This window comes from Carassius carassius, chromosome 24, assembly GCF_963082965.1.
Source record: "Carassius carassius chromosome 24, fCarCar2.1, whole genome shotgun sequence".
In the NCBI taxonomy this organism is placed as follows: Eukaryota; Metazoa; Chordata; class Actinopteri; order Cypriniformes; family Cyprinidae; genus Carassius; species Carassius carassius.
Window position 1 is genome coordinate 29302875 of NC_081778.1, and position 288358 is coordinate 29591232.

General features: G+C 36.3%; 2 protein-coding genes across 2 annotated transcripts; both read right to left on the reverse strand.

Moving 5' to 3' along the window:
• Positions 1 to 10969: 10969 nt before the first annotated feature.
• LOC132103410 (CUB and sushi domain-containing protein 3-like) lies at positions 10970 to 184229 on the reverse strand. The gene is made up of 65 exons (XM_059508491.1): positions 184136 to 184229; positions 183858 to 183935; positions 181715 to 181802; positions 179149 to 179273; positions 176448 to 176569; positions 171210 to 171313; positions 167887 to 167999; positions 167591 to 167773; positions 164164 to 164490; positions 163164 to 163358; positions 161835 to 161973; positions 159869 to 160056; positions 159196 to 159384; positions 157235 to 157351; positions 156361 to 156576; positions 152599 to 152787; positions 151584 to 151753; positions 150621 to 150777; positions 145447 to 145638; positions 140898 to 141024; positions 139305 to 139507; positions 138232 to 138423; positions 137505 to 137643; positions 134771 to 134958; positions 134259 to 134453; positions 127421 to 127537; positions 114337 to 114450; positions 113785 to 113880; positions 112878 to 113081; positions 103304 to 103428; positions 102351 to 102447; positions 101237 to 101341; positions 100178 to 100296; positions 98990 to 99059; positions 94498 to 94614; positions 93873 to 94082; positions 92183 to 92371; positions 91765 to 91942; positions 89412 to 89557; positions 86678 to 86758; positions 86280 to 86393; positions 84132 to 84320; positions 82650 to 82796; positions 80616 to 80804; positions 76300 to 76485; positions 74664 to 74858; positions 65601 to 65774; positions 63127 to 63300; positions 61810 to 61983; positions 60177 to 60362; positions 57767 to 57940; positions 49440 to 49622; positions 44624 to 44800; positions 42387 to 42566; positions 33922 to 34095; positions 27326 to 27499; positions 27030 to 27103; positions 24556 to 24667; positions 23797 to 23976; positions 23496 to 23561; positions 21846 to 22004; positions 19612 to 19724; positions 19181 to 19268; positions 12804 to 12939; positions 10970 to 12713 (listed from the first exon to the last, which is right to left on the reverse strand). The coding sequence occupies exons 1-65, from the start codon at positions 184170 to 184172 to the stop codon at positions 12554 to 12556; spliced, it is 9819 nt and encodes a 3272-aa protein (XP_059364474.1). The 5' UTR covers positions 184173 to 184229; the 3' UTR covers positions 10970 to 12553.
• A 6816-nt stretch (positions 184230 to 191045) lies between these two features.
• On the reverse strand, positions 191046 to 237199 carry csmd1a (CUB and Sushi multiple domains 1a). The gene is made up of 3 exons (XM_059508650.1): positions 237166 to 237199; positions 210886 to 211080; positions 191046 to 191257 (listed from the first exon to the last, which is right to left on the reverse strand). The coding sequence occupies exons 1-3, from the start codon at positions 237197 to 237199 to the stop codon at positions 191046 to 191048; spliced, it is 441 nt and encodes a 146-aa protein (XP_059364633.1).
• Positions 237200 to 288358: the final 51159 nt, after the last annotated feature.

The following is a 288358-nucleotide window of genomic DNA, read 5'->3' on the forward strand; positions in this document are numbered from 1 at the left end:
TACCTTCTCCAGCCACGAGAGGGCGCTCTATGCTGCTCACTGCTCCTGTGGTCTACACTGAGCAGCATAGAGCGCCCTCTCGCGGCTCTAGATGGTAATGTTTTCTCTTGGTTCTGAATAAATGCGACCTATAGTCCAGTGAGACTTATATATGTTTTTTTCCTCATCATGACGTATTTTTGGACTGATGCAACTTATACTCAGTTGCGAAATACGGTAGTCAGTTCATCACTGATTCAGTTATATCATCTGGCTAATTTCAGTTCAAGTCTGTTCAAGTCTCTTCAAATAGTCTGAGCGATTAAGTCAACAATATTGCCAGAAATCAAGTGTCCCCAACTAAGAAAGCCAAAGGTGACAGTGGCAAGGAACCAAAACTCCATCTGCTACAGAAATGGAAACAAAAAAAATAAAAAACATTGGGAGAAAAAAAAAGAGGCTCAGTTGGGGGGCCAGTTCTCCTCTGGTCAAACAAAACCAGCTTGGGTGTTTTAATGCCAGGGTGCAACACAGGTCAGATTGAGCAGAGGACTCATCTGGTTCTCGTAGCCCTTGCTGAGGAATTGTGCTGATGGCCGACGAGGTCTTTGCAGGGGATCTGTCTCTAGGGCTCATCTAGTTGACGTGGTCTCTGTTGACATTCTCAAATCTCTAGGTGCTGATCCACCATCTAATATGAAAACAGTCTGGATCTGGGTCTTACACATGAACTTTTTGTGAGGAATAGACTGGAAGTCATTATTTACTGGAAGTAGAGATACCACACAAACATATTATTTAAAGCTGCAGTCCATACATTTTAGCCTCCGTCTCCATCTCTGTTTGAAACCTGCATTGCAATCATTTGCAGAATTATCTTTTTTACGTCTGTAAGATGTGATCAGGATTTGATATATTGAACAAACTGGCAGTAAATACATTTATAACATAAGATATCTGTTTGAAATATATATTTTTTACTTTATATTCTCTTAAGAAAGCAAAAAAATGTATTATGGTTTTCACAAAAGACATTAAGCAGCACAACTGTTTTCAACATTATTAATAACAAGAAATGTTTCTTGAGCAGCAAATCAGCATATTAAAATGATTTCTGATGGATCATGTGACACCGAAGACTGGAGTAATAATGCACAAGAATAAATTACATTTTACAATATATTCAAATAGAAAACAGCTACTTAAAATTGTAATAACATTTTACAATATTAGTGTTTTAGTGTATTTTTCATTAAATAAAGCAGCCTTGATGAGCAATAATGACTTCTTTAAAAAAAAAACTTTTGAAGGGTAGCATACATGTATTTTTAAAGGAAACTGCAGTTTCAATAATACTAACACTAATATGCAAAAAAATAAATTATAGATTTTTTTTAACATTGTATACATACATTATAATTTTTCCCCCCAATAATACATTTTTGACACTTAAAAACATACACATGTGAAAAATAAGTATGAAGCATAAACGTATAGCATACAAAAGGATGCATAATCAACCATAAACCTAATCTAAAATCTTTACATGCCAAATTGTAATTTGTGAAAATCAAATGTGATTTTTCATAAATCTCGCTATCTTGGTCATATAGACTGCTTCTATGGTACTTTTTTGAGCTTGACAGGTCCTGCTTTCATCGTAAGTAAAAGAGCAGCATGTAGATTCTGCAAAATATCCTTTTCATTTTTGACCAGTTCACCCTAAGAATTCATTGCATTAGAGTTTTGCTAAAGTTTTTCTGTTTGCATCTGCATGAGTTGCCAGTCTCTCAGTAAGCATATTGCTAGATTTGTCTGAGCTCTGCAGACTCTCTGACGGAATGAGTGTTCAGGACATGCTGAACGAGTCTCTGAGGGACGGCCTGGTCCAAAGAGACTTCTGCATTCGGGACAGAAAATAGCATCTTGTCGTGCAAATCCACACTCCATCTATTCTTGCAGCAGTCAGGTTTTATCCTGCCATTATCTAAAGAGTGTCACTGGCCAAAATGTCAAGTATGGTATGATTGACCTCAGCTTGTTAGTTATCTTGCAACATTTAGTGTCAGATGAAAATGTCAGCTTCAGATACATATCCCTCCATCTCGGAAATCCATAGAATATTTAAAGCATCCTAACTCGGAGAGCTGTTTTCGTTAAGGATGTTTGGACTATCAAGGACGATTTATGTAAATTATATTCATATTTCATGCATGATAAGCACCATTACCTTGATAATTGCTGCAGTCATGAGAGCGATGCAGATGGCAATGTGTGGAGCGGAGAAAACCTCAATCTGCTTGAGGAAAATGTTCTGCAACTGCTTCCCGACTTTGTTTCAGTGGAATCCGAGACCTTCTGGAAGCTCCTGACGTCATTCATTTTACAACAGAGAGACTGAAAGGATTCTTGTGAAAACGATTCGCTTTACTCTGTAGGCTGAAAATGAAACATTCTACATTTTTAATTCATCCCCAATGTAGCGGATCAGAGTACATACCAGACTTCAACTTTGCAGCTTTCAATTCAAAGCTTTCAATCTCCGATATACTGCAAATGAATTTAATTACACGGCTCATCAAAAAAGAGCCATCATCAGCAGATTCAATATACTCTGGCCCCCAAAACAGACCTCTGCTGAGTAATTACCCAGCAAGGTAATTGCAGAGCAGTGACACTCAGGGGTTTTTTTTTTTCCGTTATGCAATAGGTTGCTTGGGAAATTACTGTTTTTGCTTGGCATCTTCCCTCTATTGTTGTCGATTCCATAGCTGCTGTGTTGTGTTTACCTTTATGACAGCAGATCCCACCAGTAGCATTTAAAAGAGCGCTATTGCATCCCAAATCACATGGGCAGCACTTCTGTCTGCATGCTGGCAAACACATTAGCTTTATAAGCACCCTGCCGGTTCGGTTCGGTGAGGCAATATACCTGTAGTTTTAAAATCAGCTAATCAGTGGGCTGACTGAATGACTACACAACTAATCATAGCATTACTATACAATTACATAACAATTAAAAAGACTAGTCTTTATAATTAGGCTGGTTTCAAGTTCTAGATGGGTTTCTTAACCACATCAACTCTGGGGACCCACCGGTGGGTCCAATATTGCATATGTCTAATTCTCAAAAAAATCAAAATAACAGCTGAAGTGGTTAAAGGGTGTGTGCATAAATCAAAGGAATGAAACGGTCGTTGATTTATTTGAACTAATAAAAAGAACAGCATATTCTCTGTAGAAATTTGAGTGACTGTCGGTGCTTTAAATCGGATGAATGTAAAAGTTTGAGTATCAAATATCATCCATAAGGCTTTTGAGGAATGTGTATTTGTCCATCTCTTAATCATTATTGTATTGCACTGCATTATAGCAACCCCCCCCCCCCCAAAAAAATACAGATCTTTGATTATAAATCTAAGCATTTAAATATCATCTTATTAAGACATTTTATTGTGAGATAGAAAGCGCCAACTGATATTTATGTGCATTTAATGTAAGCAGTCTGTTACACTGTAATAAACATTCCATTGTTTCACATTACATGCATCAGAATTTCATCTTACTTTTTCAACATCTGCATGAAATTGCATATTTTTGTTCAGTTTGGGCGAATAAAATTTTGGAGTTTTTTTCATTCTTACTGTAGATCCAGATTCTCATTAATACAGAAAAGCCTGATGTATCAAATATGATACTCAACAAAAAAAACACACATGCTGAATTTTTTTAATTTTGTCTAAATGTTCAATAAAATCTAAAGATTTTAGGCATTGCTGTGCTATGCAAACCAAATCAAAGCATAATGTAAAACATAAGAATTTTTTAACTGAAAGAAAATATAAGCAAAAAATAAAAATAAATAAATAAATACATACAAATAAAAAACCCTAAAGGAATATTTGACCATTGAAACCAATCACATTACCAAGCCAGGAAGTGTGCCAGATGCATATGCGTGTCGGACGCCAGAGATGTTGACTCTGAAAGTGTGACGGGTTTTTTGATTCGCTCATGTTCTGTACCTCATCACCTCAGATCTAATGGGACGCTGTCACCTGCATCAGGCTTCAGAGGCTGCCTCTTTATATTGACATCTCCAGACAGAAGCAGACGGCTGTGAAAGGACTCAACAGACCTTACAGTTGGGAGAAGAGAACGTTTTGTGTATATATGATTTTTGTTTTGAAAGCATAGTTTACCCATTATTTATTCATCCTCGTATCATTTCAAACCTGTATACTTTTCCCTCCAGAACACAAAAGAGGATTATTTGAAAAATGTTGCTACATAATTTTAGTTCCCTTTGGCTTTTATTGTATTATAGTCCATATGATGGAAGTCAATGGGACCCAAAACTGTTTGGTCATCAAAAATTATTTTTAAATATCTTATTTTGTGTTCAACAGAAGAAAGACTCTCATACAGGTTTGGAGCTTGAGGGTAAGTAAATGATAACAGAATTGTCACTTATTTGGTAAACTATGCCTTAAACATAATTCAATGAAATTAATGTTTCAGTTAAGAAAAATAAATAAATATATACATATACAACCTTATCTGTCTGCTGCATTTGATGTCACGGCTCATGATGGTCCTTACAGTAGAACTGAGCGTGCTCTTGTATCATCAGCCAATCAGAGTTGACATTTCCTGTGTTATTATTCACATGAGGGCCTATAACCAAAAATGAAATCATGCATGTTTTATACTTTCAAGAGTGCTGCCTTCCTATTGGGACAGACTCCATTCAAGTGCATGTCAGTGATGATGCCTATGTAGTTAGCTCACTATGGCCACATTCATGCAGCAGCAGCTAGGTTGTCATTCCTGTATCCAAGTCATTACTAGGGTTGTGTTCACACATACAGTATTTGGGTTATTTAGGTAGCAACAACTGCTTTCTGTAACAGAACCCACACCCTTACATTTTCAGGCCTCACAACCATATTTTCGTAGTTGACAAGTTGTTAATGTAACATAATACAGTGTGATAGAACACATTAGTGTTTAGTGAATAGCAGGTTTCATGTGTGGTTTTGGTTGCTTACAGATCCGTAGATATGAGCTATGTGTCATCTGAAGGTTTAGATCCGGTCACTGTCCTCCACCGAAGATTGTTCCAGACTGTGTGGTGGTTAGCACGCGACTCAAATGCTTCAGCATTTACTAATGTATAAAAGCTTCCACTGGTAAATTAAGATTAGACAAATGAAATTCGATTCAATTGAACTGTAGTGTAAAATATGATACGACTTTGCAGGTTTGGACGTTGCCATCTTCAATATTTACTTTAGTCCCCATCGCCATGATTACAGACAGTAACTGATTATTGATGGATTATGTAATCATTAAGTACTTGTAATTAGATTAATGCTCATAATCAGATTACAGTTACTTTTTATTGATTTCCTTGATTAAATATTCATACAACGGCAGTGAATTATTCATAATTGATTGATTCTCCGTAACTGTTCTTTTATCTTTTGAATTCTAAAAAGTCTGTCACATGCCATTTAGTTTTGACTATTCACAATATAAAATGGCCATATATATGTCATGTAAATACACTTGTGATCCTTGTTTCTAAAAATGGGGGCATAAGTCCAGAAGTCTTCTCAGAAGTCAATTAGACTATAATAATTATGCAAGTTTAGGATGGAATACACTACACAAATTTTTTCAAATTTTAAAAGATTTTAAAAACACCAGGCATCATACACTAAGTAAAACCAAAGGCAATGCACTTCATCCAGCTTTCATTCCTGAGCAACATTTCATTGTTGGTCTAACACTGTTGTCTTTGAGAACTGCTGCTCTCATCCTCAATTTAAGCTCATTCTCTTTTAATTCACAGGATTTTATTTACAAGGGACTGGACAAATTGTGCTGTAAGCTTCTCTGTTGTATGGTGAGGCATTTGATCAACCTCAGCTTTGTTTATATGCCCGTCACCACCTGTAAACCTGTCTCGCTCACTCCATTACCGTTCTCATAAATAACTGATCACATCTCAATTCTGGAAGGAACTAACGACATCCAGCTCCACAGTGTAGAAGCCCCACGATCTGTTTGATCCTCCGCTTTCATGTTGCATGTAGCTTTCAAATACTGCTAGTGTTCAAGTTCCCATGCATGCACATCATCATGGACAATCATGCTGGACTGACTCTACATTGCCATCCACATGCTATCCACCCTAAAAAGTATGCAGGATTTGAATTAGAGTGACCTAACTGAAAAAAAGTATTAAATATAAAGGTTCCAGTGTGCAGCCCTGCATTCTAATGCTGTGTTAATATTATCCACAACCTCTTGCACAAAGTTTTTGATCTTTGACTTTACATTTTTCTAGAAAAAAATTGAGGTTGAAGCTGCTGCTTACTGAATGAATGAACCTAATCTGGGCGAAAATACTAATTACCTCAAAACAACTAAAATCTTAATTAGTTTATGAATATTGAAATATTTTTTCAACTAAATTATTTTTAACTAATGAATTTAAATGAAGTAAATGTTCACAGTTATGCACACCCATATAATCATCAGACATGTTAGCACAATCTGTAAAATAATGTGTTAGCTGATTAATCAGTTAATTTAATGTTTGTGCTTTTTGTCAATATTAACCAGTTTATTTAGGTCTTTTTATTTAATCAGCCACTTTTATGGTCACAAATCAACATGGTTTCCATAAAATATTAAGCAGCACAACTGTTTTCAGCATATTAGAATGATTTCTGAAGAATTGTGTGACAATGAAGACTGGAGTAATGATGCTGAAAATTCTGCAAAAAAAAAAAAAAAAAAAAATTCCACTATATATTTAAAATAACATTTTAAATCACAATTGCAATTAATTATGAAAAAATAAAATAATTGTATTAATTTATATTGATTTATAATAATAGATTTAAATTGCAATGATATTTAACAATATTACTGTTTTTAATGCATTTCAAACAAATAAATGCAGCCTTGGTGAGCATAAGATACTTTCAACAACATTTAAAAATCTTACCGACAGCCACTTGAATGGTGGAGTACTTATATTGTTCTAGTACATTTATCAGTGAATAAACAAAAACAAAATTAGTAAATTGATGGAATTCCAAATGTTTTTTTGCAAAACATAATTCCAATTCAGCAATTCAAAAACATACTTTTCACCAAACCATGATATATGTACAAAAAAGGGACACAACCATTAAAACTGTCTGTAATTAAGACAATTTATGTAGTCAGTCCAACATACATTAATAATACTAGCACAGCTGTGAGTATTTCAAGAAATAATCCAGCAAATGTAGAAAACCAAATGACTTTTTATTTGTAAATGGCATTTACAAATGGATATTTACATAAGCTTTTTTACATAAGCTACGAATTTCTCACAAAAATATAACTCTTTTCAAAAAAGTTTAAATATCTGTACATTTGATATGAATGCATTTATAAGAGTGATGGACCAATCTGAAGGAGCCAGTGTCTAAAAGCAATCCTAAATCTTTGACAGTGTTTGATATTTTGTGTCACTAATAGGAATAGTGTGAGCCAAACACAGCACGAAAGATGCCGCTCAACACTTACCCGCTGAAGGAACAAAAACATCTGTATAAATATACAAACTGTTGATGAAAAGACATTATGGGCAGCGGCACAAAGAACTCAAACATAGCACTGATGCTATATATGATTATATTTGGCAGGTATGTGCAAAAGTGAATTTTTGTTGAACAACTAAACCATCACTAACTGTAGTTGATAAATTAATAAACAAAAATAAAATTTAACCCATTCCCCCACCAGTGAAATATCACACAAGGCACTATTATGAGTTATGAAATGGAGCGTTTAGAGGCAGAAAACCTGCGAATGGCCAGTTGGATGTGATCCTAAAATGAGCAAATTGGAAACATTTGGGATGAATATTAAATACAAATTAAGAAAAAATGAAGTATAACCCAATAAGTGAACTCACTTAAAAAGTTGTTTCCCTTAATATAAAGGTGAAGTGTGTAATTTATATATTACTAAACAGAATCAAAAAAAAAAAAACTGACTGTTTTCCACTTTATGGGCCGTTCACACAGGACACATTCTTGTATTTACATTTGCACTGTTTTTGTTTGTATTTATTTATGGCCAAACTATAAACTGAAAAAAAAATGTGGTGTAGAATTGACTTAAATCAGAAATTGCTAGTAAATTTTTACAAATAATTATAAAGAAACCACAAGACATTTAAATAAAAATTGAATTTTAGTAGGAAGTAGAAAGACTGAAATAGTTCTCCAGTAATTTATTTACAACTTCTAAAAAATAATAATAATTTATATACTTGGGTTATTAAAATGTAAAACAATCTAGATAAAATATTTAAAGGGGTCATATGATGCGATTTCAAGTTTTTCTTTCTCTTTGGAGTGTTACAAGCTCTTGGTACATTAAAGATGATCTGTAAAGTTGCAAAGACTAAAGTCTCAAATCCAAGGATATATTCTTTATAGAAGTTATCACACCCCCCTAAAATGGCTTGTTTTAACTAGTGGTGGGCTGTTATCGGCGTTAACGTGCTGCGTTAACGTGAGACTCTTATCGGGCGATAAAAAAAATATCACCGTTAATGTATTCTCAAAGTTGGGTTGGGAGCTGGGTATATACTAAGCAAGCTATGATGAATTTCACCTTGATATTTTATATAACTGACTGACTGAGGCCAGCCTAAAAAGATGCTCAGGACAGTTGACGGGCCACTGCTGCGCATCGTCATGAAAGCTTATCTTTTTCACGTGTTTTTAAGCCTTACCGCTTGTCGATTTAAACATTAAAGCATCCAAACACAAGACACGGAAAAGCTGAACAGAGTGGATGGTTACTCGCGCGCTGTGTTCGGTGCGCACGAGAGCTAGAGAGAGCCGCGTATCACGGACAGCGACACTGAACCGAGCTCTCTTCTGCGAAGTTCTCCTCGAAGTCCCTCCTGCACCTGAACGAACAAATACAAATCGCAGTTTGAACAAACAAAAAGATGTGAAAGAGCCCAATTCAGTACTCGCGGTGTTCTGGTGTTCAGGGCTCACGCAGAGAAAAGCGTCTCAAAACACTTGAACATCGAATTTGCTTCTTTTTGCTCTTGTGCCGACAAATACATACAAAATATGTCAAAATATCCACCTTAAAAAAAATTATGCTCGAAAAAACTGTCAGTTATTTCTTAAGTGAAAGTAAACAGTTGAGGAAAAAAATGGGATGTGTATTATATTGGATGCGATCATCGCCTAATTTAGCTAAACTGCTGTAATGTTAATCCAAGAAAATGAAAATGAAAGTCACTCACTGCTCTTGACTGAATTACTTTGTAGTTTTAACAGTCAAACCAAATATTATTCAGAGATTAGATATAATTTTTGATATATATAGCAAAACTGTAATAATGTGAGAAATGTTGAAGGTGTCTGAATAAATGTAGGTTTGATTGTATATTTCATTTTTACATTGAAGACTATCCAGTGCTATTTTACATTGAATTATTTGGTTTCTGTACCTTGACACCTACAAACTTGAAAAAAACTTAAACATTGTGTAAATAGCACAAATAAATAAAAATAAACGAACATACAAATTAAACAATTTCAAACAGGGCCCACTGGTACAACCTTCACCGGGTCCCCGCTGACCCCAGCTACGGCCTGCTCACACCTGTTTCACACATACTACGTCTACAGTGCGTCTGCAGTCCATGTGCGTTACATATGTGGTGCAGCACGGACTCGATGTGCTTTCACACAGGACGCGTTTGCAGTTCACTACTCGGTACGTAAACGATCGCTACACTGCTGCAAACGCAACGCTCCTGGAACGCAACTGGTATCCGTTAACATGGGTGCGTAAAAAAACATGCAACGCATACGCACTGCAGACGGAGTATGTGTGAAACAGGCATAAGGTTGTTTGCACCTTGTGCAATGTGGAATTAGTTTACAGCTTTTTCAAGCACTTTGTGATGCATTTTGGAAACAGGAGATGAGCCCCTGGTCTAATGCACCACCTAGCTTGATAAACCCCTTCTCAAAGACTTACTGTTTGTCAATTTTATTTGGGTAACACACATATTCTGAATGCCTTCGGCAGAATTCGAATGAGCCATTTTAATCTAGATTAATCTCTAGATTAATTTCAAGATCACAGTGAGATTAATCTATATTAAAAAAATTAATCTATGCCCACCACTAGTTTTAACATGTCTACGTCACGATGTGGGAAGATTTGCATAACGGCGCCCAAATGTCCATGCAAAGAAAGAAGGCGTAACTTTGATTCTCGCTGATGCCGTTGACACCTTGTTGTGGAGACGCTGTTTCGTTGTGAAAGCGAAACTACTTTATTTGGTCTTCCAAAAGAGGACACAACTATAAATCAGTGGTTTAGTTGTATTTACAACACTGTTCCGGAACAGTTCATCCCAAATATTCAATGTGCAGCACATTTAATGGAGGACTGTTTCCTGATCATGGGAGAGAAGACTACAACGCCGGCTGATCTGACTCACAGTCTGTAAGTACGTTTATATATGTAAAGGCCACTGATGATTCAAACACGAGTTTTGAGCAGTGTAGAGTAAAGCTTGTTGTTTGTCGTTTCTCCAATCACAAATGCAGACATGGTTTTGTTTATGAGGCGAGATGCAACGCAATGCGTAAAAACACAGTATAAGTCATTATAACCCGTAATTACGTCCCCACTGGATTTAACAAATGACTCGTTTGTAATGGGTTTTATTATTTTTATCTTGTGGCACCAGTGTTCTGACCGGGACACGCATCACAATATGTTGAGGGGTGTAACATTTCCATCACATGCTTGAGGTATTCAGTCAATCACAACCCACTGGATAACTGGTCAATCAAAGAATATTTCACTTTTCAGAATGATGAGCTTTGTAAAAATCTACGCGTTTCAGAAAGGCGGGGCATAGATGAGCAACAATGTTTTTTTTTTTAAACCTTAAACTGCATAAACACATTGCATTACACCAAATACACAACATAATGTTCTTTTTAGCAACGTCAAATTACCCCTTTAAAGGCAAATGCGAACAAACATACACAACAATGGCGGAGTACATGGTACTGTTGTTGCTGCTCAAAAGTTTGCTAACGCTTCTTCAGCAAAGTGTGGATTTACTTCACCAATATTACAACCAACAGCGGAGATGCATCATATTCATCATATAATTCTTCCCTACAGGTAATGTTTACTAATAAGGTGGCAGCGCCAACTACTGGCCTGGCATATGCAATACAGTGTTTTTGGCCGTTTTTCAACGGACGTGTAAACACGAATTGTTTTGAAAACGTTGTCAAGTTTACGTTTAACTTTTTAAAGACACAAGGGAAAACTTTTCTGATTTTTGACTACATTGTTGTCATGTGAACGAAGCCTTAGTTACACTGTTTTTAATGCTAGAATGTGTTTCTGTCTGAACTGCCCATCACACGCCTTCCACCGCCATTGGAGTCTGAAGTTGACATGTCAGGATGCTCGATTAAAGAGTATTGTGAAAAGCACGACAAAGCCACAGTGTTACACTCTTCAGGAAGTCACCTACGAATGACTTACAGTCAGAGAAACTATTTTAATATTTTAAAAAATTACAAACTTCACCTTTAAGGAATAGTTCACAATTTGTTAAATTTGTAAAAAAACTATTTTTTAATACCAATCATTTTTTTATTAAAATACTTGAGTGTTGATATTCCATGAGGAAGTTTACACTTGAATGGAGGGCATCATCCACTAGGAACGGTCATGTTCCTTAAGCGACTTGTTAAGCGCACTGCGATGACAAGACGATGTGCACAATCTGAAGGGGCATTCACACATAAAGCCATTTCATCACACGCTGAGATGCGCTGTGAGTAAAAATAAGCTTGTTTGACAGAATCAGTTTTCTTGCTGATACAAATGAGCATTCTGCAGAAGAAAGAAATTGAATATAAATCGCAGCAGCACTCATGAAGTAAATGAACGATTATCAATGCATGAATGAACTTTAAATGCTCATGATTTCTGACAATATTCTCCATTCATAATTTTTTTGAGCAGAGAAATCATACAGAACATTAACTTCACCATTTTGTTTACAGTATCTAACAAGAGATGGATCACGTTATAACATCAAATGTCTTCACTCCTTCTGGTAGTCACAGTATCATGTAGACTTGCATAAAGTTAAACGTTGCTCAGCATTTCAATGCAAAAAATCCCTGTATGTGTGAACACCCCTGGAATGGCTTCAAATCAATTGCTCCACATGAATCTCACATTGTAAAAGGACACCTAACTTTTTGTTTTTGTTTTCTTTTAAATACAAAATCAACACTCTCAGAGTGAGATGTAGATAATATATAATTCTCCACTCGAACGGTGAAGAATAAGACTTTTCCTGCAAATCTGTGCACAGCTTTGAGCTGCTGTGTCAGTACCACAACCCAAACTGTGCTTGAAAGTTGCTTCGAAGAGACAAGTAATATAACAACAAAAAAGTGACAGTTCTGACAGCATCAAACCCTCAAACCATTGTGCAAACCGTATTGAGATTGGGATCGAAGCGGACGACCTTTCCCTCGATGGATTTAGAATTGGTGTTGTACATGGGATTTTCGAATGTAGCCTGTCCGTTATTGTTTTCATGCACAGAGCAGCCGCTGTACTCTGCTTTATCAGACTTCCTGCGATCAAATGAGAAGAAATAGAGCATTAGGGCTCAGATTTTCTAATCTTTTTTTCATCAGTAATTTCTTTTCTGAAATTGCACCCACCTCTGTTTATAGAGATAAAACCCGAAGCCTGCAAAAATCAGGGCAAAGAAAGGCACAAGAATTGCAACGGCCACAGAGCTGCTGTTGGTTCTGGGTGGAATCTCCGGGCTCCTGGTTGGCTCTATTATGTTCAGACCTGAATGATGCATGATGGGAAATAATCATTTCTAATAGAGCTACATCAATCTAGGAGATAGGACTGAAAAAACAAAACAAAAATAGCTCATGTCAAGTGTCAAAGTAGGATAATTGTTCAAATAAAACAGGAGTACAAAGAGATCTGATTAATCTAAAGATACATGCAAGTGTGATTTATGTGTTACTACATAAATGACTTATGCAAGATATTATTATGAACGAGATATGAAAGATCTGCTCTTGCTATAATTAAACAGTATACTGTTATTATGAGTGGATGATAACTGTTGCTAGGTGTCTATAATAAGATTTTGCAATTCTTTAGTTATTTCTAAAATAATAGTATAATCTGGTGCCATACACTGCATACATGATATTGTATCATGATGTTATGTTTTGTTTTATGTTTTATGTTCTGTTCTGTTGTTATATTGTATTGTATTGTATTGTATTGTGTTCTATTATATTATATAACTGTGACCAAACAGGAAATAATAAACAAGTTGCAAAAAACGAATTTCCCTTTCATAGGTCACTTCGATGCTGCGGTGACGTCACCTTATGGGAACACCTCTCGGTGTGACGAATTTCTGAAGCCCTATACCATCCCGCCAATCCTATTGGCCAAATAACGCTTGGCACTGCCCCACGCATGCGTACGCATCGTATACCTGGGTGCCGCGCGCTATTTCGCTCAGATTTCATTTCCTTCAGGAAAGCGAATCATCTGTGCCCTAGGAATCATCTCACGTTCTCATCGGTTTTCTCCGAGCAGTGTTAACTCCTCTTCGCGGACGCGAAGAATTTTCTGAAGTGTAAGGAACCGTGTACCAGGTTCGTCACGAAGGGAGACTCTCATGAAAGGTGCGTAGTGTGCTTGGGCTTACATCACGCACAGGCAGTGCTTAGTGGCCTTTCTTCTTGCCCCCATTATGATGGCCTGCGGCTTAGAGTACTATGCTCGAGGGTAGAAGTATTTTCTAAGGTCGCCCCCGCGTCTAACCCGATAGGACGACGACATCTTATCCACCGCGGCCTCGGGGTCGGACTTCGCGGCTGACACTAGCCCTCTCCCTCCTAGTGGACAGGAGAAGCGTGTTTCCCCCTCCTACAGCGAGCTGTTGGATGTGGTTTCTCGTGCAGTGGGTAAACTGGGACTGGATTGGGAGGTTGAGAAGGCTGAGGCCCAACCTTCATCTAAGCTGGACGACCGTTTTCTAACTAGTCGTACACCTGCACAGCCCCGAAGGCCCTTGCCTTTTTTCCAGGACCTCCACCAGGAGGTTTCGAGGTCCTGGAAACAGCCGTACTTGGCGCGCATTACTAATGCTGCGGCTGTGGATTTCGCAACCATTTCTGACATGGCGAACCATGGCTATGCAGCGATGAGTTGCCTCACGACAAAAGCCTTCACCAGTGGTGCCCCCTCGTAAGGATTGGGGTCCTAAGGCTTTTCCACCGGCTCGCCAGCGACTGCGAATGAGGTTAGACCTGAGCTCGACGGCTAATGCCTCTCGTTCTCGGGCCCCTAATAGCAGCTCCTGATATTCTCGCTGCTTGCCAGGGACTGTGCCCTACACTAGAGAGCGCTGTTGGACCGTTTTTGCGCATCCAATCCTCTCACTGCAGTCCCCACGCTCAAACATTGACTGTCTCGCCGCAAAGGGCGCTTCGAGCAGCATTGGATCGAGTTACCATGTCGAGCGTTCCCTCAGACACTCTGCGCAATTCAGCCTTCAGAATCCGAGGGAAAGTTCAAGGGTCTGGCAAAGACGGCCCGTTTATGATGGCTCACACAGCCGCTGCTTTTTCGCTAGCGGCAGAGCCCGATGTTCATCTTGTTAGATTAATTCCTGCCATGGACACGCTTCAGGATTATACACAACGAGACACAACGACTTTGACGCATGCACTTCCCCTGCTTACGGACGCCGTGAGCCTTTCGTGCCCAGACATTTTAACGCGTATGAAGACGTTGCAGAAGGCGGAAATCTTGAAACCGCTAATGTTATTTCAGGCCGTGTGGGAACGCTTGCCCGGCATTTCACAATGGGTGTTACGCACAATTCGTCACAGATACACCATTCAGTTTCGAAAAGGCCCGCCTCCTTTCTGCAGAATTCTTCCCACAGTTGTCAAGCCAAAGGAAATAGCGGTGCATAGGAAATGTCAGCTCTGCTGAGCAAAGGGGCTATAGAGGAAGTACACCCCTCTCAAATGGAGTCAGGTTTTTACAGCCGCTATTTTGTTGTACCAAAAAAAAGGTAGCGGGTTGCGACCCATTTTGGATTCACGCCATTTGAATCTTGCACCCAGGACGAGCAAATTCAAGATGTTAACGGTAAAGTCTATTTTGTCTCAGATTAAACCAAACAACTGGTTTGTCACGATCGATCTGAAGGATGCATATTTTCATATTCAGATCATCAAGAGACACAGGAAGTTCCTCAGATTCGCTTTAGAGGGCAAAGCGTATCAATACCGCATTCTTCCCTTTGGCTTAGCTCTGGCTCCCCGAACTTTTTCGCATGGACGCAGCTCTGGCCCCGTTGCGGCTCCAGGGCATTCGCGTGTTGAATTACTTAGACGATTGGCTGGTGTTAGCACAATCGCAGACTCAAGCACACTCTCACCGGGATCTTGTGCTGAATCATCTAAACAGCCTGGGCTTATGCACGAATTTCCAGAAGAGTGTTTTAATTCCCTCTCAACGGATAACCTTTCTGGGAATAGACTTGGACTCTCACGCGATGACAGCAAGACTATCTCTCCCGCGCGCTCAGTCTCTCGCGTCATGCGTGCGTCACTTCAAAGTGGGTCGCACAGTGACGGTGAGTTTGTGCCTCAGACTTTTAGGTCTAATGGCAGCGGCATCCCCTGTAATCCGTCTGGGCTTACTTCTTATGCGCCCTTTTCAGTGGTGGACGAAAAGCCGGATGTAAACCGAATTCCTTCTAGCTGGAGTTCGACTGGGGATTTGTGCTTCCCGAGAGACTGTCACGATGGACGCGTCTTTGACCGGTTGGAGAGCTGTTTGTCAAGGGCACCCAGCTCACGGAGTATGGATGGTGACACAACGCAGTTGGCATATAAACATGTTGGAATTACTGCCGGTTTTTCTAGCTCTCCAGTACTTCTCGAATCTGCTGATCGGCCGTCATGTACTGCTCAGGTCAGACAACATAGCGGTTGTGTTGTATCTGAATCATCAAGGAGGATTACGCTCTCGCCCCCTGTGCAGGCTGGTGAGAAATATTCTTCTTTGGTCTCAGATCAGATTTCTGTCGATCCGAGCGGTTCATGTCCCCAGACGTTTGAACTTTGGAGCGGATTTGCTATCCAGACAGACTCTGGAGTAGGGGGAATGGAGGTTGCACCCCCAAATGTCACTAAGGTCGCTTTGAACCATTTTTACTTTCAACAAGTGGTCTTGGAGGCTTTACCCCCTGCAGAGGCAGGGTCAGGAGATCTGAGTCTTTGCCCTGTCAGAGCGCTGAAGACTTATGTTGATCGAACAGCCCCATGGCTTGAGTCTGACCAGCTGTTTGTCTGTTTCGGACACAAGAATAGAGGCCATGCTGTCACAAAGCAACGCATGTCCCATTGGCTGGTGGAGGCAATATCTTTAGCCTATGAGGCGCGCGGACTCGCTTCGCCCTTAGGAGTTAGAGCTCATTCCACGAGAGCAGTGGCTTCTTCACAGGCTTTTCTCAGTGGATCTTCTATGGATGATATCTGTGCTGCGGCAGGATGGTTCTCACCGAGCCCTTTTATCAAGTTTTACAGTCTGGATGTGAGGACGGCTCCTGGCTCCCGGGTTCTCTCCGCTTGAGCAGATGCTTCCTTGGATCCCAGCTATCAGGTATGTCAGGCGTTATGGTATAGGGTTCCCATACGGTGATGTCACCGCAGCATTGAAGTGACCTATGAAAGGAAACATCTCAGTTATGTATGTAACCACGGTTCCCTGAATAGGGAACGAGATGCTGCGGTCCCGGCCGTTCCATACCTTGATAGCGTTCTTCTTCAGTTCATGAAATCTGAGCGAAATAGCACGCGGCACCCAGGTATACGATGCGTACGCATGCGTGGGGCGGTGCCAAGCGTTATTTGGCCAATAGGATTGGCGGGATGGTAAAGGGCTTCAGACATTCGTCACACCGAGAGGTGTTCCCATACGGTGACGTCACCGCAGCATCTCGTTCCTTATTCAGGGAACCGTGGTTACATACGTAACCGAGATGAACAATATATTCAGGATTTTATATTCAATTAGAGAACAATCAATAACTACTTGATATTCCCCTGAAATGTTGTTAATCTTCATCACACAAAATTTGAAGAAATATTAGCTGTAGGTTTACCACTGATCCACTAATATATTTTCCAACCAAATGTCCAAGGCATTTCAACAAAACCCTTTATTTTGTGAAAAACACAGTGATGAAAATGAGAGAACAGTAACCACTGTAATGAAATAGGAATTAGAAAAATAGAAAAAATAGAAAAAATAGAAATTTTGGAGGGTTACAGCTGTCAGAAATTAGTAGGAAGTGTAGATGCACATCTGCGGCCGCAGGACAGCTCTAGTTTCTCACACTGCGCTGGTGTGATGTTTCCCATCAGACCCAAATAAATGAAACTTTCTCCCATCACTAAAGTTAACACTGGACCAGTTCTCCTCTCTCCACACAACATGTTCCTCAGCAAGGTGAGCCTAACATTTTGATTCTCTCTGCTGATGAGAGGCTTGGTCACTGTAGAGTGTGCTTTTATTTCGACTCAAACTTAAACATGCCGAGACAGATCTATACACTGTTCATCACTGAACTGGCGAGCAATTCCAGTTACAGTGCTGAACCGATTCCCCATGAGAGTCTCCGCATTGTCCTGTCTTCTCATTCGTCTTACGTGGAAGGCCACCCTTTTTGGTGGACTTGAATTAGTGTCACTGTAAAGCAGCAATATTCTAGAAATCACAGATTAGAATAACCAGCTTCTCTTAGAGTGACTGAAAGGGTCATTGCTTTAGACTTAGAGCAGCCCACCATTTTTCAATCTCAGTGGAAGTTTTAGGAATGCTGCCAGTTAAATAGTGTTTGTCTTATAATTAAGGAAATTAGCACCAGGTGCCAGATTAACACCAATAACTTGGAGGTATCAAGTGTTCTCTAATTTTGATCAGTTGTTTTTCAAAAAACTTAAACTGTGCTTCATAATACAATTAATTTACCATTATATAAATCTTAATATACCTGTATATATATATATATGTATATATATATATTAGGGGTGTAACGGTACGCAGAAATCACGGTTCGGTACGTACCTCAGTTTTAAAGTCACGGTTCGGTTTATTTTCGGTACAGTAAGGGAAAGAAATGCAAACATTAAACTGCAGGTTGTTTATTACTATAAACTTTTTTTTAACAATTTGTTTACACTTTTTTAAAATACTTTTTAATAAAATATATATAAAGTAAAAAAAAGAATAAGAAATAAAATACTGCTGCAAAGTTCTCCACTAAATAAAATACTCTCAGTCTCAAACCAATATCATATAATAAAATATAATGAAAAATATAAATAAATAACTATGATTACAGTGCAGCATTACCAATCCCAGCTTGTAGAACTGCTCATATTTAAAAATATATATAACTTTTCCAAAGTGTAAAGTGCAGCATCAACAGTTTCAGTTTTTAGACCTGCTCAGATTTCATGTTGGACCGATCGGAATTAAGAGCAAAGGTCTGTTTAAATGCCGACGGGAGCTGCGTTTGAATTACAATAGTTTTTTATACATTAACATTAATGTAATAACATTAACATTTTTCATAACTCCATGTAGGACGTTTCTGTACATAAATGTAAGCACTGTGGCAGTAGTTATGCAATATTTAGAAAATGTACTCTTGTACTCTTGATACTCAAGTACTTTTAAAAACAAGTACTTCAGTACTTTTACTTAAGTAGACATCTGACAGTAGTACTTTTACTTGTACTTGTAAAAGTTTAGTAATTTAGTACTTGTAAAATTTAGCAAGGGGTATCTGTACTTATATATATATATATTAATATTATATATATATATATATATATATATATATATATATATATATATATATATATATATATATATATATATATTTACACACACACATTTTTATAATTATTGCTTGTTTGGCTGAACATAAAATCATAAATATTATTTAGGACATTACTTAAATGTAGCATACCTTGTCTCTGTAGTCCAAACGGGCCGTAGTCTCTACTTTGTATAAAGCCTTGAAATAAGTATGTGTTTCCTTCATGGTCAGCAGAGACCTCGAGGAGAACAACAACACAGAGATGAACATCATGTTCTCTCAAATTCTGAAAAGAGCAGATGTTCTGTGCAATACAACAGGAAATTGCTCTCTACTGCTTTCTGAATACATGTTTTCTTTTATTGAAAAGTTTAAAAATAGCCAGAGATGTGTTTTGTGAATGAGTACAGTCTATGTTATTTTACTACTATCTTAATCATACAGTATATTCAACCCATGGTACAAAATGTTATTGTTTTCTTCAGTAATAAGAACAAAACTGGGGGGGGGGGGTAGCAAAACCATGAACCATGCAGCTTGTTGTTAGTTAGAATCTCTAAGTCCCATTCTAGTTCACTTACAAAGCCGTCCATCATCAAGGTGTCCTCAGTGATCTTGCTGTATGTGCTCTTCACCAGAGCTCTCATATGATCCAGCCGCAGCGTCAGACGAGCGTCTCGACTCTTGAAAACACCTGCGTTCAGACCACAAAACATTAAACATCTTGTGTTGCATTTACTTGCATGCAGTGGCCACTTCATTGAGTACACCGGCTCATTCATGCAACTGTACTGGGTTTAAAATTTACAATAACAAAATTCTACTTATAAGTGGTCACAGGTGTGTACACATTGGCTACTTTAAAACAACTCTGAATGCAGCTCTTCTAATTAGAAGTCGTAACTGTCCGCTTTATAATTTTAGTTTCATAGTTTTGTCTTTAGCTTTCAGCTCAAGTGTTTCATTACATTAAGATTTTGCAGTGATGTCAGACTCATTCGTTTGTTATGAACAATCTGATATTTTGGTTTGTGTCCAGGTAAAAAAAAAAAAAAAAAAGGAGAAAACAAATTAAATTAGATGATTTATACATTTTTAAATCACTGAATCATCCAAAACAGCCATTACCAAATGGTTATTAAATATATATAAACTTCTTTTTTATGCATTAGATTTATGTTTTTTCTAAAGAAATCAATATTTTTATTCAGCAAGGATGCATAAAATTGAGCAAACTGAAGTGACAGTTAAAGCATTTATAACGTCACAATAGATTTATATATCAAATGCATTATGTTCTTTAAAAAATTGTATTTATCAAAGAATGCCAAAAAAAGGCATATCAGTTTACAAAAAAAAAAAAAAAAACAACAACAACAAAAGTTTTTCAACATTGATAATAATAAGAAATGCTTCTTGAGCATCAAATCAACATATTGGAATGATTTCTAAAGTATCGTGTGAAACTGAATAATGGAGTGATGATGATGAAAATTCAGCATTGCATCACAAGAATAAGTTATATTTTAATATACATTTCATTTTTTTTGTTTTTACTGTATTTTTGATCAAATAAATGCAGCCTTGGTGAGCATAAGAGACTTTCAAAAACATTAAAATATTCTTACCACCCTAGTGAAAAATAAATACTAAAATGTTTTGGAAATATATTTATTTTATGCTTAGTATACTACAAATACATTCACATATTTATGTACTTAAAAATACCCTGCAATTGTACGTTTGGTATACTAATCTGGGTATACTTAAAATCTGCTAAACTGGAACAACTAATTTTGTACTTGATGCACTTTAAATTTGTGCAGAAGTAGGGCTGACGTCCTACTAAAGAACTAATATTCTGAAGTATATTTAATTGTGCTAAAGTGAAACTATAAGTATAGGTAAATCTGAAATATCCTGCATTTAAAGACTGATATTATTCAAAGATCATACAGTGACATTAAAACACATTTTAGGCTTAATATTAAGAAATAGTAGTAGTAGTAGAAGTAGAAGTAGTTCTTTAAATAAAGTTGAATTACATTTTTTTATATCAGTAAAACGAGATGTTAATAGATTTTAACTATACTTAGTATGAAATAAATGTGTAACATAACACATAGCATAACATGTTTTAAATATGTTACTTTTTTACTACGACAAATCCAATTTTTTAAACAGCGGTCAGTTCGATGATGGTGTACTTAAAAAAGATTTGGTTATACTGCTCTTTTTTAATGCATATTTACTCTTCCATATACTTGTGAATATTTTGGCTCTTGCTGTCTTTAAAGGGGACATCGGATGCCAATTTTCCACAAGTTGGTATGATTCTTCAGGGTCTTTATGAAATGTCTGTAAAATACTATGGTTAAAATTCCTCAATGGAAACCGTTCAGAGCGTCCGGTGTATGTCTCTTTAAATGATAACAGACTACTGGCTCACACAGCCCCTCTCTTCCGTGGAGCATGTTGACACAAGACACATGAATTGCTGCCTTGGACTGCCTAGTATATGGCTCGGAGGTGATCTTATTCAAATAGCTAGCTATCTATGTAGATATGGCTGGCAAGCATGCCAGAAATCTAACTATATGCAAAAAAAAGAAAACATTTCATCCAATGTCCCCTTTAAGAGAAACTGAGCACTAAAGGCACATCTTGTATAAACAATAATTGACATTAAACTCCTGACATGAGCTTTTCTGTCTAACAGGTGAGCTTACACAAAGCAGAGGTTTGTTTACAGCAGGTTTATGCACTGCTAGAAGTGTTCATGTCATGAGCTGTACTGTGCATTATGACTTCTTACCTGACAACAGCAGTTCTGAGTGCCTGTTAGTTAAAGTCACATTGACTTTCCCCGTGGTAGCATTAAAGCTAGTGATTGTCAAAGTCATAGGCTGCTTCACTCCTTTATACTCAAACGAGCCTTTCCACACATACGTGGGTGCAAACACATCATCAGGAACTGCAACGAGAAGATTTAATGTGGCAGAAGAGGTTAAGAAGCCATTTACACTGCGTTAGGTGCAATTAACACCTCCAACTATTTTCGGAGGATCACACTCTGAATGACCTCAGAGATCATTCTCTACTTTATCAGTGACATCAACAACGTTAATAAAGTAATATGCTGTACTAGAGACTCTAAAACTGTGATCCAAGTTGTAAAAAAAACTTGCTACATAAAGTTGTTATATTTCTTGCCAACTGTGTAGCCTACAGTTAAATAATGAACTATTTAATATAAGAATTAACAACAACAACAACAACAATATATGTGGATTTATAAATATATAATCAGATTTGTGTAATAATTTCTTGTGTAGCATAATAAATATTTTTGAAATTATTAAATGTAGTGTACATTTTCTCTGTAGTGCAAATGGCAATAGTCTACCTTGCATAAAAACATCTGTTATGAAAAATCTGGGATTTTGATTTCCAATTAGTCCCAAACAAAAAGAGAAAACAAACTGAATTAGGTGATTTGTAAACTTTTAATTCACTGGATGATTGCCACCCAGTTATTATATATACAGTACACTCTAGAAAATGCTGGGTTTTTGTTTGGACCCAAGTTTGGGTCAAATATGGACTAACCCAGCTGTTGGATTAAATTATTAAATGTCCTTTTTTTGACTCAAAAGTTGGGTTAGTCCATATTTGACCCAACCCAATTGGGTTGAAACAACTCGTGTAAAATACCATTACCATAACATAAAATCACTCATACTGTGATCTGGTAAATATGTGTGTATTTATTTATGGTCATACAACTGAATTATTAAATATATACATCATTTTTGCTGACTTTCCATTACAAATAACTATTGTGATACATTTACCATGATATAAATTCACTCATACTGTGATCTGATACATATTTATTAATGATTTCAGTTTTGTGAAAAGCAGTCAGTCACCAGTGAATTTGTCAGGCATTATGCATCATTTATCAGATATAAAATTAATATAGAACTGAACTGATGTGTGTAATCACCAAGTTTAAAACAACTTAAAAATGCATCTCATCCAATGTTAATTTTATAAAAATAAATGAAAGGTATTGCAAGTGTTTTTCTATCTGTCTTTTTGCCAAACGCACATCATTTACTCTCAGTCCACTTTTTCTGAACCTGTATGAAAGAAGATATTTTGAAGAATGCTGTTAACGCTTGGTAGCCACTGACTTTCACAGTTTTTCTTCCCCAATACTATGGAAGTCAATGGCTACCATCAACTGTCTAGCTACACACATTCTTCAAAATGTCTTCTTTTGTGCTCAACAACTGAAGGAAATTCATATAGGTTTAAAACAACCGATTTAAATGAAGGTTGAAATTATAACAGAAATTTTGAGTGAACTATCCCTTCAATACACAATAAAGGAAATAGGCATGTTCAAGCAGTGATTATTATTCATTTTACATTCTTTTTGCAGCATTGTGAGACTCACCGTTGACTTTGGGACTCAATGTTCCTTGAACAGGTGTTACGACTTTTTCAGTTGTTTTCGAGCCAGCTGAAAAGAAAAATGCATATCACTGCAACAACGAGTCACTGCATCTGAAATGGGTTTAAGAAAATAATTTCACACATGACTTTCCACATCATGCAAAGGGAACGTCATCAGTCGGTTTCTGCATCCACAAGACAAAAGAAACGGAAGAAAAGTCGCAGGCCACAAAGTTCAGGCGGAAAACACTCATCTGAATTCTGCACTGTGTGCTGTACTGATGGTGTGTTGCACTGCTTACCTCTACAAACGGGCACTTTCCCAGTCCAGGATCCATCCGGCCGGCACGCGCGGTGCTCCGAGCCCCCAGTGAGTATGAAACCAGGCTGGCAGGAATAGAGCAGCGTGTAGCCAAAGGAGGGCAGGTCCATGCCCAGCACGTTGGCATGTGCAGGGGTCTTTGGTTGCTTACAAGAGTGGGCTGCATTAGGAGATATGCCAAGCAGTAAGCTCTAATGTTCTGATGTATGACCCAACTCATACATCAGAAAACATATCCATTTTATTTCTCATCCCCCCAAAAAATTAAATAAAATATACTATAGCAAGTATTGTAATACAGTTTTTGTTTTCTATAATTTATTTAATTTTAAACAGTCTGAATATTTTAATATATTTTAAAACATTATTATATACTATATAATACAATAATGTAATATGTAACAATATTTAAAATAATTAATAAAAAAAAATAGATTAAAAAAAATGTGTATACTAATACTAATTATAATTTTATTTTTACACAGAGTAACACTTACTAGAGCTTGTCCATTCACGTGATATACTGCATGTCTGGTAAAGCAATATTTTTCATTTTCACACGGAATGACATGAATATGGAAAAGGAAAACTCCTGAAGGGTAAAAATCAAAGTTGTACCATGACATTAAAAATGGATGACTTGCCAAGAAAACAAAATAACAGACATCTGGAAAAGATGAAGTACAATGCACACACACTCACAAAAAAAAAAAAAAGGTGTCTGTTGTGGGGGACTCACGGATGCATTCTGGTTGAGTGCCACTCCAGGTCAAATCTTGCTGGCACGTCCGTGTGGTGGAGCCCAGTAACAAGTGACCGGTCTGACAGTGGAACTTCACTGTACTGCCCACCTGAGGCACAGAGATAAGCCTGTCAGAGTGCACACACCCGAAACAAACACACACACACACCTCTCATCTCACACTCAAACACACTGCTGGTCAAAATATATCTGATATCAGGACTGTTCAGGATTCAGGATTTAAGAATCATCTCATGTTGATGACGATGTGATGAGTTTGAACTGAACTACAGTAAAGGTAAAGTCCATAAGAAAAGGAGGAAGTAGGCTTATAATTCCATATATAATGGCTCCAGAATTATAGCCAAATTTGATTAAAATCAGCTAAAAAGAAAACCATTCATAAATCTGGGGTCAGTAAGATATTTATTTATTATACTTATTTATATAACAAAGACTCTTAACTTCAACAAGGCTGCATTTATTCGATCAAAAATACAATAAAACAGCAACATTGTGAAACATTATTACCGTTTAAAATATTTGAAAAAATAATTTTAAATGTTATTTATTCCCGTGACGCAAAGCTGATTCAGTGTCACATGATCCTTCAGAAATCATTCTAATATTTTTATGAAAAATGTGATATATTTCAGGATTCTTTGTTAAACAGAAATCTATTTGAAATAGAAATATTTTGTAACATTATACAAATGACTGCAACTTAATTAATTTATTGCATTCTTGTGGAATAAAATGTGAAATTTCTTAAAAAAACTGACTGAACCAAAACTTTTGAATGAGAGTGCATATAATATAATATGAGATAATATGATATACTATATAATATAATAGAATATCATAGAATATTAAAATCTAATGTAATAATTGCCTTGAATATATTTACAAACAAACAAATCAATAGAGAACTAAAAGTATTAATAAAAGAAATTACAAACACTGTCAACAAAAAAATCAACTAATACTAATTTCAAGTGTGTATTTTTAAGCACATTCTGCATCTGTTTAGAAGCTCAATTAAATAACAATTAAAAAAGCATTCTCTCATTTCATGAGAGCCGCACACACTCCTCTCATTTACTATACCTGAGGACCCATATATACTTTAGTCATACTTATTTCAGTTTTTTAATTTATTATTGTTTGTTTTTGTGTTGCGAGGAAAACCGGCCTTCATGTGAAGGAGAGATCATTCTCAGCGTTCTAGCTGAACATGCAAATGTTGAGGAGGGGAAGCGGAGTCTGTGAGTCCTGCTGAGATAAAAGGCTCACAACTCTGGAACATTAGATTTCATTACACCACACACTTCTAAAGGAATCGGTGACGACAGCAGCCCGTCTGACACAAACAAGACGCAGAGAGCCCTGTGTTCACAGACAGCCAGCCGAGAGGACCGTCTTTTATTTGGCCTTCAAAGAGCTCATTCCTCAAGGCGTGAGTGATCCAAAGCAAACTCAACAGACAAACGCTTTTCATACTAGACCTGTCGACCACAGATGCTGGCACTAACGGCCGTCTTTTGAGATCATTGCCATTGGCAGTGCATAATTGATGGCTCCAAAATCTATTTGATAGTTTTGCCAATGGATAATGCATATTTGTTGTTGTCATTCATACTTAAATTAAATTAAAAAAGAAAATAAAATAAAATAAAATGTATACTTTTTTGTGGTTGAAGAAAAAATTAAAATATATATATATTTTTTAACAACATTCATGCCAATAGTATGTTTCAGACCGTCTAATACATATCAGTCACTCTGCTGTAGTGATATCAGCATTGGTTATTGAAAATTCCAATCGAGTTGACCAGTTCTACCGCCTATCCGATGTTATGGTGGGCAAAGTTGGCAATGAATGTCATGTTAAATGCCCAATTCATTTTTATTTCTCTTGCCCCTCTGAGGAGGAAACAGCGAGTCTGAAGAGCCATTAAAGCACCGGCAGAGGCGTTCGGGCAGATATAGTGAGTGTTTGAAGAGTAAAATCTCCCCAGATATTAAGAGCCGGAGGCGAAAGACAGTCGCACATCCTGAAACTGCCCCGGGTGCTTCAAACAGCATTTGACTGAATCAACTTGACAATAAATCAATTGTGCTTATAAAGACAGGGCAGTCCAGAAAGATGGAAATACCTCACTAAAGACCCCAGTTGACGCGTACTCAAATGAAGGGTCTTTCTGATGTGGCATTAACGCCTTCAAATCATACTGTCATTGGGGGAGCGAATCTCCTTTTGTCTCAGCAATGACAGAAAATATGATTTTCAATTCTTCATAAGCACATTGTGCCATTTAAAAAGGCCGTTTTTGCACTTGAAGATAAAAGTGGGCTACAACTGACAGAAATGGGCCTTTTGAACTGCCTTATACTTATTCTCATCATGATGGCTTTGGTTCGAGAGTTCTAGATAGTCTGAGAGCATCACTCGCAGCTCAATTCCTCCTCACCTTAAAGCCCAGACTGCTGTTCAGAGAGCCGTACTCCGGAGTGCCAGGATTTTCGCACCTCGTCCGAGTCGGTTCTGCGGTATAAAACAGAACATAGATTGTTATCTTTATAATTGGATTAGGAAAAGCAGATGCAGTCATTGATGTAATGGCAGTGACCTGTAGTAGCGGGTCATAATGTTCACAATTTCATGGTAGATCAAAGCTGGAGGGGATATTACGGTCATTACTGGTTTAGCAGTGTGCCCTGATGAGGTTCTAATATTCTTTTGAGAACAGAACAGAAGATGGTGTACCTATGCAGCGTGGCTGTGTGCCGCCCCACGTGCCGTCTGCTTGACAGGTGCGTGTAGAGGAGCCCACCAGCACGTAGGGGGCGCTGCAGCTGTACGTGACCTCGGCTTTGAAGATAAAGCTCTGACCTTCTCGTCTGATGTGCGGAGGTGACCCAGGGTCACCGCAGAACTTGGCTGTAAAGGTAGTTCACATGAAATTTGCCATTAGCAACCAATTTGATTTACATACATCCACTTTTCTGAATGAAATATGTTTTTAATTAGAGAAGGGGTTAATTTTATTAACTGGAAACTAATTGAAATGTTTAAGTTTTCTGTATACCAGGCTTATTATTGCTGACTTTAAAACACATTTTGTTTTATTTAAATAAAATAAAATAAAATGCATTTATGGTAAATAAAATAAAACAATAAAATTAAATAAAAATTACATTTAATGAAAATATTAGATTAAAAATTTAAACTAAATGAAAATAAGAAATGTTGAGTTGGCAACTAACTAAAATTATTTTGTTCTAGTTGTCTCAACTATTATTGTTAACCTAAACTAAAACATTTTTGTAAAATAAAATTATATCAAATGAAATTATATGAAAATAAAAAAGTATTGCAAAATAATAAAAATGTCTTGCAAAATATAATATATATATATATATATATATATATATATATATATATATATATATATTTCCCCATAAAAATGTGGTGTGATCGTAATAAAATAAAAACACCTATGCTAGCAACTGGTACTGAGGATGTTTTGTGGTTTTAATAGAATAAATAAAAATAAAGTAAAATCAAATAAAATTAATTAAATAAATTACTAATTTTAGCAACACTTGTGGCAGGAAACATGATCAATATTGCTTTAATTTTAATATTTTAATAAGCCATTTTTTATTAAATGCATCTAACAAGCATTTGATAACCAGGATTCTGTTTCTGATTATTTCTTCTCACAAAATGTTTTGCTTCTGAAACCCACAAGCCTGATCCCATCACAGCCCCTGTCAAGGAGAATCGGGTCTGATAGCCCTGTTTTCTGAATGATTTATCTGTGAGTAACCCGTCCTGACCCTCAAAACAAACTCCTGAGCAGGAGACATGCTTAAAAATACATGCTGGTTCAAATTCAGCACACAGTCAATTATTAACCAGGCAGGTCTTAAGTTCTGGAGGAAATCTCTGTGTCTGATTTTGAGCTCAAAAGGCATTTTCTTGTACATACACACCCATGCACTTTCATTATTCAGCTGCAATACTCTACAAATCGAATGTAAGCAGCTAGACAGTGATTGGCAGACTTCGGTTTCACCATACAAAAGAACAGAAAACAGCTTTGAGAGCGCATAAGACTGACAGACCCAAAATTAAACCTATTTCCACAGTTGATATGTCATGATTTCAGCAGGGCAAAAGTGTTAACATGCTGTATAAATTGCAGCAAAGCTCTGCAGGCTACATGGTATTTAAAGATCACAAGTCGAAAGGCGAATTTTCGTGCCCCACGAGTGCAGAGGTTGGCTCACCTGAATGTAAATCGGAGTAATTATCCCTCTTTAAAAATGAAGCCGAAGGCCAAATTGGGTACAGCGGCTGACACGCTCTGTGATGAATAATTCACAGGGTGGGATGAGAAAGCCTGAGCCCACCGGCTCTAAACGTGTGACCACATGGACTCTGTCCACAACTATGCTTAATCAAATGCAGCAGATTGCATTGCACAGCATCTGTACAGCAACGTTTAATGCACATCAACTCCGATGGACGTCAGCCGCCGGTGTGGTTAAACGGGTCTAAAGCAGTTTTAAATGGCAGATCAGTCAGTCTGTGTCCGCGGGGATCTGGCTTTCTTGGCAGTGCTTTGATACATAAAGTCTCTGCAGCCTGCTGTGATAAAACAAGATCACCCTGCCGCATTTTCCACTAGATACCTGAAGGAGAACTGTCAAGGTATCTGCCCTTCAAAAGCGTTATCCACATCCAAAATACGTGATTTTGATCATTAATACTTACCTAGTTCCAAATACAGTGAGTTTTTGGACAGTACTCTTAACTTGCATGCATTGCATTATTGAGAATGTTTTTTTTTTGTAATGAAATTAAATATAAATAAAATTAAATAATACATCTAAGTACAACAAACACACAAACAAATCAATAAATAATACTCAACTCAACATTATTTCTAAATCACTTTTAAAACCATAGAGCAGACCACAGTGCTGTACAAAAGAGGATAAAAGATAAATGAACATAAAAAAATAAATAAAAACTTGTTCCAGTACTGAGAATCTTTTTGTGTTTGTAATAAAATAAAGCAAACTGAAAAAAATAAAAAAATAAATAAGTGTCAAAATAAAACAAAATATATTTTTTAGCAGTCAGTACTGAGAATGTTTTGTGTTCATTCAATTTGTTATATTGTTATAAAATAATATAAAAAGAAAAATAAATTAAATTAAAATAATCATTTTATAATAATAATGTAAACAATAGCTAGTACTGAGAAATGTAATAAAATAAAATAAAATAAAATAAAATAAAATAAAATAAAATAAAATAAAATAAAATAAAATAAAATAAAATAAAATAAAATAAAATAAAATAAAAATCTTTCAGCAACACCAATACTGAGTATATTTTGTTTGGAAATTGACTGCATCATACATATCTGTCACTCTGCTGTCTTGATATCAGCATTGGTAATTAAAAAATGCAATTCAGCTGTCAATCTGTCATTATGGGGGGCAAAGTTGGCATTGGATGTCATACATAATAAAATATCAAAGCAAATAAGATTTATTTTAAAGTAAAATATAAACACACTTTAATGCATTTTGTATTTTGACCAGGAATATTCTTTGCATTTAAAGTGTTATAGGCCAATGATGGATAATGCAAATGATGCAAATATGCACAACACAAACACTTACTAGCATTATATATTCCACATTCAATGGCAGGTCTCGCAGGCCAAAGATGGCACCGCGACAATAGAATCTGTGATGTTTTTACAGTGCAGGCAGCCCATTCTCTCATCTGGCTGCTGGGTTTTTTCTTTCTTTCACAGAAAAAATTATTTAAACAGCTCTAGGCTAGAGCAAGTTATGCATAATAATCAGAACTGGAGAGCCCAGTCAGGCCCTGTGTCAGAAAAAGAGTTCCTTGATGAATAATACAATGCTTTGGAGAAGCAACAAACAGTACACAACAAAAAGGAAATCTGAATTTCACACCGCAGCTCGGTGCAGATGGGCAAACGTACAATACATCGCTGCACTGGTATTTACAGTGTGCTAACCACATTAACCTGATTAAATATAGCCATTACGTATTCTGATGAGCAGATTCCATGCTTTAATATTCAGCACTTTCCATGAATACAGTACACTTTTTGGGTTAGAAAATGTATTGTTACGTATTAGAGGTGCAAATACAACATTCTTTGGTTGCTGTTACATACTGTATGTGAGATAAACTATAAAATTAACCAAGCACAAGTATTCTGAGAAAACTTTTTACTTAAAGTGTATAAAAAAAGAAAAAAAGATAGAAAATAATTTGGATATTATGTCAGTCAAAACATTAGAATCTTTTGAATACATATTTTTTTTCTCTAATGCTGACCAACGTTACACTAATTTGATCAAAGATACAAAAAACTAATATTGTGAAATATTATAATTTTATTTCAATTATTATTTGAATATATTTTAAAATGTAATTATATAAAATAATTGCATATAATTATACATTTGTATAAAATGTAAATAAATTAATAAAAAAAATTGATAAAATATTGGCTCTGTAATTTAAGGAATAAGTTTATGAATACGTACAAACCAACATTTTGTCACTAAATATAATATATAAATAAAAATAAAATACATAATATATGCATTATATATTATACAAAAATAATTGTTTAAATAAAAAATAAAATAAAAATAAAGACACAAATAAGGGTTTTAAATTTGTCCCAAAAATTATAAAAATAAAAAAAAATATTTACAATTACTGTACAATTACAGTACCAACATTCTGCACCTCGTTTCACATATAATTTATTGAAAATTGGAAATTGCCACGCAGTGTTGAGCTGAATCTACGGGATGAGGCTTTAATTTCTGAGCTGCCATTTGTCTATGATCTGTGCGCACATTAACACATCTCTAAACTTGTAGTGCTGGCAAAGACCAGAAAGAATGAATTACGATTAATGCCTTATCAGCACTAAAAAGTGACAATCTTGAATTTCTACCATCTAGGGTCTGTGCACAAGGCATGTTTCAACACCGTCTTAAAGGTTGATGTTGACCACCAAACGCAGATACAGCATTGTGTGGGAACAAAACCCACCGGGTTAGATTGAACCCAGCTGGAAAAACATTACTTCATCATTATTTCATTTGAAAAATCCTGCCTTCTAAAGTACATTTGGAACGTTTGTGGCTGTTAATGAGGAAGAAATGAATGTGTTGTTTTGCATGTTTGCTAGAATTCAACTAAAACTTTATGAAACTGGGATTAAGCAAGAGACTTCTGCATGCCATTTATTGTTTCTCTCCATTCTGAATGTAATGAAAGCATCAGTGCTATCTGAATGGCGAGAAATATCATGAAGTCGTCAGAAAATTAAATGCTAATTACACTCTCCCCCAGCTGACTCTGTTCTTTTTAGGAGGAGATTGCTTTTCTTTATGGATCATAGAGGATTGTTGGTTATGGATGATGAAAGCAAGCATGTTTGCTTTTATGAACGACAGGATTGTGCAAAAAGCTCTCACAAATAAAAGCTGATAAGCATGCTGGTATCAGAGTTATTCAGCGCGTACCTTTGAGCTGGTGAAAATGCTTTAAAAAAAAAAAATTAATCTCATTTCATACCTCATTTGCATCTGACTTGCAACAAGATTCAAAATATTTTAGATTCTTGACCCTTGCCAATTCCCACTGCAAATGAGTTATACAAAAATAGTTTGACATATCTCTATCAACTGTATGTACACACCCACACACACATTAATGTTAATGGTTAAAATAAGCACCAGAGCTGACAAAACTGACATTATCTGAGAGCTGAGACTTTGTTTCCTATCAGAAGTAACAAAGCGCAAAGCTCTCTGTGATTATTGGATAGGATGCAAGCTACAAATAATGTGAAGTGTAGGAAAACCTTGGACCTGGCAACCCTGAACTAATAGAAACTGTCAATGGCATTATTTTTTTGTGAATTACATTGTCAATGCATTACTATCGTGTTAACTTTGACAGTCATATTGAGACATTTGAAGTACTTTTTTTTACATGCCCCTTTTGGGCATTGCACGTGTTTGTGAAAATCCACCAGAAATATTAATAGAAATAAGTACTGCTTCATTTGACACACTACAATTTGGAATGCCTTACTTGTCTTACTTTTTTAGGATGAATAGTAGATGAAATGGGACAGTGCATTTTCACTTTATCAGCAATTGCATCTATTTCATATGCACCATAATATCTGGACAGCTTTCTGTTCTCATTCATAATAACAAGAAAAGTTTTTGCATCAGTATGCATAATATGTCCCTATTACCTGACAGATATCACTGAGAAATCACACCCTTCTCTCTGTGACAGACCTAGACTCCGTAAACAGCTTTAAAATCGTCAAGAGAGTGACTCATGCTTTTTAGCATGCCAAAAACACTAGCCAATCAGAATTGCTCTCTGCATGTTCGGGTTTGCTGACATCAGTTTGGATAAAATGACTTTGGAGGCCAGAGATTTGGAAAGAGGCAGTATGACTGAAGTTAACAAAACTGCTGAAATCATCTAAAGCACCTTTGAATGAATATAATCAAAACTGAAAACTAAAACCAAGCATTTTTTATTTTTATTCTGTGCACTATACCAGTTTCTCACTGGACAACGGAGAATGTAAGTGTGAAACTATTTTTGAATAAAGTACTCAAACAAAGTTTGAACATCTAGAGTATCTATTTCACTCATCAAGTTGGTGCAAATTACAGCTTACATAGGAGTTAAGTATTATATGTACATGTTGTTGAACTAATTATTAATTTAACCAGTGTTTAAATAATTAACAGTTTCAAATTGCATACTGTTAACAAAATCACTGTTAAAACATTTGCAGTTTGCCTACTGCCTACACAGCATAATTACATCAACATAGTGAATAACTGTACAAAACGAATTAAGGTTTTGTAATACATATGTTGAGGTGTCCCGTCTGTCCACTTATCTGATGTTCACTAATGAAATAGAAACGTCTTTTTAATTAACAGACCAAATTCAGGATTTTAACAAATGAGATTTGAGCGATATGACAGAGGGGAAGATTATCGGTGAAAAATGGTTTAAATGTCAACCTCTTCCTCACATTAACATTCATATGACTTCAGAAGACTTCAAATTAAACTGTGTTTTTAGTGTGTTGTTCTCTTTGAAGCTTAACAGAATAAATCAAATACCGACTTTACTGTATGGATAAGAGGAGCCCAGACAAGAGGAAGAAAGGTTTAAAACAGAACATAACTGTTATTTTATGGGGGTCTACTGCTTTCAGGTAAAAGCGTCAGGAGACTCACGTAGGCACAGAGGAACTTCACCGCTCCAGGAGCCGTTACCAACACATGTGAGGATGGCGGGGAAGGACAGTTCGTATCCCATCAGGCAACGGTAGCTCACGCTGGTGCCCCACTCAAACACAGAGCCCTCCACCTCACCGTTAGACACGCCGGGCGGAGGAGCGCAGGTCACCGCTGGAAGAGACAAACACATGGACAGAGATCAGAATTCATTAAGAATGCATGAAAGCACAGCAACAGAGTCATTCATTTGCTGCTGGTGTTTTTTCACAGGGCGATTCAATAAAGGATTTATGCAAATTAGGTAATGCCACAAATGTGGTCGCAAAATTGAGGTTGTTTGGTCAATCTGATCTTTTTTTAAAGGCCTGTTATGCTTACCAAGGCTGCATTTATATTGTGAAATATGATTACAATTTCTATGTGAATAAATTTTAACATGTAATTTATTTCTGTGACGAAAAGCTAAATTTTTTAGCATCATCACTCCAGTCTTCAGTGTCATGTGATCCTTCAGAAATCATTTTGATATTCTGATTCGCTGCTCAAGAAACATTTTTTATTATTATCAATGTTGAAAACAGTTGTGCTGCTTAATATTGTTGTGAAAAACATAATACTTTATTTCAGGATTCTTTGAACATTTAGAACATTTTAAACATCGATGCCCTTGTTTAACTTTAGTGGGGCATGCCGTCAACATTTAAAAATCTATTATAGGCTTTTTGAGCAAAATTTAAACAGTAAGACAATTATGAAACACAACTCATGAAACAGCAACAATGTAAAAAGAAACTTACAGATATATCCAACCTAATCTTGGACCAACCTAAGAGTCTTGTACTGAGAGAATTCAACCTTTCTAAAATCAACCTTCATTCTACAGTTAACCCTATAGCCAGAATGTGTGCCAATGTGGTTTCATTTGTGGTTTTCTTGTCTAGAAATCTCATTATAGTTTCATTAAACCGCCAACTTTAATACCTCCATGTAATAAATTAACATGAAGTTTGGATTTTAAAACATTTGAATGTCTATCAAACACTTGAGAGTTCAAATAAATGTTAATTTTGAATCGTCCCACAGTGTTAGTACTTAGTTACTAGCTGCCCAACATCACACACACAAATGATCTGACTACAATTACTGCTGTCAGGATCACTAGAAAACAAAACAAACGTTCATTCTACAGTGCCAACCAAAACACTGCAAACTAAATCAAATTCACCATTCACTTTTTATGTCCCGCCATATCATAGAAGGAAAAAGCCACCCGAATTTCCTTGTGTTGTTTCAGTGTCAGGCGACATTGAATCCTGATCTGTATTTTGAAGCCCTCTGACCAAGCTTTAATATTTTGTAGACTGTCTTGAAAGCCTATCACTTAAGTAAAGAAGGTTTTTTTTCTAGCTTTTCTACTGTGAAGGACTATGTTCCACTTCAACATCATTTAGTAAAGCACAAACACTATATTCAATACAACATTTATGATCACTCCAGCGGCTTCAAGTGTTATTTGCAAAGGGTGACTAAAACACAGGGTTTTTACAGCACTTTTGCTTGTTTTCAAGGTGTTAAGAGGTGTGGAAGAGGCTGGTTAAAAACAACATTAGCTGGGAACTGTAGCACAGGCATCAGGGCATCATCTTTATTTGAACTTTTTCAGGCCAGACTTTGCTGCCGTTTTGTGAATTGATCGAGTGTTAAATCCATGCAAGTCGTGGCCTAATGGTTAGAGAGTTGGACTTGCAATCGAAGGGTTGTGAGTTCAAGTCTCGGGCCGGCAGGAATTGTGGGTGGGGGGAGTGCATGTACAGTGCTCTCTCCACCCTCAATACCACGACTTAGGTGCCCTTGAGCAAGGCATCGAACCCCCAACTGCTCCCCGGGCGCCGCAGCATAAATGGCTGCCCACTGCTCCGGGTGTGTGCTCACAGTGTGTGTGTGTGTGTGTTCACTGCTCTGTGTGTGTGCACTTCGGATGGGTTAAATGCAGAGCACGAATTCTGAGTATGGGTCACTATACTTGGCTGAATTACACGTCACTAAATGTTTATTTTTTTTACAAATAACATGCTAGGACTTCCTGCATTAGCGAAATCAACAGAATTTAGCAAACATCTGCAGGGCCATTCAAAAGATGTTTTAAATTGCAAATCTCGATTAGCAAAAAAGGACGCGGAGTGAGCATATGAAAAACTCTGATATTCTGACAGTGTTGCAGAGCAGTCGGTGGGGAGCAGCTGGGGTTTGGACGGTGTATGAATAAATGATGAGATGTTTTGGAAAGTGAGTACCACCAAAAAACCTCTAAAAAGGATGTATAGGAGTCACAATCCTATTGTTTATGTGTAAACCTACAGTTTTTACTTAACTTGTAATGTCATTAACCTTTCTTACATGGAACACAAAATTACATTTGAAAAAGATCCACAAAAAACATTTTCTATAGGTTTAGGAAAATTTGTTATTTTGTTAAATTTGTTGTTTCTGCTTTTGCTTTTCTAATCGGTAGTCGTATTCTATCTTCCTTCCTAATTGTACAAGATAGGGAATCAAACCGATTGTATCAAAAAGTAGTTGGGAGACGAAAAGTGTTTGAAAAGTTCCTTCAATCATTAGTTATTGTACACACACACACACACACACACACACACACACACAGCAACTTTTTAATGCTATTTTTGTACCATTCAAACATACTGTTACTATATATATATATATATTTATACATATATGTATATATAAACATACAGAGCAACTTTTCATGAACTTTTCATGCTATGTTAGGCTACTTTACACGACAACAATGCAGTCAAAAATGTGTTTTCACATATCCGCGAAAGTGACCAAAACACTGTATTACATATGCCAGGCCAGTAGTTGGCGTTGTCACTTTGTTAGTTAACAGTACCTGTAGGGAAGTGACGATTATATTATAATCCACACTTTGCTGAAGAAGCATCAGCAAACTCTTGAGCAACAACAACAAGTCATGTACTCCGCCATTGTTGTGTATGTTTGTTCGCGCTTGCCTTTAAAATCAACACATTCTACACATTTGTTTAACACAGACGCTCATGACGTCACCATTTTCACAGATTCCCATATTGGGTGTTTACACAGAAAAAATAATGGTGGCGCTACGAAACCCGTTTTCAAAAATATGGGTTTTCAGTCCCCAAAACGCTGTTGTTGTGTAAACGAACAGTCAAAATGCATTAAAAAGATTTCCAATTTTTGGCTGAAAATGTGTTTTGTGTTTAAATCCCACTAAAACTGCATTTGTAAAAGTTCCAGGAACTATGGGAAAGTTGCTAAATGTGGTGACGAATCTCCCAAATTGGAAACATTGCTACTTCTACAGCCATTTTTGGAGCTCAAAAAAAAACCTTCAAACTGAATTTCCTTCAAAAATCCTCCTTTTGGGCTCCACAGAAGAAAATAAAGTCATACGCATTTGGAGCAACATGAGGTCAAGTATATTATGACATTTTTGACATTCATTTTTGGGTAAAGCGCTTCTCTAAGCTTTGTGCTTCACGCAATTCTCTTCAGTAGGAAAACATGCTTTTCACAGCTGCCTCGCTGATCTGGAGGTGCTGGAATCATCCTGTGAGCTGCTCCTAACTTTTGGAGATTAAGTATGAAGGCAGGACAGAATATCCCTCTGCAGGAAAGCTCACTGGCTATGGTATGAGGCGCTTGGAGTGATGACTCCAGACTCCAGCAGCAAGGTTGGAGAGTTTGGCGAGCTCTCAGACCCAATCAAAATCAAAAGTGGAGGGATAAAGCAAGCGCAGCCGCTTTCTTCGGTGGTGACCTGGTTGATTGAAAGCCTTCACATATAGGATGGAGGATGTATAATGTATAATAAATGAGGATAGCGGCTGTTCAAGGTGTGTGGAGTCCGCTTTAAGGAGACACAAGCATGATGATGAATCTCACGGCTCAGGGGTCGGGTTTAATGAAACATGGAAGCTAACAAGGTTAAAAACTGAAATGCTAAATGTTCACGTCTCTCAGAAGGGTGTTGAATATTAAATTCACTGCTATTAAATAGATTTATGCAACCTTACTTAATTATTAAAGCAACACATGCAATAAGCCTTGTTAGTTGATGCTTCAGTTAACAGTCCGTATCTAGTGAAATACTTCAAGTACATACTACACACAATGTACCTTATGCATACAGATTATTTCACATACCTTATACAAAACAGCTTCAATGATGGAATGACATGTTTAGTGCATAAAACAACCTCCTATCCTAGTTTTAAAAAATAGTTCACCCAAAAATGAAAATTGTTATTATTATACCTAAGCATTCAGAGTAACCATGGCTATGCATGTGTCTGTGTGTGTGTGTAAAAGAAAAACACTATAGTCTATTTGATTTATGCACAATATGTCAAGTCATCTGAACTCATACAATGCATCTGTCTATTGAAAAACTCTGAGATAAAGTTTTGTAATTACCTTTAATTTTTATTCATGGCAGACCGAAAAAAAAAAATGGAATTGCGTGACAAACTCATTCAGAGTACAAGGTCAGAATTGCAAGATGTAAAATCAGAATTTGGAGAAAAAAGTCAAAATTGTAATATATAAAAACTTGCAGTTGTCAGAAGCCAAGCTTTTTAATAGCTGTCTATGTACAAATGCAAAGAGAAAACACCCTAAAAATCTTGTAAAAATAAAAAGATTGTACTGAAAAATGAATGTAATTTGCAGTGTCAATAATTAGCATTCTTGCTGGACACCGAATATACACATTGTTTATCTGATTGACCGGAAATGTCAACATGTTCTGGCTTGACCAGTGGCTTGAGTTTAGGGCAGGACTGCCAGCTTATCTCCAGCTCTAAAAGACTTAAACCACAGCGGTCTCCTGCAGCTGTGTGCTCTACAGGACATGTTTTGCATGATGTTTGAGTAAGATTTGCAGTCGCTCTGCATGTGTTGCACGTAGAAATGCCCATCGCTCAAGCAGGTCCCTAAGGCTGTCCGCGTCTCAGTGTGGATGACAGAACCACGCATCACTGCTGCTCATCTGCACGACTGACCCTGAGGTGAACAGCAGTGTTGCCAAGTATAAATCCCAATCTTCTTCTGACTAACATTAACCTTTTCCCCCCAGCAGCTGCTTACCGTTGTGTTGTTAACTGATCTGAGAGAACATCAACTGAAGTTTCTCTGTAAACACATCAGAAAAGTACTTGTATTTTACTAACATGTAGACAGACTAGAAAAGAAAAAAAACTCTGGTAACACAAAGGGAAACAGACTGAAATATCCCATATGAAACACTAAGGCATTATCATTAATGACTAAAATCAACACTAAATTAATAACAAGTGACACACTTGAGAAACAGACTCACCGGTCTCCTCTCGCCTGGGTCTTTAATGAGACACCTGAGCTTGTTTGTGTTTTACAAGCTTTGACAGTTCATGGAGAAAGAAACCTTCCAGTGCTGCTTTGCAAATCGGCTTCTGTCTGGTGTCTTCCTGCACATGCACATATATTCAACTAAAACTGTCATCCACACAAACAAACAAATGTTTCCTTTCCTCAAACAAGAACTGAACGCAAGACATTAACCTAAAAAACCCTGATGCCAAAAATATTTCTCAGTATCAGGCCTGAGGGAAAGGGTCCCACCCATGAAAAAATTGTCCTGGGCCTTGTGAATCTGAGCAAAGGTCCTGCAGAGCATATTTATATTCCCTATAGAATTGTATATGACTTTTCCAGGCCTGGAAATCACATTTTTAAAATCCTGTGATACTCCCTAGTGTGTGAAGGACTGACATGCTAATCTTAAATAGGTCACTGGACACTGACAGTCTTCAGATGCACTGTGTGCAGATGCTGAAAAGAAGAGCAATGAAGGAGAAACAGAGTGCGAGATGAGCCCTCGGGCACAAATACCTCATGGCAGACTTCCCCATCGACTGACTGGAGGCGTGCCTGAGGGTCTTTTCCGGCCACACATCACTCACAGGCTATCATCCATTAACGCTGGGCCCAAGAAATGACTTTCTAATGATTTGGCATTACGGGCTATTAGGACGCTACATTGATGTTTCTCTGCAGGATCTCACCGAACAATTTGCTCTCTGTGTTTGTTTGTAATGGCCGTCATTTTCATGTACAATACGCAATGCAGATTTCGGTCCCTCTTTATATTAAGGGTCCCTAATACCTGTGTACTTACATAGTAACTACATATGAACATAGTATGTAACCACAGTGTAAGTACACATTGGTACATAGTATCTACAGCTGTAATATTTGTGTAAATACACACATGTAACAATCCACTGAATGGTATGAGTAAGTACAAATTTATAACAGGACATTGGTAACAACACTTTTTGGTAATGAAAGTACAAATGAGTTATAGGACCAACAGCAGAGAAAGTGTTACACTCTACATTAGATTTACCATGTAATTACCTTGATGTTACACAGCAGCGGCCGGTAAGTTAGGCTTTACAAAAAAATTGGGGTTGGTGTCCGGAATGTTATATTTTATATTAAGTGGACAGTTCCTGAGAAGTTACCATGTAAGTACACTGGTATTACAATGGTGCAACTCCAACCCGTGATCCAACACGTCCTACTTTATATATCCCGAAACCTACCCATCTCCACCCCCTGGATCCCATTTCCACCCCTAAACCTACCCATCTCTAACCCCGGATCCTATTTCCATCCATAAGTAAGAAGTAAAAAAAAATGTGTTGTTAGCAATGTCCTGTTACACATTTGTACTTACACAAACCATCCTGATGGTTGTTACATGTGTGTAGTTACAGAAATATTACAGCTGTAGATACTATGTATCAATGTGCAATTACACTGTGGTTACATACTACACACACATTTAATTACTATGCAAGTACACATGTATTAGGGACACAATATAAAGTGGGACCCAGATTTCTTTAGCTAACAAGACAGTATTGAGTGTGGAAAAACAGGTCTAAATGATACGGATTGTAGATAATTATGCTCATATCTATCAAGGACTAATATTATAATGAGGATGGTAAGGTCTTAAAAAACATCAACCATTTCAAGCAACAACTGTCAATAGTGTTTTAGCACTAATGAGAACGCCGGAGGAAGAAAAGTTTCCTCTTAGGGAGGATTGTGGTGTGCCAAAGAAAATCTGATATTTGCTCAAAAAAAGAAAAAAAAAAGAATAAAGGTTGAAAGGAGAGCACTGAATGCCACAGACCGAAATAACGCTTATCGCAAAGCCAAGATTGAATCAATGCTGAATACTGTGGAACGGTTCCAGTGATGGAAAGACCTGTGAAATATACAAAGGTATTAAATGGAACACCTGGCATTATTTAATTATTTAATTTAGGGGAGAACAGCTGGTAATGATTTTTTCCACATTGCATGTGTCACAATAGCTAAACCTAAAAAACCAAAATGTTTAATACAAGGGATTTCTAATGTGAGAAGGGTTTCGGGTCTGTGAAAAATGTAAAATATTTTTTCAGGGCTATGCACCATTTTATTCCATCGACAGTCCTAATATTTAACAGCAAGAATTACAAATCTCCATATGATTTACAATGATAAAAATGTGTTCCTGTAGCTCAAGTGGTAGAGCATTGTGTTAGCAAGCAAGCAAACACAAGGTTGGTGGTTTGATTGCCGGGGAACACATGATAGGTAAAAATTGATAGTCTGAATGCACTGTAAGTCGCTTTGGATAAAAGCGTCTGCTAAATGCATACATTTAATTTAATCTAAATTTAATAAATAATAAAAAATATTATGTATGAATTAATGAATATTACAGTAGTTGTCGCTGTTGTAATAATAAAAATTGTATTTGATAATTTTTTTTTATTGATTTTTATGTATATAATAACAATGGCCAGTTATGTTATATTTATGTATTTAAATATTTTTTTTATATAAAATTATAAATTAGGCGGTCCATGATATTGTTTAATCGGACATACATTTTTTTCAAAAAAAGCATTTTTTTCAAATAAATAAACAGTTTATATATATATATATATATATATATATATATATATATATATATATATATATATATATATAAAAACCTACAAAACCTCAAAAGGTTTGAAAACTTATTAAACCAAAATGTAAAAAATTATGAAAAACAAAGAAATTCTGATCATTTATAGTACAGTTATCTCTGACCGTTCCTGCAATTGGGTGCTCAAAGAGAGCATTGTCAAATATTCATAAATCTCCTCCCTCTCTCTCCTGACGTGTGTGAAAAAGTTGCAGTTAACTCTTAGTCTTTGATGCCTTGCCTCAGAAACAATGGCCCGTTTACAATCCAAGAAGCCTTGGCAACTACAGAGCAACATCTGTTTGTGGCACTCGATGCCTCGGCATACCACCAAAAAAGTCTCAGTATCATAATTTCAGCGCAGAAAAAAGGCCTTCAAACTCTGTACCTTGGCAGGTGGGTAAGGTGCCGCTCCAGGTGCCATTGTGGGTGCATGTGCGGATAACGAAGCTCCCGTTCTCCATCACATAACCGGGCTGGCAGGAATACGTCACATTCTGGCCGATGGTGAAGTCCTCGCCGAACCTCAGGCCGTTGGCAGGTCCGCCTGGATCCCCACAGCTGATCACTATTAGAGCAGAAGTAAGACAGCGTTTGGAAGGAAGCGCATTATGGAAATGTATGTCTTGAATCAGCGACACCATTATCTGTGTGGGTGTATATGAAGAGTCTAAACACACAACATCATTAAATTGTTTATGGATTCAAGACAGTCCCCTCGGAACTAAAACTAAACAAACAATTTTTCTGGATGCTTCTGCTACAGTTCTGCCTTTCACACTGAGAGCATAATGGTCAAGCCTCAGGTTAGATGCTACAGCTGAAGAACCACATTTTGTCATCGTACAGAACAACATCTTTAGTTTAACAACACTTAAGAATATTGAAGCATTATGATATGTGCTGCATTACCCCATTGTATTTACAATAATCCTATAATTGCAATAATATTCAGTAGTAAATAATCAATAATTATTATATGCATCAGAGGTGTTTTTTCAAAGCAAGAATGTCTTACTATTAATAATGTTTTTTTCTAAGTATTAAACCTCAAAATGTAACTCATCTTCATGATTTGGGGTCAATAATTAGAAATTTATATTAATTTTTTTTTTTTACTTTTTATTCCTCAAATAATCCTGAAATAAAGCAGCACAACTGTTTTCACTATTAACAATAAGACAATAACAATAAGAAATAACAATAAGAAATAAGACATAAAATGTATTTGTTTTAATGTGTCAAGAAATAATTATGAAATGTGTCGAGCATCAAAAATATCTAATCATATTAGACTAATGCTGAAAATTCAGCTTTGCATCAAATGAATAAATTGCATTTTTACATAAATTTTTGCAAGAATAAGAAACTTCTTTAAAATATATAAAAAGTCGTATCTACCCCAATCTTTTGAACAATAGTGTATCAGGTTTTATACGATTAATCTGCTATTTTGTTTTATTCTTTATTCAAAAGCCTACTGCTTTCAAAAATGTATATCAATTATAATTTATATGATTTAATTAATTAGCTTGATCAACTTTATCCTTTACTAAATCCTTTACAAACTTTTCAGTAAACTGAAATGTCTCTATTCTATTCTATTCTATTCTATTCTATTCTATTCTATTCTATTCTTTAAACCCTGATATAATGTAATATTTAATGCACTTCACATTGTTGGTAACAAACAAACAATACAATTTTTTCAAATGGTACAAGATTATTCTATTCAATTCAACGTGAACATCAAGTTAGGTTAAAAGTAATCTAAATGTAGTCATATTACATTACTTAAAATATGCAATGTAATAGATTATATTGCTAACTATAATTTCCGTCATGTAATTTGAAATCAGTAATGGACTACAATTTGCTAGTAATCTTCCCAGCACTGGTAACCAACAACTTAGAAACCACCTAGAACACCCTAGCAACCATATACAAGTACAGATGAATTGCACCAGATTAAGTGCCTGTTGCGCTGAATTTGCATGAACTGGAATGGTATTGAAGCCAATGGTTACATGGCATTTTAAAAAGATAAATTATTGTGAGTTTTAAAATGCATTTAAACACTGTGCATTTGGGGCGGGACTTCCAGTTCGACCAATCAATGACAGATGCGGGGAGCGTTTAATTATATTCATCATTTGTGCCAATCTGAAGTGACTTCACCTTTAACATCCACAGTTTATCTTGTCACATCAACAAAGAGCATCTAATGTCATGTGAACTTCACCGCAGTCCCGCAGCACTCCCCTGCTCATTATTCTCCCACTACCACAACATCAATCTCGCATTATATGTCAGCGTGAGATTGATTCTGCCTGTCATCTCATCCTACTATTACTAAGACAGCGGCAGGAATAAATCTCATTCCATTAATGAGATTGCTCATTAGGTGAGCAGGGTCCACATCTGAACAACAACAACTGCATGATAAGATGGTTAGGCTAATTACAAATGGGATTTTTGTTATTAAGGGAACTCGTCCCTGTTCGAATGCCAACATTTATTGAGAAACGCAGTTTGGGGGAAAAACAAAACAGATGAAGGAAGACTTGAACACTGCCAACATGTTTGAGTTTTTCCAGGATGTAAGACAACAGTTTGGGTACGTACGGGTGCAGTTGGGCTCGCTGCCAGACCAGGTACCGTTCGCCAGGCACTGACGGGAGGGAGAACCTGAGAGCTGGTATCCATCCACACACGAGTAGACGATGGAGTGAGAGAAGGTGGTGCCATGAACACGCAAAATGTGCCCATTAGCTGGAGTCCCAGGATTCCCACATTGAACAGCTATTGGATGAAAAAGAAGCACATCTAGCTAGGTCATTCCTTTCATCTAGGACTTTATGAGCACGACAATGTTTGTGATTACAGGAAGTTCACCATAAAAAAAAGATTACTGGAGTTTATTTTATAAGAAAATAATCATTTAATTCAATGTGCTACTTGCCATTTGTATCATTATTATTATTATTATTATTATTATTATTATTTAAGAAAGTTATTAGCAATTTCTAAATTATTATTAATTTTCCCAGTGTATTTGCATAAAATGGCAATACAATATGCCAAGAAAAATTGCTTTGGTCAAGTGTTGTTGTTATCGTTAACTAAAACTATAAAAAAATATGTCTGTTTTTTTAAATAAAATGAAAAAAAAAAAAAAATAAATAAATATTAGATACAATAAGAAAAGATAATGTCAAAGTACTAAAATTACAAAACTCAAGTAATAAAAAACTTTATTAAAACAAACTAAAATTAAAACTGAAAAATAAAAAATAAAAACTAATTCAAAATGTTAATAAATAGTACAATAATATAATAATAAAAGCTAAAATATAAGTATAATATGAAATATGTATAATATAATATTTGCTAAAAATGGGCAAAACAAACTTTCAGAAATCTGCTTCAGTTTAGTGTTGTTGTTGTTAGCTATAACTAAAACTAATAAAAATAATTTCTGTTAAGTGAAATGTGGTTAAAATAAAATATAAATATTACATGAAAAACAAATGAAAATTATAAAATACTAACATGACTTAAAATGAAATAAAAACAAGGCTTAAAAGAAATAAAAAAAGACAAGAGCTGAAAAAAATACTGAAACTTTTAACTAAAATAATAATAAATATAGCTGAAAGCAGCAATTACGGGGCCAAGCACTACAGAAGCAAGCTTCAGACAAACGGCAGGAATGAGTAATTAAGAGTGTTTTAAGATTATTTTAGGCAAAATGGATACAGCCTCAAATGCATTTTGGCATCCTTCCAGCAAATTCGTCGATGCGCTAAATGAGAACCGATTTGTATATCGACACGAAATGCATATCATTTATTTGGCTCAGTCTGAAGATGATATGATTCGATTTTGGTAAAAATCGGACAAACGGTCTAGGAGGAGTTTGAAAAAGTAGGTTTTGACTGAAAATCAAGATGGCGGACAGGAAGTTCAGCCAAATAAGGAAAACTTGGTATCTATGTTCTCGGCTTGAACCAAGGAATCTATTAAGATCAGCGAAATTTCAATAGCCAGATGTATTCAAAAGTTATTAGCCTTTTTGTAAATTGAGTTATAACTTTTGACCACTAGGTTTCGAAATATTTTGAGTACCTTCAGGGGATGGTGTTGTTGGCACATTCTGAGTTTCGCAGTATTACACCAATGCATTTGTTTAGTATAGCATTTTATTTCACAAAACTGTATTGAAGTCAATGGGAATTTCATGTTTTGTTCTATTATAGTGCCATTAAAAGGCTCAGTCCCACCATTTTTTTTATGTGTCCTCAGAGTGAGCCCATACATATGTGTGTCAATTTTGGTGAAAATATCTCAATTCACTTCAGAGTTATAGACATTTATATGACAAAACACATAAAAAATGACTGACACATGACTTTGATTGAATTTTACTACCCCTTACTATCAATTCGCATTTTGGCATTGGCATATAGCTATTGACCTATGTTTTCGAACTTCTGACGGTGGTTTCGTCTCGATCGGACAAGCGGTTTCGAAGATATAGCCAAATGGTTTTTAAGCGCTAAATCACAACGCTACACAAACGGTAAGGCAAAACCTAGCATGTTTGGTATCGTAGGACTCGGTAAAGTTTCAGGAGTCTAATTAGATGAGTCTCGTGAAAATAAGTCAACCACTCACAAAGTTATAAGCATTTCAAAAAACAAATTCACCACTAGGTGGCGCTGTTTCAAAACTTATCATGCTCCTTCAGGACATTGTGCTGATGACCCATAGCATGTTTCGTAACAATCCGTTGATGTGTTCTTAAAATACAGCATTTTAGCACAAAATTCAAAATGGTAAAATTGGATATCAGTCGACTCGGCATGTTGCCCTGAATCTAACAAGACCAATTTTATGATTTTTGGACAAACTGTTCAGACGTTATAAGCAAAAATAGCAATTTTTCATTCTCCGGACCAGTAGGTGGCGCTGCGCCGAAACGCAGCATGTAGCCTCAAGTCATGCTTGTTATGACATCTACCAAGTTTGGTCTGGATACGATAAATCGTTGCAGAGATACAACCTTACGACTGTTTTTATAAGCGCTACGTAAAATTTGTTCGAAAACGGTATGACAAATCAATTTGAATTACATAACTTTTGGCCAGCACTGCCTGAAGATGATCTGGTTCAATTTTCGTGTAAATCGGACAAACCGTCTAGGACAAGTTTGAAAAAATAGGTTTTTAAAAAAATTCAAAATGGCGGCGATATTTCTATGACGGAAAATGACTTCATATGGTGTAATCGAATCGCCATGAGCTCAGGAATCAGAGGAAAAATAATTTTGTTGATTGGCCTTACATATTATTAACAAAATATAAGTGAAACTTTGGACAGTTGGTGGCGCTAGAGGGAATGACTTAGACACACCAAAATTGGGGTACTTGATGTTGGCACTGTCCTCTATCAGAATGTCAAACCATTACAACTTTCCTGCAATTGGTTCTATGGGCTGCCATAGACTCCTAATCGGAAGAAGGAAGAATAATAATAAGAACGGGAACAAATACAATAGGTGCCTACGCACCCTCGGTGCTTGGCCCCTAATAATAATAAAGATCACACTTTAGTTTGAGGACCAATTCTCACTATTAACTAACTATTAAGGTTTTTGCCTCAAACTCCAAATTTCTTGTTTATTAAATGTTCATAAGTTAGTTGTTAAGTTTAGGAATGGGGTAGGTTTAAAGGATCTTATATGGTCATGCAGAATAAGGCATTGATGTGTGCTTTAGAAGTATAGTACTAAGAAACAGCCAATGTTCTAGTTATATGCATGCTATTAAGCAACTAGTGAATATAATGAAAATTGGTTCTTAAACTAGTGTTCCTGTTCTTATTTAAAGCCTGTAGCTCAATTGGTAGAGCATTGCGCTATTAGGCGCAAGGTTGGGGGTGCGATTCCCCGGGAACACATGATAGGTAAAAATTGATAGCCTGAACGCTTTGGATAAAAGCATCTGCTAAATGCATACATTTAAAAACTTTAAATTTAAACTAAAGTGGGTTGCACTTTATTTTACAGTATGTGTACTTACATGTACTTATAGTGTACTTACAGTGTATTTATCTAAGAAAGTTCTGGTAATACAAGGTAACTACATGGGGTAGGGTTAGGTTCAGGGTTAGTACCTAGTTACTACATAGTATTTGTAATTACTATAATAAGTACATAGTATGTACATGAGAAACAGGACTTTAAAATAAAGTGCTACCCTAAAGTGTTACCAAAAAATAACCAAACATAAATAAAAATCTTAAACTAATCCAAAATATGAACAAATACTATAATAGTGCTTTATTAAGCACAACTTGATTGTTCTGTATTAATTTGGATTGATTTCGAAGAGCCTGGAATGTGTTAGTCTCAGCCTCAGAAGTCACGTTCACGGACCGATGCCTAAACGTCTGATGCATATCGGACACAAAAGTGGAAACACTTCAGGAGTGTCTAAGTCGTCATCGGATTGGTTGAATTTTACAGCCGTGTGTGTCACGTTCTTTAACTTTCCACCTGGAAACAAAGATACCCACTCACGAAGAAGAAAGCCACCGTGTTTACAACTGTGACGACGAACGCTTATCAGGATCAACTAAACACTGGATTTTCAAAAGTATGTGAAATATTTAGTTCACAGCATAGATTCTTTCAAATACATCCGAGGGTTTTACACATCAGTCTGTTAATGTTGCAAAATTTCCACATCTCGAAACGTGATGATAAATAAAACGAACTGTGATTAGTTGTTTAGACATGTCAGTCAAACGGCCTCATAGGCGGGCCTTGGCCGATGAAAGCTGCCATGAATTCCAGACCTTCAGTCTGAAGTCTGGTTACGCGAGACTAGGGATGTGTTTACTGGGATATTTTTAAGATGCTAATAGATTTATTTTAGTTTTCTCCCCTCACGCATGCGTTGAGTGGGGTTAAACTGCAGGAGATGTTGGTGTTTGTTCAGCCTGGAAAATCACAGGGGGGCATGATGGGATTTAATGCAAGACAAGCTGTTAGACCAGAGCCACGTAGCAAAAACATTCAAGCTTGAGAAATTTCCGCCTCCTGGGACCTGTGCGCTAACAATCTGTAAATCTGTTTTATAGCCCAGCATGGCGCTGAACCGCAATAACCTGTCAACCTCGAGATGACACGGACAATGCGTCAGACTAAAAGAGCTGAAAAAGAGCAGGAAAAACACTGCCATTTCCTCAAAAGCCTCTGGTGCAAGGTCATCATTTGCGTGAATTACAGAATGCATGAATGCCGTGACACTGGCACAAATGTTTGACGAGAGAAAATACTTCTCATTTGATGCATATCAGTGTCTCGGTGTGTACTTGCGCCGCTCCTCGTTGTGGTGCACATTCATTATTCATGGCGTCTAAAGTAGTTACTTACGTTTGCAGGTGGGCTGACGGCCCGACCAAGTGCTGTTGGGAAAGCAGATCCGTTCTGCCGAGCCGTAGAGCGTGTGACCCATGGTGCAGGTGAAGCGCACTTTGGCGTGCTGCTGAAAGCTGCCCTCCTCTCGGGTGGCATGGGCCGGTGTGCCCGGATCCCCGCAGGCGCCCCTTTTATCACCTGTGGGAGACGAGCACACATATATTCTTAGATACTATCCTATTCTGCATACCATATCCACATTTTTCCAGCTAAGCGAGCACATGTATTTTTCTACTTGGATAGATGCAAACTGCTCAAAAAAAGAAAAAGTTTGACAGTAAAAGTTGACAGTAAGTTGCTGGATGTATGTGCAACCCATGGGAGACTGAAACTGCAGACTTGGTCAATATGTAAGACATAACGTGCAGTTAGTCAGCCATTATTACCACATAAACTCAAAGCCGAGGGTTCCTGTATCATCCTGGAGGGGTTCATTTCATCATAATTGTCAGCTGAGTCTACACTATCTTGCTTATTAGAAGGCAACACTTACTAAATAAATAAATAGATGGATATAAAATATTGAGTTGAAATAATTATTTTCATATGTCAAACAGTTTTTCTCGTTTCATAAACCTCACAAATGTTCTGTATTTTGAAAGTTATGTTTTAATTATGCATTTGCCGATGGGTTCACGAAATAAACCATTTTAAATTTATTCTCTGAAAACAACTCTTAATAGACTACAAAATTTTGCTAGTAAGTACATTTATCTTATTTTGGGGATGTTTTGATATTTTAAGTGGAAACCCCATTTAAAAAAAAAAAGAAATTAATACTATTATTCAGCAAGGACACATCAAACAGATCAAAAGTGATAAAGACTTTTATGTTGATAAAAGCTTCAAATAAATGTGGTTATATTTATCAAAGAATCCTGAGAAATATTATGATTTCCACAAAACTATTATAAGCAGCACAACTTTTTTCAAAATTGATAATAAATTAAATTTATGGACCAATATGGTAAATATGGACCAAAAGATCAGTTGAGAGCTTCATTTGGCCACAGAGGAGTTTTCCAGCGAGCCGAACTGCCACCGCTCGGATAAAGAGCAGTTACAGATCTCAAAGGAACACTTTTTCTGTTCTCTGAGCTGTCACTCACCATGCTGTTTCAGAACATTTGAAAAGAGGAACTTTTTGTGCCTGAAAATACTATTTGAATGAGCTTACACAATATTTTTTGCTCACATGCCTTGTACGATAAGATAGAGATATGAACTATGACAGCCGACAGAAAAAATCTAAACCAATAACAACAGCTTTTATTACTGGAAAAATCTACTACTTCTTGCATTTCACCTCTGCTCTAGCTCGTTTCCTAGACTAGCTTTCTAATAAACCTGTACACTATAAATATTACTGGCTCTGTGACGAATTGCTTATGTTACTCTATTGTGAGTCACTTTGGATAAAAGCATCCGCTGAAAGCAGAAATAATTAATAGCTCTGCAAAAAATAAATGAGTTTGAACTTCTTGCTGCACTTACCTGCTTTCATGTCTAAACTTGCATGACTTAATTTCTTCCATGGAACAGAAACGATGATGCTTTGAAGAATGTTCATACTGCTCATTTCTTCATAAATGTGAATGGATGTTGTCCAAGTCTTCTGAAGACATTTGTGTGACAAACAGACTAAAATTTAGCTCTGAAATCTTATTTCTGTACATTCAATTCTATAAGTACATTTGACATGTTTTAGGAAACGACATTGATCTAAAGTGACAGTGAAGACTTTTTTTTTTTTTTTAGAGTAATAATGCTGAAAATTCAGCTTTAATCACAGAAATAAATTGCATTTTAAAATATATTCAAATAGAAAACAGTTATTCTAAACTGTAATAACATTTCACAATATTACTGGTTTTACTGTATTTAACTTTTGAATGGTAGTATATAGTAGTATATATCTTCTTTCTGTTCATTCAAATTAATTGTATGACTTGGCTTGATATATTCCACATGAATAACAAATATAAAGGTGTTTTTAATTTGTTTATTTTTTGCCTTTTTAGAGCTTGACAGTCCTGTCAGTAGTTTAATGTCTCCTTTTTTTGTTTCACATAAAAAAAGAAATTCATATGCAGGTTTGGAACAACATGAACGCAAGAAAATGACGATTTTCACTGACATGCGAACTTTCCTTTAAAAGACCCATGAAAACACAATGCAGTGCATAAACCAGGCGAAAGGAACGATTAGATGCATTTATATGTTGTTACTGGCGAGAAGACGAATTTGCAGACACCTTTCCAAATGACAGTGTGATATGCAACAGGCTATCAATTATCATCTAGCGGCTGCCAGCAGAAGCCATTAGCACAAATAATTATGGTAAAATATTAATTGAACAGAGCCGGATGGCACACGTCGCAGACACTTCGAGCACCGAACCCTGTTTGAGTCAGCCGATGACCCGAAAATCAAATCCTTTTTAATTACGTGTACGCGCACCCCGAGGCCAATCAGAAAGCCCAGACTCAGCAAACGCCCGCGAACCCGAGGGAACGAATAACTAGTGATTAAAACTAGCCGTAGGGCAACCGTCCTCTGGTTCCATTGCACTGCTGCTTAACCAGGTCTTTGTCCATATTTAGCAGTAAACATAACAGTAAAAACAGCAGCACTTCATGACATCGTCGTGTTTTTCTGTTAAATACCTTCACTTTAGTTCATTAGAAATCCGGGACATTTCTTTTTCTACTGCACAGCACAGAAAATGAGATGTGGACTGAACTCATCTGACATCATTCCAAGTATGCTGATGTAGTGTAGAGAAAGAAAGACACATGCACAGAGAGAAAGAGACGGAACCTATTCACAGCCGTTTGTTCAAATATCCAAGCCCCATGAAAAAAGAAGGTGTCACAAAGGAGAAAGGGCCGACTTTTCTTCCTCATTAACCTCAATTGGTTCGACGTCCTGCCTTTGTTGGCATGCAATGAACAGATAGGACTCCTAAAAGATCTACAAGCTGTGTGTGTGTGTGTGTGTGCTTATATAATCAAAATTAGAGTCTTCTATAAAGGTGAAGCTGTTGAATGCTATGAAACGGTTCTAGTTTCCAATAATTGGCACAGCAGTGATGTGTGAATTTGAGTTAAAGGACACCCACCAGTAGCTTCTCAGGGTTTAATAAGTCTGCGAAGTTCGTTACATAAGCACTCCAATTCACCTGGCAGTGCAGAACACTATTGATTTAGTTTGCTATCCATATTTCATCATGCTGAACTGGTAGTATTATCTTTTAGTCTTCAGTGGAATTCATTTTACCACATAACGTGAAGCAAAAACAACCAAAACTCCCACGAACGAAAGCAGGCTCTGCAGGGGACGTTAAGTTTTCTTATCTTAAAAAAAAAACATAAAGCTGGAAATGCTTTAAAATGAAGCCATTTTATATTTTTAGCGGAAAGACAAAAAATAAGGCAAAATGTTATTCTCATAATTATGAATGATTATAATTAAACACACTTATAAAATATTACATATCCTATTACACTGGCATTATGCCTGTGGAGAAATCTTAAAGTATATTAAATAATAATTATATATAATAATAATTAAATAATTAATAAAAAATATTAAATAAGAAATTTTAATTAAGTGATTTAAAAAAACATACATTAATATACATTAAAATTAGTATTATGTGTGTGTGTGTGTGTATTAGGGATGTGTATGTGAGATGTGTCTTAGTTGCTTTCAGGGGGTTAACTAGAATTAAATAGATGCAAAAAAAAAAAAAAAAACACCATGAAATCAAAATTTTTTTTTTTAAGTTTATTATCTAGTAGTTATTTCACTTTTTTTTCTGGAATTATATTTAACTGTATTTTTGATTACATAAATGTAGGCTTGATGAGCATAAAATACTTTAAAAACCATGAAAAAATAAATGTGTTTTTGCAAAAAAATAAATATATTCATTTTGTTCCTCTATAAATATTAACCAAAAATATTTATAGGGTTATATATAACCCAAAAAATTTAACTTTATGCCAAAAATATGGGAGTTTTGTTTTATTGTATTTTTTTCAGATGGGTTAACTAGAATTAAATTAATGCAAAAACAACAAAAACTCCAATGAAAGCAGGCACTGTATGAGAAGTGGGTCTTTTTTATCTTAAATAAAAACATGCAGCTGAAAACGCTTTAAAATGAAGCCAACAACTGGCTAACTTTATTAAACTTACAGTGGCATACACCTTCTAAAATTTCCAGCAATTGAGATGCTAGATTCCTGACGAATGTCCCAGAAATCCAGAACACAGTCTCAACATCAAACCTCCCGAGGAGCACCGAGAATGTTCACACAGAATAAAGAAGTAATGCTAGAAAGACACAGAGAGCCCTGAGGAAAGTGTTCTTTCTCAAAGGTTGCTCTTTTCTATGCTCAGGAGGATTTGAGATATGCTTCATTTAGGTATCAACTTCATCTCTGATGTTCCTAATGAACATTCCTTAGTAGAAAAAAATAGAAAAGACAAAACAACTTGCTGTACAGTATAATTAAAATGACTGCAATTAGCATAGTTTAGATTAATCCCAAATTATAATGAAAATGCAAATTCTAAATAATATCTATGTGCACTATGATAACTAGATACAATAATTTGATGATGACATACAATGTTAAACAGAATGTAGTAAACGATACATTCAGTTTCACATACTATTTACAAGAAAGCACTATGAGAAAACCAGTATAGAGTCTAGTGTGCAGTTCTGTACAGTCAAAAAGACAAAAAGCAGACAGTGGGAGAAGGATTGAGATAAGAATAGAAGGAATGAAAAAGAGGAAAAAACTGCCAGCTCATGCTGTTTTTGGGTTAGTGCATGCAGCACATGCAGCGCTGCATACATACAGTATGAGCACAGAGATGAGTGTGTGATTCTTAGAAACTTTTTAAGAGTGTAAATGCATAATTTTCCTTTTTTGAGGATGTTTGGCTCATTGTGTGTACATACTATGATTTTTATTCTTTCTAAAAAAAAATAAGTATTTTATATGGCTGCTTTTATTTCATAAAAAATACAGTAAAAACAGAAATGTTGTGAAACATTACAATTTAAAATAGTAATTTGAATGTATTTTAAAATGTAATTTATTCCCATGATTAAAGCTGAATTTTCAGCATCATTTCTCCTTCAGCCTTCAGTTCAGTGTCACATGATTCTTCAGAAATCATTCTAATATGCTGATTTGCTGCTCTTTTGTAGCAGTATAAAAGTCTTCACTGTCACTTCAGATCAATGTCATTTCCTAAAACATGTCAAATGTACTTATAGAAATTCTTAAATGTTGATTTGCTTCTCAAAAATTATTATTATTTTTATTATTCATACCAAAAACAGTTTTCTGATGCATATTATTTTTGCGGAAAACTTTTTATTTTTTATGTATTCTTTGACGAAAGTTCAAAAGAACAACATTTATTTGAAATGGAAATCTTTTTTGACATTATAAATGTATTTTCTGTCACCTATATATATATATATATATGTCCAAAAATGGACAGTTGAAGACTGGAAAAATTGTTGCCTGGTCTGATGAGTCTCGATGTCTGTTGAGACATTCAGATGGTAGAGTCAGAATTTTGCGTAAACAGAATGAGAACATGGATCCATCATGCCTTGTTACCACTGTGCAGGCTGCTGGTGGTGGTGTAATGGTGTGGGGATGATTTCATGGCACACTTTAGGCCCCTTAGTGCCAATTGGGCATTGTTTCTGACCATGTCCATCCCTTTATGAGCACCATGTACCCATCCTCTGATGGCTACTTCCAGCAGGATAATGCACCATGTCACAAAGCTCGAATCATTTCAAATTGGTTTCTTGAACATGACAATGAGTTCACTTTACTAAAATGGCCCCCACAGTCACCAGATCTCAACCCAATAGAGTATCTTTGGCATGTGGTGGAACGGGAGCTTCGTGCCCTGGATGTGCATCCCACAACTCTCCATCAACTGCAAGATCCTAACAATATGGGCCAACATTTCTAAAGAATGCTTTCAGCACCTTGTTGAATCAATGCCACGTAGAATTAAGGCAGTTCTGAAGGCGAAAGGGGGTCAAACACCGTATTAGTATGGTGTTCCTAATAATCCTTTAGGTGAGTGTATATGACATCGGGAGACTTGAAATATAGTTGTCTGGACTGCTTTTATGAGGCTTCAACTGTGTATTTTTGATCTTTTTCAAGATATGAATGTGAACTGTAGGAAAAGTCTCATATTTGGCATGATATCAGTGTAAGTAATAATGAGTGTTTCATTTGTGCATGAAATATTTCTTTAAAGAAGAAAAATCTGTGCAAGTTAGTTGGAATCAAACAGACAGCTTGTCAGTAAGAAGAGATGGTATAATGCAGCAGCAGAGACAGAAGTCATTATTCAGTTGAACTTTATTAACTCATGTTAGACTGACACATAATGACAGGAAATAAGAACCAAGACAAAGATGAGCTTCATTCAACAATGTGCTCATTCAAATGTATGAGTTCTATTCAAACACGAGTCAAGGTCTGAACAAGCAGATACAAGGACTTATGCATTATATGAATAAAGCAATAAGCCACAAGGAGCCATGCATTACTGTGATTTTACCACGGGAAAGGAAGAAGCTTTTATGAAACAGAGAAAGCTGCATTAGGATGTAAGATTTGGTTTGTTTTTTCTATGAGTAGGTCTATTTTGAGTCTATTTTGGGGTGTTTTTAAACACAACGTATAGCAGAGCATCTAAAACCTACTCAACTTTGCTAAAATTACCGTAATGCACTGCCTTTTATTGTTTATTACTTCATTATATTAATTTTAGCTATTTCAAAGTGCTTCACAGCCTACAAACATGCAGCAAGAGAGCCAGAAAAACAACCATCACTTGGCAAGCTAAATATGACAAATAACAGAATAAAATTATGATTTCAAATGATTTATATCTACAGCAAGCACACTCTCTCTGTGTTTTGTCCACAAACACAGAGCATTCTTGTTAGTGCTGCGTCACTACTTAATCAATAAAATCTTTTAAAATATCAACATTGCCAGTGTGTGCCACTGAGAAATGTAGTTAAAATAATAATGCTACTTTTTGTAGTGAAGTTATATACACTGCTGAGAGCCACAGTAATCACACACACACACACACACACACACACACACACACACTCTCTCTCGCTCTCTACTGCAGAGAAACATCTCAAATCTCCATTACTACATTACTAGTGCTAAATGACACGCTGGAGTTAGTAATGGAAGTCTGAGTGACTCTTTCAAATTAGCAACAATAGCTTCAGCTACAGCTACAAAAATTACAAAATAGTTTTAGGAACAAAAACTGAAAAAAAAAAAAAAAACGAATTGTCTAAAGATATGGCACCCTGGTATGAGCAGAATAATTGACAGTGGACCTTCGAATGATTAAAAAATAAACAGCTGCAGTCAATAGTCCGGAGCCAATTATTCCATACATGAAAGAGCAGTAATAACAAGCAATGTGATAAAATAAACTGTTGCATGACAATAATAATAATAATATATTTTATTATTATTAATAAAACTAATGATCAAAACAACAATGCAAACAAAAACTAAATTATTATTAATAATTATAACGATACAAAATAATTATATATAATTTATTATTATTATTAACAACAATACAAAAAACAACAACAATAATAATAGTTATTATTATTATGATTATTAATAAGCAACATTGTATTTATAATAATTAAACATGAATAATTATAGTGATTTATGTATTTAATTATTATGAGAAAATAATAATAATAATAATAATAACAATAATAATAATAATGAAAATAACCTCAATACAAACAAAAAATATTAATACAAAAATAATTATATGTATAATAAAAAATCAAATAAAAATTACTTTGTATGTATTACCATGTAATCGATTTATCTATTTTTGATAATAATAACTAATAATAACATGCATTATTATTATTATAATAAAAACAAAAAAAAACATTAATACACTATTATAACACTTATATTTATTATATTTAGAATAACTAAATATTTCATGCATAATTACAATATACGAATAATATATTAGTAATGTATTTATTAAGAAATAATAAATAAGGATAGAAAATAATAAAAATGAATAGATTAGATAGATAGATAGATAGATAGATAGATAGATAAATAGATAGATAGATAGATAGATAGATAGATAGATAGATAGATAGATAGATTAGTTAGATAGATAGATAGATAGATAGATAGATAGATCACCTGAGCAGTGAGGCTGAGAGCCGCTCCATTGGCCGTTCAGCTGGCAGGTGCGGGTGGATTCACCAATCAAAACTCGGTCTTCTAAACACCTGTAGTGAACTGTAGACCCGAAGGTGAATTTATCCCCCATCACAACCGCATGAGGAGGAGCTCCAGGGTGACCACAGTCCACCTCTGCAGGACAACACCATCAACCAGCAGTCAGTTTCTTTATCCAGCTATTTTCTTTTGCATTTCATTAAGCTTTAATATTTAAGACAACGTGGTAGCAATGCTAAGATTACAGTAGAATTAAAGGGATTGTTCTCCAAAAAATAAAAAAAAATTCTGTCATTAATTACTCCCTCATGTTGTTCCAAACCCATAAGACCTTTGGTCATCTTCTGAACACAAATGAAGATATTTTTGATGAAATCTGAGAGCTTTTTGCGATTTACAAGATGAAGATGAATTAAGCTCTTATGTTTGGAATGACATGAGGGTGAATAATTAATGACAGAATTTTTATTATTGGGAGAACTATCCCTTTTATTATTGTTGTCATAAAAATATTAATATAACATTATATTCAAATAATTCAAGTTTACATTACATGTTGTTAAAGCAGACAGATGAAATGTGGAATATTTTTGGAATACTTTCAACATTGATTTTTGGTGGAAATCCTGAAAAATACACAAACACGACTGAATGACAATAAAAGCTGACTCATTTCGACTTTGTAAATGATTGGTGTTTCCAAATCTGCTGAAATGTGCAGCTCTTCTGTGAAGGTCTGCAGGCACAGATTCTGTGTGGGTCTGGCTGTAACCCTCTCAGAGGATGTCATGAAAAACAAGTGCTGCGTGGGAGAATTTTAGCAAAGGACCTCGTACAATGCAACATTTGCAAGGTTACAAAGAATGCATCTCTAAACTATCCCCCTTTAAAGAACTGCTTTTGAATAACTTCGCCTGCAACAACAAGACAATTACTGGACTCGCCACATATCTTCACATATATTAATATATTTTATATGTACTTAACATATAATGTTCATTTTAATTTTATACATATAAATACAAAAGTGTGTGTGTATGTATATATATATATATATATATATTCTCTATGAAATATTACTGTAAAATAATTAATGTTAATTTAAATATAAATGTATTATGAATTCTATGTAAAATAAATAATATAATTAAATGTAAATAAATAAACTAATAATGAATTTACACACACACACACACACACACACACACACATATATGTATATATATACAAAAAATATATACATTTCAAAATATAAAGATTTTTTTGTTTATATGCAGGTATTTTCCAATACATGGAATTTTTATATATATCTTAATATATTTTATATAAACTTATTAATATAATTTATATTAATATAAATTTGTATAAATATTAATGATATTTTGTTAAATATGTTATCTTATTATATATATACTTAAATATAAATATTAATGTCAAATAATGGAGCTTAACAGACATGGTCCTTGTACTGTATATAAAAGAGCACATGGGGTTGAATAGTGTAAATAATGACAATTACAATTTCAGAGTGATGTTTTATTTGTCTAATTGTTAAGAAAAGACCAGCGGTAGTTGATTTGTGTAGTGTGTAGTCGTGCACATCCCAGCAACATTAATTCATCTCTTGTGAACTGCTGAAGAAACACACATAAGCTTTTCAATTCGATTTAGCTAAGCTTCTTTTCAGGCCTGTTTTTGATGTTTGCTTTCCTTTGAATTGGAAATGCACCTGAATAAAACCGAGGGGGTTAAAAAATTTCATAATATTCATCAGGTTGATGGGAGAAAAGAGGATGCTTATTAAAATTCCCAGTTAAAGAGCAGCAAGTAGCCTCTGTCAGCTAAGCAAAGTGCAGAATTACCTTGTGTACACTTGAGAGAAAAACAAGACTAATAGAAAGCTAGCAGGATTGGTTTCTTTCCTTGTAAGTAGCTTGGTGGAAACGGACAAGAAACAGTCAAATTCAGGTTTGAAGCAATTACAGGGACAGAGATGGAAAGCGAGAGCAGGAGGCAATTACTATCTCACAGGCAAATGAACACGTCTCTCTAATGAATGTGAGCTCCGAGCCTCCACACCGCTCGCTCTAGACCTTAATACTCCTCGCTCTGGCAAAGGTGTGTTAAATTCACCTCTGTCCACCGCAGAGACCCAATGTGTCTGTGCTGGAAAACTTTGAAGGCTTTTATACAGACAGCGAAGACTTCATCATAAGAACTCTTTGAACCGAACGCTGCACTTGATTGCATGTCGGCTAACCTGTGACATTTTCCTGTAGCCTCTCAGACAGAAAGAGTTCAAAGACTGTCAATGATAAAGAGCCAAAATAATGAGAAATAAAGTGTTGGGAGAGAACCCACACAGACGTACCCAGGCATTCTGGTAATGGCTTGTCCCAGTAACCCACGGGCTGGCAGGTTAGGACTGATGACCCGAAGAGGTTATAGCCGGGATTGCAGTCATAGGACACCACGGTCCCGAAAGTAAAGTTCCCGTACTCAATTTTGCTCTTCCTGATTGAGTTGGCTGGTATACCAGGATCTGTGCAGTTGACAACTGAAGGAAGCAAACAGATGCCATAAAAGCAAGAAGAAGAAAAAAAGCATTTAATTGAATAATGAACAGGGTTGCAATTGTCAAATTTGAAATAAAATACAAAATACACAATTATAATCTAAACATTGATGGAGATGTATCTGATTATATTTTGTTTTACATATATATATATATATGTATATGTATATATATATATATATATATATAAACAAAATTAAAATCAAATAAAAAATACAATTCTTAATTTTACAATTATGTTATAGTGTTTGTTCAAAATGTCATGAGGGTGCTGGAGGAAACACACACACACACACACACACACACACACACACACGTATATCAGAATAGATCTCTATGAAGGATAACCTGGATGATTTTTCACATTTGAAGAGGTTTTAGCAATTGGCAGGAACCTTGAAAAACACTTTGTGAGTCTGAAAGCTTTCACTGTTTTTCTGAAACCTGTATAAACTTTTGAAAACATTACACTGTATGTCATTCTTTGAGTGTTTGTGGAGAATTTACGACATGAAGTATAAACATTTCATAAATAAACTTTTTTTTTCTTTTTTTGGGCTTTCACATATTCTCTACCAAGTCAAGAAACTGCCATTTTTGTATGCTGCTGTCTTTGGTGTCACAAGCTGCCACGGAAAGGACACAACACTGTCTATGGAGTCACAGCACATGAATTATTACACAAATGTGTTTCGAGAGGAAGTTTTTTAGTGAATAACCACTCACATTTCAGTTGTTTCTTCACACAAAGCCTCCAAAAAATCTATTTAAATACTAAACATATTAAAGGTTTAAAATACTTTTATGATTATGTTACAGTGTTTAAAATATCATGAGGATGCTGCAAGGTGGTTAAAACAGTTACATTGTACATGTTAAATCAAGACTTTAACTTATGTAGTAATTTTAATGCTAACCTAAAATTAAATCCAAATTTAAAAAGATATTAAAAAAAAAAAAGTGTACACTGTTAGTCAGCTACTATATCACTGAAGCTGCATTAAAAAGAAGTAAAAAATACAGTTTCTTCAACCTTATGGTGAGATAAAACCACTTATTTGTTCATAATCATTGGTCAAAACCAAATTCCAGTCATGTAATCAAGCCAACATCACTGTTGATCACTTCATCTGGTCTGTTGTCAGAATCAAGCACTACAGACGATCCTCTGAGACACTCATAATCATGGCGCTGACAAAGCAGAGATTAGATTCAAAACATACATCTTATCGTCTGATTTGCCGGGCTAATCTGTTGCTATTCAGACCATGACTGAATGAGATACTGTTGGCCGAAAAGAGGGCCAGAGGGCTCTCCGAGCTGAAATTGGTCATTCCTTTTTTAACTGCGGCAGCCTGACAGTCATTTGCATCAGCGCCACAGTGCTTACATTTCACTATAATGAGAAAAGAAGTCATTTGGTCCAAACCTCGGCATGTGGGCGGCTGCTGGCTCCATTGGCGGTCTGCCTGGCACTGCGCTTGAGATGGGCCTTCCAGAATGTAGCCGTTATTACAGAAGAAGGTCACCACATCGTTCAGGTTGAAGCCGTCACCAACAGTGCGGCCGTAGATAGGGCTGCCTGGATGACCACAGCTAATGGCTGAAACGCAAAGGAGAAAATTACTGTTATAAGTCAAGTAACAAGTTTGAATACACCAACTTACTCTGTAATATTACTACACTGAATTTCTACAGTTTTCACTTAGAAATAGCTGGTAAGTTTCACAAACAACTGAAAAGAAATGCCAAGTATCACACTGAATTTAAGTAGAAAAACTGAATTAGTATTTTTTTGTAACACACACTCCAATAACTCACTTTTAGTGTATTTTAATGCATTTATGTTTAAAAACATCTTTAAATCCAGCCATCATATGAACAATTAGTCATACTGATTTATTTTCACAAAGCTGAAGTACTTAAAACTTTCTTAATTTCAAGAAATCACTGAAAGCAGTAAACGAATCAATAAAATTATTCAGTGAGCTTATTCTATCAAAGATTGGTCGTACTGATGTAAACCAGTCATGCAGTGAATTTGTGTGTTAAATTGATTCACTGAGAAGAGCTGGCTGATAAGAATCATTTGTTTGTGGACTGGGCTGCAATGTTTATCCTGCATACAGTACTTTTGATTCATTAAAAAGAGTCATAAGAGTCGTTTGTTTATAAACTGGAGTATATAGAAGTGCTGTAAGTCTTAAATCTTTCTAAAAAGAACCATTCAAAAGAGTAATTTGTTTGTGAATTGGACTGCACTGCTTGAAACATCTGAAACATTTAAAAATTGTAGCTATGGAAGAAATTCATATGAAAAATAACTCTGTATATTTGTGTTCTAATTTCAAACATTTTCTAGGTCAAAAGTATTTTATGACGAGAATTCAGTCATGTGTCCTTACTTTTGTCTATAGGCATATTTCCATCAATTTGAAGAATTTGAATTTTCAATGCTTGACAAGAAAATTTTCAATGCAGCTTGTATGAAAACATTTACCTAAGCAGCTTTGGATTCCGGCAATCATAAATAAAACAAAGCGAACATCCAAATCACCCACACAAATCAGGTGGAGTTGGTGTTGCCCTTCATCAGATGTTTCATTGGTAACATCAGGGTTTGTGTTTGATGCCTGTCATGGGCTGAATAGGGGGTTTGCCTGCATTACCTATCAAACTAATCCTCATGGATTCAAACCAAACTTCCCCTGATGCGTATCACTCATGTACTGTGGAGAGAACTCACACATACAGGACGGGAGCAGACCAGACCAGTTGTGATCCTGTTGGCAGATGCGCACAGAGGAACCGATGAGCCGGAAACCTGGATTGCACTGGTAAACTACCGTGTCCCTGTAGCCAAAGTTTTCACCGATCACTTGACCGTTCACAATCCTTTCCGGAGAGCCGCAGTGGCCAGCTGGGGGAAAACATTGAGAACATATATAATATATACAACATATATAATGACAATTTGAAACGTTATTTGAGCAGCAAATCAGCATATTAGAGTGATTTCTTAAGTAACATGTAAAACTGTAGAAAATTCAGCTTTGATCACAGGAATAAATTACATTTTTCGATACATTAAAATACAAATAGATCTATCTATCTATCACATACAAAACATTACAATTATTACAAATCATTTTAAATGAGCTTGTCTCTTTCTTTCTATTAATAAATGTTGACAAATGTAACACTGCTGTTGGATACCTGAAATACCTCAAGCACTGTGTTTACTTAGTTTCTAGCTTTGGTCTATTCTTTTCATTTGTTTTATTGCTTTGTTTCTCAGTTTTTATCACCGACTATTTTTTTAATTCATTATTTGATAATTTTTTTTTTTTCGAGGGTAATAAATGCAACAAATGCAGCCCTAAAGATTAACTTATGGATAATCAGGAGTTAAGTGGAATCCGATTCACAACCATAATCTTTATATTTACAGGATTCAGGATGATGTCTTACTTGGGGAAATCACATTGTGTGGTGTGGTGAATAGAGATATTCATAATCCACCCACAGACAATAAGTGTTCAATCCCCACAACAGATACTGCAATATCCACGCATGCAAGGATCAACATAATGGATCTGAAGACACTTTTGGTGGACAAAGTAACGCACGACACTGTTTTACTCAGAGATGATGTGATGAAAGACAAAGACTGATGGCAAATGGAGAGCTGTCAGGTTTTTTTTTCTCTCAGATGTGATTGATGACAGAACTCAGCAGAGGCCGGCACACTTCAGAGCACCGAGTCTGCTGAACTACTGAAGAAATCATTTCGTGCTCTCACTTCATTTTCTACTGCACAGGTTGGACAAGAAATGATTTTCTTACACAAAGACACTTGTGCAATCTGTGCAAACACAACAGAGAAACCTTCCACAAGGACCTCCTAGTATACTGCCTACATAGACAGCTGCCTTTTAAGGTTGCATCCTAAATGAAAAGGAACATCATATGTGACTGAACATTCTACACTGGAAGCAACTTATAGAATTTGTTGAACAGCATCAACAACAGCATGTTGTTGAGGTAACCCAGAAAAACTCTAATAAGTACAAAAATACACACATAGAGTAAAACTGTACATATTTCATCAAATGTAATTATATGTGAACATTTTCTGTAGAAACAGCAGATCACTGCATTAGCAATGTCAAGGTTACGGTTTCATTGCTAGGAAATGCATGAAACTGAGATGCATAGTCTGAATATAGATTGTAGTATGTTTTTGGTATTTAATAAATGACACTTGTAATAAATAATAAATTATATTTATGTTAATTTACCTCACATTGTCCACTACCTTGTCTTCATCAAGGATGCGGTCTTAGAAAATAGTTTTTTTTTTTTTTAAGCTCTTTAAAAATGTGTTTAATTTTTAAAGAAAAAGACTTATAAATAACCACAGTTGTCAGAAGAAAAAATAAAATAATTTATACTGTATATACACATTTTATGTAACTTGTAAAATAATTATGGTGTAAATGTATAGTGTTTGCAATCCAAACTATGAATTACTGAATAAATTACAGTGCAAAATAGTAAATTAAAACACAGATTTTGGTAGTTCAGATTGGTGTATTAACGTTATATTATTTAATAAAATGTATAGTTTTAAGCTGTAAAAATATGCAATCACCAAACTTCCATTCTGCATCACCTGACACATTTTCACATTTTTAGGCTGAATTTCTGGCAACCACAGCTGTTGTTTTACACAGGAACTAAAAAGATGTATAGCTTGAATTGAATGTACTGTACGTCTCTTTGGATACAAGCATGTGCCAAAAGCATAAAACGCATGTAAATTTAATGATACTTTTTGAATAAAAGATACTTATTAATATTAAACGACAACTTTTTCATCATCTTGGATATTTTCCAACTGAGAAACACCATAGTGTATTATGGGAATGCGTCCTCCTTCAAGGTCAAAAAACAGTATTTAAGAAGGCATAATAATGACGCTTTTTGTACCCACATAGGAAGTTCACTAGGCTTTAGACTAGAGTTTTTATCTGTATGTAATGATACAAGTGCTACATACAGCATAAGCAAAACATTAAAACCACTGTTGCTATAGAAATCCTGACAAAATGTCACAGAACTCTTCATATGGCCTTTCAGCCCCCTGTCTCTATTAAAAGGTTACACCGATGGTAATGTGTGGTGATGTTTTGAAAGAGAGAAGGTTTCTGGTGTTACCGAGACAGCGCATCTCTGTCCCGCTCCAGAGACCTGACGCCAGACATTCCCTTACAGTCGAGCCCACCAGAATGTAGCCCAAGTTGCAGGTAAAAATAGCTGTTGCTCCGAAGGTCGTCTGCGTTCCGATTTTCTTTCCATTAGGAGGAGTGGGCAGCTCTCCACACGAAATGACTGCAGTAAAAGAAAATATAGAACAAAAATTAATCGACACACATGTTAAAGACATCATGTATGACTGATTTACACCCCCAATAATAATAATATATATATATATATATATATATATAAAGAAATACAGAACAAATTGAGGAAAATATCTAAAAAATATAATAAATATTTCTGAATTTATAAATCTTAATTAAACATTATCTGATTGTTCAAATAAAAAAGATATTGCCTCTTAAAAAGCTTTAACTTAACTAGCTAGTAAAAGCTCAGTAACCCCTTAAAAGTGTAGCAATACTAACTAAAGTAAAAAGCAAATCTATATTAATCACTTTTTACAGAAACATTAAATGCGACTGTTAAATTTAAGAAGATACTTTCTAACTTCTTCAGCTAACTATCTAGTAAAAGTTATTCTTTAATGGCTTGACTGTATTTACCAAGTTTATATATTCAAAACGAAGTTGAGGAATTGAGTACCAAGTTGCTAACTAACTAAAAGTAGAAGCAAGCTACTATATTTTATCATGTTTTATCCAGCCCAATCTCACAGCAGTTTATACACATTTTACAAGGTGGTGAGGTCGTACAAATTCGTACAAACTAGCCACCTCATAAAATACGTACAAATTGGCCGTGAGATAGCGTTGCCTTAACAGGGTATATACAGCAATCCTTAAGTTAAATTTACTACTTTTTAATACCTTTTTTACTACCTTCAGAATATTTTTTAAAACCATCACGACACTGAATTGCAAGTGTTAATCATGACCTTTCTATTATTTACACAGATTTTGACATATATAACATACAAAAAAGAATAGATTTAGAGACTGATGTTGACAACATATTGCACATTTATTTCACTTAGTAAATAAAAATAAAACAAACTACATAAATGTGCAATGGAGAGAATGGATAGTTCCAGCACACTGGCTGGCATTCACTGCAAGTTGATGCATTACAAACGGGCATCTTCTATGAACTGTTGCGGATTCACAAACGGGCATCTTCTATGAACTGGTGAACTATTGTTTGCACTTGGGCTATAGGCCTAATATGAACTTGTGGGCATAAAATCCTATGGCAAGTGCCTTAATTTCATGGCCTTTTCCTCAATAGTTTTGTCCATTTTGACCAGTTCCTCTTTTTTCTCTTTGTGTCTCCTTCTAAGTGTGTTTGATTTGGTGATTAGCTGGGCATTTTTGACCCAGCTTTCCCCTCTGCCTCCTCGGCCAATTTTGGGATCATTTTCAAGGATGGCACAGACTTCGTCCAGGACTCTGCATTGCTTCTTGAGCTCCTGTAGTTCGTCCTCTGCGGCCTTCCTTTTCTGTGTTTGAGCATCACTCTCCGTCTTTTTACGCTCTTGCTCCAGGTAGAGCCTGTACTGGGACCTTGCTGAGGCCACAGAAGCCAGCAGGTCCTTGGTTAAAGGCACCTTGAGGACACCACCACAGCTACTGACATTGTCACAGATTAACCTCAGTGCCTCCAAGGATTCACCAAGAAGAACGGATGGCAGAAAATACGGATGCTGCGTTAAATATTTTGATTTAATCGCATGCGTTAACGCGTTAACGTTGACAGCACTACTAAAAACAATTTTCTTGTACCTTGGAGATATACCCCACAGGTCAATAAATGCAGATGGGCCTACAGGTTTCATTCAAGTAACTGCAGGACTTTGGCCAATTTTATTATTTTGTGTAACCAACAGTAAATTAGCCAACATCATCCTATAATATACAAAATCTTTGTGAATAAATAACTCTTCAAATGAGGATTATATTAATTAAGAACTAACCTTTATGTGATGCAACAAATCTTCGACCCTTCCATGTCCCAAAAACTGAGATCCAAAGTATCTGGATTGGACACGGTCATCCTCCCAGTATCGAACATGGATGTCAAGTTGTTTTTTCTTTGACGCCTGATTGAGGCTCTCATCAAACATCAACACGAATGGCCCAGCCTTGTTGATGATATCCACAAGCTGTTTTTTGAAGAACGATGCTAATCAAAATCTGATGATGTACCCGGTTTTGTCTTTACCACACGTGAATGACTGCACGATGTCAGAGTCGGGAAACATTTCTTTAAACAGCTCCGAAATTCCTTTATTGGAGTTCAATGAGTGGTGATTAACTGCAGTGTTCAGACACCACAGAGCCTCCGCGCGCAGTGTTGGTGTGGTGCCCATGACCACCCGAAGGTCAGACGTTGCTGGACCCATAGCGTTGTCCAGTAGGCCTACAGTGGCACTAATTTGCGGCGGTGGTGGTGGAGGTGCAGCCGCGCAGACAGCTGAGATTGGCACGCATTCCATTTTTATGTTTAGTGGATTGCATATGCGACTGAAGTGCGTTAGCTCCCATCCAGTTGACATTGATGTTTTTTTTACACACCAAACAATAAGCCTGCCTGTTATTCCCTACTACAGGCCTGAGCCAGTCCTTAAACGCTGGGTCGTTAACCCAGCTATTAGAAAACTTCCATTTGCCCATGAAGACGATGATGGTTGTCCAGTCGTTGAAGATATGCCTTGAAGCAAGTCTAAAATAAAACTTAAGCCAGCCACTTCTGTTGAGCGCGCAGTGTTCTGAGATGATGCCGAACGACCACTGAATATGACGTCAGCATCAAACATACGTTGAGACGGAGACGAAAGATCTTTGATTATGTGCCCAGAAATGCTAAAGCCCATATTTAAACGAACTAACGCGAACGCAGATAGAATTTCAATCAGAATAGGACACCTGATAGTCTGAAAAAATAATACCTAATTTGGAAAAAAATAAAACCTCTGAGACCACATTTAACACTTTTAATGGCCTTAAATTTGACAATTTTTATTTATCACTTTTTAATGCTTTTTAAAACCCCGCGGACACCCTGACTTAACCATGTATATTTTACAATAAAAGAGTTACAGTAACAGAAATCAGTTTGTTACATTAAAAAAGATAATTTCCTTTCAACTGCTTCAGTAGCTAGCAAATGCTAACTATTACTTCAAAAGTGTAGCTTAACTATTTAAACAGCATGTATGACTGATTTGGCTGAAATAAGGAAAATATCTCAAGAAGAACTAACTTCAGAATGGATCGATTGGAACCGACTTCTGAAGGGAGTCTTAAAAAACATTTGCCAAAGCTTCAATACTCAGAGCTGCTTTTGAGGAATTTAGTCGCAAACACAGCTAATTTACTATATGTGGAATAAGCTTCTATATTTCAAAACTTTTTATGATAAAAATGTTACAGAAACAGAAGATTTGTTCGTTAAATTGAAGAAGTATCTACTGCTCCTAAAACTGCTTTAGTAAAAGCTAAATATTAAGCTAGCTAGCCACTAGTAAAAGCTAACTATTCCTTCAAAAGTGTAGCTTGAATGTTTAGACAACATGAAGAAATAAAGACCATTAGGAAACTAGACGAATTTCAACGAGCAGTTAACTAACTAAAAGTAGAAATAATCTTGTATGTTTGATCACTTTTTACAATAAAAATGTTACAAAAATTGAAAAATATGCGGCCCCTAAAAATGTTTCAATGTACAGTAACTAAACAGTAATAGCCTACTACTACTTTAAAAGAGCAGTTTGGCTTTAAACTGAGTAGTTTGTGTCTTGGGAAGCAACAATTTCAAAGCAGTTTCCCAAACACTGTTCTTAGCTCCCAAAAAAACAGCTGAAAATATCAGAAGCTGAACGCTTGAGCTGGGAGAAGATCAGGGATTTATTATATATGTGATACACTGTTCAGAAGCAGATACTCATGCAGGAGAACCATAGCGGCATCATCATTTCATCTGAAATCAACTTCTCATCATCTTCACTCCGATTGTTGTTGTTTTTGAAAATTGATGCCGCAGTCTTCTCGCCAGGGTACAGGATCCTGTCAGACGCCATCAGTCATAGAGCGCCTCTAATGTTTAGATTGTGGCTCTCATATGGATACCATAAACACATTCATCACATCTGTAGTTACAGCAGAATCACAACATTGATAACTCAACCATCGGAGGATGGCACCTGCTGATAGAGGACTGCAATAGTAACAAACAACTGGTTTTACTCAGGATTCTGCAATCTTTCAGCTTTGTGTTTTTATAATTGCATGTCAAAGGAATAGCTCATCCAAAAATGAATGAAATAAATGGATAAAACTGATAAAACTTTTTTTTTTCTTAAAACAGCCTAGAGGAGACTATACAGGGCCAAATGTATTTCAGTAAATTAGTACAATTAGTATGTTTCATTCCATAAAACATATTGTAATTACAGAATACAATGGTGGTACGGGACAAGTTCGTTTTTCTTTCTCTATTTGTCACTTCCTGGCAAATCCATAGAGCTTTTTAGCACAAGTGCAAAAATAAATAAATAAATACACAAATACATAAATAAATAAAAATTGCCACTGATGCATGTTATGTGCGCAATTATTTCTATTCAATTGCTGTGCATTTAATTAATATAAAAATGAGATAAAACAACATTTAAGTGTTTAAGAAAACAAAAAGTATCACATTCTGGAAAACTGATGAAAAATTATAATGGAAATGGAATCTAAAGCCACTGGGGAAACCACTAAATGTAATAAATTACTTTATTACATTTTACATTAAGTCATTTAGCAGAAGCTTTATGCAAAGCGACTTACATATTAGGACAATGGAAGCAATCAAAATCAACAAAAGAGCAATGATATATAAGTGCTATAACAAGTCTCAGTTAGCTTAATCGCAGTAGCAAGGGCTTTTAAATAATATAATAAATAAAAAGAAAACTGATAGAATAGAAAAAGAATACAGCAAGCTGGAGCACATAAGTCTGAAGTAATTAATTTAGGTAAATGGGTGCAGAGCCAGTGCTGGTTTTATATGCAAACATCAATGCCTTGAATTTTATGCAAGCAGCTATTGGTAACCACTTTTGGGAACGTTACTTTAAAAAAGTAATTAGTTATAGTTACTCACTACTTGTTCCAAAAATTAACTGAGTTAGTAACTGAATTACTCTATAATAAAAGTAACTCGTTACCAGGGAAAGTAACTATTTGCGTTACTGTATAAAAAAAAAGTTGCTATATGTCAAATGTTTTTTTTTTTTTAGCAGTTTTTACAAGTCCGTTGAAATGAGTAGAACAGACAGGTGTTCGTACATAACTTTTGATATTTATTGCACGTCAATAAATATCAAAATATCAACAGACAGCAAGAGTTTTATCCTGCACTTCAAGTATTATCTTTGTAAGAAAAGTGTTTTTGGCCACTAGCTTTGTAGATGCGTGTGTCACACATTACATGCACGTTCTTGCCTTTGACCACAATGAATTTGAAGTAGTGCTTATAATGCCAACTTTTCATCGGATTGCTCCTGACTCGCCATTTCTGCTGCTGCGAATCTCTGTGTAGCTGTTGCGTGTGTGTGTGTGTGTGTTTGTGTGTGTGTGTTTGGCGCCACTGGCGCATGTGCCTGCATGTGTGCCGGCATGTGTGTAAAAACACTGGCTCTGATTGGCTACCATGAAACACATGACTCTGCCTTAGCCAATCATAATCGCTTATCTCGTTATTAACCCACCTGCTCACTCTCTGTGTGAGCCAGGGGTGCGTTCGGATTGCATAGTTTATTAAATCAATGCATAGTAACGCACCACATTTAACGTTCAGTAATGTTAACGGCGTTTTAACGACGGGAAAAGTAATTAGTTAGATTACCCCGTTACTGAAAAAATAACGTTGTTACCTAAGGCTGTTCTTTTAAACGCTGTTATTCCAAACACTGTTGGTAACCAGTGCAAATTGATAAACAGAGTTGTGACGTGCATTCTTTTTAGCTCATAAAAAATTGATCTGGCAGCTGTGTTCCTGTCACACACCTGGACTCATTTTGTGTGTTTTTGCCCCTGTGACCCAGTTTCTGTCTTCCGTGTTCGGTTTGATTAGTTCCCAGGTGTGTCTATTCTATTTCCCCATGTGTTCCATGTCCCGGTTAATTTAGTCATGCCATCCACCTGTGTTTTCCCAATTATCGTTTGTATAAAAGCCTTGTCCTTTCAGTTCTGTTTTGTCGGGTCTACTCGTCTACTAGTTACTTGTCTACTTGTCCATTTGTTACTCGTTACTAGTCACTTGTCAACTTGTCTACTTGTCCACTTGTTACCTGTTACTTGCCACTTGCCACTTGCCACCTGTTGTTTACTACTTACCTTGCCTATGTTTGATTTAATAAATCCTTGTTTCGTTTATCCCTCGGCTCCGTGTTCCTTCCAGCAGCGTAAGCCGTGACAGAAGACCCGACCTAAAAAGTTAAAAACTGCGTGTTTTCCCTCCGTTTTGTTTTCCGTTTTTTCACAGTCTTTTTCTTTCCGTAGTGTGTCATGGATCCCCTCTATCGCCCCGAATACCTCCTCCTCCTGCTGGAGCAGGAGGGACTGTCTCTCGAGGACCATACCAGACGGTTTCTCTTGATAGCTAATGCCACCAGCTACCCGGACCACGCGCTCTGCACCTTTTATCACGCCAGCCTGAACTCCAGGTGCAGAGCGTTGTCGCCCGAAGATGGTCCTCGGGAGGATTTCGCCGCATTCATAGAGTGGAATCTGGTGAGAAATGGGTCACCTCTCACGGTCGGCCCAATGGAGGATCTCGCCAGGTCCACTCTGGACCCAGAGCCCAGCCTACAATCTCCCCACGGTACGAGGCATAAGCCCGAGCCCACCGATGACGGAGAGCCAGAGAGCAACCCGTCAGACCAGGTGCGAGAGCCGGCGACACTGCCCACCACGAGGGAGCAAAATGTGGAGCGCCAAATGGGTCAAAATGAGGGGGTTTCCAATTCACCTATGTCAGAACCTCCTTTAAGCCCAGGACGGGCTCCTGATCCTCCGTTAAGCCCAGGACGGGCTCCTGATCCTCCGTTAAGCCCAGGACGGGCTCCTGATCCTCCGTTAAGCCCAGGACGGGCTCCTGATCCTCCGTTAAGCCCAGGACGGTCTCCTGATTCCCCGTTAAGCCCAGGACGGGCTCCTGATCCTCCGTTAAGCCCAGGACGGGCTCCTGAACCCCTGTTAAGCCCAGGACGGGCTCCTGAACCCCTGTTAAGCCCAGGACGGGCTCCTGAACCCCCGTTAAGCCCAGGACGGGCTCCTGATCCTCCGTTAAGCCCAGGACGGGCTCCTGATCCTCCGTTAAGCCCAGGAAGGGCTCCAGCCCCAGAGCTTACTCCAATGCCTGCTCCTCCAAAATTCCCACCCTCCCACCCACTCCTGCCTCCTCCTCCGCTGTCGTCTGGCTGCCCCTCTGCTCGCCCTCAGCCTACCATCATTGTGGTGCGAGCTCAGCGGGACCGCCATCCTCCAGCGACGCCTTGGTCGGCGTCTCCCTCACCTCCGCCTCCAGCCTCTGAGGCCTGGACTCCGCCTCGGCCCGTTGACCCGTCGGCTCCACCATGGCTCCACATGCTCTGCCTGGCTCCCTCGTCCCTCCGGGCCCGCCTTGGTCTGGCGTCGTCCATCCTATGCCTCGGGACTCCACTCCTCCGGCTTCGCCTCATCCCTCCGTCCCTCCGGCTCCGTCAGGCTCCTTCATCCCCTCGGCTACACCTCAGTCCTCGGTCACTCTGGCCTCACCGCGGCCTTCCGGATCCACATTGCCGCGTCAGTCACCAGAGCCATCAGTTCCGCCTAGGACCTCCGGCTCCTCCCCGTCACCCTGGCTCTTCGGCTCTCCGCCTCGGGCTCCTCCTCCACTTGCTCCGTTGCCGTGGGTCGAGTCCCTGGAGTCGGTGACCATTCCTCCTCCATGGCTCCTTCCTCCGTCGGCCCCACCTTGGGCCGTTATGGCTGTGGCCTGGGTCCTGCTGGGTACCTCCTGCTTCAGATCCTTCCTGTCTCCTCCCTGGCTCCTCCCTCCGTCATCTCCTCCCTGGCTCCTTCCTCTGTAGTCCCTGTCTGCTGGCCCCCTCCTGGGAGGCTGTCCTCCACCGGAACCTCCTCCCAAGTTCCCACCCATGCCTCCCTTTGTTGTTTCTACGGTGCGAGGACGCACCTACCGGGAGGGGGGAGTACTGTCACACACCTGGACTCATTTTGTGTGTTTTTGCCCCTGTGACCCAGTTTCTGTCTTCCGTGTTCGGTTTGATTAGTTCCCAGGTGTGTCTATTCTATTTCCCCATGTGTTCCATGTCCCGGTTAATTTAGTCATGCCATCCACCTGTGTTTTCCCAATTATCGTTTGTATAAAAGCCTTGTCCTTTCAGTTCTGTTTTGTCGGGTCTACTCGTCTACTAGTTACTTGTCTACTTGTCCATTTGTTACTCGTTACTAGTCACTTGTCAACTTGTCTACTTGTCCACTTGTTACCTGTTACTTGCCACTTGCCACCTGTTGTTTACTACTTACCTTGCCTATGTTTGATTTAATAAATCCTTGTTTCGTTTATCCCTCGGCTCCGTGTTCCTTCCAGCAGCGTAAGCCGTGACAGTTCCATTCCATTGCAATCATACTTGCAATTTAACTTTGCATGCAAAATCTATACACAAGTCTATGTGCATTAAGTAACATTAAATTAAATTTACATTTGCATCCAGCAATCCAAAATAAAAATCTGTGGACAGAACCTTAATGCTATATGCATTTTATCATGTTCATGCATTCACTGAGAATTATGGAAAATGTTTTCTGGTTGCACAATCCTCTCGCTCGGATTCCATGTGCATAGCAAAGCACCGCACACGCTGCTAATCTTTAACACTTCAAAAATCATTAGTCTTGCAGTCTGCTTAGACTGACCTTAAAAACTGGCCAGACTAACAAGGTCTAGGAATTGTGTGTCATGATATATACAGCATTAATGTTTCAGTAATAAATGAAGTGCATAACTCACTCTTGCAGCGAGGTCGCTCATTCCTCCAGCTCCACGTCCCATTGGATGTACAGTGAATGTGGGCAGGGCCGAGCAGATAATAGCCGGCATTGCAAGTAAAGGCTACTTTAGTGCCGTATTCGTAACGAGAGCCATTGACGATCCTCCATTTGCCGTGATCCAGGGTGAAGGAGCCGATACTAGGACAGACCACAACTGAGAGGAAATCAGTAGCATGGTTAAAATGTTTGTATGGCACTTAACAAATGTGATTTACAATCACACAACAATTTTCACTCACTTTCTGAGTCTTTTTTTGAAAATTCTGTCATCATTTTCTCACCCTCCATTTGTTTCTTTCTTCAGCTGAATATGAAATATATTTTTAAGAATATTGGAACCCAACAGTTGATGGTAGCTGTTGACTTCCATAGTATGGTAAACACTACAATGGACGTTTTGTTATTAAAATATTTTTCAAAATATTTTTTCTTGTGTGTGTTCAACAAGCTAAAAGAAATTCATACTGTCACGGTTCATGAATGCACCGTTTCCTGCTCGTCTCATGTTACGTCATGTTGATTGTTTCATGTGGGTGTTACACAGCAGCTCATTCCACCAGCCTACTTAATGACCTGTCTTTCGTCTCTTGTTTGTCAGATCATTGTTTGAGGTCCTCCGTGATTTTTGTCTGTGTTCCATCTGCTCAGCTACGTTTGTGTCTTGTTCCTGTTCGGTCGCTATTGGAATTACCAGTCATCATACGGATCCCTCACCAACACCCACCTGCGCACTCAATCACCTCCTCACCAGTCTGTGCTGCCATCGAGGTCCCTGCGTCACCCACCATCAACCCAGCCTGGCAATACTTCTCTAATAAACATAATTTACTTGCAACTGCTTCCTGTCCTTAATTCGAACATGACACATACAGGTTTGACAACTCAAAGGTGAATAAATAATGAGAGAATTAACATTTATGGATATACTGTCCCTTTAAGTTTAGGGTTGACGAGATATTTTAATTATAGTAAGTCATTTATTAGATAAAAAATACAGTAAAATCAGTAATATTATAAAATATATTTATAATTTAAAATGGCTGTTTTCTATTTTAATATATTTTCAAATGTCTTTTATGCCTGTGACAGAATTTTCAGCATCATTACTCAATTCTTATATGGTGCTCAAAAACATTTTTTTTGTAATTGTCCTTGTTGAAAAACAAAGTTACTCCATACTTTTGTATAAACTTTTTTTCAAGAATCCTTGATGATGAGTTCAAAAGAACAATTTATTTGCATTAAACATTTCATAACAAATATCTTTACTTTCAACTTTTGATCAGTTTAGTGCACCCTTGCTGAATAAAAACATCCATTCTTTCAAAGAAAAAACTAAAGTCTTACTGACTTACTATTCACCATGATTTGATTACCTAAGTGCTACTGCTTCCTACTAGTGTTAATAAGGCCTTTCTCATAGCGCTAGCATATAGATTAGTCTCAAAGCTAACAGCCAAGGACTTCAAGCCACAATGCTCCTATTTTTAATTCATGAGGGTCTTTAATATAGCTCACTGTTACCAGACATGAGCAGTATAACCATTTAAACCCTTAAATGTTTTGATGACTGGAAACCAGGACGTCTGTCTCACCTGTGCAGCGAGGGATTTTATTGTGGTTGCTCCACGTGCCGTCAGCCTGACACACAGTGCTGGTCACCTCTTTAGAGGACAGACGAAAGCCATCGTTGCAGAGGTAGGTTGCTCGTGTTCCTGCTGAATAATCAGCAGCCAGCATGCCTCCATTCACAGGGGCCACCGGGGGCCCACAGGACACAGCTAGAAAAGACAACGAGATGAGCTTGACTTTGCTTTGAAACCCTCAACAAAGAACATGGAATTAGTTCACTTTCCTTTTGTTTTCCATGAAGAATGGCACACAGAGGATTTGGGAAATAGAAATTAATTCTTATTTAGAACTGATTCCAAAAATGTACAAACTGGATTTTCTTTATGTTCACATCTGATAGCAGAACATCTGCAAAACACGACGTCACATTCTTTCAAACTTGTGCATGGAAATCAAGAAACTTTCGAGGGTGCAACTTATTGTTTCCCGCGATTAGAAAGTTTAGTTAATGCATTTTGTCATGTTATATATTCTGTGCTGTCTTAAAAGTAGAAATGCGTGGCTTGCAATACATGCCTCGCGGATAAACTAAATCCAAAGACTGGATTTAAAGAGAAAACAAAGACGGTGAAGCTCCAAATGCAAATAATGTGAATGTATAATAACCTGTTGTTTCACCCAATAATTATATAATACAATTTACTAGAAATATGAAAGAGATCTCTGAAGGGCAGTGAATATATTAAGAATTATTTCCAAAAACCTTCTTCAAATCAGTCCACTCCAAGTAACTACATATACACATACTAGAAAAGTATAAGATACAGTTAGTTTAAGTCAGAATAAAAATATTTAGAATATATGTAGAATTAACCCTCATGTTGTGGTCCAGTCATTTTGAACAGGAGAGATTTTTCTTCCCCCTAAAAATGTCCAGTGCAAATTAATGTTATTGCATTGGAATAAAACATAGTGACTTTATTTACACATGGAATAACAACCCCCCCAAAAAATTACTTTTGTACTTTTAGGGATTTCATATTCCACCTTGATACACTTGTGTTGAGTTGCCTATTAAAATCTGCTTATAAATATGTCATTATGCTATATTATTACCAAATACTGTATTCAATCAAACTTGTATTTCAATTAGCACATTTTGTATTTATATTGGAACTGATCTGATATGCACCTCAGTTTTTGAGTGAACATTGGCAAAAAATAAATAAATAAAAAAATAAAAAACACCACAACAACAAGGGCTCCTTACGAAAAAAAGTTGACTAAAAGATTAAATCCGATATTTGGTAACAATAAAGCATAATAAAGCATTCCAGCATTTATTTATGCACTATTAAAATCAAAAGTTGTGCACTGTGACTTAACATGAAGTAAGTGAACAACTGTATTTTCATTAACATCAACTAAAATTAATAAATTATGTAATAAATGTATTGTTCATTGTTTGTTCATGTTAGTTAATACATTAATGGAACCTTATTGTAAAGCGCTATCTTCTAAATTTACCAGCACTTTTAAAAAGCAGATCATTTTTGATCTGGAACACCAAATTAGGTGAAGGATTTTCAGCGCAGCACAAGGGGATAAGAAATGTCCATGCAAGAAACCCCTATACAGACACTTTCCTTTGCAATGGCAGTTCGTTAACATCAGCTTCCTCGTTAACCTATCCACAAGAGCTAGTCACAAAAGTAATTGGACCAAAGCATTGCTGCACACACACCTACGTGGCTAGTTTTCCAGCAGATGAGGGCAGGTGAGGTCAACATCGATTCAGTTAGCGCTGAATGAACTTTGAATTAGCACTTTCCCTACAGAGACCAGGATGTGCAAAACAACCCATTTTCAAAACTAGTTGGTGGAGCAATGAAACAAATAGTCAACCAGTCTTAAGTCTCAAAATCTGCCGATCTGTCATAAAATCCCTTAAATAGTCAAATCCACTTTCTTAATGACAGGAAGTGGCATCATTTTGGAGGGGAAACAAACATTTGTAAATATTAGCCAAGGATTTGTTGAGCTCAGTGAAGTTTAGCAGTGATGTTAGTGGGTTTATGCCACTCTAAAACATTCATCCTGTTTGATAAACTCACAGAAAACAGTTTATTACCAACATTTCAAAAGATAAATATCAAAATTTACTTCAAGAAATCTTTGTGTAAACTAACTGTCAGTCCCTCAAGTTATCCCTTTATTTGCATTCTTCTTGAAATTGTTCAAATAATCAAGTTATAATTAATAAAGCTAACTAATAAAAGGCCTGTTATGTCTTTTTATAAATTCTTTCTTAAATTGAAACACCAATGCATTCATTTTCAAAGTTAACATAGCAGGAATGACTCTCCACTGCATTTGACCTCGTCAAGTCCACACAGTGAATGGAAGGTCTTAACACGGTCATGTGTGAGCAAACAGGGCTGTAATTAGCCAGCATGGCAAAAATGTGTAATTAAAGACATGGAAAAAGTGCTGGAGTTTGCTCAAAGCAAAATCAATATAGCAATGAAACATAATAGGTTGTCCACTTACTGAGTGCTTAAATTCGAAACAAATAAATTCAACAAAACAACAGCACTCGTATTAATGCTAATAAAAGCTTAGCAGTAAGCTTAGCAGTAAACCTCATTCGGCCGTCTTAATTAGCCAGAAACTACGATAATTGATCAGTGATGCTGGCATTTGCCACAGTCCGTCTTTGCAGCAGTCTCAACAATCTCAATAATATTCCAAATCAACACAATATGCAAAAATAACCATATCAGATATTCTAGTAATGCAGTTGTTTTCTTGATACTAGCTAATTAATGTTAACAAAATCAAATATATTGGTGTCTTCAGATGAGGTAATTACCTAAGCATACAAAACTTTGAGAAATAGTTCACCCAGAATATAAATGTATGTTTTTAACTCATGTTTGTCGTTTAATTTTTGGGTGCCTTTTTAATTTATGCTTATTATAATGATATTGACTTTTATATTGTATAGGGCTGTGCAAAAAATCGAATGCGATTTTCCTGCACATCTCATCAGTAAAGATGCTCCTGTAATTAGAAGTAATTACAGCATGTGCGTTCAGATCAGGGTTGCCAGGTTTTCACAACAAATCCTTCCCAGTTGCTTCTCAAAACTAGTCCAAAACTAGCCCAATCGCATTTCCAGGAGGTTCCCTGATAAAAATTGCTTCCCGGGGTTAAAATATACAATTTTTGGAAGGGTTGCCTTGGTAAAATTCGCATTTTAGGGGCTAAATATCACGTTATTTGTATTGGGGTTGCTTCAAACCGTGGATATGAAAAACAATCGCAGACTTGGCAACACTGGTACATGTGGAGCGGCAGTTACTACACAGAGTCGTAGTCTACCGACAACTAACACAAAATCGTTTTTAAAATCGACAAAGAATCCCCTGCGATTTTAACATCGATTTTGTGTAGATTGTCAGTGAATTACGGCTCGGTGTAGTAAATGCCAACCAGTGTTGCCAAGTCTGAGGTTGTTTTTCATGTCCGAAGGTCGAAGCAACCCCAATACAAATAACGTCATATTTAGCCCCTAAAATGTGAATTTTTACCAAGGCAACCCTGCTAAAAACTTATTTTTTAACCCCGGGAAGCAATTTTTATCGGGGAACCACCTCGAAGCACGATTGGGCTAGTTTTGGACTAGTTTTGAGAAGCAACTGGGCAGGATTTGTTGTAAAAACCTGGCAACCCTGATCCGAACGCACGTGCTGGAGATATACTACTAATTACGGAGCGTCTTTACTGGTGAGATGTGCATGAAAATCGCATTCGATTTTTTGCACAGCCCTAATATTGTATAATGTATAATGATCACATCTCTTATCTAGCAAGCACCAGCCCACTGTTTCAGAAACTACAAATTCAAAACCTTAAAAAAAGCCTTCAAATACATCAAATTATCTTCTTCCTTCAGCAGATTCTCCTCCTGGACTGTTTCTAGAATTAAAACACAATGAGGTCCTGCTATCTTGAGCCGTCTGCTCATTCACTTTGTCATAGTATTAAAATCTGCTCAAAATTCATATCCTTTCTCAGTTACCCATTCACTCTTTATATTTTTGTTTTGCTGCCTTTTTTATTATTATTGTTATTTTCAAGTGGTGATTTATTTTTGATTTGAGTGAAGGTAATTGAACATGTCCCTTTGGGTTTTTTCCCCTCGTTGAGTTTTGCCAGTGAATGTTAAATCACACAATTCTTTTGCACAAGTGATTGTCAGTTAAATTAGCCTTCACGGTCAACTCAAGGAAATGCAATTTTTGTAAACTCAAGAAAATACTAATAAAGACATCACCTTGACATGCAGGCAGAGACGAGTCCCAGGCCAGATAACCGAGCTCAGTTCTCTTGCAGACAGCCATATTTTTCCCGATGAGCCTGAAGCCGCGGTCACAGGCCCAGCGGACGACGCTGTTGACGTGTCCGCCTGTCTGGCTGACCACAAAACCGTGCTGCGGAGAGTCTGGGGTGCTGCAGTACATCGCTACAGATGATAGAACGGATCATTAAGCACTCACACGATACTGACTCAACACATCATTACCACAGATAAATAATTGACAACACTCTACAATAATCATTAAAACCATTATTGCATAATCATGACACTTTAAATGTTTCTGTGTACATTATCTGTACATAATTTAATGCGTTAATGTTATAAATGAACAACAATACATTTACATTGTATAATATACATGTATTTATTGCATTGCATGCATTATTTAATATATATACATTGCATATTATATTACAAAATAAATCATATTAACAATAAAGTGTTACTTAATATTTCTAATCAAATTCTGCCTTCAAGTCTTGTTGCAATGAACATATTTTCGAGTTAAGAATTACCAGTGTAAAACATTGTTATATATATATATATATATATATATATATATATATATATATATATATATTCTCATTACATATTATTAAATAAGTTATGTTAACAATTAAGCATGGCTAAATATTTCTACTCTAACTGTGCCTTTAAGTCTTGTTGCAATTATCATATTTACAAGTTAATTACCACCAATGGGAAAATTTGAGCCCAGATTTTTTTCACATTGGTTGCGGTTAAATGAAAGAATCAAGGTGTTTTATACAGATTATGAGCTGAAAGGCAAGTGCAACAAAAATACATTTCCCATCATTCTCTGTGTACATATATCACATATCAAGTGTACAAATGTGCATCCTTTGCTTTTCATTTTGTTGCTTTAGCACTTAAAACATCCTGTGTCTATCAATAAAAATGAATATGAAATTGCACAATGCATCTACTGTATTTTATTCGTTCACATCATAATTACAACTTCTGAATGTTTCCCTGGAGGATCTGAAAGCAGCATATGACTTCTTTCACACCTTGTGTCTGCAGCACGTAAGCGTTTCATTACATCTTTTGCAATAAAGTAAAAAAAAAAATGTGAGTGAATTACTTACCAGTGTTTGAAAACACACATTTGTGCTTCATGCACAACCAACATGCAGCGACAAGCACAAAACAGCACTTTCTACTCAATTCAGGTCTGACTGAAACCACAATTTGAGCAGTGCACCTCTACATCCATGTACTGTATATTGAATTTGATGTATACAATTTTGAATACTTTTTTTTTCTTTAAGGAAATACTGATATGTTGTAATGCATTAAGGTTATTAACAGCACTTTCTATTAAACTCAAGTTTTACTGAAACCAGGTGTCTTAAGCAGTTCTCCTCATGTATACTAAATTTAACCTGGATCTGGAGTTTTGAATTGCAATTTATACATTTATAAGGAGAAACTGATATGTGCTAATGCAATGTGTTTATTTTCTGTATATGGTACACCCCACACACTTGAACTTTCTGATGAGATGTAGTATATGTACATTTATCTACCTAGAGTGAGCATTTTTATGCACATCTATCATGTTATTTGTGCACAGCCCCATAATTTGCATAAAAGATGTAGCTGGAAACTGGCTGGTGTGGGAGTTCAACGCACACCTCTGTTTGCTGTTTTCCTTACATGCTGCTAAGCAGGATGTGTTCAACAAGCCTGACATGTGAGGTCTAATATATTTTTCTCAAACTTACTGTAAAATTTGTTTAATGATGTAATTACATTCTGCAGAATTATAGGTCTATACATTTTTTTAAGGAACTTCTATTATATTTCCTGACTCCAAAATTACACAAGCATTTGGACACAAACACATGGACAGATGAGACATAGACTTGGACGAAGGTGACATGGGCAGGACAGACAAAAGGGCACGAGAGACATACATAGAACTGAAAGGAATTAACAGTCGGGGATACATACTTTGATACTCACCCACGTAAGTGATACGAAAGCCCTTTTTGTTGGTGCCATGATCAGATGACCAGCGGAGAAACAGCTGGTGACCTGTGGTGGTGATGTTGAAGGGCACGCTGAGATCTCCGCTCAACACAGCCAGACTCTGACTGTAAATATTGGGCCCTGCAAAAAATAAAACAAATGAAAACTGTTTTGCATTTTGAATGTAAATAATTTAGAGTAAAAAGTAAATAGTTAAAAGTTCTGTACAAGGACAGTTTGAAGAAGTTTGCAAACTGCTTATTCAAGAGATTACATGCAATTTAGAATTTAATGATGTCATCGCTGATGGTTTAATTTTGACATTCCGACAGAATCAATGCAACATTTTCAAAATTTAAGGAACAGTTTACCACAAAATTTAAGTTTGCTGAAAATTTACTCACCGTCGGGCCATCCAAAATGTTGATAAGTTTGTTTCTTTATTTTAAACAGAATTATAAAAATGTAGCATTACAACACTTGCTCACCAGAGGATCCTCTGCAGTGAATGGGTGCCGTCAGAATGAGAATCCAAACAGCTGATAAATACCTCACAATAATCCACAAGTATTCCACACCACTCCAGTCCATCAGTTAACATCTTGTGAAGTGAAAAGTTGTGTAAAAAAAAAAAATGGACTGGACTGGAGTGGTGTGGATTATTGTGATGTTTTTTCAGCTGTTTAGACTCTCATTCTGATGGCACCCATTCACTGCTGAGCAAGTGATGTAATGCCAAATTTCTCCAAATCTGTTACAATGAAGAAACAGACTCATCATCACCTCAATAGCTTGGATAAGGGAGTATATTTTCAGCAAGTTTTCATTTTGGGGTGAACTATTACTTTAACAAGAATATTTCCATATGTGGCAATGAGCAAAGAAGATTTCTCTGTTTAAATTCATCATGTGGAAACGTCCATCCTATGGGATTTAACCGATTTAGTTTTAGACACTGGGGAAAGAGCTCCAAAAATTGCTTTTCGGCAAAACATGAACACAAAATCTGGCCTGAGAGGAGAAAATTGGTATTGCTTCTCACTTCCTATTCCACTGGCTCTGCAAATGCCATGGGCATTAATGAGCATCCAATCAATTAGGAGACATAGGGCAATTTGCTGATTGCAAGCACTTAAGTAATTAGCGCTAATGACACTCAGAATGTATTTCGCATTGTCTTTACCATTGCTTTGCTATCAAGAAATACTCTAATCTTTCTAGCGTTTTGCATGTCTGCTGTTCCTAAATGAGGTTTTTTGAGGGGGTATAAAAATATTTCTCTCGTAACGGTCATGGGTCTAAAAAAGCAGCTCTGTTATTTCTCAAACACATTCCCAAGGCTCATAATTTCATTTCAAATTTTCAAGAAAAGCGTCAGAGTTACGACAGGCTAGAGAATAATGACTGTAATATTCAGGGACACAGTTGCACGGGCTGTCAGATGATGCCTGAATATGAGGAATAATTCAAACCCACCATCAAAGATCTCCAGAATATCAAACTCTTTCTCCGTCTGGAAGAGTTCAAAGTGCAGTGTGATGTTGTAGCCCTTCTCTACGTTGATCATCCAGGAGCACATCTGAAGGTTGGGGTAGCTGTCAGGATAACCTGGACTCAGGATTATGCCCGTTGAGTCGAACAGAACTTCATTGTCAGGACATTGCACTAGGAAGAAATCAAATGACCATGCGTTAAATAGTGCAAAAACCAACCCAGGCTCAATGGAAAAACGTGTCTGTGGTGACATTCCTGCAAAAATATATCACAGCATGTTGCTTCTTGAATGTTTCGTGACAGTTTTTAAAAGCAAAATAGCTGCACTAAAACTGTTTAGTTTTATCAGAAAAAGAAGAAGCTTGCAGCTTTTAAATACATAGTCTGTTGCACATATCATGCCAGTTTGGAAATGAAATGCACAGCAAGTGGAATTAAAAGATCAATGCTCTATCGTGTTTGAATGTAATGTACCACCTACACTACATCTGACCCTAAGCCTTCAATAGTGTTAGCAAACATGAAGCTTAAGCAACCGTGACATTTTCATATGCTTCTAACATGTCTATGAGCTTTTTCTTTTTTGTGTTTCATGAGTCTTGTAACAGGTGTAATGCTGTATCAGGTGCGCTACCGAGCAAGCTTACTATCAGAAAAGTCACATATGGAGCTGATTATGTGACGCAAATATAAGAATGTATTAGTTTACAAATCATGAATTACTGTTAATGTGTTTTTGAGGCCATAACATAGTATTGTGCAAGTAACTGTATCAATTAATTTTGTGAAAAAGAATAGAAGTTGTTATTTTATTACTACAAATGTTAATTTTAGCTGAAAGCTGCAATAAATTATATACATAAGAATGTTTCTTAGTTTAAAAAAAATGCATGTAGTTTTTTTCTTTTTTTATGAGACATGCTGGCAAAAACACCATCTGAAAACAAACCAACCCATATAGAATATACTGATTGCATGACATTGTCAATATGTTCTATGCTCCCCCTGAAGAGCACTTGTCATTTCAACCTTATAATCAAGGTTTCTCACCTCATAATTTACTTTTACCTAACATGATGAGAAGTGACAAGTTTCCTGTAATTTTCAGTAATTTGCCTATTCTCACTTAAAGTAAGATGTGACATCTCAATCACAGTCAATAAGAAAATTTTTGCTTAATACAGTTATGTTGAGTGCATTTTTGAACTAATGTGCAGAACTAAATAATGCCACCGAAATACAAAGCTGCTAAAGAATAAAAAATAAAATGTCACTACTCTTTAGAGTGCAATTTTAACTTGAATTGGTCACAGGAAGCTAAATTAGAATTTAAATTTGAATGACAGGAACAGGAATTTACTGAATTGTAATTCGAAGAAAGCATTTTGAACAAAATTGGCAGTTCTTTCACCCTGGTAATTTATTAAATATGATTAAACATGTAAAGACTAAGTGTTTTTAGTTTTTTGTCAAGGCTTTGTCCTTCTAGTTAAAAATTGTCACAGTGCATTTGAATGTCAATGTATTGGAACATTTAATTGCAAGTCTGTAACACCGTGTGCTACCTCTAATATTACCTGCTGTAATATTAAAATCATCAATTCTAAATGTAATTAATATACTTTTATAATTTGGAAGTTATATTGTATACTGTATTTCTAGTAGAAAAGCACAATGCGTTTAAATGTCAATGTATTTCAATGAATTTCAGCTGTAATATTAAACTGACTCAGTTTAAATGTAAAAATGTAGTTAATTTGCTTAAAAACAGTAATTATTTGCTGTAAAGGGATGGTACATACTAATATAAAATATTAGAAACCGGGTAGAATGGAATTTTTTTAAACCTTTTTTCTTTCTAGTTAAAAATTACATCAATGCACTTGCCTCTATTCGTATTCAGGAATTTGACTGAAATTTAAATAATGTTCTGAATGGCACATAATCATTGTGTGAATGTGGGCAAGCAAATCTTTAGGCACTCACAGTTGTGAGAGTTACGTCATGTTGTTTCATATGAAGTTTTAAACACAATGACTCACAACGTTGTACTGCAGTTTTCTTCATCTGGACGTCCAAAAGAGCATGGACACAAATGAGACAGAGTGCTGAATGTGCTGCCAAACTAACCTTGGCAGACCGGAGGAGGACCATCCATCTGCAGTCTCTCGCCCAACCTACAGGTCAAGATCTCGCTCCCGAGCAGTCTGAAGCCCGGCAGGCAGCGGTACCTGATGATGTCTCCTGTTGAGTAATTACACACCCAGATCTTTGGTTCTCAAGTACAACTAGCACTCAACAACACATTAGCTAATTAAGACCTGACCGCTTACACGCTTGTGACAGTAATGATGACAAATGCAGAGTGTCGGGTGTTATTTTCCCCACAGAAAGGGGCATTTTCTTTCACATTATATAAGAAACGCTGCATTGCAAAGGCGGGCACCTTGGGAGCGTCTCTTTAATGAGGGTTCGATGCATGATAAATCTATGCAAACAGATGATCATCAAACATTCCTCAGTCTTACCAATTTCAAATTCATCATCTTCAGCCAGGATCTCTGCGTTGGCGACGCGAGGGGGAGGTTGACAGACACGAAGTTGGTAAGCTGCGAAAGGAACGAGATGAGTGAGGAACGTGATGTTTAGCTGCTGGTTAAGTGATAACGCTTTGAAAACAACCCACACAATGACATCTTAAATCATCACATCTGTCACCAGAGTTTTTCTAAACGTACAACAAAATTATGAGTTGCCACTGCGTAGTATGAATCCCAATCAAGGGTCATAGCATCTGCCTCGCCAAAAATGATTATGTCTTAATGTCTAATTGCAACAGTTTAGAAAAGATGAACATATATATTAAGGACCTATTACTGTTATTATGATAACAGTCACTATTGAGATAATATGTTGAGCTAAACATGTTGTATGCCCTCACTAAGACACATAACTCACAAATGATAAGAAACATTTATGCAAACTGCATCTTGTTGTGAGGCAATACATATAAGGATATGGTTCAGTATCATTCAGTGGCCAATTCATTTATTTTTATGCACATACAAAATGAGATATGAATTAAAACTTCAAATAAGTACTTGAATATTAAAATTATTCATATTAAATGTAATAATCAATTTTCTAATAAATGTAATACTTCTCTGGAATTATAATGGTTAATGGGGTTAAAGGGTTTAATAATAATAATAATATTAATAATAATAATAATAATAATAATAATAATAATAATAATAATAATAATGGTTTTTGCTTTTTTTAATATTAAAATTATTTATTTTAAATGTAATAATTTTTTAAAATTTGCTAATAAATGTAATAATTTGCTGTAATTATTAATGGAAAATAATATTGTAAAATTTAAGGAAAATGGAATATTTTTCAAATTTTCTTAAGAAAAAAAAAAGTTATGCTTGTTCATGCAACCAATACAATGAATGAACACGAAGATTAATAGAATATGAAGATTAATATATGCATTTATAGTACTGGTTAAGGGTTAATAATAATAATAAGTATATATATATATATATATATATATATATACTATATTTATAGAGAGAGAGAGAGAGAGAGAGAGAGAGAGCGAGAGAGAGAGAGATAGATAGATAGATAGATAGATAGATAGATAGATAGATAGATAGATAGATAGATAGATAGATAGATAGATAGAATTAGTGTTATATTTAATTATTAATTTTAACATGTAAAAATTTATGTTGCAAATAATTTGTTGTAATGATTAATATTACATATAAATAATTAGAAAAATTGCAGAAAGTTTATATCATACATTTCCTGAGGAAATGTTTCTTTTTTATGCAAACTGTCGACACAATGAACAAATGCAAAGAAGATTAATAGAGTAAAGGATTTATTCAGATGAGTTTAAGCACCGTTTTATGTATAAGATCTCAGTATCTTAACATCATTAAGATTCACCAGCTCCCAAACTGCTAAATGACCTTTATAATGTTCGTCGCTGCCACTGACAAACAAAAACACATTTCATTTAGAATTCATCATGGGGAGAAAACAGGGACACTCAGAAACACTCTGAACACGAAAAACTCAGCTGTTACTACGCTAACACATTAAAGGCAATTTCAAACCAGAGAATGGGTATTTTGGCAGCTCTGGGACCACAACCATCTTATTTTATTATCTTTTAAAATTCTAATCAGCTTTGTGCTTTGCAGCACTTGACATAACTTCCTTATGCTCTAGTGGTTTATTGGTGAACTTCAAAAGCATCAGCAGAAAATATGCTAAAGCAGATGTTAACGTCCTTTATTGAATAACAGTCTCCCATCACAATTGCCAAATAAATTAGAGAAGACCAATGGGGTTCAAAGGTCATCTGTTGTGTTCAGATGCTATTTTCCGTGTTAAAAGCACTTTTATAACCTACTGATCTGCCTACATTGATAGAATTACAAAGCATCATACACAAAGATTATTGCAGCTGGACACATTTTAAAGCAGCATTGCATGTATTAAAAAAAAAAAAGGATATTTCATAATTGATATTCGCTCAGTGAAATATAGATTGTGGAAGAATCAGGAGATATTTGGATCAAAACAAACTTGAATTTCAATCAAAATCCAAAAGCATTGACAGAATTGAAGCCATTTCTAAATAAAACCCATGCATGTAATGCTTGAGTATTGTGTTGCTAGCATAGCCACATGCTAAATGCAAATCAGTTTTTGAGTCTCCATACCAAGAGTGCATCTGTTTGCATGATGCACACTATGTAGAGCATATCAAATCATCACTTATGAGGTTCCATAACAGTTAGGATGCTGTCTTAGAAGCCAAATGCCTGTGTTTTTTTATAACCTGCTCATTCGGAAATGGCTGTTATTACAGATCCAAACATATTATAGCGCCATCTAAATGTGGCAGCTGCAATAATCGAAGCCATTTTCACGAACACACATGTAATAACATTTTAGCCCTTGTGTTTGAGAGCAGTAAAACACAAAACAAGGGACCAGAAAGCAGCAACGTGACATACTAAACATGCGTTCCAAGGCACACAAACCAGAAAGTTCCTAATGCAATTTCATGCCACAGTTTGGGTTGAATGTATGTACATTCATGCATACATACGGCATAAGTAACATATTCTGTGGGCGTGAGGGAATTAGCCAGGATAATCGAGCTGACAATAAACAACTATAAGCAATCTAAGCCGTCGTGAATGAGGAAGGAAAACTGTGGATGATTCTGCTCACCATGGTAACACAGAACAAAGAATCCGCTGGTGCTGAAGTCGCTGTGGAACTTGAGCAGGATGTGATTGGACGTGCTGGAAACGGCCTCCTGAGGCGAGCTGCCGCTGAATTGACCCATCTGTGGGGACGTTTGTTCAGGGCCGTCCCTATGGGAGACAACAGATCTGTTCAAACCCAGATATGAGACATTAAAAGCCTTCTTTGACTAGTTCAGTCTGCTGATATAATACTTAATCCAGTCTCCATAAGTCGCTCTCCCACGTCTGGAGGTTACGTGTGCAGTGTGTGTCAGTCGGGCTTCAAAACCCTGAATAGACAGCCTGAAATAGTGACTTATACTGTCAATGCAAATGACCGTGGTTCTCAATCAGTTCAAAATCTGTAACAGATTATTAATTAGGGAAACAGTTTTATATAATAAAGTCTAATTTAGTGAGCAATAGAGCAAATAATGGTTTCTGTTGTGGTTATGCAAAATATTTTTTGTTAAGTAATGAATGTGCAATCGTCACTATTATTGATTTTCAATAATATTATCAATTTTACTGAACTGAAACTATCGGATGAGAACAAAACTGAATTGAGGTGGATAATAATTCTATTGTCTTCAATAAGGGAGCTTTAGAGCAGTTGAATCATCTTTATTTGATCAATCATATTTGAAGTATTCTGCAGAATTGAACTGAATTGAGCTGAATAATGACAGGAGCCCAGATTTTTTAATACAAAGGGCCAAAAACAAACATGATTTGAGGATCGCGGGCCAGAAGTAAATGTTGAATTATATCCAAGTATATCTATTTATATTAAATTGCATTCAATTGTTAAAATTAAAATTTTTAAATAGTTACAATTTTAATAGTTAATATTATTTCATTTTTTAATCAAATTCAGTAATATTTGTAACATTTTAATACAAAAAAGTTATATAAAATATCAAACAAAAATATTAAAATATTGATCAAGATTTGCTTGCCCTTGCCCTCACCCTGGGAATTAACCAGGCTGTTTTTGCTATTGTACCCTGAAGACCTCTGTATGTAAATGACTCTTTCCATGAAAATGATTAACAATTGCATTGAGCTTTGAATATGCATTGATATGTAAATGTGGGAGGTCATACATTATTGCGCTTAAGATAAATGATTTTTGAATGAGCCATTGCTGGGGAAGGACATATACAAAGTACATCAAACAGTTATATTTTAGAAAAGCAGGAAAAATCCTATTTTCAATGAGGTGAACACAGGCATCTACATTTTGCTTTCGCACCAGCCACTTGACACTTCAACGTTAATGTTCAGTCAAGGAGGAAATATACGGAAGATGGAAAAGCACAAGAGAAATGTGTGAAACTAAACAGATAAAAGATTAAAATAAAGTGTTACGTAAGTCTCAGCTAAGCAGCAGCATTAGTACAAATGCATTTTTCATGGACGAGGACAAACTCTCTGTGGAGTGCTTGACAAATCATTTTGATAAATCCAAAACTAGACATAGGCAGATAATCAATTTAACTGATATATTTTACACTGCTCTAAACTCCCACTTGGTTACTGCTTCTTTTTACTGATAATGGCATCATCTGATTTCTAAACAGCAGCACTCAACAACAACAACAATTACCATTGAACTTATTAGACAAAACAAAGATGAAAATAAAACTGCCAAAGTATTTATATTAATAATAGTAGTAATAATAACAAAAATAATTCATAATAATAATGTGCAAGTTTATTTTATCTTAGTTTTGTCAAACAAGTTCAATCATTATTATTATTATTATAGTCTTATTATTATTATTATTATTATTAATTGCTGTTGTGAATATAAAAAGATAACAATAATACATATATTGTTCATCATTGGAAATTTAACAAACATAAGAATTTTTTTTTAAATACAAAATGGGTTTGTAATGTAACAAAATAATTAATTTTAAATGCAATAATTTAACGAATTACTTATAAATGTGCTGTAATTATTAATGGTAAATACTATATCTAAAACTTTAGAAAAAAATGCAGCATTAAAATACAACTAATTAATAAATACATGCATATCAAACAAATTAATATATGGCAATTGTGCAGTTTTTGCTTTTCGGTCTAATGGTTTAAAATTATTTTCATTGTTGTGTGAAATCTAACTATCAAGAAAAGCAATTATGAATTTGATTAAAATAGTTATGCATGACGATTATCAGTCTCTGACACACAAAAATAATTGGTATCAGTCAAAAAAATAAAAAATAAAGCCAATGTTATTTTGTGAGCGTTACACTCTTGTTGATACACAGCTGATGCAAGGCTTTAGGTGAGACGTTCTTATAAAATACTTGTAGATCTCGTACCAGATGGTGATGTAGTCGTAGATGGGCTCGGTGTTGAGAACGGTGAAGTTGATGTGGATGCCGTTGCCTGGAGGTACTCGGATGCTCCATATGCAGTCTTTAAGATTAGGGTAGTCAGCCGGGTGACCCGGAGAGTAGATGGTCCCATTGAGGGCCGTGATATTACCACCACAAAGTGCTGACAGAGGGCAAATAAAATCAAAACGCAATCAGCTATTTGTGGAGAATTGCAATGCCTTACATATTGCTGCAACAAGCAATAATGCAGTGACACAAAACATCACAAGTTCACCACTAAAGCCCCGCATTGTTTTTAGCCTCCATATAGGGTCCATATTTTTCCCCTGAACATCTCACAGAATTTGCAAAACATGACAGTTCAATTAAAAGCTGGTTTTCTGTAAGATGGACTCTGTACCTTCACAGCGAGGCACAGGATGGTTCCAGTTGCGGCTGATACCATGCAGACACGTGAGCGACGCTTCACCCAGCAGTGTGTATCCCAGCAGGCACTGGAACGAGATGGTCATGCCCACTCCAAAATCACTGCCAATCACCTCACCATTCCGAAAGGGCCGTGGATCCGGACACCTCTGCAGTTCATATGCTGAATAATCACAGAGCAGTGAGAGGCCACCAGGTACACCAGTACAAATGTAAAAACACCTAAAAAACTAATAGTATAGAAAAAATACTAAAAATCACAGAATAAAAGCAACAAAATGTACCCATAATGCCTATTTTACTGAGAATGTATGTTTGATTATGGAGGAAGGATCTATTATAGCTTAAAGCTGCTTCAGAAATAATTTAAACCATAGTTTGAACATAGTTTAGTAAACTTATTGTCCATGATGTGGCAAATGCTTAGACAATAGATGTATTTTATACAAGCAAATCATAAAAATAACTTTGGATTTAATATTCTAAGTTATTATAGAGAACATTATTCATCCAAAATGACATGTCTAAACTTAGCATTCTGACCACACACACAACAACAGAACAGTGTCACAGAAGCAATACATATTTTGTCAAAGGTTTTTTTGTTTTGTTTTTGCTTTTTAGCTTATATTTTTTTTACTTCAAAAACCCAAAGTCATTCTCTAGGGATGAGAAACATGTCACTGTTCAGGAATCATAAAGTCAAAATACTGACAGATTCCTGCAGTGTAAACCAGAAAGGCACAAGGGGTGGAATATAAAAATAGATTTGAAAACACGATACAGTTGCTTCTGAGTGGTTCTTGCGGCATTGCCATGTGCTGTTGGGGTTTTCTGGGTAGATCCCAGGTCAAAACAGTCTATTCATTTAGCAAAAGCAAACCTCTCCTGATCAGCAAGGTGCACAATTTCATGTCCGTGGCACAAATGGGTTACATACTAAAGTTACAAACTAAAATGTAACACTTAAGGGGTTTTATAGTCATGCTGCCCCTATGAAATTAATAGGAGAAACCACAGCAAAATTTACTTCTCAATTAAAACACTGATGTTAACTAGTTTATAGTAATTCCTCTTATACACTTCCATTTGGAAGTTTGGAATAACTTTTTTTATATATAATTTCTATTATGCATGCCAATAATTGATCAAAATGCAGTTAAACAGCAATATTGTTCATCACAACTTAATAATTGTTTTATATATATATATATATATATATATATATATATATATATATATATGTGTGTGTGTGGGGGGGGGGGGGGGGGGCTATTTTTAGTGCTGATTTTTTAATGGCATGCTGTGCTTTAGCTATTTGCAGAGTTCAATCCTCTCAGAAAAGCTTGGAATTTAAATGTATCCTCTTTAAAGCACCGCAGAAACAGCTGTACACATTCCCAAAACCCAGCCTAATTATGCAGGGCTTTTCCTTAAGACCAATCAGTCGTTCAGGCAGCCCACCAACTAGCCAACTTTAGAAATATGTCGTTCTGCATTTGGTATAGCTGCTGTGGATATTACTGAGATCTTGCTTTAAATAAGGAACTCGAAGAGAACAATTGGTTATATTGCCTATCCTGTTACTGTGAGAAGGGATCCAATGGTGTGTGTCCGTATCGACAGGGGAGGTAATGGCCGTGGGCAGGTCTAATCCGTCTTACCCTCGTAGGTGATGTGGAAACCGGGTTTGTTCTGTGAGTAGTCGCTGTGAAAGAAGAAGCTGGTCTCATGAGTCGTGCTGAAGAAAGGTTCTGGAACAAGGGGACCACTGAATCTATCGATCACAGAGCCCGAGTCTAGTGTCCCGCTACGGACTTCAAGGTAGTCGTGGACAGCTTCCGTGGAGAAGTTGAGAAATTGCAGGTGAATCCCTGGATCATAAACAATAGCAGGAGAGATATAGTACATCTGAACAATGAGATACCTGAAGGGAAACTTTAAAGGTTCAAAATAAAGTAAAAAAAACAACAACCACAACTCATGACTTGCAGCTTCAAGAAACACAATAACAAGTAACTTTTTTTATGGTTTTGGTTTTAGTTAACAAAGATAGCAATTATATCGGAGATCATTTGGTCTTGAGAGAATTTATTGAGAGGTATGCGAGTTCTTAATTAGATAATCTGGATTTTTATACTTTTGAACTCTAGAGGAAACACATGAGGTGAGGTATTTTTCTTTGCAGGAGAAACATCTAAGCAGGAGATGTAATTCTGTCTAAAGGTATAATCAAATTAAACCTTATTTCGGGAAAAGAAGGAAAATGCAAAGTTACAAGATACAGACCAAAGCCAACAGGAAGTTTAACTGTCCAGTTGCAGACAAGCCCACTGGGGTAATTTCCAGGAAAGCCTGGACTTAGGATGACTCCATTCAGGTCCGACAGGAACCCCCCGCACTCGGCTTAAAAGACAAGAGCAGCCATGCACAGAGTCAGTGAAGACGGCATACTGTACCTCACACAATGCAACACCACAAACAGATACTCATTGGAACAATCAAACAGATATTCATCAATTCCAAACTCCATTACAGAATCTAGTGATATGCAAAATGAACTCATTTCTACATATAAGAAAGCCTAGTGTTCTTGGTACAAACAAATAACAATGCAATGATGTGCAATAAGAAATGCTAATGGAATAAATGTACTGCCTTCATTTTGAGGTTGGGAGAAAATGGGTTACATGGGTTGTGTTTTCTCATAATGACTTTTTAAATGAACACCACCAGAGATTGCTGGGACTCAGAGGCCAATATTGAAGCAAGTAAGTATATCCCCTTGATTTTACTCTGAAGTGTGTGCACATGTCACTGTGTGCTTGGTTGTGTTTGCATTCTTCTTATTGGCAAACGTGTAATGAATTGCCTCTTGGATTCGCTGTGTCCATTTACAGTACTTTAGAACAGCAATTGGAATGTCAATAGAGAACACTGAATCTTCTGTTTACACTGCAGAAGCTGGATCAATTCAACTTTAAGTGTCACTCTTCAGCTACAGCCGTGCCGAACGCTACCAGTCAAGAGTCGTGATACATTCTATATAGATTGAGCTTTACCTTTTTATCCAAATTCAATTACTGAATTTAAGGAAGAAGAACTAAAATGGTAGAATTTTAACTAAACTTTTAAACTATAAATAAATGAAATTAATTCAATGTCGGTTTAGTATGAAAACATATCATACAAACAAATCATGCACCCTATATATTTGCATTAACATAGATGTTAAAAATCATTCATGGCTATAGGTGATGTTTCAATATTCTATGGTTGGTATAAAACAATGAAATCAAATCAGAAGAAATAGGACAAATTCAGCATTCAGAACTCAACTGAGCTTAACTTTTAAATTCAAATTCAATTGCAGAATTTAAGGAAGTAGGCTTAAATTTGAACAAAGTTTAATAATTTAATTGTTCGGTGTTGCATACCCAAGCAATGATGTAGATCGCTGCTTAACCATATTATGATGCACTGCTGGAGAAACTAACTAGCTAGTCACCACTGTTTCAAGACAACTGTCTTTATTGACATCAAGCATGTGATGGTGTGATAACTTCTGCTGATTAATCAGTTTGAGATCAAATGAGTTGTAGACTTTTGCTGTAAAAAAACAAACATGGCATCTGAGAATAGCTTTGCTGTTTTTGTTCTCCATTATATTGCAGGTCTCCCCTCGGGACTGGAGCAAGTACTCCTCATAAAGGTGTTTTGATTGTCTTAACAAAATAAAAGACATCGAAAGAAATGTTTGGAATGAAAAATATAGATCACAGTACATGTTAACATGTTTAACACACTTGCTTGTTTGCTTTAAGTGCATGATCTATTTAAAGTCAATATGTCATAGTAACAAGAAACTATGATTACTATGAAACTCGTTGGAACTGTGGATTCAGGAAAAGCTCCTTAAGCTTTTCAAGAAACCATTATCACAAACGTCACCATGCACACTGAATATTTGCAACTGAGGATCTAATTGTGTAATTCCATAGATGACATTTCTATATTACATAGTTATGAAACAGCCAGAGGTGGAAAGAGTACAAAAATATTCTACTCAAGTAAAAGTACCATTACATTAATGAAATTTTACTTAAGTACAAGTAAAAGTACCAGTCTAAAAATCTACTCAAGTAAAAGTAAAAAGTAGCTCATTTAAAATTTACTCAGAGTAAAAATTACTTAGTTACATTTTAACAGTGGGAGGGAGTCAAAAATGGGACAGGCCAAGGGTGTCAAACTCAGTTCCAGGCCACAGTCCTGCACAGTTTAGATTTAACCCTAATTAAACACACCTGATCCAGCTAATCTAATCATTTAGATTTATTTGAAAACTACATGATATGTGTGCTGGAGCAGGGTTAGAACTAAACTCTGCAGGGCTATGGCCCTCCAGGAACTGAGTTTGACACCCCTGTGATAGGTCTATTAATCTCAAACTAGTTGTTTTTAATTAAAGGAATCAGTTATTTAGAATAATAAAACATTTGGGCTGTTACCAGGCAAATCAGTATCAACAAACTCATCTTTTAATGCAGAGGAAATGAAGATTCATTGGAAGTGGCATTTAGATGTATTACACTGTTTAGTGCAGGACAAGAATGCATTTAACCTGCAGTTACAAATGCATGAATAATGTTTTGATATACAAGACATAAAATGTTGAATACTCATTTGAAATGATAAGAAATTAATTATTTAAAAAAATCAAAAGATACTTTAAATGTGAAATTAAAATGGCCAGTATGTGTCAGCAAGTCACTGTTAATAAGTGAGTCATTGCGATTGAACAGAATCATTTAAACGGTTGATTCATTCAGGAACGAGACACTGTCAACGTTGCTCAGAGACGCAAAACTGTGCTTTGGTGGCTGTGTTTGGAATTATTTTCTGTTGTAGAAATAGAGCTAAAAAAGGCAATATGGTGTCTAAAACGCAAGTCTCTTAATTAACTTGTTTACTGAACTGTTATATATATGTATGTATATATTCATGATGATTTTTGGAGGAAAAGATGGCATTCTTTGTGTGATTTTGATTTAATATATGAAATTATATAAATATGTGAATTTTCTGCCCCTATATCTTCAATTTTGTGATCATTCTAAATGCATTTTAGGAGACTGAATCACAGTGAAAGAACGCACTATAAATGCGCGCGCACATCATTAAAACAAAAATAGCACACTCCTCACCACGGTCTTTTTGGCTAATTTGTGCAAAACCTCTTGCTAAAATGTCAAAGCTTCATTTTAACCACCAATGCACCGATGCAATTATTTAGCTTACCTCTACATTCTTGCGAAGGGTTGATGTCTTATCGAGATTTTATAAGCTGCTAGTTTGGTCTTCCTAGGCAAGTACAGCTTACACTGCATAATAGAGCATACATATGGCCAGGGGTTCACTTCATTTCCTTCGAGTTCAACTTCAGAATATGACGGGGTTTCGTTTTCAGCGGTGTCTGCACCACTAACGCCTGTTTTGACCGTCTGCATCTTTCTTGTGATTTTAGCGCCAGTTTGCCCTCCTGCCCATTATTTACTGCCGAAGTTTCCAGGGAGCGATTTATTTATTTATTTATTTATTTATTTTTTTACTCAGTAATTAATGTGTTTTAAAATGTAGCGAAGTACAATACTTCAAACAAAATATACTTAAGTAAAAGTAAAATTACAGATTTAAAAAATTACTTTAAAAAGTATTAGTACACAAAAAAGCTACTCAATTACAGTAACGCGAGTAAATGTAATTCGTTACTTTCCACCTCTGGAAACAGCTGCAACACTGAAATCAAATAAGATGAAATAGCCCACATTCATGATTGTAAATTCAGTTGAGCTTATCCTTTAAATCCAAATTCAGTTCCTAAATTTAAGGAATTAAAATGTAATGAAATGAAATAAATAAATAATAAATGCATGTTACAATACACTCAACATATTTGGAAAATTATTAGATTAAAAGAATTTAAAAGTGGTTTGTTAAAAACACAATTTTTAAACATCAAGGTATAATGAACAGTTTCATATCATCAAAGTCATAGTTAAAACTATCAATCAAAATTCATTAATCTTTGTTAACATTAGTTAATAAAAAGAATGTTAGCTCAGGTCCATTCAATCGTTTGAAAAGACATGACTTTTGATTTTAATAATTTTATAGTACTGTATAGTAATATTACAGTCACTTTTTATGGTACTGAAATTAAAGAAATACTTACATTTGCATGCAATGCAGAGAACATATTTTAAAAGTAATCTACAATAAAGTAAACGATGCACAATAACTATAATGAAGTAAAGTGCATCCTTTTGCATTGTTGCACCAGCCACTTAACCTGAGGCCCTGTGGCGTCTGTCACTGCTATTAGTGGACTGTAAGTCGCTCTGGATGAACAGCATTAGCTAGATGGCCAGAAACTTGTGAGTGATGGTGTTATAGCCGCAAGAAATCATGAGACATAGAAGAAGGCTTTAAGGCTAATAGATTTAAACAAAAGAGACAATGAAAAACACTGAAGCTTAGACTGAACAGGACCTAAAAGATCTAGCCTGAAGAAAGCTTTTCTATAGTCCATTTGATTAAACAGAGCTCTAACAGATCATGGTTGATCAAATAAGATGAAACAGCACAAACTCCTCAACTAATAGGAACATAAGGTTATTGTGAGACACTAATTTGAGGAATTGAGATTACGGAGAAATACAGCAGTGGTAATGCTCTCAATGAAAAGGCCAAACATAGAGAAATGACTGCTAATAAAACATACCTAGACAGAGGGGTGCTGGGTAGTTCCATCTTCTGACAGGCCCCGGCATGCAGGTTATATATGCACTTCCCTGCAACGAGTGGAAATGAAGAAAGATATCTCACCAATTCTGAAGGAAGATGAATCACTCATAGGAAATGTATCATTCAACGTGCTCTTCCACGTACGACATGAGAGCAAAAATAACAAAGCCTTGGCACTGTGAATTAATCTAATAAAGCACACAGAAGAACAGAAAATCAAACGCTGAACTTTAAGGTCCTTCAACAACAGGCACCTCTGAACTTTTTTTTTTTTTTTACACAAACTTTCACTAGTTTATCTTTAAATGTCCAACAGTATATAGAGTATACATGCATCATAACTCTGGTGAAAATTATATGTTACACACATTGCAGCTAATTTCATATAGCATGCATTTTATGCCATTTAAATAAACACAATGAAGTAATATATTTTCACCCATTTTGTATTATTATACAATAAAGTTATATATTACATTGTGAACATGCATTCGAAGTAAACATCTAAATATTTATTTTCACATATTTTGCATAATTTAATTATGAACATGCTAAGCTCATGCACCCTAAAGACACACAAATAATATTTTCACACTTATTGGATAATTCTACAAAATTACAGACTGGAAATTACAAGAAAAAAAAATGCTTTACAATTGCATTTTGTTTTTCACACACATATCATATTGTGTCTCAAGCTTTTCAGTGACACAGTTAATTTCAGAAGAAAGAAAAAATGACCTGGGAGAAAACGAGGAAAATCTCAGTTAATATTCTATGATACATTTTGATATTTTAAGATCAAAAGTATGGATCTGGTACAAGATTAAAAACAACAACATCTACACATAAAAAGCATTTGGAAAGTAGCAAAAATAAATAAATTCATAAGGAAAAAGAAATTTTAATGCATCCTTTAAAAAGAAAAAAAAATCAACCCTTGGGACACATGAGTGCTCGTAATTGAACAAACACTGTTTGATTGAATGCCACTTTTCTGAAAGATGTTCTGAAAGTCAGTCACCTGTTTAATGCACTGCCAATACACGAGCAACAATGGCGAAATGCCAAAATGAGCAGCCAAAAAGCTTGCCAAATGTCTCTGAGCATTTGAAGCTGAGAACACTAAGCTATCACTGCCATATTATGATATGAAATCGCCCACCTTTAGAGTGTATCCTTGTTCACAGTGAAATGAGACAACATCACCCACGAAGTAGCGGTCGCCCACTTTCACACCATTGCTCGGGGTTTGAGGTTCTGGGCAGGAGTCCAAACCTATTGCTTAGGACACAGGAAACTCTCTTCATTTGTCAGAATGTGACTGTTCCCCAATTACAAATGAAAACTGATTTGCATTTACAGTGCGAGATGCAAAGGAGCCCCGCGAGAGAAATGAGTCATAAAAATTGTTGCTTGATTCATGTTGTGGTTAAATTCAATTCATTTGCGGTCGGCTGTGGCAGGGCTTCCCAAACTTTCTTTGTAAGCTGAACCCCTTTGAATTCAAATATTTTCTAGAAGTAAACCCTGAGATTTTAAGTTAAAATTGGTTTAAAACCACGTTCACATGTTTACAGTTCAGATGTTGGTCACTGGTATGCAGGAAAACAAATAATAAAAAAAATATTTTGATTGTTTTTTGTTTTTATTAAATCTTTGTTTTTATTAAATCAGCTTAATAACAGTCAAAATGTTTTGCCATATATTGTTATTGCAGTTTGAACTCCAATATAATGATTACTTCAGTGATATTAATAATAATACAATTGCTTTTACTATGAATATTATTTTTATCTAAATTGTATTGTGCTTAATAATAATTATATTAATAATAATAATAATAATAATAATAAAATATCTTATACAGAACTATGGATGCTTTTTTCTGCCACAGGATAAAAAATAAGTATAAAAATGGTAATTGCAACATTTTATCTCACAATTCTTGGAACTTATTAGTTTAAATCTCACATTGCATCTGACTTACTTTCAGAGTTTATATTTCACAATTATGATTTTATTTTTTTGACCATTCGGAATTTGTTCTCAAAATTACAAGAAAAATAAATCAGAATTGTGAGATATAAATTTTAGGATTGAAATAAAAAAATCAGAATTATGAAATAAAATTTTGAATTATAATTTTTTTTAAATGTTTTATTAAGCATCCATAGGAAACCATGATTTGTGGTCTGACTGCAGAGGTGAACAGTCATCATACCTGTGTATTCCAAGTGAAAGCCAGCTCCAGAAATGCTCATGTCAGTCTGAAAGGTGAGGAACAGGTTGTTGGACGTGGTGTTCAGCAGGGGTGGAATCGTGGTTCCTACAGGAATATATATTAGAAAATAATTTTTATTTGCATGACAGTGCATTGTTTCTTACAGCTCTCTGCAGTCAATCCTGGTACGACTGTCACATTCCTTCACGAGGCTTTATCATTCAACTCTGTCATGACTGTCATAGTCTTTATCAGGTTGCTAGGTCTACAGATGAAGTGGCATCGCCGCTAAAGTTGGGTCACACCTCGCCACGGTCCACCTAATCATTGCGAAATTACAGCTGGCCACACAACAAGACAGATCAGACCTATTGCAGTTTTGTGAACCTGCAGTGACCTCCATCCAGAAGAGCGATGCTCTGCAGCCACTCTGGAATCTCGATGATGGATTATTTGTTGAGCGGCCGCTTGACGGTCAGTGCTAAAGAGGTTGTGACGAATAGAGCCTTAACCGCAGGGGGAATTTAGACCGAGGTGGTCTCATATTTCCCATCGGTGATGCCACATGAAGAGCATCAAAGCATATTTTGTCCACGGCCATTTCACCTTCTTTATGCATGAGGCGTCTCAATCCCATAACTTCCTTAATCTGTCATTTGTCCTCTGAGCAGATTAAACGTCAAACTGTCAACAATACTTAATGCTTTGTCTGAGAGGGATGACGCTACACTGATATCGTTCAGTCTCCAACTTATACAGAGAAAACAAAAGGTCTGTAAAACACTATACCAAGAGGAAAACTTATAAAATTGCTTATGAAGCTGTTGATCCATGATATCCCACAACAGCTCAAATATTGATATGCTTTGGATGACAAAAAAAATTTCTAGATGAAAGCCAGCCGGCATGAGGTTACAAAAACCAGTCTTATTTCGCAGATGTGATACATGGAGTTTCTTTAGACTGACTAGAGTGTGTAAAAACACCCCACAACAACAGGGATGACTGCACAATTGTTGTATTTGCAGAACATATCAAAGTCAACATGGTCTGCTTGGGTTATTTGGAAAAGAGTATAAAATTTAGGGTGAAAAACAGATGGTTTCCATCTTACCCGAATAGCTTCCTAGTCGTGGAGCATTGCTGTCGACACCATCGTAAAAGTCTAGAGAGTCCCAATTGTGTTCGGTGGAAAAAGTCACAACTGTAATCTACAGAAAAAAATACACACACATATTACCAAATATATAAAATGCTTTGTTTTTGAATATTTTTATCTAGTTTTGAGTCAACTACATTTTTGAGTGAAATATGTCACATTTAAATTTTCATTTTAATAATAAATAAATACATTTTGTATAAATCTAAATAAAAAGTGCCATGGTCTGATAAGTACATAAATAATATAAGTACAAATGAGTATATAATCATGCTTATAATTCTTTAAAATGGGGAGAAAACATCTCTCATCTCTTTGGTTGTTGACATCAAAGGCTCTATATTCAATCAAACGATGAAATCTGTCACTTGTCAATATGACTAATGCTAAATCAACATTTGTTCCATGTGTTTGGATGATGAATCACATTTATGCACATTTATGTTTTTGTATTTACACTATTAAGTTTATATCATGTTAATAATTCTGCATATTGTTCGCCTAAGCAGTATAATGATTAACAATCCTGGTACTCTGTTTGATGGCCAATGAAAAGCAAAACTAATTGAGAACCACTGCTGCACATTAGATATCAGCTTTTTGAAAAAACCCATATTGGTTAACCATTAATATATCAATACATTGTTTCCCTGTTTAACATATTGCATCACTATAAAATGCAGTTTTGCCTGCTTAAAACTTCAAAAGTTGGCAATATGGCAAAAGAATGGCAAACATGTTATAGCCTATTCAGCAAATAAAGCAAAGCAGATAATAATTGGATTCCCTTGATGACATTTTTATCCCCTTGCAAGCATTAAATAATCAAACACACTTCTACTGATAATAATCCACAATGTTTTTTTGATGATGCTACAAAAATAAATAAATAAATAGTTTTGTCTCACTTGGATTCCAGTTCCCTCCGGCACAAAGACCTTCCAAACACAGTTCAGATGGTTGTCATAGGGATCGGGGTAACCCGGAGACAGAATGGTCCCGTGGCGCGTGGTCAGAACTCCTCCACATGGAACTGAGAGACAGATTGGGGGGTGTAGACATAGTCTCATAAAAATATTTGCAGGAGTCTCATTTTTCATGATATCTTTTTCAGATTTGAAATAGAAACTCATGAGACATGTGGCTTTCAACCCATTACTTTTCTAGATTGCTCCAGGACTCATTTCATGTATTTTTATATAAAATAAAAAAAATATTTAAGTGTGGTAAAAAAAATTCAAGGCACTTCAGTGTCTATACATTTTAATATGTTTGAGCATTATCAAATCTGGTTGATGAAAAGTAAAGCCCAAAGTGTCTTCTTTCCAAAGACACCAAAATTATGTTTGTAACACACTGAAGTAGGAAACTATTACAATTATAAGTTAGGTAGAGCACTTTCAGCTGTGAGTCCCATAATGGGAGGTGCTGGCTAACAGGTTAAATCATTTAAAAACCTTTAAACTTGTTTTTTTTTTTGTGCTGACTTTAAAGATGTGTAAAACATTGAGGGGATATCTGAACATGAACAACAACAACAACCACCACCACCAAAAGAATGCATTCTTTTTGTTGCACTACTGCATGAGAGAACATTATTGATGACCTTGCAGCTACTGTATAATATCTTCTATTCTAAAATGAGCTGTTTTCAAAAGCTCTATGTGAGAACAGACTACTTTTAATGATGCTCTTGCTGAAGCAACCAGCCAACAATCAACTGGGTCAGTCCATCTTTTCCCAGATCCAGTGGGATGTCATTACCAGGTGCACACATTAATGTTAATACATGTCGCGGCATCTGCTTTAATCTAGCATGTACGTGATATGGACTAGTTATGCATTAAAAAAGGCACCTTATTTTACATGCATTATGTCTTGGGAACTGCTTCCAGATCCAGTGTCCTGTATGGTGTGGCCATGGCCACAATCTCTGAGACTTCATCTTTCATAGGCTTCATCCTGCTCTGCTTAAAAGGCATTATGCATTCATAATTTTCAATTATTCAACCCCATACTCCTCCTATTTGAAGTTTCCTTTCATATTTCAGCCCACTGAAGGGAATCCTTTGAGCAAAGAGTAACTCTTATCTTCTGAAGAGTTGTCGAGTTTAAGTGCAAGCATAATGATATTTTTGGTCACAGCCAGCCGACAGACACTAATTCAATCTATGTAAAACTGGACACTTGAGCGGATAAACACAACTGGCTCTTAGACAACATTGCAAGGTCCAGTATACAAATATAAAAGAATGATTCACTCAACAAAATTGGTCTTTTTTGAACCCATATGACTTTCTTCTGCTGAGCACGTTTTTTTTTAAAAGTTTTGAATATAACAAAAAGCATAATTAAAATAACATTAAAGTAGTCTATATAAATCATGTACCATTTTCCAAGTTATGCAATACCTTTCCAATACTGAACCGACCTGAAATTAAAATATTATATAATGAAAATGCAATGGACTTAAAGGGATAGTTCACACAAAAATGAAAATAATGTCATTAATAACTCACCCTCATGTCGTTCCAAACCCGTAAGACCTCCATTTATCTTCGGAACACAGTTTAAGATATTTTAGATTTAGTCCGAGAGCTCTCAGTCCCTCCATTGAAGCTGTGTGTACGGTATACTGTCCATGTCCAGAAAGGTAAGAAAAACATCATCAAAGTAGTCCATGTGACATCAGAGGGTCCGTTAGAATTTTTTGAAGCATCGAAAATACATTTTGGTCCAAAAATAGCAAAAACTACGACTTTATTCAACGTTGTCTTCTCTTACATGTCTGTTGTGAGAGACAGTTAAAAACAAAGAAGTTTGTCATATCCGGTTCGCGAATGAATCATTCGATGTAACCGGATATTTTTGAACCAGTTCACCAAATCAAACTGAATCGTTTTAAACGGTTCGCGTCTTCAATACACATTAATCCACTAATGACTTAAGCTGTTAACTTGTTTAATGTGGCTGACACTCCCTCTGAGTTAAAACAAACCAATATCCCAGAGTAATTCATGCACTCAAACAGTACACTGACTGAACTGATGTGAAAAGAGAGATGAACACCGAGCCGAGCCAGATAATGACTCGTTCACGAGTCAAGAACCAGTTGCATCAGTAGTTCTTTCTGACAGTTCGATTCAATAAACCGGTGGAAGAAAACGGTACACCGGTTCTTTTGCGCTCGACGTAATGGCGTCATTGGCGATGATTGCAAGCCTTCGGTTTACCTGGGCTCATAACATTAGCACAGAATCAGTTCAGAATCAATCACCAAAAGAATCAGTTCGGTTCAGACGCTCTGTGTGTCGGTTTGCTTCACGCTGAATCACACATGAGCAGTATCATCAGCTCCTCGGTTCTCGAATCGGACGCGTCTGACAGAAACGGTTCTTGACTCGTGAACGAGTCATTATCTGGCTCGGCTCGGTGTTCATCTTCAGTTCTCTCTTCACAGCAGTTCAGTCAGTGTACTGTTTGAGTAAATGAATAACTCCGGGATATAGGTTTGTTTTAACTCAAGAGGAAGTATCAGCCACATTTAAAAAGTTAACAGCTTAAGTCATTTGTGGATTAATGCGTATTGGAGACGTGAATCGTTTAAAATGATTCAGTTCGATTTGGTGAACTGGTTAAAAAAGATCTGGTTACAGCGAATGATTCGTTCGCGAACCAGATATCACAAACTGCTTTGTTTTGAACTCTCTCACAACAGACACGGAAGAGAAGACAATGCTGAATAAAGTCGTAGTTTTTGCTATTTTTGAACAAAAATGTATTTTCGATGCTTCAAAAAACTCTAACTGACCCTCTGATGTCACATGGACTACTTTGATGATGTTTTTCTTACCTTTCTGGACATGGACAGTATACCTTACACACAGCTTCAATGGAGGGACTGAGAGCTCTCTGACTTAATCTAAAATATCTTAAACTGCGTTCCAAAAATAAACGGAATGAATCATTTAGACTGCTCTTGTGAACTGAATCAAAGAATCAAATGCAAAATAAGGATTCAATCACTAATCAGACATCACTACCTTTTTCACAAACTGTGATGAATGCTTCCATTGATTGGAGGTCAATATTTATTTATTTATAGAAAAAAATACTTTTCTGTTCAGCGGAACAAAATATGTTATATAGGTTTGGAATGATGATATTCATTTTTGGGCGAGCTATTCACTTACATAAACCATCAACTGGTCTCTGTTGGAGTTTAAGTGAATGAAAAAGTGCAAAACATTTACGTGTTCAGTATTTATTTGTATTTTTTTCTGTGAAAACATTTAAACGTCATTAAAATTATAATCTTCTTTGAGGAGCTGTATTGCGAAAGATTATAATGTTTTCTTTCCACACTGGCAAATTGTTTTATCTGTCTTAAGCAAAATCATATTTTGTTAAATTTATGCTCAAAATGTCAACAAAATCTGGAAACGGTAATAAAAATACATTTCAGTTAAGATATAATCACAGAAAACTACTTACTGATTTATCTTGATTTAAAGATGCCGGAAAACATGACAAAATACTGATTAAGAAAGTGATTTATTGCACTAGATGCATTTATGCCTTCTTGAGAACTTGCAAAGCATAACCTTCTCATCATCAGTCAGTGACAAAGATCCCAAGGACTCGTAACGTAAATTACCGCTGCTGTATGTTCACAATTACTGCATTGTGCTTTCTAATTGACCAGAAACATGTCATTTTAATTGACTTCAATTTTCCATTTTCATTAGCGCTTTCAAAACATTCAAAGCACACAAGCGTCAGCAAAGAACAAAAGCTGGGGTGAAAAACACTCTAACTGGAATAAATCGAAAGGACGAGAAATGAATCTTCTGGCAAGCCTGGCATTCTTTGTCACCTTTGGAGGGCTCAGTAAAGCAAATTTTTATTTGCTTGTTGAGGCTTCGCCAGACATTGTGCTCAGCACCTTTTGTGTAGCTATCAATAAGTGTGAATCCTCTCTGGATGTTAACTAGCACAAGGGCGTTCTGTCTTCCCAGGCAGTATTTGACACTATCTGTAAAAGGCACCGAGGCGATCAGGAGGCCTGAGTCAATCACTTTGTGTTCATTTGCCAGGTGCACCTCCAGGAGGCACATCGTTGCTTTTGTACCGTGCAACAAAAGTCACATAGCCGTTTGTGCTTTAGCTTTTTCCTTCTTTATTTTCCCTTTGGTTGCCTGGAAGACTAAATCTACGCAATTATTCAGTTGACTTCCATTTGGAGCACATCTATACTCTGCCGGTGATGTCCCACATGCTCTCACGCCCCCACTATAATCAAAAAGGTTTCCAGCTACGTTAATGTCATCATTTGCATCCGGCGCTCAAAGAGAGGATGAGCACGTCACTCGGGGCAGAGATCAATTTCATGTAAATCAATGGAACGTGAGCAGACACTACCATCAATAGAGTAACACACATCTGTGTAAAAACTAATGTTAACACTTGATCATGGCTAGTACAAGCGCGTCATTTGGTTTGCTAGCAATGCTAGACTCAGACCGTATCATTAATGCTGCATAGTGTATGTCTTCATTTTACTGAGTCTTTTTATTTATTTATTTTTTTTGTCCATGGAAGCACAGTTTATTTACTAAGCACAACAGCAAGTTAATAGTAAATTAAAATATAATGCTGTCAACCTATTTTAGATTAATGCTCCAATTCCACAACTAATTTTAATTATTACTAATATAACATAATTGCAGAATTAAGTAGCATTATAAGTAATAGAATTTTTAGCAAAATAAATTGCATTTTAATTTAGTTTTTTTATTTTATTTTAAATAAGTACATATTAAATTTTAAATTAAAATGGCAAATTAAGATCAATGCTCTAATTGCAGAATTAATATTTTTTTGTAATATAATTTTAATAAAACAATTTTTCAATTTAATTAATATTTTATAAAAAACATTTTATTCTAATTTTATAAACGTATTAATCTTATTTTTTTAGCTTTCATCATTTAGATTAATAAATACTAAGTAAAAATAATTAAAATGGAAAATGAATGCTGTCACTGATTTAAAATAATGCAGAATAATGCTGAATTTATTTTTAGAAGTAATATAATTGCAGAATGAATTTGTTTAATAAAATAATTTAATATTTTAATAAAATTATAATTGTCCTGTAATTTTTATATTATTAAATTAGATAATAAATATACTAAATTAGATTATTAACAATATAATATTACAATTTTAAGATAGTAATTTAATTATTTTTTCTATTTAAAAAAATAAATTGTTATAAAATATTAATAATACCTTGAAATATTAAATAAAAAATAACCGTTTTCACTATAATTTAGATTAATGCTCTAACTGCATAATTAAATAGTATTAAAATACCACTTCAGATAAATTAATAAAATACATTGGTGATATTTCAATAAAATGAATAGCATTTTCTTTTATTATTATTTTATATATATATATATATATATTAAATATACAACAAGTAATTATTAAATACTAATTATTATATTAAGATTAATGTTCTAAATATATAATTAATTAGTATTCATCTATTTAGAGGTATTTCCTAGTTTCATTGTAGCTACTTTTCTTATAGGTACTTCTGCACCAATGCTCGGTATTACCAATACTACAGAAAGATTGCTATTATTAAATCTTTTTAACACTAAAATGATGCCAATGATACCAGTGTCTCTGCAGTGCTGGTGCCAACTCTATTCACCACCCCTGTGTGACTGACAGCTGACAGCAGACATGTGTCAAAACAGATCTGCCTATTATTATCTCTAAAAAAAGGCTGGAATGGAGGCGGAACGGGACCCAATATGTCTGAAACCGAACCCATGCCTCCAACATGTCATGCTAGGCCATGACATTAGCTGCTGAATAATGTGCAACAAAACATCCCAAAAAGAATGTGTATGCATGTTATTTAAAAAATTGTTTCAGGAGACACGACATAAAGTAACAGAGGTGAATCCAGCAATGGACACATGGACCTGTAGCAAAAAAAAAAATATATATATATATATATTTACGTGAAGTGGTTACCAATAAAACCCACACACTTTAAAAGTGAATATAAAACTGCTGGTGATTCAGTGGCTTTTCCCTTTAGCGGAAATAATCGATGATAACAGGGTGTTACTGTCAGAGGTGCGTCATTTAATTTACCCTCTTACAGCAACACTGCACAAGACCTTACAGAAGAGAAGGATTTGATTGTTTTCAGTTGCTAATTTCTAGGAGTTATAAATTGGTTATTAAAGGGATTGTTTACCCAAAAACTAAATTTGCTATTTCTGTCATGACAGCTCTCAGAGGGATTGGCATGGTAATGTACATGGCAGTGTTAATGTATTTGGTCTTGGCAGAATAGATCTGCTACACTGCTGCCTAGACTTCCAATACATCCACAACATGCTGATGTGAGCATGTAGGAAATACTGCTGCTGCACATATAACACATATGAATAAACCCTATAGCATGCATGAATCACCCCGTAACAGATCTATACAGGTGGAGCTGGGGAAGGTGGAGGGTTTCTGAAGTGCGCTGCAGACTTCTACTGCAAACAAAAGCCAGGTATTTGAAAACTGAGCAGTGAGCTCATTGGCTACTGATACAGGAGAAAACCAATCAGCTGTGCCATGTGATAATGATGTCATTAGGTCAGACTGAGTTAGACCTATCAGACTGCACAATCTAGAGTTTCATGCCAGAACTCTTAATTTACTCACCCTCAAGCCATCCAAGATTACTTTTTTGGTTCAGTAGAACAGTAAAGATGATTTTTAGTTGAAACCGTGGTCCTTGGTGATTCATGAAATGCAAGTCTACAGCTTCTGTCACTTGAAAGTCAAAAAGCAGCATATACAGTCAAGACAAAATTATTACCTATGCCTCGTGAAGATATATTGAGGCCTTATGAAGCGAAGCAATCGGTCTGTGCAAGAAACTGAACATTATTTAAGCCAGGGCCTAAGGCAAACAAAGTTTGATTATTTTCCTTAAACTGATTCACTTCAATAAACTCGTTCAAATTAACTGATTCACCAGTTTGTTTACACAATCACACAATAAATTTAACATACACGCAATTACATTATAACAGCAACCAATAATGATGTGAAAGGTGGAAGTTTTACATGTCTAAAGCATATAACGTGAATAAACTAGCCTTAATCAACAAACCTTTTTACATAAAACATAAAAAAGCATAAAAATGTTCACACCTTCATTCAAGTGCTCAGTTCATGCATACGTATATCAGCGGTCTTATGTCCAAGTCGAACTGTTTCCTCGGTTCAGTGACTGTTGGAGGAACCGGAGCACTGAATGAGTTAATTAATCACAGGATCAGATACGCAGGTATTTTGGCTCATTTCGAGTCGGAGTGAATGTGAGGCATCCAGAAGTGAGTTTAGATTGAGATAACTTGTACGTAGATCTGTGCTGCTTGAGTCACAAACTGTTTCAGGTTGGTTCAGTCCGATTTGGTGAACTGGTCCAACTAGTTCATTAAACAGAACCAATTCAAAAGACTGATTCGATTGTCAAACTGGACATCACTCCAGCCCGTTAGATTACAGGTAATAATGTTGTAAATAATGTTACGTTTCTTGCATAGACCAATTAGTTCACTTCATAAGCCCTCAATAAAAAAACATCAGAAGCAACGGTTATTCATTTTGTGTTGACTGCTATGCTTTTTTGGACTCTCATGTAAACAGAGGCCATGATTGCATTTAATGAATCACCAAGGACCACGGTTTCAGCTAAAAATCTTTACTGTTCTACTGAAGAAAAAGGCCATCTTGGGGTGAACTATTGGTTATGAATGTGAGGCTGATTGATAGTGATTGTATCATTAGGATCATGCATATCCTCGTTTCACATGTGAAGAAGCCATTTACTGTACGCAGAAATCTTAAGGTAAGGCATAAAAAAATTAAATAATAATAATTCCAAGGTTGAGTGAAAGGTGAAAAATGATGATGACAAAATATCAGAAGAAAAAAAATGCTATGATTTTGACTCTGTAATACAAAATCATGACTATTTTTGCTTTACGCTGAGAAAATGATGCCGCATTGTTTGGTTTGTGAGAGAGTAAGGATGGTGGCTCTGCTTCTGTCGTCTGTTGATTCTCTCATAGGAGCATTTCTATTAAACTGCATGAGGACTCGGTTAGAAGGAAAGTATTCTGTCAACTTGCATCAAGAGATTTACCCGAGATCCACATTTACTTGAAATTGCATTTCACGGGGGCCTGCACACTGTGTGAACACTCCTGTATCCATTAGCTCCCAGCACATTTATTTTTAATAAAACCCCCTCAAATATCTCTGACTCTGTTGCACAGCACAGTGAGTGACTTCTAAGGACCAGCTTCCAAACCACCATGGAACTACATAGGTGACTTATCTGGAATACTCTACAAATGCAGAAACTCATACAAATAGTGCTCCTCACACAAAGCACGCTGCAGATTCCACTCATAATTTATTTCAATACAAGTTCAGCTTTAACGTGTTGCTAGGCAAAGATCATGATAATCTAATTACTTAATAATCAAGCATAACAATTCATAGCACACTCAAATAATAAATAAGTAAAATAATACATTTCTTTATTTTAATGTTATATATTTAAATAGGTTAATCTAATAAATATAAATATATATATATATATATATATATATATATATATATATATATATATACGTACATATATATATATATATACATATATATATATATATACATATGTATATATATATATATATATATATATATATATATATATATATATATATATATATATATATTATCTAATATAAATTCATAAATATTAAACAATAACTTAAGTAAAACTTTTACAATCTAGTAACATCTAAAATGTAAAAAAAAAATATATTTAAATACATATAATAATAAATACATTCATAATAAATATAAAAAATATTAAAGTATATAACCTATGATTAATCTGGATAGATTTATTTTTTTAATTGCTATTAATGTATTAATTACAATACCCTGAAATAGCAGAATCTAAATTTATAAATACTAATATAAAACTAATAAATACTAGTATTCAATAATTTAAGTAATACTAGTAGCATTGCAAATAAATTAACTTTTACTCAATTTCATTTAATTTAACAGATTAATTAAATGATATTTATAATTTTGCAGTGCATTAGGGGATTGTCTTCTCCATGAGAGCATGCAACGCTGCCTTAAAATCTGGCTAAAACAGGCATTTTAGAAGACAGCACAATCATTTTGGAACAGCCTGGGATGCACCTAAAATGCTGCCTTGCGAGGGCAGCTCATTAAGTCACACATTAGTGTGACACACATAAGTCAGACATTAACTGGTCATCTGGTCATAACTGATGTCCACGCCACAGGTCTTCCCCAGCAGCAGGGGGCAGTATTGAGCAGACAGACGTGTGGGGGTGTACATACCGACACATGTTGGCACAGTGCCGTTCCATTGGGCCAGTGTGTTGGGCACTGCCTCACACCTGATGGCACTAGCACCATGAAGAGTGTAACCTGGGTTACACTCGAAAAGCACCACCGTGCCCATTCCAAAGTCATTCCCAATACGCTTCCCATAGCGAGGCTCGGGCACGGAGCTGCACTGGGAAGCGCTGGTCCTTGGAACAGCTGCAGAAATGCAAGAAGAAAAATAAATATATGTTTGGAGTCTCTATTTTTTGTTTTCTTTTTAATACTTCTTTTCAACACCAACACATTAAAATTCATTAAATTAATCAAAAGCGACAGCTGCTGAAAATTCAGTTTTGCATCAAAGGAATAAATTACATCTTAAAATATATTTAAAGAGAATAAAGTTAATAAAATTGTTATAATATACCACAATATTATGTTTTTACTGTATTTTTAATCAAATAAATGCAGCCCTTTTTTATTAAAAAATAAATAAATAAAAAATGCACAGACCCCAAACTTTTGCGCAGAAGTGTTGCAGTATACACTATACTGAATACATATTTTGTATAAACAAATCATTCTAATAAAATAAAACATAAAAGATTTTAAACTATAGTATGCTGCTTTAAAGTGTCCATTTATCATTAGTTATTTTACATAAACTACAATATATATTGTTTGTATTATATTTGTTACACTATAAATGGAAGATTCAGCGCATTGCATCATGAAATACATTATTCTAGACAGTGTACTGTGTTGTATACTGAACATTTTATGCATACAGTGTTATTTAATATGCATAACCTACAGAGTTCTTTAAATACAGAAAAAGATAAATACTGCATACTGCAAAAATAGCATGAGTAGTATGGAAGTAATCTTTTCCAACATAGATTAGTCAAGAATTACATACCTTGATACACAAAATGAAAACCTTTAGCTGTGTTTGGTCCCTCGGTTTTGAACCTGATGGTGATTTCACTGGCAGAGCTCAGTGGTAAAGGCTCTCCTATCAAAAGAGAAATTTGAGGAGAAGAAGAAAAGAAAAGCAGTTCTGTTATTTGTCTGCAGCTACAGCAATGGCATAAATGAGAGCATTAATACGTCTGCTGAGCGCTGCCACATCAACACGGTGAAAGGAAATCATGTGTTTTCAGTACACCAACACGCGGTCTAAAAGTTGAAGACTACAAATGAAAAAGTGTGATTGCATCCTTTTCTACTTTAAAACAAATTATATTATATACAGTATCAGCATAATTTAAGTGACAAATTACATTATATTATATTATATTATAACTGCATGTCAGAAGCACATTAACAACAACACAACATTCAGTGCAGCAGAGCTGTTTTGGGAATGAGATCTGACTGCAGTAGTCCTTCATGTAGTTCAATTTCATCTCGTCTCAGCAGACGTGCCTTTAGTTGGTTTCACGGGGTGACGGTAAACAAAGCCTTTTACCAGAGTGAGAGCCATGGGCAGAGGTGAGGAGCGCAGACTCTGTCGAAGGCCCGTCAAAGATCTCAAGCATATCATTAGGGGTCGTCTGGAAGAACATAAACTGGCCGAAGAGAACTGGAGTGAGACACAGAGGAAAGAACTTCTTAAAAACAAAAACCTCCACTGTTGTTTACTGGCTGGTATTCATTTGCCTTAGCATATAAGAGCTGGTTACAGTGTATTTATGTCTTTGCAGGTCAGTATATCTACAGATTATTTTTTATCAGTTGGCATCCCTCCCAAAGGAAGATTTTTACGCTTGCTCTTTCATAGAATGAAATCAAGACAGCTTGAAATCAAATATGACCTTATTTACTTTATAATAGATGTAGACCAAGTGACTTAAAGTGGTAAGTGATAGGTCACCGCTGGCGAGATGAGGGTTTAATAAAAGCTCCTTTCCTTTTTTTTCCTTTTTTTTTTAAATCAGTTCTACATGAATAAGAGAAAATTGGCTGTGGCAAAAATAAATAATTAAAAATTAAAAAAGGTAAGAAAACTTCAACACCCACAATGCACTGGGCTGCATCAGAATATGTAAACATGCAGAGGCAAGATCTGTAGTGTCTATAAAACTATAGCTGTCAAAAGTTCTGCTGGAGAATGAACAGGATATTGTGGTGCAGGTAACAGAAAATTAATACACATTGTTCATTTACTTATATTGCTGAAAATCTGCAAACTTATCCTTTAACTGTTGACATGCAGTAACTGATGAATGTAAATAGGTCATTTGTTCATGAAAGAGTTTGATGAGACATATTTAAGTTCTGCTTATTTGCTTGTGTATTTATATATATTCATAGAAATAGTATTTCTATAATAAAAAACAAACAAAAACAACAACAAAAAACAATAAACCAAAAGAGATACATTTAATTAATTAATAATAAATACTAATTACATTTTTATTCTTCCCAGTAGTAATTTTAAAATATAAGTCATATTTGTCTAGCTAATTATGTCTAGCTAAATTAGTATTTCCAAATGTATGTTGAAAATGTAATACAATTTATTTATTTGGAGAAGTAGTATTTCTATTAATATAAAATAATAACAAGCAACCAAATAAACTAATTTATTAACAGTAAACTGATTTTTATTCTTCACAAAATAATATACGTTTTATAACAGTTAATGTGTATGATAATACTATTCATTCATTCATTCATTCATTCGTTCAGAAATGCAACTGATATATCAGACATCTTATTTGTGATGGCTGTTCTATGGGTTGAAAGTGTAACAGAAATAGGGGTCTCCCTTATGGCTTTCAAAGGGACCGCGTAGTCAAGTAGTCCTAGAGCTAATAAAACTTCCAGTATATGACATCTTCAACAATAGAGCTCATATTTCTGTTCCCCCTTATAGCAGTGCTCCCAACACAACCATCACTTATTGAATTTAGCAGTAACCAACTCTACCAAAGTCACAGCACAAAAGCCATAACAAGAGATTCAGACTTCTGCAGGGGAATGCAATAAATTAATCTTGCAACCCTAAATAAAGCTATAAAACAGCAGAGGAGTTGATACTCAAACTCTAAAGAGAGTAAATGAATCTGGTTCGCCGAAGGGCCTCACAGCAGAGTCTGCCTTCAGGCAATTTCCGTACATTTGACAGATAATACAACACGATAGATGCCAGATCACAAGGTGAGAAAAACTGCACCATATGTTTGTGATTTTCTATGAATAATTCACAATCAAACTTGCTCACTCTTTCTACTTTCAGGAATTTGAAAGAAAGACTTTTCCTGTAATTGGACAAAGTATGGTAGTTGCACATTTGTTTTGTTTTTAAAACAGCAGCACATATTAAAGGGGTCATATGACGTTGCTATAAAGAACATTATTTGGTGTATTTGGTGTAATGCAATGTGTTTATGCAGTTTAAGGTTAAAAAAGCATTATTTTACATATAATGTACATTATTGTTTCACCTTTATCTGTTTAGCTGTGCATTTATTGAATGAGCACTGTGCAATGTCCGAACTGATTGCAATATATATTTTCACTGTTTTTTTATTTATTTAATTTTACGTAAAATCATTTTCTAACTGTTTTAAATTCATTTTAAATAAGTACAGTTTTAATAATTTTAAAAGTTTTAAAATTGCTTATTTTATTCTTGTTATTATTTTTCTTCATTACTATTTTACTTTCTTTTATGTAAAGCACTTTGAATTACCATTGTGTACGAAATGTGCTATATAAATAAACTTGCCTTGCCTTGCCTTTATGCCTTTCTGAAACGCGTCGATTTTTACGATGCTCATCGTTCTAAAAAAATCGTCTCATGAATATTAATATGGTTAACATTGCTAGGTGAACTTCCTGGACTGCCATGTCATAAAACTAATTAATATTCATTATCAGACATGTCTTAGCTATAGTATACATTCCCATCCTCTGGCATTTTAAGTTTGCTTAAATATTTTTTTACACAACCATTTCCCATATTTTAATAAATATTTTAATATATCCTCATCCACAATATGTATTCATTTCTATGAAGGAATATCTGCAGTTCAACAATTCAACATAAAGTTACAATAGTAAAAAACATATTTTAAGAAGTATTCATTATTTTAATGTAATAAAAACATTACAAAATACAGATTTTTTTTTAATGATACACAGTTTTTTGTATTCTTTGCACTATGAGAAGTAAATAGTTATAAGTGTTACTGTAATCTTATTTATTGATTGATTTATGCATGCATAGATGCACGCAGAATCAGAAACGGTATACATATTACAGACATGTAATTATAAATTAGAATGACATATAAAAAAAGTGAAATTGAAGTGACATTCAGCCAAGAATGGTGACCCATACTCAGAATTCATGCTCTGCATTTAACCCATCCAAAGTGCACACACACAGAGCAGTGAACACACACACTGTGAACACACACCCGGAGCAGTGGGCAGCCATTTATGCTGCGGCGCCCGGGGAGCAGTTGGGGGTTCGATGCCTTGCTCAAGGGCACCTAAGTTGTGGTATTGCCGGCCCGAGATTCGAACCCACAACCCTAGGGTTAGGAGTCAAACTCTCTAACCACTAGCCCACGACTTCCCATAACATAGCTCATTACAACTGTCAGTATTACTTAATGGTCACATTGACCTATTGGTCCAAAATCCAGCTTTTCAAAACTGATGGTTAAACATTTGATATCTTCTGATCAGTTGTCACACGTCACACGTTAACTATGGATAGACAAACTACTTGTCGCATTGTGTTTTTACTATTTACAACTCATATATCAGCTCCTTTCCTAGCCACATCTATTATCAGAGGTCAATAATAAGGTCTCAGTGGGAGTGTGTGACTCCTGGAATTAATATTTCAGCGAATGAGATGCCAAAGTCCCTTTCGGGCATGTGGTCTGGCAACCTTATCCAATCTTATTATAATACAGGTACAGGATATTAGTCAACAAATCAATATCATGCATTCACTGCACGATTAATTCTGACAGACACAAAGGCTGCTATACAAGAACCATGTGGTGTTTGATCTTCACAAAGTGTCAAATAAGTAACAGTATTCTTCACATGCTCTGAACGGAAGTCACACAAGCTGTCTGGTTGGACATTTCCATCCCCTGAGGACTGGGAAATCAAACAGTGCAGGGCCAATAAAAATGATCTACACTCGACATTAGGAATGCACTGATACCATTTCTACCAACAGATCCGACTCCAAAAATTCTGAGTATGATGACCAGCACAGTTTTTTTTTTTTAAATCAGTGTACTGTAGAATTTCTATACCTCTATGTGTTGACATGATCATCACTCTTTGTCTAATAAATATAGACAACATCATTATAAAGAAAAATAACAAATGAAAAAAATATATTTATATAAATATATATATTTCTTTTAAATGTCTAGCACAGTAAAGAGGCAGCAACATATGAAAGACCAGCCTGATCTCACAATCAAAACGTACATATTTAGACGTAAATTAAAACTGTCCGATATGTATGTGCCTTTAAGTATTTACAGTGTCATTTACGTATTATCTGGACGTAATTACAGGTTCGATACGTATCGACATTAACGTAAAAACAACCTCAAATACGTACAGATAGAACGTGTTTTCTGACCAGTCAGTTATCCATAGTAATTTGCTCATGAAGCTGCTTTTCAATGCGTATCGGATTACTTTTTTAAATATTTATGTATATTTTCCCTTTTTATAATTTTTTTTTTGATAAATGTAAGATCCCTCACCCGAACCTACCCATTTTATACAGAATGTTAAAAGAATAAAACATAATAAAACACAATTTTAGTAAAAATATAACATTAAAACGTTATTTTGAGCCACTAACGTTAATCTTACACCTACCCCTAAACCTACCCATAACCATTTCTTAAAACTACATAACGTTACTGTTATAAATAAACAAATAACAGACAAACAAACATAATGTTAATCATTTATTTTTTGCGAAAAAATATCAAAAGTGGTACCAAAAGTAGTTCAAATGATAATGAGTTCCAGTCGCAGTCCTCTCTGGAGGTAATAGTTTTTATAGGGTACAGAGCAGAATATAATTTATTAATCCGTGAAATTATGAATCTGTCTTCTCTCCGTGAAGGCGCACTGGCGCAGTAGCCGTACTGATTTCAAATGTCTATCAACTGAAACACGACATGTCGCAATCTGTGACGAATTATGTGAGAACCAATGAGAGTTCGATATTAGTGCCGTAAACCATGTCGTAACGTTCCTGTGGTGCACTGGCGCTATTTTCAAATTCGAATCATAACGAGCGCGGGCTTTGACTGTGACGGACGCTGTTGCTGAGAATGAAGATGAAGATCGATTGATATGGATATGTTCCTTGCAAACATCTGGATTCTAAAGATATGGAGTAAAGCAAACAAATAAAATGGATGTGATTTATAATTTTATGCTGTGCTTTTGTGTATCTATGGTTTGCAGCATGCACAGAAATGTTATTTCCTATTAAGTAGATGAGTAAACTGCTTTCAATAAATTCAATAAAAACATTTATTGATATGACAATTAAATACAACAGATTTAAATCATTAAAGCCACGATTTTAATATTAATACATGGGAATTCATATAAATTCACACTTTACGTTAGATTATTTACGTTTTTTTTAGCTGCTAACACCTAAGTATTTGTACGTTTTACTGCTATAAATACGTCTAAGTTGTACGTTTTTATGTGAATGAAAACGTAAGTAAATGTACGTGTGGTAGAACCACATTTAACGTAAAAATACACACGTATTCTCATGAGATCACGTTGGAAAGACAGAACAGAGACAAGGTTCTGAACAAGAAAGGATATTAACAATCTAAAAGTTTGAAGCAACAGTGCACATATTCGCATAGAAAAGTTCAAGTCACAAAGGGAAGAGATACTGATGTATAGTGTATTATATTGGTGCGATAGTTTATTGAGCCTTTTCTTTTAACGTTTTTCATATTTCAGTTACTGTTCGCGTGAAGTCGGCTAGAATTTATTCATAGTGCTCTCTACTCCTCCAGTGTTGTGATCTAATATAAAGTAACATGATTTAGAAGCAGCACTGAACTTCAGCAAGATAAAGTACTTTTTCTGCAAAACCATTGATCTTCATCTACAGATCAAGTGTAGTAATGGGAACATTGAACTTGACTTTCGTAACCGAACGTGACATGCAGTTTGAATGCCGAATGGAGGATGACAGACACATCTTTTATCTGAACCTCATATTAAGCTGGAACGCTTCAGAACACTTAGAATATAGTGCAAAAAAACGGCTTTATAGTGTTTTTGTGGCTTTAATGGGGCTTAACAATAACACAGAATATTATACACACAATATCGGATTTGGATCAGCCTCGTCTGACTGATACCCGATCCGGCAGAAAATGCCAGTATCAGAGCCGAAACAGATACTGAGTATCGGATTGGTGCATCCCTACTCGACATTAACACAGACTCGAACGTCTTAGGGCCTTGTCAACTTTTAATGGTTTATTAAGTAAAGGAAATGGAACTGTCATTGGCTAGGCAAACTCTTTCTCAACAAGGAAAGCGAAGACCATTACAACCAAATCTAGCAGACATCTTTACAGCTGAGGTCACCTTTGTGAGGGTAATGGTTATTGGCTCTTCTTGTCCTTACCAATCTGACAGCGCCTCCAGGCTTTTATAGTGCTGAGCGATTGTGTGTTAGACCAGTGAACAAATAAATCAGCAGTGGCTCTCAGCGAGGTTTCTTCTCAGGCAAAATCTGCTGTCTAAGATGAAGGAACAAAAAAAGAAGCTGCTTATTTTATCTGCCTTGGTTTTAGATTTAGGTATTTTACCCGTTCATTTGTGTCCTTTTCAGAATGCTGAGTTGGAAAATAAACCAAGCAGCTCTGAGATGAATCTGGTGGATTTGAATATGATTTGAAGCACACATTATTTGTAAATCAGTTAACCTCAGTGCAAGGCTCTGCACTTATTTCTTGAAAGGATGAACTGCTCATCCCATAATGCACTGGAAATAATGTAATCAAATGACTGATAATACAAGTTGTACAACAATTATACGTGAAAATATCACTAGGTATCAATAACAGACTGATGAGAAATGTAATTAATTTAAAGCTAGTTTGCACATTAAATTTGGCAGTTTTGGTTTTTAAAAATACCAATTACAGAGTGAAAGCTAACAAAAACTAACCTAACCAGAACACTAGACTGTATTGAGAAATTTGACAGTTTTAAACATTTTTTATGATCTTTGGTTAGCACATAAACTTTGGCAAAATACAGAAACTCAATGTATATATAAAGCTATAAATAATAAATGAAAAACTAAAACTAATAAATAATAGTCGATTTTAAATATTAAATAACAAATAATAATAATAATAATAACTAGAACACTAGACTGTGCTGATAAATATAACACTGTTAAACATTTAAATTATAGCTAGTTAGTGCATCAACTTTGGCAGCAAAACATCCAAAAAATAAAAATAAAAAAATACATAAAAATATTTCACTAATAGTAATAATAATAATAGTAATAAATGTTAAACTGCCTATTAGTGAAACCCAAAATAAACAAATAAATAAATAAATAAAAGTAATTCACTAATAATAATAATAATAATAGTAATAAATGTTAAACTACCTATTAGTGAAACCATAAATAAATAAACTGCTCACTAATCTGAGAAATTGAACTCTTTTAAACATGATAGCGAGTGAGCACATAACTTTGAAAGCCATAAAGTACTAAAACTAAAATAAATAGATCCAATTCAGAAACAATAAATAAATAAATAAATAAACAAACAAATAAACAACTCTAGCAGATTTCATCACCTAACTACCTTGGAGTTCATGGTAGATTTGTCTTGAAATGTTTAAACACTACCACTAACAAACTCTACAGAGTCGATAAATAGTATTGTACTTCCAGGAACCTGATTGCACTCTATTTACAGCTGTAGGAATTATATTTTTCATGTCTGTGATTAACGAGTCCATTCAAGGTTATTAAACTACTGCAAAATTGCCCATCACATTATCCTTTATTTCCTGCACAGTGAGGAATACAAACATAAAAATTAAAAATAAAATGTCAAAAATGAGGTCAACACCATATGCTCCACCAACAACAGAGTCAGCAGGTGGATTAGAGGCTAACCAGACTTTCACCACACAACAGAATGAAGGCAAGAAACGAAAAAGCCTGAAGCTCAAACTGCAGCTGCATCCACAGCGAGGCCCGATGCTACAGAACTTCAAACGCTCACAGACAACATGGATATAAACGCCCGTCGCTTTGAAATGAACTTGGTGTGAATTATTCAAGGTGGCGCAACAGACTGTACAAATAACTACGACAAACATTTGTGCTAGCAAAGCAGCATAGAGCTGAAACTCGTATTGCTGCAGTTAAAACTCGGTGACTCATTTCTCTGGAGTACGATTCTTCTCAGCATGTTCCCTGCTACTAACCCACCAGGCTAGCCACAGGTAATGTTCACAAACCCTGACACCTTGCTTTGCAGCTACAATGAAGGAAAAGTTCTCAGTATAACATCTCTAGAGTTAATGCTTTTACATGCTCCTCTGCCCTCATCTTGACTGGCCCACATCAACTTAAAGTGCCCATATTATGCTCATTTACAAGTTCATAGTTTTATTTCTGGGGTCTGAAATAAAACTATACATATACATAGAATACATTTACATAATAAAAAAAAACCTAATTTCATCCTCTGCCTGAAATGCTGTTTTAGTTTGTCTCTTTAACCCTTGAGCTACAGTATGTTAAAAATCCTTTACTTAATTTGGTGTTCCTGGTCAAAAGTTACTGTCTTTTTTTTTTTTTTTTTGAAAAATCTCTTGGTAATCTCGCATTATGCTATATTTTCATCAAATAAGTTTTCACCAGTTTTTAAGTAAATTATTAGTGGATGATGTTGGCATTTGTTCACTCAAAAGCCGTGGTGCATAAGCTCAGAACAATAGCTGGGTTTCCTTTCAAAGTTGCGAATTTAACAGAAATTGGAATATTGCATAAAATATTTGCGCATAAGCACTAATGAGTCCAATGAGTCCTGACAGACTGGCAGTAAATATCACTAAGCGAAGTAGGAGAAGCCACTGAATATTATACTTTTCATATATAATAAATAAAAAAAAAAAAAGGAAGATATATAACATTAATAACTAACTACTGGAGGCCACAGCAACAACAGATGCCCATGTCAAGCACTTGTGTAAGAGTGTTAGGAGAAATCCACAAATTTAGTTTAAACAAGTATAAAGACATTGTTATCAGTCATAACTTCTGGAGAGAAATAGAGCAGACACTGGACAAAGGCAATTATCAACTGGAGTATATTTTAAAAAAAAATACACTTTTAGCTGTGAGCATATGCTGGGCTTTACCAAAGTCCTTTTAGGCAAGTCGTGCCACTTGGCCGCCATCTTGGCAACGCCTCCGGGCAGCTATTTCAGACTAACAAGACCAGGCTCCAATCTAAATCAATGGGCAGAGAGTCAGAACTGCACTTTCACTGGTCACTGGGACATAAAAGCTGCATGTATAGAAAAAGCAGATAAATATGATAAAAATCGCTGAAAAATTTGTATGGCTTTGCCCCAAAATAAGGTTTAAAATGCCTTTTTCCAACAGGTTATACTTTTACTACGCATGCGCAAGGGTTCCTAAACTGTGTGCATACGTCAGTGGAACCAGACGACAGGCTTAAATGTTTCCCGGCTTGACTGTTAAAAGCAGATGATTGGCTTTCCAGCGGGAGGGGCGGGACATGTGCATCCAACCGCCATCTTTGCCGTTACGGGTTTTCCTTATATAGTTGAATGGAGGATTGAGGAAGTGGCATGTCTCTTATAAACTGTCTCTGGCTTAACACAACGCAAGCACAGAACAGGTGCGTAACTCCAGGACACCATTATTAAACACACTGCGACATCCAATGAGAAGAGTTTATATTTGATACACATACACACACACACAGACACACATTATAATATAATATTAAATAAAGCATGCATAGGTGGCTTTTAATATTTGTTCAGAGCTTGGTTCTCCCGCACTGGCATTAATTGCATTAACCTGAAGTTGGAGCGTGCAAAGGTGCAACAATCGTGGACAACCGATGTCCCCACTCACAGATGGAAATGAACACGTTTGAGTGATAGAGTGTATGACACGTGTGGGCGGCTGCAGTCGTTTGCCGGTGTTTGATGCAACACAGGCCCACGGGCACGTCCTCCCGCTTATGCGCGCAGCCCCCATAGCGGGGCGATCCACCTGTCCTCAGGGTGAGATTTTTGCACCCACACTCTCTGGAACATCTGCCACCAGTTTAAGGGGTTGTGAATTTGAACTGTTGACAGGGAGCAAGCTGGGATAAGCGTGAGCAATGCAACTACACATCGAAGACATTGTGATTGGCATAAAAAGACCCGGGCACTGCATGAAGAACAAAGCTGTCAGCTGTGGTTTACATAAATCTAATAAAGTCCCTAATGCAGGCCAAGTAGCTCTCTCGACACTGCCAAGATTTCTCATACGCTGGAAATGCTGAGAGACTCTGGTACAATGGCAACAGATTTTCTGCCGTACTGCACAATGTACGGTTGGTCGACAACTTTCTATAAACATGCACGCTTGAGTCTAATATGTTCAATTTATGCCTAAGGCGCTCGTTTGGCAGTTGTGAATAATTCAGTTTTCCTCTCAAAAGACAGATGCTATTAAAAATGTCTGGCTTTATTATTTGTGACAGAATAATTAAAGATTAAAAGCTGGCCAAAGAAACAGAGAACTGCCTTATTATTCCGTTCAAAGGGTCCTGTATAATTGACAAGCTTAAATGAGAAATAAATACTTCTGACAGTTCTGTTCGGAGACTAAAATACTGCTAAGTTGGTGCACAACGTCTTATTGATCTCCAACATGACGCATAAAAAAAATAATAATAATAAAAATAAAATAAAAAACTTAATGAAAGCTCTGGTGAATGGTTTTCTTTCAGGCCTTAAAAGTCAAGATGAAAAATCTTGCTTCCATAACATTTTACTTCTATAACACATCTACAAGGATTTAACGCAAAGAGAAGCTTGATGAGGAACTGAATAGATTGTGAAAAGTGGGAAAGCAATTGTTTATTTATTTGTTTGTTTGTCTATCTTTGGAATAACATGTTTCAAAGAGTCATTCAAAATTAATATGGCAACCCATAGGCTATAAAAGTAAACATTTAAAAACTATATTAACTAGAAAAGACGTCAACGGATATAGATATACAGTAGTTTGGGATAAGTATAATTCTTTGATAAAAAAAAGACCATTTATTTGACCATATGTGAAATATTATTATAACTGTTTTCTATTAAAATATATGAAAAAGTCTACAGTATATTATTCTTGTAATGCAAAGCTGAATTTTCAGCAGCCTTTACTCCAGTCTTCAGTGTCACATATACTACCTTTTTTATAAATGTCTTTAATGTAATTTTTTATGAATTGAATACCTCCTTGCTGAATAAAGTTATAAATACTCCAAATTGTTAAACAGTAGTGTATATTTAACCATGCAACATCGATAAAGTGACGCACATGTGGCAGGACATTTGTCAAATGTCACTCTTTCTTTGATAATGTGTCCGCCCACTTTAAATATGTTCATCAAATATATTCTGATTGGCTGAGATTCAGCTGCCTGTCACTGCAAACTAAGACACTAAAAAACACCCTAAATGATAAACACAAAAGTCAGCCAGAAGAACAACTCTATGAATTTCTCTAAGAACAACTCTGAAACTGTCTATTCTCACCTCTTCATTCTGTTGCAGTTCATGAACCCAAAGTTCTCTTTCCAATGAATTCAAGTCGAAGAAAAACTGTTCAAACAATGTCTTGGAATTATTTGCATAAAGCATTTAAACGAAAATATACAAGGCACTGTTCTTTTCAGAGTCTTAATATACAACAGAGTGAAAGCCACTGACCATGTTCTAATTCGAATCTGAAGATGAAAACGCTAAAACTCTGAGATGAGAGGTTTATTTGAAGTGTTGGGATATTTTAAGACCTTCAGTGGTTGGTGTTCTCTTTTCTTTATTCTGTGTCTCTCTTCCTACACAGTCACAGTTAAACGGAACACTTTCATAATCAAGTTAGATGCCCCAAGGCATGGTTCCCTAATTTTACAAGCATTCACAGAAAAACATTTAGTCAATTTAAAACAGACTTATTAATATAAACTTCTGCTAACTCAGAGGGTTTGAAATTGATAAATCACATGAAAGATGGGCTATTCAAATTCTTGTTAAGCCAAATTAATTGAAGGATGTGTCTTTTCACACTACAGTTTTTGCCACAAACTTGTGTCCTCTCGGACAGTTCATGTAAGGTTTGAAACTGATACTTCAAAAATGTATCAAAATTCATGAAATATAAGGTGTTCGCTAATTATAAAATAATGAATTTCTCATTGCTGCTTATCAATGAAGTTGCCTTTAGAAGCTCACATGCAGTGCATCAGCAGCAAATCTTAAGTTTTAGTAGCAAAAACAAACATCAACAGAGCAAAAAAAAAAAAAAAATCAGAACTGGCATCATCTTCTCACAGTCCCTTGCTACAGTGGTAAACAGCTCGCGCTAGAATTCCCAGCGGTACATACACTGATGATGAAATCGTAATGTGGTTCAGAACCAAATAGTACAGTATGACGAGTGTCTTCTAGCTCAGCTATAAACTGAACGATCAAACCAAGAGTCAAAAACAGCCTCTTCAGCACTTTAGACTAGAGTCACACACACACACACACACACACACACAAAGCTGCACCTGAAGATCCTGATAATTTGTGTCTCATCTCATTGTTTTATTTCAGTCCTGAACCTTTCCTAGGCTAGTTGGAGTGCAATAAAGTGTCATTTGTGAAGGCCCACAGCTAGAGTTTAAGTTTCTACAGTTCATGTAAGGTCACTAAACATTTGCCTTTGTTCCTGAATGGTTTGACATCTTGCCGTGTACAGTCAATGTCGCTGGTTACAAGCAAAAACTAAATAAATAGGGCCAAAACATGATCCAAACATGATTTCAGTTACCCTACAGACTTAAAGTCCAAAGCATTTCAGAAGTTCTGATCCTGCTGGGCTGTACTGATACCCCTGATGTTCGGCAAAACGACTTAAGAGGCGGTCTGCAAAAAGCCGCTGGATTTTGATTTAAGAAACCTATTAAAGTTAAAGAATTTCTGGCATTGTTGCAGGAACGTACACGAACATTTCATTTGTGGCTACTGTGCCTATTCAATTACAGGAACTGCTAGTCTCAGAAATGAAAAGAAAGAACAGTTCCCCTCAATTTCCGTTTTTTTCTTTCTTCCTCACTAAAAGGGTTCTCTTCACAGCGGCACTTGTATGTTCTGTTCAATAGCAGCGAATGGTCTACTATTAATAAGCCTTGACGTTCATTTGTATTCATTTGCGGTGAGGTTGAAAGTGTATTTCTTACCGAACTCTCCTGGCACTGAGATCTCATACACACAGGATTGGCCCATGGTGTAGTTGCGAGGGTAGTTTGGGGACAAAATCGTGCCCTCTGAACCCGTAGACCGGCTTCCACATGGAGCTGGAAGAAACAAACGAAGGTTCAGCTTGAATGCATGTATATATTTAAAACACAACCAAACCGTTGGCTATATGCGATTAAAAAGACTTTAAAGGTGGAATATATCATTTATTGTTTGTTGTACAGACCAATGCATGTGGATCAGTTATCTTTATTTCTTGATTTGAAGCTTTTTACATAACTTTACATTACACAACTCAAACTATTAAAAAACTATTTAAAAATGCAACATTTATGGCACAAAAACACTGAAAAAAAACAAAGACGAATACATACACACACACACACATATACATGAAAATATACAATTCTAAATACAACCCGAATTCCGGAAAAGTTGTGACGTTTTTTAAATTTTAATAAAATGAAAACTAAAGGAATTTCAAATCACATGAGCCAATATTTTATTCACAATAGAACATAGATAACATAGCAAATGTTTAAACTGAGAAATTTTACACTTTTATCCACTTAATTAGCTCATTTAAAATTTAATGCCTGCTACAGGTCTCAAAAAAGTTGGCACGGGGGCAACAAATGGCTAAAAAAGCAAGCAGTTTTGAAAAGATTCAGCTGGGAGAACATCTAGTGATTAATTAAGTTAACTGATATCAGGTCTGTAACATGATTAGCTATAAAAGCTTTGTCTTAGAGAAGCAGAGTCTCTCAGAAGTAAAGATGGGCAGAGGCTCTCCAATCTGTGAAAGACTGCGTAAAAAAATTGTGGAAAACTTTAAAAACAATGTTCCTCAATGTCAAATTGCAAAGGCTTTGCAAATCTCATCATCTACAGTGCATAACATCATCAAAAGATTCAGAGAAACTGGAGAAATCGGCCAGGAGACCTTTATTGGATGCCCGTGGTCTTCGGGCTCTCAGACGACACTGCATCACTCATCGGCATGATTGTGTCAATGACATTACTAAATGGGCCCAGGAATACTTTCAGAAACCACTGTCGGTAAACACAATCCGCCGTGCCATCAGCAGATGCCAACTAAAGCTCTATCATGCAAAAAGGAAGCCATATGTGAACATGGTCCAGAAGCGCCGTCGTGTCCTGTGGGCCAAGGCTCATTTAAAATGGACTATTTCAAAGTGGAATAGTGTTTTATGATCAGACGAGTCCAAATTTGACATTCTTGTTGGAAATCACGGACGCCGTGTCCTCCGGGCTAAAGAGGAGGGAGACCTTCCAGCATGTTATCAGCGTTCAGTTCAAAAGCCAGCATCTCTGATGGTATGGGGGTGCATAAGTGCATACGGTATGGGCAGCTTGCATGTTTTGGAAGGCTCTGTGAATGCTGAAAGGTATATAAAGGTTTTAGAGCAACATATGCTTCCCTCCAAACAACGTCTATTTCAGGGAAGGCCTTGTTTATTTCAGCAGGACAATGCAAAACCACATACTGCAGCTTTAACAACAGCATGGCTTCGTCGTAGAAGAGTCCGGGTGCTAACCTGGCCTGCCTGCAGTCCAGATCTTTCACCTATAGAGAACATTTGGCGCATCATTAAACGAAAAATACGTCAAAGACGACCACGAACTCTTCAGCAGCTGGAAATCTATATAAGGCAAGAATGGGACCAAATTCCAACAGCAAAACTCCAGCAACTCATAGCCTCAATGCCCAGACGTCTTCAAACTGTTTTGAAAAGAAAAGGAGATGCTACACCATGGTAAACATGCCCCGTCCCAACTATTTTGAGACCTGTAGCAGAAATCAAAATTGAAATGAGCTCATTTTGTGCATAAAATTGTAAACTTTCTCAGTTTAAACATTTGCTATGTTATCTATGTTCTATTGTGAATAAAATATTGGCTCATGTGATTTGAAAGTCTTTTAGTTTTCATTTTATTAAAATTTAAAAAACGTCCCAACTTTTCCGGAATTCGGGTTGTATTAATACATACTAATAGCATACAAATAATACTAAATGTGATGCATTTTTCCCTGAAATTGTTTAAATAGTATAAATCTATGTTGTCCACAATTATTTATTGATTTAATTATTTTGTCATACACATACTGTGCCACAATAGTAGAAAAATGTTTCTGCTGTTATGTAGTTACATTATAGCTATATAGAATTATTATAGAATTATATTACTCATGAAAAACTCTTATGAAACTTTATTTATTTTAAAACTGACTTGTAAAGAAATATGGATGTTAATACACAATCTACTTGCAGTTCATTTAAAAACATGTGGCATAAATAAAATGTTAATTTTTGCCTCGGGGCCAAAACTTTATTTTTAATGTTTTATGGATGAGTCCCACTCTAAGGATGAACCACAGTTATACAGAAGGCAGCGATAGGAGACTCCATCTCATGCAAATCTACATTTTTTTCTAAAACAAATTTGTCAAAAATAACAAGTATATAAATAAAATTAAGTAAAACTTTTGCTTTGTGGAAAGTGGAACAAAATGAGTCCACCTTTAACTGAATGTTCATTTGAGAAGGAACTTTGTACCATTTTAACAAAGGCAACATAAAGTGAGGAGTAAATCTATATAATATGGCACAATATGACAGCTGCGGCAGGAGCGCTAGAGTTATAGTGAGCATTGTTAACAGCGCTCAGTCATTCATCAACCAGTTAGAACAGAATTATAGGCCTGACAATAATAATTTTCAATCTCATTCTCGAAAATACAACCTATCGAGTCTTTTTAAGATACAGTCTTTATCCTATCATCGATTAGAGGGCCGTTTCAATTATTTCTTCACAATAGGCCAAATTATTTAGCATAATGCAAGAGAGATAGCAAAAGTGGGGTAAAAAAGTAATTAGGATCTAATGGAGCAGGCAGAAGCTTTCATCTAGTCATACTTTACAAAATATAAATCTTTCTTTCCAAGTGACATTTATAGCCATTGACTTGCACAAGTGGATAAACTGCTGCCCCGTTGGCATTATTTGATGTGAAATTCAAAGTCTCAGTGCAGATTTATTATTGCTGATCCCACAATATTCTGTGGTGAAATATTAATTTCGGAAGATTAGCAAACAAGACACGGTGACAGAATCAATACATCAAGGCGTTAAAATCATTCACTCCTGAGTCTAAGAACATCATCATTTTTGACTCATGTTATAATTGTTCATCTCTGCAGATGACAAGAAAAGTGTTTACAATGTTTCATGTCAGTTTTAACATCTCCCAGTGCTAGAGTTTAACAAATCTATAAATGTCTTTCTAAAAGGGCCTATATAATTAAGATCCATCTTTTCACACTGAAGGGATTCATACACAACTGTTACCAAAGCTTCAACATTCACTGATGCAGCATCATGATGCATGAAGATCTGGGAGTGAAAACATTTGAGAAGGATAATGTACATTTTGCATTGCATTCAGTACTGCCCTTAAGCTACAGAAATGATTTAAATGTTTCCCAGAACAAAATACAAATACAATATACCTTGATCATTCAGTTCCAAAAGTTTCCCAAAAGCTTGTAGAGTTGTGCACTTGTCTCTCAATTGTCCTCAGTGTGAAAACATGGATGCCAGAATCATACAGTCACTCTTGGAAAGGGGTCAAATATGATGACGATGCTAGAAAAACAACTAATGTGCAGGATCTGGAGGATTTTTCACAAGAACAGTGGGCAGCTGAACTGCTCATAACAACAACTTTCACAAAACAAAGAAACAGTCATTGATCATCCAGATAATGTCACACATTAAGAATCAAGTGTTCATAGACTTTTGAACAGGACCATATGTGAAAAATGCATCTAATTATTTTGTCTAGTGGACTATATGCATACATAACAACTTTTAAATAGCTTATACAGAGTAGTACTGAACGAGAAAAAAAATGAATGCAATTTTTATTTTGTCTAATTTTGTTAAAATTCGTAAAATTTTACAGCGAGTTATACACTCACACATAAATACACACAGCATATATGATTTCTGATCTAACTTGAACTGAAACTCTGTCATTTCTATCTATATAATATACTGTATCGCTCAATGGTTACAATAGCCAATTACAATCCAAATATCTGATTCATTAAGTAAAATATTGTAAAAATAGAGTTCTCAAATCATCAATACATTTGACACTTTTTATAATTAAATATTATTTTAGCATCATTGAGATACATTATAATTTTTATTAACAGTTTGAATAGTATTTAATTATATATTTATTTTATATTTCAATTTTTTTATGTTTTAGTCATTGTTGTCTTTTTGACATATGTATTAGTTATTGTTTTATATGTGTCTGTATATTCTTTTATACAGTTTTATTTCATTTTTAGCTATTTTAGTACATTTAGATAAACTAAACGAAAATGAGAAATAAAAGCTGAAATAAAGATTACAATGAAACTAAGCTTTTGTAAGTAAATTGTTGAATTGATGCATAGAATTGATTGAGCTGATTCACAGAAATAAATCTTTAACACTGTGTTTAACAAAAAAAGAGAGATGTTATTAAAACATGTCACATAAGAGAAGAAAAGATGGTAAAACTAGTCTGATAATCACACTGACTTCTGGAAACTTAATAGCCAAATAAAAAGCACTTTAACAATGTTCTCAAATCATTACGACTATATTGTAAAGATCCAATAAATCGCACAACCCTACTACAGACCTAAATAAAGCCAGATTATAAGTATATTTAGTTCTGACTTTCTTTGTGAGTGATAAATCCTCTCCAACTCCCTATAATTCACACTCTCCGCACATGCACATGTACACCGTGTCCCAGCCGTCTCCAGAGACACAGGTAAGACGCAGCACATAATCCAGCATCTCTTCACACCCGTGAGCTGGTCTAACAGTGTGTAAGAGACAGCTGTTAGATGATCTGTCAAGTCCTTGTGGTTTGTGTGCACTTGTGAGAGGATGACAGTCCATACACAAGACCCCAGCACAAACACATCCATTATTAATCAATGCTTTGCATTTTAAAAGACCTGCTTTAGATTTGAATATATTTTAAAATGTCATTTATTCCTGTGATGTAACGCTGAATTTTCAGCATCATTACTTCAGTCTTCAGTGTCACATGATCCTTCAGAAATAATTTTAATATGCTGACTTGCTGTTAAAAAATTAAATGAGAATTATGTCAGATAGGCTACTATTGGTGTTCAATTATTAATACTTTATTAGTAAGATTATTATTTTTTATTAAGATTTTTTTATAATGTTGAAAAATGTTTTTGCTGCTTAATATTTTTTGTGAATGTATTTTTTTTAGAATTCTTTGATGAAAAAAAAAATCAAAAGAACGACATTATTTCAAATATAAATATTTTTTTACATTATAACATGTCTTTACATTCACTTTTGATCAATAACAAATAATTCTTTAAAAACTTATTTTAAAACTCTTCATTTTCCAAATAAAAAACATTTTTAACATTAAAATAGAAAACGGTTCTTTTAAATTTTAATATTTCACAACACTACTGCATTTTTGATCAAATAAATGCAGCCTTGGTAAGCATATGAGACTTTTAAAAGCTTATAAAAAATCTTAACATGTGTAATATATACTAGAATGGAGTCAGGTGACTGAAATGTGATGTGGTTAAAATGCAAGATTTCATGACATCAACCACTTGCTATATATCAGAAGCTCTGTGAAGATCATTTGCAAATTAGTGCAGAACAATGAGCCATTACTAAACCATTGTGAGTTGTTACCCGCTGGACTGTTACCTAAAACCATCACTTCCCACATGATGCATTTCCAGCACAAACTCATTCAAAGAGGGTTAGCAAGGCCACCCACACATGCATGCATGCAGAAAAAAGTACTCTGAAATCAATAGACCAGCCTTTGGTCCAGATCTGTACAGTATCAACTCAAGGATGTGTCAGATGCATTATGCACAAACATGTGAAAACTTCTGCCATTTCTTTGTCATTAATTTCTCTACCATCCACTTTTGTCCTCTATTAAAAAAGGATACAAAGACCTCTCTGTAAACTACATGTCTGCACAGAGAACAAATACTTGTCATTGACTGATTCATGGGTATCTCTACCAGACTTCTCAACTAGCTTAACCAGCAAGCTTTTTCTGAAAGACCTTACTTAAAAATAATAATCTGACTGTGCATTATCATGCAAACATCTTAAATAGTAATATCTCATCTTAAAAAATGTCACTGTAAAGACAAATTGTACCTTCTTGTTTCTGTGGGGGTTATTGATTTGCATCTAAACTCATAAACCAGACTCCTATAATGAGGTGATTTTTGCTAGTTATTATCAGGGTTTTGTTGACACTCAATGAAAGTTCACATGCATCCTCTTACTGTGATTACACCTAATCAGCCGACGCATAAGTTCACATAAATGCCTTAAATGATGTTCATTTATTAGCAAAAGGTCATCACAGCTCAATTTAGCCTTTTTTTTTGACATTTTATTCACAGTCTAACATGTGGAAGTTTTCTAGCATGTGTTTTTTTTTTGTTTTTGTTTTTTTGCAAAACATATTTTTCTAATTATTATTTTCAAAAGTTATCAGTGTTTTGGAGTACATGTAAACACTCTCATGTTGATCTGTTAAATCCACACTTTCATTCACAAAATGGAGAAAAAAAAAGGATAAAACATGCAAACATACATATCCCACACAGCTCCAAAAGTAGAGCGTCATGCAGGTATTTGGGTCTTAAGGGAATGTTCTTCTCATATTCAGAGACAGTAAAGATGGAAACGTGAGCGTACCTTGGCAGCTGGGCAGAGCTCTGTTCCACTCGGGTCTGTTGGTGCCGCCCATGACACAGGTGAGACTGGAATAACCCTGGAGCTGGTAGCCTGGATCACAGTGGAAGGTCACAATGGAGCCCAGCTTATAGTCTCCACCCAACCGAGTGCCATTCATCACGCTGCCCGGGTCAAAACAAGCCTCACGCAGTTTAGCTATACGGGAGAGGAACACAAGACATATGGCGTAAGATAAAGCTATAGAAGATGAAAAGATCTGAAGGGATAAAAATGGCAAGCGCTGAGTCACTGTCAGCCTTTTAAAACATTCCAGTTTGCACTCGAGCATCTTGAAACTGTATATCATGACAATCCTAAAGGAGCTGTTTACCAAAACATGAACACTCTGTCATCATTTACTTGCCCTCAATCGATAAAAATCAATAAGTGCATTGCTCAAGGGCACAAATCCAGTGCGAGAACAGCCCCTTTCGGGCTCTTTAACCACCAGACCGAAACAAAAGAGCAATTACCTTTGTATTCCAGATGGAAGCCCGTGTAGCTCACGGATCCATCGCTGCGGAAGGCAATGTGCATGATGTTGGAGCTGCTTTCCACCTTTTCAGGCAACTTGCTGTCTTGAAATGTGCCGATCAGATGACTGTTGCTGTGAGGTCCATCATAGATGTACAAGAAGTCATAGTTGGGCTCAATGCTAAAACTGAGAGAAGACAAACACAATATAGGACCAAAACACAGTGCAAATGGTGATCTATCGACTACTTTTCTACGCAATTTACTCCTCCTGAAGGATTAGTTCAACCACAAATGAAAATACTGTCAGCATGTCATTGCAAATCATTGCACACATAGGCATCAAAAAGTGAGATTTTAGAAAACTATAGGAGGATTACAGCACACGGTCATTTAAAGCTTTTTGATGGCGTTTTATGTACATTATGTGCATTTTCTCTGTGTTCCATGGCAAAAATAAAAGCATCCAGGTTTAAAACAGTCGGCAATGAAAGAATCTTGCTTTTTAGATAAACTAGCACTTTAAAGCTTGGTATCCACCTTATTTTTCCCGTTAGAGTGTATGTGGCCATTTATAAATTTAGGTGTGTCTAGTTTCTGGTGTCTTTCGATTCAAACTATTTTCAGCTGTACAAAACAGCTAATCTTGCTGCTTGATATTACAAACTGGTGTGTCTTACCATATTATTTTAATGTATTAACTTTTTTTTATGAACACACTGGTTTGTAGAGCAAACAGTTTTACCGTTTACTGTTTTTCGTGTTATTTCCCTGTAGCTGCGAAAGAACTGAAAGTCTCACACATTCACAGAAAATGGCTTACTTTCGAATTTGAGGAATAAGGTGGATATACTGCAAAAAAAAATGTTTCTTACTCAGCATTTTGACTTGTTTTGCAATACAGATATTTAAATATTCTTAAACCAAGCTACATTTACTTGAGAAGCAAAAACTGAATATAGCTTGTGATGTCAAAGAAGGAAGCTTGTTAAATTGTCATGTTTTACAGCAATCAATATTACCATTCCTACACTGCAAAATAATGATTTAATTTTTTTGTATTTTTGTCTTGTTTTCCAGTACAAATATCTAAAGAATTGAATAGCAGAATAACAGAGTCCACACCACAACTAAAACAATGAAGGCAAATAGAAATAATATAGTTGGAATCACTTTCAGAACAATTATTTTCCAGCTGATGAATGATACAAATATTGATAGCTAATCAGATTCAATCTGTCACGAGCTAGAGAATTTATTGAAATTCTTGAGAAATAAGTGGCAGATGAGCGTGCATTTAGAATAAACAGATGATATCGTTTGCTGGTGTGGACGCTAATATTGTTATATTTATTATTATATTTAAGTATTTTAAGCATAAACTCACTTCATTCTTATATATTTTAATTTAAGAATTTGTAGTTAATAAGAAATTCTTTTCTGTTTTCTTCCTTCTTTTTTTGGCAGTGTAAAATGCAAATTGCTTTTAAAGTATGAAGGCTGTAAAACAGGAAAGATAAAATAAGCAGCATCCTATTATAAATATGAAAATTCATCAAGTGCTTGTTGACAACATCACAAGCTCCATCCAATTTTCACCATGTGCCCAGCTGAGGCTGTTAAAACGTGCCTGTGACCTTCCTAAAAGACCTTTATGGTCATCTGAGGCAGAAATGGTTTTGAAGAGCCTTCTCTGCATGTTTCAGGTGGGGAAACATCCGATGTGGGTGGAAAATGCACATAAATGGCACAGTGATGCTTTGGGAATATGCTCAACTTCTTATTAAGTACAGCAATGAGAGCAGACGGCTGTTTATTGTCCCAGGATGACAACAGTAATGCACCAATAATATGCCATTAATTTGAGACAAATTTGTAAAAACTGCAATAACGTCACTTCAAATTATGTCTTGCAGACCTCTCAGAGAATATCTATCTTGAGAGATCTTTTTCCAATTACTACACTGATTGTAAAACACAATTGTAAGTCATATGTTAATGTGACTTGTTTTTTTGTGCTCAGATCACAGTTTGATACCAGATTCTAATTTACAGTCTAAGATGGAACAGCTATGTGTCAGTGACGTGGCACTCATACTCACTTCATATGTTCAGATGTAATAACTTATTCAGAGAAACATAAAAAATTCACATCATGCTGACAACAACATGAAAACATCTCCTCTATGATCAACCTTTTCAAAAATTCTGTTTGATATTTTATATGGGACAAAGTCAAAATTTCTAGGTGGTTTATCCATCTTGAGATGGATATATATATATATATATATATATATATATATATATATATATATATAGTCATTAGAAGGCTGAGACACTTAGGGCAGATTTAATTAAAGCAGGCTGGAATAATCTCTTCTTTTTAAGCAGTGAAATAAGCACTTGAAATGAAATAAGGCAACATTTCTATTTTTCATTTAGTTTAAATTGATACATTAAAATAACCAAAACTCAAATAAAAATATACAGATATACTTATAAAGAACAAGAACTATTGAAAATGACCAAAACAAAACAAATACACTAAAATTAAAATGATAAAAAATAAATTATTAAATAAAAAATAAAATATTAAATAAAAAGATTATTCAAAATATTATTAAAACCTATAATAGTATATCAGTGATGGTTACAACTTCTTTTTTTTTGACAACAAAAAATGATCTTCCTGTTTTCAGAGTAATATTTAGTCCTTCAAATTGATGATCATACCTGATAAATGCCAAGGAAATGACGTAATCAGGGTGAACCGTGATGAACCAGTCGCAGTCCTTGCTGTGCGGGTACGGATGGGGGAAATTTGGTGACAGAATGAATCCAGATGAGCCTGTAATATTTCCACCACAAGGAGCTGGAAGAGATTATAAAGTATATAAAAACTTTTTTCCCACTCACAGTGTGCAAGCGCTGCTGTTTTATTTCAAAATGGCTAGATATCATATGAGTAAATGACCATCTTGGCTAATTAATCATTCAATATCTAGCTATGAGTCAAATTCAAATCGCACCATTAATATTCATGAGCAAAGCTGATAGGTTCCCGCCCCCCCAGGGTTCAAATTGTTCTAAAGCTCCTGCTCTGACTTTCAACCAGATTGACCTTTAAAATGACTAAATGTGACTCAAACTTAAAGGCAGTTGAAAGAAAATAGGTTTCACAGACTCCTGGTACCCAGAAAATAAATGCAGTTTCCTAGAAGCATTTATCATGGGAAGTCTTCACCCCAGTTTCCCACAACCCAGAACTGTTGAGTGCTGTGATCAGAAATTTCCATCAAAGAGATTTATTATTTCAGGCCTTTTATAAAATGTTATTCAAGTAATTTCTGCTAGTTATTTTAGACATTTCTTCAGAGCTGACAAGTGTGAAATGAGAGGCCGTCCGTATTTTCTAGGCATCGTGCAGCATTGCTGCAGATTGAATGAAAATGAATCTCACCGATACATGTAGGAGGACTGGGCTGCCAGTAGAATCTGTTGTCCACCTGTATGCAGGTGATCCTGGGCTCCCCTTGCAGATCGTAGCCCGGATCACACGTGAAGGTCACGGTGTCGCCAGGCTCTTTGCCCTCTCCGCTGCGGCTGCCATTCATGGGCGTCCCCGGGTCCCTGCAGGCGGTGGCCACTGAACCTGCAAAATGAGAACGATGATCAGCTGTGCTCACTTTTAACTTACCAGGATGTCTCCGCAGGAGGTAGCATTTCCCGCTTGGAAAAGAGGTTGCGTGGCCTCGGTAGCAAACAATGGCTCACTGGGGGCTCTGCTGAGCAGAACACCATCTAATACAGGTCTGAAATAAATCTGAGCTACAGTACAGCAGTCCTGCTTGACTGAAAAATCACTCGCTAATGGATGCAGTTTTTTTTTTTATACTTACGTTGAAAAAAGCTTTTACTTTTTTCAGGCAGAGGAACCGTTATTTTGGCCAAGCTTCCTTAAATTCAGAGTGTTTTGTGCAAAAAGTTAAAGGTAATAAAAACAATCCATGAATTTTTATTTTTTTTACTAAATGAACTTAAGGAACATACAATACCATTCAAAAGTTTGGGAGTGTTTCTATTTTGACAGAAATTAATACTTTCATTCAGCAAGAATGCATTAATTGAATCAAAAGTGACTGTAAATATTTGTATAGTGTTAGAAAAGATTTCTATTTTAAATGCTGCACAACTGTTCTCAAGAGTGATAATAATAAGAAATGATTATTGAGCAGCAAAATCAGTGAAAACAAATCGTATCAAAGTTTTGAATCGATTAATTTAAATTAAGGGTTTGGAATGATTCATAAAAGATGAATCAAACAAATTTTCAGCACATGAGACTATAATAACGACACACACCATTATAAAATTAATAGTTTAGAACATGATTTTTTATTTAGTCATACTATGCACCCCTATTAAAAATGTTTCACTGTTTATCGCCATTAAAGCCTCATTAGGTCTAACTTTTTTTTACTCAATACTAGAACTGTGTACTGTGAAACTCTGGTTTTAAAGAAAAGTACTCACTTGAGAAATCAATGGCAAATCCAGATTTGCTAATGTAGAAGTCCGTCTCAAACTGGATGGTGACCACATTAAGAGTGCTGTGAACACCATCGGGTAACAGTGAACCACTCACTTCCTTCAGGGCCATCTCGTTTTCCGGATGCCCGTCCCAAACCTTCAGGATATCATGTGATGCCTCTGTGTCAAATGCCAAGAACTGCAGACTAAAAAATAATAATAATATAAAGCCTGATTCACAATCATTTACATAGACTGAAATTTACATCCCCACACTTAATCAAATCAAATAAATAATTAGGTAGCACTTCATAATAAGATTCCATTGGTTAAAGGGATAGTTCACTCAAAAAATTAAAATTCATTTACTCACCCTCAAGTTGTTACAAACCTGTATAAGTTTCTTTCTTCTGTTGAACATAAAATATGTTTAAGAAATTTGGTAACCAAACTGGACTTCCATACAATTTTGTATTTTATTTTCCATACTATGGAAGTCAGTGGGGACCAGCAACTGTTAGGTTACCAACATTCTTTAAAATGTATTATTTTATGTTCAACAGAATAAATAAATTCAGAATTTTCATTTTCCCTTTTCTATCCCTTTAACATGAACTTTTGTAAATACTAACAAGACTAACATCTAAAGTACATAAACACATTATTGAAATCACAAGTTGTATCTGTTAAAGGTAAACTGTGTCATTTCTATACTAACATCACCAAATCAACAGCAAATTTATATGGAAATAAATATAAATTATAAGTATAAATATAAATATAACTATATATTATAAGTGTTTCTTCATATTTTAATTGAAGAATATTTCTATTTTATGTTGAAATAGCTTTTTTTTCAGTTTAAATTCTAAGTCTTAGTAATTATGTTATGAGTTTTTGTTTTTAGTTATATTTATATTTAATTTTAATTTATATTATTTTAGTTTTAGTAATTTAAGAACCTTAACTTCAACTTTACATTTCATGTAGTTGTCGAACATTTCTATTGCTATCTACAAAAATGACAAAATAATCAATGAATAAAAGTACCATAAAATAAACTCATATGACTGTTTGAAACATTTTATTTAATTGTTGTTGCTAGTATGGCAAAAAATTACACGGGACCTGAGCTTACATGACCTAACAAATAACAGTTGTATTTGTATTTAATAATAACGTATTTACTAATGTTAAGTTAATGGATTAATAAGTTAATTAACTAACATGGGACCTTATTGTAAATAGTTATCAATAATTATTTCAAGCTGACTTGCAATAATTTCTTTACTGAGTAAGTGTGTCCCTCATGCAGCACTGTAAACAGGTCAAAGACCTCAATCATACCGAAATAAGATGACATTTTCCAACATGTAGAGGTAGATAAACTTCACTTGAGGTCAGGGTCAATGCAATCTGTTTAACATTAATAAGCTTGACTCTCTCCTATGCAATATCAATGAATGACTTTAACCAGCTCTCTAAATTCCCATTTTGGCTTTCTGCACTCTGTGCTTTGATATCACTAAGGCACTGACAGTAAGCGTCAGGCTAAAATATCAATTCATCTCTCTCACAAGTGACTTAATGAGTCACCTGACAGTGTTTCCGGAGTCCACCTCAATGGTCCATGTGCAGCGGAGGTTGTTGTCATATGGGAATGGGTATCCGGGAGACAGTATCCGTCCGGATGACTCACCTTTAAAACTTCCCCCACACTCCGCTAGAACAGATCAAAACAAGAAGTTATTGCGCTGTCAACTCCCACCCACGAAGATGATGTATTTGGTCAGAGCTTTCTTTCTGGTGTTAATGATGAGCTGCGGAGACTCGGGCCGCTGGAATCTCTGTTGCTGGATCTGACACGACCACACCACCCCCTCACCATCCCGAAGTGGCCATGCAACAATGGGCCGTAATTATGCATTCACGAGATGCCACTTTTAACTACGTTGCTTGTGCATGTCATTAATTAAATGTTAAATCTCTGTCCACGTTATTTATGAGCTTAGTCTTGCATGAAAAGCTGTGGACCTGTGGTTTTCATGTTCATTACAGTAGTCTCAGACACAATATCTGCAGTACATTGCTCATTAAAGCACTTGTTTCTGTAGCGCATTATGGAATAGCCGGATGATCTCACGATCAAACAGGCTTCCTTGTGACAAAGAAACTACTGATATTACAATGGTCATGTAATGAATGCAGAGACGGCTCAGATGGACAAGGAATAGAAAGCTGGCCCCTGGAGATTATTATGTCTTATATCTTTTCAATGCCCTCTTTAGAGCTAGAGTGTGTCTCTCTTTTTTAAATACTTTCATATATTCAAGTTCAATTTGCAGAGACAACTAAGTAAACCATTCAAAGGTTGATTGCCTTGAAAAGTGTAAACAGTAACTCGATGGCGAAATCAAAAATATTTTTGCTTGAGCATCACAAGCGTAAAGCAACATTTTAAACTAACCAATCACATTAGTTTGGGGCGGGACTATGCATTTGTTCAACCTGTGGTAGAGTGGGTGAAGAATTTGGGAAACCTGTTTGAATACAGTCAATATTATTGCACTTCTTCTGAAATGTATTTGTCTTACTGCATGAAAATATAAAACCAGTTAATAGGACTTAAATATATATATATATATATATATATATATATATATATATATATATATATATATATATATATATAGGTACATATTGGTACCATTTGGAAGGGTACCAGAGACAACTTTTATTTTTCTTGAGAGTAGGCTATGATATTATGGGTAAAAATTAATGTTGCAAATGATATTTCTCAGCTAACCACTTAAAACAATAACCAGGTTGTGCCACTTACAGACCAGCATTGCCAATAAAGCCTGAATAATGAAAGTAAAATAACGCAGCCTAAAAGTGCACAAACTAATTTTTCATAAAATTATCTAACAACCCGCATCCTAGCAACTCAGAACACCTCATCAATCACCTAGCAACCATTCAAGCAACTCAGAACACCTTAGTAATCCTTAGCCACATCCTAGCATCAATTCAAGCACATCAGAACACCCTGGCAACCCCCAGCCATATCTTTGCAACTCAGAACACCCCATCAACCACCTAGCCACACCCTAGCAACCAGTCAAGCAACAAAAGACCTCAGCAACAACACAGAGATACCCTGGCAACCACTCATAGACCATGAAATCACAATATCAACTTGTGCTTGTCTGAAATACTATTGATATTAACAGAACATGAAGGTTGAAGTAACAGTACATGGTCAACAACTAGCTGCTTAGTCATGGAGGAAAAACTCCAGAACCTTTAGCAAATTAATATTGTATACTGCACTTCATAACTGCATGTGATCTGTTTTGTGAAGAGGAAAAAATAAATGTGTAAAGTGTGGCTAGCTTATCAGCTAGCTTTTGAATGAAATATTTAGTACAGCCTCAATGTGCACTATTTTGATGTCTAAATTCCCAAGGTGCTGTCATGAGAGCAAGCAGACCCTTGAGGCAAGCCTCCAGCATCTGCTCACCGGATACCATCTGCACAGAGCATGGCTACTTCATTCTGACTCTGTCCTTCATCAATTTCATCATAAAAAGGCAAGTTTATGCTGGACTTTCAAAAATACCGACAACTCTATGAGGCCAACTAACTTACGTGTAGTTCTTTCGTTTGCCTGGGATTGAAGTGCTCTGAGAAAGAGACTTTGTTCAGAAAACATTGTGATCTACCTGTGCTGACTACATACTGTAGGTAGCTGTGGTAGAATCTTTAGTGATATGCAAGTGACTTATTTGGACTTATTATAAAGACAATTACCCGAAAAAAAATAACAATCAAACAAACAAATATGGCACATATTCCAGGCTGGTTTATGCTGATTAGGGACGCCTGGCTAGTAGACCAGCAAAGTCACTCTGTTCATTATAGAAGCCCGTTTCCACCATGGGAAATTAATGAATAAAAAGGTAATTGTGAATTTTTACCTCACAATTCTACCTTTTTTTCTCGAAATTCTGAATGTACATCTCACAATTCTGACTTTTTACTTTTTTTCCCCCCAGATTTCTGAGCTTATATTATATACTTATATTATTTTTCAAAATTAATATATAAAATGCAATTCTGACTTCTCTAAAAATTGTGTGATATAAACTCAAAATTTCTAGTTTTTATGCGTTTTAAAATGACCTTTTTGTTGGTCAAATGGTCATGCAGCATGACGAATTAATTTCTGAAAGTATACATTATCCATGTGGTTTCTCAATTAATTTGGCATAATAAAAACAGCATGTTGGATCACTGAGAATTTATATATATGTGTGTGTGTATATATATATATATATATATATATATATATATATATATATATACATATTGACAGAGTATAGCAGCCCATATACTGTAGCCATGCTTAATGAGTACGAAAGTGCCTAAGACATACTTATACTGATAACCAACAATGCCTTGCTAGTTAAACTAGTGGAGGAGCATGCAGATGCTGTAATGCGATTAGCAGGTTAAAAAGTTTGAGCATCTCAGTTAACTATAATTATGCAGCTGGTGGCCAAATCGCCATCCTGGACAACATCCCAATCTGGGAAGCAGCAAACAGGGTCCAAAACATAAAATATGCTGGTCTTTTCAACATGGTAATTATAAATATTTACTCTCCAAATGAGTATGTACTCAAAAAAAAAAAACATTTTCCCCATGAGTATTTCAAGCTTGCAGTGTAAATCTCAAGGCTACGTGAGCAAAAGGTTATCTAGTCATTAACACAAGCTCTTATAAGAACATTAAACTCAGGATTTGAGCAATGATCCAATCTCTGATTAACAACGCAAATGAATCCTTGAATGGCAAAATATAAAACACAACCAGTAAACATCTAAGCTAGCATTGCTAAGCTAAATGTTTTGTAGTTCTCATATGACCAAACAAGCAGGCGACAATAAGATGATATACTGCACGTTAACAATAAATCACTAATGCAACATATTTATATTAATAAACATTCCTAGCGCATTATTCATGCAAATTAAAAATTACTTGCTGCAGCTCTGAAATTACTTTGCATTTATAATCAATATCCTGAATCATGTAGAAACTAAAAATGTATTAAAAAAATATTTAAAAATGAATTTAAATTTAATGCAATTTTAATAATAAATTTGTGTATGTATTTAATTGTTAATTTCTCTCATTTCTATATTGTTTAACAGTAAAAAATGAATTTATTATTTATGTCTTGAATCATGTAGATTTTTTATTTTTAATAATTTATGTTTTTATTTTAATATACATATGTGTGTGTGTGCTACGTAATACATTTACATTTGTAAAATAAAAAGTTTACTAATAACATTATTATGAACTAAATACAATATAGTAACTTTAACTTTCTGTAAAGCTGCTTTGCAATGATTTGCATTATGAAATGCGCTATTTAAATAAACTTGAATTGAACAATGAAAAATGCTTAAAAAATTGTTAGTTGATGATACAGTACCTAATGCAACTAAGTCAACTAATGCAACTACCTAATGCAACTACCTAAGCCAATGAACTGAGCCTTACTGTAAAGCATAACCATGGTTTACTTAAAGTTGTCTCTACTGGCATAAAATAAATTTAAGTCTTGTGTTCACAAAGTCTTGAAGCAGCCATACAAGGTGACAAAAACAACAACAATTACGTTAATCTTCACAATGCATTGGGATCAAAGTTTAATTGGGTAAAATGTGTAAGATGGAGAGGGACTGAAATCAGGCTGTAAACACATCAAACACAGAGCTTCCGTTAGCGCCGGTGCAAGGCGCGTGACGGATTCTAGCAGATCCATTATTCACAACAAAAACCTGCAAGGTGTATGTAGTCACACAACGGACACAGCTGCATGTGCAATTAAGTGGAAGCCATGTAAGGACAAATGCTCAAGATTGAGGACGCAAAATGCACTGGCTGTGTTTGGAATAAAACTAACTAGCTTATTGAGTACTGTACATAAATTATAGTGCATGCTATTTTTAAATAATAAGTGAAAGAAAATGCAGTTTTTTATATATACTGCAGATAATTATGGTAGTAAGATATTCCGCACACAGCCGATGTCTCATCCTGCTTTATTTGAAGGGTTGCAATGGATTACCTATGCATGAGGGGAGCGGGTGGTCCCAAGTCCGTCTCTCACCAGTCATACATCTCAATATGCTGCTGCCATGGAGACTGTAGCCAGGATCACAGTGATATGTGACCACGCTGCCAGCAAAGTGGCCTTGGTCACTGATTTTGGATCCAAATTGAGGCACACGTGGTTCGTCACAATGAGAAAGTTCAAAACCTGGAGGAGTAAAGCATGCGAAAGGAACATCAGTGGGGGGTTTTAATGATTTCAAGATTACTGATTTCAGATTAAAACTTCTTGCTTGGGGACATCTTACCATGTATTTATCATTTTCATTATTCATCACCCCCTTTTCCCCTTCCTTTTTACTATTCAGCTTTTTATCTTATATATACATATATATATATGTGTGTGTGTGTGTGTGTGTGTGTGTGTGTGTGTGTGTGTGTGTGTGTGTGTGTGTGTGTGTGCACGTGTGCGCGTGTGTGCGTGTGTGTGTGTGTGTGTGTGCTCTTGTTTTTATGACATATCAGGACAAAACTCTGTATAATGACATGGGTATGAGGACGTAACCCATGTCCCCATTTTTCAAAACGCTTATAAATCATACAGAATGAGTTTTTTTGAGAAAGTAAAAATGCACAAAGTTTCCTGTGAGGGTTAGGGTTAGGTGTAGGGTTGGTGAAGGGCCATAGAATATACAGTTTGTACAGTATAAAAACCATTACGCCTATGGGATGAACACACTTTTCACAAAAACAAACCTGTTTTCATTTTGGAGTGGAGTAACCCTTTAAGCTTAATAAAAAATTTTGAAATGTTATAAAAAAAGTTATAACAATAAAAAAAGTAGTTTTTAGTGGACTATAATAAATCTGACCATCATACTGCAATCCATTTGTTTTTCTTTCTCTTTCAATTAAAATATTTTGCATGTTCATATTTTTTGCAACAAGAAAATATTATTATACTCTTTTACAAAAATTGAACTGACATAATTTCCTTCACACACAGCAATTTTGCAGCTGTTAAGATTTATTCAAAAGTTATTGCACTTGGTTTTCAAAAGTACAAATACAACACTGAACTTAAAAATACATACATTTAATATTTATATATTTATATATATTATCACACACAAACCTAAATAAATTAGAGAGAGTGTGAAATGTGTGTTCTAAGAACATTTATTTTCTAAAAGTTAACATTAGTCATACATTTCACACACTCTCTAATTTATTAAGGTTTGTGTGTGATAATGTGGCCATGGTTGAAGAAACATGCAGCCGATACTTTAGAGACCACCCAGCAAGGTGTGGAATTGCCCCAAGCTGCTGGAGTTCAAAACAGAGTACAAGACCAGAAGCATGCGCATCCAAACATGCTTGCTGAGCATTTCATTTCAAAACCACGGGTATTATTATGAAATTGGTCCTCCCTACTGCTACTGGATAAAAATGTCCACTCTTCTGGAATGGTTTTCCACTAGATGTTGGAACAAGGATGTAGGAATTTGCTCATTCAGACAAAACAGCAGTACTATTAATCAAAAAGTGGGTGCTCGGATACTTTTGTAATGTGTAAAAATAAAACTGTAATGGAGTTCTTAATTGTGTTTCTGCTTCATAAAAATCATATCAATAATTTCAACAAAGTTAACTTCTAAAATCAACTGAACTGCAGGGCTGCAAAATTGTCGCCGAGCTTCCAAATGAAGTTCCCACTCTCTCCTTTCTGATTTGTACAATTAAATTTAACAAGTAAACACAATTTCCTGTGTATTTCCTATGTCATATACAATTACAGTGAACAGGAGCACAAATGATATGATTCCAACCGTTTAATCCTAATCAGATCTTAATGAGAGAATGATACAGCTAATTAATTCATTAAAACTAGGTGTGGGTGAAAGTGCTTTAGGAGTTACTCTCCCAGTTTATGGATAATATCAGATCCATTCAGCTCTAAAAACTAGTCTTGTGTGAGCACTCATATCATATCAGACAGCACTAGCAGAATTAATCAAGAGAATATCACATTAATGATGATATTGATACAGTAAACTCAGAAAGTACAGTACTTTTGACTACTGGCATAAACTCTGTAGCTTATTCTGCCTACCACTACATGTGTAAGTGGGCAGTATAAGCTGCAGAGTTTATGACAGACGCAATATAGGTGATTTTTTCCCCCCTTTATGCTTTTAAAAGAAGTCTCTTCTGCTCACCAAGGCTGCATTATTTGATTAAATACAGTAAAACATTAATATTGTGAAATATTATAACAATTTTAAAGAATGTTTTGTATTTAAATATATTTTAAAATGCAATATACTCTTATGACAAAGCAGAAATGTTCAGAAAATATTAAATTTCAAAAAACATTTCTTATTATTATCAGTGTTGAAAACAGTTAATGTAGCTTAATATTTTTTTTAACTGTGACTATAACCAGATGTACATCTTATGTTATGCATTATGTATTATAAAACACAGTATTTAATGTGTGAAAGTCTTGTGATGCTATTCGTTACTGAACATATATATACTGAAATATAAATTTTTCCATGTTCTTGCTACAAAATTATTTACAATTATTACAGAAAGCACTTTATTTCTACCACTCTCTCCTTTACAAACACACACACATACTATACAGTACAGAGACACATTCGCTTACACAGAAACTTGTTGTAAGCGCTGCTCTGATGTTTTTTTATCAGTAAAACAGTTTAACAACTTAAAAGCTACATGTAATTTCTCACAAGCGATGTAATACTGAGCTGTTCTTGAAGCAGATTAATTTACAGTTTCGCTACTTAGTAGAGAGGACAAAACCTGATGATTGTCTTGAAATTCAACATCTAAACAATATTTGAGGTATGATCACCATAGTATAAGTGGAATACTTGACCCAGGTCTGTTGAATTATTGGAAAATAATGCGTATCCGATGTATAATTAATTATTTCAACTTTGCATTATTTTCTAATAATTCAATGCTGTTAATTATTACATAATCTAATCTAATCTAATCTAATAATATAATATAATACAATATAATATAATATAATACAGTCAAACCAAAAAATATTCAGACAACACTTTTGATTTTGTTTTACTAGTGGGTGAGGATAGCAAAATAATCGAACCTGTGATATATTATACCCAAAAATTCTTCATGGACTACCAGAAAAAACGGATAAAAACTTGGGACAAAAAAAAATGATTCAGACTTTCTGACATTGTAAAGATAAATTTGTTCTGGCACAGTTTAACTCTGAGTTCTTATCATATTTTATTACCATTTTCTAAACTATAGTGAATAAACTGTGATAATGTGTGAAATGTTGAAGGTGTCTGAATAAATTTTGGTTTGACTTTATATATTATATTATATTATATTATATTATATTATATTATATTATATTATATTATATTATATTATATTATATTATATTATATTATATTATATTATATTATATTATATTATATTATATCATGAAAAAACATCTAACTGAAATGGTGTGAGACTAAAAAAGGGAGAAGCTTTTTGGGTGAACTCTTCCTTTAAATGATACCTTGTTTTAAGTTCTCTTTCACTTTTCTTTATTTTTTTTTAGCACAGCTAAGGTCAAAATCCAAATGCACATTATCAGTGCCTGATAGACAAATAAAAGGCTATCAGTGTCACTCAGTAAATGAGCAAGTCCATCTGAACGCCTCCAGCACTGGGTATTAGTAAGTCAACCCTCCATTCTCAAAGAGCCAAAGTGGTGCTCAATATCACCGTTAACCTCATTCACAATCATGTTTTCTGCACTCTGGGATGTTACTGTTACGCGAGAACCAGCTATAATCCTGCAGTAGAGCTTGGCACGCTTTATGATTAAGATATTAACATATTAGAAAACTTCTCTTGAGAAAAAGAAAAGCCTATAATTTCAAACAAAGGAAATTAAGAGTCTCTGTGCTTTCATGCTTTCCATGCATAAGATGCAGCTAATTCAAAGGGTTTTATTTAAAAAGCAATAAACCATGTGTGTGGTGTAGCGAGTATGGGAAACAATTATACAGTTCAAGAAGACAATGAAATGAAGATATTAATCCAGAAATGAAAATTAATTGAGCTAATATATTCCGCTGTGAGGTGAGAGGTGGCATATGACAAAGATTGAGAGGGAGCAGGAGATCTCAATCACACGTAGTATATGTATGTAAAACAATTACTACACCTGCCCATAATACTGTATTGACAACTACATTATTTTACATTATTATTTGACACTTGGTGAGTTTTAATTTGTGACCATTTTTGTACAATATCAGTGCATTGACAGCATCCTAAATGTAAACCTTTATACGTACACTACTGTTCAAAAGTTTGGAGTTGGTAAGATTATTCTACAGGAAAGAATACTTTTATCCAGCAAGGATGCCTTAAATTGAATAAAATTGACAGATCATGTGACCTAAAAAAAACCTATGCATTACCGGAATAAATTATATTTTAAAATACAATCCAATAGAAAACATATTATAAATTATACTAATATTTCACAATATTGATTTTTTTTCTCTTTCTTTTTACTGCATTTTAGGTCAAATAAATGCAGCCTTAGTGAGCAGAAGAGACTTCTTCCAAAAACATTAAAAACTGACCGCAAACATTTGAATAAGAAATACTGGGACTTTTATACGGGTGCAGGAGTTCATCCCCACAATGGACTCCCATTTATCAGTAAATTATGGCGAAGCATTGTGTGAGAAAATCTGTTTTAATTTAAGCTTTATGAAAAACAAATGGGACTAATAAAAGTACAGTCATTTGCACTCTTGGTAGGACTGAATTTAATTATCATCAAAGCTCATCAAGTCTGAAATATTAGTGAAACACTGTTGATGTTACACGTCCCACTCAATTATTGCTTCCGTTAGCTTGTGGGCAACACACGACTATAGTTTCAGGAGTTTCTGAGCTCTACACATGAATTTGTGAAGAGCCCAAATGAAGTTAATCAAAATGTCTATAGCATGTGCTTCATGCACGCATATTGACACTATTTTCACTTTTGGGTAATACAAGCTACACCGTGCAGGCAGTTTGTGACAGATTAGGTCAGGATAGGTTGTGACTGGAAGCTAATGTGTGTGTTTCTATAAGCAGTGTGGAAGAAAGCAAAAATATGAGAAGACTTACTGCTGTAAACCAGCTTAAAACCCTCAGCCGTATCCTCTTGATCAGAATAAAACTCCAGCCACAGGTGATTCGATGTGCTGGTCAATGACTGACCCAACATAGAGGAACCTGAGAAACCTCCCAGAACTTCTGCCGTGTTGTCTGGACCATCATACAACTGGGTAAACAGACCAGACAAATCTATAGTGTTCTAAGGTTTTACTAATATTATGAAAAACATGCAGTTTTGAAAAAAATTGGTCAAGTGAATGTAAAAAAAAAAAAAAAAAACATTAAGGGAATGTTATATTTTTTTTTTTCATTTTGCAAACATTATGGGAATGTTACTTTCAAATGTTCTCTGAATTATTTGAAATAAGTAGCAAGCAGTCAAAAAAAAAAAAAAAAACATTAGACTAACATCCAACTAAGGCCCCGTCCACACAGAGGCGCGTTCAGCTGTATACACATACATTTTGTATCGTATAGGTGTTTCGTCCACACAGATCCGGCGTTTTGGGAGAGTGAAACCGATACTTTTTAAACCGCGACACTCTCTGTGTGGACGCACATATTTCTTGAGACTGGGAGAAAGAAGTTCGAATAGGCAAAGCTCTGGCTTTGTGTGGACGCAGCCTAAAATGTTTCAGAAAAACATTCTATGAACAATATTCTGTTTTTGTGCTAAAATTCTGAAAACATTATTGAAGGCCAGAAAACGGAATGCGGTTCTATTAACATTACTAGAAAAAAAAAAGTTTGTTCGTAACATTGGCAGAACATTCTCTGTTAGGTGGATTGGCATTAATGTGTTACTAAGGAAACAATAGATTGCTTTAAGCATTTAAATCCATTCCAAATAGACAAATATTGCCCAAAATAACACATTTTTGATTAGATGATGTGTTTCTGGTACTTTTAGAATCAAATGAATGTGTTGCAAGCATGTACAGACTCTGATATAGGTGTATACGCAGTACTTACCTTGAGAACGTCACCATGAGATAGATTAAAGGTGCTAGCTGAGATGTTGATTCCTTTTCCTGCCTGTACTTGAATGTTGTAGATGCACTCGTGGTTGTTCTCGTAATTGCGAGGGTAGTTTGGGGACAACAGGACACCGGCATTCTTGGAAACAGTTGAGCCGCACTCAGCTATGGACAATGGGGAACCGTAGTGACACAGTGGAACAGCAATGCATAAAAAGTGTAAATTTGGGGAAAAAAAGAAAACATCTAGGTATTCAGAAAGACAACAAAACATGCAGTAGATTAAAAAAAACCCATCTTGAACAACATATTTTGTCACCCCTTAGTTGCATTAGAGTCAGTACTGTATAAAAGCAATGCATTTAACTTGACCTTCAATTTTCAACATGAAGAAATATTATCCTCAGTTTCTCTGTCATATAATTACACTGTCAAAGGGTAAGAAATCGTACTCAAAATTTGATAAAAACAAATAAATACCACATTTATTTCGATAACTAGATGTGAATCACTGAATTAACTAATTAACCAATTAATTATTTTTCAAAATTGCAAATTAAACAAAGATTGGAGTACGTTTTAGAAGAAAATACTACTTCAGTCTAAGAAATTGAACTCAAATTTAAACCAAATTTACTTCCAAACTAGATGCAAATCACTAAATTAAACATGAAAAGTATTTGCATGTAATAACAATTAGGATAACAGCATTTAAAATGTATGCTTTTCAAAGAACTATTACTATTATTTTTGAAATACATTTCACACTAAAATACAGTTGCAGTCTTTCCATTTCATTTGCCGTTTCCAATTATTTGTGTATAATACATATAATAAATAGTTTGTATTATAATGTGCAGCAGGCTTTAAGTAGTACACTACTACTCCATTCAGAACATACAGTGAATATATACATAACTCAGTAGCCTGTCGTCACTGAACTCGAATGCAAACATGGAGACTTGTCAAACTCTGGACGTCCAAGCAAATGAGAGCAGCTGACCACGTACCCACACACCTTGGAAGAGGTGCACTCCATATGCGCCGTCCACCGCCCAGGCAAGTGATTTCTCGAGCGCCCTGCAGGCGATAACCAGGGTCACAGGAAAACATCAGAGTGTCGCCGATGCCAAATCTGCCACCACTGTGCCGGCCAAACTGGGGCACACCAGGGTCCTCACATGGCTCCAAATCATATTCTGAAAAAGCAAAAAGTTTAGCTGGAAACTTAGTTGACCTCTTTGCGGGTGCATTATGTTATACAGGCTGAACTTTATTGTATTCTAAGACTTACTGTAATATGGCTTTGTAGGATGTGACTAACATGTAAACTGTAAAAACCAGGACTTAGTTATGAGCCCTTTGGCTCTATTCCGAACCCTAGTGGGCCGTTGACATAGGCAGCATTTTTAAGGAATAGTTCTCCCAGAAATGAACATTTACACACCCTCGGGCAATCCAAGATGTAGATTTGGAGAAATTTAACATTGCGTCACTTTTACCAATGGATCCTCTGAGGTGAATGGGTGCCGTCAGAATGAGAGTACAAAGAACTGATAAAAACATCACAATAATCTACAAGCAATCCACACCACTCCAGTCCATCAGTGTCTTGTGAATTGAAAAGCTGTGTGTCTGTAATAAACAAATCCATCAAGACGTTTTAATTTCTGGGTAAAATAAGAGTCCCCCATCCACAATATTGCTTTCTCCAGTGAAAAAGTCATCTTGCTTGAATCAAGAGAGAAATATGCACAGATCAAGCACTGTTTGCAAACAAAGACAGTTCAAAACAGCTCTAAAAATATATGTAGGCAGAATTTGATGTGAGAGACAACAGGAGATTTAATTTTTCACTGAAGGAAGTGTTATTATTGATTATTACTGACTTATATTTTGGTAGCGACTGTTAAGGTGCCTATATATTTCTTAAAAACAAGCAGGTTTTCACAAGATGTTAACTGATGGACTTGATTGGTGTGGATTACTTGTGGATTAATGCAATGTTTTGATCAGCTGTTTGGACTCTCATTCTGATGGCACCCATTCACTGCAAAGGATCTATTGGTGTGCACTGGTAAAGCTCAATTTCTACAAATCTGTTTCTGATGAAGAAACAAACTCATCTCCATCTTGGATGGCCTGAGTACATTTTAATATAAGCTGTTTTAGGCAAAAAGTTAGTTTTGAGTTCTGAAACTTAAAGAAAGTTTTTATAGTACAATTACCTTTTATATGTCAAAAGATCAAGGGAATTTTGATTTCTCAGTTCTTAACCGCTTTAACCCTCTGAGGTTCGAGGTGATTTTGGGGCCCTTGAGATGTTTTGACATGCCCTATACCATTAGTCAAATACCATTAGCTTAGCATCAAGCTTATGTCCCATGCTAAAGTCCTATTGACATGCATTTGCTAGAAGAATTATCACAGCAGTTATTAAAATGTTTTGAAATTTGTTCCTGATAAATGATACGCAGTTCTTCTTGTTGCTTTATTTTAGCATGGTACTTCAGTCTTTATATTTAAATAATGTCTCGTGTAACATCACACCATGATTCACAGAGTAAACAGAGAGTGAACATTTACCCTCAGTTATTTGCAAGCACTCAAACGTTCAATTAGAGCTATGATAGCAACAGTGTGAATCATTTACACATATGTAAATGATATGCAGAAACGGTTAGTGTATAATCGCAGCTGCGGTTTCAATTAGAACTTGGCGCAATGAGTGGTTGATGGCAATGACATGAATTGCTTGTTTGTCACTTCATCTGAGCTCTAATATCATATATTCAAATCTATTTAGAAACTCAATGTGTTCAGCATATGAGCGCTTCCAGCTTGTCACTCCGAAGCTGTATAGAAAATTGAATAGATTTCATATTATGTAAAGATATCAGTTCTCGTTCCTGAACTTTCAACATTAAGGTTGGAATGCTAATGGTGGAAAGCTTTTGTCTGCATTTTCATGCCTGATACTTTTTGCAATATGCATGTCTGCTTCTGTCAATCCCCCATCAATATTCAGTACCAGAAAAAGGTCAAACGCTGTTTTAATCAGGTAATATATATTAGGCTAATACAGGAACTTGGCTTCTGGATGGTTGTATGGGTATTCATAACTCCAGTGCTTAATTAATGTATATGATGGCTCAAGTAAACATGAGCCAAACCCTATGGGGCTCTTCTCACAAATTGGCTTTCTATCAGAACAACATGTCCTCCAACAATGTATCATGCTGACCTAAAAGAAATAGTTCAGCCAAAAATCTCTCTAACTGGAAGGTTGGTTTTCCCCCATATAACCAATATTGTTTCAGTATCATAGATATACAGTACTATTATAGTTTTTGTAATATCTTAAATTAGATTTTATTAATTTATATTTATATTTATAAGGAGCATTACAAGGCATAAGTAAAGCATTAAAACTACTTTTATAATGAATTACATATAAAGGCTTTAAGTAAAGCATTACCAAAAATGGCTGTAACCAGTCATGAACAGAGATTTGGGGCAACTGCTTTAAAATACTGTTGGCTTCCTAGCGGTTTCTCGACTATGAGCTAATATTTAGATGTCAAATAGGTTTCTTTTCCACTTTTACGCCAAAAGGTACATCAACTAATTCCATTAGACAGCAGCCCAGTTTAACCTAGTGCCCAGTGGGTATCTGCGGTGACCGTGCAGCGCAGCAGGATGATCCAGTGGGGATCTGTGACTAATGAAAAACGCAGCCCAAAGCCAGCTCTAATATCAGCCAGCAGTTCACCGCTACAGTCTGATGAGAAGACTGCCGGCAACACTGATAAGTCTCAGACTTTCAATAAACCACTGAGACAAACTCAAACTGTTGCCGATTGATTACCTTTATCAATGTACCAAACACCATCTATATCTAATTGCTGCAAGGACTTTTCATAGAAACATGCTCGTAGGAGCTGATGACGATAACAGCAGCTCTTGTCCTATAATAACCTTTGATATTATCCTCAGATTAAGATTCGGATGATAACGGCTATTACTTTCGTTAAGGAAAAAAATTATTATGTACATTATTGAACTGTAAGCAAAATTTTGCGCTGTAAAAGTTTATGTAAAAGTTTGCAATTTTTTAGGAAAGAATGGGTTTATAATTTCACAATTTAGGTAAAAATGGTTTTACAAACAATCTGCACAGAAAATTGTGTAGCTCAGTGTTTATCTAACTTGTCACACTGAACTGATTAAATCAATTTATGTGAGAATGGTTTCATGAATGATTTACAGAAAAATTAGCTTTGCTCAGAATAGCTGGCACTGTTCGCAAACTGTTACAAATCGAATGCAACATTTTACATAAAATTGGGTGTATTGCAGATGCTTTCTATCAAAACGGTGCGTGTCCTTTAATAATGCATCATGCCAACCTTAAACGAATAGTTTAGTCAAAAAAAACAACAACATTTTGTTCTGTTGATGATTTCTGACCTTTTTTAGAGCTTAGTTAAATGGGAAAAAGCTATTTAAAAAATATTCAAAGTTTTGCTCAAAGAAAAAAAAGTAACAGCATATAAGCTTATAGTGACATTGGGATGCACAAAAAAATGCATACTTTTAATTTCAGATTAACATTTTTTTAGAATGTACTGCTATTTGCAAATAAACTAAAATAAAAAAGGGGAAAAAACAATAAACGAATAAATAATAAGCTATGAAGAATATTAAGAATAATAACAATAGTAAAAGAACAACATTAATAATAAAATCAAATAGGACACTGATTATTTTACCTGAGAAAGAGATGTTGAAGCCCTGAAAGGAGATGGAAAAGTCTGAGATGAAGCGAAGCTGAGCCTTGAAGTTGCCGTACAGCCCGGCATTGACTGGTGGGGGTCGCTGTGAACCGGTGAGCCGGGCGAGGGGCCGCGCAAAACTGCCGTTCTCCGTCAGGAGCAGATAGTCATGGTGATCCTCCAGGTGAAATGCATGAAACATGAACTGCACACCTGAGAAGAAGAGGCATCAGACTTCTTCAACAGGATACATCATGTCAAAAGAAATGACTTGGATTATTTAAGGAAACAAGGTGTGAGAGGAGAAATTATGGCTGTGTATTTGAATACATTAAGGATAAAGAAGCTAATCATATAATGCTGTAAACTACATAGGGAGCCCTATTACTATAATAATATGAAAGGTTACAATTAACAACAGAGTACAAAACATTAAATTGCAATGTATTATATAGATGTAACAATTAACACTCAAATTTTCATAAACATGTAAATTGAACATAAGGCATTTTTATATCAACTAAATCTAATCATAAAATGTTTCAACTCCAGTTAATTCTTTAAATAATTAAATAATAATTTTCACAGTGGCCAGATTAACTTAAACATTTATTAAATAAGACATCACAAGCAGGTAATGTAAAACATAAATTATATATATATATATATATATATATACACATATATACACACACACACACACACACACACACACTCAATGTTTTTCTTCTGTGCACTCATTAAATAAATAAAAATACACACTTGTATCTGTTCACTGACACCTTAAAAAATGATCTTTGATGGATCTAATGTCAAATGCAAGCTCTCATTTTCTTCTGACAGCACATGAAGAATTCTCCTGGGTGCGTACCTTTGCCATGGCTGACCTCCAGAGTCCACGTGCAGTTTAATGAGTTGGGATAGAGCTCTGGAAAGCCAGGAGAGAGGATGATGCCCTCTGGGCCCAGGACATCGCCTCCGCATAGAGCTGCAGGAAGACATGTGTGGAATCTTAAAAAAAAAGATCTGAAACTTTACAGGAAGCACATATGCAGCTGTTACAGCTGATACACATATGCAAGTGTATCACTTTTAGTGCTCCGCATTTTTTAGAGACTTGAGCAGGAATTCTGTTGAGATAAGCAGGGTTTAGCTGAGGGAATTCAAAGAGCAGGGTAACCTTCACTGGAAATAAAAAATACCACCGAAAGGTTAACGAGAGTATCGAGAACTTCTTCTACTTTGAGCTACTTTCCACCTGCCATTGTCTCCAGAAAAGGTCACAACCACTTTACTTTGTCTATGAAAGTTTTTCTAAGAACATGAGTGAGTGCTACTGTCCATGCAAAACTCTCTGCCATGCTGCTAGGAGGTTATGGATGTTTGCATGAGCATTGCTATTCTTTTCAAAGTGGTTGCTCTCTGGCTTAGGTCAAAAGAGTCCAACTACAAGTCTCAATGACATTCTTCATCGATGGATGTCTATGCATTTATTTTCACACAAACAGTGCAGGAAGAGTTACGTTTAAAACAAAAGCAATAATGACACTGACAATGGCCTAGTGAACAGTCCTGCCCTTACATAATAGAAGTTTATTCAAGTGTGCTATTAGTATACTTCTTTTAAACAAAAAATAGGGAAGTATGCTTTTAGTTAACTTTTTATGTACTTCTCAGAAATGGGCTTTATGTACTCCTCAAAAATATACTTAAAATGACATTTAAGTATACTTGACTTATACATACAAAAAGTCTAAAAATATATTTGAGCTATACTCCTAGAATCTGTGTTTTCATTATTATATGGTAGAGGGCACTAGTACACATCTTCTGCACAGAGTTTCCAAAAAAACTCAAGTGAAAAAGAAAAAAGAAACAACAGATACTAACACATATAATCTAACATGATCATGTGACATGAAACTGTAATGTTATGGAATAAAATGTCGACTGATAAAGAGGTAATAATTACAGTCAAGTTTGGGGTGTTGATCGACTCCATCTTCTTTTTGATTATCATTCTGAATCCAATTCATAGTCTTTTTACAGCTTTTTGTTCAAAATGTTATTTCTTTATTTTTTTATGAAAATTAGCCACATTCAAGTGTTTTAAAAAAAAAGAATGCATGAAGCTAGAATAAAATGTTTTTGTTTCCAAGCAGATACCCTGTTATTCCTTTAGATGTTTAGGGTTAGGGTTAGTATGTTCAGATATTCATATAACAAAATATATACAAATTCAAACCTATATAGGGACATAGTAGTATACTTAAAGTATGATGTAAAGTTCACTTAAAGAAAGAAACTTATGAGTATACTTGCAGTATAAAGCTACTAAACTAGTAGTTAACTGAGACTATACTTCAAAGTGTACAACGTATTTAATTAGTAAACTATCAGTATAAGTTCACTTTTAGTATAATTGCAGTACAAACTTCAAACATAGAGGTAAACTAGTTGTGTACTCAAAGTTTGCTACTGTTATACTTAAAGTATACAGTACTTTTATATACTAGAAAGTACATTCAAGACATTCACATGCATTGTATAAACTCATGCTGACCAGTCAGCAATTTTACTGATTCAATTTCACCAGGACTGGTTTTAATCAGAACTGAGGATTCCTGCTGTCAGAGAAATAGTTTTAGATGAGATGTATGTTTGCAGTCTGAATTGAATGTGATGAGAATTATTACATGCATGTGCAGCCAGACTTAAATTACAATGCTACTGAATATTCTTGAAATCGTTATGAATGTCGAAATCAAGGAATCGTTTAAATGAGCAGCGTTATTTAGTCTATTAATTAGTCTAATTGAGATGACAGCTTACCGTCACATGTCGGCAGAGGGTGGCTCCACCAGTGGTTCTTCTCACAGACCAACTGCTCCTCGTGGCTCAGTCTGTATCCGGGCTCGCAGCCAAACCACACCACCGAGCCGATGGCCAAGTCCTGCCCGTAACGCATCCCATTTATGGGCACACCAGGGTCCAAACATGAGTGAGTGTCCAGAGTGACGCCTGAAGCACAGCAAATGCAAAATTAGAGATTATTTCATGCAATTTAAAGGTCATTTACAGTTTCATTTTATTGTGCATTAAAAACAAATGTACAGTTTGGGGGGACACTATGTAAACTTACCAAAAATGTTATTATTTCATTTCATTTAATTTCATCATTTTATATTTTAAATGATTGTTTGTTAATGTGAGTTGCTGTATCACTATCAAATTAAGCATTGCATTTGGATTGTATGCAGCTGAGCTGAAATGATTTGACAATGTGAATGCATTTTTTTGTCAAGCTAATAAAGCATTAAATTAAAAAAGCATGAAATAGGAAGAGAAAAAAGACAGAATAGGCAAGAAATACAGAGAGTGAGAAAGAATACTACAAAGAGAAATCCTCAAGCTGTTTGCTTGTGAGGAGAGACAGATACGATTCAGGTAGAAATATCATTTTCTCAGGCAAAAGACACCCAGTCAATAAAGACGGCTGACTCACTTTCATAAAAGAGCTTAAAGCCACTGTTAGAGCGACTGTTATCGGTGGTGAACAGAAGATACAGGAAGTTGCCGCTGCTGAACAGGAACTGAGGGACTTGGGTGCCATTTAGAGAGGCGATTAGGGGCGAGAGGAGATTAGGCCCATCGTGAACCTCTAGAAAGTCATAATTGAGTTCTGTCTGGAACCTGCCGAGAAAAAAAATAAAAAAAACTGATCAAAGAAAAGAGATTATAAAAATTACAAAGTGAAATGTGTTTCTATCCAAACACACACAAACACATCATCATGGCTGCTCAACTGTTCCTCATTGACCGCCTCTTTTAATGAGAAGTCACAGGCACAGCCAGTGTTCATTCTGCTGTTTATTGATGGGATCAAACCAATTTGTGATGTCCGAATAAACACAGAACTGCCGCAGTGAGCCTGCTTTAATGGAACAGTTGAGCTAATAATGAAAATACGGTCATTTACTAACCCTCATGTTGTCCCAAACCTGTGTAGCAAAATAACACCTTTTACATAATGCCCTAGTTTCTCTCTTCTAAACAGTGAAAGCACATAATAATAATAATAGTAAGGGACTGAAAGCTCCAAAAATAGCATAAAAACAACCATCATTTTGATTACTATAAATTATGCAAGTTACTCATAAGACTTACACCAGATTCCAAGTCCTTTAAAATTATGTTATTATTGCATGACAAGTAGAGCAAAATGTAATGTATTTAATTTAAAATGAAAACTATAAATTGTGTGTGTGTGTGCATATATATATATATATATATATATATATATATATATATATATATATATATATATATATATATATATATATACATACATACATACATACATAAGTATGCACTCTGTAAATTAACTATATGTAAAAAATTATAAAAGACTGTGAAATATCAAGAAATATCAACAAAATCTGGCATATTGAATCTTAATGCCTAATATAGGAAATTCCGATCTGAGAGCTAAAGTTAGTGGAACAATTAATTAAATAATGAATTTGTCTATTTCTCACACAAATGACTTAAAATAATAAATCAGCCACATGCACTACTTTTATGATATCTTTAATATATATATATTTTTTTTTTTTGTTTTTGTTTTTTTTTTGCCCACATTCTCATTCATTTCATAGAAAAGAGCAGCCAGCTCATTTCTCATATTATCTCCTTTTGTATTTTACAGAAGTCCTACAGGATTGGCATGCACAAGGGTACGTAAACGATGATAGAATTGAAATGTTTTCAGTGAAAAGCCAAAGCAGAGGTGTCAACCTCACTGCCGGAGAAACACAATCTCTGCTCGCCCAGTCGAGTCCTCTGCTTTTGTGAGCATCCGCTCCCAGGAGACCGTTATATCAAACTCCAGATCTGATGCTATTTCAATGCCCTACTCAAGGGAAGCATTGCATTGCTAATGAAATGAAGTCAACCATTTTTAACTAGATATAGATTAATTCCACTTCCCTTTCACAGACGGCCTCGATGGGCACCACGCTCAGCGTTAGATTTATACAGCAAACAGCACGCGTATGGATCAAGCCCGACGACATAACACTATGTAATAATTTATATAGACATTAATGGTCACTGTCTCACTTGCATTCTAGGTCTATATGCTATGACAAACATTACTCGGAAACAATAGCATTCTTCAGACATTTCTACATGTGAACTTTGCCGCGATCAGCTAAGGATTATGATTCAATTACATTAGACATTATACTTTATTAACTCGGCAGAATGTTCCACTTATACTTTATAAAAACCCACGCAGCCTTCACACCCAAAGGTCCCCAGAAGAAGATTGCTCTGAATATGTTGCTACTTCTGCTATTTCTAACCATGATATGTGCTGAAATGATTTGTCCCCTTGGAGAGCTGATGCCTCCAGACATGAATCAAATAATGCCTCTGTGTGTTGCTATTCTCAGAGCTATCCAACAGACCTGTCAAAGCTTATCTTGATGGAGCGTCCCACCTCGGCCTCGATGACCCACTCACAGCTCAGGGAATCTTTGTAGTAGCCGGGCCACCCCGGGGACAGAATGACTCCCACCGGAGCGGTGAAATGGCCTCCACAGGGCGCTGCAGGAAACATTTTATGTACATGGCAGCAGAATGTTTATAAGAACACTTCTATTCAGCAAAGAAACCTCATCTTATCAACTGTTTTTGCAGTATGGTGTCTCTGAATGTCTTTGGAGATTTAAAAAGTTCTTGATTTAAAGGAGCTGTAAGCTATTTTTTAATAAGACGCACAAAACGCTCCTGTTACCTGAGAGATTTCACTAAAATAAGGGTCTTGAGAAATCAAACCAGTGTTTGTAAACAGCAGGAAAAAAAGAGCGAGGAGAAGGAACCACACTTTATCCATTCAGAAACACTTTATGCATGTCAATCAATTTGCATAATTGGTCAATTTGGTTTTGCATTCCCACTTATCTCTAAGACAGAAGCATTTGGTAACTAGCCTAAAACTTCTCATTTAAGAGAAAAATCGGACTCTTGTGATTGTCAGTGATTTTTTAAACATGGTAAACGGCATGCCTGTTGAAAAAAAAAAACTATGGAGTAAATAAAAGGACGAAAATTTGAAAAATGGCTGCTTATAGCATCTTTAATAAATAAGGTTCAGATGCCAATGTTTTGGTGCATTCAATCCTCATGGGAAGTTATTATGTATTTATGAGTTAAGAAGTTGCAATTACAAAATCAGCTTCTAGAATTATTTTTTTTATAAATAAAAAGCACATTAAAAAACATTTTTCAACCGTACAAATTGGTGAATACAAAATGATGAATAAAAAGGTAAAACCAGCCCAAGTTAGCTGGCTGATCTTAGCTGGTCACACCTTGTAATAGAAATTTTAGCAGGCTGGTTATAAAGGATTTTCAGACACTTATTTTAGCTCCCCAAATAAGTAATTCCAATCATAAACCAGCTAAGACCACCCAATCAGCTGTTTTAGGTACTCAGCTTAACTTTAAGCGAAATCAGTTTAACGTACAGACTCTTGTTTGATGCATGCAAGTAATATTTACATCATAGCTTGTGTTTACTGAATGTTTTTCACAAATTTCTTTTGTACTGGTGATAGAACAACTCAGATATTAAGTGGAACTAAGCCACTTTCCTATGAGTTCACGTGATGCAATTTAGATAATTTCGACAATCTTTCCAAAAAACATCCAAAGGCTATTGTTTCCTGAGCTCAGCTTTGATAACCTTTATTCCACAGAAAAGATTAGAAGACACAAATACTTTTGAAACATACCTTCACATTTGGGGATCAAACCACTCCACATCACCTTTCCCTCCTCCAGCTCACACACAATAGTATCTGAGCCTTGAGTCTTTATGAAGCCCTCCTCACACACCACTGAGATGGAGCTTCCCAGCTGGAAATTATTACCAAAGCGCTTGGCATTCATAGGCACTCCGGGATCTGGGCACTCATTGTGTCCAAACGCTGAACAAATAACGTCAAAGCAGAGAGCTTGTTACTTGCAACGTGAGTTACTTAATGAAATGGAAAGGAAAGAGAGAATACATAATGGAATAACAAACTGAAGGAAACAGAGGATTGTGGGTAAACACTATGGTCCTATACATCGTCGCACAAGGATTTGAGGATTATTTTGGCTGAGCTAATGGTGTGATGTTCAGCGAACAGGATTAAGTTGTTTGATGTTGGTGGATAAACGGCTTATGAATTAAATTGAGGAAAATATGTCCTTCCATATGTCCTACTTGACGGCTGTTCTGAATCTGATTGAAGACAATGCTTCGCATGCCAAAGATGTTGTTAGCAAACACTAAACTTTTTAAAACTATTAATCCTTTTATTCAAGCTTCACACACTCTCAGTTTAGAACAGCCTATAATAAACACACACACACTCACACACATATATAGATAGATAGATAGATAGATAGATAGATAGATAGATAGATAGATAGATAGATAGATAGATAGATAGATAGATAGATAGATAGAGATAGTACAGTATATATTAAGTATTTATGTTGTGACTTATTTTTAAAAACTATTTTTATGAAAATATTAAAATGACAAAAAGACATAAATAGCATGCAAAGTATGCTAGCATGATGAAAAATCAGCCTTGCTATCACAAGAAAAAATTGTAGTTTAAAATGTATTCTAATAGAAAACATTTTTAATTATAACAAATATTGCACATTATTGCTGTTTTTTACTGTTTAATCAGAACACAGTCTTAACCTCTGTGTGAAAACCCAAATAGAAGCACTCACTACTGTATGTGATGTTGAATCCACGACCGGACATCGAGTGGTCAGCCTGAAACTCCAGCTGGAGGATGTTGGAGTTGCTAGTGAGGTGTGATGGTACTTCTGCCCCAGAGAAGCGTCCCAACACCGCAGCATCCACCAGCTCCCCGTCCCTTACAGTCAGGAAGTCGTAGGGGGGCTCCAGGTCGAAATCATTGAAGGCCAAATGGATGCGGCTGCCTGCTTCGGCGATAATCAGCCAGACGCAGTTGAGGTTGTTGCCATAACCTTCTGGATAGTCTGGAGACAGAACCGTTCCCATGGCAGCCGTGAAGTTGGACATACAGGGAACTATTAGAGGGAGGAGATGCTGATCAGATACATGAAGGTCAAAAGCAGCAAAGACTAATCTAAATTCATTTTAAAAGGCATCAAATTTGGCTAAAATCACATAGCTGCAAGTTAATCCAAGAAACTACAAGCAAAACCACTGTCTTTTTCATGCACTGGCCAATTTAGAGATTTTGTGCTGATTTGGTTTCACAATAGTTCTTTTTTTTCAGAATAGTGAAAAAAAAACATCCAAACTACACATTTTAGTGTTATTTTTATAACACTTTATCTCTTTGCATCTGTAGATATCAATTTTAAGCAATATATATGAAGGCCATTTTCTCGTTCCTCTCTGTTCTCTTTTTTAATATTATAATTTTTTTTTATGAAATGTGCCAGAAATCTCAATTTAGTCTCCAGTTGGTGATTGAAAAAACAATGAAATACTACAAAATATTAATAAAAGATAGTTAACGTAAAATGTATATATATATATATATATATATATATATATATATACACATAAATAAATAAAACAGTATATATATGTGTATAGAAATGCAGAAAGTTTCCTGTGAGGGTTAGGTTTAGGTGTAGGGTTGGTGTAGGGCAATAGAAAATACGGTCTGTACAGTATAAAAACCATTACGCCTATGGAGAGTCCCCACAAGGATAGCTGACCAGACATGTGTGTGTGTGTGTGTGTGTATGTGTGTGTGTGTGTATGTGTGTAAAGTGAAAATGAAATTAAATATTATAAATATTATAACAGTACATAATACTTAACATTTCTATTTCTATTTATACATACATGTATAAAATACATACATTTTATATTTTGCACCTATAAATTTAATTAACAATACATATCTTTGAAAGCTACGGAGCCCTGCACATGACATGCAGGAAAAAATATATGGCTAAATCGTGTGCACGAATTACTAATTCTATCCCTCAATGTACTAAAACATGCACACGATTACTATTGCGTTCCCTCGATTTACTATTTCATTCACTCGATTTATGAAATACTATTTATGAATACAATAGTAATCGTGTGCACGTTTTAGTACATTGAGGGAATGTATTAGTAAATTGTGTGCACAATTAATTTTTTTCTCGCATGTCATGTGCGGGGCTCCGTAGAAGTGAGTTTTGTTTTTGTTTTGTTTGTTTGTTTGTTTTTCTCATGCAGTAAGCAAGAAATCGGTTTCAGCAGTACTTAAAAAATCTTTCTGCTTTTATTCCTATCTATATTCCAATACATTTTACTGAGAGGTTTGTTCATATATTATTCACCTGATATATAGTATATTTTTTTCTATATTTGAATAACTTCAACAGCACTTACATTAAAATTTACAGTATCATTCCTATTTATATTCTGATGGTTTTCAGAGAGGGTTTTGTTCACATATCATTTGCCTGATTGATAAAACATTTAATGCATAAAATGATGCTGAAAATCTTTTAGTTTTATTTATTGTTTGGGCTACTGACAGTATTTTCTGATTCATGGAGTGAATAATAATTTTTGTAAAACTCCAATATGACAACCAAAGAAAACAAGAACCTGGCTTTACAGAATATTCAAATTCTGTTCTGGAATTGTTTATGAATGAATGCATATTTAATTATATAATGCCTCATATGCATATTTAAACAATTTCAGAACTGCCAATACAGAACAATTGTATGCACCTGTTTCCTTGAGGGATTATTGTATTGTAATGGAGGAAGTAATTGTGTTAAACTGCACAACAGGGCACATTGGGAATGTTAAAACTATTGAAATGGTATTGCTCTTTGGTGCTGTTTGCTTGTCGGTCTCTCAGAGAATTGTCATCATATATGTAACGGCGGGGTGGTTGTTTTGTTTACACACACCGACATAAAACCTCTTTACATCATTTCATTTAGACCTGTCTCACTGACTCTGAGAGATTCAACGGGTCGTCAGCACTCATCTTCGTAATGAGCTCGTGAGGATGGATGGAAAACTGTGGTTATAAATTACTTTCTGAACTTACAAGGCTTAATGTACCTGAAGAGAGCTAAACGTTAGTATTTCCCATTCATCTTAGTCGCAGTTGGCAGGATAATTACATCATGTCAACATGGACTGGTGACATGTCCATGTTATGATCCCTTAAATGCACTGCACATAGTAATTATGACTTCTTAGCTCTTATGAACTTTCTAGAAGGACTTGTGCTGGCCTGGCTTTCAAGTCTTGTCAGAATGATTGTACGTACAGTATAATGGCAAAAATGTTTAGCAATAGCAATATTTAACTCTGGATCACCTTTGAGCGATTATCTTTTTTCTTTTTTTACTTTGATATATAATATCATGGACTTGTTAATGATACATATCCAGAAGACAAACTACACACTACCAAAAATTATTATTATTATTTTTTTTTTTTTTAAGAAATGAATACTTTTTCAGCACAGATGCATTACATTTGTCAAAAGTGATAGTAAAGACAGCAATAATGTAACAAAAGATTTCTATTTCAAATAAAGGCTGTTCTTTTGAACTTTATATTCATCAAAAATCTCTGGTTTCCACAAAGATATTAAACAGCCCAAATGTTTTCAGAATTGATAATAATGTTTCTTAAACAGTAAATCAGAATATTAGAATCATTTCTGAAGGATCATGTGACACTGAAGTAACAATGCTGAAAATTCAGCTTTGTATCACAAAGATAAATTATATATATATAAAACAATATATATATATATAATATATATATATAATATATATATATATATATATATATATAGTTAAAATGCAATTTTATTTTCGCCAATTTAATTTCAGTTAAAGTTATTTATTATATATATTTTTTATGGATTTAGTTACTACAATAACCCTGGTTTCCAGAAGTTTGAATTTCAGTCTCTTCTTCATGCAATGTTATTCTTCATTTAGAGAAATTTGGTTATTTTTTGTAGCTTGACAGGATAAATCACCCTCAACTTTCATTGCCTGAATGAGAGGGAAAAAATGCTCAGATGTTTTGTTTTGTTAAAAAAGAAAAAAAAAAAACATTTCTATTTTGAAGCGTAATGTAGTAAGTAATGATAGAGAACCGTCTAGCAGCACTTACATATACAGATGGGGATGTTAGCAGACCACTGATTGTTATTCTGACAGGAAATCATTTTTTCACCAATGAGCTCAAATCCGAACTGGCATTCGAAGCGCAGTACGTCTCTGTTGGAGAAGCCCCCGCCCTCTCGGAGTCCATACAGAGGGATTCCAGGATCCCCACAACTTTCCTTGTCAATTTCTGTAGGTAGGCAAGAGAGACGAGAAGAGAGAGAAAAACAGCAGTAAAGCTTTTGAGCCAACAGAGTGATTTATGTGGGTACTCTAAGAAGCTGAGGCAGAGAACAGACTCACCTTTATAGTTGATCTTAAAGCCAATAGAGCCCACACTTTCATCAGACTGCAAATGCAGCCACATTTGATGGGTCATACTGACGATGAGGTCAGGGACGAAACTGCCCGTTAACCTGTCCATGCAGAGTGAACAAAAGAACATAAGAGTCTGTGAGTTCAGAATACAAAGCACTAGGTTGGCGGTACTATGCTATAATAATGCTTTCAGATGCCAATACTATGGTACAGTACTGAATAATTACTATGTTTAAACACAGTGGTATTTTTATGGTAGTCAAAGATTAGGGGTCGGTAAGATTTTTTAAATATAAAATAAATATGTTCTATGTATATGTATGTATATATATATATATATATATATATATATATATATATATATATATATATATATATATATATATATATATATATATATATATATATGCTTATACCAAAGTTGCAGTTATTTGAAAAAAGTATCTATTTATATACATTTTATACTGTATTTTATTCCTGTGATGCGCAGCTGAATTTCAGCATCATTCCTCCAGTCTTCAGTGTCATATGATCCTTCAGAAATCATTCTAATATGCTGATTGTTGCTCAAGAAACAATTATTATTATCAATGTTGAAAACTGTTTTGCTGTTTAATATTTTTGTGGAAACTATGATACTTTTTCTCAGGATTCTTTGATGAATAGAATGTTCAAAAGAACAGCATTTTAATCAAGTATTCTGCAACAATGTTAAAGTCTCTACTGTTACTTTAATTTAATGAATCCTAAATAAATAAAAGTTTTTTTTTTAAGACCCCAAATCTTTGAATGGTAGTGTACTGTATATCCAACAATATCATATAATAGCCATGGTATTTATAAAATAATAATAATAATAATAGTATTACCAAAAAAAATTTAAATTAAATGAAAAGTACCAAGCTTTTGGAAGTGTCCAACTTAAAATATGATATTACCCTGGTATTATGTCCAAAACATAAGTAATGTTAGTAATGCTGTAGTACTTTTTTTTCTATTTGAATTCACTTTGTGTTTTCATGTATTTCAAAAACACCATGGTAGCATCCAACACCACAGTATTACCATGATGCTTTTGTTTTTGTTTTTGTTTTTAAATCATAGTATAACCTGTCAGGATTATAGTCTGTTTTGGTTTAGGTTTTTTTGGCATTTACTCTATTCCTGTCGGCCTAATTTCCTGGCTAGTTTTCTAATTAGTCCCACACTCCTGTTTCTATTCTCCTCGATTACTCTCCTCGTGTATTTATGCTCCGAGTTTCCTTTGATCCATTGTCTGGTCTCGTTTACGCATACTATTATGTGAATGTGCATTGACTTCTGTTATTTTCTCCTGGATTATTAAAGTATTTTCTAGAGCTATTTCTGGATCGTGAGTGGTTGATATAAACATTTTTACATGGAACATTCCCAAAAACAGGGTAATGTCATAGTACTTTTTTGTATTTTATTGTACTTTGGAGTCTAAATCATACTGTCAGGTACTTCAAAAATCACCACGGTAACATCCACAACCCATAGTACCATCACAAAATGCATAGTATTAGCATGTTACATGCCAACATGTGCATTACAGACCGTGATTTTTGGACACTGTGCTATAATAATTCCATGGCACTTTTATGCAAAAGTGCTAAACCAATTTGACCAACACAAACCCGAAAAACGGCATTTATTGAGCTTTACAGTATGAATTAGTGCTCTGGCAGTGAGTGTCTTTTTTCCTTGAGGAACACTCCGTAAGCATTCAGTGGATCATAGCTGGAACAGAGCCAGGCAAATGCACCAGAAAACAGCACAGACCGTCACCAAAGTGTGTCTGCCCAAGATACCTGGAGACATACGGCTGACGGTGAAAAGAGGTGGTGAGGGGAGGTGGACGGAAAAGCATGTTTGTGAGGGAGAAAGGTACAGCTGGAGGATTTGTGCCTGTGCGGTTTTTATGGTTTTATGGCTTTCATGCTGTTGAAAAGGATAACTGCTGCAAAGCTGAACAAAATGCAAGATAAAAATAAAAATAACCTCTGGAGTCATGGTCAATGGACTCATTTTAAAGCGGTGGGGGGTCTGGATTTTCTTTGGTCTTTCAAAAATAAAAGAAATGTAATGTAGTATGCACATATATACCAGAAACGAGTGGCATGCCACAACTTGTCTAACTTCAGCACTTAATTTTCTCTTTCTGTCTGAAATAAAATGATTTTATTCACAAATCACATGTGTAAATTGCCTGCTATTCATTTTTATTTGTTATACATTTTTTAAATGTTTATGCATGGTAAATGGTTAGTAAAACTAAATTGAGACTTGTTGGTGCAAGAAAAAAATGTAAATGTGAGAAAAGAGACATAATGGTCCCTATAAAATATTATAGCTGCAAACTAACGGTTGATGTGAATTATTCAAGATTATTTATTTATTTATTTTTCAGCTAAAATACAATGTACAAATGTTTTAAAAGAAGAAACACATACTTAAGAAACCAAATTGCATAATATATTAAGGCCTTGGATTTAGTATATTTCTCTCATTCTATTGGCAAACAGTTCTTGTTTTAAGCATGAATACAAATCAGTGAAGTCTACAAACATTTTACTGATGAGAAAGGAAAAATATACTGAGTTTAAGGCCTTCATTTCTTATATCTTGAATATCTTGAGCATATGTTGTTTCTCAAGTAAATTTATCTTTATTGAGGGATTTGGGATATTGCAACTAGAAAATTAGATAAAATACTGACTGAGATTATTTTTTTTTGTTGTTGTTATTTTTATTTTTTATTTTATTTTTGCACTGCACGGTACAGAAGACAATCATGCAACTTCAGAATAATATTGAAATCATACACTTGCATGATTGTTTGCTATGAATCTTATTTGCTACATATTTTAATGATGTTATTGCATGGTAACTGGTCATGCAAAACTAAATTGTGAATTGGAAAGTGAAAAAATATGAGAAAATGCAATTTAAATTCCATTTAAAATATCCAGATAATCTTAAAACAAGAAACATTTATTTGAGAAACCAGATTGCATAAGATATTAAGACCTTGAATTAACTTTGGTTTTCTTACTCCATTGACAAACAATTTTAATTAAAATGACTGAGGTTTATAAACCGTTTGCTGATGGGTAAGGAAAAATATAGTTCAAGGTCTCAAAAGACTTATCTTAAGCATATTTTGTTTCTCAAGTAAATTTCTCTTGAGATAAAGATGCTTCTGGAAAACAAGACTGAAATGTTTTTTGCAGTGCAATACTGAAAACACTCATGACACATAACTTCAGTAGATCCCTGAATCTTACACTTGTATGATTGTTTTCGAGTCGCCAACCTCTCCACCGTCGCCGACAGTCAACGTATCGTATCCCAGCTCCAAGTCGAACTCTTCGAAATTGATTTGAATAACCTGCGATGGGAACAAAATCACTGAATTAGCATTAGAAGTCTTTGTAACGGAACGCCACTCGAATCAATGAAGCACCTTGACCGGAGGGATTTCTCCATATGCTCTCTGTTACGGAGAATGAATAGTGTGCATTTCACACCGTCTTAATTAAGTTTCTCAGAACTAGAGCGCTTCAGACATCATCAAATATAAATGATACACACTATTCTCAATAAATAAGATATTCATGAGCTCACCGGGGCCAGCACTTGGCTGCAGCATATGTCGCCTGTATGTTTCAGCTCATTTGCTCATACCCTCTGCGGCCCCATTGAAAAATTCAGCGGGGGCAATGCATCAATTACCCAACAAATCATTTGCATAGTCCAATGGATGTTGAGTAAAACAAATTTCTGAGAGTGCTTTCAATCAGCGGCTCTAGCTCGCAAGTAAACATTGGAGAGACTTGCTCCGGTTGTTCCGTGTTATTTCAAATGCTCACTTGTACATTAAAGGAGTCATGACCCACAATTTTCACTTTTCCACGAGAATCAATGTATGTTATGATTGCCTAACGATTATACACTGGCCGGGAAGCCGATATTTAAAAGTGAAGCGTTTGTTTACCTCAGGGTATGTAAAATAGCCCACGTGCACGCGCACTCAAATACGAGATTTTGATTTCTTCCCCGTCTTGACGTCAAGACGGGGAAGAAATCAAAATCTCGTATTTGAGTGCGCGTGCACTATAGGATATACCATATATGGACACAGCAGCAGGAAGCTCGCCCCTTCCCCTCTCCCCCTCATATTCAGTCGCGAAAGACGCTGGAGTAGTGCACACGTGAGTTGCTCTGTGGTTGACTGCCAGAATCAACATGTAAATGTGTTTTCTCTACCAAGAACGGACCTATCAGAGACCAGTGGATTAAATTCATTTTTAATGACGGGGTTCCTTCAACCCTTCCACTGGCTTATCGTTACGTGTTTGTGCTAAACATTGTACGCCGAAATCCTTCACAAATTTGGGGCAATATCAGGCGAAGTTGGCATCGAAGCTCGGGAAAAGCGCCATTCCAACAAAATTACCTGCAATTGAAACGGTAAGACTGTGTTTTTATTGCTCTACTGTGTGTAACAAACAGCATAACTGCTAATGCAGCTATTGTATGCTATTGCGTCTGTCACTAGACAAATAAACGAAAGACTGGAGGTGAAGTAATTATTTATGTTCCCTGTAAACGGACTGCAAAAACGGACTTTTGACTGCATTATAATGATTTCTTAATTCAGAATATGATCAAGATTGCGTAGGTTGATGTGTTCGGGGAATTTGCCAGTTAATAGTAACATTTAAAGCCCCTTAAATGAACGAAATGACTCGAAAAAAGATTTGTTCATTTTGATGAACTAGTTTGAACAAGAGAGTCTGGCGTTGCCAGATTGGGTGTTTTTTCCGCTACATATTAAGTCCGGTTTACGGTGTGTTTTAGGTGAGTTTTCGTCTGGAAGGCTTTATAGAAATCTGGCATCCTACTAAACGAAGTTAAACTGAGAAAGAGCGTGGCGTTCACAGACACCAGAACGAACGACTTCACAATAACGTTCACCTGGCAGTAATGCGGTACGTTCAGTTCATGTTCGCCCAAAATATGAACGAGTTCATGAACTATCGGTCAATGAACGCGTCCAGGCACAACTCTGGCGGGAGCATTAGCTTCGAGGTATGGGGAATGGCTGCTAACGTACTTTGCAAAAAACAAATGACTGAGATCATCATGAATTTGGTTATTGATTATTTATTGCCTAATGCTTACATGAGGCCCCGTCTAGTTTGTGTGTGTGTGTGCTCACGTCTTATATTTGTGTGTGTGTGCTGTGCTCACGTCTCATATGAGTAACTTTATGTGCGTAGATAGTTCATATACATGTATGTGTGACTAGTACTTAGTATATATGCAAGCGTGTTTCATATGTGTGCGTGAATGAAGTTTGATTTAAGCCCTAAACGGCGCTGGCCGGGAAGCCGGTCGCGTTCATTCACAACTTGCGCCATGATGTCAGTTTGTAATGATATGCTAAAGCATTACCTGCGGTGTCAACCCCCCTCCTTCCTGCAACCAATCAACGTGCTCCTCATTTGCATTATTATAATGACCGTCCACGACAGCCAAAATATCGCATCAGATCTCGCGAGACAATAATGCCTACAGAGATAAGGGTCTGAGGAGCTCTGTTTATTTTTTTTCCAATTTTCTTTTTTAGAAGGGCCTGAAAGACTATAATACAGCCGTAGGTATCCAAGGTAATACGAGGGTATGACTCCTTTAACAACGAACTGTTTGCATAAACACCCCCTAGTGTGCGTTTGGAAACAGCGGGGAGCTGCTGTTGTTCACTTTTAGTTAGACACCATGAATACCGGCCTTCTGGCACTTTTATGGCACACGTACATGAGGTATATGGGTGCTTCCTCAGTGACTGCCACTTCTATGTCTCGTGGGTTGATTTTTATTAAAAGATTTTAACTTGGCTTCTTTGTTAAATGAAAGTCACATTAAAGTCTTGGAAAGTTTTCACCAAGCCCTCTTGCTGCTTTTCAAATACTTCTCTTTTATGCTGTCCCAAAACCAGACTTTTAAATATTAAAATATGAGGGGAAAAAACATTCACAAAATATGAAAGAAACATGAATTTGTACATGTCATAAAACTTTCAACAAAGAACAAAAAACAAACCATTAGAATATGCACACTACATTTTTTTAAGTTTGGGGTCAGTATGATTTTTTTTCAGGGGTTTTCAAAGATATTTCCAAGGCTGTATTTATTTGATCATTTACTTGATCAAAAACAGCAATATTGTGAAATAGTATTAACATTTAATATGGCCCTTTTCTATCTGAATATATTTTAAAATGTAATTTAAAACTGTAAACATGTGATGGCCAATGCTGCATTAATCTGATCAAAACTGCACTAAAACAATAATATTACCAAAAAAAATTATATATATATATATATATATATATATATATATATATATATATATATATATATATATATATATATATATATATATATATATATATAATAAAGCTAATTTCATAGCTATCAATATATTTATAAATATTATTCTTAATCATAAATATTTATATATTTATGATTAGGAATAATATTTATAAATATATTGATAGCTATGAAATTAGCTTTATTGCAAGACAAAGGAGTCAGACAGAATGTATTCAAAACCCAGTTTGAAATGTGATAGAAACTGCATTGCAGTTTAAATTGTTCATTTATATATATATATATATATATATATGTATATATGTGTATATATATATATATATATATGTATATATATATATATATATACATATGTTTAAAATAACTGCTTGTCATTTGAATATATTTTAGAAACTGCATTGCAGTTTAAATTGTTTATTTATTTTTTTCATTTTTTATGACATAATTCTCCTATGAGATATAAACACCCACATGCTGTTGAAGAAAAATCCACATACTGTATGTGTGCACAGCTTACAGGAGGTTCATACAGCTCTTACACTGATATGATTAGTGGTTACTAATGAACACAATCAGGTAACCATAAGAAAGTCCTGCTTAACTTCATATATTAACTTTATTGTGTTAACACAATAATAATGCCAATGAGCTGCCCATGGGTCTTCGGAAAACGCAATAAAATTTGAACTTTGCAATTATGTCGGGTGAAGATAAATGAGGCAATAATGTTATGCGTGTTAGGGCTCATTTACATTTCTCACCAGAGGAAAGCTCAGATTCAGCAGCAATTGAGGACACAAATCAGCTATTTGCTGGTTGTTAATGGCCTGGCATGAAATAGATTTTAAAAAAAATAAAAAACCTACTCCTGAAATGTGGCGTCTGTGGCAAGACCTCATGGAAAACTACAGTAAATTGCATATATTTTATACATATAATAGCAAAGAATCTAAATCAGAATTGCATTATTTGAGGTGCTGTAGGGGAAGATGATGTTTTCATTGATGAGATCTAATCTGTCTTGCACAATGGGGCACAAGAGTCAGGAGAGCGATTTCAGTCCTAATGTGAGATACTGATACCCCATCAGGAACCGCTCACAATGGCAGGTTTACACAGGTTTAAAAAAAAAAAACACCCGGTAAAACACCGTAAACAGTCACATTACATTAAAAGATATAAACGTATGTATATACATTATATATGTTTTTAATACTGTAAATGAATAATACGAGAATGTTGGAATCAAAAATAAAAAAATTACATGACTGTAAATGCCTTTTTTTTTCTTTACTTTTGAAAACTATTTAAAAACCAAAACACCCCATATATATATATTGTATTAAATGTGTAATTTTCAAATACAAGATATTGACTTTCACAAAAAAAAAAAGCCTTTGGTTTAATTCAATAAAATAAAATAAAATAATATATCATTAAATATTTTTGATAAATTAATATTTTTAAACAATTCATACTTAAATAATTGTATTACTGAAAATGCATTTAAAAACTTGTTTCAAATGCCAAAACACCTACAGCTACTACAGCTATGGTAAGCATTATAAAACAATTTAAACATTTTTTCTTTATTAAATGCGTAAAGTATTAGATATTGTTTTCATAAAAAAATCATTTGATATGATTTTGTTTGATAAAACAAAAAACAACATTAAATGTGTATTTATTTATTCATTTTTTGCTAAATTAATATTACATTTATATTTAAATTGCTATTTCTGCTAAATTAATATGTATAGAAAAAAATATATTTTTTAACAAATAAAATACATGGCAATACAATGGCAGGCTTCCAACAGCGCAAACCTAAAGAAAAGCATCTCGAAAAAAAGAAATAAATATTATCACACAAGAAAAATTTTATCACTGTAAATTATTTTAAAAAGTGACCATGGTTTGAAATACCAAAACACCATATTTACTAAAGTTATAGTTTGTTTTGTAAACCAAAAAAGAAAAAAAGAAGTATAAAATCACATTGGAACTTTATTATTATTATTATTATTAAATGTCATTTTAAGATATAAGATGATACATGTTCATAAAAAGCTTTGGGTTTGAGTCAGATATGGAGCGCTGTGTGTGTCTGCAGTTTATTATTGTACCTTATTGGGGTTACTGGCGGTGATAATCCAAACACACTGCGAGTTGCTCTCATACTGGATGGGGAAATTAGGTGATGTAAACGTTCCTGAGGGGCCAAAGAGGTTCGTCCCACATGTTTTCACTGCAAAATACAGAAATACAGAGAAGAACTCATTTATAATGAATAAGAGAAGGCAAGACAAGCCAGATTTATTTCTATAGCACATTTTATACACAATGGTAATTCAAAGTGCTTTACATAAAAGAGAAGAATATAAATCCAAACAATAAAACAAGAAATTAAAAAAAAAAACTTTTAAAATGATTTAAAAGGTTTAAAATGAATTTAAAAAAGTTAAGAATAGAAAACTATTATACATAAAATACAGTGCAATCAGTTCAGACATCGCACAATGCTCATTCAATAAATGCACAGCTAAACAGATGAGTTTTGAGTCTAGATTTAAAAATGGCTAATGTTTTAGCACATCTGATCTCTTCTGGAAGCTGATTCCAACTGCGTGCAGCATAATAACTAAAATAAGATGTTTTGTTTTGTTTTGTGTGAACCAGGTTTATATTCAGTGAACATATCTGCTATGTATTTTGGTCCTAGGTCATCGAATGATTTATAAACAAGTAAAAGTACTTTAAAATCAATCTTAAATGAAACTGGAAGCCAGTGTAAGGACCTGAGGACTGGTGTGATATGCTCAGATTTTCTGGTTCTAGTCAGAATCCTGGCAGCAGCGTTCTGGATGAGCTGCAGCTGTCTAATGGTCTTTTTGGGAAGGCCGACGAGGAGCCCATTACAATAGTCCACCCTGCTGGAGTTAAAGGCATGAACAAGTTTCTCCAAGTCTTGACTGGAAACAAAACATCTAATTCTTGCAATGTTTTTTAGATGATAATATGCTGATTTAGTTACTGCTTTGACATGACTACTGAAACTAAGGTCTGTCTCCAAAATCACACCAAGATTCCTGACTTGATTTTTAGTTGTTAGACCCAAGAGTCAATGTATGCATTCACCTTGAGAACTTCATATTTGTTTCCAAATGCAATTACTTCAGTTTTTTTCTTGTTTAACTGAAAAAAGTTCTGGCATATCCAGCTGTTAATTTCATCAATACATTGGCAGAGGGAGTCAATTGGGCTGTAGTCATTTGGAGATAAGGCTAGGTAAATCTGGGTATCATCAGCATAGCTGTGATAGGCAATTTGGTTCTTTCTCATTATTTGACTTAGTGGGAGCATATACAGGCTAAACAAGAGCGGTGCAAGAATTGAGCCTTGTGGGACTCCGCAAGTCATGGACGTCCACTTAGCCTTATGCTCTCCTATACTCACATAATAGCCTCTCCCTTCTAAGTATGACCTGAAACATTTGAGTCCCATCCCAGAAAGCCCCACCCAGTTTTCCAGTCTCTCTAGTAGTATGTTATGATCAACAGTGTCAAAAGCAGCACTGATATCTAGTAGCACCATCACTGATATTTTGCCAGAATCAGAATTTAAGCAGATATAATTTATTATCCTAATGAGTGCTGTCTCTGTGCTATGATGCAATCGGAAACCAGGTTGAAAATTGTTCATGTATCCATTTAAGTTTAAGTATTTGTTTAGCTGATTAAAGACTACCTTTTCAATAATCTTGCTTATAAAAGGAAGATTTCATATTGGTCAACAATTTCTCAAAATGGTGTTATCAAGATTGTTCTTTCAGAAGAGGTTTAACAATTGCAGTTTTCAGGGAGTTTGGGAAAGTCCCAGAAAGAAGTGAGGCATTCACCACTTCTTAGAGATCTGATTATAAACAGTTAAGCACCCTTTTGAAAAAAATGAAGGCTATCTTTATAGATGCTATAATGAATTTCAAGTTTTGTCTTCCGCCACATCCTCTCAGTTTTCAGGTCAACAGAAGATCAACAGAGTCTGCAGAAATGCTTGGTGTTGAAGATATAGCCTTCATAAATAGCACAATAGTGATCTCGTTAATGCATCTCTTTCTGACAGAGACAGATCTAGATGCAGTGGAAGCAGAGATCAATATATCAAAGAAAATACAGAAGTGATCAGACAGTGGTCAGATAGTGCTGAATCAGATCAAAAGTGTTTAAAGCAGTTATAATTTATTTTGTAGTTTTGTTTTCTGCTTTACCTATGTGAATATTAAAATCCCCCTGCAATAGCAGAACAGTCAAACTCTGAGGAAATCATTGATAAGATTTCTGTGAACTGTTCAACAAAGGCTGGAGAGTATACTGGATGCCTGTAAATAATGATAAACAGAATGCGTGGAGCACCTTTCGACACAATATCCATAGATGTTCAAAAGACAAGTACTGACCAAATGACACTTGCTTGCCTTGATAAAAGTTTTAAATAGAGCAGCTACACCTCCACCTGTCCTAACAGTCCTGCAGACACTCATGAAAGTAAAGTTAGGAGGGGCGGTTTCATTGAGGACCGTTGAACTGCAGTTTTCTTCAAGCCATGTTTTGTTTAGAAACATAAAATCCAGGTTGTTTGTGATTATTAAGTCACTGATTAGAAAATATTTATTTTTTTAGTAAGTGAATGTTTAAAAACGCTAACTTGATTGCATTGCATTTAGTTTAAACAGCAATATTATATTTCAAAACTGTTATCAGTATCAAGAACCAATGGTATTCAATTGTAGGATCACAGGACATCAGTAGATCAGATGTCTGGTCTAACCTTTACAGACGGGTCTATGGTCACTCCAGGCTGCAAACACCTCAGCAACCCTCTGGCACGTAATACTCTTGGATCCCTGAAGCACATGGTCCCCATCACAGATGAAATGAACTGTCGCACCGATGCTGCCGTGTTGAAGAGAGAACAAACGTAAGCCAGGGAATCAATGAAGAAATTCTCCTCAAGCACCATCCATGCATCGAGACAGATTGGGTGCCACAACCTCATGTCAGAGCAAATGTCAGGAAGGAATATATACAGGGATTTCATTCCTACTGAAATACCTAGGCATAGGGATACTTGAGGAAATGTTCCCATGACTTTTTGTTTCCATAGCTAGTTTTGTCCCCACTTTGCAAAATAGCTTTACGTATTTTATTCCTTTTTTATGTTTTGTTGAATGGTCATTGCTAATGTTATTAGATTGTCACAGTGTTAATATGTATCAGTAATACTTAAGTAAGATTGAATCTAATAAAATTAGAGAAATTAAACGCATTAAACACAAACAAAAATGCATAAATCTTTGCTAAATTAATCTAAATTAAGCTAAAAAAAATATTTAAGAAAATTTAACATAACATATAACATCATGAGTATTTATGCAAAACTAATATTAAATTAGACATGTGCCAGTATTCGGTAATGCAATATATCAAGGTAATTAATATGCACAATATTGTTATCGTGGGCACTTCTAAATACTGTGAATAATTATATATTACAAATTATTCCGAATTTGGAATGCATTTTAAGAATATTTTTGCCATCATCTTGTCAAAATGCACAACACCACTGTATGCTGCTTAAAAGACCATGTGTGCTCTGATGTAAACAAGCATGCATGAGAAGCACATGGAGGAACACTTGAGACACGCTGAATGAAAGCACATTAACTATCTGACAGCAGATGGCGCTAAACTGCAGAAAATGCAGGTGTTACCCTGGAAACCCCATAAATAAAGCAGCTGTCCTACTTTTTAAAACATATTTAAATAGCCACTTATATTTGTGAATTTACTAAGCTGTTCACATCACCAAATACTTAAATATTTAGACTTAATAGACATATTTTTGTTAAACTTTTTACATTTCAATCTGGTCTACAACATGACCTAGATATTGTTTGAAAGTGTTTTGATTCTTCATTGTTAATTCACACATTACATTAGGGTTTCATTGGTTAACATTAGTTAATTAATTAGTTAACATACACTGCCAATGAAAAATTCTTATAAAAATTCAATTATCTTAGGTATTCCAATATTTTATAACACAATGTTAAAGTTGAAAGTTGCAACTGTGTTATTTAATGAACTAACATGAACCAAGAGTTGTGTTTTTTTAACAAAGATTAATAACTTCTGTTGTAAATGTAGTTATTGCTCATTGTGAATGGTAATGCATTTACTAATGTTAACTAATGAGATCTTATTGTAAAGTGATACTTGTGATATTGGTCATTATAGTTCTTCGGCACTAATCTGTGTAAAACGTTTAACTTTATTTATTTTTCTGTATTGCTTTATTGTATTTAAATGTTCAGTTATTATTGTTATTGTTATTAAACTTGTTATACTGTAATTAAATTTCAACACTGTGATAATACCATATACCGTGATAAAAGAATCGGCAATTAATCGAAAAATAAAAATTGGATACAGGCACATCCCTATTAATAATTTTTTTAGAAAAAGATACAGAATTTAGAGAATACATTAATATACGAAAACAAAATATATATTTGCTTATACATTACTAAAATATAACATTAAATGCTAATTTAATACAACTGATATATTTAACTATTTTAGCAAATAAAAAAGTAAATATTAAATTTAATGTGTAATGTTACAGCAAATTAAATACATATTAATTTAATCACTTACTATATATTGATCAACAAGAAAATATAACATCATGAGCATTTTTGCCAAGTTAATATTTAATAGATTAAATATTTATGCTAGTATTAAGAAGTATTAAGAAATAAATATTTCAGCAAATAAAATATTGCATTTATTAACAAAATTAAATGTATTTTTTATTATTTTCACCAATTTAAAAAATATCTATTTATATTTATAAACAATAAATAAAAAATAAAGGATAAATAAATCCTAATAATTCTTATAGAATATATTAGAAAATAAAAAGAAAATTACATCAAATGTGTAATTTTTGCTGATTTAATATAAATAAATTTTATAATGAATATTTAAATTCATATTTCGCTTAACATTTTAGCAAATAAAATAGAATCTATTAGATTAAATGTGTATTGTCATGAGAGCATAACATATGCCAAAACAAACTCAGTACTAATTGTTGTTTCATTTATTTAGGATTCTTCAGTGTTGCTGTTTACATTTCAGTTTCAACTTGTAAATGAGCAAAAGAAGCTATTAAAGACTGCAGTTCATATTCTATCAAAACAGTAAAAAATATTTATATCTTTATATTAAACTATTACTATTACAACTGCATGACATCACAACAGTTCCCATCATTTTCTGAAAACAAAACTGCATCTACTGTATGTGTCTTGTGTGGAAAGCCTGTCTACCTGTAATCGGTGCCAACGCGCTTGCCGTTCTCCGGTTCCCCGGGGTCCGGGCAGAAGTTGGAGACCTGCTTGACCATCCCTTCATTCACTGTGGGAGGAGAAAGAGCATATGGAGACTTGCCAACACACAAACCATCAGCCTTCATCACCTGTGATCACGCTTTCCATAACACAGCCTTGGTTATCAGACATCGACTTTCATCCTCAATCAAAAGAGAAGTTGGTGCAATATCTCATCCATAAAAAGTTGTTGGCACATGATAATTACCACAGGAGGTGATGTTATGTGAGTAATTTAAGGGAAGTGTTCAGAAAGGGGTGTTTGGCAGCAGCCCGGGGTCCTGAATAAAACCTGATAATTCACTCATAACTCATATTTCTGAATGCGTGATGCAGACACTGTGAAATAGAAGCTCATAAAAATTCTATCCAGTAGTAATTAAGTGTTTGGAGTGCTATCTTGTCGAGGGTGAAATGGAACAGTCTGCATTTCATTACGATGCTGGTGCATGTGGAGCCATAAAAAAGGACTTGTTCACTTTTGCTGTGTGAACAAATAATTTCCATAGATATTGATCAGGCTTCTGTCGGAGCATGTGGCTTGGTTGTGTTACCAGGTTAGGCCTGTGGTTTGGAAGGCCAGTAATTAAACTCAGTTGGAGTGAAATCCAACCACCTGTGCACCCTCTGAAGCCCCTCGATTCGCGGATTTGACATTATCTTCCAAAGAGCTTCTGTGGGTGAGGGACCTCTAAGTCAAGCTAAGCTCAATTAATCAAAATGCAGATTTCTGTTTCATTGGATGCTCTAATTTCCTTTGATCCATTTCCTAAATTGCAAGCGAGAGGATTACAAAAATGTGGCATTGTTTGCGCTTTATGAATTACAGGCTTTGAAGGTGTAGATGCGAAATTACCGGCGGAATAACATCTACAGAATATTAAACAATTAATAGCGATGCACATCAGAAAGAAATTAAGCAGTGAAGAGCTTTTATGACATTAGAGCAACAGTATTAACAGCCATAATTATGCATGACATGAAGCAGCACTGGAGAGCAGATCTTAAAGCTGCTTGGTTTTTACGTGACCGAGCCTACACACACACACACACACACACAGAAACACTCTCTTCTTCAACCCTCAAGTTGTTCCAAAGTTGTATGTCTGACTCTCTTCTGTTAAACATAAAGAAAAAAAGAAGAAGAAGAATGTTGGCAACCAAACAATTGCTGGTAGCTACTGACCTCCATAGCAGGGGGGATAAGCATTCTAGAAGTCAATAGCTACTGTTTGGTTACCAACATCCTTCAAAATATATTCTTTTCTGTTCAGGAGAAGAAAGCAAATCTTATAGTTTTGGAACTACTTGAGGGTGAGTAAATAATGTAAATAACATTTTTGGCTGAACTATCCCTTTAACAAAATCTGTTTGATATGCATGTGTTCATCCAGTCTGGGTGATATACCGGTGCACACATAAAGCCACTTTTACACTTTTTATATTATAATACATACTCATTGGCCTTGAATGCTTATACCAAAATGCCCGTATTTGCGAGTATCCTTCCTCCTAATGTCTTAAGTGAACGTAAACAGTTGAGAAAGAAACCACATGTGTGTCAGTATATTAGATCAGTGCATTCAGTCTTAAAGTGACAGCAGCCTAAACCTGGTGCTGTCTCTGTCATGAATGTTAATCAAACGACAAATGAGAGAAAATATCTTGCTGCTATTGACTGAATCACTTTAGTAACTTTAATAGTAATAAATCTAAATTTAATTTACACAGTAAAGACTATGCAGTGCTTTTTGTACATACAATTTAAGTAGTATTTCTTATTTCTAGAGCTTGAAGTTTTTCATGTAGGTCTATGTCATTTGTGTATTTGTTCTATTATAGATTTTTGTCCTACTGCCTGTAATTAATTTGTCTGTTATTATTATTGACTGGTTGCTTATCTTCATTTATCTTGAGAGTCATATATATTCTTATCATGAAATAAAATAGCTCATTTATGTGATAAGTCATATCGCCCATCCCTACATAACGCGGTACAGTTTATTTGTAAAAATGCACTCAAAGTACACTTATCAAATTACTGTGTGTTTCTAATTTTACAGAGAGAAGGAAACACACTTACTTATTGAAAATTTACTTGTGTTGTCTTTTCCAGGTAATAATTTCACTCCCCTTGATTTAAAATCTCCAGATCGTTTCACTGCTCAGCAAAAGGAAACAAAGAAAATTAGACACATTTTCATTCCATGTAGGTGAGATTTAAAAAACCTGCTGCAAAATTACATGAGTGATACTTAATTAAAAAAAGCAAATAAACAACATGTGACAAAAAGTTTCCTGTCAGACATGTATTGTCTGTGTGAAAATATAATTCTCTTTTTTTCTGTGTGCGTTATTTACTTTCATGATTTGCTTCTATTTTAGTTCTAGAATTCATCTTTTAATTTTGCTTCCAATCAAATTAATCGAAAATAACTTGTGGATCATGCTTTGATTCAACTTTTAACAGGTCATTTTCTGTTCCTCGTTATAAGAAATCAAAGCAATATAATTAGCAGCTGATTAAGATTAACAAAGTGATTAAAGATTTTCTGATAATGAAGCTGCACATAATTACTTGACAGAGTAATAGAGGTCTGGGTCATACTATGACCCAACATCAAAAGAAAAAAAAGAAAGAAATTATATTATGCGTGATTTTGCATTGTAAGGTAAAATGAAATTAAGTATTCTAGTGCAGTTCAAGCAGGTGAAAAACTAAGTTAACCTGAAACAAACTGTTACCTGAACTGGAAAGAAAAATTATTTAGAGACTTTTCATACACAGACTAACTAATGACAAACAATTAAGCAAGGAAACAGGAACAAGTGAAATAGGAAACCCAAAGAAAGGTAACAGACGGTCAAAACACATAATCAAAACAAAAGTCTGACAAGAACATTGAATGTTTATTTATTTATTTAATTAATGTAATTTATCTGTTCCTTATTTCGAGGTCAAATATATAGTAGATAGACCTGGACATGTTTTTGCTAAATTTGCCTTAAGCAATTATCATATTATAACTTATGAAATTTATTGTGAATCACACTATATTAAATATCAAATGTACCTTGATACTGAACACTGAATCCTTTATGCCTATGACTGTTGTCTGTGATGAAATGAAGGCGTAGCCAGTTCTTGTTGCTGACTATGGGCACAGGAATATTAATTCCTGATAACCTGTAAAGAAGATGCAGAAACGTCAAACCCATTTGCCTTTTACTTTTGCATATCATCAATACAATTACACCAATTGTACAATTACACCACTTTTATTCATTCTGCTCAACAGAATTGTGAGATGCCTTCAAGAAAAAATTATAAAAGGCTCAAATCTCAATATGCACCTAAACATTTCTCAGCAAATACACACAAAATCAAATGATCTGAGCTGCTATCCACATTCATTTTGTAGCGCTTTACTCCCATGTCATCCATTCTATTTCAAGAGACACATTGGAGATTAAGTTGATATTTGCAAAACATATCTGACAAAAAAAAACACACATGCTGAGTGGAACCCAACTACCAAAAAATAAAAATAATAATAAGATTTTGTAGGTGCTGCTCTCTTATGCAAAACCTCTCTCAATGTGTGCCCCGGTAAACAGGTTTCTCCTACACACTCAAAACCATCTCTGGACACAGCTTTAATATCAGTAAAATATACCAATAATATCAGAGGCAAGTAGGTACAGTATGTAGGTAGGTAAGTTAGCAAGCAACCAAGGTCATGTATTCAAATCCTAGGAAATGCATTAACTGATAAACACTATACTTTGAATGGAATGTTAGCCACTTTGGATAAAAAGAGCTGCCAAATGCATAATATTTCTAATACTTCTTCTTTTTTATGATATTATTGTAAGGTTCAGTGGCCCTATTTGAAGAAGGCTAAATGAAGGAAGTATTGGAAGCTTCACAAGCCATAAAATATGACCTTTATAAATGACTATGTTTACTAGTCATTGTTTACTGAGACGCAAATGACGTAAAACAGCCTTCAGGTGTTTGCCACTAACATTAGTATTATTGTTTCTTCCCATCTGCAAGCATCTCAAGGACTCGGCCATAATTTTAAACTTCATAACAGTCAATCGGCTGTGACAGTGAAAGTCTATAGTAAAAAAGGGCAGAACTATTTCAAGGCTAAGCCATTCCAGCCGGCACAGACTGTCCAGAATGACTCCTTTCTTTAGCACTCGGCCTTGCTGTCTGTCAATCATCGTCTGTCATTGGCTGTCTGTGAGTCGATGCAATTATTTAAGTGAGATCCGACAGTGGAATCATACTTGTGTCTCAAACACTTGTCAGTTCTGTAATGTTGAAAAGGGCAAATGAGAGAATTTTATATGTTTGTAAAACGTCAAGGCATCAACCCACGTTAAAGCTTGGATCCGACCCTGATTCTGACCTGAAAGATGCCAGATTGCCTTTGAGTTCCCTGCACACCAGTAAAACATTCTGAGACACTTCAATTTTGGCACCAGCGACATCAACAAATGACCCCACATCGGTTTCACAAACACAACTCTAAAACACACTGCCATGATGCTAAGGTGCTGTAGTTGGTTGCTTTTTTGTTGCTATGTGGTTGCTAAAGTCTGAAAGGTTGCTAGGTGGTTAATTACAAGAGCAAATCTTAAAAGTCCATCCCCAAAATAAACGTTATTACACTGTGGAACAAATTTATCGACATATTGTTTCACTTTTATTTTTATATGCTGAATCAAATTACGTTTTGTGTATCATTAACAGTGCTGATGAAAAAGATTTGACAACTTATACAAACTAAAATGTTACTACTCATGCATAAAAATGACATGGTACATGCCTAATACTGAGCTAACAACAGTTTGACATAAACAGTTACCGAAAGTGAGTCGACCAAAACTTTAGAAGTGTATGTTGGATGATTTTTGTCTTTTATTACGAATGCTCTAGAATGTTCCAGAAATCACTAGAATATTAAAAGCATATTAGAGAATGTTACAGAAAGTTCCAGAATGTTTCCATCCTTCATAATTTAATTATCTTTCATAACTAAAGAAGTTATCAAATTTACCTGATCTAAATATTTACCAAAATACGAGACTAGGCCTAGAACTAAATAGTGTAATAATAATTAGCACCACAGTGTTACAGAAGAACCATAAATAAGTAAAACAAACATTTGTTACATTGTTTTATTATTAACAAAAACTAAGAAGAACATTTTATGAAAATATTTTCGATAACTGAAATAAAATAAATATTTATTTACTCTTTTCATGGCACTGTGTGTATATACAAAATATTTATCCCTTGTATTTTATATTTAAACTTTAGTTTATATTCTGTATTTAACTTGATAAACAAATAGTTGTACTACAGTATATTACCTAAAGTCTATCTATCTATATATCTATCTATCTATCTATCTATCTATCTATCTATCTATCTATCGTTCTATCGTTCTATCTATCGTTCTATCTATCGTTCTATCTAGCTATCTATCTAGCTATCTATCTAGCTATCTATCTATCGTTCTATCTATCGTTCTATCTATCGTTCTATCTATCGTTCTATCTATCTATCTATCTATCTATCTATCTATTGTTCTATCTGTCTATCTATCATTCTATCTATCTATCTATCTATCTATCTATCGTTCTATCTATCGTTTAATCTTTCTATCTATCTATCTATCGTTTGCGGTTTCTTTCAGTCTTGTTTCTTTCTTTCATCGGTTCTTATTTCTAGCCTTCTTTCAATCGTTCATTCATTTCATTGTCTGGCTGCAATCAGACTCCATTCAGTAATCATGAAGGAGGAGTTTGTCACATCTAGTGACCAGGATATCAGAGAGACTTGGTGGTGGACTCTTTTGACCACTAAATAATCACCCAAATACCCTAGCAACCATAGCAAAACACCCTAGCAACCGCATAGCAATGCCTTCTCAGCCACCCACAACACCCCAGCACTGAAATCGTACAAATCCAGTTTGTTAGTCTCGCTATATCTTCACCTCTTTATTCTCTCTCTCTCAAGCAGGCAGGAGGTGGATCTATTTCCTGCATTCCACTGGTGTTTTGATTTATTTGTGTCTTGTCAATTACTATTTATTTTTGTGTAAGTGTTTTTGCAGTGTTTCAGCAGACAATAGCACAGATGCAGTTAACTGCTGTAGTCAGAGCTGGACCTGCAGTCAAATGCACTCACGCTTTATTAATAGAGAAGTGCACATTATGTTCTCCATAATAATAATATTATCTGGCCTTTGCCGGTGGTTACACTGTTGTTGGTTCTAATTCCCAGGTGCTTGTGCAGCTCACCTTTAGGGCAGAAATGTTGCAATACATCTGTTATTTCAGGCCACACAAGCCAAATAGCTTATCTCAGGGAGTACAGGCTCTAAAGCATCTGTCCAAATATTCATTCAGCATTTTTGGCAGTTCAAAGTCAAGCATCTCTATTAATATCAGTCACACGTAGAGTTAGGGATTAAAACAAACTCCTACCCATAAATATTACACTTTGGCATGTAACTTGTCCTGCACTGACTGTGTTACAGACGTGAATGACACATCAAGGTGCGCTAGTCCTTTTCTAAGTGATCGGACTCAAGTTTGTCACTTTAAAATTCCTTTACTCTTTCACTTAATCACTTATTTTAAAGGATTTCCAGACAGACAGACAGACAGAACGATAGATCGATAGAATGATGGATAGAATGATAGAACGATGGATGGATGGATGGATGGATGGATAGATAGATAGATAGGTATCCTTAAATAACCTTAAATAACAGAAATAACTGATTCTGGACTGATGATATAAAGATAGTATTATCACAAAAGAACCATTGCAAAATTATGATGACAGTCCATGCAGCTGTCTGCTTTTAACCTTCTCCCACCATGCACCATAATCTGCCTGAGTGAGTGAGTGTGTGTGAGTGTGTGTGAGTGTGTGGTGTTTACTCCTTTATTTCCAGGCAGTGTGGCGCAGGGAAGTGGGACAAATCTTGTATGCAGCAGGCAGCCACAGTCACAGCGAGTGTGTAAAATCTCTGAGGAGTGAATGGATACAAAAGACTTGATTTGGTCATGTCTCTCTGAGCGGCCTGTGTGGGGAAAAGAGGGAAAACTGCTTGCTTTAAATGATGCAAAACCCTAACAAGAACATGCTATTTGTCTTCATCTAAGAATAAAATATTTTCATCATCACAATACGGAGAAACGCAGACACCTCTAGTTCATATTCCCAAAATATACTCTTGTGGTTTAAATATTGTCTGATCTGTACAAACAGAATAGTGACCCAGAAACAGTGACGTTATGCTTGCAAAACGTTACCCCAGGTGTCCCATTTTAGTCCTATAGCATGTTCCATTTAAGACAAAAAGAAATGTAATATACTTTTCTAAACAAAGAACACTCTTTCTTTTGGAGAGCAAGAGGAATGGCTTTTGTATGTCCCTTTTCTATGAGTGATTTGTAACTTACAAGATTGTTGTTTTTGCCCTTTCCAACATACTCAGAAAGTATGTTTACTTAATTACTTAAAGGTCATTCCAACAAAAATATTGATTAGTTTGTTTGGCTTGAACAATATTAGAGGGGAGGAGTTCATTCTGCTCGAACAAAACTTGGCTTCATTTTTCATGTTGCTTATAGAAATGACTGAAATAGAAGTGAATCAATGAAGCAGCTGACAAGCAAGGTCATCACCACCACGGCAGGATACTGCTCACACAATCATGTTCCCTGCGCTCTTAACATAACTCACAGTGTCTGATTGTCATTTCAGCGGCAGCGGTTGAGTTTAACGCTGAGCACTCGTTCAGTATGCTGTTTTCCTTTTCCAAGACTGAAATCTTTCTATCTGCAGAGTCATGCAGGCTGCACTGAATCAAGTTAAAGGCATGTAATCTTCTAAGCTCACAAATTCATTTCAGAGGTTTGATGGAAGTTTTGCCACCTTCAGACTAATTTGAAAAAGTAGACAATCTAACACATAAATCGCACATTTCTAACTCAACAATTGTAATACTGAAAATCATTTCCACCATTAGAAATTAAGATGTTCAATCCTATGAACCTATCAATGCATAAAGGAAAAAACACAAAGGGATGAAGTTATGCAGCTGTGCATCCCATCAAACTGACTATTTAGCAAAATCACCTGTAACTTTGTAGAAGTAAGTCAAATGATGCCAGTGGCAATAAGCACAAATCGTGTGATATGCCCTCATCCTCAAAAACAATGTATAAAACTGTGAAAAAATAAAATAAAAAAATCAATGATGATGATAAACATGGTTTGTACGTACTGTTTTTTACGGAGCCCCACACATGACATGCAAGAAAAAATACATAAATTGTGTGCACGATTTACTAATATGTTCCCTCAATGTACTAAAACGTGCACATGATTACTATTACATTCCCACGATTTACTATTGCGTTCCCTCGATTTGCTAAATCGTGCACACGATTTAGCAAATCAAGGGAATGAATTAGTAAATCGTGCGCACTATTTATAAATCGAGTGAACGAAATAGTAAATCGAGGGAACACAATAGTAATCGTGTGCACGTTTTAGTGCAACTTGAGGGAATGTATTAGCAAATTGTGCACACGATTTAGCCTAATATTGTTTCCTGCATGTCATGTGCGGGGCTCCGTAGTGTTTTGCACAATGAAGTAAATAATTTACACACACACACACATCTTTTTTTTTTCTCACTATGTGTGTGTGCGTGTGTGGATGAGACACAGATATGAATGAAACTACTTGGGATGATTATACAAGTTGAATGCTTATTCAATAAAAAGAACATTTCTGAAGGTACAGTTAAGGCATTTTTAAGACCAAGTAAAGAAAATTTAAGTAACAGTTACAGGAACACAATACGTCAATGTGTATATGTGTAGGACACACAATGAGTTTACAGTTTGAAAAACTTTAAAGTTTGAAAATACAACTCCGAACAAGCAAAAACTCAATCAATTTTTTTTCCAAGACATTTTACATTTGCATCTCAAGTAAATGTATCTCGTTTTAAGGATGTTTAGATATTTGTACTAGAAAACAAGTCAAAAATACTGAACAAGATATACATTGCAATGCAGCATTTAATGCCACGACTTTATGAATTTAAGGCTTTCTTCCATGATTCAAGACCTTTCTAAAATCTCCAGGAACCCTGCAACAATAACTGACCACAGAATGCAGATTAAGAATTCCAGTGAGATGCAGCTTAATCCAGTATCACACTCACCATATCATTGGTGGATCGGATCCCTCAACTTCTAAAGAGTCGAGTTTGCTGTCCATCTGGAATTCAGTGAAGACTAGTGAGATGGTGTCTCCTGGATCAGCCAGAATGGTCCACGTGCACTCGCCACTGCTCTGATAGTCCTTCTGAAAGTCTGGACTGGAGATGGTGCCACTGGACCCACGGAAGGTCCCACCACATGTGTCCTCAGCTGTTGACCAAACCAACACACAATATATTAACAAATATTATCTATAATTTTACAGAGAAAGAGTGAAAAGTAAAATATTTGTGAATTGAAAGCATTTGTTTGCTTGTTTTTTTAATGCTAATTGCTGGTTGTGTTCTAATGAACAAAATGATTATTTTAATGAGTATTATATGGGTTTTGTAAGTAATTGTTTTTCTCCAAAAACAAAAATGTAATCAACACTTAATTATGCAGCCCAAGACTGGCTTGAAAACAGTGTAAGATAATTAATCCAATTAGCTTCATATGCAGGATAAGAGGAAAGCATCTTAACCAAACACTCCAAAATGCAATTACTATACCTAATGAAGAGTATTTTATATTTAAAATAAACATAAGCAAGACATCAGCTAATGCTACATATTGCGCACACATTTGGTGTACAACTAATGCATTTGAATAGTTTAATGCAATCATTTCATTATTATTATTCACCTCATGTCATTCCAAACCCATATGTAATTTTTTTTTTTTCATGCAACACAAAAGAAGGATTTTCTGAAGCTCTTTTACATGGAACAATCACTCATAGTGAGCTGTCAAGCTGCTCAAAAGGGCAATATTGCAAGAATTGCAAGCACTGCAAGTCCATAGCACAGATATGACATGCTTTGCATGAAGAACAGACTTATTCATTTATTTACCCTGATGTGGATCTGAACCTTCTGGTGAACAAAGTATAAGATATTGAAACATGCCTTTGTCCATGCAATGAAAGTCAATGAGGTCCAATGTTGTTTTGATGAGTTGAAACACTGACACAGTTGAAACATTGTTCAAAATAACTTATTTTGTGTCATGCAGTAAGAAGAATGTCAAATTGGTTTGGAACGACATGAAGCTGAGTAAATAATGAAATAAAAGAAAAAAACATTTTTAGGTGAACTATCACTTTAAATGTTTCCCTGTGCCAAAGCTCTGCAACTGATGGAAACTTGTTCCTGCCATGGGATAAAAAATATTTAAAAAAAGGTAATTGTGATTTTTTTTTATCCCATAGTTTTGACAGTTCTGAGAAAGTAGACTCAGAATTGAAAGATATCAACACCAATTCTAAGTCAAAATTGTGAGATAAAAAGTCACACTTACCTTTATTATGAAAAAAAAAAGTTTAGAGTTTATATCTCGCAATTCTGACTTTTAACTAATAAAACTGATAAATAGAGTTCAAAGGGCCAAGAAAATCTAATTCATTAAGTTACCCGATTTGTAAATGGCATTATGCATATTTAATTATTTAAATGTAATTTTAAATGCACGTGTAGCAGTGCAAATCTTGTTCATTACGAATCCAGCAGACGGCAGGTGCATTTGCGTGTACAGATGGTTCAAAGCAGCGGAACATCTATTACTAAAATTTCTGAAAGCTTCAGCTTCATATCTATTAATGTGTGCTGACAGTCCATGTTCCCTAAGCTGCAAATTGCCTTATATGTCGGCATTTCTGCCCTAAAAAGCTATTTTAGGCAAACTCATGCTTTATCACAAGACTCTCTCGACAGCTCATGCAAGGAGAAAATAACTTATGAGCTTCAACCACACGAGGGTCCAGATCTGAGCCGCACAGCTGCTTAAAATGCAGGTAATGCAACATGTTTGCAAAGCAGAGGCTATTCACACGTAAACAATTTTTTTTTTTGACTAAACAGTAAAAAGTCCCATCCACACAGCAGCTTATTTTGGTTAAGAATAATCCATTTTGACAGGAAGAGACTCTACATGCCATTTAGGAATAATTGATCTGAAATATATTATGTCACAAGAACCAAATGTAGTAAATACAAGTATTTTAATGAAAATAATTAAACTTTAGTATGAAAAATTATTCAAATGTATACAATGGGGCGATTTTATTGTATTATTGTATACATTTTCTAATAATTACATTTACATTTAGTCATTTAGCAGACACTTTTATCCAAAGCGACTTACAAATGAGGACAGTAGAAGCAATCAAAAACAACAAAAAGAGCAATGATATATAAGTGCTATAACAAGTCTTAGTTAGCTTAAACGCAGTACACATAGCAAGGGCTTTTAAATAATAGAATAAATAAAAAGAAAACAGATAGAATAGAAAAAGAATACAGCAAGTTAGTGATAGAGGTCTTTTGTTAATTGTATGATAAATGAAAAGAAAACAGATAGAATACAAAAGGATTAGAAAGCTAGTTAGATTTTTATGCTAAAGTTAGAGGGTCAAATAAAGATGGAAGAGATGTGTTTTAAGCTGTTTCTTGAAGACGGACTCAGCAGCTCGTATTGAGTTGGGCAGGTCATTCCACCAGGAGGGAACATTTAATTTAAAAGTCCACAAACTGTTATACACGAAATACCAGAATGCATGTATGGTTTTCTGATCATCCAAGTATTTAAAACATCAAATAAGTACTTTTCACAGACATCATTCGGAAAAGTAATATTTTCAGTTCTGCGTATAGACATCTATTTTTCTTTGTGTTCAATGCCCCAGACAAACAAAATATTTTCTAATGCTACTAACCGGGAAAAAAAATTGACAAATTCAATAATTATTTTAGCATCAAAAGCTTCAAGTTTAAACCTAGTGACATGTAAACACAACTTTGTCTCCAGGCAGACTTGACTTTTTAACCATCGTTTCATAAAGCTAGCCGATCAGCTCAAGAAAGTAGAGTTTGCCAGATCAAGAAAGTCCTTTTACGGTTTTGTCTGCAGTATGGATTAGTATGGAGCAAGCGAGTGGGTTAGCAGTCTATGGGCAGTCTAGAGGTGTGCCGTCTGAGACTGAGACTATACAGAAGAGGCGGTGAGTTGAAGGCACATGGATCTGATGTAGGCTGATGCGATGGGTACATGAAAGGTACTGGATAATAGATCGGTACATGCCTTTTCCGCTCTCATTAAAGCAGAGCTCAGAAGAAGAAACATCCCAATATGAGGGATTAATGTTGCTTTTCAAGACTTAATTTGGATTCTCATTATCTTTTAGGATTAACCGTCAGGTTTTTATTTTTTGTTTTGTTTTTTCATCAAGTTCAGCACTCCTCGAGTGTTAGAGAATCAACTCAAACCTTGTTGAATATGGACACATTATCACTTATATTAGTGCTGTCTGACTTTAAAAAGTATTTTCACACTGAAACTATAGTGAAGTTTACACTTGTGTGTGACTTTTTATAGCCACCTAAACAAGCACTTCCAAGACAGCTGTTTAAAAGTCACTGTGGAACACGTAGCTCTGTGAAGAGATCCAGCATAATTTGTTGTTTGCATCTAATTAAATGGCATTCAGACCTTTAAGTGCGACTTAATGTGCAAATACTTTTTGGGGACACACATCAACTTAGATTATGAATATGCATAAAAAACAAAACTGAAGACAGACGTATTAGCATTACAAGCCTGTAGCATTTCTAGGCATAAATTAATATTAAAAGAAACACAGCTTCAAGTCAATATAAAAAAAAAATAATAATAATTATTTACTTCCTTAAAACTCATTTCCAGACTTTTAGAAAATTTTATATATACACTGTTTACACACACACAATCAAAAAATCTAAATGTAAATACTTTAAACACTTGCTTTGGTCATATACAAAATTGAATTGCGGTACATTAAAAAATAAACAAATAAATAAATAAATAATAAAAATATATAAACTATATATATAAAAAAGCACTTGCTGAGGTCTTATTAAATATTTAATATGCTATATATTCTAATAAATAAAATTATAATAATGACAATAAAAATAACTATATATATATATATATATATATATATATATATACTATTAAATGTGAAAAAAATAATAATAATAATCAAGCCCCACCACTACATTTTTTCTTAAGAACTGTCTTGTTTCAGTCTCCAGTCTGTCACATTATGGAGTCAACTGTGGGTTTTAAGTGGTGCTTCATGTTAACTCTCAACAAATCATCTCTTGACAGACAGTCACTGTTTAAATTTCTGTTAGATAGATAGATTTCTTCCCAACTCTTAATTATGCAAACCTCATCCATGCTGATTCCAGCGTTAGGTAACCATAATGATTATTAGAAGCATGCAGAGTATATGCACACAGGCCTAAATGCAAGAAAAATGTGTTATGATTGCATCCCAGGTGTGGAGCCGCATGTGCTCACACTACAGCTGAATCACACACCTGTGACACACTTATAGAGCACATAAAGAAATCAATAATTGCAATATATGAGATTCCTAGCCAGAGGGTAGTTTATCTTCCCCTAGAAAGGCATACTGTAACTGGGGAAGCCAAAATAACTGGTGGAAGTTGTTAGAAAGCATGGGGTGGTTGCTCATAATTAATTTTTAATTGTAAATGTTGACTGTACAAAATTTCTTTAGTTTAGTTTACTGTTAAAAGCTTGTCAATGAAGCGGCAGGCTTATGCAACCAAACTGAATTTTCCATCATTCCCTGTGGCTACACAAGAACGAGATCTATAGATATAGCTAAAGACCCTGATTTGTTGTATTAGCACTGCAAAGTTTCCTGTTGAAGTAAAAAAGAGAGAGAATCAATTCTGAAATTGCTCAATAAATATACATTTATGGCCTTTAGTCAAGACTACATACTGATTGTGCCTTTTCCATATTTCTCAAAACATCTTCCACCATTGCTTTAATTGTAGGGATGCACTCATGTCACTTATCAACAGCAAAATTAACTCAATTAGATTTTTGTTTTCTCCCAGAAGCTACTCAAGCTGCTAAACAGTGAAATTATTGAACACTAATGATGCACAATGCACAACTCGAAAAGCAAATCTTTTTAATGATACTTTTAAAAAACGATGCGAGAGACAAGATTATGAATACAACATCAAATGAGTTACGGCATACTTAAACTAAACATGTCTCTGAGTACTGTGATTATTTATTTATTTATTTTTACTGTAATTTCTTCAATCACTGGTTCCTTGTCATCATGTCCATTTAAGAGACAAAAGTACACTGATTGAAAACCTAATGTTAAAAAAAAAAAATTGAAACACCAAATAATTTTTCCAACACAAATAGAATTCATGCTACTTTTGTAATTCAAAATGAAGCACAGCATGAGCATACAGGTGGGAACCAAAATGGAGTGTTCAAAGCTTCTTGTACAAATATGGATTCAAGCTTGATTGTACTATGTGATAATTTACAGCATGGTTGTGCATAAGAGTTGGTCCATTTTGAGCCAAAATTGGCACACAACCCTGATTTACGCTCTTATTGCTAAAACATTAAAATGAATATTAAAAAAAATTCTGTGTGTGTGCATTTAATTACATTTACAAAAGTGATTTTATATACACACAAAACATTAATGCAAATAAAATGTCTAATATTTCAATGAACTTTTAGTGGGCATCTTCTGTAAATTATGGTAAAAATGTATGAGAGACATAAAATTTTGCTCAGGAAAATATTTTTTTTAAATGGAACACATTCTAATGTAGCGAGAGAAAAAATGTAAAGCTGCATTGCACTTTGATTGTTTTGCTGCTTGAAAATGCTGTATATACAGGTGCATCTCAATAAATTAGAATGTTGTAGAAAAGTTCATTTATTTCAGTAATTCAACTTAAATTGTGAAACTCATGTATTAAATAAATTCAATGCACACACACTGAAGTAGTTTAAGTCTTTGGTTCTTTTATTTGTGATGATTTTGGCTCACATTTAACAAAAACCCACAAATTCACCATTTAAAAAAATTAGAATATGATGACATGCCAATCAGCTAATCAACTCAAAACACCTGCAAAGGTTTCCTGAGCCTTCAAAATGGTCTCTCAGCTTGAGTTTGGTTCACTAGGCTACACAATCATGGGGAAGACTGCTGATCTGACCGTTGTCCAGAAGACAATCATTGACAGCCTTCACAAGGAGGGTAAGCCACAAACATTCATTGCCAAAGAAGCTGGCTGTTCACAGAGTACTGTATCCAAGCATGTTAACAGAAAGTTGAGTGGAAGGAAAAAGTGTGGAAGAAAAATATACACAACCAACTGAGCCACCACACACAGACGTGTCAAGGAATTAGCTGAACCACAGATAACATCAGTGGCATCTTACCTGGGTTAAGAAGAAGAAGAACTGGACTTTTCAGATGAAAGCAAGTTTTGTATTTCATTTGGAAACCAAGGTCCTAGAGTCTGGAGGAAGGGTGAAGAAGCTCATAGCACAAGTTGCTGATTTCATTTTCCAGCAGAATTTGGCACCTGTCCACACTGCCAAAAACACCAAAAGTTGGTCAAATGACCATGGTGTTGGTTTGACTGGCCAGCAAACTCACCAGACCTGAAGCCCAGAGAGAATCTATGGGCTATTGTCAAGAGGAAGATGAGAAACAAGAGACCAAAAAAAGCAGATGAGCTGAAGGCCACTGTCAAAGAAACCTGGGCATCCAGACCACCTCAGCAGTGTCACAAACTGATCACCTCCATGTCACGCTGAATTGAGGCAGTAATTAAAGGAATAGTTCGCCTAAAAATGATATTCAAGCCATGATTTACTCACCCTCAAGCCATTCGAGATGCATATGTCAATCTTTTTTCAGACGAACACATTTTCAGTTATTTTAGAAAATGTTTTAGATCTTTCAGTGGTTATAATGTGTAGCTATGGGGCTCACCTCTTTGAAGTTCCGAAATGTGCATGCATCCTTCTCAAAAGTAATCCATCCGGCTCCAGGGGGGTAAACGAAGGCCTCTTGATGATAATCCGTGCGGTTTTGTCGAAAAAATATACATATTTTAAACTTTATAAACGAAAATATCTGGCTTCCGGCCACGGTCGGCGCGCGTTCACGGGAGAAGGATGTCGCCGTATGACGTATGGCGTATCGTAGGAAGCGTCGTGACGTAGAACAAACGCGCCAGCGCAGCCAGAGAGCAGAGCAAAACAAAACTACACTCCGTGAAGAGTTATTTGATTTAGCTATACTTAAGTTTTTTATTAGGCTTAAAATGGTTCGGGCCTGCATCTACCCTGGATGCTTAAACATATGTAAAACTGTAAGGTTACGCGCGCGGGCGTCAAAGGAAGATGCACCAGTAGCATTTCACCGATTCCCAGTACATGATTCTGAGCGATTGCAGTTATGGCTGCTCGCTATTGGTTGGGATATAAATACACCAAAGGAAAAACTCTTGCAATATCGGATGTGCAGTGAACATTTCAGTCCAGACGATTACGAGGCAAAGATTGGAAAAACAAAACCACTTCTGAAATCGTCAGCCGTGCCTGTACCTGTGCTGCTTTTCCCGCAAAATCCGGTATGTATTGAGTACTCTGTACTGTAGGGTGTATTATTTTGTGTATTGATTGTGATGCTACATGTAAGGGATAATGTATATGCAGCAGGTTGTTATATAAGTCCATACAGTCTTGTATCACACATTAGGGACTTATTTCACGATTACAATCGTCTGTCTGTACATTACATCATAATAAGTAAGTTAAGGGACATTAAACATTTTATTTCCTAATTTTACCGAATACTAATTAAGTTTTAGTTAACGTTTTAAGATAAGACATGACGTTAAAATGTCATGGACACACTTTTCTGTTGTATAAATATTTAATTTTTCTTTTAAAATGTAATCATGTACAATCTATTGTTGTAGGAAGCACAGGGGGATCCTGATGTTACTACTCAGTCAAGTCTCTGTTACACAGTTACACAAAAGGATCAGGAGACAGTTGTCCTGGGTGCATCAGCATTTTTTGAAGGTGTTCCACAGTCAACTCCAGTCAAACATAGCAGCAAAGAAGAGAATGAAGGAGTTGTGGCAGGACTCAAATTGATGCTTAAAAGTCCAGAATCAATTCCAAGAAGGACAGGTCCATCAACATCTGGGACATACATTGCCTTCCCCCCAATACGTTTCTATCAGTCAGTAAGTACTCAAATGCGTTTTGTCATGCAATGTTTTTCCCAGTTGTCGTGTTGTTTGGATTATGTTGTCAAACAGTGGTTTACATAATTACTTTTAGTTAAATTACTTTCACTTTAACCTCTACATGTATGTAAACATGTACTATTGCATTATGAATTGTTTTAGGAAACACCAAGGGATCCTGCTGTACAGGCTCAGCCAAATCTGCTTTGCACATCACCTGAAAAAGATCAGGAGAAAGTTGTCCTGGATATATCAGCACTAGAGGGTGTTCCACAGTCAACTCCAGTTAAACATAGAAGCAAAGAAGAGAATCAAGGAATTATGGCTGGAATCAAGTTCACGCTTAGAAGTCCAGAATCATTTGACAGAAGGACAGGTCCATCAACATCTGGGACATACATAGCCTTACCCCCCATAAGTTTATATCAGTCGGTAAGTACTTAGTAAGTGTTTTATCATGCAAACATTTTTTTCAAGTTATGATAGTTATGTCAGTTGTGATATCTAAATATCTAAAAAAAAATCTAATTATTACTAGAAAAATGTATCTATGTGTAGATTATAATAATGTGTGATTTTACACACTATTTTTATAATTAAAAATTGTGATTACAATTTACTGTCTGTCACATAGGATCAGACATCACAGACTGAACTACAATCTGAAGATTGTGATCTCGATATCAGCATGCTTTCAATGCAATGTCCATCAGACAAGGACTCAAGTTTTGTTCCTGCCAGAAAATGAGAAGTGGAAGGAAAGAAAATGGATCGTAAACGAATCAAATGTGATGAAGATGTTTAGAAGATGTCAGGATTGTGGAGCACTAATTACTGGAACCGAGAAAAAATCCAATGGGAGCCATATCGAAGTGCTGTGGGAATGCGAGAACAAACATCAGGGCCGTTGGAGTTCATGTGAAGATGTTCGGGGAATGCCTTTAAACAATCTTCTGGTTTCTGCAAGTGTCCTATTCAGTGGTGCAACTTATGTCAACATTGCTGATTGGGCTGCACTGCTGAACTTACAGGTGCCAAAGAAAACCGCTTTCTATTCAATGCAGTCTTCATACCTCATTCCTGCAGTTGATGCTACTTACAAAGAAAAACAAGCTGGGATTCTGAACGATTTACAGCTTCAAAATGCATTACAGAATGAGGTGCATTTATCTGGGGATGGGAGATCAGACAGGTAAATGAGACACCTTTCTTACAATAATTAAAAGAAATATGAAAAACAAAAAGTTTATTGTTTCATCTTATGTCCTACCTGCTACAGCCCTGGTTTTTCAGCAAAATATAACACATACAGCCTTATGGATGACACAACGGATAAAATTGTACACTTTGAGTTGGTGCAGGTGAGTGTACATGTTGATATATACAGTATAAAATTATGCAAAGTTTTAATTAGTAAACACCACAAATGGTAATATACTTTGTAAAGTAATGTACAAACATACAGAATATTATACTTATTACACCCTAAATGAAAACACTATAAAGAAAGACAAAACCTGTTTATACTTAATATAAAGAATATATTTGTTGTGTCTTAAATATTTTTAGGTGACAGAAGCATCTAGCTCAGCGGCCATGGAGCCCATTGGGTTTAAAAGAGGCCTAAATCAAATTTTGGAGAAAGGCATCAAAGTAGATGTGTTGACCACTGACAGATCACCATCCATAAGAAAGATCATGCGGGAGGATTATCCATTAATTCACCATGAGTTTGACATTTGGCATGTGGTGAAGGGTAAGAAATTGTGTCAGATAAAATTTAAATCTGTAAATGAACTACACTGTTTTTAATTTTCAAAATTAGTTTGAATGTGAACCTTTACTCAAGGATTACTTTTAGTAATTAAAAAAGTACTTTGTATATATATACATTCAATTATATTTTGTGTAATTACCGTATCAATAATGTTTTCTCAGGGTTGCTAAAGAAATTACTGTCCTTGTCAAGATACAAAGACAACAGAGATCTCCAGCCCTGGATCAAGTGCATCTGCAACCATTTGTGGTATTGCTGCTCTAGTTGTGGAGGTGACCCTGAAGTAAGTTTTAATTTGAACACCATATAACATTACAAAGATGATGTAGATTTAATTAAAATTAAATAATGAATTGTTTAACTTATGTTTTGTAGGACTTAATCTGGAAATGGAAGTCAATACTTCATCACATCTCTGGGGAACATAGTTGGACCGAAGATTGCCTAGAACAGAGATGTCTCCATCCTGCCCTCAATCCTGACCAACAGAGACGGAAGAGGTGGATTATGAAAGTGTCTCGTGCATACCATATGCTGGAGAAAATAGTTCTGGACAAAGGTATTTTGAAGGACCTGCAGCAAATGTCCCTGTTTAAGCATACAGGTATGTTACACCAAAATCACATTGTGTGTATATATGGAAAGTGATTATTAAGAACACCAGACTAATTATGTTTCCTTATTTTACAGGCAAGCTTGAAGTTTTCCACTCCATGCTACTTAAGTACTGTCCGAAGAACTTGCACTTTCATTACTCTTCCATGTTTGCACGCACACAGCTTGCAATTATGGATCATAATGAAAATGTACATCGCAAACAGGCCACAACCACCTCTGGTAAGTAAAGAACATTACAACAACAAAAGTTTAAAACAATAGTGAATTCCAAATTATGAAATTTTATGCAAAGTGCTTTTTTTTTATGGGTCAGTAGTTTAACATTAGTCTAATAATATATAGTACAGTAACATGTATGTCTTGTTTCTTTCTAGGAGTACAACGCTACAATGTTGTGTTTCCCAAGCACTCCAAGGAGTGGGTAGCTAAGAAACAGTTTGAACCAACCACACAAACATTTAGAGATGAACTGGTTAATGTAGTTCTGGAGTACCGTAGAAACCCAAACATTGTTGTTCCAGACGAGTCATCTCAACTCACTGTTCCCACATTACCAGCAAACATTGCACGAAAGCCAAAACCTGCCAAAGAAGATGCCATTTCAAAGTAAAGGCTCTACACAATGCTTTACATAGACTCTTGTGCCTTAGTGGGAATTTAATAAAAGTATTATTGGGCACTGTTTATTATCTTTTTTAGTTTAAAGTTATTTTTATCTAACATTTCCTTGTTTTTTTAATTATATGTCATGTAACATTACTGTTGTCTTGAAGAAAAAGCATTGATGTGATAATAGCAACAGTTTAGAAATTAAAATCAGTAACATTTCTTTTTTGAAAAAAGTATGTGTAATATTATTTATTTCTGAACTTCAAAAGCCACACAGAAAATTTGTAAAAATTTGTATTTACAAAAATTGAAACAAATTTTGTTTACCAGTTAAACACAAAATAAACATGGTTGAATCAATGTAGTTGTTGAATTAAACATCACAGGAAACAAAGTATATGAAATATATGTATTTATTAAAAAAAAATAATGTAGTAGGTAGCAGACTTGTACACTACATCATGGCAAAGGCATCATCTGCTTCTCTGAAACCCACATAGGATCCAGACTGGGATGGGTATTTTTCCCTTATGGCTTGAACAACACAGGAGGGAAGAACTTTACGGTTTCCTCTTCCTAGTTTTTCTCCTTTCAGCATCCATTCAAGCACAACTTGGTATGCTACCAGACGAAATTGACTGTAAAATAAATGCAATTTGTGAATAACATAGATCAGCCGCACCTGTAATAACATATTACTTGCACAAAACGAAACTTACTCCACCGTTAGTCTGCCCCCGGTTCCTTCAGGCCTTGGACGACGTCTCCAGTTTATGCGAGGTAAACGGAAGATAACTTCAAGAACACTTTGGCTCAACAAAGGCGGAAAGCCATCATCTTCTGTAACACAATTGGACTCAGTCATCTCAATAGCGGCATCAATGGCTTCCAAAGTTGGCATTCCAGTTTTCCATTCATGGCAGCAAACACTCTCGACCTCTGTTGGCATGGCCTCACATCTCCTGCATGAGCACCACCATGTCTCCCAGACTCTCTGTCTATTTGAGGCTGTTAGTTGTGCCACTGCTGATGCAGCCACCTCCATATTCCTGAGTTCTTCATCACTGTACACCGGTTCAAACAGATAGGGCTGAGCCAAAAACTGAATATCCTCTTCTCTAATATCAAAATCCTCCGACATTTTCTTTTAAATACTCTTTTATATAACTCTTCACGGAAATCCCGAGTGTAGTTTTGTTTTGCTCTGCTCTCTGGCTGCGCTGGCGCGTTCGTTCTACGTCACGACGCTTCCTACGATACGCCATACGCCATACGCCGACATCCTTCTCCCGTGAACGCGCGTCGACCGTGGCCGGAAGCCAGATATTTTCGTTTATAAAGTTTAAAATATGTATATTTTTACGACAAAACCGCACGGATTACCATCAAGAGGCCTTCGTTTACCCCCCTGGAGCCGGATGGATTACTTTTGAGAAAGATGCATGCACATTTCGGAACTTCAAAGAGGTGAGCCCCATAGCTACACATTATAACCACTGAAAGATCTAAAACATTTTCTAAAATAACTGAAAATGTGTTCGTCTGAAAAAAGATTGACATATGCATCTCGAATGGCTTGAGGGTGAGTAAATCATGGCTTGAATATCATTTTTAGGCGAACTATTCCTTTAAAGCAAAAGGAGCCCCAACCAAGTATTGAGTACATGTACAGTAAATGAACATACTTTCCAGAAGGCAAACATTTCACTAAAAATGTTTTTTACTGGTCTTATGAAGTATTCAAATTTATTGAGATGCACCTGTATATGATGCCTTACATTATCAATCCTACATATTGTTATATATTTTATTAGATTATATATTCTATATGTTTGTGTTTTTATAACATGACACAATTCAATTGTATAAATATTTCATGAGATTTTATGGTCAGATTTAAAAGCAAATATCTTAAATAAGCACCACTACTAGATTCGTAAAATAAATGTTTTTTCATGAACTTTGTTGCAGGCTTTGGGACTGGCAGCTTGTGGGTCCTGAAAACAGGAGCCTCTGAAATGATAATGTTTTTTCCACTATACATTACATTTTTATGCTGGATTTCAACATTCATGGTTGGGATACTGCTCAGAGACAAATAGCTACTCTATGAAAATGGGTTTGATGTACAGTACTCAGTTTTGGAACTGGCTGCTAAATGAGCAAGGAGGTAAGCAGAGATAAGATAAGCTCGCTTTGCCATGCAAGACACTGAACTGTCTCAACATGTTCTGCAGGGGTTTAAGCTGTCAGAAAGAGCACCCCATTTAGAGCTCCTCCTGAAGAAATTCTCCTCACAGAAATGATATGGACAGGTGACACAGTTACTGGAAACATGTGTCCGACAACCAGTCAAACGACAGAAACTGTCGTTGCATGGCAAGAATTTCATTGCTCTTGAGAGTGTGTCCTCTGGATCTAGGTCATTCCATCTGGATTCAGTGATATCTGCCATTCAAGTGCACCGAAGAGGGCTGCTGAGGACTCTTGGATGAGTGCCTACATCTTAAGAATAGGCAGGTTCTCTGAGGAAGTGGGATCAAAAGACCATCTGCCCATTCTGAGGGTCCTGCTGCCCTCTCAGAGTAGCTGAAGAACCCGAAGGAAGATGAAGAAGTGTTGCTGAAGCAAACTATTTTCTGTAGGCACATAACTACGGTAGGATAGATAACTAAGTGCAGTAAATGGTAAAACTATTCACAATATTCTCTCAAAGATATGAATAAACATTCTTCAGTAACGCTAATAGAATGTTCATTCAAAGTTATCTGGTCATTGACAATGTTATCAGAATGTTAGAATAAAATGTTATTCAAACATCGCTCATGGAACGTTTTTTTTCTTTCTTAATCATTTTAGTCAGACACTAAGGTCTTGTAAACATCACTATTTACTACCTTCTAACAAAAATGATCTAAGAATGTTTTAATAACGTTCCCATTAAGTTAATAAAATAATGTTTCTGTCGTATGTTTTCTGAACATTCAAAACCCAACATAAATGCTTTAAAACCTTTTTTAGGGTTATGTGAACAATAAGGAACATTCCATTTTATTATTTTTCAAACATTATGGGAATGTTACTTTTGAATGTTCTCCGAATATTCTGAAACTAGTAACATTTAGACAGTGGCGGTTTCTCCATTAGGGCGATTGGGTGATGTACTGTTGTGTAAACAATGATGTATGTGACTTCAATTATTTTTTATTAAACTGAAATCGAAGTAAAAAAAAATTTTTTTTGTGGAAAAACCACATCCTGCCGTCAGTATGAATTGTGTTAACACGCATATAGAAAGATAAGGAGAAACCAAGAAAAAAATATTTTTTTAAATATTAAAGTGGATGTACAATTGAACATTCTGAAAACATTCTGATATAACGTTCTTATAACTTAATGGGAACGTAAGCAAAAATTTCTTAGAACACATTCTTTTTTTTTCTGGGGTCAGAAAATGTGTCATACAGATTCCTCCCTGGTTTGACTGATTTGGCTGCAGCAACAAGGCCACGGGTTCTTCGTTTCGCTGAATGAGACTCAAAGACAGAGCTGGCAGTAGTTATTCTCTCTTGTGAATCATCCGGAATCACTTCTGGATGAATCACATAAACGTCCGACCAATTTTCATGTGCTGCATTTGATAAAACATTAATTTAACCACTGAAAAGACATTCATTTAGTTTCTCTAATTAAGCTAGTATGCTAAGGCCTAAAAAAAAATTGTTTGGTTCCGGTTTCCGACCGACCCTGTCAATTTATGTGCGACCCAAATTTATTTTATGAGACTGGGGAAGAACGGTCTTTCACACATCGTTAATTAAATTACAGTTTCCTTTAAATGCAGTTTTACACTTAAGTAATCCGTTAAAAACCATTAAGTATTGCATCAAAACCCTTTAACTGTCAATTCCTAAAGTGAGCTATAACTTAAGGTTTGGAAATCGTAACATTAAGAGAAACACGGGGGGGGGGGGGGGGTCAACAATATATCGCGGAACAGAGAGGGCACTGACAACATGCTGACACAGGACATTAACATTACCAGCTTACTTTTAATATGAAATAAAGTCTCATTTGGTTATTTCACCTTTCAAATGTGGTCATTTTTTAAAGAAATGTAAACAATAAATACCGTTTTGTGGCTCTTGAATGTGTCGAACAGATCGCTGTAAGTTAGATCATCAGTTAAAACTAACTGATCGTCTCTTGCTTCTAGTTAATTTATAGCATCAAAATCAAATAAACCACATAAATGAGCATAACAAAGAATGTTGTTTGACTACAAAAAGATGTCTGTACACTCCGTTTTTCAAGTTCAAATCCTCCATGTTAATCTACTATGAGATCGCCTGTCAAACTCCCGCGAAGGCTTTTTGTGTGTGTGTGTGTGTGCGTTTTGCGTGTCTATGGCAACAACAGACTTTAAACGGGAATACAGAATCACTGTCGTAAAAGTACCGGTACACACATTTAAAATCAGCGCGCGTGTGTGTGTGTGTAAAACTGCCACTGGAGAAAAAAAATAAATAAATTTAAAAAAATAATAAATCCCTACCGACCAATGACCTCAACTGACAACCAACCGGAACCAAACTTTTTTTTTTTTTAGGCCTAATCATGCTGGAAGTATGACATACTGTCCCGGCACAAAATCTATGGTAAGGTCTATATTTAAATACAGAAAGTCTCATTTGCTCACTGAATCAACTCAAATGATTCACTCACTAACCAATCTAACCATCTTTCATTTCCGACTTGAAATAAGCCTAGAATCATTCGGATTGAATTGCCATCAATTTGATTGATGCTTGAAAGATGCTTTTTTATTTTCCTCAGATGGTTTGGTTACAGATTATCTACCAGCATCAACCGGCACAGAACTCAACCAAAAAAATCAGAGTTGAAATTGTTTGATGACGCAGACTTCAGAATATCATAGCCTAAACTGTGAGTCACATAATGTTTCTGTCTTCATTTAGCCAACTAAAAGCTACTGAAGCAAAACTAATAAGAAGATGAAAGGCTATAATACATCAAACAAGTTTGCTGGTTTAAACACTGTTTTTAATGAGGTCTTTCCTCTACCAAAAAGTACCTTTCATCGATATGTTTTGAGCCCTGCTCATCTTTCATTAAACACAAATGATAAAGCAGTACTCATTTTTCAAATATCCTGGGGATATAGCATATTTTATTTTTATTCAGTTCAATCATGCATCGCATTCCAAAATGTAAAACGTTACCCACAATACCTGAGTGCACTTCAAAGTTTCTCATGCTTATAATTAAAAGCAACACCTGAATTATTTAACTGTATTTCAGATCTCACACATGCAGGAATTTCCCACTGGGGCGACTCATGTTTGATTGCGCCATGCAAAAGAAGACTAATGTAAAAGAACTGCAGGATTTTACAGCAGGCAGGCACTGCAGAACACTTCATGAATCACCATATCTAAAGCAATCCCAGAAAGACAAATTAGAAGCAGAGAGAATTTTAAGCACAATACAAGTTGAAAACAACGTTAATTTGAAATTCAACAAAACTGAATAATATAAAAGCCTCATATATCAAGCCAAAACCAGAGTACTCCAGGCTTACAGCATAGTAGCCGGATTCATTTTTGAGCCAACATGCTGCTTACAAAAGAATCTGTGGCCCCGAAAAGTATTTGGACACTTAAATATCTGAATGTCAATGTATTATATCACAGCAAGCAGCATTTTAAAGAATGACAGCACAAGAAAAACAAATCAAAAGAATTTTGACAGGTTTTAAAGGATAAAATTGAAGGCAGTTCAGATTTATCACAGAGAACTGCAGTTCAGAATCAGAAATCGGATGCTCTGTGGTTGTCAAAAGGTATTGGATCATAGTGTATGTGATGTTATAGGGCAGGACTATATATATCCAATATATTTGTGATGATTCTGGTATCAGTTTTGAAGAAAGAAACGTTTAAGTGCCTCTGATTTAATCTTGAGAGGTTTGATTAATTTTTGTGAAGCAGTTCAAATTGTTATAAAAAAAAATGGTTTGATTGAAAAATGGAAACTTTGATTCAATGATTTATTTTTGACCATTTTCATTACACATAAAAAGGTAAAAATATATGCATACCTATTGCTGTCTATTTTTACAATAGGCAGGTTTTATTATATGAATAACTATTGCTGTCTATTATTAGGTAGGTTGCATTATATTCATGCACCTAAAATAAAATTATTCCTTTAAAATTATTTAATAAAAATGATTTTGTGTGTGTGTATGTTCAATTAGCCCCCATGTTGGAGAGCATTTTCGTTTCCCCAAAAATACTATGTTATCATAGACTCAAACATACTGACTTTGCTCACTCAGTGTAACAACAGTGTACAAATCTTTTTTAATTAATATTTAGTTTTTTATTTGTTTTTTTCCCCACCTTCCTGGTCAAAAATGACTGGCCTACAAAAAAATATAAATGACACATTTCTTGTTATCCCATATAATTAGCAAATACTGGATTTAATATTGTTATCAATTTGTATTTCTTTAGATAGCACAGGTTTTGTATTTCTTCTTGGAGCTGACTGAGCAACGTTGCAAGCAATGTTAAAAAGGTCATTTTTTTACCTTTTGAATCTATTTGACAAATATGTCTGTTTTGTTGAAATGATAGTCCTGATTGTTCAGCAAAAAATAAAAAAAAAATAAAAAAAATAATTATTATTTCATTTTAGAGCATATACATAATTACTGAGATATATATTGGCACATACTATGAAAGGATGAAATTTGTTCTGAGAAGAGCTTGTGCATTATTTGTTTCTAGAAACCAGTTGCTTTGGTATTTTATCATGACATTCAGATGTTTTAAGCATATTCAAATGCATTAATGCCCAGAGATGTATAAAGTACTGGAGACCCAGACTTGAGTAAAAGTACAAGTGCTCTATCAAAAAAATGACTTGAGTAGAAGTTGAAGTGCTCTTTAAGCACCACACTTAAGTAGAAGTACTAAAGTATTCAACATTTTTTGTACTTAAGTATTGCAAGTAGTCTATTTGAAAATTTACTACTCAAGTACTGAAAGTAAAAGTACAAGTATTGTGTTATGTAGTTATTAAAGAAAGTACTTAAAAGTTTGAACATATTGTTTTTACTATTTCAAATGATTAACCTAAAGGACAATCACAATTCCTTTGACTGTAACTTTTTGTAAACAAAAAACAGATTAAAGGGTTAGTTCGCCCAATTTGCAAAATTATGTCATTAATAACTTACCCTCATGTTGTTTCAAACCCGTAAGACCTCCGTTTATTTTTGGAACACAGTTTAAGATATTTTTGGATTTAGTCTGAGAGCTCTCAGTCCCTCCATTGAAGCTGTGTGTAAGGTATACTGTCCATGTCCAGAAAGGTAAGGAAAACATTATCAAAGTAGTCCATGTGACATCAGAGGGTTAGTTAGAATTTTTTGAAGCATCGAAAATACATTTTGGTCCAAAAAAAAAAAACGACTTTATTCAGCATTGTCTTCTCTTCCGTGTCTGTTGTAAGAAAGTTCAAAACAAAGCAGTTTGTAATATCCGGTTCGTGAACAAATCATTCGATGTAACCGGATCTTTTTGAAACAGTTCACCAAATCGAACTGAATCGTTTTAAACGGTTCGCGTCTCCAATACGCATTAATCCACAAATTACTTAAGCTGTTAACTTTTTTAATGTGGCTGACACTCCCTCTGAGTTAAAACAAACCAATATCCCGGAGTAATTCATTTACTCAAACAGTACACTGACTGAACTGATGTGAGGAGAGAACTGAAGATGAACACCGAGCCGAGCCAGATAACGAACAACACACTGACTCGTTCACGAGTCAAGAACCGTTTCTGTCAGACGCGTCCGATTCGAGAACCGAGGAGCTGATGATACTGTGCATGTGTGATTCAGCGTGAAGCAAACCGACACACAGAGCGTCTGAACCGAACTGATTCTTTTGGTGATTGATTCTGAACTGATTCTGTGCTAATGTTATGAGCCCAGGTAAACCGAAGGCTTGCAGTCAACGCCAATGACGCCATTACCTCGAGCGCAAAAGAACCGGTGAACTGTTTTCTTCAACCGGTTTATTGAATCGAAATGTCAGAAAGAACTACTGGTGATTCGAAAACCGATGCAACCGGTTCTTGACTCGTGAACGAGTCATTATCTGGCTCGGCTCGGTGTTCATCTCTCTCTTCACAGCAGTTCAGTCAGCACGCGCAGTCTTCTTAATCGCTTGATTCGCTCAATGATGTGCCAGCTTCATCAAACCTGCCATCTACAGTTTTGGCAGTGGTAATGTGGGTTTGTAATGGAATGATTCGTAACATTTTTATAATTGTAACGAGTAACGATGCAGCACATAAAAAAATATTGGAGTAAAAGTATTAAACTCATCGAAAATATGTATTGAAGTAAAAGTGGAAGTAGGAGAAAAAAATAATACTCTAGTAAAGTACAGATTCTGCCTTTTAGTACTTAAGTACAGTAGTGAAGTAGTTCTACTTCGTTACTATACATCTCTGTTAATGCCCTATGATGCTCTACAAAAGCAGAGAAGGCCTTTTAACAACTCAGCGTCAAAAGAAAACCAAAAAAAACAAGCATTAAGAAAATAAAAATGAGCTGCTCAGCACAGTCTATCTGCCACTTCTTACCTCTGCAGATGGGAATAGGAAAATCCCACACCGCTACATTAGACGTGCTGGTGACACAGGTCAGCTGAGCATGGCCGTCCAGGGTATATCCAGCCACACAGTGGTACCGGATTCTGTCTCCCACATTGAAACTTGTTCCATTCAGGATTCCTTTGGCAGGAACTCCTGGATTCCCACAAGAACTGCTTTGTAGTTCTGAGGAGAGACAAAGCGAAGATGCCAAAATCAGATGTAGTAAAGGGCAATTTTATTCTTAACGCATTGCTGATTTCTGCTGGTTATAACCGGCCAATTAGAGAGTTGCAAAGCCTGTATTCATCAAAAAATAATGAAAACAATGAATAAAAAATGAATTTTTGCGAGAAACAAAAAGGCCACATCCTACTGCAATAAAAAGATACTTATCTTTTAAAAAAGAAAAAGGAGAAGTAGTGTCATGAATGCAGTCGAGGGACCTTATTTATTTCTCAGACATCTGGCGTTGGACTAATATTCCTGCTTTGACACATTTCTAATCCTCAGGGACACATGTCTGAATATGATATATTAAGCTCGCTTATCTTTGATTTAAACCAGCACATATGCTCTGAGCACCTGCCACCATCATAAAATTCCATTTCAATTCTCAGGCGACTTCAGACGCACTGTGCTGCCCGTTTCAGACTGATATTTGTGACAATCAGCTGATCAAAATGAATCAGTTATGATTATCATGAAGAAGTTAGTCTAAATACTGCCTGGCACAACAGTATATGTTGTATTCTGAAGTGAATATTTCAAAGAATGCAAAATAATTTGTTTAATTTATATATTTATTTGCAGTTTATCAAGTAGAATAGAATAGAATAGAATAGAATATATACTGTCTGATATGTAAATTATTTTGCATACTTAATAATATGTGAAAATGATTTTATGTGATTTTAATAAATATAATATTCTGGGGGTAGGGATATTTTTAATGGTTTTATTCTTTACTGCTCACCATGGTGAGGTTTTTTTTTTTTTATTTTTTTTTTTTTAAACAGTAATATTATGAAAAATTACTAAAAAATTAAACCATTAGTTTTCTTTTTACATTTATTTTAAAATATATGTATTTCTGTGATGCAAAGCTGAATTTTCAGCATAATTTCTCCAGTCTTCAGTGTGTGAAAACAGTATTTCTGTGGTAAGCATGTTCATTTTTTCAGGATCCTTTTTGCAGAATTTGTAACAGAATTATTATTAAGAGTATATAACAGTAGTACATAGCATACATCAGTGCAGAGCAGACTGTATTTGTAATTTCATGAGCTATAATCACTGATACATCCACACAAATGTCTTACAAAAAACATTCTGACATGACATAAACCCTTTCCAGCTATATTCTGATTTTTGTCACAACAGAAATTAAAGTTTGGTGACCGAAACACTGAATTTTACGAAATGGCACCATAAATCGAAGAATTTAGCATGTTATCTAGAGAGAAAATGCAAATAAATGCATCTGCACAGTATGTGAAGAACACAACAAATGTCTTTTAAAGGCCCTTACAGTTCAACATTAGAAAGTATAGTGCACTTTAATGCATTCCACTAATGTGCTTCTGTATTAGAATTATACAAGTAGAAAATGTACCCTTTAAAACCAGCAGATGTGCAGAATTATAACTTGAGCAGTTGATTTATAGATGGCGTTTAGCAGCTAGAATGATATGGCGTGCATTTGCTCCCTGGTACACAGTCAGTGAACCATTAATTTAATCTCAACTTGTGCTTAAACCTCTGTCACTTCACACCAGCGAGACCGTTATCTCCATGTCACTCAATGAGACAGATCCTACTTTTCTTAATCTACCTTTAACAACAGTGCATGCACTTTGGCACCTTGGCACTTTGGCACCGATGCTTTGTGCAAACAATTTTCCCATTGGGTTTGCGATTGGGAGCTCTGTTTCTTGAACGAAAGCAGCTGAAGTTGATCAAATGCCGCTCGCAACTATCATCGCTCACACTTTGTCTATGATTTCATGTGTGACTCTCTGCATAGGAACACAGCACATCTGTCAACTCATCTCTGCTCGCATAAAGTCCCACTGAGCTTTACGCCCGTGATCTGGGGTAATGGAGGCATTTCCTGCTCATTACGACAGGTTGGACTTGGGCTTTCTATATAATGGCAGTCAAATAAATGGCCCGGAGTGGAAATGAATCAGTACAGAAAGTGTGATGAAGTATTACCTTTGAGAGAGGATTATTTATTTTTCCCCTGTTCCAAAGAAGCAATTACAAACATGGTCCCTCAGCAGGCTGAAAAAAAAAGTACAAACAGAGACATGAGGTGTCCATTTGATTGTGCTACTGGGTCTCTGACTTATGGGCAGGACACTGGTGGAGTGAGACATTTGGAGTTGGAAATTACTTTTAGAAAGAGGCCATTCCATGTAATTGCTACTCAGGAGTGGTGATTTGTGGAAATACAAAGCCTGCTGATGTGAATACAGCAGCAGGTCTGAACTGGTTTTGTTCTATGAGGTAAATTTTACTCTGGACACCAAATGGAGACTTTTTGTGAAAATTTAAACTATCCATCTGTCCACGTCTGTCTGTCTGTCTATCTATCTAACTATCTATCTATCTATCTATCTATCTATCCATCCATCCTTCCATCCAGTCTACCATTCATTTATTCATCCATCCATCAATCCTAAACTGCATAGGCCCAACAATACACTGCTCACTCCAAACATCCTTCAGTCTATCAGTCTATCACCCATCCATCCACCATGAACTGCACAGGCTCAACACTATACTGCTCCATCCACCAATCAATCAATCATCTATCCATCCACTATACTGGTCCTCCATCCATCCAATCTATCATCCATCCATCCATCAATCCATAAATCTATCACTCATCCATTCATCCATAAATCCATCTACCAGTCTATAATTTATCTATTCATCCATCAATCCATCCATCCATCCATTATGAATTGCTTCAGCCTAACAACACACTGCTCCATCCAAAATTGAAAAAAAAACACATCCATCCATCCAAAATTGTACAAGCCTGACAATACACTGCTCCATCTGTCTATATCTGTCTATCATCCATCCATCCATCCATCCATCCATCACTAATTGCATATGCCCAACAATATACACATTAACATTAACAATATAACTATCAATATGAGTGGCTTTTGATGGTTGCATGCTCTTTATCCATATTTAATCTAGTCTGGGTCATATTTTCTTTTACTTTGTGTAGGATGAGAGGATATCAAGCAACCTGTTCAAGCTGGCATCAGGCTAATTTGGCTGGTTTCTGCGTACTGACTAATGAATTTGCACCAAAACACTGTATTATTGGAAATACAACAAATAAAATGTGAAATGCGTTCCCATAATAAGCCAATTTTTAATATTATATAAAATATATCTATATTAATTTTTAAGACTATTGTTGATGCTTTAGAAAGACCTACAACACACCAGCTGAAAACCACTAAAACAGAACATGTGAGATAGCTCAAAGTCAAATCAAAAAGATGATGTTCAAATTTCTTAATATATATTTTATTCCAATACACATAAACACTATTCATATTTCAGAATCAGTCTGCCCATCAACACCACTTGTTTACAGTCAAATGAATTCGAATCAATGTCCCTCCCAACATTTAAGATCACTGAATATATTTTTTCACCCAGAAATGTCACATTAGTAAAGTAAAATCATGAATTGCAAACACCGTTTCATCTTGACGAAACACTACACACTGGTATGTGGTGGTCACTTCACGCCATTGAAGTGTCACTCCACAGATAAGAAACCATTAAGATTTTGGTTTGGCCAGTCCTCCTGTGTTTACCTTCACATCCACCGTGGTGGCCTTTGCAACAAGCAGCTGATTTATAGAGCATAGCAGGAGAGTGTGCTGTTTTACCTGTCATAACTTAACATGACAGCTTCTATAATAAATACAAACATAAACATGACATAAGCATGGTAATAACCACTCATGGCATGTGACATGGCATTTACTGTACCTCCAGCACTCCTGACAAATGACACCTCTCTGTCGTAATGAAAGTTGTTGGGTGATCTGCATTGACAGTAACAGGACTGTGGAAAGCAATAGCATGTCTGTTGCTGCCAGTATTTGCAATAATGTTCCAGATTCAGTACATCTTAAGCTCTATAGACAGAATATGTGACCTTCCGTCTATTTAAAACGAAAAAAAAATTTAGTTGTGGTTCAGTTTGAGAAAACAAACAGACCCACTTTATAAGTATCTTTAATAATATGATATAATGCACTTACTGTGGAGATATCTAATACAAAATGGGACCAAACAAATGCATGTGGACAGTAATGCACTCGCAACAGAAATGTGAGGCAAAAGGTTGCATCAGAATAAACATTACAAAACACATTTTAAAAGTATAGTCACTATAACTGCAAACCCGATTCCAAAAAAGTTGGGATACTGAATAAAAACAAAATGCAATGATGTAGAACTTTCAAATGTCAATATTCTATTCAGAATGCAACATACTGTAGATGACATATCAAATGTTTAAACTGAGAAAATTTATAATTTTAAGGGGAAAAAAATAAAATTTCATCAACACATCAACACATCTCAAAAAAGTTGGGACAAGGCCATGTATACCACTGTGTGGCATCCCCTCTTCTTTTTATAACAGTCTGCAAATGTCTCGGGACTGAGGAGACAAGTTGCTCAAGTTTAGGAATAGGAATGTTGTCCCATTCTTGTCTAATACAGGCTTCTAGTTGCTCAACTGTCTTAGGTCTTCTTTGTCATATCTTCCTCTTTATGATGCGCCAAATGTTTTCTATGGGTGAAAGATCTGGACTGCAGGCTGGCCATTTCAGTACCCGGATCCTTCTTTTACGCAGCCATGATGTTGTAATTGATGCAGTTTGTGGTCCGGCATTGTCATGTTGGAAAATGCAAGGTCTTGATAGAGAAGGATCACTCAAATCAGAAAGAATGTGAAGGCTATGATGACGGCAATGGACATGAATGACAAGTTCTAGTTCTCAAGGAATTTGTTTGTTGTTCCTTCTAGATATAGATATTGTCAGCTGAAACCATGGTTTAAACAAGTACTACAACACTTATTCACACGCAATCGCTCTCTCAATAATGCATTCAAACAAATGTCGCCTAATACAGTGCTAATTCATCTGTATCCTATTTCGAATAAGCAGAAATATGTAAGAAAAGCATTGATCAGTAGATAAAATAACTGACAAAAAGGTAGCCTACTGTTGTTTTCATCTAAAACTAAATTTGCACCGCAAAAAGCAGCAATTATACATTTTAATGCTGACAACCATGTCATGAGGTTTGCACACTTGTGTTCCAATAAGCCACTTTAAAACTCTCCTGCTATTTTATTTTTTAATATACATTATGAACAGTTCTATCATATTTCAAACATACTGAAATACTACAGACGCGAAGCAAAGGCGGAACAGTGTTTCTGATCAGTGGAGCGAGGAGCAGAGCGAGGAGCAGAACGAGGAGCGGGAAATGGTGAACCCGGAAATTGTTGTCGCTCCACTCCGCTCACATACTCTGTTTCCTACACAGACTTCAAATGCAAGTGCATTCCAGTAAACACAGTTGTTTGTTCTCAAAAACTGGTGAGGATTCAAAATTATTTTCTGTGGTAATGGACAGCATGTCACAGATGCTGTCAATAGAGCTGAACTTGTATTGAACCAGGGATACTCCGTTCAATCAAAAACAGCTCAGATAAATTCCACTGAACATAGAGAGCCAATCGTGACTGACCCCAGCTCTCTTATTATGACAAATGGCTGCTATTTTGATCCCACTTGTGCTTGCTGGAGAGTTCATAATAGCTCCCAAAGTGTCTGTGAAAAGACCACCAGAAACACTATAAGACACTTTTATCTCAGATCATCTAAGAGAAAACAGAACTGCCATTATTTGTGGTCGCCCCTTAAACTTGAAGCCTTTAACACTTTTATTTGTAACCATAATATCTTTTAAAGAAATTTAGCAAAGCTGATAAACAAAAACTTCCTAAAATGATTGTTGATCAATTTGGCTCAAAAATATATGCAAAGTTGGAGAAAGTGAAGCTAAATAAAATCAAATAATGACAGGTCAGATGCTGATATTATTTGAAAGATTGTATCAAAGAACGTATGAATCAAACTACAAATGCATAAATATGTAGATATAAAAGTTCATATTAAATTAAAAAAAAAAAAAAAAAAAAAAAAAATATATATATATATATATATATATATATATATATATATATATATATATATATATATATATATATGTTTTTTTTTTTATTATTATTAGTATTATTTATAAATTTAGCTACATTTATGTGATTTCGTAATAAGAGAGGATATTTTAGGAGAAAAAAGGCTTAAATTAAAGTGATGTTAAATAGATATTTTAAGAATGTCAAGGCTAATGTTGACATTGTATTATTTCAAAGCTCTAAATTATAAAACAAATATTTTTTTGATATAAATATACCAATCAAAATATAAATCATACCAATATTTGTTTATATTATACACACACACATATACATACACACACACACACACACATACACATATTTGAAATATTTTATGTATATAATATGTATATAATCTTTTTTGAGCCTACATAACCAACCCAATACAGAAACTCTGCTGCTCAACCAATCTTCTGGTCTATTTGGCAGACCAATAATAGGCAGCCATCAGAGGCATTGACCTGTTGGAAATCAATTATTATTTTTGCAATTCTGTGCCTCTCATGCTGCAGAATTTACATATATCACCTTTAATATCTATTCTAAGATGAAATGATATACATTCATACGTCTGGACTGAGTGCTGAGACTATACTGGGCAAACTGCTGAGGTAATTACTACAGGCTGATCCCAGGAGATGAGCTATACATCCCTACATACATCAAATGATTTTGCTGCCCTTGAAAACAATGGAAGTTTGTCAGAGCATCTATATTGCAAACGTTGAGCACACTTCACCACACAGCAATCTTCCCTGGGAGCTTGTCACATATCTAGGTGCATTCAGAATTATTGAGCTGTTTTAACAAACAAGCAATCAGCAAACACTGCCAAAAACCTTCACAGGACCCACAGGGACGGGGCCACCAGGAACCCAAAGACAGGCAGATTTCACGGGTCACCAGAGAGTGTAATGTATTTCGGAGACATTATGATGCAATAGGTCACATACAGCAAATTTCAAAGGTTGCAACAAAAGACAAAGAGTGCTGCCATTTCTGCTGGGATTTCATTTTGCTCACATTTCGATAAACGAGTGCTATTTAGTCATCCCAGAAAATGTTTCCAAATCAATGTTTTGGCCTGTCCTAGCATTTAGATGACTAGAGGCTCTGCCGGGAGGATCGTTAATGCACGTTGTGATGACCGAACATTAGCATGTTGATAGTAACATATGGTATTTCCAGAGTCATTGGCATTCAGTTGAAGGGCAGACGGAAAGGCTGAGGTTTTGCATCTAACTCTATACTCAGAAGCTGACTAGTACCGAATGGCGATAGACACATTAATCAAAGTGCAAACATTGACTGTCAAACATGGTTTCAGTTGTTCCAACGTTACGGAAAACTGACAGGAACCAAAATGAGATTTCTTTTCCTCAGTCTGTGTCTATCTCTCTCTCATAAATGTTGAATCACTAGCACATTAAAACCATTGGACAAGAACCAATCCCTTGTTATTGCTGCTTGCTTAGAGTCATAACCCTTAACCTTTCACTGTTTGCACTACCAACACAAATTATACCTGAAATCACAGGTTTGTTGACAAGAGGAGAGCTTTTGCTTTTCTAACGGATTGGACATATAATATTACCTTGTGGACTCCAAAACACCCTAAGTACATTCTACAACATATCCTAAAAAAAAAATAAAGACAAGGGTGGGCTGTTTTGACTCATTGGCCTAAGTTGGAACACACAAACCCCCAAGAATATTAAAGTATGAAATATTAAAGAGACTTGGGAGCAATCAGTTAACATCTACTCAAAATACCCTAGCAAACACCTAGCAAACACCTAGCAACTACCCAGAACATCCTAACACACTTCTTTCACTCTTTAACCCATTTTGGGACCCATAGACCTCCAAGTGTATCAAAGAGACTTTGGTACAATCACCTAGCAACCATCCAAAATACCCTAACAACCACCTGGAAGACCCAAAAAACCATGCCAAAAAAAAGATTTATGTTAGGACTCATAAACCCCCAAGAATATCAATTGCCCAGCAACCATCCAAAAATACTCTAGCAACCACCTAGCAAATACTTGAAACACCCTATAAACTGCTCCAAAACATCATAAGAGACTAGGTTGGGTTCTTTTATAGATACTTGGGGGCACTCACATGGAAACCATCCATAAAACCCTAGCAAAGACCTAGCAACAATCTAAAATACCCTAAAAACCATGCCAAACATCATAGAGACCAGGGTGGGATCTTTTCATTTCCACAGACCCCAAAGAATTTCATAGAGACCTGGTGGCAATCACCAGGCAACCTTTTAAAAAATTTCCTTAGAAACCACTTACAACACCCTACAAACCATGCAAAAAATCATTGAGACCAGGTGGGCTCTTCGGACTTTGCACTTAAGTTGGGACCAATAAACCCCCAAGAACATTATGGCGATTGGCAGACTTTACAATTAAGAGACTTGGCAATAATAATCTAGCAGCAACCATCCAAAATACCATAGCAAATTCCTAGTAATGCCCATATCTTCATATAAATGCTCCAAATGAGACTTAAAAAAGCCACAAATTCTTCAGTTACGTAAATCAATCTATGGAGATAAATGACAATGAGACAAAGTCATTGTGAATTCAGTGGGAATCCCAGGCCCTGGGATGTAATAACCTGCAGGATTAATATTGCAAAATGCATAAAATTCAGAAGCACGTTAAACACAAAAGCATGAGCCAAAGCCCAGGCTGGTCAATGGGACTGAATAATTCAGACTGGAAAGATAGAGCAGGTGGGGCGGCATGCTGTGGTCAGGTCAAGAGGATAACAGGTGGAGAGAGTGATGGAAGATGGTGACTGGTTGAGAAATGACAGTCACTGGTGGTGTAGATGACCCAGACGCTTGCAAACTCAACCAATCACAGCCAGAGGCTGAAATAAACTTAATGGCACAGCACAACATCTGCTCAGATATTAAACATTCCCTTTTGGGTGGACTGGGCTGAAATAAGTGATCCAAAACTAGGCTGACTTGAGACAGACAACAGCGTTTTTAAACATATAATGGAAAATCAGATTTTTTAAAACACCTTGGTGTTTTGAAATACACTCTGATGCACAATAGAGACTAATTCAGAATTCAAAACTACACATCCATCTGTCTGCTGGACGGCCCATGTGACTATCTGTCTATTTATTTGCCTGTCTCCGAGCAGCCAATACTCTAATACTGTAGCAATCATTCGGAAAACCCTAGCAACCACCCAAAATGCCAAAGAAATGCCCTAATGAATTAATAGCCTGGACAAAAAAAATGAATTTGCATTCTTACAGATCACTCTAGCAACCACCTAACAAAGCTCTACCAAATTAACAGTCTAAACAAAGAATTATAAAAATATTGACGCTGTCCCATAAGCACCACCTTCGATTTAATATTTCAGTTTCACAAAGAAATATGCAGCATTTTGTCCAAGCAATTTCAAAAGACACATTTTCATTTATAATGTCTTAAATCTCATTTTGTTAAAATTGGTTTTTTTTTTATTGTATGGTGAAATCAGTATCATGAATCGTATCGCATCATGAGTTGAGTGAATCGTTACATACCAAGCAAGGACCTATCAAAACCCTTGTAAATTATCAGCCTGAACAAAGAACTAGTAATCATTTGGAACAAGCAAACCACCCAAAATGCCCTAGCAAACTAACAGCCTTAAAGAATTTGCAATCATTTGAAACACCCTAGCAACCACCAACAATTTCCTAGCAACCACCCAGCAACATCCTAGCAAATCAACACCCTAAACGATTAACTTACAATCATACGGGACATTTCCGAGTGACTGTTACTATGTGCCGCTATACGTAAGCCGCCCACCATATTTGTATGGAAGGCATTTTCTGCCAAATTTAAATAAATAAATGAAATGATTAAAATTAAAATTAAAACCAGATTAACGATTTCATTACAGAAAACTGTATGCAAAATATGTGACAAAATTGAGAATGAAATTAAATTATTTCATTTTCATGGTGACATACCTGTCAAATTGAAAAATAAAATGCAATTGGTGATTTCACATTTCATTTTCAATACAGTCTCGAGGCAAGACTGTCAATATTAAAATGAAAAGCCAAACGTGAAAATGAAACTACACATACAGTTTTAACAAAGCTTTATTAACGCTCACGCAATAATAGTGACACAATTCAAATTTAAATGTAAATTTTACTTGTCATTTTAATTCCTCTTTTATTTCACTGTTTTCATTTTCGTTTTCATTTTCAAAGACAACCTGCATGCAAATTATATGTTAATGAGTGGGTGTGGCTCAATTACGTTGTTACGTGGAGGAGCTATAATGGCGGTTATGGCCAGTATAGCAGCAGAATTAAACCAGCTAGCAAACATTTCGGATGATAATGACTTCATTTTGCTACGAGTTGAATCTATCTTGGATAGGGGTGCTCCGATCACGATCAGCCGATCGTTATGCGCATCTCGTCAGTAAAGCCGGTTCTCTAATCAGCGGTTAATTCCATCAGGTGCGTGATTTCACATAGAGCAGCTGTTACTACACAGAGCCATTGTTAACTGAGAAGATGCGCAAATCCACGTTCATTTTCAGCGTTTATTGGCGCATCTTCTCAGTTAACAATGGCTCTGTGTAGTAACAGCTGCTCTATGTGAAATCACGCACCTGATGGAATTAACCGCTGATTAGAGAACCGGCTTTACTGACGAGATGCGCATTAACGATCGGCCGATCGTGATCGGAGCACCCCTAATCTTGGATACACTTGGACATTTTGCAGCCGTCACAAACTCAGCAGACAGCAGATTTTCCGGGGAGTCTCGTGGAGGCTCAGGCCGAGGAACTGCAGTGGGTCGAGTGTTTGACGCATGCTGGTCAGGCTGGTTGTTTCTTCCACGTTCTAATGCTGCAGCAGCTTCCCGCAAAAGCTCACTAACAGATTCGCTATGTCTCGATTACAATATATTCACATTTTAATGTTGTTTCACACATTGTTTCAACCACCATTCAACTCATGCACACGAGACTTCGACGATTGTCTCTAGCGCCGTTACTTGAATAAGCCACACCCACTCATTAACATATAATTTGCATGCAGGTTGTCTTTGAAAATGAAAATGAAAACAGTGAAATAAAAGAGGAATTAAAATGACAAGTAAAATTTACATTTAAATTTGAATTGTGTCACTATTATTGCGTGAGCGTTAATAAAGAGCTTTGTAAAAACTGTATGTGTAGTTTCTTTTTCACGTTTGCTTTTCATTTTAATATTGGCAGTCTTGCCTCAAGACTGTATTGAAAATGAAATGTGAAATCACCAATTGCATTTTATTTTTCAATTTGACAGGTATGTCACAGTGAAAATGAAATCATTTAATTTCATTCTCAATTTTGTCACATATTTTGCATACAGTTTTCTGTAATGAAATAGTTAATCTGGTTTTAATTTAAATTTTAATCATTTCATTTATTTATTTAAATTTGGCAGAAAATGCCTTCCATATATTTGAAGGTAGGGGTGCACGATAAATATAGGCCAATACTTAACGCGCATCTCGTCAGTAAAGCCGGTTCTCTAATCAGCGGTAAATTCCATCAGGTGCGTGATTTCACATAGAGCAACTGTTACTACACAGAGCTATTGTTAACTGACAAGCTGCGCAAATCCACGTTCATTATCAGCTTGGTTTTGTACAGCTTGTCAGTTAACAATGACTTTGTGTGTAATAATAATTGAGAATGATGTCAAGTTAACAGTTAAAGATTGCAGACACGTCTACATGCTCAGCACAGTCAAATGGGGCAACCTATACAAAACTATAGCCATGCCTTAGCAAATCATCAGCCTTAACAAAGAATTCACAGTAATTAGAAAGAACCTAGCAGCCCCCTAGCAACACTGTAGCAAATAACAGCCTCAACAAAGAACTGGCAATCATTTGGGACTCTCAAACTATTGAAAGTACAAAAAGCTAATAATTCTCCTACTTCTAAACAGTTACTCAAATTACCTCACAAACTCTCAGACAAGGCTGGTAAAGTCAACATTTAAAGTTTTCCTTTACCTTTTTCATTTTTCCAGTTTAAACTAAAATGCTACTGAAACTAAACTAACTAAGTTTAAGTGAGTCAATCCTAACAGAGATCATTTACATATAGAGATCCTCCAACTGCAAACACAATCAAGGGGCGAGCTGAAAAAGTTGTCTTCAAAATTAATATGACTTCTACAAGACAAACTAGAGTTCATTCCCTTTAATAATAGTTATACTAATAGAGTATTCAGGAATTAATACATTGCTTTTTTTTTTACTTCTCTAGTTTTATGCCCACTGCCTGCTGTCAAACACTTCCAATTGACCACTACAGTGTGCAATTTGCATCTCCAAACTCAAAACCCATGATAAATAGCAGAGAAAATTAAAGGCTGTGTTATGCTCCTTACCTTCATAATATATTTTAAATCCGTGGGCGCTTACAGCAAAGTCGCTGGTGAGACGCAGGGAGAATATGGATCCGGTACTTGTGACAGGCGCTGGCACCTGAAATCCTGTTAACCTGTACGAGAAGAGAGAAATATTACTCATCCAGACTAAATGTATTGAGGAATTTCACACAAATAAACATGTATGTATGTATGTATGTATGTATCCAGACCTTAGAGAAAAATAAAAAAAATTAAAAAAGAACTAATAAATACATTTATATAAAATAGAAAAAAGAAAAATTGTTATTGTTGTTGTTGTTATTGCTATTATCATCTCCATCATTGCATTCCATTTTAATTTCCTTTGATCAAATTTACATTTTCTTTGAACTCTGGGGTAAAATGTGACCTCTTTTATAACATCCAAGTTAGTTCTGAGACAATAGCTAGCATAATATGTTTGTAAATGCTATCTGGTTGCATATTATCTAATGCAAAAATACATGCATTTTTAAGCATGCCCAGAAAGTACAAATACTATTTTGGTCCACTGTAATTTATTCTTAGCACGTTTGATAATAAATCTGCCAGGAGTCATGCCCACTTTGCACCTTTCACCTACTCCATTCTGGTTTACACAACAAGAATGAGTCATTTCTTCCTATTTCATAAGAACTCATCCAAATCATTGTCTTTGTATCACAGAAAGTCCTGCTTTAACACGATGTGAAGCTCTCTAATATTGGAAACTTGGAAAAGATCAATGAGCCCCAACGATCTGAAAATATCATTTCACAAAAGTACCATCAGCATTGGGGCTGTGATAGCTGAACTGCATTGAGTTCTAGTGCCATCACATTCATAATGAAAACAGATACTTGTGCACTTGATGAAATAACAAAGAAGCAATTTAACAAATATAATAACGTATATTTACAAATATATTAAAGTCAAAAAGATAAACCCTTTTTATGTCTGTTAAATTACATATTTTTTGAGTGAAGCAGGAGATTAAAAGTGCATGGTGTTGATACATTCTATCCAATTGATCAGGTTGTTAAAAGCCCTATGATTTGATATAAAAATGGCCGATCAGATGATTTTGTATTGTGATCGATGTGAAATTGGATGTGTGTTGGATGTGTGTTAGCATATCTGTGCATTTGGTCTTAAAGTGATAGCAGTCTAATAAATCTGCTGCTGTTATTAATGTTAATCAAACAACAAAAGAACAAAAAAAAAGAAACTGATTTACTGTGCTTGCCAAATAATTTTTGTAGCCTAAAGTATTGCATATTTCTTTAATACAGAGTTTTATTTTACATTTGATTGCTTTATTTAAGCTTTGTAGTATTTCTTACCAAAAATAAATGTAAGCACATTTTACTTCATTTGTTTTTGTTCTATTGTATTCTGTTCTGACTCGTCTTTAATAAGCTTGAAAACTTTTTTTACTTATATTAGATGTAGACCTTACTATTTTTCACTGCTTAGTTACTTGCAAAATAGTCTTAAAAACCAACATAAAAGAAGATTGTGAATCGTGATATGCTATTTTAACGATATAGCTCCCCCCCAGTTTGACAAAAGGCACACTGATTAATTCAAGACAAGTGCAATAAGTGCATTATGTAAAATGTCTATTTTTGATTTCATGTTGATTAAATATTAATCTTGAGCATGTATAAACCAGGTGCTCATGAAGGCCATTTCACATGACTCACATTAGGGTTATTTGACACTGCTTAATGCAAGAGTCGCGCGCAGCTTTGTCAACCACATGACAAGTGTTCCAGATAGCATCACGAAAGGGCGATTTTATCTTCCTTGGTAACATACACTATAAATGGTATTTGACAACATACAGTAAATGGTAAAAACATGCATTTGACCTTCAAATTACTAAAAACTGTATTGCTTTGATAGAACAAAGAAAAGAAAAAAGGACTCATCAAATGTGGGTTCAATAAACTTTAATGTTTCAGGATGAAATTGGTGAATTTAAATCAGTTCAAAAAACAAAGCACCATAATTACAGTTTCCAGATTCTGCTCTTTTTTATAATTATTATTATTTTTTTTTTTTTATTGAAGTGATTTTTTATTATGTTTAACCCCATTCTCAACTTGTTTTACTTCTGCAATTTAAAGTTTTACTTGGTAAATTTGGATATTCAATGAGAAAAATTCAAGTGGGACTTGATTTTATGTGAAAAGTTGGCATTATTTCTCAACATCTTAATGTGTAAATTGCATAAAATGTTATCAAAAGACCACAGCATGTAAAACCAATATATTCTTCAAAGTGTTTGTTGGTTAGTGGCACTATATTGGTTGAATATATTGGTTTTACATGCTGTGGTCTTTTGATAACAAAATGTGAAACTAACTTAGTGCCACAAACTTTCAGACAGAACTCAGAAAAACCTGAAATTAAATGTGTGTGTGTGGGGGGTTAATCTGCAGCATGTAATTTCTGCACCACTAGTTATGACAAAAAGAACCTCAATCTCTTTGCTTGGTCATTGATATAACATTTTCTCAACCAATGGCATGACTTGGAAGACTGATGGAGGGAGTGTTTTAAAAACCTATTTTCAAACAGATATCTCGTTATTTTTAACATTTCATTGATATACTACAGCTTTTCAACATAAAGATGAAATCAAAAATCAAGCCTATTTATTTCTTAGATAATATCCCTGCTTTATTGCCCACTATTTACTCCATGCATGGTATGCAATGATTTAACAAAATGCAATAACTTTCTTCACCTCTAAAATTACTTTTCTGGTGTTGTAATTTTGGCTGCAGGGGTGGGAAAAACAATAATAACCAACCAACCAACCAAAACAATAACTAACCAATAATGTCAGAATCCAACTTTTCACGATCCAATCAAATCGCAGTGGAATCATCGGTTCAACTCTCCCATCTATTCAAGAACTGTACTTATCCAGAGTGAGCAAAAGGGCTGTTAAAATCACTCTGGACCCCTCACATCCAGCACACTCCCTCTTTGAACTGTTGCCATCTGGTCGACGCTACAGAGCACTGAGCGCCAGAACGACCAGACACAGGAACAGTTTCTTCCCTCAGGCAATCCATCTTATGAACAGCTGATACAAACTGAACACACTGAACACACTACACTTTATATTTATATACACATACACTTAATTTATCTAACACACATACTTAGTATACACTTACATTTTGCACATAATATACATGTACATACATAACTGCATTTTTGTAATATACCTGCCTACAATTGTCAATTTGTATATTGTCATTCCTTGTCTACTTATTTGTATTTTTTGTATTTTTATATTCTTTTATTATGTGTTTTATGTTCTGTTGCTGTCATTCTGTTGTACTGCGGAGCTTCTGTCACGAAAACAAATTCCTCGTATGTGTAAACATACCTGGCAATAAAAGCTCATTCTGATTCTGATTCTGATTCTGATAAAATCAATTATTCCCACTCAAAAAATTGTATAGTGATGTCCGATGGGAGGTTAGAGGTTGAGTGAAACCATATGCAAACATAATATGTGGTTAAGCAGAGGTCACGCAAAGTGCCAAATAACATCAGCCTCAGCCTGTGGACAGCCTGAATCAACAGAAAACTGGACAAGAATTTATGCTAAAAGTCATAAGCCTCAAAAAATTCTCAAGATCCCCATTTGAAGCCACACAGGCCACTAAGAAAACCGAACGTGGTACATGCCTGCAATAACATTGTTAATTGTTGTTTGTATTGGAAAATAAACCTTTTGAGCCTGTGGACAGTCAGTGGATCTGAGGGATTAATTACCACGAGTGGAGAACAATCAAACGCTGGAGGAAAAAAAAGTGAATTATCCCAAAGAGAGTGCCAATAAGAGATTTTTGGTCTTATTGGTTTTTGCTGGCTGACTGTGAGTCCGCATTCACACAAACAGACAAGCACACACACGCACACACATTTACTTCACTATCTAAAAGAGGACATACAGTACATTACTACTATATAAACAAACATAGTTTGAGTGTGTGTTATATGTATATATATATAGCATTCAAAACCTCAGACTGGGCAGAAGGTTCACCTTCCAATAGGACAATGACCCTAAGCACACAGCAAGAGTGGCTTATAGACAACTCTATGAATGTCCTTGAGTGGCCCATCCACAGCCTTTGCTTAAACCTGATTAAAAATTTCTGGAGAAACCTGAAAGTGTGTGGATGCCCCCATCCAACCTGATAGAACCTGAGAAATGAAGAGGTGAGGAGAACAATGACAAATAATTGCCAAATGCTGATGTGCAAAGTATTTATATATACAGTCATGGCCAAAAGTTTTGAGAATTACATAAATATTAGTTTTCAAAATGTTTGCTGCTAAACTGCTTTTAGATCTTTGTTTCAGTTGTTTCTGTGATGTACTGAAATATAATTACAAGCACTTCATATGTTTCAAAGGCTTTTATCGACAATTACATGACATTTATGCAAAGAGTCAGTATTTGCAGTGTTGGCCCTTCTTTTTCAGGACCTCTGCAATTCGACTGGGCATGCTCTCAATCAACTTCTGGGCCAAATCCTGACTGATAGCAACCCATTCTTTCATAATCACTTCTTGGAGTTTGTCAGAATTAGTGGGTTTTTGTTTGTCCACCCGCCTCTTGAGGATTGACCACAAGTTCTCAATGGGATTAAGATCTGGGGAGTTTCCAGGCCATGGACCCAAAATTTCAACATTCTGGTCCCCGAGCCACTTAGTTATCACTTTTGCCTTATGGCATGGTGCTCCATCATGCTGGAAAATGCATTGTTCTTCACCAAACTGTTGTTGGATTGTTGGAAGAAGTTGCTGTTGGAGGGTGTTTTGGTACCATTCTTTATTCATGGCTGTGTTTTTAGGCAGAATTGTGAGTGAGCCCACTCCCTTGGATGAGAAGCAACCCCACACATGAATGGTGTCAGGATGCTTTACTGTTGGCATGACACAGGACTGATGGTAGCGCTCACCTTTTCTTCTCCGGACAAGCCTTTTTCCAGATGCCCCAAACAATCGGAAAGGGGCTTCATTGGAGAATATGACTTTGCCCCAGTCCTCAGCAGTCCATTCACTATACTTTCTGCAGAAGATCAATCTGTCCCTGATGTTTTTTTTTGAGAGAAGTGGCTTCTTTGCTGCCTTTCTTGACACCAGGCCATCTTCCAAAAGTCTTGGCCTCACTGTGCGTGTAGATGCGCTCACACCTGCCTGCTGCCATTCCTGAGCAAGCTCTGCACTGGTGGCACTCCGATCCCGCAGCTGAATCCTCTTTAGGAGACGATCCTGGCGCTTGCTGGACTTTCTTGGACGCCCTGAAGCCTTCTTTACAAGAATTGAACCTCTTTCCTTGAAGTTCTTGATGATCCTATAAATTGTTGATTTAGGTGCAATCTTAGTAGCCACAATATCCTTGCCTGTGAAGCCATTTTTATGCAACGCAATGATGGCTGCACACGTTTCTTTGCATGTCACCATGGTTAACAATGGAAGAACAATGATTTCAAGCATCACCCTCCTTTTAACATGTCAAGTCTGCCATTCTAACCCAATCAGCCTGACATAATGATCTCCAGCCTTGTGCTCGTCAACATTCTCACCTGAGTTAACAAGACGATTACTGAAATGATCTCAGCAGGTCCTTTAATGACAGCAATGAAATGCAGTGGAAAGGTTTTTTTGAATTAAGTTAATTTTCATGGCAAAGAAGGACTATGCAATTCATCTGATCACTCTTCATAACATTCTGGAGTATATGCAAATTGCTATTATAAAAACTTAAGCAGCAACTTTTCCAATTTCCAATATTTATGTAATTCTCAAAACTTTTGGCCACGACTGTATATATATAAAATTATGAAGTTTTGACAATTCTGTTTTTGCTTTGTCATTATGGTGTGTGGAGTGTAGATTGTTTTGAGAAAAAAAATAATATTTTAAAGTAGTTTAACATAAAGCAGCAACATAAAACTTGAAAAAAATGAAGGGGTATGAATACTTTGGCAAGTCACTGTATATATATACACATATTTAACTCAATTTGCACAGGTTTCTGATGGACAGAATGAAATGAAGCTGTCCTACACCTGATTTGTTGATTTGATACAGAGTATGGGAATTGCATATTGAGGGAGTGTTTTCATAAGAAGCAGCTGAACAGAAGTGCTTATTGCAACAGGTAATGCCAGACGCATCAAGTACTTCAGGTCATCCAAGATAAGTTTTTTTCTTCATCTGAAACAGATTTGGAAAAATTTAGCATAACAACACTTGTTCACCATTGGATCCTCTGTAATGAATGGGTGTCATCAAAATAAGAGTCCAAACAGTAATCCACACCACTAAAGTCCATCAATTAACGTCTTGTAAAAAACAACCAACACATTCATTTAGAAATCTTTTTCTTATAAATGGTGCTTTATCTGTGCAGATTTCTCACCTGATTCACATGAGATGACATTTTCACAGGAGAAAGCAATATTATAGATTATAGATGTTAACTGACGGACTGGAGTGGTGTGGGTTACTTGTGGATTATTGTGATGTTTTTATCAGCTGTTTGGACTCTCATTCTGACGGCACCCATTCACTGCAGAGGATCCATTGGTGAGCAAGTTGTGTAATGCAACTGTACACTTGTCCAAATCTGCTCCAATGAAGAAACAAACTCATCTACATCTCAAATGGACTGAGGGTGAGTACATTTTCAGCAAACTTTCATTTTTGGGTGAACTATTTCTTTAAGATGATTTGCTTGCTTCATTCCTCATTTTCAGTCACTTTTGTCTATATTAATAAATGTAAATGCTCTTTTCTTGTCATCAGTTCATAGTGATGTTCATATTGTTTCTCAAGGTCCAAGACAATACATTTAAAGAAATCTACATAAAGATATTGTATGGCTTCAGAATATGTCAAATGAATGTAATATGAATTACATGTATGCCGATTGTTAATCTTTTTTGAAGTATGACGGCCTTGATCACGTTCAGCTATTGTAGCTGCATGAAAAACAACAGCATGTAGGCCAGCATTCTTCTCCATTTGCATTCATTTCATTTGAAGCCATGAAGGGGAGTCATTTTGGGTAATGACAGAATCCCCGTTTTTATCTGAACTGCTCCTTTAGAGAAAATTATGACCTCAGTGAAGATTTACATCAGTTTACACAAATGGCTCTGCTAGCCTGACTTGCAGAGCTGAAAAGTCATTTATCACCCAGGTGGCACTGACCAGAGAGCCTGAGCTTTTTCTCCGTCTACTTGTAAAACAAATTATGGCTACAAGATAACACTGTACATCAAAGAAAGTTGATTCTGTGTGTGGAAAACATTGTGTGTGTGTGTGTGCAGCGAAGACACTTCAAAGTTAAATGACTGGGCAGACACTATTTAGGAGAAGCAAGACAGGCCAATTACTTAAACACACAGCGCTCACATCTGACCAGACTGCATTATCCAATTAGCACGGTGCGCTCTGAAGGTTGAGTAAATAAGTGTGCTCCGGGTGGCCTTGCATACAGAGCACCATCCCACTGATCAGACTTTGTAAGCTTCTCCTTGATTCTGATGTGTTTTGTCTCTTTGTCGCTAATCTGTATTTGACTACTGCCCCCTATCTCTGTAGCCGGCTGCTGAAAAGAGAGAAATCTACAGATATGCTTTAGCAATTTCCCAAAATGCTCCATGAGAGACAAATGCATTACTCATGCTTGCACTGAATTCATTCACCAGGTCAAAAAAAGTGTCTCTCAGCCATTTCTCATGCAAACGTATTTGCAATTCTGCAGGTATTGCGAGAATACGCTCTAAAAAAGTGACTTTGTTATCGTAGCTGCTGGCTAAGAAAAGGACAGAACGCAATTTTTCATTCTGACTCTTATCTTGACAATGTTTTGAAGTGCTGCCTCGATTTATTGTTCATTTGTGTCTCACTTGAGCTGATTTTAAAGGGTCATTTAACTCTACAACACATTCTTTGAGAGGTTAATGGAACAGTTCACCCCAAAAATGTTTATTTCAGGCATATTTATCCACCTCCATGTCCAAAGACATGACTTTATTTTGCACATGGATCACAAAAGGTGTAATTTTGCATTGTGCTGGTCACTCTTTTTCATTAAATTAAAGTAAAAGTGGCTGAAGCTTTGATGCTTTTGAAACTCTTATGCTGTCATTCTAGCCATTCTTCACTGATAATCCTATCTACTGTAAACGGATTGCTAAAAAACTGAGAACTGGATCAGTCCAGTTTGTGAGCAAAACTTTCACACTAGGGCTGCATTTTCCAAATTCATGGAATACCTAACTGTAGAAACCATTTTTACCAATGGCTTTGCAATCTACTTTAGGCTTGCAACGCTTTATGGGAAATACGACTTCGCGAACTGCATCAACCGATTCAAAGATTCGACTCAAAAGAATGATTCATTCACAAATCATCAGTGTTATTTTTGAGCTAAAAAGTTAAAGCGTTTAAAAAAATAATTATCAGTGATCGAAATAAAAAAATATATAAGTTGAGCTTGATAAATAACTGAAAACCATTTCAACTGAAGTACAAAACTTATTTAAAGTTAAACCAAAGCCTTTATAAATAATGCATTATTCAAGATTTCATGATGTAGGTTGTAATGCATTGTACCTTTTCAGAAATAACTATAATCAAAGATAAAATGCATTATAATATTTGCAGGACTGTTTGTTGTGTTTTAATGCATTACACTTGCATTATACATTCAAATAAAGGACTAATGGTGAATAGTTAAAAAAGTATAATGTATCATAACTGTTTACATTTATTCATGAGATCAAACAACGCATTATAAGATACATTAAAAGGAATAATTAATGCATGTAAACTTTATATGCGCTGAAAATATAAAAATAAAATCTAATGTAAATATGAATAAATGCTATCATTACAAATACTTAAATAATTGTAAGCATTTTTAAGCATTTATATTATTGTAAATGCTCAAAAAGCCTCATTTTTAAGCATTTGTATTATTGTAAATGTTCAAAAAGCCTTATTTATTCTAAAAGAATGGAAAAGGCAGACAATACAGTCTTTTTGCATTCACATTCCATGTAAAGAAAAAAAAAATTGTCATATGGGTTTAGAACAACGTGAGGTTGAAAATACAGTATCATGATTTTCTTTTTGGATGAACTATTCTTGCACTCTCCTTCCCTCCAGGTTAACCTTTGTTTCAAAACAGGGGTAAGAACTGACCTGCCCAAAAACAAGGCATTTCAAGACACTGTACATTCATATCATCGAATTGAAGGTGTAATACATTCATTTGTAGCTTTAACTTGTTTGTATCATTAACATAACCAAAGCATATAATTAGCTTTCCATGCTAGGAAGGATTTTCTTACAGGCAAAGACAATAGAGTCTGTAATTAGTCAAAAATTTATTCTTCACAATATTATGAGATGTTATGCTTGCCAGAGTATGATATCTAGGTTTTAATAACAAGCACGGGTCAAAATAAGCTATCAATTAAGATTTTAAGATTTCTGTGCAAAAGCACAATGAAATAATTGTCACTCTGTAATGAAAGTCTCTAATCTGACTCTTCAAACAAGAGGTCAACTTTTAATTGGCGATATTGCCTCATCATTCTGAACGCTCTGTGTGTTTTTCTTCAGGTTGTGCTGCTGTGAGTCGTGCAGTGCTATTTTGGGACAGCACATTCTGAACGGAAAAATGACAAATTGCGATGTCAGGCAGTGGTTGGATAAGTAACGTATCAAAGGCATCTGCTTGAATTGCTTTGATAAATGGATTTTTCCAGAACGTGTTGAAATCGAGGGTCACCAGAGGAAAGCAAAGTATTTCCCTATTTGCCGGATACAAAACAAGTTACATCCTGAGATGCCGGCTTCCAGGACCTTCTGACAAAATCTTTGCTGAAAAAAAATATCACTGATGTAAATGCTGATACACAAAATCAGTTTAAGATTTGAAAGAAATAAAAAAATTATAAAACATGATGCCCTTTGTGTATCAGCATTTACATCAGTGATATGAGGCTGTAAACCTAATGAAATTTTTACATTGTACCATTTCCTGCATAATATTTGCAGGGTTCTGGCATTTAGTCCATCTGCTAAGTGAGTTCCTAATAGTTGACAAAACTTTACTAGGTACACATTTAAAATGTACAGTTTTTCTCTAATGGGAAAACATGCCAAAAATAGTTGCCTTGACAACTTAAAAACAATGTTTTATGTTAAGCACAAAAAGTACTAAGACTGACATCAAATAAAATAAAGCCACATAGAAATAGTAAAAAAAAAATAATAATATATATATATATATATATATATATATATATATATATATATAGTTCAAAACACTACATACTGTAATAGTATATAAAGTTTAGGTTGTTTATTATAGAATTATAGCATATATACAGTACATGTTCAAAATGTGACAGAAATGAATACTTTTATTCAGCAAGGAGGCAGTAATTTTACATCAAGAAAAAATATTATTAAAATAAATTATTTTGAACTTTCTATTCATCAAGGAATCCTAAAAAAAGCTACATTAAGAAAGAACAAATATTAAGCAACATTATTAACAATTGCAAACCTAATCAACTTCAATTCGAATTCAAGAGCTACTTCATTCTTGATTCAATTCTAAATGATGCACAACCCTATAGTGCATACTGGAGATCCTTCTATTCAGTACAGACTTTAAGGGATGCGCATTATCTGACATTTTTGATAAAACAAAGGCAGGAAACCAAACCACACAGAGTAGCAGACATAATGGGGCTAGCACTCAATGGGACACAAAAACTTCTCAAGGAGAAGGTAGATCATTCAAAATAACACAATGTACTGTACTGACATCATCTCATGGATCAACAATGACAGATGCTGTTTGTTTAACAGAGGCAGTATGATACTTTTTGGCTCTGAGTTGTGCTTCTTGTATTGGATGGTAATTCAAGAGCATCTATTACTTGATGGTAATGAAACAACTGTTCTGCTGTTCTTTTATCGAAGCGCTTACCCAATACTCATAAATGTATGAGTAATTATGTTAAACCCAAGAACATGGTACAGCTGGCATCACTGCTTTTACATTCTTCAAAAGATTAATGCTTTAATAACTGCAAATGAAGTGCCATGTCTGCAGAGGAGGAGAAAAAAAACTCTTGATTTACTTACAGCTTAGATAATGAAGGACTGGCTCTTATTCCACAATGTGTTTTTGCAAAAATGTGCTGTATTCTAAGGTCTATTAAAGAGAGTGTAAAAAAACTTCAAATATTCAGTGACCAGACGGTTCTTGTGGAAAATCATCTAAAATGTTGGTATAAGAGAAGAGAGCACGTTGCTCAAACTTTCAAAACTACATAACTGATGCTTCATATATATTTATATATACATTGTGCAAAACAATTGATATATTTATATTTTAAATTATTTCATAGTTTTATTCAGCAAGGTTGCATTAAATTTGTTTAAATTCGTAGCCTAATGGTTTGAGGGTTGGCCTTGTAACATAAAGGTTGTGGGTTCGAGTCTCGGTACCAACAGGAATTATAGGTGGGGGGAGTGAAATACCAGTGCTCTCCTCCACCATCAACACCACAATCACCAACTGCTCCCAGGGAGCCGCAGCAAAAATGGCTGCCCACTGCTCTGGGTGTGTGTTCATGGTGTGTGTGTGTGTGTGTGTGTTCACTACTCACTGCTGTGTGTGTGCACTTGGATGCGTTAAATGCAGAGCACAAATTCAAAGTATGGGATACCATACTTGGCCACACGCCACTTCACTTAATTGATATTATCACAAAAAAATTATATTATTCTTTGCATTCATAAAAGAAACCTGAATCAATCTACGCATCACCATTTTCACGAAAATATTAAGCAAAACAATCATTGATAATAGTAAGAAATGTTTCTTTAGCAGAAAATCAGCTTATTGCAATGATTTCTGATGCAATTACAATTATTTTCCTGCAATAACAGAAATAAATTACACTTAGTTATTTTAGTTACGGTTAGTTACAGTTTAGTTATTTTAAATTGTAATTGTACTATTTCACATCATTGCTATTTTACTGCATTTTAAATTTAAATAAATGCAGCTTTGGTGAGCAGAAAAGCTTCAAAAGCATTAAACAAACAAAAAAAAATATTTCAAAGTTATTTGCATTAACTTATTTCCTAAATGTGTTACAACAATAAGGCCATCTGTATTTGCTCCAGTGCAAAATATTGTTAGTACACTTTAAAGTATTTGATTTAGGTCAGCAGCTATATATACAATAACATATTAAGCAAACAGAAAAAAAGTTATGTTAAAGTTAAAGTTATGTTCTTAAATGCTAATGATATCTGCTACAATTGTTGTCTCCGTTTTGATTGACAGTTGTAGCAGATTTTAATCAGGGTCATTTAACAATGTCTGTAAAGGCAATGCAATCATTCTTTGCATTGGCTTTCTAGCACATGTAAGCATAATTATTTCCCTAAAAATCATTCTATAAAGCTTGTAAGCTAGCAACAGTAACCAAGGCGTTGGAGCTATGTCAAAGACATGAACACTTTCCGGCATAAAACTCAATCGAGCTGTATTGTACCACTTTCTTATTCATCTCTGAAACTGAATACAAAATACAAATAGATGTATTCTGAGAAAAACAAACACTTTAGCAAAAACGATTTCTTTTCTAACAAATATGCCATTTTAATAGAGGGATTAGTGAGGAAATGACATCACAAGTGCAATGTGTCGCTTATTTTGCAATCTGTTAGGCCAGTGAAGCATCTGGTTTTGGATACAGTGTTTGTGAAGACCAGACTGGCATTAAATAAATACTTTCAATCATGGTACTTGCGTGCAAATTTTGGTTACCTGAACCCAGGGGGTCTGCTGATTTCATCCTGGCTTGTGAAGAGTTTTGCTGCAATAATTGGTTTCCCTTTTAACTAGACGTGTTAGTGCTGGTTAATTTTGTGTGCTTTTAAACATTTGGAAGAGATTTGGCCCCATGTAATGTTGGTAATCACGTCTAAAATTTACAAAATGAGTACTGCATATGCCATGCCATTACAAAGCTCTCTGGAAAATGTGATTCTGATTGGTCAGGCACTACATTCTGTGGTTAAATTAACAATGCTAAACTTTATAACTGACTAGTTTTATGTCTGTCATATCACTGTGTGCTCTCTTTTCACATAAAAACCTCAAAACAATATTTCAGGCCTACTTATTAATTTGAAAATAAGTAGAAAAAGCAAGATCACATACATTCATTATACATATAAAGTAGTATACAATGGAAAAAATATTTAAATGTTATGAGACCAGATGATACAGAGTAATAATGCTAAATTTTATAATTGTACTGTACATAAGCTAAAAATCAATTGTGCCAACTTTAAGCATAATTAACAGTCTCAAAGCAAACAGACAAGCACAAAACTCTTCATTGCAAACTTTAAGTGCTTACCTTGTCCTGAAGTTTGCAGGATGAGGATGTCCATCATATAAAGATAAAAAGTCATATTCTTCCTCCACAGCGAAGGACTGAAAAACTATATGTATTCTGCTTCTCTCCTCGGCTACAATAACCCATGTACAGTTCGCTCCATTAGGGTATCCGTGAGGAAAACCTGGACTTTCTATGGTCCCATTTTTCCCTTTTAATGTACCACCACATATAAAAATGAAACCTGTAAAAAGAGAAAAAGAGAAGAAAATATAGTCTATAACTGTCATAACCCACACATAGAAAATGAGAACAATAGAACAAATGTCAACATGAAACATTTGTGACTAGTTTAGCTTCTGTATTCAATTCAAATAAATGTAGAATGGTTGATTTTTTTTTCCATCAGACATTGACTAAACTCCCCCCTCTTTGGTTACTGGTTTACGCAGACAAGATTTAAAGAACTACAGATTTCCCAGTTCACTGCACAGTTTTCATAATCTAACAATTCTAATAGTGTTAGGATGATTTATTATTTTCCATGATAATTTGACATTTCATTAAACTCCGCCCCCTTGGTTACTATTGCAACATTCTACCTAACAGTTTTACTTGTGTACTGACATATTTTCAATGATCTATGACTCCTGTTGCTACTTTACAACATTTAGAGAACATTCCACTGGAATGCATCAGAGATTTTAAAGTTTACTGGAATGTTATGCCCATTTTTCCCAATTGAATCAATTATTTCTCACATACTCAGCTTAACTGTGAAATACACCAAATTGTGGAAGTAAAATGGTTTTTGAACTAGATTTCACGTTATAAGTCTTCTAAGTTATTAGAGAACAATTTTTGAGCAATACAATTATCCTCTGGGAGTTGTTTGTATAGATAGTTAGTATTCCTCTCTGAGCTTAATACAGCAGCAAAAACATTTCTCAACTCTCTGAAAAAGAAAAACAACTGGTGACATCTGACATCACAATCACATTAGTCAACTCATGGCCGTTTGTGTGCTGATGCCCATAATGGTTCGGTTATGACATGAATTACTATAACTGTGCGAATGTTTGAGTCACCATCATTAGATTGCTGCTCTCTGAGATGTTAGGGGTTTCGTTTTAATTGACCATTCTTCATATGTCAACCCAACCGCCATCGTGGGTGTACATCTACCACCTGCTACACACAAATTAGTAGGGCTTTTTATGCATCAACCTGAGCAAATAGACTGGTACTGACAACCAGCATTAATTGAGCTTTTCCATTTATCCCCTTCTGCTTCCCTTAAGTGTAATTAGCTTTGCAGACTCCCCAAGATCAAGGATCTTTTCTTTCCCATCTTTTTTTTCTTCTTCTTCTTCAATCTTGTCAGCCAGGAAGGCAAGGAGAAAGAATTCAGAAGGGAAAGACCTGCACTGACTCATAGACACCCATCTTAGGTCTGACACAATCACTCCATACATCCACCGTCACCTCACCTCAAAAATGCATGAAGAAAATAGACACGTTTGACAATTATAACCATTTAGATTTACATTATCTTCAAAATTCTTATTAGAATGATGTTTTACTTTTGATATGCTTTGACTTTGGATTGGCATTACTGCAACACATTCATCCATGTAAATAAGTCTATGACCAAATCAGTTAAAACTACAACAGGATATTTTGTCAACTATTTGGTTTCTATTTATATGGCATTACTCCTAATACTCCCACCCACTCTGAAATCTCATTGGCCCAAAATCCCTATCCATGTCAGTGCACATCAAATATGTTCTTATTGGTTCTGCTTGTTGCATTTTCGTTTTCAGTGAGGACAAACAAACTGCTTGTCACTGAAAAAATATTGCATCAGTGTTACATAAAAAAAAACTAACCATAATAATTACAGGCAGGTGACCGTGACATTGAAACATCATGAAAAGAAAACAGAAAATCCCACACACTACTGTAGCTTGCAAAAACGCTCATTATATTGCAATGCTGCAGATATGCAATACCTCCTGAAGGCTGTGTGAGTCAAACATTGCAATATATCAATTGTCTTTGTAAGCTATGGACGTGTGCTGGATTTTTTATTATATGCAATTAAAAAAATATATTTTTTTTAAATATAAATCAGCATGAACTGAATGCTATACAGCAAATACTACACAAGGATATATAAAAAAATTTACAATTCAAATGTGCCATTATTATCTCCTAACAATAATGAGAATGTGGAGGGATTAGTATGCATATGTAAAACAGGCTTAATTTTCTTTAAGCAAAATATAATTTACTTCTTCCTAGGGGATTTTTGAGTATAGTATGATCTGGACAGAATTGTGAGATTCACTAATGTAAAATCAGACATGCAACACAAACACACAGGTTTATTTTTGTGTAAATTGGGTTCATCCCATAGGTGTAATGGTTTTTATACTGTACAAACTGTATATTCTATGGCCCTACACCTAACCCTACCCCTCACAGGAAACTTTGTGCATTTTTACTTTCTCAAAAAAAAAAACTAATTCTGTATGGTTTATAAGCGTTTTGAAAAATAGGGACATGGGTTATGTCCTCATAAGTCACCCTCTCCTTGTAATAGCTGTGTCATACCCATGTCATTATACAGAGTTGTGTCCTGATATGTCATAAAAACATGCACAGAAAGAGAGAGTGAGAATTCATGCTTAACTCTAAATTGATATTTCAATTTATCCACACTAAAATAATTATATTTATATAATCTATAATGACATAAAATATTACATATGTATTGGAGAGAATCATGATCAATTCCAAATAATGCAACAATTAGAGCAAAAACATACTAATTGGCTTCTAGTTGTTTCCTACAAACCTAAACCTGTGAAATACTCCAGAATGTGCAGCCGTTTCTCTAAAGGCTTTGTCATTAAAATCTGGATCGAATCAAGCAATAAGGTTAAAGAAGCAGTGTAATACTGCAAATAATCATGGCTAAAGGTTACCGTTAAGAAAGACGCACAACATCAGCAGCCTCCTTCATTAGGACATAATGGCTTGATATGAATGTACCAATGAATAGATTTTTACAAAGGATCATACAAACAATACAAAGATGAAGTATCACAACACATCAATATAAAATTGTTTACTGATGGGTACAATCCAAAAATAGCAACTGCTATGGAAACTATGCTATGTGCAATGAATAGGTTGTCATAGTTGTTGCCATGATGTATTTAATTTAGCTTTGATGGAATATGTATTAAATCAGCAACTGGAACCAGTACGATCTATTTTGAAATGCTTATTATAAAGCAATGAAAAATAAAAGAAATGACCGTGTCTGTTGCATCACTATCGCATTATATGCGGTTCTCAGAATTACTTGAAAAATACAGAAAACCAAGTTCAAAAAGCCATGAATCTTTTGGTTTCTGCCCAGAGGCTCAACAACAAACAAACATTTACAGACACCAAAGTCTTTTGCAAATCCTGCAAGTGCCCAATCTCTTTTATCACAAACCTTTTATGGCTAATTATGAAAATAAAATAAAAAATAAAAATAATTAAAAAAGCCTGTGACAATCTCACCAAGTACAAAACATTTTCATAACTTCTAAATCTGACTGTAGTTAGGTTACGTCACAGTGCTACATTCAAAAACCTTAAAATCCTATAAAATGAGAGATGAGTTTGTCCTCAAAAAAAAGCTCTAAACTCAAGTAGTTTAAAATAATTGTGAAATCCACACATATGAGGACCTAAATGAGATCTAAATGAGAAAACAGTGAAAAGCATATCTGCAATCCAGGCCGCATGATGTAATAAAACAATAAGTCAAAAGGAGGCAATGAATTACTATACCATAATAACAGATAAAACCATTGTAATGCAATTACTAGAAAGGATTATGGCCATTTTTAAACCTCAGTGTTGTCTATTATTATTATTATTATCACAATGAATAACAGATAAAATCATTGTAATTCACTTATTCGAATGAATTAATGCCATTATCAAATCTCAATGTTTATTATTATTATTATTATTATAAATGATAATAATCATGTAACACATATGCAGCTGTGGTGGAAAGAGTCTTTCTTTCTGGATATTGTCATTCATTTGTTCAGGCAGCTGCAGTTGGAGGCAATCGTGACCAAAATAAGCCTTTGTCTCCATTTTCAGTGTATATCATGAGGTGATTTTGGTATTTGACTGCCCTTAGTCTAAACAAAGAAGGCATAAGATAGACTCTTAGAATTGAGGGTTATTTCTGAAGCGTTGTCAAGCACAGCCATTTGACATTCAGTTTTATAGACTGAGCACAAAACTCATATCCTGAGACACGGATGGTGCAACCAATTTTTTTATTTATTTTCTTTTCTGACACAAGTACTACAGTATCAAGGCCAATTCAAAGTCAATACTATTATTAAACACCATTTCGTGTAAAAAAAAAAAAAAAAAAGAAAAGAAACAAAAGAAGAAAAAAGCAATAACTGACAAATGGTAAAAACCTCATTATGTTTTCCTTGCTTTGACAAGGAATCTACATGACAACAATAATTATCATTATCAGTGCTTAATACACAGCAGTTCTTATAACGAATAAATAATAAAACACTTAGGATGTATAATTTTATATTAGGATGAATCCTCTCAAAACATCATCAGTATGGCTGTATCAATATTTAACAATTGACCTGTTATAATATCTTTCATACAATCCAGCTCAAGCCATTAACTTTTTAAGAAAACCTGATTTAAACAAAACAAAAATACAGTACACACACACACAAAAAAAATCTAATTAAATTAAATAAAAAATTAAATATAAAATAAAAATAGAATAAAAAATTAAATATAGAATAAAATTAAATTAAAAATAGGAAAAATATCTTGCCAAATTTCTAATGGACCCCTTTTTTAAACAGTTTTAAAGAATACAAAACACACACACAAACAAACAAATTAATAAATTTGTATTAAACTAAGCGCTACTTAGTTTGAATGGGTATGACACTCATGTAAAAGTGTAACGTTGTTGATTGTGCCCTATCTGACCTGTAAAATCTGTCTGAATGAAACAGTTATATTTAAAAAAAAAATTACTAAATCCACAGAGAATTAATTAGATTGTGAAAAGCAGAATAAAGTCAACAGAATTGCACTGAAAAAAGTTCAAAAGGGTTCACGCATTCACAAGGGTTAACAAGCACAATGGAAGCTTTAGTGTGGGTTTCTCGAAGGGAACCGCTGCAGGAATAGACCTTTCTGGAACAGAATTCATTAGAAATCAGTGTAAACTTGCTTTAAAGCCACTTTAAAAAGGCGCTGCCCCAAAACGAACCCTCATGCTACACCACGCACAATCACATCGCCCAAAAAATCATTTGGATGCATTATCTGCGCTACTCATTCCACTTTATTTTCACGGCGGGAAATCTCGTTTCATGCACCAATCACTCACCAATCACTGACCGCTGACACGGTGATGGCGACACACCTGTTGTCGCCTGCTATAAATTGATATGAGACACAGCATTAACATCACACTGCGATCGCCAAGCGGAGAATATAGGTCAGTCATACAAATTAACATCTAAATGTAAATATCATTCAAATAAGAATGCGAGCCAAAGACGGGACCCAGCTGCTCCTGCGGCGATTTCAACACGTTGTTTCCACCCGCCAGCCACCATAGAGACCTACGAGAGCTCAATCAATTTGTTTTGCCACTCGAGAAGTAGAACAGGGATGACAATACACCTCAATCTTATTTCTTCACACATAACCAGATGGCCAGAGAGGAATCTGAGTTGACAAGCTCCAAAGGCTCGTACAGCACAGCACATCCAAGGCAGCTTCATCTTAGGGTTTCAAATCTATAGGATATAAAGGAATATGCATGCAAAAAGATTGAGGGAAAGGGTTTGGGCTTCCAGAAGGCTCACTGTAAGTCTGTGTAGCTCAAGTGATTGGATGCACAACCTCTAGCCAGGAAAGACAGAATAGGCTTGATTCATCGGTCCTCATCAGTAGGTAAGCTCTTTTAAACAACTATATACCTCCAAATTGAAAGGTTTGGCCTGGAATGAGCTGGAAAGTAGAATGGAACATTATGTTCTCTGGGTTTTGCACTTTGTGGGTGAAGTCTGTGTGTTACGCGTCAGCACTGATTAGTTTGTGGGCGTCTCCATTAATTGTCATCAGCAACAGCTGTCACTCATTACTCATCCCTATACAGGGCTGGACTGGGACAAAAATCGGCCCGGGCATTTTCGCCCAGACCGGCCCACTATATGATCATAAACACCACCCATCTTTGCAAGCCCTTAATTATATGCATACCAACTCCTATTCATTAAAACCACTAATGCCATGTAATGAGTGAGTATAGGAATGAGTGAGAGTTAACAGATGAAATAAGTCAAAATTTTATATTTATTAATATACAGTTGAACTATACTCCGAAGCGGTGAATCCTAAAACAAGCTATAAGCGGCTCTGGCATAGCAATACCAGTGTTTCTTACAGGATTTTTGTTAAAACCATGGTGGTGTGTCCTCGGTCCTTGTAGGGGGGTTCGGGGGCATGCACAAACCCCCCATCAACCCACAACCCCCCCCCCGTGAGAAAATTTTGTGCATTTTAATGTTAAATTCATTAATATGGTGCACTTTGAGAGTTCAAAATTAAAAGCTCCAACCCATATTCAGTGTGCAAATTAAACAAAGATAAATTCAAACCTCTTTTAGTTACAGTGTCTATTTACATTACACCTATACATAATAATAGTTATAATATTAATCCAATGACAGTAATAGCCAGATTTTGTAAAACAAATGCACAAAAAAATAAAGGAAACTTTCCTAATTAGTTGTACCAATTTCTATACTTGAAAGAGATTAGCACATGATCTTTTATTTTGACGCAAACTGCATCAAGCTTTTATTTTGGCAGAAAACATGGTTTACAAACGCCTCTTATTAAATTTCTAGTGAATTGCGGTAATCGTCAACTATGCAGATGTGGAAATAATCTACACTCATGACATGGCCTAAGTGTTTTGAAAGTAGTTATGTTTACCCCAGGCTCTACACTTTCTCATCTCTCTCCTGATCCTCCGTCCTCACTATCATCATCTGCCACAGGAGCTGATGAAGGTCAGAAAACATATATTTTGACACAGTTTACGGTGTCTGCTTTAAGGGCCTGGTTCTATTTTTTCACGCTATTTATCTGCACATTCCTTGCGTTTCTTCTCCATCTTTTTTTACAGATACACACTGACACTGCTGCCGCTCGCTAACTCGTTTAAAGTTGTGATTGGGCCAGCCCAGTGTCAATCAAGAAAAGAGCCAATGGGCTGCTGATCTACGTGTTTCATGGGCTGGTCTGTCAGAAAAAAAAACTAACACTGACTTTGACCAATGCATTACACCGTTACAAACCCAGCGCCACCAATTAAGCAAAACAAAACAAAACGAATGGGCCGCCGATGTACAAATTTTATGGGCCGTTTAAAAAAAAAAAAAAAGTATGAGTATGAAATATCGGCCCAAAAAGCACGTCGGCCCACCGGGCAAATGCCCGGTATGCCCAATGGCCAGTCCAGCCATGTCCCTATATATTGGCTTGTCTAGCGTCTTGTGTTCGTGAGAGCGTTGTTTCATGTTTGTGACCTATGCTTTGCTTTCTTGTGTGTTTCTGCGTTGGATGTCCGTGTCTCCCCGGAACCCCGTCCACTCTACGCAACCCACCACTAAGCAACACCACTTACCTTCGGCTCGCTTCCCCGCAGTTCCTGTGTGACCCTCTCCTGCTGCCAACTCACCTCCGCCTTCCGGATTCGTCATTCATCACCACCATCTTGGACTGTGCATTCCTCCCAGCGTTATTTGTGTCTCAGTATTGTATTGTTTCATTGTCTTCATTAAATATCATTAATCTCGCAGTGCTTCCTGCCACTCCTTCACCCAGTCGTTACAGAACGCTTTCACCTAACATGGAAGCAGCGAGCACCACTACACTGTCTGAATCCATTCACCACAGCGTCAACCGCATGGATCAACAGCAGGAGAGCATTGTGAACACCAGACGCGCGATTCAAGCGCTGGTGACACAGGTGTCCGAGCTCACCCAGCAGATTCATCAACTCACCTCTCCCACTGCGCCCACCGCACCACCTGCGCTGCCCGTCCCCCGGGAGACCTCCCAGGACCACTTCCGGCCAGAGCAGCGACTTCCGGTGCCAGAGAGTTACTCCCGTGAGCCAAACTTTTGCAAGACTTTCCTTAACAAATGTTCCATGCATTTTGCATTGCAGCCCCGCACCTTCGCGACAGAGGAGTCCAAGGTTGCGTTTGCTCTTACCCTACTCTCTGGCAGGGCCGCCTTATGGGGGACGGCGGTGTGGGAGAATCAACATCCGTGTTGCGCCTAGTTCCACTCCCTCTCCGAAGAAATGAAACGGGTGTTCGATCGAGCCGCGGCCGGCAAGGAGGCCGCTCACCAGCTTTCGGACCTCAAACAAGGAACATCACCAGTGGCGGACTATTCCATTCAGTTCCGCACCCTGGCGGCCGCGTGCCAGTGGAACGAGGCGGTGCAGTGGGATCGATTCCTGCATGGGCTGGCCGACCGTGTACAGAAGTGATCTACCTCCTCGAACTGCCCCCAACACTCAACGGCCTAATCGACCTGGCACTCCGGGTGGACGCTCGGATTAACCGCCTGGGTAGACAAGTCAGTCCTAAACGCCATTACGTCTCTCCGGAAAGGGGCCGCTTGAGTCAAGAGAACATGGTCGGTCCCGTCTACGATCACGAACACATGCAGGTGGGTAGAGCTCGGCTTTCCCGGAGGGAGAGAGAGCGGCGGAGGTCCCAAGGACTATGTTTATATTGCAGTGGCTCGGAGCATTCCATCCATTCATGCCCAGTAAAAGAGCCAGCCCTGTAGTAAGTTTGAGGCTACTATCGGGTGGGATCTCCGCCGGGAAGTCCTCAACCACATCATCAACTCTCCTTCCGGTGAAACTGCGGTAAGAGAACCACACTCACGACTGTCACACCCTTCTGGACTCTGGGGCCGAAGGTAATTTCATTGACTTTCTCCTTGCACGTCACTTGAACCTTCCTGTCCTTCCTGTGTCTCATCCCATCCATGTCAATGCACTCAATGGCCAGGAACTGCCACACGCCACCCACTACACTGAACCCATCACTCTGCTCACCTCAGGCAACCACAGTGAAACCATATCCTTTTACCTCATGGACTCCCCTATAGCTCCCATTGTTTTAGGTCACCCCTGGTTAATCAAACATAATCCACGAGTGGATTGGGGTTCCAACACAGTCACCTTGTGGAGTGAAAGTTGTCATGAGTCTTGTCTGGTTTCTGCTTGTCCTGTTGTGCCTGTTTCTGTCTTTCAGAAAGAGACCATGGTGTTATCAAACGTGCCCGCAGAGTACTTGGACCTGAAGGAGGTTTTCAGTAAGTCCCGTGCTGCTTTTCTTCCTCCGCATCGTCCCTACAACTGTGCTATAGATTTAGTGCCAGGTAAGTCTCCGCCTAAAGGCAAACTTTACTCTCTTTCTATTCCGGAGAGGGAGGAATACATTTCTGATTCCTTGGCATCGAGGTTCTTCCGCCCTTCCTCTTCTCCAGTGGGGGCGGGATTCTTTTTTGTGGTTAAGAAGGATGGTTCTCTGCGACCTTGTATTGACTACCGAGAGCTGAACAACATCACGATAAAGAACACCTATGAGTTACCGTTGATGTCTTCAGCTTTCGAGAGGTTACAGGGAGCATCCGTATTCACAAAATTGGATTTACGTAACGCTTATCATTTGGTCCGCATCAGGAAGGGGGATGAATGGAAAACCGCCTTTAACACCCCTAGAGGGCACTTTGAATATTTGGTGATGCCGTTCGGGCTCTCCTACTCCCCAGCTGTTTTCCAAGCACTCGTTAATGACGTGTTGAGAGACATGGTAGATCAGTTTATATATGGTTACCTGGATGACATACTGATTTTTTCTTCATCTCTCCAGGAACATGTTCAACACATCAGACGAGTGCTCCAGAGATTATTCGAGAATGGGCTTTTTGTCAAGATGGAGAAATGCGTATTCCATGCACAGTCTGTCCACTTCCTAGGGTATATCGTCTCGTCCGAGGGAATACGTATGGATCCTGACAAGTTAAGGCTGTGATAGATTGGCCATCTCCAGGTTCCCGTAAGGCCCTACAGCGGTTTCTGGGGTTCACCAATTTCTATCGACGTTTCATTCGTAATTTCAGCCAACTAGTCTCACCTCTTACGGCCTTGACCTCCCCCAGTACTCCGTTCAGGTGGTCGGATGCAGCCGAGACTGCATTTACCAACCTCAAGAGCCGCTTCGTTTTGGCTCCCATTCTTGTAGCCCCTGATCCCACACGGCAGTTCGTGGTGGAGGTCGACGCATCAGAGGTGGGGGTAGGAGCAGTTCTTTCCCAACGTGCTGCCTCGGACGATAAGATGCATCCCTGCGCATTTTTCTCTCATCGGTTATCTCCTGCTGAACGCAATTATGACATTGGTAACAGAGAATTGCTGGCTGTCAAGTTAGCTTTAGAGGAGTGGAATCAATGGTTGAAAGGTTCAGGGGTACCTTTCATTGTTTGGACCGATCACAAGAATTTAGAGTTCATTAGAACTGCCAAAAGACTCAATTCCAGGCAGGCTCGGTGGGCACTTTTTTTTGGTCGTTTTGATTTTACTCTGTCGTACCACCCGGGTTCCAAAAATGTCAAACCCGATTCTTTGTCACGTCTTTTTGATCCCTCCGCCCGCCCAGTGACTCCCGAGTGTATTTTACCTGAGAAAATAGTCGTCTCAGCACTCGTATGGGAGGTCGAATCTAAGGTCAAGACGGCCTTGGAAGGGGTAACGCCTCCACCCGGTTGCCCACCGAATCGTTTATTTGTGCTGGAAGAGTTATGGTCCGAAGTTATTCAGTGGGGTCACTGCTCTAACGTTGCTTGTCATCCAGGGATAAGCCGAACCAAGGGGTTAGTTAAACAACGATTCTGGTGGCCACTTATGGCTCGTGACGTCCAGATCGCCTCCGGTCAAAGCCTCCCGTTTACATCGTGGGTCAAAAAGTGTGGCTTTCTACGAACAATATTCCTCTCCGTTCCGTTTCTAACAAATTAGCTCCCAAATTCATTGGCCCGTTTACTATCACCAAGATCATTAGTCCGGTGACAGTCCGCCTCAAACTACCTCCAGCGTACAGGAGAATACATCCCGCCTTCCATGTGTCCAAAATTAAACCAGTGTTTTATTCACGTATTAATCCGCCTACCCCGGTTCCCCCGCTGCCGCGTCTCGTAGATGGGGAACCGACCTATTCGGTTAATCGTATTCTGGACTCGAGACGGAGAGGACGAGGATTCCAGTACTTGGTGGACTGGGAAGGTTACGGTCCGGAGGAGAGGAGTTGGGTACCTGCTAGGGACATACTGGTTCACTCCCTTATTGATGAATAGAATCAGCAGGTAGGCCCTTCTGGGAACTCCAGGAGGCATACTTAGAGGGGGGGGGTACTGTCACGGTAAACCATGATCTCTGGGTTTTGCACTTTGTGAGTGAAGTCTGTGTGTTAGGCGTTAGCACTGATTGGTTTGTGGGCGTCTCCATTAATTGTCATCAGCAACAGCTGTCACTCATTACTCATCCCTATATATTGGCTTGTCAAGCGTCTTGTGTTCGTGAGAGCGTTGTTTCATGTTAGTGACCTATGCTTTGCTTTCTTGTGTGTTTCTGCTTTGGATGTCCGTGTCTCCTCAGACCCCGTCCACTCTACGCAACCCACCACCAAGCAACACCACTTACCTTTGGCTCGCTTCCCCGCAGTTCCTGTGTCACCCTCTCCTGCTGCCAACTCACCTCCGCCTTCCGGAATCATCATTCATCACCACCATCTTGGACTGTGCATTCCTCCCAGCATTGTGTCTCAGTATTGTATTGTTTCATTGTCTTCATTAAATATCATTCATCTCGCACTTGCTTCCTGCCACTCCTTCACCCAGTCGTTACACATTATAAATCTGCTTGGCTCATGAATATTGAATGAATATTGGGTGATTCATTCAACACAAAGATGTTTTATCAGCTAAGAAGATCAGCACATTTAGAGTTTCATCTCCCTATCTGATGTGAGCAGAAGTATTGGAACAGTTGCCTCACATGCCTTTCTAAGAGTTCAGCTGTGTCCTTTTGCAATCATTCTTCAGATAAAAGCAGGGAATGTGTCTTATCAGTTATATGCATTGCTTCTGCATTCTACTGTATGTCTAGCATTCGATGATGTCACATACACAAACCAGGATGAAGATGAGGAAGCCGACTCTGAAAGAAAAGCAAGCAATTTGGATGCTAAAAGAAAAGAGTAAGTCAATTAGAACTTTAAACATGTAAATTCATGTAAACTTTCCCCAAAAGACTCACGGCTGTATTCGATCAAAAGGGTGATTCTACTAAATACTGAGCAAAGGGTCCGAATACTTAGGATCATGTGATATTTCAGTTTTTCTTTTTTAGTAAATCTGCAAAATGTCAACAATTCTGTGTTTTTCTGTCAATATGGGGTGTTGTGCGTACATTAATGAGAAAAAAAAAATGAACTTAAATGATTTTAGCAAATGGCTGCAATATAACAAAGAGTGAAAAATTTAAGGGGGTCTGAATACTTTCTGTAGCCACTGTATATATATATATATATATATATATATATATATATATATATATCCATTTGCTAAAATCATTTAAGTTCATTTTAAAAAATACATCATATATTATCTATTATATTAAACCAAAACGACTATATATATATGATGTGAAGCTCAGTAAAAAAAAAAAAAATACTATAAAATAAAAATGTATTAATTAATATGTCAGTATAAATTATTCAATATAAATATAACTATATCTAACAATCCAAAACTGTTTTTAAAACAAATTAAATATATAAAATGTCAATTATGATACAATGATTAAATACATACATATATATATATATATAAAAATTTAATATAATAAAAATTTTATATTTAAAAAGTATAAGACAGAACGATAGATTGACAGAACAATTGACAGAACGATAGAATACTAGATAGAACAATAGAAATATAGACAGAAAGATAATGATATAGAATGATGGAATGATAAATAGAATGACAGACAATATGATAGAATGATAGTTAGAACGATCTATAGAACAACCAGTGCATGAGTTTGTATAGGACAATCTGTTCATCAAAACAAGCATTCAGGAAATCTGTTCGAAAACAATAATTAAACTTGCAATGCTATTCAGTGGCACTAATAACACACTTCATTTTTGACAACATCTTAACATTGATTTGAAGAATAACAGATTGAAATCAGCTACACAATCACTATAGCCCTCCAGACCTACAGTATGCTAACAAGCAGAGTGTGACTAGTGGGACGGGGCCGAGAGCCATGGGAACGGGTCAAGGCCGGTGGAGTAATTGAAAATGAGCGACACCTGCACCACTCACCGGTCTCAAGTTCCACGGAGGAGCTCCGGAAGGATAAAAAGGAGGAGTTACAACAGTGAAGGATGAGAGAGGACCAGGCCTGGATTTTATTTTGTGTTTTGGTTTTGTTTGTGTGCGGCAGTCGTCCACGAGGGGCTGTCACGCTGTTTTGTGTTTATTTAATTATTAAAGTTTCATTTGAAAGTTCGCCGGTTCTCACCTCCTTCATCCCATACTATGAAGGTTTTTATATTGTTACACAGAGAAACCATTAGACATGGCTGTGGATCAATCACTTGCAGTCACACCCAGCTGGGGGTCATCTCTGGACCCACGCTCTTGTTTAAGACTGTTCATTACATCTGAAAACAAACAAAACATCAGCCACGCTGTATGTTGCAATCGAATGCCAGTATTGATTAGTAGCAAGGCTAGTCAGTGGATGAGGCAACTGGGATCTCAACATGATGCAGGTTGATCAAAGCAGAGGAGATGGCCCTTTGAAGCCAAAGGAAAGGGCAAACCAAACAACTGTTTCTTTGACTTTACAATGTGTTCATCTTAATTTTAGCTATCCAAAACAACAATGAAATGTACTCCAAACAGCACTTTCTCAAGATTTACACATGAAAATATGAGATTATATGACCAATCAAATACTCATCCACTTTATTTTGCGAACCTGTCTATTGGGTGATTCTGTAAACATTGGACTGCATTATGTTCTGCAACACCTAGACAGACCGGGAACCTATGTGAGGATCCTGTTTGTGGACTTCAGCTTGGCTTTTAACACGATCATGCCAAACCTCCTCCTGCCCAAGCTAACTCAGCTCTCCGTGCCCACCTCCGTCTGTCAGTGGATCAACAGCTTCCTGACAGACAGGCAGCAGCTAGTGAGGCTGGGAAAATACACATCCAGCACCCGTACAATCAGCACCGGAGCTCCCCAGGGCTGCGTTCTCTCCCCACTGCTCTTCTCCCTGTACACTAATGACTGCACATCTAAGGACCCCTCTGTCAAGCTCCTGAAGTTTGCAGACGACATCACACTCATCGGCCTCATTCAGGACAGTGACGAGTCTGCTTACAGGCAGGAGGTTAAAGAGTTGGCTGTCTGTTGCACTCTCAACAACCTGGAGCTTAACACGCTCAAAACAGTGGAGATGACTGTGGACTTCAGGAGAAACCCCCCTGCACTCCCCCCACTCACCATCATGAACAGCACTGTGACTGCAGTGGAGTCATTCAGGTTCCTGGGCACCACTATCTCTCAGGACCTGAAGTGGGACATTCACATTGACTCCATTGTGAAAAAGGCCCAGCAGAGGTTGTACTTCCTTCGCCAGATGAGGAAGTTTAACCTGCCACAGGATCTGCTGAAACAGTTCTACTCCACCATCATCGAATCCATCCTCTGCACTTCAGTAACTGTCTGGTTCAGCTCAGCTTCTAAATCTGACCTCAAAAGACTACAGAGGGTAGTCCAGACTGCTGAGCGAATCATCGGTTCAACTCTCCCATCTATTCAAGAACTGTACTTATCCAGAGTGAGCAAAAGAGCTGTTAAAATCACTCTGGACCCCTCACATCCAGCACACTCCCTCTTTGAACTGTTGCCATCTGGTCGACGCTACAGAGCACTGAGCACCAGAACGACCAGACACAGGAATAGTTTCTTCCCTCAGGCAATCCATCTTATGAACAGCTGATACACACTGAACACACTACACTTTATATGTATATACACATACACTTAATTTATCTAACACACATACTTAGTATACACTTAAATTTTGCACATAATATACATGTACATACATAACTGCATTTTTGGAATATACCTGCCTACAATTGTCAATTTGTATATTGTCATTTCTTATCTACTTATTTGTATTTTTTGTATTTTTATATTCTTTTATTATGTGTTTTATGTTCTGTCGCTGTCATTCTGTTGTACTGCGGAGCTTCTGTCACGAAAACAAATTCCTCGTATGTGTAAACATACCTGGCAATAAAGCTCATTCTGATTCTGATTCTGATTCTGAATAAATAAGTTGTGGCTGAATCCAAACAGAGCATTTCCTTAATAGCCTCAGTCACTGAAAACTCTCACATGGTGCATTCATGTAAACTGGCATAAAAACCAGTGAAACACACAAAAAGGCTATGGGTCATGCATCTTTTTATGGAGTAACGGATACTGATCTTTATTAACTAATGCAAAAATAACGTGATAGTATATTGCTAGTAATGTTTCAAGATGAACACTCACTGGACTGAAGTGTCACGGAGCGCGCGCCTGTCACTGAGCGCACGCCTTCACCTCTCTCCGGTCTCATGCGCTCCTTGTCACCTGAGTTCTAGGACTGCAATTCCCATCCTTCCCTTCTGCTATCATTAGTTTCCAGCCCTGTCTGGTTTTCTCATCAGCATCATCATATCCACCTGTTAATCATTATCCCCCCTTTATCTGGACTGCCTGGTTCTGTGTTTCTCTGTGAAGTGTTGTTTTACCACGCTGCATGTTGCTTCGTGCTACCTTAGTGTTTTATGCTCTGTGCATCCTTGGTTTGATACCTGCTTCAATAAAGTCCTGCAGATGGATCCGACTGCCTCTACTTCGTCATTACAGAACACTTCACCACCACAGGATCCAGCAGACTTCCTGAGTCTTGCTTCCGAGGTTCATTCCCAGGCATCTGTGTTACTCACACACCAACAGCAGCTGACCAAGTTAACGAATCTCACCGAAGAACTTGTGAGGTCTGTTCATACTCTCACTCTGCAGAGTGCGGTCGCTAATTCAGTTCAAGCTCCCGTTGCACCTGTGCCCGTCACATCAAGCGTGAGTACGGCTGCATGCAATCCCAAATTATCTCTACCAGAGAAGTTTAATGGCTCACCAGCTGCCTGTAGAGGATTTCTGTTGCAGTGTGAATTATTCGTCAGCCAGCAACCCCAGCTGTATCCCAATGACGCGTCCCGCGTTTCATTCATCTGCTCACTACTCACCGGGAGGGCGTTGGAGTGGGCGACTGCTCTCTGGTCTGGGGGTCATCATACCTTTCCCTCCTTTAATGTGTTTATGTCTCAATTCAGAGAGGTATTTGAACATCCCGCTGGCGGCAAGGAACCAGGGGAACAACTCCTCACATTAAGTAAAGGGAATTCCACTGCGGCGGATTACACGCTTTCCTTCCGCACCCTGGCAGCGCAGACGGGGTGGACAGAGTCACCGCTTAAACTGCTGTATCGTAGGGGGCTGCAAACGCATCTGCAAGGGGAATTGGCGTGTCGCGATGATGGGATGTCCCTCGGAGAACTTATGGAGCTTGCCATTCGCCTCGACAATCTCATCCGCTCTCGATGCACGCCTCTCACATCCAGCTTTTTTACTCCTCCCCCTTCCGGCACGGATTACGAGCCTATGCAGGTCGGCTTCACACATCTCACCACAGAGGAACGTGAGAGAAGGATGCGGAGTAAATTATGCCTGTACTGTGGCCAAGCCGGTCATCAGAGAGTTTCATGTCCTGTAAGACCCAGATCCAGTGATACCTCTGCGGTGAGTCCTTTGATTAATTCTCCACGTTCTCTCACCCTCGAAGTTTCATTGTATTTTAATGGGAGTAGTTGTGAAACAAGAGCTTTAATTGACTCTGGTGCCGCTGGTAATTTTGTCGATTTGGAGTTTGCCTTGTCTAAAAATATCTCTCTCATTCCTTGTGAGTCTCATGTGGCTGTGGCCGCTCTGGATGGACGCCCCCTGGGGACAGGGGAGGTACAATACATCACGCAGCCCTTTGACGCTCAACTTCGGGTCTCGTCACACGGAGAGAATTCAGTTGTACTCAATAAACTCACCCCTTCATCCTGTGATTCTGGGATTGCCATGGCTGGAGAGACACAACCCTCTTATTTCCTGGGTCGACAGGAGAATCAATCAATGGTCCCCTTTCTGTCACGCCCACTGCTTGCCTGCTCTCCATGGTCCTGAATCTAGCCACAGTTCCCCCGAGAGAGTGAATCTGCAAGGAGTTCCTGCTGTATATCATGATCTGGCTCAGGCTTTCAGCGAGAGAGAGGCTTCACTTTTACCCCCGCACCGGTCCAGTGACTGCGCCATTGAACTTCTACCTGGAGCCGTTCCCCCGCACGGCCGTGTGTATCCACTTTCGCAACCGGAGACTGAGGCCATGAGAGCGTATATCGAGGAACAGCTTGCTAAAGGATTTATCACCACTTCCACATCCCCGGCGTCCGGGGACGGGAGTCTTCGGCCCTGCATCGATTTCCGTGGTCTCAATGAGGTAACTGTGAAATATCGATACCCTCTGCCTTTAGTCCCTGCAGCACTGGAGATGCTTCGCTCAGCCCGGTACTTCACCAAATTGGATTTGAGGAACGCTTACAACCTCATTCGCATACGGAGAGGTGACGAGAGGAAGACGGCCTTTTCTACGACTACTGGCCACTATGAGTATCGGGTAATGCCCTTCGGGCTGTCCAATAGTCCTTCTGTGTTCCAGTCTTTCGTTAATGAGGTCTTCCGGGACATGCTGAATCAGAGGGTTATTGTTTATATTGATGATATCTTGATTTTTTCAGAGACTCTCGAAGCTCATGTACGGGACGTGCGTGCAGTTTTCAAACGTTTGATTAAGAATAAGCTCTACGCCAAAACTCAGAAGTGCGAGTTTCATCAGACGCGCATCACCTTCCTGGGATATGTCATCAGCGCTGAGGGGGTTCTCATGGATGACAGCAAGGTCAAGGCCGTGGTGGACTGGCCTCAACCTTCTTCTGTGAAGGAGTTACAGCGATTTCTGGGGTTCGCCAACTTTTATCGTAGGTTCATTCGTAACTTCAGTCTCATTGTGGCTCCTCTCACATCTCTTCTCCAGGGCGGGAAGCGCTTCCGATTGTCTTCTGAGTGTACTGCAGCGTTTAATCAGCTGAAAGAGAGATTCACTGCCGCACCCATCCTCCATCATCCAGACCCGGAGAGGGAGTTCGTCGTGGAGGTTGACGCCTCGAACACTGGAGTGGGTGCGATCCTGTCCCAACGTCACGGTAACCCTGCAAGAATGTTTCCCTGTGCCTTTTACTCCCGCAAGTTAAGCTCGGCAGAGCGCAATTATGATGTGGGTGACCGGGAGCTTCTAGCCATGAAGGCTGCCCTGGAGGAATGGAGGCACTGGCTGGAGGGGGCACATCAACCTTTCACCGTCCTCACAGACCACCGAAACCTTGAATACATCAGGTCTGCCAAGCGTTTGAATGCTCGCCAGGCTCGCTGGTCACTGTTTTTCTCCCGTTTCAATTTCAGGATCATGTACAGACCTGGGTCCAAGAACGGGAAGGCTGATGCTCTGTCTCGTCAGTTCGAGGATTTCAACGAAATCACCAAGCCAGAACCCATCCTACCTCCCACTCTGATCGTGGCACCTGTGCAGTGGGATATTATCTCTGAGGTCACTGAGGCTCAACAAGCTCTTCCTGTACCGGCCGAGTGTCCTGTGGACCGCCTTTTCGTGCCTCTCGAGCTCCGTGAGCGGGTGCTTCAATGGGTTCACTGCACACCCAGCGCGGGACACCCAAGTATCACTGCTACTGTACAGTTAGTTTCCAACCGCTTCTGGTGGTCCACACTCCGGGCTGATGTTATCAAATTCATCCATCAATGTTCCACCTGTAACACTGTCAAATCTTCCCACCTTAAACCTGCCGGTCTCTTACAGCCACTTCCAGTTCCTCAGCGCCCGTGGTCCCACATCGTTGTGGATTTCGTAACGGATTTACCTCCGTCTCAGGGATTCACCACAGTGCTGTCAGTCGTGGATCGCTTCTCCAAGTCCTGTCGTTTCATTCCCCTTAAGGGTCTACCCACTGCCATGCAGACTGCGGAGGAACTTCTCAATCACGTATTTCGTCTGTTTGGTCTCCCCGAGGACATTGTCTCCGACCGTGGCCCTCAGTTCACTTCCCGTGTATGGAGGGGACTTTGCTCCAAACTCAATATCAACATCAGCCTCACCTCTGGATACCACCCGCAGTCTAACGGTCAGGCTGAACGGGCGAACCAGGACCTCATTCGGTTTCTACGGACATACTGTTACGAGAACCAACAGGACTGGAGCCGATTCTTGGTTTGGGCGGAGTACGCCCAAAATTCCCTGGTAAAGCCTGCCACTGGTCTAACGCCCTTCCAATGTGTCTTAGATTTCCCTCCCCCTCTCTTCCCGTGGTCAGGAGAGCCGTCAGAACTCCCTGCAGTGGATACGTGGTTGCAACGCAGCGAGGCCACTTGGAATACCGCTCATGTCCATCTGTGACGTGCCATCCGCCACTTTCAACTTCATGCGGATCGTAGGAGACGTGAGGGTCCGCGGTATAGGCCTGGACAGTGGGTGTGGCTCCCCACCCGTGATCTGCGTTTAAGGCTCCCAAGCAAGAAGTTGTCCCCTCGCTTCATTGGGCCCTTCAAGATTCTTCGACAGATCACTCCGGTCTCATTTCGTTTGGCTCTCCCAGCACATTATAGAATCTCACCCACCTTTCATATGTGACTTTTCAGACCCGCTGCCGCTCCCAGGAGAGAGGAGGCTCAGGAGGGGATCGGTTCCGTGCAGGCTCCCCCAATTGAGGTCGGAGGCGAGGAGGCATACCGGGTACGAGACATCCTGGACTCCAGACGTCGCGGCGGGGTACTGCAATACTTGATTGACTGGGAGGGCTATGGCCCTGAGGAACGTTCCTGGGTCAGGTCTCAGGACGTCCTGGACCCTGCTCTTCTTACCACCTACCATCACACTCACCCAGATCGTCCCGCTCCAAGACCCCGTGGAAGACCCCGCCGTCGTTCAGGTCCTCGCTTCCGGAGCCGCTCGCAGGGTGGGGGCTCTGTCACGGAGCGCGCGCCTGTCACTGAGCGCGCGCCTTGACCTCTCTCCGGTCTCATGCGTTCCTTGTCACCTGAGTTCTAGGACTGCAATTCCCATCCTTCCCTTCTGCTATCATTAGTTTCCAGCTCTGTCTGGTTTTCTCATCAACATCATCATATCCACCTGTTAATCATTATCCCCCCTTTATCTGGACTGCCTGGTTCTGTGTTTCTCTGTGAAGTGTTGTTTTACCACGCTGCATGTTGCTTCGTGCTACCTTAGTGTTTTATGCTCTGTGCATCCTTGGTTTGATACCTGCTTCAATAAAGTCCTGCAGATGGATCCGACTGCCTCTACTTCGTCATTACAGAAGCAACTTAAATTTACTTGATTATCTATAACCATTTTATAGAAAAATGTCAATGTCACTTTTTGTCAATGTCACTTTTATTTGTATAGCACCATTCAAACAACACATGTTGACCAAAGTGCTTTACACCATCTCAATAAAACAATACAACAATATTAGGACAAACTGTGGAAAAAAAAAAAAATATATATATATATATATAAATAGTAATAATCATTATCATCAAATAGATGAATAAGCCATTTCAAACAAGTGTGTCTTAAGTTGTACTTTAAAAACATGTACAGAATCAGCGTCCCTAACATGTGATGGTAAGCTATTCCAAAGTTTTGGAGCAACTACCCCAAAGGCACGATCCCCTTTCTGGCTTAGCTTGGTCCTCGGAACTTTTAAACTCATGTTAAACTCATAAAAACTCATAAAAAATCATGTTAAAATGTATCAAATATGATCTTCGGGCTTTTGAGGAACATTTATTTGATCATCTCTCAATCATCACTGTATTGCATTCCATTATATGGTTTGAAACTACAGAGCATTGATCATATCTAAGTATTTCATATTTTCCTACATCATGCTATATGAGCCATAAAATCATGATATAAGATACTCATTTACAATTTTTATTTTATTTTTTTAAGGGGCGGGGGGGGGGGGGTGTTGTCTAAAGATTTGTCTAAACATTTCAATTTTTTTTTTCAAATGTAACAAAAATTAAGTGGCTTGCAAAGATATGTTTCCTTTTTTTCCAACTCATGACCCCATTTCTACTGGAAAATAAGTACTGTAGACATTACTTATGTGCCTGTTTTTTTGGTAAAGCTCACTTGATTTTGTTATTGGACATTAAATGTGACATTAAGGTGCTTTGGACTTTTCTTAGGAGGTGAATTTATAAAGTGCTGCTTGTTAAATCACTGACTGGGCAGCTGTGTTTTCTTTTTTGACACAGCCAAAAACCTATCTGGACACATTCTGTTTAGTGAAACATCATAAGTAATCTGGTGAACGTGGTTTCTTTGCTAGGACACATGTTTGAACTTGACTTGAGAAATCCACAAAAAATCACTTTGAAAGTCATTGCATGCATTATTAAATCGGAGATACCACTTGCATCGATATTTGGTTTTGTCATCACATTAAGGCACTAAAAGATATGTAATTTCCATTATCATTTACTCAACATCAAGTAGTTCTAAACCTGTATGGTTGCCTGAATATCTTCTTAATGTTTAGGTGAACTGTCCCTTTAAGGATCATAATATACCGGTTTATGCTTCATGTCTAACTGACAAAGATTTCCTAAATCGAAGACACTTCAAATAGGCAATATATGTGGATTAAGTTCACTTAGAAGTAAACCACTAAGCCAGTGATCAAAGGTTATCCGTTCTGACAGAAACCAATCGCTTGACAAGAAGCGGATGACGTATGACGTAACTGGAATTGAAAGCACTGAATTATTGAAGCGAGTACATACAATACAAATTTCAGCATTACATCGCCTGTAACTTAACCAGTGGGTCTTTCCAGGAGTATTAAAGGAAAACTCCCAGAAACAAATAATCAAACTTCATCAGTGTCAATTACCACAAGCCCCACAAGTGACTTTACTGCTGGCTCTGATTTGGTTAATAAACGAGAGAGCTTTCCTGATTTGCTGCTGAATAATTATGATTGCCTGGGTCTGCCATCTGTTATTCGATTTGTGAGAAAATGCCTGCTTTCCAAGAACAGGGATTCCTTGACAAAAGAGGCAAGAGCCACGGTTTGAGTAATGAACTTAAGCAGTGTTTGTCAATCAAGCCATTCTCCGGTGAATCCTGTGAAGCGCTGCCTGATAACCAAACAGAAGGGCTGTGCAACTGAGCGAGACTTTTGAAAGCTTCTTAAAATAATAGACTGTGCCACAAAGGAAAGACTTTTGAAAAAAACTATGTCAGTAGATAAATGTGTGGAGATGGATGGGAAATAAGCGGATAGACAATATCACTATTACTATTACTGTCACTCATACTTAGGATTAGGGATTTGTTTGGAGATTTTCCCTACATGGTTTATGTTAAAAACATGAATGACACCTAAACCAATGTGCTTTGCCAATGCAAACTTGCAAACAGGATTTTTTCAATAGCAATAGGACAACTGTCATCTAGTGGATGATCAAAAAGGGTGAAAAAAAATGTCTAGCACATAGCTTAAATGTTCAAATAACACAAGCTTTGACAAAAAGATGACATTTCATAAAATGCTAAACCTCACATCGCAGCCTTATAAATGATTATGCATGTCATGTATAACAACGACGACTGACAAAAACTGAATAAAAATGCTAATTCAATGTCACAACCATAAATTTTGCCAAAAGACAAAAAGTTAGCATGCATGATAACTCACCAACCACTTAGCATCACCTTAGAAACATGACTGCAAAGAAAATGGTAAGGAATAAAGATTATTTAAGATATATATATATCAATTACCAAAAAAAGGAATAAAATGTTTAAATAAATCCAAATATTGAGGTTTAAATAAGACCTTGATATGTTTAAATAAATTAAATAATTAAAAATAAACAATCAAAACATTGATGTTTAAATAAATCGTAACATTAAACGTGCTGTATGTAAGTTTTAGACACTACTAAAGCATAAAAATGCCATAATATGTTTGCAGATATTTAAGAAACATGCTAAGTTAACGTACTTGTTTATCTGAAAAACAATGCTACAGTCAGTTATTCTCCTTTGAAAATGTGAGTTCTGGGCTGGAATGTCGGTCTCTGTTTTGATTTTTGAAACCTGCCCACTGCACGTTTACCCAATTGTATTTCGGCACCCCGGGTTGCCAGTTGGCGGAAAACACATAACATTTAATTTTAGCCTTTAACATTACATTTTAGCCTTTCCAATATTACAATTTTTGGACTACAATACCTAGTTCAACCACTCGGTGTCAATCCTACATACAGCACCTTTAAAGGGGTCATAATCTGAGAAATAAACTTTCCCTGGATCTTTTGACATATAACAGGTCAATGTACCAAAAAAACATTGTGTAAGTTTCAAAACTCAAAACCCTCTATTTACTTTAAAAATGGCTTTTATTGAAACCAAACTCAGAAAAAAACGACTCATTTTGGAATGTGTCACTTTATGAGTAACAGTGTGGCTAAACCCCGCCTCCACAAGAGAAGATCAACACCTGCTTCTACATCACTGCCTCTTTAGCCCCACCCACTGATACACTCTTGAAGTAGCAGGAGAAGAAATACTACAGCGATGCAAACACAGGATTAACAGAACCATACAGATGACATTACAAGATAACAAGACACAGTGTAGTGTAAATTGTGAAAAATAGTCTGAGCCTTTTTTTTATTTTTTTATTTTTATATTTTATTTATCAGGACAATGCATATTAACAACAGTACACCTGTAACATGCCAGAGTTAGCCGATGGCTAATTTTCATCTGTAGTCCTGTTTGCCAGTTGTACATTGGCATCCTAAGGAAAGTACAATTTCAAAAGTTTGCATGTATATACATATCTTAAATTGTGAAAATGTAAAAAATCTCACTAAAATAAGTTCTAAAAAAACAACATAATTATACACACGGGCATTAGCTTCACGTAGCATGCACTTTCAATGCAACAAGTTAAAAGCATTTGTTAGATGAGTATAAAATTAATTTTAACATCATTAGCAGGGTAATGCACAATAATTGCAGTTAACAGTTTGTTTGTTTGCTTTACTTTACTATAGATTCATTTTTAAACAAGACACTTTCATGCAGGCTTTTTATAGAGACTGAAAGTTAAAGACGATGCAGTGCAGAGTCTATTTTGGATCCAACAGTAATGTTGCAACACATAAGTGTGAGTAAGCATGTTTTACCACTATTGCATTGTCTATTCTAGACCGTTTGATATATATGGAGTATTTATACATTTTTTATCCCAAATGACCCATGTTGTTTTCAAAGTACGTCACAGCAGCATCCATCTGTTACTTTAATAAACAAAACTGTTAGCCATTTACAGCAATGGGTGTTTACCTGCAAGTCTTGAATAATAAAAACAGACCATTCAGAGAGGCTCAAAACAGGATAGAAAAAAGCCTATTAGTTCTAAATTATGATGTGTTTTATGTAAAATCAACATAATATGTGACATTATATGTGAAGCTGAGAGAATATTATAAAATAATTTTAAAAAGGCAGATCATGACCCCTTTCATGTTTAAATAAATACATAAATAAAAACCATTGATGTTTAAAAGCCAAATGATTGACTGACTGACTGATTGATGCATTTATTGAGTAGCAGTGTTATTCTTGTTCTAACCAAGAAAATCTAGTTCACATTAAGATACCCGTCTCTCAGATCTCAGTGTAGAGTGGATGAATATGTCATCAGACAACCTAACACATCATTAGTTGAATGAAAGATGACTGGGTAAAATATTTTAAGCACATATTAAAAGTTGTCTGGATAGCTACAAGACAAATTACTGACATCTGAGCAGCATTTCAAGTCAATTATCTTTGATAATGACGGAGAGGTTGATGATGGATCACAATGTCAATTAAAGCATCGTCTGCTTGACTGATTAAATTAATTTCCTAGCTGCTTCCTGCCCTATTCCATTCAGGGGTCATGCTGTTTTTTAAACGTGATCTTCACAGCATTTCGCCTTGAAAGTGATGTTCAATAAAAGGTTATCAGGATCAAGTAGAAAATAGTTTCATATTAACTCTTTTGCTGAAGGCGACACACTGTCACTTGAATCTGATGTTGTGGAGAAACAAAAGAGTATATCTCTAAAATGTTCATAAAAGTCAGTGCAAATTTTTTTTTTCAATAGAAGACTAGTCTTGCTGGCTATATGATAAACATCAGACTGGCATACGGCATGGTTTCCGCACAGACAAAACAAAATTAATTAATTAATTAATTTAATTAATTATATATATTTTTTATTATTATTATTATTAAGTCTTGCTGGCTATATGCATTTAAAAATTCCAAAACAAAAAACTAAAATCTCCACAAACTTTAAAAATATATATTTTACGAAAGTATATGAATTAGTTATTAATATTTTTGTGGAAACCAAAATATATTTTCTTTCAGGATGAAATATGATGAATAGAAAATTAAAAAGAACAACCTTTATTTGAAATTTAAATAATTTATTACATCTTAAAAGTCTTAACTGTAACTTTTGATTTATTTAATGCATCCTAGTTGGATAAAAGTATTATTAAAAAAAAAAAAAGTAGTGTAAATATATGTGTGTGCGTCCGTGTGTGTGTGTGTGTGTGTGTGTGTGTGTGTTAGTGTGTGTGTGTGTGTGTGTGTGTGTGTGTGTGTGTGTGTGTAGAATTACCCACTACTGTTCTTCGGATACAAATATTTAAAAAACCTAATCATAAATCTAACAATTTAACAATCTGTAAACTGTGTCAGAATTTGACAAGATACCAAAGCCAGCAAACAAATGTCAGACATCTGTCTGAACCCAAACATCTTTGAACACAAAATCTAATGATCTGAACTGCTATTCACATCCATTTATAGCTTTATGCTTTTATTTCTCTTAAGAAATTCTAGGATAAAAATATTAGATGTATTCAATACTTGAGAGTTCAATTAGGTCTCCTGAGTTATAAAAAAAAAAAAGTCTGAGCAAAATTGTTTTCCTCTGAGGCTGTTCATAGCTAAAGGGATCAATTAAATTATTGAAGAAAACATATCATGAGCATACATTTAAAGTTACTACATAATGGACTCTTAAAATACTGCAGCATCTTCTGCTCAAAATAAACTCCAGTTTGCATCTGAACATGTAATTAAAGCAATTATGAGCAATGCAGAAACTGAGCACATGTAACATCTGAACTACATCACATCCTCCACAGTCAATCACTGGTTTAAGTGGAAACGTATGGGATTTAAATCCTGCCATGATTCAAAACTGAAAATACAGGTCTGAAAGGTTGAAACTAAGTGTTTGAAAACTCAAAATCTTGCAAAAAAAAGTTTTGCAAGATTGAAAAATAAGATTTGCAAGCTTGCAAAATGTAAAAAAAATAAAAAATATCTCTGCAAACATTATGTTGTTTTTGAGATTTCCTTCTTCAGAACTGCAAAATTTTTTTACGATGTTGCGCAAATAATTTTTCAGAGTTTCAAATTTGTCAGTGTTCTCCCACTGTATTAGATTGTTTTCCAGGTTTGAAACCTTGTAAATGTTGATCTGAAAACTGGTGTGCGCATGTGGGAATTTTTTTTTGAAACTCTGAAAACAGAGCTTTGCAGGCTTGCAAAGTGGTAAAAAAAATTACATCTCTTCAAATGTAATTTTGTTTTTGAGTTTTCCCTCTTCAGAAGTGCAACACTCTTTTTTTATGGTGTTGTGCAATCATTTTTTCAGAGTTTCGAATTTGTCACTGTTCTCCCAGTGTATAGTTTGTTTTCAAGATTTGAAACCTTGTAAATAGTGATCTGAAAACTGGTGTGCGAAAAGATGAAAAAAAGTTTTGAAACTCTGAAAACTGAGGTTCGAAAGGGCGAAACTTATTACATTACATTACATTTGCACTCCTATTGCAGACTATTTTTTCAGAGCTGAGTTTACAACAACCACTTTGCGGAGATACGCTCACACAGTTGCGAGCTTGCGTCTCACGTGATTTGTGGCAGCGTTGTCACGCAGCTCTGCTCTGAAACTCTGAAACTCAGACTGAGCGAAAATGAAGCTTCGCAACCTCGCAAATAAAAAAAAGCCTGGAGGGAGGGCCTTCTGCTCTTGGCCAATGCTTTGCTGTCTGCTGACGTACAGTCCAATCACAAGTCGTATTTACTGGAAAGGTGGGATTGACCGACTGCTCCGCCAATGACAAAAGCGCACAGGATACGCAAACAGAGGATGCACAGATTTCTGGCCACAAGGCGGTCCCGTCGCGGTCCAGTTCTAAAATTAAGGTTAAGGGCCGTTCACATTTCGCACCTAAAAACGCGTCGCTTTCTCCTTCTTTCCAAAGCGCTCGGGCAGTTGCGCTCCTATGCACTGTTGTAGCTATAAAATTAATAGCACATTTGTGCTCGCGCACGTGCTGATACTCAATAATTAATGTTCAATGAATATAAAAACGTACACCATTTTTTTTCATGACTTAAATTATAAGGACATTCTAACTGTATTTATTAATTCTAACAGGCTTCATTGCGAAGTGAATGCTTTTGGACTCTTAGGACGTGTTTTTGTTGGGTTTTTGCAAAGTCGGTGACTCAAAATGTCAGCTCTATCGTCTCTCAATCCGTCACAAACAGCGTATGAGGACAATGGAAGCAATAAAAAACAACAAATATACAAGTGCTATAACAAGTCTCAGTTAGCTTACACGTAACAAAGGCTTTTAAATAATATAATAAAGAAATACTGATAACAGATAGAATAGAAAAAGAATAGAGCAAGCTAGAGTTAGAGGTCTTTTTTGCCTTTGTTAATTGTATAATAAAAGAAAACCGATAGAATACAAAATAATAGAAAGCTTATTCTTTTTTTAAGAATAGTGAGTGTTAAAGTTAGAGGGTCAAATACATTTGGAAGAGATGTGTTTTAAGCCGATTCTTGAAGATAAGGATTGGGTACAGACAATCCAGTAAAGATTTACCCAAACGAAGGTCTGAGACTACAGAATATCCTCAATGCAGAAAGCACTCTCTTTCACTCACACACAGTATCAAATTTAGCATGTGGTGGAGAACAAATAGTTTATCATATGTTTTAAACATTATATATTTATTAGCCTACTTATTTATGTTTTATATATATATATATATATAATATCTAAATATTCTTCTGGATGCACTATTGAAGTCACTTTAATTGTAATATTCTGTCTCTACATGAAGAGAGAGTCAGTGGTCCACTGCGTGAGGAAAGTGAGTCGCCAGCTGAGGAAAGTGAAGTGAGTGTGTATACTGATGCACCGCCGGTCTATCAGTGGTAAACTCAGTGGCTACTGGCAATTGTATGGTGAATTTCAGCGACAAGTGGTTAAACCTTTATTTTAGAACTGGACCGCGACGGGACCGCCTTGTGGACAGAAATCTGTGCATCCTCTGTTTGCGTATCCTGTGCGCTTTTGTCATTGGCGGAGCAGTCGGTCAATCCCACCTTTCCAGTAAATACGACTTGTGATTGGACTGTACGTCAGCAGACAGCAAAGCATTGGCCAAGAGCAGAAGGCCCTCCCTCCAGGCTTTTTTTTATTTGCGAGGTTGCGAAGCTTCATTTCCCTTTCATAGGTCACTTCGATGCTGCGGTGACGTCACCACGTATGGGAACACCTTCGGTGTGACGAATGTCTGAAGCCCTATACCATCCCGCCAATCCTATTGGCCAAATAGCGCGTGGCACCGCCCAGCATGCGTAGGCATATATATACCTGGTGCCGCGCGCCATTTACCTCAGATTTCATTCCTTCAGTACGAAGCGAATCTTCTGTGCCCTATTATCTCGCGTTCTCAGCGATCATCTACGAGCAGTATACTCCTCTCCGCGGACGCGATGAGTCAACGAAAGGTAGGAGCCGTATGATGGGTTATCACGAGGAGGCACTTATGAGAGGTTCGTTGCAGCCTCTCTACAGGTTCTCTCCTTGATAGCCTATGGCTACAGTAAAATATGCATACACTTCCCCTGTGCACTAACGCCATTAGGAAGTATCCGCGCTCTGGAGTGTATTTCTTAAGTCGCCTCGCGTCTAACCCCCACCGTTTCGCTTCTGCGGTCGCCGAGGCCCCGCACGAGGTGTTGGTTAGGGGCGATATGTGCGGCTTGAATATGAATACAGTGATGCACTGGAGTTCCATGTGCTCGCTCTCCCCCACTCGAGCGCGTTAATCAACAGTTTTTGCTCTTCAAATGGTGGATTACGGCTCACACAGCCGCCGCGTTTTCGCTAGCGGCTTGGCCCGATGTTATCTTGTTGGATTGAATCCTGCCGTGGATACGCTTCAGGATTATATACAACGAAACGCAGCGAGTTTGACGCACACGCTTTTCTTCATGTTAATATGCCAGGGACTATGCCCTTCACTGAGAGTGCTGTTAGACTGCTAATGCACATCTACCCTCTCACTGCAGTCCCCATACTCTAACTTTGACTGTCTCGCAGCAAGGGCACCTCGAGCGTCATTGAACTGAGCTATCATTCGCGCGCCCCTTCAGACACTCTGCACAATCCAGTCTTCAGAGTTTGAGGGACGGCGCGGAGGCTGGCAAAGATGGCCAGCGTATGACGGTTCACACAGCCACCGCGTTCTCGCTAGCGGCGTGGCCCGATGTTTATCTTGTTGAATTAAATCCTGCCGTGGATACGCTTCAGGATTATACACAACGAAACGCAGCGAATGTGACGCATGCGTTTTTCCTTCATGTTTGCTTAGGACTGTGCCCGCCTCCAGAGAGCGCTGTTGGACTGCTAATGCACATCTAAGCCTCTCACTGCAGTTTCCACACTCTAACATTTGACTGTCTCGCAGCAAAGGCTCCTCGAGCGTCATTTAACTGAGCTATCATTCGCGCGCCCCCTCAGACACTCTGCACAATCCAGTCTTTAGAGTTTGAGGGACGGCGCGGAGGCTGGCAAAGATGGCCAGTGTATACGGTTCACACAGCCGCCGCGTTCTCGCTAGCGGCGTGGCCCGATGTTCATCTTGTTGGATTAAATCCTGCCGTGGATACGCTTCAGGATTATACACAACGAAACGCAGTGAGTTTGATGCATGCGTTTCCTTCATGTTCTCTAACATTGACTGTCTCGCAGCAAAGGCACCTCGAGCGTCATTGAACGGAGCTATCATTCGCGCGCCCCCTCAGACACTCTGCACAATCCAGTCTTTAGAGTTTGAGGGACGGCGCGGAGGCTGGCAAAGATGGCCAGTGTATACGGTTCACACAGCCGCCGCGTTCTCGCTAGCGGCGTGGCCCGATGTTCATCTTGTTGGATTAAATCCTGCCGTGGATACGCTTCAGGATTATACACAACGAAACGCAGCGAGTTTGATGCATGCGTTTCCTTCATGTTCTCTAACATTGACTGTCTCGCAGCAAAGGCACCTCGAGCGTCATTGAACGGAGCTATCATTCGCGCGCCCCCTCAGACACTCTGCACAATCCAGCCTTCAGAGTTTGAGGGACGGCGCGGAGGCTGGCAAAGATGGCCAGTGTATGACGGCTCGCACAGCTGCCGCGTTCTCGCTAGCAGCGTGGCCCAATGTTTATCTTGTTGGATTACATCCTGCCGTGGATACGCTTCAGGATTATACACAACGAAACGCAGCGAGTTGATGCATGCGTTTTCCTTCATGTTCTCTAACATTGACTGTCTCGCAGCAAAGGCACCTCGAGCGTCATTGAACTGAGCTCTCATTCGCGCGCCCCCTCAGACACTCTGCACAATCCAGCCTTCAGAGTTTGAGGGACGGCGCGGAGGCTGGCAAAGATGGCCAGTGTATGACGGCTCACACAGCTGCCGCGTTCTCGCTAGCAGCGTGGCCCAATGTTTATCTTGTTGGATTAAATCCTGCCGTGGATACGCTTCAGGATTATACACAAAAAAAAAAAAAAAAAACCGCTAATATTGTTTCGGGCCGCGTGGGAACGCTTGCCCGGCATTTCTCAATGGGTGTTACGCACAATTTGTCACGGATACACCATTCAGTTTCGGAAAGGCCCGCCCCCTTTCCGCGGAATTCTCTCCACGGTGATGAAACCGATGGACATGGCGGTGCTGAGACAGGAAATGTTAGCTCTACTGAGCAAAGGGGCTATAGAAGAAGTACACCCCTCTCAGATGGAGTCAGGGTTTTACAGCCGTTATTTTGTGGTACCAAAAAAGGACGGCGGATTACGACCCATTCTGGATTTACGCCGTCTAAATCTTGCACTCAGGTCGAGCAAATTCAAGATGTTGACGGTAAAATCTATTTTGTCTCAGATTCAACCAAACGACTGGTTTGTCACGATCGATCTGAAGGATGCTTATTTTCATATTCAGATCATCGAGAGACACCGGAAGTTCCTCAGATTCGCTTTGGAGGGCAAAGCGTATCAGTACCGCGTTCTTCCCTTTGGCTTAGCGCTAGCTCCCCGTACATTCTCAAAATGCATGGACGCAGCTCTGGCCCCGTTGCGGCTCCGGGGCGTCCGTGTGTTAAACTATCTGGACGACTGGCTGGTGTTAGCGCAATCTCAGACTCAAGCACACTCTCATCGAGATATTGTGCTAAATCATTTACACAGCCTGGGTTTACGCACAAACTTCCAGAAAAGTGTATTAATCCCCTCTCAACGGATTACCTTTCTGGGAGTAGATTTGGACTCTCGCGCGATGACAGCAAAGCTTTCTGTCCCGCGCGCTCAGTCGATTACGTCATGCGTTCAGCACTTCAGGGCGGGTCACACAGTGACAGTGAGACTGTGCCTCAGACTACTAGGTCTAATGGCGGCGGCGCTTCCCGTGATTCATCTGGGTTTGCTTTACATGCGCCTGTTTCAGTGGTGGACGAAACGACAGAATATTTCACCCCGTTGTTCTCCGCATCGAACGATCTCGGTGACGCGGAGGTGTGTGATGTCGTTAAAACAATGGACATCAGCCGAATTTCTCCTCACCGGGGTTCGGCTGGGAATTTGCGCTTCCCGAGAGACTGTCACGACAGACGCGTCTTTGACCGGGTGGGGAGCTGTTTGTCAGGGGCGCCCAGCCCACGGAGTGTGGACAGCGGCACAACGCAGCTGGCACATGAACAAATTGGAATTACTGGCGGTTTTTCTGGCTCTCCAGTATTTTTCGAGTCTACTGACCGGCCGTCATGTGCTTCTCAGAACGGACAACACTGCGGTCGTGGCTTATCTGAACCATCAGGGAGGATTACGTTCTCGCCCTCTGTGCAGACTGGCGAGGCGGATTCTTCTTTGGTCTCACGACAAATTTCTGTCGATCCGGGCTGTTCACATCCCCGGACGACTGAACTTCGGAGCGGATTTATTATCCAGGCAGACTCTGGAACAAGGGGAATGGAGATTACACCCCCAAACGGTGAATCACCTATGGCATATTTTTGGGGAAGCGGAAGTGGATTTATTCGCGTCGAGCACGACTACGCATTGCCCGCTATGGTTCTCCCTAAGCCCTCCATCACCCCTGGGTCTGGATGCGCTAGCTCACAGCTGGCCTAGGACCAGCTTGTATGCGTTTCCTCCGATTCGGCTGGTCCCAGCGGTATTATGCAGAATACGGCGGGACAGAGTGGGACAGCTGTTGCTGGTGGCTCCACGATGGCACACACAGCCGTGGTTTGCGGATCTCATCAATCTGTTAGCGGGCTCTCCGGTGGAGATTCCCCTCAGATGGGATTTATTATCGCAAGCACAGGGACGGATCTGGCATCCCAGGCCAGATCTGTGGAACCTGTGGGCGTGGCCTCTGAGCGGAGTGAGTTGATATGTCCCGGTCTTTCTGCTGAAACTACCGAGACTATACTGAACTCTAGAGCAGTTTCTACGAGACGCTTATATGCTTTCAAGTGGAAACTGTTTATGACATGGTGTGAAACTCATGATGTGGATCCAGTTTACTGCCCTGTGGCTTCAGTACTGGAGTTTCTTCAAGACCGTTTTTCGGAGGGATTGACACCAGCCACCCTGAAGGTTTATGTGGCAGCTATCTCAGCTCACCATGAGCATATAGGTGGTGTTTCAGTGGGTCGTCATCCACTGGTTTCTCGCTTTATACAGGGTGCGCGACGGTTGAGGCCTTTCCGCCCTGTGCGAGTTCCTTCATGGGATTTATCCATTGTGTTACTGGGTTTGTCAGGGCATCCGTTTGAGCCCCTGGAAACTGTATCGGATAAGCTCCTGTCTCTGAAGACACTTCTTCTCATGGCTTTATCCTCCCTTAAAAGAGTTGGGGATTTACAGGCTCTCTCTGTCTCACCCTCGTGCATGGAGTTTGCACCAGGCTCTGTGAAAGTGTTGTTGCGACCTAGGCCTAATTATGTTCCTAGGGTCGCGTCTAATCCTTTTCATTTTCAGCAGGTGGTCCTGGAGGCCTTTTCTCCTGCTGCGACAGAGTCTGGAGATCTAAGTCTTTGCCCTGTGAGGGCGTTGAAGACTTATGTGGATCGCACTGCCCCATGGCGTGAGTCTGACCAGCTGTTTGTCTGTTTTGGACATAAGAATAAGGGCCATGCAGTTACGAAACAGCGCATGTCCCATTGGCTGGTGGAGGCTATTTCCTTGGCCTATGAGGCGCGCGGGCTCGCTTCGCCCTTAGGAGTAAAAGGTCATTCCACGAGAACAGTGGCTTCTTCTCAAGCCTTTCTCAGTGGATCTTCTATGGATGATATCTGTGCTGCGGCAGGCTGGTCCTCACCGAGCACTTTTATCAGGTCTTACAGTCTGGATGTGAGGATGGCTCCTGGCTCCCGGGTTCTCTCCGCTTGAGCAGATGCTTCCTTGGATCCAAGCTATCAGGTACGTCAGGCGTGATGGTATAGCGTTCCCATACGTGGTGACGTCACCGCAGCATCGAAGTGACCTATGAAAGGGAACATCTCGGTTACGTATGTAACCTTGGTTCCCTGAATAGGGAACGAGATGCTGCGGTTCTGGCCGTGCCGTACCTTGATAGCTTTCTTCTCTTCTCGTCATGAAATCTGAGGTAAATGGCGCGCGGCACCAGGTATATATATGCCTACGCATGCTGGGCTGTGCCACGCGCTATTTGGCCAATAGGATTGGCGGGATGGTATAGGGCTTCAGACATTCGTCACACCGAAGGTGTTCCCATACGTGGTGACGTCACCGCAGCATCTCGTTCCCTATTCAGGGAACCAAGGTTACATACGTAACCGAGATGTTTCGCTCAGTCTGAGTTTCAGAGTTTCAGAGCAGAGCTGCGTGACAACGCTGCCACAAATCACGTGAGACGCAAGCTCGCAACTGTGTGAGCGTATCTCCGCAAAGTGGTTGTTGTAAACTCAGCTCTGAAAAAATAGTCTGCAATAGGAGTGCAAATGTAATGTAATGTAATAAGTTTCGCCCTTTCGAACCTCAGTTTTCAGAGTTTCAAAACTTTTTTTCATCTTTTCGCACACCAGTTTTCAGATCACTATTTACAAGGTTTCAAATCTTGAAAACAAACTATACACTGGGAGAACAGTGACAAATTCGAAACTCTGAAAAAATGATTGCACAACACCATAAAAAAAGAGTGTTGCACTTCTGAAGAGGGAAAACTCAAAAACAAAATTACATTTGAAGAGATGTAATTTTTTTTACCACTTTGCAAGCCTGCAAAGCTCTGTTTTCAGAGTTTCAAAAAAAAAATTCCCACATGCGCACACCAGTTTTCAGATCAACATTTACAAGGTTTCAAACCTGGAAAACAATCTAATACAGTGGGAGAACACTGACAAATTTGAAACTCTAAAAAATTATTTGCGCAACATCGTAAAAAAATGTTGCAGTTCTGAAGAAGGAAATCTCAAAAACAACATAATGTTTGCAGAGATATTTTTATTTTTTTAACATTTTGCAAGCTTGCAAATCTTATTTTTCGATCTTGCAAAACTTTTTTTTGTAAGATTGAGTTTTCGAACACTTAGTTTCAACCTTTCAGACCTGTATTTTCAGTTTTGAATCATGGCAGGATTTAAATCCCATAGAAACACAGGCATCTTCGGGACAACCGCTATTCAACGAACAAGTATCCTTGAGATGCATGCTAGAAAATAAAGACAGTATCTAAGACATATACTGTATGAGCTGGCCAATAGAAAAGGGGCAATTTGAGGCTATACTTGATATTGAACAAACACAATTTTCAAGAACAGCTCAAAAAATAAATTTTGATGTACCCTCTTCTTGTTTCAACCCTGTAAAGTATTAGTTTTGACAGTTTATAGTAACCACAGATGTCAAGCTTCAAAAAGTAACAAAGAACTATAGTCCATATGACTTTGTGTACAACATCCAAGTTTTCTGAAGTCAGTCAATAGGTTTCTGAGGCAAACAAATCCAAATCTTACCATGCAATTTAAAAAAAATTGCCCAAAAAACTAGAAAATTCACAAAAATCACAAATAATTACAAAGAAACTGCGAGTAGCACTTTGAAAGAAGCATGACATTTCAAAGTAGAAATACTGAAAAGGTTTTTTTTTTTTTTTTTTTTCTAAGTGGACTCCAATAAACTCATTTTTCCAGTGGTTCGGAGAAGCAATCTTGGTTTGGTGTTAGTGAAGTCAAATCTGGCATTAAGTGCCATTTTTTAATCTGAAATCAATGCAAATTGCATTTGAGATCATTGTCAGAGCAATGGGTTGTGTTCTACTTTTTGTTCTTCTAGTCTTCAAACTAAATGTGCTTAAAGATAGTTTAAAAAATCTGGTTACAAAACAGCAGAATGAGGGTAAGTAAACAATTACTGGACTACCCAAATGTTAAGCTGTCTTCTCATTTTGTAAAACAAAGCCAAGCACTAGATGAAAAAAAATGAAAGAACCATGCAAATTTAAAAGAACAATTCAGACAAAAACGAATTGTTGTTCCAGCCCTGTAAACTCAGTTTCATAGTGACCCCAGCTGTCAGACTTCAGAGGCACCAAAAAAGTACCATAAAATAATCCATATGACTTGTACACTAAACTTTCTGAAGTCATACGATAATCTTGTGAGACAAAAGACCAAATCTTACCATGTATGGAATTTTTTTTTAAAACAAAGTTCTCTCAGAAATTGCAAGTAATTTTCACAAACAAAGAAACTGCAAATAACACATTGAATTAAACGTGAAATTTTGAAGTAGACTGAAGTAGTAGTATTTTTTTTTTTTTTTTTTGCAATACACATTTCATATTTCAGTGATTTTGAGAACCAGTGTTGTCAAAGCTGGCATGACGTGTGCCATTTTTGAATTTCAAACCAATATGAATGGGATTTGATATCTCTTTCTTGGACCACAAATGGGTTTTGTTCTAACTTAATGGTGTTTTGTTCATTATGAACTGTCTTGAAACAAGATTTTGTCTAAAGATTCTTCAAAAACAAAAATCCCATTTGGTTTGTCAGACAGCATAAGGGTGAGTAAACAATGACTGAACTATTTCCAGTACCCAAACTTTAACAAAACCAAAGCACTAGAGATCAAGTACATCCTCCAAGTGAGCGAATGTAAGCACCATGCAGATTCTCAAATTCAAAACCACTAAACTACACTACAAAACCATCTACACCACAACCAACCGAGTGGGACCTAGATCAATAGTTTCAAATGAGATGAAAAGTTATTTCATTGGCCTTACACACTGCCCAATTTTCTAAGCGCATTTTATTAAAAGTTCATCAAGAAGGCCTTGAAGGCAGCGCAGTGCTGTTTGTATGGCCAATGATATTACATGAGAAATAACTTCAAAGCTACTGCATATACCCGTGGCCTTGTCTCATCGCTGGAGCACTGTAGAAAGCCACGAAATATGTGCATTCATGTAAAAAGCACCATTATTTACCAACTTGACATTATGATGAATTGAGCAGATCACAGAGCTTGAACTATAGTAATCATGCTTTCTGTCCAATGGCATTTCTGTCCCAATAACGTATGACATTTACCTACACCGGGAGGGAAATGTAATGAGGACAATGCTGTTGTTTGGCACATGAATGTATGCAAGAAAGCAAAAAATAATACAAGGGAGGTTAATGTTGTGCTAAGGCAGCACAACTTCATTCTGTGATTTCCATTACATTTCCATTAGACTGAGTCTCTAAGCACTAACAGATGTGAGGGAACGCTGCATGCGTTAAAAGGTGTTTGCTGAAAGTAAAAAATTGTTTTAATAAAAATCAAATTTAAACAGCATATTGGGGGATTTTTATTCTTGTCAGCTTCAAGTCATGTCATATGTGACTCACGTTGACTGCAACACCAAAAGATGGATTTTAGTTTTCAAGAGTGACTTTGCAATATAAATAAATTGATCAATCACCAGATCTTGTTGTTATTTCGTTCATAGGCTACCACACCATCTCAACTATGACATCTTATATCCTGGACAGATTCTTTATTTTTCACAAGTCACTACCTTTACCCTATGAGTCGCTGTATGTGACAAATGGTTCTGGTGGGCAGTTATGAACTATTTCTATGTCACTCTGTGAGGTTAGTCTGCCATTTATAAATCTTATGCATAAACATATGAACAGCAATCAATCATGCTTGCTGTCCAGTACAACAAGACCCATGCAACCTGTGCTTTTCATTCAAGTAAAGCCCTGCAAAAATCCTGAACTGTGCAGTTCATTATTTATTTTTTACTGTAGAAATATATATATTGCCTCGTTAAATATACATTTTCTTTGGAAAAATTAAAACATTTTAAAGTGACGTTATAATATTTTGCGCCCGAGAAATATCAGTAATGCAACAATGTACAGGGACAGAAGGAGAGAGAGAGAGAGAGAGAGAGAGAGAGAGATTTTAAGCAGTTCTTTTCACTTCCATAGTGATAGATAGATAGATAGATAGATAGATAGATAGATAGATAGATAGATAGATAGATAGATAGATAGATAGATAGATAGATAGATAGATAGACAGACTTAAATGTTAACATTACTTTAATCCACTTCCATACAGCTATCTGTAGAATCGGATTGGAAATGATGATCTAATGAAATGCGATGAAAATGGGAATTTCTTTATAAAACGAACGTCTTGAAACGGGACAAAATAAATGCGATTTATCCGGTTCCGTGTCCTGTGATAAAGGAATCGACTAACGCATAAAATGCTTTTCGAATGTGATAGTTATGCATGTGAACACACGTATGTTCAGTATTATAAAGACACAACTGAGGCTCTGTAAACTCCTGCCTATGTTTTTGCGTTTTTCCATCTCGTCCAGACACCTGAAGCCCTTCACAGTCTCACAAACCAACCGACAGCAACACTTACCATGCACACACGACAGTATACAGCAGAACACTATATTCCCAATGATAAATCCAGTTTTAAACGTCATCTTGGTAGCGTGAGCGCATCCGATACATCCTCTATGTGAAAGCACTAGAAATCCTCGCCATCCCTCATTATCGGCTGCTTTTATAGTCTCAAGTGTCCGGCAGAAACGGATATTTCTCGCGCTGGAGAGGAGACTGATCGCTAGAGTCCGTCAGCGCTGGATGTATGAGGAGACCAGCAGCAGCAACCTTGACGAGGACTCAACCATCTCGCCAACAGGGGCACAAAGTATTCTCTGTACTCCTCATTTGACTCTCCTCACTTACAGAGCAGCGCATGCTGCTTTCAATGCCTCTCTAATGAACGCATGCATTCGCATGCACATTGCATTTCACAAAGAGTTGCCAAATGCTCGCGCGTTACCGTTTTAAATGTTGCCGATGCAACAACCAAAAGTAACGCCGTTTTAAAAAGTGAATGCAGTCGGCGACATCAGTGCATCATCATTGATCACTATGCAGTGTGAAATATATTTAAAAAATAAAATTGAATTGACAAATGCGGATTTTAAATGATGGCAATGTATCAGCCAAATGCATGCATTCAGAGAAATAGTGTGTCGAACGTTACATACAACACAGAGCGAATGCACTTGCAGTTACCAAATGTTACTTAACTACTGAAAAAAAAGATGCATCAACAAAAAAGCAATGCCTTACTCTCAAACGTCATTATATATTACATGCGTAGAATATAATTGTGCAAGTGGCTGTCAAACGTGAATGCATTACTAATGAAAATTTTTGCAATGCACCAAGAAAAAGCATTGCCTTTATTCTAATAAATGCATGCAGAAAAAGTGCTTTGTCATTAAATATTGCATGTATGCACAACGATTTATATATTTAACATATTTGCAGTGCATCAACTAAAACCTGTGGTCTCTTACATTATAATAATCAGCCCATTCCAGCATTTCATTAAAAGTGAGAGAGCGTCCAATTTATCCAGCCCCCCTAAGGTACATTTAATAAAAGATGGGATTTTAGAGGGAGTCTTCCGCCATCTGTAGGTTAGGACCACTTCTGTTCCATACAGCACTCTAACACACTCACACACACACACACACACACACACACAGTCAACTTCTCTCTCTCTCTCTCTCTCTCTCTCTGATAAACCTTTTACACGCACACACACATACATTTGCATGAACACATTCAGACAAGTATGGCTGAGAGCTTGGGTTTCTTTGAAAAATATTTGTTGACAGCTAAAGTTTATAGTAATCAGAAAGACAGAGACTCGTAATTGAAGAAGTTTTCTGTTGCAGGGCTTGAAAGCATCAAGGGTTGTGTACCGAAACCTGTTGATGGAACCGGTAGCTATGCACCAAACCAAATCAGAAGGCAGATTTCGGTGCCTCATTTCAGTGCCTCTTAAATGCCTGAGCGATCGATTAAAAAAATTGTCCTGGTTCTCCGAAATGTACACACGAAGCATGGGAGTTGCTAGGCTTTTTAGTGGGGCTATAGCATTTAGCTCCATAAACTGTCCACAAAATCGCGATCGCCTAAGATTCAGTCAGCTTAAATTTTCCTCTCCATCTTTTAGCGCGGTCTTCAATCCGCGGACCGCGGCGGAGCAGCGCGAGCAGACTCAAACAGAAACAGAGGACTCAAGGTTATGGAGTCAATTTAACACCGTATATATACACAAAAAAAATTATGTTTTGCAAAAGAAAATAAAGTTTTGCAAACGAAAATTAAAGTATTGAGGAAAATAAATTTGCTTTTTGCAAACAAAAATTAAGAATTGCAAAACATAAATGAAACAGCGCGAAAGCAATGATTTTGCAATCATAGTCTAGTTTGAGCTTGCGATACCATTTTTCCTTTGCGCTTCACTTTTCTGCACGTCTCTCTTTGTGGCACTGTTTTGACCTGGGGGCGGAGTCAAGGGACGGGGGCGTGTCGACATGACTCCCTGGAAGTGACGTCATCGGCCCAAGACACAGCACACACTGATCCAGGTCCTAATATGTTGATATTCCTAGTACCTGCATATTTTGTGGCAATGAAGAGGACACCATAATAGATTTATTTTATTCTTGTGAGTTTGTTCAGAAATTTTGGCTTGACTTGTATTCCCATTTAAACAAACCCCCTATCTTTGCACAATCTTTTAGCTTGAAAGATATTATCTGTTATTACTCTGACTCTGCCAACAAATCTAAAGAGTATATATTCAACTTTTTTATTTTGTTCATCCATTTTTCATCCATAAGCAAAAATTTATGGGCTCAATTCCTACTTTTCATATTTCCTGATTGAGGTTGACTCACTGCTCAAATCTTTTTGTTTAACTAACAATAAAAAATGTGTCAGGTTTTTGGATTTATATGAAAAATGTATTTCTATTGACTGATTAAGCTTGGATAGCTTTCCTTCATTGGTTTAAAATGTATTTGTGTATTTATTTTATCATTATTATTATTATTATTATATAGATTTTTTTTCTTTTCTTCCTCTCTCTCTCTTGATTGTAAGCTACATGCCCCTTTATTGTGTTTTATTTCTCCTCTTCTCCTCTGTCTTCTTTATTTGTTAATGTCCTCCTGAAGGTGATTGTATATTTTCATCCAATTTCTTGAATTAAAAAAAAAAAAAACTGATCCAGGTCCTTTCATGATGAGCAGTCTTTCGAGTGGATCGTTTCTTTATATTCAATAGCATTAAAACATTCATGTTTTCGTTTTATTTACTTTATTAACAAATGTATGTGTATTAGCAGCGTTTGCTCAAGTTAAAGAAGTTGTTAACATCTGCTGTTTATTTCTCTCGATGTGCACACTTTTATAGCGTTAAAATGTGTATTTTTTAATTTGGTTAAGTGTTTGTGTAAAATCTCTTAATTTGTGGGAGGACGCCAGCGCACAGAAGCGTTCTTTGTTTACATTAGTTCAGAGTTACTGCTAGTTTTAATGTAAAATAATGCAATTGACTTTATAGCCTTAGAATAAGGAAAGCTTGGGAAACGAGAGCATCCAAGGAGCGTACGAAAGCTTTGGATTTAAAAAAAATTATTTTTAATGTTCTTTAATGCTATCCATAGTTTTTTGTGTCCTTTTTTATTTATTTATTTTTTTAATTTTTTTTTTGAAGTATCGGTTCAGGCACCGTTTAGGTACGGGTACTGTTTTAAAGGTATCGAAATGGCACCGGTATCGTTAAAAACCCAAACGATACCCAACCCTAGTGTGAACACACATAGAGGTCGGTCAAGAGCTGTCAGTGGTGCTGAATTAATTACTCCACACTACAGACTGCACAAGATGCTATTAAAGGAATAATTCACACGTAAACTTACCCTTATTTACTCACCCTAAAATATCAAAATATTCTAATGCTTTCTGTAGAAGACAATATTAGACTTTCTAACCACTACTCATGTTCTATACAAATGACTGTAAGGCTTTAAATGACAAAATCACACCTTAAAATTATCCATATTACTAAATCTTGTAATTATATGATTTTTGCATAAAAAAAACAGCTTAAAATGATTTATCTTCCCCTCAGACATAGCTCCTTGTGCTTCTGTGTATTCAATATGTGTGTACTGCAATCAGTTATGAAACACATGAAAACCCATGGCTCCATCACATCCAGTTTGAAGATTAAACTTTTGATTTAAGCAAAAGCATATTGCATTATTATGTGAACATGGATTATGGACTCGTATTTTGGCCCGAAGCAACAGTTTGAAGTTAAAAATGCTTTAATGATGGATTTGTTTCTTACAAACGTGCAGCTTTTTGCTTCACAAGATGTTAAATTGTTATTATTATTTTTATATTTCCTTTACAGACACATCAAACTAACCAGCACCATTCTCCCTTCTGTGTGACTGAATGAAGTCTGTAAACTGCTGCTGTCACTTGAAAACTGGAAATTTCAAAACCCCCATGGCAATAGCAGACAGAGAGATGGGGCAGTACAGCTGTGGAAAGATTGCTCTCTTATCTCTTCCTTTTGATAGATTTATTCCCTATCAAAGTAAGCTCAACCGTACGGTAGAGATCCAGTGACAATTCACAATCAATCTCTTGTCATTCCAAACCTGTATGAATTTTTCTCCTATAGCATATATTTTGAAGAATGTTGGTAACCAGGGGCGTCAAGCATTCATGATTTTTGAGGGGGCACATTTGGGGGGGGGGGGGTCGGGAGTATAAGTCATTTGATCAATATATGGAAATGTAGTGTAATCTATTAACTACACATAAAAACCTGACATTTTACTTAAGTGCCATATCATGCCATAAAATATTTTTAATACGACTGAATTTGCATTTAATGTAAATTTTAATAACAATATTGTAAGATACTTATTTTAACACTTTCATTTTACAGAGAGTAAAGAACATTTACATTATCAAAAAACATGTTCATTCAGTCTAGCCAGAGTTCAGGCACTCTCAAAAACTCCCATTAAAATCACTGAAGCACTTTACATTATGAAACGAATATCTTACTTACATTCGTACGCACATCTGCACTTTTTGTTGTTTCTGATGGGAGAATTCGCTAAATAATTCAGTCAGCGAGCAAGTGAACAAAACACCGCGTTTCAGTGATGACTCTTCTGGACGTCTCTCATTGGCCATTGCATCCATAAGCGCAACAGAATAGTTTCTGATTGGTTATCATGAAGCGTTGTACGAACGCGTCTGTCTCTGGCTCAGCGCCAGCCAGCGAACGCAGATTTGAATTTAGCAGCTGATGCTGTGCACTGAACGATCTAATCACACCGCTGTGATTGTATCAAATATATAAAAAATATTATTCTGCAATTTTTTTTTTTTTTCGTTTGGAAGCTGCATTTAAAATCCACTTGGCTCAGAAATCTGAGGGGGCACGTGCCCCCTCACTTTGAATGGGCACGACGCCTCTGTTGGTAACCACACGGTTTTGGTTCCCATGGTCTTCCATTGTATATATATATATATATATATATATATATATATGTTTTTATATATGATATATATATATATGATATACTGATATATATATATATGTCATCTACACAGTGAAAGACAGGTAAATGGGAACTGAAACGACAGTATATTCAGGTTGGATCAACATGACTACTGTTGTGCTCTTTTGAGTCCTGGACATGTTCTTAGAGAAAATCACATACAGTACAATAAGTTGTACAGCAATATCCAGAGCTGTCATAGTGCTACATCAATACATATTGCATGACATGAGCACACTGTGAACCCAAGACACATACTACTATAGTGCCAAAACCAGGTGAAAAACACCTTTTGAATTATAGTCATTTTAAATCAGCTGGGAAAACCAAGACTGATGATTTTTTACTTTCTGATTCACTGAAGACAGCATGCTCTGTGCAACTTACACTCCTGCCAAGTATTAGCCCATACACTGCAACACAGCACCACTGCAATAGCATCTATGATACATGGTTATGAATGCAAAGCATGCTGCTTTTCTATGATTTATTTCTAGAGCAACCCATCTGTCCATTGATTTGGTGGAGGCCAGCAAAGCTGCTACTCACTGAAAATCTGGCTCGCTGTCAAAGCGTTTGTTTCATATCAATACAATTGAAATTAGATATATAAATGACCAGTGTTGCAGGCCACGCATTATCCAATTAGATTCAGTTTTTCAAGAATTGCTTGTTAAATTTGCACCATAACATAACATAAGCTTTTCCGATTGATGTGATTGAAAACCTCTCTCTTCCTCATGTTGGGATTAATAGGGGTATGTTTTAGGTGCGCACGAAAACATGTTTTAGTATGTGAGAGCATGATGAGTATTATATTTCTAGAGTGTGCGAGACATGCACAGCGAGACTTCTTTCAGCTTACCCTGAGATTGGTGTTTTAGAGACACAAAATACTGCTGGTAATCAGAAATTAATCTCAGCACTTTAGTGGAATCTGGTTATGCTTGTTATTTCTAACAAACAAAATGGCAGAATTTAGGGGTTGCATCAGAGTGGTGGGGGATTTGCTCTGGCCTGGACCCCGAGGTACAGTTACTATGAACTTTGCCAATGCAAATTCATGGTACAGCCTATATACGATTGCATGCAAACATGTCTAGGGGTAAAGACTTGTGCACAGCAAGAAATACCACTTCTGATGTGCAAAAACATCTGCTAGCTAAGCAGAACACCTCAATTCTGGAACAGAGAGAGTCTCAGACCAAAAGTGAAAAAAACATAGCGCTAAACTATCTGTCTGTTACTGTCTACAAAATGTAACAGAATTAATTATATTAATTATATAATTATATGATAATATAATCTTAGTAATATATAATATTGTAGTGGAAAAATATAACAACAGCAAATAACATAACTACACATAAAATAAAATACAACATAATCCTGCATGCTTTTAAGGGTCATACAAAAAAAAAAAGAGCAGTGATTAAATTATTATACTATATAAATGAATAAATTAATTATACTAAAATATTAAATGTATCATATGTAAGTTATATATAATATAGAAAGGAAAAAACGTAAATCCTGCAAGTCATAAAAAAAATGTACACCAATGAAATAAAACATTATATTATAATATTTATAATATAGAAAGGAAAACATTTAAATACTGCATGATTTTAAGAGTCAAAACACAAAAGGCTCTGATATAGTATAATAGAAAAAAAGTGTTTAAATTAAAATAAATGTAGCTACATTTACAATACATTACAATATAATACAATATAATATACTACTGAGAGAAGCATGATTGGGTACTGATAAAATTTTAGTATGGAAGAATGAATGAATATAGCATGTCTAATGTGAAAACCATTTGCAAGCTAAACACCAGTCAGATGAAAATGTAGCACAAAATTATTTTCTACAAGATGTAACAGAGCTAGTTACATTTTATGAGTAACGCAATGCTGTAAGCCATTAACCCATAAATTATGTCAAGAAACTGTATTAACCCTCTGGGCTTCTTCGTAAATGGGTTACACTTAGCTTCCTCCGGGTCAAAAAAGACCGAAGCCTTAAAAATGTAACTTTTTTTTTCCCAGGAAAACCAATCAAATATATTTTTGTTCAATAATATTTTTTGTATATTATTTAGAATTTTTAAAGATTTTTATGATACTTTGCATTAATTATATATTTTTTATGAGCAATTTTTTCCATTAGAATTAATATATATATTTTTATTTTATTTTAATTTTAATTTTTTTTCAATAAATGCACCATTGCACATCAAAATAGAGTGCAGGCCTAAAATAAAAAAAAATTCAAGTGAGAAGAGCGCCATCCAGTGGCTTTAAAATATAATAAATGTGTGTAATGTCCTGTAACCGCCTATAGGCTGCCATAGCTTTTTTTTATTTATTTTTTTTATTCCCATTTGGAAAGAAAAAAAATCGAATTACTAAGCAACCACTGAATGGAACAACACAATCTATATATCATTTTAAAGCTTAGGATCTCAGCTTTTTAATGCATCTAATCACATTTATTAACTCTTAACGAGTGCTGAGTAATCCCTCTAAAACCGAGTGTACCGCCAGCAGGCGCCACCTAGCTGCGAAAATATTCATTACCATATTTTTCAAAAATATTGCCTTGATTAACACAAAGTTGATGTCATTTGAAAGCTTAGGGTATGACCTTTACAGTGAATGTATCCACTTTGAAAAAATCTTAAGTATTGCTGAGTTATTTGGTGATAAATACAATTTCTTTTTTTTTCATAATCTATAAAATAATGTACTGCAATGTGTCAAAAACATCATACAGCTCATGAAACATTCACAGATCATTGAAAATGCCACTTCATTTTTTACAGCATATTATTACAATTACAATGAGCCTAAAATTAACATAATCTATTGCTTTTATGACTAGATATTCTTCATGGAGAAACAATTGCCCATGAGGGGGCGTCAAAGACTGTACAAAAAGGCTATCTCTGTTCCAAATGCTGTAACTTTTGATTCCTTTATCCAAATTATTATTATTTTTTATCCAGATGCAGCTAACATGTAGGGGGACTTCACTAAAAAGGAATTTTCCTCCTACCTTATTTCCTTCCTGAGTTATTCCATGACAAATAAGAAAGATATGCAAAATCATAATACAAATTATATATATATTTTGTCTTTTATCCGCAATTTCTCTGCAGGACAATGTCTAAATGTAATCTAATTTATATTTTTGAAAAATTTAAAAAGAGTTCTTTCAAACGATACCTACCTTTTGACTCTCCTTGCTATAGTTTTGGAGTTATTATGATTATATAGTAAAATATAGCAAAATTTGCTGTTTCAGTCTTACCAGTTAATTTCTCTGTGTGTGTGTGTGTTTGTGTGTGTGGGTGTGTGTGTGTGGGGGGGAGGGTGTCTTATTTGCACTCTTGATGTTTTAGAGTGTCACCCCTTCATTGCTGTACACTTTTTTTCTGCACAGTGGCTGATCTGTAGTTAGTACCACCAAAAGTTTCTCTGAGTTTTCCTATTTTCTTGTATTTCCCATTCATTTCCTATGTGGGTCATTTTTGACCCGTAGGAAGCTAAGTGTGACTTTTTTTTTTACGACCCTTTAACATATCAGAATCATCTCCTTGATTTTTTTGTGTGTTCACATAGGTAATACAACAAAAGTCACCAAGTTTCATCCCCCTCCGATGAAGCAAAAAAATTAAACAATTTAAAACGTACATGGTTTCGGTCTTTTTTGACCCGAAGAAGCCCAGAGGGACGTCATGTGAGAGTCTGCATCATTCATGTTACAACCCGAACATGCTTGTTTGAGAAGTTAAACACAGGGCCCCTGTGGGCTACATAACACAGTGAAAGAATGCTCTAGACTTGTTTCTGTCATCTTTAATACAGCTTTGAACATGACTGAGGTAGGAGGCGTGCTACTTGGACATTTCAGGCTTCGATTTCCACTTCATTAGCATAGATTAAGAGTGAGAGGGAATTATCCAGGGATGCTGGGCAGGAGGTCAATCTGCATTGGCCCCCCTGCCAACAATGGGCTCCATCTGAAGGTCTAGTTCAGAGATGATAGGGAGTAGTACAGAAAGTCATTAGTGATGTACTTTGCAAGGTCTTGTCTGCCCCCATGTTCTGCCTGCTGGCCAATTTAATAACTAGCCACTCTCACCTCATCTGATCTGCGCGTGCTTTCTGAATTCCAGGCAAGTCCTTCTTACAGTTCTTCCAATTTTGTCTGTTAACTGCCAAGGTGCTCCTTCCATTTTCACTCATCTAGAGGTACTGATCTAGTAGTTCTATCAGCTTGCAAAGGACATTGAGCATCTCTCGATTATATTTTTTCTTGATAAAATAAATGTTTAGTAGTAGTAGTAGTTTATTCAGGAATACATGGCCTCTCGGCCCATAGTTCCAATGTTACAATAGCATGACAGATGTTTAGTGATGCACTTTGCAAGGTCTATATATATGTGTGTATATATATGTGTATATAAATTAATGCAGCCGCATTACATATATCCATAACAAAAAATGCCATGCATTGCAAATAAATAAATAAATAACTACAATAATAATAGTGATTTTATAGTGATTATTAACTTACATAAACATAAAACAATTTAATATAATACATAAATATGAAAAATATATATTAGGGCTGGTAATTTAAAATGTCACTAAAATTCAATCTCACGTTTGAGATTGTTTCACATATTTACATCACATAGTTAAGAAATATCACACGAGCTGTAGGCTAAGTGCAATATCACACGAGTGCAAATGTGATACTCATCCAGTTCAATAAGAAGTTAATATTGTTTTATTTTAGACACAATGTTGTCTGTTTTGCTCAATTTTGCCAACCAGAAGATAAGGACAAAGCAGAACTGTTCATTTCCGAGCAAACCACAGCGGTATTTCATTTCTAAATCCACGTTTTGAACGAATTTGATGAACCATTTGGTGCGTTGAACCATTGGCATATGCGTTGGCTTTGACAAGTGGCGCTGCACAGAACTATCGGTGTATGTTTTCAGAGTACCGCGAGAGCGATTCAAAAGCACAAGGAGTCGTCTGCTGTCTAAGCTCTTGCGGTACTTTGATGTCACACATCGATCGGTCTGATGGTGATGATGCGAACAAGCCTAATGATTCAATAAACAATTCATAAAGAACCATTTACTTCACTCCTGAATTAATCAGCCATTTGAACAAGTCAAATGAATGAATAAATGACTCGATGACTTACTTATTAAGACATTTACCACCACCTACTGGCAGTTTTAGTTTATTATTTATAGTATCATTTCATAAAAAAAAAATCATATTTTCATAGTAATTCTAATAAAATTAAGAAAATAAATTATTAAAGTTATAGTTCACTCAACCAAAAATGACGATTCTGTCATCATTTACTCACATGGTCCAAAAGAGTAGGCTATATGTAATACATTTTATCAAACAAAATATTTCTTTCTGAAGCTACTTTTTGCAATCTATGTTTGATGCATTACACAACAATGACTTTACATTATAATTTGTGAGTAATTTCTCCAAATTTGATGTGTGATTAATTTGATTAATTAATCGCCACATCATGTAAATAATTAGATTTAAAAAAAAAAAATATATATATATATATATATATACAGGTGCTGGTCATATAATTAGAATATCATCAAAAAGTTTATTTCACTAATTCCATTCAAAAAGTGAAACTTAAGACCAATATAAAAAGGATTTTTAGAAATCTTGGCCAACTGAAAAGTATGAACATGAAAAGTATGAGCATGTACAGCACTCAATACTTAGTTAGGGCTCCTTTTGCCTGAATTACTGCAGTGATGCAGCGTGGCATGGAGTCGATCAGTCTGTGGCACTGCTCAGGTGTTATGAGAGCCCAGGTTGCTCTGATAGTGGCCTTCAACTCTTCTGCATTGTTGGGTTTGGCATATCGCATCTTCATCTTCACAATACCCCATTGATTTTCTATGGGGTTAAAATCAGGCGAGTTTGCTGGCCAATTAAGAACAGGGATACCATGGTCCTTAAACCAGGTACTGGTAGCTTTGGCACTGTGTGCAGGTGCCAAGTCCTGTTGGAAAATGAAATCTGCATCTCCATTAAGTTGGTCAGCAGCAGGAAGCATGAAGTACTCTAAAGTGGTTCTTGAAGCACTGACTCCAGCTGCAGTCCACTCTTTGTGAATCTCCGTCACATTTTTTTCCTTCCCTTCGCTTCTCTATTAATGTGCTTGGACACAGAGCTCTGTGAACAGCCAGCCTCTTTGCAATGACCTTTTGCGTCTTGCCCTCCTTGTGCAAGGTGTCAGTGGTCATCTTTTGGACAACTGTCTAGTCAGCAGTCTTCCCCATGATTGTGTAGCCTAAAGAACTAGACTGAGAGACCACTTAAAGGCTTTGCAGGTGTTTTGAGTTAATAAGCTGATTAGAGTGTGGCACCAGGTGTCTTCAATATTGAACCTTTTCACAATATTCTAATTTTCTGAGATACTGAATTTGGGATTTTCCTCAGTTGTCAGTTATAAACATCAAAATTAAAAGAAATAAACATTTGAAATATATCAGTCTGGGTGTAATGAATGAATATAATATACAAGTTTCACTTTTTGAATGGAATTAGTAAAATAAATCAACTTTTTGACGATATTCTAATTATATGACCAGCACCTATATATATATATATATATATATATAAATCAATGCATGATTTAAAGAGCAAAACTAGAAACTGATAAAATATTATGGCACAAAATAATTGCATTTAAATAAAAACGAAGATTAATAATATAATAAGCAATTTATATGTTGCAAACAAAAAATTAACAAACAAACAGTTTACAAAACTACTTTTGAATAGTCATCAATATGAAAAATGCATTTTTCTTGACAGAGATGTTATGAAATATAGGGGGTTCATTTACAGTCACCACTGGTCAAACCAGGGCAGAGCGTCCAACCAATGGTTGATGGGGAGAGTGTTCAGGAAACCTGTTTAAGAACAGACTTTTATTTTTTATTTTTTTTATTTTTTTGCAACTGTAATGTCATTGCATAAAGTTTAGTTTGCAGCATAAAAATAAAAGCACACCACACAACAAGTGTTTAACACGATCATCTTCTCAAGGCTAGTGTAATGTTCCCCAGAGAGGAGCCTGCTCACCCTGGTCATCTAAACACCAGTGCTCAGCTGATGTGCTGCCCTAGAGCACAAAAGCAACACAGAAAAATGAAAGAATTGTGTGTTAATTCAGCAATAAATCACAGGCTGGCACACTGGGGGCTCAGCTGAGGGGAACGCACTGATTGAACACTCATTGACT

Coding starts and splice junctions, on each gene's coding strand:
- LOC132103410 (XM_059508491.1), bottom strand. CDS start 184,172: ATGAATTCTAGAACTAAAATAGAAGCAAATCATGAAA. Junction 127,538..134,258: donor AGCTCTGCCCAGCTGCCAAG/GTACGCTCACGT, acceptor TGTTTCTTCCAG/CTCCATGTGGAAGCCGGTCT. Junction 100,297..101,236: donor CTTTCACTTGGAATACACAG/GTATGATGACTG, acceptor CTGTGTCCTAAG/CAATAGGTTTGGACTCCTGC.
- csmd1a (XM_059508650.1), bottom strand. CDS start 237,199: ATGGACATCCTCATCCTGCAAACTTCAGGACAAG. Junction 211,081..237,165: donor CCTGCAAACTTCAGGACAAG/GTAAGCACTTAA, acceptor GTCTCTCCTCAG/AACTACAAAGCAGTTCTTGT. Junction 191,258..210,885: donor TCCTATTCCCATCTGCAGAG/GTAAGAAGTGGC, acceptor TTTGGTCAACAG/CTGAGGACACATGTGGTGGG.